At 34.7% G+C, this 288,358-nt stretch overlaps 1 protein-coding gene across 7 annotated transcripts; it reads right to left on the bottom strand.

Annotated features, from left to right (window-relative positions):
• Window positions 1–72,245: 72,245 nt before the first annotated feature.
• Chl1 (cell adhesion molecule L1 like) lies at window positions 72,246–263,727 on the bottom strand. Of its 7 annotated transcripts, none has more exons than XM_004854217.4 (27): window positions 263,407–263,727; window positions 151,631–151,811; window positions 145,896–146,001; window positions 144,727–144,914; window positions 134,454–134,576; window positions 133,327–133,497; window positions 132,339–132,386; window positions 130,534–130,654; window positions 126,200–126,384; window positions 120,077–120,208; window positions 114,965–115,105; window positions 114,522–114,633; window positions 112,804–112,970; window positions 111,189–111,354; window positions 107,284–107,408; window positions 103,431–103,532; window positions 103,041–103,238; window positions 101,766–101,836; window positions 89,491–89,713; window positions 88,225–88,340; window positions 87,887–88,091; window positions 87,560–87,682; window positions 84,767–84,946; window positions 81,609–81,770; window positions 80,851–80,982; window positions 78,946–79,018; window positions 72,246–76,085 (listed from the first exon to the last, which is right to left on the bottom strand). In XM_004854217.4, exons 2-27 carry the CDS (start codon window positions 151,719–151,721, stop codon window positions 75,869–75,871), a joined length of 3,678 nt encoding a protein of 1,225 aa, XP_004854274.1. In that variant the 5' UTR covers window positions 151,722–151,811; window positions 263,407–263,727; the 3' UTR covers window positions 72,246–75,868. The 7 variants fall into 7 exon arrangements, with proteins under 7 accessions (XP_004854274.1, XP_021121706.1, XP_021121705.1 ...); XM_021266047.2 differs by having other exon boundaries at window positions 151,631–151,743; window positions 263,407–263,544; XM_021266046.2 differs by lacking the exon at window positions 263,407–263,727 and adding an exon at window positions 263,105–263,289.
• Between the last annotated feature and the right edge of the window lie 24,631 nt (window positions 263,728–288,358).

Below are 288,358 nucleotides of genomic sequence, written 5' to 3'. Positions count from 1 at the left end.
AATAAAGCTAAACTCCAGACAATCAGCAATAGTTTCTCAACTATGAAAGGGAGTCTTCTTTAAATCAGATCCATTAGATCCATGGTTAGCCACACCAGCAGATGTAGTGGGAGACAGAAATGAACCTCTCTACAACAAAAAACTGCCAAATTTTATAAGAAATAAATGATCTACTTTTAAGTTAATAAGTTTTAAGATGGTTTTCTTTGCAGCAATAATAATGCAAATGAGAACTTACTATCTTTAGGCCTGAAGGAAGTATTAGGTACTAAAACCCAGAAGCAGAAAGACTTGTATGCTATTAACTCTCTCACTTAAGTGAAGAGAATGGGAGATGTAATAATTTATCTTCCTTCCTGATGGGCTCCCACTGATTCCCTCATTGGCTGAACTCAGTGGGATGCTAGAAGGTACATAATGTATTGATAAAATCTATCTCAGTTAGTCCTATGTGACACAGGGAAATATAGAAAAAGGTGTGCATACATCTACAAGGAAAAATAGAAGATATCTAATCCAAACTCCTTCATGGCTCTATCACACACAATTTAAAGACAACTTATCTAGTTAGGGCAGAACCATGAAATAGAGACTCTTTTGAAAATCAACTATTATTTTAAATTCCATTATAGATTATCTTATCTTTGGAAACTTGGACACCTGGATCAATAGACAAATGGATGGATCAATATATAGACATGAAACTTGACTATGGATCAATATACTGTACTGTCAAGATGTTATTGAAGATTATTGTCTCTTAAACTTTTCTTTCTTTTACTTTTATATTCCACTTTCTACAATGTAGACATTTTCAAATTTATTAAACAAATAAAAATAAGCTTCAATAGCATCAATAGATTCTTTTAAATTTATATCTCTCTTCGCTTAAAATTCACACATCCTAGAATAAAGACAGGGGGTTAAAATTTAGGACATCAGTCCATTTCCAAGTAGTATAAATACATTTAAATTCTTTGTTAAAGCCAAGTTTTCATGCCAGCACAAAAGAAGGCTTTGTGGATAATGGAGGAGGTAGTGAAGGTGAAAAGGTACAATAAAATCACTGAGACTGGGACTAAAAGGTGTAAGCTTCTGAGTCTACAGAAGATCTTTGAATATTCCAGTCTGGCTGGTGGGGAGACTACTGTTTGAAGAATTGTGCCATTGAATAACAGCAGGGGACCTCACTGCCTGCTATGTGCAGGGTTTGTTTGCCCACATGAAACTTGGTACTTCTCTCAGCTGCTTGTCTGCCTAGTTCTTCAAGTTGTTTGATGTTATCTAAGAAAGGCCAAAACCTCAAGATCTAACAAAAAGTAAACTCAAACCCTTAAGAAGCATGTCTCTGACAAACAGTGACTGTAATTTAAAGTATGAACCTTCATGATTATGTTGCAGTGCAGGTCAACGCAAGTTGAATGGTCTCATGTGTGTTTGGACTTTTAGCACATTCAGTCTTTTGTATTCAGGTCCTCTAAGAGCTATGACCCATAGAACTTGGAGTTATATTTTGGATTGTTTGGAAAAATCCTATTAAACATTTCCTCTAAAGTAGTAATCCAGGCTTTTGAGAGTCAGCATGACACTTAAATGAATTATTCATGCAAGACTCTGCAAGATGGGCAAGTTTCCTGCCAAGAGATGCACAGCAAGGGGCATTATAAAGCCAAAATTGGTATGTGTAGAGGGAGAGGATGGAGATTTCAAAAGATGATCTCTTTGCTGGAGAAGGAATCCTCTAGACCTTTAAACATTTTTTTCATAGCAGAAAGCTTTCTGAATGCTCTGATTTTCTCCTGCCATTCTGTGTCATTCTTCAGAAGTTCAAGATGCTAAAATATATTCCTCTCCTAAACTGGTTTAATTAGAATAAGAAAAGAGTTGTAAAATCGACCAATCAGTTCTGAAAGGGCACAGTGGCATTTCATTGTATGTCTCTGGTTACTTCATTCTGTGCAGATGAAAGGGGGTTTGAACGGCAAAGTTATTGCTGTGGCTGCAAAGATGCTATCTTAAACAAACAAGCAGGCCCCATGCCTTTCTTAGGATGCACAGACATGAGACTTAGCTTCAGTGATGACATATGGCTGTAGTACAGCGATGATTGCCAGTCCAAGGATTAAAGCCTTTGAGTTTCCCCCACATTTGTAGGATTAATACTTTGATGCAGCGCTCTGGAACTGTAAATGAATAAAGCTTATGCCACTGATGGAACATCCCACTGAGCAACAGTAAGTAAGCTCACAACAGAGATAAAAGAAGCCATACCCGAGTAAGCAGTTATAAGAATAAATACAAACTACAGATATTACTTACCTGGTCAAACAGTACAATTTTTGGGAGAAAAATCATTCAGCACTGAATAGTCCTGATAATGACATTATGAATAATGCAAACTGGTAGTAGTGCAAAGGAGGCTGTCATTAAATTGATGCAAAGCTACTCAATTCCTCTGAAAATATTCTTTTTATTTTAATTATATCTGAGAGAAAGTCAAGTACACACCATTCACAATTAGGCTGGAGAGCTTAATAGCCGTTTATTCTAATTCAATCTCAATTAGGGATTTGGTGGCAACCCAATCTTCCCTTTCAGCAAGGCACAAAGTGATAGTCTGCAGGTTCTTATCCCAATTCTGACAATCTAGGAAAGAGCAGCTGGAAAGTAATGAAAAATACATGTGAGTTTGAGGTCTCAGCTCTTTCCAAAATACTCTTAAAGATTGTGTACATAATCTTTGGAATCACCGATCTGTTCTGCTACAATGAGCTACAGAATATGTAAAAACTTTCCTGGACTCTAAAAACACTCACACCCAAATCCTGTAACTTGGGTAGGATAAAGACTACAAGTGGACAACAGAAAGTGTAATCTTCTAGACAGTGGTTTCACTTTCAAGATCTAAAACCAGAATTATTTTTTTGTGCCTAGAGAGTTGCCGAATGGAAATTTCAAATATCCTTCTGGAAGTTGTTTTAGGTTCTAACTACCTGGAAATGTCAATGGAGAAATTATTGGTTGGATATTCCTTCCACAATGAAAAATATTTCCATTCCAGAAAACTCTTTTCATGGTTTGGAAAATACTCTAAAGTTACTTCCTGACTACAAAATTTTAGAATTAAATTAATTAAGGTGATTATGATTAATAAAAAACAGAGGCAGTCTTATTCTATGCTTGATAATCTGCTTTTAAATAATTTATTTCAAAACTGTGATCTATAACATTTGGAAAAAGTTATGAACAATAACAATTGAAAAACAAGGGCTTGGCCACTTCCTTTTTTTCAAATGCATAAACTTTTAAATAAATGTGCATCATTTCTCTAAAATTCCTAAAATAATCTGATATATGGGCACAAAAATTTCTCAAATTAATTTGGTGAGAATATATAACACTATCTAGATGTAATCTTCTCATATTTTAAAGTGAGTCATACTATCAGACATTTAGGATTATATGAGGACATTTGACTTCTGATAACCATTGGTAAAATAGTGTAATATGAGAATTTAGTAAAAATCTACCACTAGCCAGTTGTGGTGGCACACGACAGTAGTCCCGGGACTCAGGAGGCTGAAGTGGGAGAATCACCACAAGTTCAAGGCCAGCCTGGACTAAAGAGTGAGTTCAAGGCCAATCTGAACTACATAGTGAGACCCTGTCTCAAAAAAACAAAAACAAAACCACAAATAGATAAGGTAACATATAGAGTATGTTATAAACCAAATTTTCTCCTTATATTTCAGACATTTTATTTTTGAATTTCTATTAATTTGGCATAGTCATTTATTAGATATTTGGTTCATTATATCTCAGGTAATTAAGATCATAAATGCACACCCAAACTACACTGAGATGATGTCTTTAACTCTTTTTATATTTTGGAAACTTTCATATTTGATCAAGAAGCATACATATTAAATAACAGAATTAAATATAGTCCACACAATTTTATTATTTTAATGATATAATTTTTACATACATTAGGATTATGTAAATGCAACAAATTGGCTTAGAAATAAATATAAGGCTGCTTCATGCAGCTTATTAATATCTAACATAATACTTTTTCATTGCATATAAAACCAGAATTTCCAATGAATACATTATTTGTCTTTTTATTTATTTATTTATTTATTTATTTGGTACCAGGGATCGAACTCAGGACTTTGCGCTTGTGAGGCAGGTGGCGGAACCACTGAGCTAAATCCCCAGCCCATTTGTATTTTTAATATTTCAGGTAATCTATGCTTAAGAAAAGTTGATTAAAGATACTTCAGAAAAATGTTTGTGTAACACAAACTCTGAGAGTTATTGTACTATATTTTACTTTGGTAGAGTTCTTTAATAAAAAAAATCTGTAATTTTACATAAACTAAACAGTTACCAGTTGAAAGAAGAATGTTTATCAAACCCATACACATGCTATTTGTCATCATAACATTTATCCAATATACTAAATTGCTGAACATATCCACTTGAAACATATTTAAATTATTTGTAGCAAAACAGAATCAATATATATCTAAAGGGACTATTCTTCTGCTTATTTTTGACAAATGCCTCATTCTTTTATTTGCTGTTATAATTAATAACAATAAATTTGGATTTTCCCGGTGCTTAGGAGATTTTCATCAATAACTTTGAGTATTATATTAACTCATTTAGGCAACAGAATCCCATTTGATAAATGAACCTATGATGAAACCTAAAATGTTCTATTTCAAAGAAGATAGTAGCCATGAGATTATGAAAATAAGGCTTTTCTTAAATGTTTACATAGTTTCTACAGTTTTATTATATTCAGCATATTAAAGGTCATATGATCTAAACATTGGTGTAAGCTTAATGAATATAATATTAAATAGAATTGAATTATGAAATAATCAAGGAGTTCAGAGTCTAGTTAAAGATCAGATAAGTGCAAGGTAAAACAAAGACAAAAATGACAGTCATTCTTAGACAGTAAGAGGTTTCATCATATCTTTGCAAAATGGTGATGCTTACATTCAATCTTGAAAGTAAATTAATAGTCAAAAGAACTATGAGGTCTATAAGAATTATGTAGGTCTAAGATGAAACTTTTTCCAGAAGTAAAGGACCTCAAATCACAACATGACTCTAGAAACTTCCCTTGATGTAGGGGGACAAGTTTAATCTTTAGACAGACAGTAGTACCCAGGAAGTAAAATACACAGCTTGTCACTTGAGAGGGTAACTTTTGAATCAAGCCCTCTTTATATAGTAAGTAATAAAGCTAAGAATGTTTTATTTAACTCCAAAAATAAGTTGTAAATTTAGACAAGATCAGGCGCGTTCAGGGTGGTATGGCTATAGACACAAGTTGTAAATTTAAATCATGCTTTCATAGTATAGTTTCAAAGAAAATTAAGTTTAATTAATGGCAGGAAAATAAAGAATAAAAGAGTAACAAATAATACAAACATTATATATTCATGTACATTCATTAATTAAATCCTCACAGTAATTTTTAGAAATAGGTACTATCATTGCTAATTTATAAAAAAGGAAAACTGAATCTAGGAATTTAACTGTTATACTAGGCTTTATAAGTATGCATTTCTGACCCTTTACATATGAATTAGTCTGCTTTCTGTTGCTGTGACAAAATACCTGAGAAAATCATCTTCAAGAAAGAAGGATTCATTTGGCTCAGTATTTCAGATACTTAAATCCATAGCTGGTTAACTCTGTTGCTTTTGGTCCTGTGATAAGATATCACATCATGGAAGGAGGGTGTGGCACAGCAAAGCTGTTCACCTCCTGGCACTTGAGAAACAGCCAGGAGAGGAGAAGAGGAGCTGATGTAATGACCCAGTGACCTAACCTCTTTTCAATAGGCTCCACCACTTAAAGGTTCCACCAACTCCCAGTAGCACTAGAGGCCAACAACCAACACTTTAGCATATGAACTTCTGGTTGACACGTAAGATCCAAACCATAACAAAAGGTGCTTATAGAGAGGAGCAACAACTAATCTTTCCCATTTGAAGTCTTGCTGCAACCAAGACAGAGAGAATAGTATTCTATGTAAGCTCTAAGTTTGACTCACTGCAATAATTTTTATTTTTTACTTCAAGCAGTGGCTATTTAATTATCTCTAGTTGGCTATAATCTATAATTACCAGGACTTTCTGAGATTGTGCATTTTGCCAACTAGTCTTCAATATTATATTTTGTTTGGACATGAATAACCTTAATAGGAAGCCTTGGGGACATGCATTAGTATTGTAGTGTTATGTCTATCACTTCCTCCAAAGCACAGCTTCAGATAATGCATTCCAAAATGACTGTAGATTCACACAGCATTGTATGGTTATAAAAACAAAATAAGTTCTCACATGACATAATCACAATGGATGTAAAAATACCTAACTATTCTTTCTAGGCTTGGTTTGATTTTATTTGTATATATTATATGCTTGGTACTCCAATCTATGTAGAATGTAAAATTAAAACTAAAACAATCTCATAAGGAAAATCTGAATTATTAAGCTATAATTTCAAATTGAGGTTTTTTTTGTGGTGAAAACACAAAATATTGGTGCTATGCACTTGTGATTTTTGTTGTCACTAGAGGCTCTCAGAGGAATTACAGCCTCTCGTAATTCAGATTTGTTTATTCCAAGGTTAACATCACATAAAGCGAGTATCTTTTTTATGCTTAAAATATATGGTTACATGTTAAAGGTGTTGGAGACAATATTTGTTCTTATATCTAGGCAAGAATAAAAATAGTCATTAGATGGTTTATATTCATTCTAAAATATTTATTATGTGATAATTATTCATACAGCACAACCTTATACTAGTTAGGATCAAACATCTAGTGCATGCTAAACACAATGTAACAGAGAAAAAAGTATACAAGTATACATATACAAGCGTTTATTTTAAAAAGCAACATTAGGGCTGGGGATTTAGCTCAGTGGTGCCACCACCTGTCTCGCAAGCACAAGGTCCTGAGTTCGATCCCTGATACCAAAAGAAATAAATAAAGATAAAAATAGCTTACTCTCAAAATTATAAGCATTTAAGAAAATATACTAATTGTTGAGATAATAAAAACTAGTAAAATTGTCAAAGTAAGTAAATGAGATTGGAATTGTCAGATACAGATTAGGAAGAAATTAATTTAGTCTGGATTTTTTTGGAAGATATTTGGGATGCCATAAAAAAAAAAATCTACTATCCAGCAAAAAGTAATGATAGATATTTCTAAAAGAATATGGAGGAAGTTTATAGAACCCAAGAGGAGGAATGTAGGTGGCCTCACACAGGAGACAGAACCAGGAACCAGAGAAAGGACACTTCTCTACCCTGTGTCTCCTAGAACCACAGGCTGCCATATCTACTTCCTGCTAAACATAGACAGCTGAGTGCAGTTGTTCAAGGTGTAAATTCAGGTCAGCCCACCTGCATCATAGCTGCATCCCTTATCTTATCCTGGGCAAACTAGTTAATCAAAACTGCTTCAGCTTCCTCATTCATTACTAGGGGTAATAAAAGAGTCGTCTACTTAATATTTCTGGTGTGAAAATTAAATGAAGTCATCACTAGTCTACTCTCTGACTTTTTAAAATTTTGACACCAGGGTCTTTGTGGAACATGAGTGTTATGAGATTATGCAAAATGTGTTGCTATGTTAGTAAATATGGTAGATAATGGGTTAGGGCTATTAACAATCCTGACAGCAAAAGTGCTCGGAACCTAATTCAGGACAAAAAAGATGGTAGTAAGGCACTCACTTATTTTAAGGGTAATATTTAAACTGGGACGAAAAAACCTAGTGATCAAGATAAATACTTGTAAATTTTTAAAAAAAACAAATGGGTAAAGAATGGCCTGCAGACTGGATTTTTTTTTTTTTTAATTATTTTGCAAACCAGGGCCAGGGTTAGGGTAAGGCAAGGGAGGAAGATTTGTGAAGTATTGGATCCTGTCTTCACTGAAAAGTTTTACATTCTGCATGGACTTTCTTTTTTCCACTAAATTTGATTACTAATCCATATCCCATTACATATTTCATTTGAGCTATAGATATTTTGATGCCCGATTAAGTATCAGGTGCAAGTGAGACCTTAATTCACCCTCATCCGGGTCTTGCAATGTTCATTATAAATCACCAAGCCTGCATCAGTTCGCTGAATGATTTGGTCACAGAATTTTTTTCTTTATGATTTCTTTACTAGAATTTGGCGTAAGACCCTCAGGGATACAATAATCTCCAAATATTCAAGTACTTATTCCTTTCCCTTGGACATAGGGCCTACTGGTTCCAAAAAAGAAGGCTAAAGAAGTTTAACATAATAAATTTTGGCTGATGGAGTATTTAAAATCCCACAAGTTATGCCCTGAAATATATCCATAATTATTTGGCAGCAAGGACAGAGACAATCACAATTGGATGGCCTACATGCAGTGCAGATGGTCTCATTCTGAATTGGAACCCATTTCCAACCTCCTTTTAAGCCGAGTGCAAGGCCTGATCCTGATTTATCATGTAAGTGAAAGGGGTGAGGCCCCTTCTTACTGAACTAGGAAGAAGCAAGTCTAGTGCCAACTCCTTTAGTCCTTTAAGACCTCAAAGCCATAAGGCTAATTTGGTGTTATGTTCAGAAATATTTAGACAGAAGTTAAGCAAATGAGCAGAATTTCAGTCACCTTTCTTACCTAAGCTTCTAATACCATGTGTCCTTATCTTCATCTGAACCACAATAGGAAGAATTACCACCCAGGCATGGTCATCCACACCTGTAATCCAGAACCCTGGCAGTCTGAGGCAAAGAGAATTGCAAATTTGAGCCCAGGCTGGGCACCCCGGCAATGTAGTGAGGCCTTATCTCAAAAAAATAGGGTGAGGATTTAGCTCCATGGAATGGCCCTGGGTTCAATCACCAGTACCACCAAAATAAAAAAGAAAGAACAAAATGTCCCATTTTTATAGGATGTAATCAATCATTGTTTGTTTAACTTGATAGCTCTTTTCAGAGATATGAATTTCAGTCCTGACTATGTTTTGGTAATTGTAGCTCCTCCAGCAGGACTCCCACTTAGAGTTCTCAAACATAAACATTTGTAACAGTAGCTAGGTGTTTCATTAAGCTGTAGGTAAAGGAAATTTGATTTAATTTTTAATTTCTAAAAGAAAAACATGGATGTCAATATGCTATATTGAACTCTTAAGCTACCTATAAATACATAGACAATTCAATCCTTAACCTTTTGTATGCTTTGTTTTGTTTTTTTGGTACTGGGGATTGAACTCAGGTCCTTGCACTTTCAAGGCAGGCAGCGGAACCACTGAGCTAAATCCCCGGCTTAACTTTTTGAATACTCTCTTAGATCAGAAATTATATTTCTCAATGCCAATTATAATACTAATTTAAATAGCTGACATTTATCCAAAATTCTGGGAGCTGGTACAACTTTGAGTATTATATAGCTATGAACTAATTTATACCCTGCAATAATGGACAAACAGTGACATTACTACTACTCTACTTTTAGAGTTGAGAAAATATGTCTGACTAGAGAGGAAAATGAGAGCAAATCTATTTTAAATCTTTACTGAAACATTATTTCGCCTCATTGCTATTTATAGTTATAACTAGAGACCTCCTATTATTATTACTAGGCTCCAAGTCACACATCACCAAATTTTGTAACTGAGTCTTTCCAGGGTCCTTAAGTAGGGTAGACAAGTCAAAATCAAGTCTGTTTGACTTACAAAAAATACAAGGGTTTAAAGTTCCTATAGTCACCAATTAGCATTTTTCTCTGAGTATCTGAAGTAAAACCTTGCCTGTATTTGCTCTCATTTTTCTCCTTGCATTTCCAGAACAATTTATATGGCAAGAAGACACCAAGTATCATTCCCTTTATGGAGCCCCTTTACTATTCATTAGGTGACAGAAATAGCAGATTCCTCCAACCCCTCATACCTTCTAGATACCTATGTGATATGGGGTCAGCCTCTGTAATTAACCCCTTAATTAATTCTAAATTAACCCAGACCTCTCTTTTATAATGTATTGTACTTAAAGAGAAAAAGTTGCTATTCCTGCTACCAAGGAGGGCTGTAAACAAATTCCCTTAGGGTAGATAAATGAGGCAAGAATGCAAGATGTGAGAGTGTTTTCCATAATAAAAGACCTTAACAGTGAGAACTATGTCAGTCTAGAAAGATTCTCTGGCATTAAACATAATTCCACATCATGCTGGCCTCTGGCTAAAACAGGAAAAATGAGAGGATGGATTTAGAAAAATCCCCTCTGTGAAGTCTTTTCCAACTCTGCCTTTTACTTAGATAAAGACCACTACAGTCATAAATTAAAGCAATGATTTCTAAATAAGAATGTAAATTCTTTGGAAGATTTTCTGATGATAGGCATGTCTGAGCCATATCTCATATACTGGTCCATCAAAAAGGATAGGGCCCTGAGCTCTATGCTTTATTTCCAATATGATCAGCATGCGGAAGCTTGTGAACTGGCACATGTGAATGTATAGAAAGATATTCTGTGTAGTGCTTAAAAGTAGAGCTCTGGAGCCAGACTACCAATTCAAATCACACTCCTCAGTTGTATGACCACAGGCAAGTCACTTAATCAAGTTCTCATTTTTCTCCCATTATAAAAAGGAGGTGATAATACTAGAGCTAATCTCATAAGGTTGTGGTGAGGATTAAATGACTTAATAGTTTAGAATAGTACTTGGCACAGAGGAAGCACTATGCAAGGGTTTAGCGCAATTAACATAAAAATCGCTTAACAAAACAGTATTGCTGAATATGTATGCACATATGAGAGTGTGTAGAAGTGCCCAAGTTTGTAGTTTAAGAGTAGATCACTTGAGGCCATCCAGGAAGACAGAAATCACTTTCTGAGGCAGGACCCAGAATTTTTAGCTGTCACACAGTATCAGAGCCATGGCAGGGCTGTCCCTTTGCTGCTGAAAATGTGAAAACAACCCAGAAAATAGGAATTTATGTTATAATGACTGGATCTGCCACAGGAAAAGAGAAAGAGGACGAGCAGATATACCCACTTTCTCCACACTCTGTTCCCTGCATTATAAAGAAGTCTATGAATTTGATTAGCACAATATTTTGAAGTACTCTTTCCATGAAAGGGAATCTGTGCATATAGATGTGTAAAGATCAATGTGTACCCACACATACATATATATATACATCATATGCAATTTGAAGAAGATATGCAGGCACCTTTGCTGTGGACTCTTGAAAACCACTGAAGGAATAGAGAATCTGTCCACCGGTGACCAGTAGTGTTTGTGTAGGAGTTAGCCTAATTTGTTGGCCTAGACAGTAAACATGGCATTAGGATTGGAAGACTGCTTGTTGGTAGTTTCTCCTGATGTTTGAAAGCCCCTTGAAGCATCTATCAGCAAAAGGATACAGTTCTGTATCCAGATCGCTAGGTGTATACTAAAATAAAGCTTCCAGAGGCTTTAGAGTTAAGATAACTGAACCTAGACACCCTACATGTGATTCTGCTACATAGAGAACCAGGCAAACAAAAGAAAAATTTATTTTCAGGAAAGTGATTGAGGGAGAAGTCTAAAAACCACAAATGAAGTGATGCATACCCAAAGCAGCCTAGAGAGTCAGAAAGGCAACCTGGAGAAAAGAACTTCCCTATTGTGGGGGAACCCTACACTCCTAAGAAAAGTTTAAGTGGGTGTCTTAGTCATTTTCCTCATCACTGGGACTGCAACTTAAAAGAGAAGTCATTTATTTTCACTCACAGTTTTAGTCAATAGTTGTCTGTCTCCTACTAGAAATATCATGGTGGTGGGGCCTGGATGGAGGAGGGATGCTCACACCACGGCATTTAGGAAGCAGAGAGCAAAGGGAAGAACCAGGAAGGGAGATACAGCCTACCAAATCATGCTCCTAATGACTCATTTCTTTCCAACATTACATTTACCAATAGTGCTCCTATGATTCAATCACTTTTCAAGAGACCCTCCTATAAGCACATAAGGCTTTGCAGGTGGATCTCAATGTAAACCATAACAGTGGGAAAACACCAGCAACCCTCTTCATACTAGCAGTTTGGCAATTCAAACCATAGGAGAATTCTATGGTCCTCATAGGATTCAGGTCCAGTTTGAGGAACTGGCTGGTCTAAGAGTGACTGCTGTGCTCCAAAGAAAAAACTATCTTTGAGCATCTGCAAAATTTTAGCACCCAAACTGCCACAATGGCCACTACTAGATACCCATCTTGCTTCAGTGGTCAGCATCCATGACACTGCCAAAAGCTTTTGGTTTATGTATACTTCACAGGATGAAAAATACCCCCTAAGCATCCTATAATACCAGAACCAGCACCCTCCATACCCTCAAGCCTGAGTCCTATCCACAATTGCTGAGCAGGAACTAGGAAATGTCTGCTCCTCAGCCCACAGCCTTGGGGTAGAGACAACTGGTGCAAAATCATGACTTCAACTGTTGTGGTTTTCCATCAGGAATTGGAATCTGTTATAGCGGCAACCTGAAGCTCCATGAATGTGGTTACCAGAGGCCTCAGTCCTTGTGCTTGCCTAGCAGGAATTATGGAAGTTTCCTTCCCAGTGCACAGACATTGGACTGTGGCTACTGGTACCCAAAGCCCCAGTATCACCTATACCTATCTTTGAAGTAAGATCCCAACAGTAGCCCATTGCTCTCAAAACACACTATTAGCTCAACAAAATCCTGATAACCCCTGAGCTCACCTGACAGGCAGTAAGGAAATTTCCTTCCCCGTTCCACGGCCTTGGGATTACTGCACTGGTGCAAACATTTACAACTTCACTTATGCCTCTACTAAGTCCTGGGGAAGGTTCCATGCTTATTCTAAAGTGCTAGGAATGTAACTATCTGTGCCCCAAACCCTGCACCACCTGTGCTTTCCCAGGAGGAAAGGAAAACTTTTTCATGGCCCATGGTACTATAACTTCTTGGTACAAAAAACCCTGGCATCACCAAGCATATCACAAGGGGACAGGAAAAGTTCATATCCGTGTCCTGTAGTTCTGATATTATGGCTATAAATGCCAGAGACACAAAGAGAAAAGCTCTAGTACCACCCACATGGAAGGTGTCTTCTGTTTCCTACATCTCCAGAAGCAGGTGCACAAGTGTGGTAAGTTCATACATTAGCCACACATCCCCTGAGGTATCCAGAGAGGGACTCCTGCACAGGTCATACACTTGGGACTATAACTGCTGGTGACAAGAAGCTCAAAGGGTTCCAACTAGAGTCAATAAAAAAGACCCTAACCAAATTACATGATATGCAAAATATCAAATGTAAAACACAAATAACATATTCTAAAAGCAGTAGTAGAAACCCAGCAGATTACAGTAGTTACAGCAGATTTCTCAGTAGAAACCTCATAAGCTAGAATAGCATGCAATGATATATTTGAAGTATGTACTAAAAAAACAATCAAAACTACTAACCATGAATACTATACCAAGCAAAATTATCCTTAATATCCCTATATGATCCAAAGTGATCTATCGATTTAATCAATTCCAATCAAAGTACCAATGACCTTTTTTTTCACAAAAATAGAAACAAAAAGTAAAGTTTCTAAAATTTCCATGAATCAAAAGAGACAGAATAGCTAAAGTTATCCTAAAGACAAAATATGTGATCAACATAGGTGTCCATTAGTGGATAAGTGCATAAAGAAAATTTGGTATATATAGAAAATGAAATATTATTAAGCCATATAAAACAATGAAATTCTGTCATTTGCAGCTGTATGGATGGAACTTGAGTTCATTATGTTAAGTAAAATAAGTTAGACACTGAGATAGTCTCACTTACTTGTGGAAACTAAAAAGTCAATCTTCTGGAAGAAAGGAATGGAATCCTTGTCAATAGAGACTGATAGGTCTTTAGGAGAGAATGCATGGGAAGAAAATAAATAAAGGGCATCAAAATGTAGTCCAGAAGAAGGAATTAATTCTAGTTTTCTCTAGCATGGCAGGTTATTAGTATAATATTCTATGACAAATTTAAAAATTACTAGAAGTGTATACAGGTTTTTTTTTGTTTGTTTTGGTACCGGGGATCAAACTCAAGACCTTGTGCTTGTGAGGCAGGTGGTGGCACCACTGAGCTTCAATAATATAGTTTTGAAAAAGCAACAGGGAAAACAAAAGAAACTGTGTCTTTTATTATTCACAAGAAAAAGCCCCAACCAAGAAATAGATGGACTTATAAATGCTGAAAATGTTTTCTAAGGCTAAAACTACAACTGTTGTCAGCTAAGTGTGTTCTGTGGCCTTACTGACTTTTCCATAAAAATATTGTTAAGGAATTAAATTCCTTGCAAATTATTAAAGAAGGGAAGTGGTGTACAATGCAGTAATAACATTTTAAGTATCTATTATAAATAAAAGTTCAAATTTTAATTAGGGAAAGTTAGTACAAAATATGCTGCAAAGGAAAAATATTTTTTCAATTTTTGTCGAAGAAAAAGAGAGATAACAAAAATATTGGAATTGAAGAATCTGTCAGCAAGAAGACATATAAAAATGTAACCTTCCTGGGATTACCTTTACAATACTTTCACCCCATCCTAAATTGCATCCTAAATTGACCCATCATATTAGCCTTTCTTGTTCCCTTAAAGTGTATCCACACTTTGTTTCTATTCCATTTTATTGTTTTCAGCCTCCAAATGAACTTCTTCCTACCTTATTTTTTTGTAAGTTATACATCCATATTTTTATCTCCTTGTTGAGAGCTTTTCTATCAATTTCATAAGTTCTCTTTTATATTTTCTTCCTTATGTTTTTTTAAAACTCATCTGTGAAGTTTGATTTCAAGGATCAAAGACTTGCTCAAAGAACCTAAGAAAAACTGACCGGGTTTGAAAGACTAAACATAGGACCATGTATGATATATGTCGAACAGTCAGAAATGTTAGTATGGATATGGACTAGAGTATATTTTCTGACATAGCAAGCAACCTTCTACACCTCTACTAATTGCTTCAAATGTTCCTTATTAAGCAAATAAAACTATAGCTCCTTGTTTGATTTCCATAAAACATTTCTTCATGCCCTATCACTCTTTCAAAAGTGTATGGTGATCATTAGGGTATGGGGATATATATGCAGATTTACAGAGGGTTCATGCTATATTCAGCAGATTACAACTAGAAATTAAGAGAGGTGCGTTTACTTCTGTTGTTGCAAAGGAGAATAAAATGTCTTTGGTTTTAAACTAACTTCAAAGAAGAAGAAGAAGGAGAGGGAGAAGGAGGAGGAGAAAGAGGCAGGAGGAGGAGGCAGAAGAGAAAGAGAAGAAGGAAGAGGAGAGTGGTGGCATAGCAGGATCAGTATTCTAGGGAAGAGAATAGATTCTCTTATGCATACATTAGTGAGAGAATTAGTGCCACCAAAGGATATGTCTCCTCAGTGGTTTCCCCATTTTCTTCCCTCTTTGGGGTACTAAGGCAGAAACAGCTATGAAGAACAGGAATTGCATTGGAGGAAGATAGAAGTAAATTGAAAATATAATCACATTTCAACTTACATTTTATGACTATAAATTGAAACCAGGGAAAAGGATGTGGCTGGTACCAGTCCTAGAGGTGATGAACAGGGAAACACTCATGAGAAGTATATTAGTCAGTTTACTTTACTGTGACGAAATAACGTCAGATTAGCAATTTAAAAGGAAGAAAGACTGATTTTGGTTCAAAGTTTCAGATATTTTGGTCCATGTTCAGCTGGCTCCATTGCTTTAGGCCTATGGTGAACCAAAGCATCATGGCTGGGTGTGTGTGGTGGAGCATGCTGCTCGCCTTATGGTGACTGGGCGGCACAGGAAGCAGGGAAAGGCCAGTATCCCAGTGTTCCCTTCCAGGGAAAGCTCCGAGTGAATTAACATCCTTTCACTAGGTCCCACTTCTTAAATGTTGCACCAACTCCCAATAGTGCTAAGGGCTGGGGGCAAACTTTTAACATATGGACTTATGGGGGACACTTCTAGACCAGAGCAAGATGCTTCTCTTGAAGTGACACCTCTCCCAGTACAGGGGAGTCTGTGTCTTGTCAGGAAAAGAGATGATCTTGGCACAGTATAAAGTCTCACAGGAAGGTTACAGCTACCAAACATCTTTAGATTTGTTGCACTTATCCCAGCCTACATGTCTTGTCCATCTGAAGATATTTAATGAAGAGTGACAACTAGATAGAGTCACTGAATATGATACTGGCTGGAGTTTTGTCATTTATTATGTAAGAATGAAAACTAATTTTGCAATAAAAAATTCCTGAAATTATACCCTCTTGATAATTATTACAGAAGGAAAGCAAGGGTGGACAGAATGAATTACCTAAATTGAAGTGTTCATGGGGAATTCTGTAAGAGCATACAAAACATGGAGGGACAAAATGGCAGATATCACAAGGAAGCCATGTATTCCTGGGAAAAGCCATTTGACACTGAGATAAGAACTCTAATAAAATTAACAATATTTATTTTAGTTAAAATTTTTAAATAAGATAATAGTCCTAATAATTTTACTTAATCAATGTAAGTCTGAGAGACATTGATCTGAGGTTTAAGGTGATGAAAAATGTTAATGACAATTAAATCTTCTTCGTAAGGAAAGCTGAGTGTCTGCACACTCATTACTTAAAGATCTTGCTTTAAACTTTCTATTCTGGATTGAGTTTTATTAAAGCCATTCTTATTATGTCAATGAATATTCAGACCCAGCTCAGGTGTCACTATATGAATCTTGTCACAGTAACTAAAGGACAAACATCTGATAAGAAAAATAATGGAGTAGAATCAACAACTGGGATCTCATCTTATTAAAAAGCTTTTGCATAGCAAGAGAAACCACCAACAGAGTGAAGAGATAACCCACAATGTAGGAAAAAAATTTTTGTCAGCTATTCCTCAGACAAAGGGCTACTATGTATGATATATAAAGAACTAAAAAAAAATCAACTCCCCAAGTTAAAGACCCAATCCAAAAATGGGTATCTTGAATAGACACTTCTCAGATGAAGATGTGTAAACAGCAAATACGTTTATGAAAAAACGTTCAACATCACTGGTCATTAGAAAGATGCAAATGAAAACAATGCTGAGATTCCACCTCACCCCGGAAAGAATGGCTGCTATCATGAAATCAACCAGTAACAAATGCTGGCGGGGCTGTGGGGAAAAAGGAAAGCTTCTCCACTGTTGGTAGGAGTGCAGACTGGTGCAACTACTGTGGAAATCAGTGTGGAGATTCCTCAAAAAACTAAAACTAGAGGTTCCATTTGGCCCAGCTGTTCTCCTTCTTGATATCTTCCCAAAACATTTAAAAGCATCTTACCACAGGGACATATGCACACCCATGTTTATAGCGGCACAGTTTGTAATAACTAAATCCTGGAAACAGCACAAAGGCCCATCAACCAACAAATGGATAAAGAAGAAGTGGTTTCCTTATACAATGGGCTACTACTTTGCCATAAAGAAAGATGAGCTTGAGACATTTATAGCTAAATGGATGCACCTTGAGACCATACTCTTAAGTGAAATAAATGGGATACAAGTTTAAATACCACATTGTTTCTCTGGTGTGAGAAAGTGAAAGTGGAAATAAGAACTAAAATGTATAATAGATATTGGGAAATGGGAAGAAAACGTTCACGTGGGAAAGGGAACATTGGCGGGCGGGGGGGGAAGCAAGGACAAGCAAAGAAAGTAAAAATAGAAGGAAAAAATGGAAACAAAGTGTTTGCATATAGGAAGGGAAGGGAGGATTATGGGGAATGGGAAGGGGTAAAATGAAGAGGCAGGATATATCATGTATAGGTACAAATTCCTTATGATGAGTGTTACTATGTATACCTAAAATGTACCAATAAATGTTTTGCTAAAAAAACAAAAAATAATTGAAAGAGGAAATGTCTTTTAATATAGACATCAAAAACTTTACATTGCCAAATGTGGACAAATATCAAACCTGACATTTGTAAAACTTGATTACATATTAGCATGACTGCTATTTTACTTATTTCACATATATATGTCCTATTATGGCAATTAGATTTGAGTAAGCTTCAAGATAGTTTTTGACAAAAATCCTTCTTAGTAATAAGCAGATATTGGACATAGTAATAGGCAAAAGCATTTTGGGTTGCATAATTTGTTCATATGTAATTATCAACTCAGAACTTTAATCTTACAGATAGAACTCAAGTTTACTGTGCTTGCACATGAGGGATGCCTTGGAGTATTGAAAACTTAATTCAAACAGAAGTGAAGGAATTTTAGGACTTTTTAAATGTTCTTTTTAAAAACTGACATAACTGATTTTTCTAACCATAGGTCCCAGATAACAAAGGTACTGTAAGAAATTGATGCAGTATGGCCTTAGCATTAGAGCATGGTAGCCCATGGGAGATGTGTTTTTGCAGCCTCAATAAAAGAAACTTAGGAACTGGAAATTTGGTTCAGTCTTAATTTTCTTTACTATGATAAAATACTTGAGACAGGGCAACTTCATAAAAAATGTTTATTAAGCTCACAGTTTTGAGTATTGAAAGATATAGTGCTGTTCTCAACTCAGTTTTGATGATACCTGGTGCGTGGAATCATATGGCAAGAGACAGGGATGGTGCATTTTCTCTTGTCTGTGTGACTAGTTTCTGTCAATTGCCATATAGAGCCACCAGGATTCACCCGTGGAGTCTCCACCTTAATTACCTTTACTAAACCTAATCTCTTTTTAAAGCCTTATCTCTAAACACCAGATTAAGTTTTTACCTTCTTAATATGATTAATATATGATGGGGGATTTAACTTCTATATACTTTCTGGGGTGCAAACCTTGTTCAAAGCATAGCAGTCCAATACTCTAGAAAGCCAGATTCTGTAAATAATCTTGATGGAAAATGGTTTCATCCATGTTAAAAGCTAATCATAATGTCATATTTTTACTTGAACAAGATAAATAGATTGTGTTAACGCTAATGCTAGCCAATACCACTGCAATTTGAATATAAGGTCTGAAGATTAGCTGGCAGTTGGATGCAAAAAAACTTTCACAGGGGGTGTGCAGTTTAGAAGCAACACCAAATTACTGGAGCATTAGTGTCAATATTTCCTGAAAGATGTGACTGGGAAGAAACAATAGAATCAAATGATAAAATACATTAATTATTGAGAAGATTACAGTCAGCTAGGCCAACACAATCTGTGATTTGACCCAGAAGGGGCATTTTTCAGATTTTTCTAATTTTCTTGAGGTGCAAGTATTTTCATTATTGAAATATCAGTACCTAGGTTTACTATAATTTACTAAAACATATATATATATATATATTTTATATATATATATATTTTATATATATATATGTTTTATATATATATATTTAAAACTTAAATCCAGGTCATCAAGGATATTGAATGACACCTACACCATGGGTACTTCTATGTATTAGCTTTTCATTTCTTGGAAAAAATGCTTGACACATACAACTTGAGGAGAAAAGAGTTTATTTTGGCTCACAGTTTCAGAGGTTTCAGTCTATGGCCGGTTGGCTGCAATGTAGAAACATCCTGATGCAAAGGCATGGCAGAGGAAATCTGCTCAACTTCTGGTGTATGGAAGATAGAGAGCAGAGGAATAGTAAAAGCAGATAAAGCCAGAGACCAGATATAATCCATCAAGGCCATGCCCTCCTGACCCACCTAGACCCACCCAAAAGTATGCTTTACTAGTTTTCTAAAAATCCCTGAAGCCAATAGCGTTTACAAGGAAAACTAATCATCACAGTGTAGGTGAGAGGAAGAAACTCTCATTTGTACTCATCCAAGCCTTTGACCATTCATCTTTGGCAGGATGATGAAGATTCATAACAATCTTGCTGGCCTGCTGTGAGGACTGAGGGATTACTTGCTGATGGACTGATAAGCTGTCTCCCTTCTGAGTCAGCTTCCTCTTTCACTGATTTCATCTCCACTGCCAAATGGGATTACCTGAGGAACCCATAATGGATGTAATCATTTCCAGCTAGGAAATTTAAGATGTATAAATGCCTCCAGGCAAGGTTTGACAGCGCACAGACTACATTAACATTGCTTTCAGAAATCACTCTTCAAATTCACAATGTAAAAATATCCTTGCAACCTTATGGGTGCCTGGATGGATGAATGCCATTTTGGAAACCAAATATCCTCTGGGGTTATGGATAACTAGCATTCAATGTAGTGCTCTCATCAAATGCTAGGATGTTGCCCGTAATCCAACTTACTCACGTGTCAGCTGCTTTCCAACATCATTCTTTTCTATCTTACAGCAAGAGACTTCCTGGGTTGCAGTGAAATGAAGAAACAGAAACATGTATGCTTGCTTGGATGAAGTGTGATGAAGCATTCCTGATGTGGCAAGATTTATTAATATACTTCAAAACAAAGGATTTTATTAAAGACATATTAGACAACAATGGATCCTAGTGTATAGAGTTTTTATCTGGATTTTAAAATTCACACACACACATTTTATTTTCCTACCTAGATGGTTAGTGTCATGAGAAATTTTGAAAATGACATTTTTAATTCATGGTTTCTGGTCTTCTCAAAGGTTTCATATCCTTCTCTTGAAAATCAGACATATTATGTGAAGTTCTCTTCTCATTTGATTTTGTGGCATGTAAGCCTCCAGCTTAAATAAATTCATGCTAAAGGAATAAGCTGTGTTTTAAAAATGGAAATTTATGACAATACTTGGGAAAAATTGGAGAATGTTATCTTGGTGTGAAACCAAAGTGCCGCTTTCCTTGCTTAGTATTTTTATAAATCCCTGTGTAGGTTTAGAGAAAAGGAGAGAAGGAAACAGAAGATTTGAAAGGTGATGTTTATTAGTAGTTAGACTTCTTCTCAAATGAATATTCATGTGCTCATTTCAAAAGTTTGTATTGAATTTGTAAGAAGCTTAAATTTAGTCACTGTATCAAAAAAGATGTCATAAGGTACAGTTATGGAAAAATCTAACTCATATGCCTTATACAGTTAGAAATTCATTATCTCACAGAATAAAATTTTTTGAGTAGATATTTATAAGATTAGCTAATTCCTGTGGTTTAATGATAAAAGCCATCCATGTTAATTTCTCTGATTTGCTCAACATTTGCCTCATGACCCTAAAGTCCCTGCCAAACCTCCAAATATCATATTATTTCATAATAATATCCAAATTGAAAATGTAATTTTGTCTGTCTTCTGCTCCCTTTTTAAGAATGAGGTCAATTTTTCCATAAGTTCCTCTAAGAGAATTCCCAGATGATTCATTTGTTGGCATTGTGCCTTTACCTAGTCATTAGCAAAATAAATGGTCTTACTGTGATTGGTAAATGCTAATTAATAACTACTCATCTGATACTATGGAGAGCCACATGAAACTATAGGTACACTCCTAAAGACCATTACTATAAGGTGTGATCAAACAATACAGTACATTTAAAAAAATTAAATGTATTACACTAACAGACTCACTGCCATTACCCTTCCTCACTTCAGACACACATTTCATTATTCTTCTCATTTTGTGAAGCAGTTCTGGAAATCCTTTCTCATGACTGTCTTTAGTTGCCCCGTTATGGCTGCTATGATAGCCTAAATCAATTCAATATATTTATCTTTCATGGTCATTTTTGCTTTTGGAAAGAGCCAGAAGTTGCATGCTGCTGGATTTGGTCAATATAATGGATGAGAACACACTGTAATATTTGTATGAGCCTGCCTTTCTATTGGAGAGGACTCAGTAGCAGCATTCAGCATATTTATGATCACACCTCATAAAAACAGTCGCAAAAAAGGGCACCTAGAACTGCTTCAGAAAATGGCAGAAATGGTGGAATAAGAATGATAGAAGTGTGTGGGGGCTATTTTGAGGGGGATTAATGCCAATGTGTTTTCTATTTTAATAATTTTTAAAATTTAAGCATTCACTGTATTTTTCAATCACCTCTTGTGTAGTAACAAGAAAGACATAGTCATTTAGTAGGTAGAGCAATCAATACAAATATTTTCCTATCTGTAACTATTGTTGAATGGCAGTTTAATTTTGCTGCATATGAAAAACACTCCAGAACTTAGTGTCTTAAAATAACATAAACTATTTTTCTTTAATTCTGTGAGTCATTCATGTGGGCTAGGGTTATGTGAATTGCATTTCTGGAGGTCTGTGTTTCTGGAGGTCGTGAATACTCTCACACATGCATCTGCAGTAATCTATCAGGTAAGCTGGCAGCTGTTTGGTTGAGTGGGGATCCTATTCCCAAAAAACTCTTTAGCACCAAAAGTTTTGTTCTACTCCATGTGTTCTTCATTCTCCAGCAGGACCCTCTGAACTTGTTTCCAAGGTGGAGAAATTTCCAGAGCCACAATAGGACAATTCCCAATGTATAAATGCTTTTTAAGACCTTGTTTACATCATACTTATTAATATTTTATTGGAGAAAGAAAGTTGTATGAAGAACTCTAATACAATGGTGAAAAACTGACTCTATTTCTTAATGAAAAGACAAATAATTCCATGTTGCAAAAGTGTGAATGTAGGAGAGGAAAAATGTAAAATTTCTACCATTTGTCACCAAGTTTTTTACTACTTGTTATGCTGACCTCCTTCCCAAGTTTCTTGTAATGCTTAAGCAATAGTGAAATTCAGAAGAAAGATAACAGTTACCTAATGCTTGCTGTGTTCCAGGAATTCTAAATTTCTCACACATTGATTCATTGAAGTCATCTAAATCTTGAAGTCTATAGTAAAATGCATCATGTTGCAGTGGAAATAATGTGATCTTTCATATCACTGATTCTGGCCATTACTCATCATTAGCAATATGACATAGACAAAGTCAGAGGTTATTTAATTTTTCTGTAAATTGGATTCCTAATCTATAAAATGGAGATATGTCTTTTGGGTTCTCTAAAAAGGAAATACCAATACAGGGTTCAATGCACAAACATTTTATTGGGAAAAAACTTGTAAAGATAAGGGTGATGGAAAAATGTAGGCAAAAAATTAGACATAATGGCATCTGTGAAAGGAGAAAGGGAAGGAAGAGAGTATGAAGAAGTATTAAAAAAATCTTACAGTGAGTGAAGAATCTGAGCTAAACTAATCCATTAGAAGCAACCTACAAAGGTCAAAATGAACCACTTCTACTGTACTCAACATGGTCTTTGGTTGGAAGCATTCTAGGCACTCAAGTGATTGTCTTGTGTGAACATAGGGGTGAATTCAGAGGACTGGCAACTAGAAGCTATTGATCAATAATCCTCTCCAGCTAATTTTCTTGAAGGATATTTGAGCAGTCCATATCCATATCCACAGCTCCCCCAGAGTATAACAATACCACCCTTTGGTTTATTGTGTTAAACTAGGTAACGTGTAATGAGTGTACCATATTGTCTGGCACATAACAGAAATTAACAGTAATTTTATTCTAACTGCTAGTAATATAAATAGCCTCAAATTTCAGTCCTTTCACCAAAAGATCAAACCCAATGCTAAATGCAAAGTACATGGTTAATAAAACATTACCTCACATCTACCAGCTATAATCATCTATAATATTGACTCTCAAACCCAATTTCATATCTGGGAACAGTTCCCACTTTAATCTGTGACTGGTATCTTTTATAGTATGTTAGTACAGCAGAAGTAGTCGTGTCTATATAATACCTCTCCACCATACCAAGTAGTGTATTAACTTGAAGTAGGCAGGTGACTTAAAATGAATTCATGAAACTCTTCCCTGGAAACTAAAAGATGAAAAGAGACAATTGATTTGCTTTCCAGGTGAGTGGGCCAGCAAAAGGAAAATTCAGGAAGTTATAGAATTTACAATATCAACAAGTGTCTCAGTAAATAGGGATTGTCAATATGACTCTAGAAAGAAAATAAATTCAAGAAAATGAAGAGATATGAATGAAAAAAATGAATGTCCTTTTTCAGAATTTGAGGCACTTATTTCAGTTCATTTCTAAATTTCTGATGCATTTCTATCTTTTATTTATGTGGTATAAAAATATATACTGTACCATATATACGTTTCCCCTATTGGATTTAAATTAGTTGGAACAGGCTTTGTTTAAAAAGCACTCCAACTAACACCGCATCCAAGTATGAAGTCTGGTTATAATTAAACATCCAACTGGTTGCTTCTTTAATGTGTTATTTACAACTAATAATAAAAAAGTAAGACTTAAAAGGATGGAAAAAGTTTATCTCTATGGCAATCTTGCTTCTAAATAAATAAAAACTTCCTAAGCATGAGTCATTGCTGAGCTCAAATTTAGAATAGGAATATTAAACATAAAAACAGAAAGCATGTTGAAAAGTACATTTACACTTTCAGAAAAAAACTAATTTCTTGACAAAGCTTACCAGCATGTAATTTTGAAAATGAATATAAGAATTTTAGACATCAGAGATTACCAAATGGAAACAATCCATAAGGCTATTTATTAGAGCTTAGAATTCTTCAATATTAAAAGACACTCACAGGGTACTAGCACAATTACTTAATTGAAAATACTTAAATAGATAGTGGTCGATGTTTCTCCTGTGATTATACAAAATGGATTCCATTCTGTATAAGAGAATCAGCCAGATTAAAATAAAGTCTATAAATTCTGATTCAAAAAATAACTTCATGAAGAACATAGTACATAGAGCATCATACTAACTGAGAAAGACCAATAAACATGTGAAAACACATTTGCTTTAATTAGAATAAGAGAAATGGATATTAAAGCATTAAGTGAGAACATTATAAAATTAAACAATATCACAATATTAAGTATTACAAGAGTAGAGAAAAGAGAAGTTCTCTTTTTCCATTGGTAGAAATATAAATTAGATTTATCCAAGTTAAGAAACATGGTTGTTTATAAGAAAATTGACAATTATATATACACTCCAATCGAATAATTCCAGTTCTATATTTATAAATAAAATTATTCTTGCAAAGGTATACAATATGAAGTGTACAATTATCCGTATTCACATGTTTTTCAAGACAGAAAAATAAAACAATATAAATACTCATCAATAAAAGAATGGAATCATAAAATATGTCATCATAAAAATGAACCATATAGATCAATTAAAAATAATGTACTGGTTTTACATAAAAGAACAGGTGAATAGCAAAAATATATAGCATGACTAAATGACGTAAATTGGAGTAGGATTCACATAGGATATGACCATCTCTCAGTTAAAGTCTGTAAGAGGTAATCACCAAGAGTGAATAAAACAGTCAAGGAATTTACTAGGGGAAAAATTCCACCTGATGGGGAATAGGAAAAGATCTAGGAAAGATTGGAAAATGTAATGAAACTTTACAGCTGACTTGACATTGAGTGGAGATGGGCAGAGCTGTGAGTGGACTAGATCTGCCCTGCCTCACTATCTCAGGAACACTCCACAAAGGCAACTGGGAGACCTTGGGCCAAAGGCAGCAGGCATGTGTCAGAACTGAGCTTGCTTTGGTGCCCTCAGTACTCAGTCACTGGCAGGAAACAGTCTGGAAGACGTGTCCTCAATACAAATACCACAGTGGACTTCAAAGAGTAACCAGTGGGACCCTGGATCCTTTATGCTCTCCATGGAAGCAGATCTGTGGCACAACCTCTCATGACTGCTGCACCATTATTAAAACAATCACACATAGATTGTAGAAAAAAAATTAAAAGAGAAAATTATATAAAAACTTTAAGTGAATTAAATTTAAGTAATCAGAAAGAATTCGAATCAAAGCCTTGATAGTGATTCCTTCTGGGAAAAAATGGAAAAATATGATTGGTAGTAAGACACAAAACAGAATCTCAACGTAGCTGTACTGGTTTGTTTCATTTAAAAACAAGACAGAAATAAATCAATTATCACGAGTCATTTTGGATACATACAATATTTCATTATTTTCTATTGGCTGGTGATTGATTTATTATCATAAAATTTATTATATTTCATATAGTATTGTTAGGTAGTAATGAATATGTGTAACAAAACTGTACAAATTCTGAACAACTACATTTTATGTTATCCCACAATGTGGTCTTCCTTGATGGCATTAAACTGGAATCTGGACTGTGAACATTTGGTTTTGTGAATGCACACCTTTTTTTCCTGATAAAAACAAGACAAAGGCATTCTCCTATCCCCTTTCCCATCTCTGAGAAAAAAAATACTCTACAACAGCAACTTAAATGAGGAGAGATTTATTCTGTCTCAGAGCCTCAGCCTATGATTGGCTGGCTTCAAAGTAGAAATGGCAAGACAGAAGGGCATGGAGGACAGAAAGGTGCTTACCACATGGCAGAAAAGGAAGTAAAGGCAGGAGAGGAAGCAAAGAGAAAAGGGAAGAAATAGGAAGGGAGACAGCCTTGTAAGCCACACGCCTATTGAACTACATCTTCCCACCAGGCCCCACCTCCTAAAAGCATATTCAACTATGTATTTATCAGTGGCTTAATCCACTGATGTGTATAGTGCACTCATGATCCAATCACCTTCCACACACATATGACTTTTGAAGAACACTTTCTATCTAAACCACAGCAGGTACCAACCCAGACAGGTTATATCCCAAGAAATTTAGGGCCAAGCCACAATTTATAATGTTAATATGTAAAACATTCTTTATGAGAAGTTATAAATTCTTCTCAATTTTATAGAACTTCTCTGTGTATACAGCTTCTCATCATTAAAATCTATAAATATTTGCTTTCTTATTACTTACAGTTAAATTGCTGAAGAGAGTCTTCCTTTTTCTTGGGGCATTTTGTTGTTTTGGTTTGGTCTTTGTTCAGTTTGTTTTTTGTTTGCTTTTGTTTGCGTGTGGTATGTTTTGGTTGTTTGATTTGGATTTGTTTATTTGTTTTTGTATTTTTGAGAGAGGATCTCATCTTCATTTGCAGTTAAGTCTGGCCTTGAACTCACTATTTAGCCCAGGCATGCCTGAAACTTGTGATGATCCTCCTGCCTCAGCCATGCAGGTGCTGGGATTATAGGCATGTGCCAATAAGCCTGACTAGCTCCTTGATGGTTTGCTGTGCCAGGGATAGTGGAACCCAAGCCTTTGTGCATGCTAGGACAGTGATTTACTCCTGAATATGCCCAAGCCTTAACAGGGCAGGCCTTTATGAGAAACAATTTAAGGAAATCCTGAGGGTTGCTTTTCAATTACATTATTGTCAGTGGGACAACATACCTGACACCCACAAGTTCAAGGAGAAAAGGTTTATTTTGGCTCACAGTTTGTAGCGGTTTCAGTCCATAGTCAGCTGGCTCCAAGGCAGGCCAGCATAGTAGAAAGGGATGGCAGAGAAGAAACAGTCCATGGCAAGGCTGACAGGAAGCAGCCTGCCTGCCTTCTATCTTTTCCTCTATATTTATTTCATCCATGCTACAAGAGTATTATTTGGTGCCACCCACACCCAAGGTGAGGTTTTCCATTACTCACATCCAAAACAACACTAAGTCAATCATTGCACTAATCCAATTATCATTGCCTTAAAAAACATTCACACACTCTAGGTCCAGCCACCTCTGAAAAGCCCCACCGATGAGCATATAAGAATTTGAGGGAGGGTCTATTTAAAAGTTATAAGTTATATATAGCTATAAGAGGTCATAAAGAAGAAATTCATTTGGTACAACCAGCTTTTCCCTTTCAGCAATAGTTTAGAAGTTTCTGTGACATCCGAATGAATTGTATGTGAGTATAAAACGATGCAATATATTGATGACTACAATTTAGTAAAACAGTCTCAAAGTGGCTGAATTTATGTTTATCTATAAATATTTACAATATACTTATTCCAATAGATTTGTGAATCAGCCTTGCAGTAAGGCCTAAGAAAACTGTCTTTCAGGTAATCTAATATTCATGAATATCTCTTTGTGTTCTCAGTGTAACTATGAGATGTATTCTACAATCTGTGAAATGTATATTTCAACAACATAAGTCAAGGTAAAATGACAGCCAAATGATTACTAAAACTTATCAAAAAAGACTTCAAACAATTTAAATATGGTTTATTTAAAATCTGAAGCCAGGCATGTGTGGTGGCACACACCCATAATCCCAGCACATGTGTAGGCTGAGGCAGAGACACACATTTGAGCACAGTCTAGGAAACATAAGGATCTAGTAAAATCCTGCATCAAAGCAAAAAACCAAAACAAAACAAAAAATGGGCTTGGTATGAATGTCTTAGGTTCAATTCCCAATACAGCAATCAATGATTCAATCAATAAAATAACACTTTTTATATTTCAGTTGCTTAGTGGCTCATAACCACTGTAAAATTGAAGGTGTTTTATTTTGCTTTACATAAAGAGGTTGGTGTGTGTAGGGTGCCTCAGACTGGCCCAAACACTTGGCATATGTAAACTGTTTGACGAGAGTTGTTAACAGCAAGAGACTGTCAACACAAATTAATCTAGACACTGTTGATATTTCTTGAGGAAAGTGGATCTCCTATAAACCATTTTCTCTGGGAACTGTTAATTCATAAATCTCAATCAAAATTCCAATTTCATCTTTCTTATCAATCTCACAGATCACAATGTTCAGTGTTTCCTCATTAAGGCATTTTATGCCATTCAACTTGAAGTCATGATACAATTTTGCTTTCATGCAGAAATTAGCATTATTGCTTCTTTTGATAGAGAACATTTATTCCTGAAGGTTCCATAGAGAGAAGACATTTATTTTAAGTGGTTTATTCTCTTGTGTGATATTAATTGGCTGAATATAATCTAATAAAATACATCAAATAGACCAGCCTGTCAAAATAGGGACAAAAACTTTTGAAAAATACTCTATGCAAGGTACTCCAATAAGGATTTTTCACAGAATGCAAGGCCTCACAACATTAGGACTATCCAACATACAAAAGGCTTAAACATGAATATTGAATCTCTGTACTCACTCACTTCATTCTCCCCCATGTCTTAGAAAATAATTAGTGTTAGCAGCATATACAGTAATATTATGATTTTTACAGGGAGGCGTTTCCTCTTATTTGTTGCTTACATCCATCCCTCCCCTGTGTACAATTAGAATTTAAAAATTACTAATGACAATTAAAATAAATCAATTAAGACAGAAAAGTTGTATTCATTCAAACTTGGATATATTCCACAACCAGAGTGTATTTAAAATATTGTTCTTAGAAGTAGACATCTAAAATCCCCTCCAAAACACTAAAATACCAGCGTGGAAGTAAAATAGTTCAAATGTTTTAAATATAATCTCATTGATCTTATTTTTATATTTTCCAACATTTTAAATTTCATAGGCTATTATTGCCTCTAAACTTTCACTTTCACTTCATTATACCTGTGTGAACTGGGAAATTCTGGTATAAATTAGGTTAGGCAGTGGTCCACGAAATACATGATTTGCAAGATACGATGATAGAATTTGTGGGCTAGTAAAGATTCCAACTCCTGAACACACTAGGGAAGCTGACCAGGTAAATTCATAAATTATTAGTGAACTCATTAGTGAATGTTTCTTGCATCCAGATGGCTTCACAGTAATCATTATATTTGTAGTGGCAAGGTTTACTGGCTGATCTGCTTTCATCTTTGAATTTTATTTTTCATATTTTTCTTTTTCCATAGCCTTATTTCCTAAACATTGTTAAGAGTATTGCTTATTTACATGGATTTGTACATCATTTCACACAAGAATTTGTTTATATTCTGGTAGCAAGGTATTTACCATCTAACTTTCCTCACATATACCGTCTAACTTTCCTCACATAAAATAGAATTTCAAACTAACAGATGCCCAAAGGGAGGAAAGGATCTTGTGATTTTGAGAATACATTTGTGCACCTTAACTTACATATAATTTTCTAGTCAACCTCAGAGGAAATCTTCCGGGGTTAAACCAAATCTTTCTTTTAACTTACATTTATAATCTCCTGTATTTAAGTAATATAAGGTAGCTCTGCATTTGAGAAGCCCTGTATTCAAAACTGGAGTAATAGATTAGTTTTGTTTCAGTTAATCTGACAGATACAAGTCACAAGTGACTATTTAATTTTAAATTAATTAAAATAAAATGAAATGGGCCAGGGATTTAGCTCAGTGGTTCTGGTGCCTGCTTCGCAAGTGCAAGGTCCCAAGTTTGATCCCTGGTACTAAAAAATAAAAAAAAAAAATTAAAAAAATAAAAAAATAAAATAAAATGAAATGAAAAATGTTGTTTCTTGGTTGTGCTAGATACATTTAAAGTATCCAAAAGCTACATCCAACTAATGACTAAATATTGCAGAGTGTTGCAATAGAATATATAAAACAATTATACAAATCAATAGGAGGAAAACAATTCAATAAGAAAACATGTCATATAATGAACATTTCATCTTTATAAAATATTTTGTTGAACACTCTTGATAATGAGAAATCACAACTTATATTTTTAAATAAATCAAGCCACATATGTGGCATTTTCTTTAGTATTTAGTGATTTAATTTACTTTTTTTTTGCTTAAATTCTTTTATTGGTACATTTTAGTTATACAATACATTTACATTTATAATTGGGTGCTTGTACCTGTACATGATGTATCTTGGTTCTTATTTTTTCCCCATTCCCTGTGTTCTCTTCACCCCCTCCACCCTTACCTATTTACAAAGACTTTATTTCCATTTTTTCCTTTTCTCATAATTTTTAAAAAATAACTTTATTATCAAACTCACACACATACAGAAATTAAAACCATTCAAAGAAAAGCAATGCAAGGGAAAAAACCTACAATAATATTCAAATACAGTAGAACTCAACACAAACAAAACTGAAAAGCACTTAAACATTTTTCCATATAACTTAATAAAATATCTCAAGCACCAAGAAAACATCAGAGGATGTGATTTGTTTCATAAAGATCCCCAAAACCAACATTGAACAAAGAGTGGTCAGGAAAAAAACTCCAGTTATCTAGCATACTCCACATAAGCCAAACTTCCGCCTAATTTAAATTTCAATACAGTCATATGACACGCAATGGAAACACAATCTGAGAAATATGTTATTAGACAATTTCATCCGTGTGTATTCTTAATTACACTTTCAGTTTCTCACACTAGAGAAACTATTCAGTATTTACACGTATGTGTCCTATTTATTTCACTTAAGAGGATGGCCTCAATATGGATCTACTTAGCTATATATGTCTCTAGTTTCTGGTTCTTTATGGCTGAGTAGTACTCCATTTTATAAAAAACCACATCTTCTTTATCCAGTCTCCACTTGATGGGCACTTGGGTTGTTTCCAAGCTTTAGCTATTACGAACTGTGCCACTATAAACATGGCTGCACATATGCTGGTGTGGTATGATTTTTTTAATTCTTTTGGGAAGATACCCAGCACGGTGATAGCTGGGTCAAATGGGACCCATACGGATTTCCACTGTGGTTGCACCAGTCTGTACTCCCACCAACAATGGAGAAGGGTTCCTTTCTCCCTACACCCCCACTAGCATTTGTTATTGGATGATTTCTTGATAACAGCCATTCTTTCTGGGGTGAGGTGGAATCTCAGTGTTGTTTTCATCTGCATCTCTTGAATAACCAGGGATGCTGAACATTTTTTCATATATTTATTTCCTGCTTTTACTTCTTTATCTGAGAAATGTCTGTTAATTTCAGATGCCCATTTTTGAATTGGATCTTTGAATTTGGGGTGTCTGATTTTTTTTGGTTCTTTATATATTCTAGATAGCCTTTGTCAAAGGTACAGTTGCTGAAAATTTTTTCCCACATTGCAGGTTGTCCCTTAGCTCTGTTGGTGATTTATCTTGCAGTCCAGAAGCTTTTTAATGAGATCCCAGCTGTTGATTCTTTGCACTAGTTCCCGTGCTACTGAGATTTTGTTCATAAAGTCTTTTCCTATGCCAATGTCTTCAAGAGTTCTGCCTAACTTCTCTTCCAGCAAGTTTAGTGTTTCTGTTTTAATATTTAGATCTTTTATGCACTTCGATCTTAGTTTAGTGCATGGTGATAGATATGGGTCTAGTTTTAATCTTTGGCAGGTTGAAATCCAGTTTTTCCAACACCATTTATTAAATAGGCTATCTTTCCTCCAATGAGGGTGGTTAGTCCTTTGTCAAAGATGAGGTGGCTGAGTATGTCTGGAGTTGTTTCTGCATCTTCTAATCTATTCTACTGATCCTCAGGTCTGTTTCTTTTCCAGTACCATGCTGTTTTTATGTAGTATAGTTTCAAGTTGGGGATTGTGATATCCCCTGCCACATCTCTGTTGTCTAGAATTGCTTTTGCTATTCAAGGTCTCTTCTGGTTTCAAATGAATTTTTGGATTTTTTTCTCTACTTCTGTGAAATATATCGTTGGAATTTCAATCTGCATTGCATTAAATCTATATAGCAGTTGTGGAGGTATGGCCATTTTCATTATATTGGTTCTTCCTACCCAGGAACAAGGGACGTCTTTCCATTTTCTTATATTCTCTTTGATCTCTTTTTTTCAGAGTGCTGAAGTTTTCAGTGTAGAGGTCTTTTGCTGCCTTTGTTAGATTGATTCCTAGATATTTCATTTTTTGGATGCTATGGTAAAAGGAATTGTTTCCCTAATTTCTCTCTCAGTGAGTCTGCTATTGATGCATAAGAAGGCTGTCTTTTGAGTGTTGACCTTGTATCCCTCTACTCTACTGAATCTGTCAATTAAGTCTAGAAGTCTTTTGGCAGAGCTTTTAGGGTCTCCTATGTAAAGTATCATATCATCAGCAAATAAAGACAGTTTAACTCCTTCCTTTCCTATCTTTATTCCTTTTATTTCTTTCTCTTGTCTAATTGATGAGGCTAATGTTTCCAGAACTATATTGAACAGGAGTGGTGATAGTGGGCATCCTTGCCTGGTTCCTGATTTTAGTGTGAAAGTGTTCAGTTTTTGACCATTTAGTATGATGTTGGCTGTTGGTTTTTCATAGATAGCCTTAATCAGGTTGAGATAAAGACCCTCTATTCCAATTTTCTGTAGGGTTTTTATCATAAATGGATGTTGGATTTGTCAAATGCTTTTTCTGCATCTATTGAGATGATCATATGGTTTTTGTCCTTGGCTCTGTTAATATTGTGTATTAAATTTATTGATTTATGTGTGTTGAACCATCCTTGCATCCCTGGGATAAATCCGACTTGGTCAGGATGCATGATATTCTTGATGACCCTCTTTATTCTGTTTGCCAGTATCTTATTGAGGATTTTTGCATCTATATTCATTAGGGAGATTGGCCTGTAGTTCTCTTTTTGGGTTGCATCTTTCCCTGGTTTTGGAATCAAAGTACCACTTGCTTCCAGGAGTGAATTTGGAAGCCTTGCTTCCCTTTCAATTTCCTTGATGAGTTGAAAGAGTAATGGCGATAGTTGTTCTTTAAATGTCTTGTAGAATTCAGCAGTGAAGCCATCAGGACCTGGGCTTTTCTTTGGTGGTAAATTTTTTATTACATTTTCAATTTCACTCATTGTTATTGGGGTGATTAGAATTTCTATCTCTTCTTCATTTAACTTTGGCAATTCATATGTATCTAAGAATGTATCTATTTCTTCTGAGTTTTCCATTTTATTAGAGAACAGGTTCTTGAAGTAGGTATTGACGATCCTCTGAATTTCTGCTAGATCTGTTGTGACTTTACCTTTTTTGTTCTTAATTGTATGGATTTTCTTTCCTCTTTCCCATAAGGTTGGCTAAAGATTTATCAATGTTATTTATTCTTTCAAAAAACCAACTCTTTGATTTCATTAATTTTTTGTATCATTTTCTTGGTCTCCATTGCATTGGTTTCTGTTCTGACCTTTATAATTTCCTCCCTTGCATGAGCTTTAGGTTTATTATGCTCTTCTTTTTCTAGGAGCTCTAGGTTCTGCATTAGGTTATTTATCTGAGTTCTTTGTTTTCCTAATATGGGTATCCACTGCTATGAATTTCCCCCTTAGAAATGCTTTCATTGTGTTCCATAGATTCCTGTATGTTGGACCCCAATTAGCATATACTTGTAGAATCTGCCTAATTTCTTCTTTAATTTCCTCTGTGACCAATTGATTGTTCAGGAGGGTGTTATTCAATTTCCATACATTTGTGGGTGTTTTGCGGTTTCTTATGTTATTGATCTCTAATTTTATTGCACTATGGTCTGATAATATTCAGGGGGTAACTTCAATTCTTTTACATTTACTTAGACATATCTTATGAGCTAGCATGTGGTCTATTTTGGAGAATGACCAGTGTGCAGCCAAAAAGAATGTGTATTCTGATTTTGTGGGGTATAACACTCTGTAAACATCTATTAAGTCCATTTGTTCAATACCTTGGTTCAGTTCTAGAATTTCATTGTTGACTTTTTGTCTAGATGATCTGTCTATTTGTGATAATGGGGTATTGAGGTCCCTCACTACAATTGTATTAGTGCTTATTTGGTTTTTCATGCCCATTAGTATTTGTTTTGTATAGTTGGGGGCATTCATATTTGGTGCATAAAAATATTTATGAGTGTCATTTCTTCCTCTTGGATTGTTCCCTTCACAAGGATGTAGTGACCATCTTTGTCTCTCTTAATTAGTTTTGGTTTGAAAACTACTTTGTCTGCAAATAACATTGCTACCCCTTCTTTTCTCTGGGTTCCTGTTGCATGGAAAACTGTTTTCCATCCTTTTACTTTCAGTCTATGAATTTCTTTTTGAGTTAGCTGTTTCTTGTATACAGCATTTGGATTTTACTTCTTAGTCCATTCTGCCAGTATATTTCTTTTGATTGGTAAATTGAGGCCATTAATATTGATGGTTATAATTGATAGATATTGACTTGTCCTTGTCATGAAATTTTACTGTTGCTGGGTCTTTAATTTTTATTTTTCCCCCATTTCCTTTAGTTTCTAGCCTTACTTGTTGGCTTCCCTCTGTTGGGCCTCATAGAGTTGTGACCATTGTTTTTTTCTAGGATATTGTTTAGTGTTGTCTAGAGTGGTGATTTGGTGTTCCTGAAATTTTTCAGGATTCTTTGTTGTGGAAGTATCTAATTTCCCCATCAATTTTGAAAGATAATTTTGCAGGATACAACAGTCTGGGTTGGAAGTTATTCTCTTTTAGGGGTTGAAATACTTCACTCCAGGCTCTCCTTGACTTGAGGGTTTGTGTTGAGAAGTCTGCTGTGATTCTGATGGGGTTTCCTTTGTAGGTGATTAGTTTCTTTTCTCTAACTGCTTGTAGGATTTTTTCTTCTGTTGGGTTTCTGGGATCTTGATTATTATGTGTCTAGGCATAGATATTTTTGATCGTGGTTAGTTGAAGTTCTATATGCCTCACTTATCTGTATGTCCAAATGTCTAATTCTCTACTTCTGTCTGGGAAGTTTTCTACTGTTACTTCTGTGTACAGATTTTCTATTTCAATTGTACTTTCTCCTGTTTTTGTGTGGACTTCTATCAGTCTTATGTTATTCTTCTTTGCATCATCTAGCAGCTGCTGGATTGATTTCTCATGGTCCTTTACTATTTTGAAGAAATCTCTGTTTTCATGGTTACTAACCACAATCCTGTCTCATATATCTGATACTCTATTTTCACATTCCCTTAATCTACTGTGAATGCTTTTGGTTGAGTTTTTAATCTCCTGGATATCTGTTTGAATCTGTTTCATGGATTCCATTTCTTTCTTATGTTGGGTGATCATGATTTCTGTTTCTTTCTTATGCTGGGCATTCATGGCTTCCTGCTTGGTTCTGAACTCATCTATTTTTTTTTATCTCTTTCTGTTCTAGAGCCTCTAATCACATCTTTCACTCTGCTCATCTCATGTCTTTCATCTCTGTAGTTATCTGGGAGATTATTTCTGCTTTGAATTTTTCTAGATCCTCATTCATCTGTTTTGTTACTTCCTGTCATATCAGTTCAGGGTGTCCAGGTGGTTGATTATATTTTTCCACTTCATTTCCCCCAAGATTTGCCTTTTGTGGCATGGAAGCCTGAGTTTGTGCCTTGCTTAAATGTCTTCTCATTTTTGTTTTTGGTACTGTCTTTGGTTTAATTCCTGGGTTGTTACTTTAAAATTGCTTATTGTAAGTATCTTTGTTGCTTGTGTGTTAGAACCCTTGTGTAATGATTGCTTTTCAGGGTGTCTTCCAGATATAACTGGTCTTTAGGTTTTGAGTCTCTAATGAGGCTATCTCATTTTCATTATACCAGGAAGGCACTCATAACATCTTAGCCCAAATGATTCAATCAATAACACCATAGCATCAAGCACAGCTTAAAAAATGACAATTTGTGGTAGTTATTAATCTATTACCTTTAACTGTGTGAATTAAATCAAAATTTAGGACCAACTCAACATATGTTTATAGTGAATGAACTTTTCAATATAGCAACTTTACCCTTTGGGATAACTCCTTGGGGAGTTAGAAGGAGTTGGGAAGGGATGGACAGATAGGTAGAAGGATCACGAAAGGATAGCATTGAGGCCAGAAGACACAAGAAGATCAGGCAAACTCTAAGAAACTATTGAAGGCAAGAGGAAAAGGCAGAATGAAAAACAAAGATGTGAACAGATCCACCTAACAGCAATAGGGAGGTTAGATACTGTATTTATTTTCCTTTAAAACTAATGATAATCTAGAGAAGGAAAAAGAGAAGAAAAGAAAAATAAAGGAGAAATTCAAATTAGGTCCTGAAAGGAACAAAAAAGGAAATGAAGAACAATGTGGGGCAGCGAGAGAATGAGAGAGAGAGAGAGAGAGAGAGAGAGAGAGAGAGAGAGAGAGAGAGAGAGAGAGAGAGAGGAGAAAAGAAAGAAAAAAAGAGAAAAATAAAAATGTGAAAAGAGTAGAAAAAAATAAAAATTAAGAATTAAAAATAAGAAAAAAAATTTTTTTGCAAATACCAAAAAATAAAAATGAAGTTCCTCCTTCAGGATGTGTCTCTGCTGTCACAATAGACAATGTGGGCAACCATGTGCCGATATAAATCAATGAGTCTCAGTAAGCCAGTAGCAGACCTGTGGGAATCAGGCAGATTTCTGGCTGCTAGTACCAAGTTGAGCTGCCTATCCTCCTGCAGGTTCGCACTCTGCAAGGTTCTACTGCAGGTTCCAGTTGCCTTTCCCCTGAAGATAGTCCAGGTTCTGATGGGAAGTGATGATCCCTCCAACTTACCAAGTATGGTGGTCTGGTGTGCCTTTATTGCAGAGATTCTCTTCACTTTTCCAGCGGGCTTCAGTTTACATCAAGGAGCCCGAGAGAGGCCCTCTATCTGTTGTTCACTTCTGCTCTGTCTTCTGGAGCTCAGGACAATGGCCTTTATGCCCCCCTGTGCCTTTTTAGTGTGGAACCAGGTACCAGCATAGCCAGGAGGCCAGAGACGGTGGGGGTGGGGGGCTGCAGGCACCAAGCGGCAAAGCTGGTCACTGGTGGGTGTGCTGCGGGTTGAATGGAACAGGGCTCTAGGTGGCCAGGGACCTCTCTCTTGACCCGCCTGGCGAAGCTGTTCACTATGGGCGTGGCAAGTCATGATTTTATTTTTGACAAAGAAGTTTATTTTCTGTTTTGCTCTCAATTACAAAAGAAGCTTCATTCATTTCTACAATCCAGTGGGACATGAGAACGCTTCGCAAAAGAATATCTTAGGAGCAGAGAAATGAAAATAAATCCAAACCATGGAACTAAGTGGTAAGGATGTGATCTTGAAGATAAATTGAGATTTAAGTCTTAAATAGCCTTCTCCTTTAAGGAATGCTGAAGACAAGTCATGCTTCATGTTCCTCTGGCTTCCTACCAGTACTTTGTGCCGTCCTATTCCACCAGTTGAGTTAGTTATGTGCTTACTAAGAGGTGTCTGCATTAGTTCTCAAAGTCACTTGCTCCATTTGAATGTTAAACTTTAAGTTATATATAAACTTTTAGAAATGGAAGTAATGGGTATGTCTTCTTTTTAAAAAGTCAGAAAAGGGCATTTTGCTCTAAAATTATTGCAGAGGTTGGCATGTAATGGTTTTAAATGATTGGGACAGATATAGAAAAAGACTTCACTCCTGAAAGGAAACCAAAGCTGGAAATATTATATGAGGCATCGTGAATATGTTTTGTGCTTACAGTATTTTCAGGAAACCAGCTTACTTTTAACTGTGACTTTAACATAGTACAAGTGTTTTGACACCTACACTCCCAATAGAGACCCTTGAGTATTTTTAATGATTAAAGGCCAATGGGGAATTTCTGTCAGAGGACCCTTACCCCCAAAAGAAAAATCCTTGGCTTTGTGTCAAGTGATTGATGAATAAAAGAAAAATTGCATTCTCATATTGAAAATGTTTATGCATGTGTCTATTAAATGATGCCACACATTACATGATATCTTTGTATGATTGATCAACTATCATTGCCATTTTTTTCAGATTTGGTTTTTAATTTACAAAGTAAACTATAAAAACAAAATTCTACTTACTGAATAATGCTTTATTAAGAAAGAAAATATTCCTATTGTTACCATAGGTTCATTTAAATCAGATTTAAAAATTTTTATCTTCTCATGACCCTGACCTCAGTTTCCTCAATGTAAAGTAAATATACTAATAGCACCAACTTCAGAAATGTGATCTATGAATTAAATGAGATAATTTTATAAAACTCCAATCTGTCCAGGACTTAGAGCTCAATATATTTTATAAGATCTATTTACAAAGCACTTTTCAGAACTCATCAACAAGCTTCAAAATTTATAGTCCCCTAGTCACCACTGGGAAATGTAACATTCAGACCAGAAATTAGATGGAGAAAAAGATTTGCTGGGCCAGTGGCCAGCCATCTGGTTGCAGGGCCTCGCCAGACCTTTCTCTGTGGAAGCTGGCACAGCTCCCTGTCTGAGGTAGTCAGCTGCCATCAGCACAGTGGTCAATGCCCCTGGCCTATATCCCTAGAAAACCTGATCAGGGGACATCTATGAAGTGGCCACTGTCAGTCTGGAATGGAGAATGGGAAGAATTGTTCACCTACCGCTGACAATGGAGGAGAGGAGAGATGGGCTTCACTTGCCAAGTCTTTTTAGCCCATTCAAAGTATTATTTAAAAAAAGCAAAATCATATCTTTGTAACTTATCCCTTCTTCCATTTTGAGTCTTTATCTAACTCCTAAGCCAAATAAATCCAAAATAGCTTCTCAATAAATATTTATCGAATATTAACTTCAGTTGATCCTTATGCGTCCTTTCTGATTAGAAAAGTCTATGACATTATGGTGCAATTAATGGATTCTATTCACAAAGCTAGTCTTCTAGTGGCAAGAGAAGCTCATATTTATTTGCCTCAAAATAATTGCAATGTACAAATAATACACAAGTGATACCAAACATTTATTGACTGTTGTCAATGAGCCGGAAATTTTTCATGGGCTATCTCACTAAGTCTTCACATTTACTGTGAGTTAAATGTTACCATTTCCTTTTCAGGTAGGTGTTTACAATAAAATAAGGGTAAACTTTGATTCAATTCTACATCTGTCTGATTTCTAAGAATGGACTTTTAAACATTACATTTAAATCATATTTCCTATTGGAGATAATAAATATAAAGTATATGTTAGCTAAAAGATGAAAGAACATAGCCCATTGTGGCTGTTTTAAAACATGATTGCAAATACTTTGATATTGCACTCATGAAAAATGGAGTCCATGTCCCCTGTACTTTAACTTGTACAGACTTAATTACTGCTTAAATTTGTAGAGCATTACAGAAATGACCTTGCATTTCTTCCAGTGCTAGGTCAGAAAAGTTTATACATCTTCTGCCTTCACAGAACACATTCCTTAAGCAGTAGTGAGAAGTCATCCTACTTTAAAATGATTGTTCTGGAAAGGGCATATAGTTGCTCCAGGGAATGGCCCAGTCACCTCTTCCAAGACACCAGATACGTGTGTGAAAGCAGCTTCGGTGACAAGAAGACTGATCTGTCCACTTGCTGAATGCTACAGTGTCTTTCGTGGCAACTATGAAAATGCACTGCTCAGATTTCTTTCAAAATTCAGTACCTGGCTGCAGGATGATACAGATGACCGGCAGCCACCATGCCTGATCTACCTCTGAATTTGTGTCAATGTCACACTTTTCCTTGCCTCCTCCCATCCAAGAACTAAGCACAGTGGGAACTACTAGTACACATCCATTTCTATGCATCAGAAGATTCTTCTTACAGATAGATTTCATTCTGGCCAAATATTTCTTAGAACAATTCTGAAGCCTAAATGTCTTCATATTCATTCCTTGTTCTTCATTGTCTATTAAGAGTATTATGACTTCATTTGAAATGATACATCCAGAGCAAGGAAACATGAGCTAAAATGACTGGTTTATTCAAGTTTTCCCAAGACTTCACAGGTTTAAACAATGAAATTCTCAGGTCCAGTGAAACCCTTCATTCTGGGGTAAACAGTGGAAATTGGTGACCCTGCCATGGCTCTTAGCCTGCACAAAATGAACAAGTCTAAGAATTTTCTCCTGGTCTCTATGGTAACAGAGAGGCCAGCTGTCTTAACCAAGAGCTACACTGTTCAAAGCAATTTCTTAGTTACAGATTCAAGTTTGTTCCTTCTACAATAAAATATGAAGATAAAGCAAAATGAAATAATCAAACTACAGCTGGAGTTTGATGCCAAACTAGCAAGAGTTCAGACTAAGTCAAAACCATATCCAGATGCTATTTCCCCACAGAGTATCTACAGAAGGAAGCTTCCACATCTTCAAGAAGAAAAAAGCAAAGAGATTGCAGCTCTTCTTAATATCATTCACAATTTGGAGTAGTGCCTTTCTATTGGCAAAGATTCTCACCTTAAACTTAGATGATTTTGAGTATAACAGTAAATTCATTAATTACTATGTACTTTTTTCAAAAGAAATTGAAAAATTCACTTCCATTTTCAACGTAAGTATACTACCTAAATAGCCTAAATAATAAATGAGATAGCTTTAGAAAAAATATGAAGATAATTTGCCCTTCCTACTATCCCCTTTCTTGGTGAGTTACCCTGGTAAAAAAAAAAAAGACCTCAGACACATTTAACTGTCCTTCCAGGAAGCTTAGAGAGAAGCTGTATGTGACACCCTGGTCACCCTTTGAGTCTAGGCTAAAATTTTTCCAGTGCTACTACTCTGCAATCTTGTGCCTGGAGAAACTTATGGAAAGAAAAAGGGGATTCCAGGATTAATTTAGGAAACATTGCCTATTGTGTATCTTTTCTAGAGATTCTCAGTTTTTATTCCATACAAATGATTTGAGTTGATTTGCACAAAAGTAATCATTTTAAGGGAAATACAAATAGTCAGATTAGTTTAATTTATCAGATTAGCAAAATCTAAAATGATTTATAATATTCACCCTTGGCAAAAGAATGGGCAAACAGTAACTTGGATAAAGTGTTGATAAAATTATAAATCAGAACAGAGTTTTTGAAAGGCAATTTGGCAGCGTTTATTAAATTTGAAAATATATATTCTTCCATCCAGCAAGTCTGTCTCTTAGTATCCATCTGAGAGAAAAATATGCATCATTGCACAAACATAAGGAAGAAAAATCTAATATATGTATGTGTATATATATATATATATATATATAATACTTAGGTTTAGGCTTGAGTCAACATATCATGGACTCACAATAATAGTTCCTTTCTTGGGTCAAATTTTAGGTAGTGCTTTAAAAGCTGGTTTGCTAACTAACATCATATAGAGCCGAATTATTTCCAACTGGCTACTCCACTAGTCCACCACGTAATTCATCTCAGTTACTTTTCTCAGCACTGGGACACAATACCTGATACCCACAAGTTAAAGAAGGAAAGGTTTATTTCAGCTCACAGTTTGTAGATGTTTCAGTCTGTAGTCAGCTGACTCCAAAACAGGGCAGCATAGAAGAGGGGCATCACAGAGAAGAAACAATCCATGTCATGGTAGGCAGAAGGCAACCACCATATCTTCCATCTTTTCCTTTATATTTCATCCAGGCTACAAGCCTACTGGTTTGTGCTACCCAGACCTAAGACAGGACTTCCCATCACCTACACTCAGTACTATCCTAAACCAATCAGTGGACTAATCTAAGTATCACACCCTTAATACATATTCACACACCCTTAATCCACATTCACACACCCAAGATCCAGCTATCTCTGAAAAGGTTCACCTATGAGTGCTGGAAATTTTGGAGGAACATCTAGATGCAAGCCATAACATAACCCTCATCCTCAGGGTCCAACATGGATCTGGAGCCACTGTAACATCCACATTTCAATCAGGATCATGATGAAAATTGAGAAAAAGGGACACATATCTTGAAAAGTGCACATACCTTCTCTTAATCCCATTGACCTAAACCTTACCATAAGGACATGACAAAACATAAATAAACAAACAACTTGTAAATTGTATTTATTTTTTCTTCTGAGCAGTAATATATACAGAAATTCTATTAATGAGGAAACAGGAAAGAAGCATTTGATGACAACAAGCAATATATGCCATAAGACAATAACATGCTATAAAAAACAATTTGAGTGAACTGGTATTGAGGACTAGATAAAAATTTCAATTTGAGTTGTCTGTGACATTATTTATAATTATTATACATGTAGGTTGATTGAAAAAGCGCCCAGCTATACCAGTTATCTAACTTGAGTATATTATACTCAAAACTTAGTGGTTTAAGGGCTGGGGATTTAGCTCAGTGGTGCCACTGCCTTCTTAGCAAGCACAAGGTCCTGACTTCCATCCCCGGTACCAAACTAATAATAATAATAATAATAATAATTACTATTTTATATTTCAAAGTTTGTATGGGTCTGAAATTTAGGCATGTTGGTCTTATGTGAGTGCTCTACTTAAAGATTTAAGAAAAGATGTTGATCAGGGACTCAGTATCACCTCAAAGCTGAACTGAGGAAGGATCCACTTGTAAGCTCCTTTGGTTGCTAACTGAATTTAGCTCTTGAAAAGTTGTAAAACTGAGAGCCTTGATCATTCACCATTAGTCAGCCATATTCTCCCCTCGGTCCTATCCACTTGGGGCCAATTCAACATGTGAGCATCATCAAAACATATAAGTCAGGAAGGCAATTTAAAAAGCCTTTTAATACAATGAAAGTAAAAGATTTTTAAAAACCTAATGTTAGATGTAGCATTCTACCATTTTTTGACCTATTGTATTTATTACAAGTCATTAATTTGAGTTGAGTGATTTGAGCACCATGAGGACAGAATTACATATTGTATTACTGGAGAAGATAGTTTAAATTCCTTGTCTCCATATGGCTCAGGAGGAGAAGATTATATTAGTGAATGAAAAGAGAAAGAGATGGGATTTTTGTAAAGGCTATATACCACTATGGATCAATCTGTATTAAAAACATTCCAAGTAAAAGAGATGACTAGTGTCAAGACTATAATTTAGTTACAACCTTGACACATTCAAAAGAAGAAGATAATTGTTTGTGATTAGAGTGTAAGGGAGAAAAGTGTTATGAAATTAGAACACAACAGTAGATGGAGGTCAAATCATTTAGGGTTTTTAAAGAGCAGGATAAAGAGTCTAGATGATAACATCCTACAAAGCTTTTGGAAGACTTTGAGAAGAAAAGTGACATAGCACATTTAATGTTTTACAAAGTTCATTCTACAACATTGTAAAAGATAAGCCAAGAAAGTTGTAGCAGTATGGGTAAGAGAAAAACCACAAGAGTATGGTATCCTGAGAAAAAAAGAAAAGAAAAAAAATGTTCATCATGTGATTACTTCTGAGAGGTCAAACCAGGAACAGAGAACTGATCGCTGGATTTGGAAAGTGTTGTTAGTGATACTGGAAGTGATTTTAGAGCAGTAGTGAGTAATGAAGGAGCACTGGAGTGGAAATATGATAAAGATGTGATAAACTAAACATAGAAAGCTATCTTAGGAAGTTTTATTGTGATTCTGAAATTGATGGGCAAATGATGGAGCATGGTTTTATGTAGTGGTATCAGATAAAGTTGACTAGGTTGCATTGAGATATAACTCTAGTGCTTAGTAATTAGCACAACAAACATTTATTTTTTTCTCTCACTCAACAAATCTAAAATACATTTGGCAGAATTTTGCTTCTTATTCTAACTCACAGAGCTGGGTTGATGAAAGGTCCTGATCAGTGATGATGTCCATGATCACCTGGAATGAGGTAAGTGACATCATTACTTAGAAAGCTGCTACCAAAAATGACAAACTGAAGCAGGTCCCACATGCATATTTTAATTCAAATGCTTGAAGAGTTTGTCCTCACTTGAAGGACTTAAGAACAGAAAAGAGTTTTAAGGTCCATGAAGATCTTCTATCATGAAATATATATTTCTGAAGCACCCTCGTGTATCTACCACAAGTAGAATGAGAAATCAAAAGTATCAGAGGAAAGAGAATTGTGCAGGACAAGAAGCTGAGCTTCAAAAATTGAGAAAATATTCTTAATCTATGAGCAAGGATTTGTATTCTATTGGAACTATAAGGAATGCAGAATATTTGTAAAGATTAATATATTTTCTAGGTATATAATGAATCACAGAATATCACAGTGCTGGCCTTCAGGATGAGTAAAGGGCTGATCATACTAAGCTGTGTGTTTAAATTTCAAAAAATACTATTACTGTAAAAGACATACTGCCATTAATGCTCCCCAAAATAGTCCCCTCTCACTTTGAAAACATTTATCCCATTGTTGTTAAAAAAACTCTTCACAGAAGTGATGGCAGAAAATTCCCCAAGGAGGGGAAAATAACTTGACATACAGATAAGTGAGGCATATAGGACTCCAGATAGCCTTAATCAAAAAAAATCTACACATAAGCATATAATAGTTAGGATTCCAGAAATCCAACAGAAGAATAAAATTCTACAAGCAGTGAGAGAAAAGAAACAAATCACATACAAAGGAAAGCCCATCAGAATCACGGCAGACTTCTCAATGCAAACCCTCAAGGCAAGAAGAGCTTGGAGTGATATATTTCAAGCCCTAAAGGAAAACAGCCTTCAACCCAGAATGATGTACCCTGCAAAACTATGTTTCAAAATTGATGGAGAAATAAGATACTTTCATGATAAAGAGCACCTCAGGAACTTCATGAATACCAAACCGGCACTCCAAAAAATTTTAGACAATACCCTAGGAAAAGACAATGAGGATCACAACCCCAGGAAACCCAGCAGAATGAATTCATTGGGCATGACAAATTAAGCGCAAAGGGGAAGAATCCAACAAAAAGAAAAAGTCATGACAAGGCTTTTAAAACTTTTGACTTCATCTCCCTAATGAGTGTATAATTCAATCTTATTATTATACTGATTAGTATTTTTCTGATTCTAGAGTTGCACACCATTCCTTGTGCTATACTGGCTATTTATCATCTTCTTATGTCTACATTTTAATTGGTTTATCTATTAATGAGCTCTAAGAAATCTTTATATATTCTGCTCATAGGTTATATGCATTGTAAATATAGTCTGTTTAAGGACTATTTTTCATTTTAATGATGTCATTTAAAGTTCTAAATTTTGATGGAATCTCATCAATTTTTTTTCTTTTATACATCATGGTTTTTGTATCCTAGGAAGTTCTTGCCTACCCTGAATTCATAAATATTTTCCCTTAAAATTTCTTCTTAAAGTTTTATACTTTTAGGCTTTCTTATTCAGGTTCATAGATCCCTTCAAGTTATTTTCATGTATGGAAATAAAGGGTTGACGTTAATTTTTTATATACAGATACCAGGTGTTCTAGTGCCATTTGCTGAAGACACTATCTCTTCCTTGGCTCTTGAATCAAGTTTATATTCTATAAAATGCTAATGTTAAATAATGTTTCAAAACTCAGTGGACCATATATGTGTGGTTCTATATCTAGATTCTCTGTTTTATTCAAATGATCTATATGTTTTTCCTTACACCAACACTGCCTTGATTACTGTAGCTTTAGAAGAAGTCTTAAAATTGGGTGCTAAATGTCTTCCAACACTGTTTTTGTTTTTGTTTTTGGCTTTTCTGGGTCTTTTGTACTCCTACATAACTTTAAAATTTCAGTATCTAGTTCTTCATTTATAGCAAGTATACAAAGACCTGAATTTTTGTATATACCTTGTGTTTTCTAATCCTGCTAAATTCAAGTACAAGTTCTAGGGGCTTCTAGAGATTTCTTAGTATTTTCTCTGTAGATGATCATTTCATCTACATATAAAGATTTTGCTTCTGATGTGCCAATCCTATTCTAGTTGTGTCATTTTATTGCCAGACTATTTTGGTGGGGACTAGGTTTCAAAGTTTAATGGACAGATAAAGAGTAAGCATATCTGCCCTTGTTCCCCACCTTAAGGAGTAAGCATTGTATCTTCTCCATTTATATAAGGGATTCTCACTGGAAGCATGGAGTACATGTCTTTAATTTGTTGAGAAGTTTCTGTGCTACTTCTAGCCTCCTGATAGGTTTTACCATGAACAGCTGTAGAATTTAGTCCAATACTTTTTCTCCAACTAGTGACAGGATCATATGGCCTTTTTCTTTCCTCTGTTAAAATGATGACTTTTGGGGGTGGATCTTCGAATGCTGAACCAACACTGCCATCCCTATAACAAAACCACTTTCTACATACTGCCAGATCTGACTTCTAATAGTTTGTTTTGTTAAACAAATTTCTATCTATGTTCATACTTTTTTTCTTCTATTATCTTTATGCGGTTTTAGGATTAGCACAATGTTGACTTCCTAAAATGAGGGGAGAAGTATTCCTTCTTTTTTCTGCTTTAATTGTTTGATATAATTTATCAGTTAAAATGTATATGAGCCTGCTGTTGTCATATAGGTAGGTTTTCAAGCTAGGAATATACTTTCTTTAATAGGTGCTATTCAAATTTATATTCCCTCCAGAGTTAGTTTCATTAATTTGTCTTCTAAATTACTTCTTAGAAGTTGTCAAATTTATTTCAAAAAAGATTTTTGTAATATGCTTTCTGTATCCTTTTAAATTCTGTAAAATCTGTGGTAATGTTTCCTAGATCTTAATATTGTAATTTAAAAAATGTATAACTGATATTGTGTAACAGGAAGAAAAGGTCTAAAAGAGCAGGGAAATTGGCAGGGGTAGGGGAAGGGAAAAAAGGGAAAGGAAAAAGTATGAGAAGAGGAAAAAAACGGAAACAAGGTCTTTGCAAATAGGGAAGGGTAGAAGGGGTGAAGGGAGGGCAAGGGAAGGGGAAAAAAATAAGAACGAAGAGACTCACGTAATGGTACAAGATCCCAATGATGAATGTAACTGTATTTTATACCTAAAATGTACCAATAAAGTTAATGGGGGGGAAAAAAAAGAAAAACAAATTCTGTACCACAGAGCAAAGTTCAGTACTCTGTGGCCTAAGCCTATTTTGAGGCCCTAAGAGAGTTCAAAGGTCCATGTAAAACTCTCAAGTTAAAGGTTCCTAAGAGAAATAAAATTCTTTTGAGGCCTGCAAAACAACTTAATCTCATCAATAATACTGGTAAAGATTATCCAACAACATATTATTTTTAGTGGTGAAAACTAAATTCAGTTTTATCCACAATTATTTTTAAAAGAGAAATGAGCCAGAGTTAGTGTTGGATAAAGTCTAAAGGAAGAGAAGGAAGTTGAGAGAGTCAGTAAATTTTTCAATTTGACATCACTTTCTGAAGTACAACTTTAGCCTATGGCCATACTATCCTGAACATGTCTAATCTCATCTGAAGTAAAACTTTAGGGATGGGGGCCTTATTATATACGGAGAGAACCTCAAAATTTTTCCAACATCAGCTCTGAATGCATCCTAGTAGGCTCTGGGCAGTAGAAAAAAAAAGACACACTGCCATTAATGCTCCCCAAAATAGTCCCCTCTCACTTTGAAAACATTTATCCCATTGTTTCTGCCATTTTCTGAAGCTATTCTGGATGGTCTCTTTCGTGAATGTCTTTACAAGGTGTGATAAAAAATATAGTGAATGCTGCTGCCAAATGCCACCCAACAAAAATACAGGCCTGTAAAAACATTAGAGTGTGTCCTCATCCACCTTATTCACTAAGTCTAGCACCATATGACTTCTGACTCTGGCAGAATGTAAAAAAGACCATGAAAGATAAACTTCTTGAACTGATTAAGGACACTGAGGCAGCCACGGCAGCACAACTAAAAACATTCACAAAAGCAGACTGCCAGAACCTCTTTGAAAGTGGCAATAATGATAGGACGAGTGTTTGTACAGTGAGGGGGAGTACTTTTAAGGGCAATTAATGACAATGTGTCATTTAGTGTAAAACACTTGTTTTTAATTTAAATATTTATTGTATTTTTGGATCATACCAGATATACTGATAAATGCAGATATCTGAAAGATACTGTCATTTGAAAAAAGTTTCAGACAACCATCCATTAAAATGCATACAAAAATATGGATGTTATATTTTAAACAGCCACTCAACATACACACATGTGTGCCCATATACACTTTTTCCTATGCAATGCACATGTGATTTTATTTCATCATGGGAAAAATAATTTTTGCTTACTCATTAAAATGATAATCAGCATTTCTGACGTTGGCACTAGTATGAAACTGGGATTGGTAAAGAGTGCAAACACATTGCCTTAGGTATTATATTTGCCTTTTGGGTAATAAAATATTCATGTATTATTTGTTATAATTTTAAAAGGCTAATTAACTTTGTTTAACCAAGTACTTCCTAAATACAAACCTACTTAAGAAGCACACACACACACACACACACACACACACACACATGTGCGCACACACATTATATATATGTACATCACTTATTAAAATCATATGGAACAAAATTGGAAAATGTATCCTATTTGTCTGGGACATTGTTGGAGCCTCTATAAAAGAATGAGGAGAAATCACCCATATTTCAAAATCCTGTCTTTTGCAAGGTACATCTGTCCCTTCAAAAAAACTAGGGACTGAGGATTTAGCTCAGAGTCACCATGCCTACCTGGCAAGTGCAAGGTCTTAAATTTAATCCTTCTTACCAAACAAAACAAAACAAAACAAAACCCAAAACAAACAAAAACCCCCAAAACCAAAAAAAACTAGAAGATGATATTTTTACTTTATGTTCCTTGTAAATACATCTCCCATTCAAGTTCTTAACTACTTTGCTAAACTGTTTCTCAAGTTACAAGTAGATGATTACTAAAAAATATTGCATGGGAAAAGCTCTCCAACTCCTGAACAATCTTTTGTGTAAAACTCAAATGTAGCCTTGCATAAAACTTTCAGATCTCACTAATAAGAAAGCATCACTCAATTGAATATAACTATGGAGAATTAAACAGTTACCCTTACTCATAAAAAGGAAACAGGTCAAAAGTGTGTGTGTGTGTGTGTGTGTGTGTGTGTGTGTGTGTGTGTGTGTGAGAGAGAGAGAGAGAGAGAGAGAGAGAGAGAGAGAGAGAGAGAGAGAGAGAGAGAGAGAGAGAAGCACAAACTACCTTAAAAGAAAAGTACAAAACCTACACATAACTTAGGGCAGATGTAATTTGAGGACTCAATGATTTGAGATTGGAGTAGTTTATTTTCCCTCTCAAACTAGAGACACAAAGGCAAGCTTGAGATAGAGGCTCATCAGAGTGAAAGATCAGGGAACCAAGGGGAAATGACTCACGTTCTTCCTGCTTTAGTATCTGACGTGGGGGACATTGTGATTCTGTCCTGAGGTGAGCTTCAAGGAGAAATAAAACATAATATCCCAATCATATTTCTCCACTGAGGACCATGACTGAAGTTGACTAACACAAGAGGCCATTAGACCATCCATGATGTCCTAAAAGACTTCCCATCGCTTTTAAAGATCACCTCTAATCTTCTGGCTCACACCGCAAATAAGACAGGCTTACAAAACGAAACATTAAGTCAGACCTTTCTTAGACCAAATAAAGAAAATTGAATGCATTTCCTGGATGATAAAAACTAGTTTTTAGTATTTTCATTAAAATGCAAAATATTTTTCACTTTTAAGGATCACTTTAAAATAATGATTTTATTTTAGATAATGTTGTTATATGATGGTCAGCTTTTTATTCCTTTCATTTACACAAATAAACATATACACACTTACTTCATTCTCATCACACTAATTCTAACTTACAGCCACATATTTGACTATATGAAAGTAGCAAATGCTTCATTCACATTTAATATACTACACCATCAGTTTTTGTAGATAAAGATATTTGTTGTTGTTTTTAATAAAGTTCTTGCGCATTTACAATTTGCCCTGCAATCCATAACTTTAATTACTACTAAAATAGCGATTATGGCTTAACAGTATGAGCATTTGTTTTTTACTATAGGCTAAATTTTTATTTCCTTCCAGGATTCATTTAGCATTTCTGAACTACAAAAAGCTGATGCTGTGTTTAAAGATTGGTAATATAGAAGTGAGGTCAGAAAACTTTTGTGGAAAGGGCATGAAAGTAAATATTTTTGGCTTTGTGCGCTATATCCTCTGTCAAAACTACTCAATTATGCAATTGTAAATAGAAAGCAGTCAAAGACAGTAGGGAAACAAGCTTAACTGTGTACCAGAAAACCTTTACGAAAACGAAGACACAAGATTTGGCCCAGGGGGGCTATAGTTTATAGATTCCTGATAAGAAATTAGAACTCTCAAAGCACTGAAAGCTTTAAATATGCATATATGACTCTGCTATCATAGCAGGTTAAATTGAATAATAGGTTTATTTTAAATATGTGTGAAGGAAATAAGAGTTCATGTCATGTATGCATATCTTTTTATTAATTTAAATTCAATTAATTTATTTTATTTTAGCAAGTTATTGATGACTGATGAGAAATAGGGATTTATTAATAATTGCTTGTTTTAGATGGTAAATTATTTACAGTACACATAGAAACATTAATAGGATTCCAAAACCCAGTAGCAGTGCTGTAAAAGTCTTACATTTTACTATTATTTCTCAGTCTTCCTCACCTGTATTGCTGTTGAGTCTTCACACAATGCTATAAAATAATTAGACTGCCATTATTGTCACAATTTTTCAGTAAAAAGTACAATGTCCATACTGTATATTAAAAAAGTTAGCCCAAAATTCACACATTTATGAGATGCAAAGCTGAAACCAGACCCAGAGTCCTGACTGTTCATTGCTATCCCTACCACATCACTCTAGTCTGTCTTGGTAGAGAAAAAAAAAGTTGAGAGACCCTAGAGAGTGATCAGTTATGTTGTTAGAAGTTCTAGAAAACACACTCAGATTTGGGGAAGTGAGAGAAATGAGGCCCAGATATTCAGGTAAGGTGACCAGATATGTGGATAATGCTTAGGGGAACAGTGATGTGGGTTGGTGGTCTGAGTCTTCAGCAGTAGCCTTCCATATCTGTAATGATTAGCAACTGGAGGTTGAACTCCAAGTATTTGTTAGGCAGTTGTCCAGGACGTATTCAAATATTCCTTGCTTTAATCATCAAGTATCATTTGCTTATTTAGTACTTAAGTCAAGGATGCTTAATATGTGGCATGAACTATTAGTTGAGATTGTGAAGATGTGATGTATATGCCTGGAAACTCCCATCCACACTCACAGCAGACACCACGTATCAGCTATTGCACCCTATGGTCAGTGCTACCTTCCCACTGTGAAAGAACACTTTCCATAGATTCCATTTGTCAATCTGCATTTTCACAATAATTTAGATGTATTTGCCCTCTTTGCTATAGAGTACCGTATTATTAGCTCTGAGACAAACTTATTTCTAGACTTCCACAGTGGTAATTGAGTTTTGTGGGTTTTGTTTTTTTTTTTTGAGAAGTATCAACTTCGGTCTAAGACTTAATTGAGTGGCCATGTTTCAGGTTGGAACTTGTGTTATTAGTGCCTGCATAAATGTAACTGCACGTAGCAGTGGCTTCCAGGGTCTCAATAAATGACAGACATTTAGGAAGCTATTTGTGTCTAGAACTTTACATTGTGCAGAGCAAAGAGAACAAAAATATAAGCTATGTAAAATGAAGAAAAGAAGAAAGGTAAAAAACAGATGCCACCATAATCCATTGTTCCAAGTGGAGTGATTCAGAAAGACAGAAATAAAAGGAAAGTTTCTTATATTCTTAATCATTTCTTGCACTCCTTTTTGAAGTAAAGGCATGATAAATGTCTATTGTTCTCTGAATAATCACTAATGTTCAATAAATTTGCAGAATTTATTCTACATCCTTCTCTTAAGCATGTCCATCTATGAATTTTGTGCCTTACTATGAAGTTTTTTATAACATGATTATGTAATTAATGTGCTTACATGTTCTGTAAATATGATTTATCTACATTTGAAATAGTGTAAGGTAAGCCATAAAGATTCCTACTTTGTGTGACAACCGTCCCTTGCCAAAAATTAAATTCAATTATTAAATCAATTTTATAATCAGCTCTATAAACTATTAACAGTGTCAAATAGCATTTTTTTCTTTCACTGATGAATGTAGAGCATACCTTATAAGCATGGGTATTCAATTTTGTGAGTTTTGAATTACACAAAGACTAAAGAACATATCTCTGGCATGAAGTGAAGTGCCCTGAAAATCAGAGTGTATTAAATAGAGTTTTCACATGTGACTAACAACAAGTGAAATATCTCAAGAGGTCTGAAAAACTATTAACTATATACTTCTGAGCCCAAAGGGACTCAGATAATGATGGACACAGACTTTGTAGTAATAAGCAATCTCATTGTATCTTCTCTAACTACCTGGAAAAACTAAAATATCACGGAAGGAAAGACACTATGCTTTATTGCTGATTGAACCAATAACCAAAGTTTGTGTGGGTAGTTGTAGAGCTTTGTACTCACTAAAATACACTTGAGGGTGGATGTAAAATAATTGTGGCCTATTACTGGCTCTAAAGATTTAAGGCCTAAGGCAAAAAATTATTTTTATTTTCCATCATAGAGAAATTTATCAAATAATTTTTAATGGCTAGCATCATGATTATAGGAACAAAAGATACAACTTTAGTCTTGTCAAACTTGTCTAGACTGTGGAAATACTAATTGTGGGTGGAGAAATGGGAGTTACAATGAACATCAGTAAATCATTTGACCTGGGATTTTAAATTTGGCTTCAACACACATTCAATTAATATTTTCTTCAGAATAAGTCTGTTTTGTTATCCCTTCAGAGTCTAGCTGTTTGGAAGTTGCTTTCATTTTTAATTCCCTTCTCTACACTTATAATTAGGGACTTCTTAACCAATTATTTTTTTCTTCCTTGAAGCAGATATTTCTCCTGAGCCAAATCATATATAACAAATGATTATCAAAGGTTTTGTGCAGTTTTTTTTATGAGTTGCCTTCACATTAAGAATCTTGCTATTTAGCTTTTGGCATGGAGACTGATATCTAAACAGAGTCTCTTAAATTATAAGGAGAAACAAAACATTTTAAATGAGAAAGCCAAAATGGTTGTTTCATGGGGCATTGAATATTTATCCTTCCCTAGAAATTCTCATCAAATGTGAATAAAATATTATATTCTAAGAAAACATACACCACAGAATTACTGGGAAAATTCACAGATATGTGCAACAAACCAGACAGTGTGTTGGTTTGTTGGATGCGGGAAAGCTATAACAAGGCGAGTGTTTGGTGATGAAGATGAGTGTTTGGAGACATTGCTTAATAGTGTATTCTATATGGTAACTTTATTCAAAAAATTTCTCCAAGTGTAGCTGTTACTCAGCCTTTATCCTAAGAAAAAATAGATTAATAGTTACTGACCTTTTAGCATCCATACTTTATGCGCTGTTATATGTGAAATATTTGTGTCTGCTCAAAATTAATATTTTGAAACTCCAACCCTCAATATGACATATTCAATGATAGACTATGGAAAGAAGCAACAAGGTTAAATGAGGTCTAAACCTGGGCTCTAATTATATAGGATCTGTATCTTAGCAAATGAGATGCTAGAAAGCTTGTGTGTGTGGTTGTGCTCTTTTCTCCTCTCCCCTCCACCCAAGCTCCCTCCCTTCTTTGCCATACAACTACAAAGAAACTTTCTGCAAGCCAAGAAATGCCATCACCAGAAACCAGCACTTTGATCTTAGCTGCCCCAGACTCCAGAACTTTGAGAAATAACCATCTGTTATTTTAAGTCACCCAGACTGTAGCATTTGATTATAAAAGTCCTGGTCAACAAAGACACATCCATTGGCACCTGCTCTGAAAAAGTGATATTTTATGGTGTAGGAACCCATTAAATAAAGGCATCCTACTCAATTCATTATAAGAAATAGTAGAGTAGTTAAAGGATAGATATTAGACTTACATGGTTCTGGTTACAAAAGTGAATGTGAGATCTCAGACCTCTTTAAATGTAATTTTCTGTATCTGAAAATTGTTGTGAACATAAAACTGAAATCAAGACGGTGAAGACTAAAGAAGATAAGATATGTGAAGCTCTGGATAATGCTTAGGATAAATAAATTAATAATGAATTTATTAGTAGTAAACTATCTATTAGTCTTCAGAAGAGATAGTAAGATAATTAATGTGGGTGAGATCGCACATTAATAATGCTCAATTATAGCATTAAATACAACTGTGGGATTGGTGATTTTTGAAAATTAATATAGACTTTTTCTAAAATTAAGTCATTTTTGACTACACAGTGGAGATTGGCACTTACTAGTGTATAGACCACCAGATTGGCAATGTTGAGCTTTATCTGAGGCCTGTGCTCCTGGAAAAGAGCAAAGATTGAGAATCTCTACCCTTTTGTGTTCTGGAAAATGGGCCAGCCTATTACAAAGAAACATCTTTCCCTGTAAGGCTAGTTGAAACTCCGGGCACCCTCCTGTTGACCTATAGCAATGCTGGACACAGATCCTTCGAATCTCCATTCTTTGCTTCATATGCGATTAGCTGAATTGTTTGTCCTCTACTGATGATGTAAAAGAAAAATTTTGGTGACCACGCTTTTGTTAATCTCCTTTCCTCTCCCCAAGCCTCTGTGTTTTGACCCACTCTCAGCCTGAGCTGGCACAAAGCTCCTCCCTGGAGGCCTTTCCAGAGAATTGATTGACAGAGTAAAACATACTCAGATCCTCTCTATAGCCATTACCTCATGTGTCACAGTTCCTTGTACATATCGCCTGGTTTGCTCCTTGTCTTCTTTTTGCAAAAGAAAACAATATTCTGCTTAAGCTTTTAGATATTTTCAGTGTTAGCCAGCTTTCTGCCGTTATATAAACACTCAAGATAACTGACTTATGAAGAGAAAGTTTTATCTTGTCCCATAGTTTTGGAAGTGTCCATCTATGATCAAGAGACCCCATTGCTTTAGTCTGTGGAGTGGCAACGCCTCTTGGTGCGGGCTCAAGGGAAACACGTACCTTATCTCATGTTTAGAAAGCAAAAGAGAAACAAAGAGGCAGTGGCGAGTGTTTCTGTATTAGTCAGCTTCCCCACTGCTGGAATACGATACCCAACGTCTAAAACTGAAAGAGGAGCGGTTTAATTTGGCTCACATTTTATGAGGATTCAGTCCATGGTAAATTGGCTCTAAGGCAGAGACATCATAAGAGAACAGTCGTGTGATAGAGCTGTTCAGTTCACGGTAGCTGAGAAGCAGATTAGAGGAACAGTGCCAGAGAGGAAGGGTCTATATCCTCAACCTCCTTCAGCATATTTTATATTGCTGAAAATTGAGCTATTTTACCACGTCATTTTGGGGTGATTTTATGAGATACATTGAAAAAGTTAAATCAACTTTACAAAGCAATTAATATGATTACATAGTCTCATAATATTCTAATCAAAATGTTTATGCATTAAAATAACTGAAGTTCTCAGTAGAGTAACATGGACTGCTTCAAAGTAAGTTGGGCCCACGTTTGTGATGTCCTACAAAGAATTATGGCATTCCATAGAATTGCTTTGCTAATTTCAGTTTGCTATTTTATAGCAGCTGAGTGCTTTGGAGCCTCACTTGCCTTACCTGGAAATCAGGATAACACTATCTCACATGGTTGTGGGGAGAATTAAATGGAATGTGAGCAACATAGTTAACAAAATTTCTGAAGAAGTATCTTTCCATTTACCAATTTAGACAATAAAGTCTTAAATTTTCCATGTGTTCTACCAAAGAGGCAAATAATAATTCAATAATTTGGTGATGGATTCTAAGGTCCATTTTGGGGAGTATAAACAACATAACATAATCAGATACTTCTTTGGAGAGAAGCAGAGGAAAACAATGAATAAAGGGTTAATGATTATAAAATGAATGGTGTCAAATACCTAAACTAAATAATGATAAGTGATTGATTGATAGAAATAGAGCATGCAACTCAAGAATTGGAGAAGAAATGATTGAGATCTTGTTTCCCAAAAGTGTGTTCCCACAATGTCCCATGGGATGTGAACAAGGGTTCTGTGGGGCAAAAGAGGTGTGGGGAGAAATAAAGAACAAACAAGTTTGTGAAACACAAGATTAAAGGATCTTAAAATGAAGTCTTAGAAGACCTTAATAGACATTTTGACTCCGAAGAAGGCCTATATTTCATTGGAGTTTCACATTGCTTTGATCATATTTGTCTTGTGTTCCCCATCTCCTCTCTGCCCTGAAGGAACAAGCTTGGAGAAATGGAAACCGAGGGGCTACAAAAGCTTCTTCAAGAAATGGCTATCTGGATGGTCACAAAGAGGAAGCTGCTGCCCTGATAGATCTATTTTAAGCATGTTTGTTGCAAAATAAATGGAGTCAGAATTTTAAGGGCCTTTGTATTTAAAGAAGAAGAGGGAAAATGGTTTTCTGGTGAGAAAGAAAGTGTCCAAGTCAGATGTTTCATCAGCAGGAACGCTGCATAATGAGGTTGCACATTCAACCCAACAATCTGATGTGTGTATCTAGAGACTGGCAGCAAGGCTTTGGCTGTGCTTTGAAAATTTTAAGTGATAAATGTTTATTTTTGGCACCAAAAATCGGTCTCTTTTTTCTATAGCAATATCCCAGCTGAAATAACTCATCATAATGATATGCACAGACTGAATACTGCAGATAACTTCCTTCTGCCATCTGCAAATGGAGCATACACAGTAGGAGGGCATGACGGGGACAATATGGAGCTTCTTTTAGAAAACACCAGAGAAGAGCAGCTGTTAGTAAAGAGAGTGTTACAGTCCTTAATTTATTTATTATTTTACATGTCAATGTGTTATAAGAGCTATATTAATTTCATTTTGCATTGGAGACATCTGAGATATGCTCTGCTGGGAAAAGGCAGCTACTCAGGCTATTTTGGAAAATGGTGCAATTAAAATCTCTTTCGCATAAGCCCACGTTACTGGATTTCAACACTGATCTTGCTTACAAACACTTCTTCCAGATAGCTGAGCACAACAAAATTGTCACTCATCGATGGCTTATACTGAAATCTCAGAGAATGAACTGTCTTATGTTGAGAGCCTTAGCTATGCTGAAGTCATTGACCATTCTGGTCTTGGATGAACTCACAATTTTAGCAAATACTGCAATCATCAGCTTTCAGATATGTTCTTAATTCTAGATAAAAATATTTCCTGATCTTGAAATTATACATTTTCACCTCTATATATGAAATCTCTGATTATAAAATATGTTCACAAAGTTCTGCTTAAGTAAAGAATAATATAAGAGTAATAGTGGTGATAAGATGTTAACACTGATAATTTCAGGTATGGAGTAAGCAGTAAATGTTACAATTTGAGCTTTCTGAATTTTTAAATGACATTGAAATGTTTATATTTTTGCATATGTATGGATTCCACTTTTTAATTTAGAATTTGCCTTTGTTTAAAATCTTTGACAAAGTAGTGAGGAAAAGGGAATGAGTATTCAAAGCCCAGCCATGTGATTATCCCAAGAGCACTGAACTAAACAAAATGGCAAAGCCTGGAATCCTCTTGATGGCATGGTGTCTCAAAAATCAGCAGACTTTCCATTATGCCACAGCTAATTCCTGCAAAGTTTATGATTTTAGGTTTTTAGTTTTAAACCTGCTTGAAATGGGTGACTTTTGGGAAATTATAAGGAAAGACAAAGAATTACTATGAATTTTTATTGTATCTTCCACCAAGTTATTTCTTTAATATGTATCCTTTTCTACAGTATCTTATATTGTAGTAGGAACAGTACTATATAACTTAATGCATATTTGACTATATGCTGGAACTACTTTTACTACTTTGCATATATTTAATATATTTAGTAATCATGACCAAGGTCTAGGAAGATAGAGAGGAGAGTAGAAGATTAGTTTCCTTAGTGGATGAAACTGACTGAAACTCTGGTTCTGACAGATTAAAAAAACTCCCAACTATATCTGAATGTATGCCATCCAAAATTCATGGCAAAATTTAATCCCCATTTTAGCGGTTTTAAAAGACAGAGATTTTAGAAGATTAGGCCATGAGGGTTTCACCTGCGTTAATGGACTGATACTTTATGGAAGAATTTCAGGGAGCTTCTTCACCCCCTTGTTACCTCTGGTGAGAACCACTTGATTCATTTCTTTGTAAGGTTACAATAACAAGGTGCCATCTTGGAAGCTAAGACTATGCTCTAACCAGTCCCCACACACTGGCTTCGTGATCTTGGACCTTCCAGATTTCAGAACTGTGAGAAGTAAATTTTTTGCTCATTGTAAATTACTCAGTTTCAGTTATTTTGTTTTAGTGGCAGACTAAGATTTTTAAAGGACATTTAGCTACTTAGTTAATAAGCAGTGATGCCAGGAGATAAATCTAATAATATTTAAGACTAAACACTAAGATTCATAATCACAAATCCAGGGAAGGCAAATACACTGTGTATGTGCTGAGCTCCTTTCTTGTGTGAATGGCAGGCATCACTAACCAATTCTGCTCTCTCTGTTGGGCTTGCTTCATGACACCTTCCTCCCAAGACAGTCACTGCTAACTGGCATGTAAAATGAGTTGCCATTCTTTCATTGTTAACAACCTTTTAACTATTAATATCATACAGTAATGTTTATATATATATATATATATATATACTTTAGTGGTTGACAAGTAGGAAATAAAATGAATGATTATTAATTTGGCACTGTGATGCATGTAGTAAGAGGATGATGATCAAGAAGTTTGTTTGATATGGATTATGCATTTTAATTATTTAGGCAAGTGTAGTCTTTGTGACTAGTTCCAAAGTATAAATAACATTTTAGATACCATGTGTCCAACCATCTGCAGAGTCCCAGTATAATGTGTGTTCAAATGAATTTAACTATACAATGGGGAGTTGCACAGGCAATTAGTTGCTTTGTTTGTGTCCTCTGATTTCACCAAGGCTGGCAAAGAAAGAAAGAATTTTGTAAGGAGAAAGAATGAAGACAAATACATACTTTTAATGGGTGAGATCATGAATGTTATAGCCATCTGTCCAGAGTCTTGAATAAAATACAAGAGCTCTGAAATCAATCCTTCCAGGAGGTTAAGATCTCTTGTATTGCATTAGTTTCATTATTATTTTCACTCAAACAGCAAAGATAGAGAATTAGCCATTCAAAAGAAGCCCAAGAGGAGGCTACAATTAAAAGTCAGTACACAAAATTCTCCACCACTTGTTTCAATTGTAGTGACTCTCATACATGTTTCTGAGAAAGCCTACAAATAATTATCTTTTATGACATGATGATTTCAATGGGAGCATTTAGGAAATACTAGTGACTATGAAGGAAGTTTTACTGCTGGTAGAATATAAAGGTGTGTGGTCTCTGTTGGGATTAAAGCTCAACAATTCCTGCTTGAAAACTGAGTTCCCACAAAATGTGGCACTTCATAGATGTGAGGGTGTTTTATAAAACTCCTTGATGTAAATTATAATGTGCTTTTATTTTTATAACTAGTCATAGACACTTTTGCTTTGATAATCAAAATAATAAGTTTGCTTGTTTTTACACACGATAATTGTCATGGTCAATTTTGTTTGTCAGCCTCACAGTGTGAACAAAGTGTCCAAATATTGGTTAAACATTATTTCTGAGGCTGTTTCTGGATGGTTACTATTTGAATTGATTGAGTAAAGCAGTTTGGTGGTCCTAACGTGGGTGAGCTTCATTCAAATTGTTGAAGGCTTGAGTATAATAAATGGCTGAATATGAAAGAATTTTGTCTTTCTGCTTGGCTACTCTAAAACAAAGATGTTAATTTTTTTTGGCCATCAAGCAGGGGCTCATACTGGAATTTACACAATTACCTCTCTTTGTTCTCCAGGCTTTGGATATAAACCGCAACTGTATTATTATTTTTCCTGAGTCTCTAGCTTTTTGACAGCAGATCTTGGACTATTCAGCTTCCGTAATTGCATGAGCTAATTCTTGATAGTAAATCTCTAGAGAGATGAATAGACAAGATAATGGATGTGCTTGTGTATACTTTGTGTGTGTGCTTTTGTGCCTCTGTATGTGTATATATGTATGAATATGTGTATACTATTGATTCTGCTTCCCTGGGCCACCCAGATTAATTCAACAATAATTATATTCCACATATATTTGTTTGGTTTTCAATATCCAACCATCTTTTCAAAATGCTCTATTTTATTTCTTACTATTTTCATTATAATTTAGTCTTGCACCCCTTATTATAAACCTGAAAGAAATTATTATAGAAAATAAAGCTGTGCTTCATGGGAATGGGTATGTTGAACAGTTAGTAAATGGAGGAGTTAGACTTTGAAATCTGAAATCCAAGATACAGTACATTCACCTAAAATATTGGAAGCTGCCTTTTTGCTTTCAGCACCATAGACAAGCAGTATGAGCTTGGATAAGTTCCTTTGTCTGACTATTCTATAAAATGATGGAAGTAAAATTAATATCTTATGTTTTCTCTCAAGGCAGTCTATTCTTGAAAAATGATAACTGTAACAAAGTAAACATGAAAGCACATTACAGAAAAAATTTTATTTGAAACATAACAGAGAGACATAAATGTAAATAGGGGACTAAACTGGAAATTAGTAGAGAGCAGGGGCTTGTTTATTTGTCATGTGCTATAATTACTACAGTACCTTTGGGAAAGTTTCTTAGATCATCATTTCTTCTTGCACTGGATTTGGAATTAAATACATAAGGAGTTTCTGGGCATGCTGGATAAGCTTAGCTGTAGAAGATGCCTAAAACTTCTGTAATAAGTGCAAAATTGTTCAAAAGGCCACCATTGAAACTCTCATGAAAGTTATTACAGATTTTCCCTGGAAAATACACATAGACACATAAATGCAAGCTTTATACAGAATGTCAGCATATTGATTCTTGGACTAGATGAACTCCATGCGTCTTTGTGTTCTGACTTTCTATCACTATAAAATGCTACATTCATAATAGGATTTATTTAAAAATGACTACATAAAAATGCTTTCACCGCATTGATTATTCTTCCTTACAGCTTAAAATAAACTACAGAAATGATAGAAAAAATAGTATTTTAAAATATTTTCCTAAAGTGTATTTTTGAGCTCCTCATAAATTTGTAGACTTATTGCCAAATTGCTTTTCTTAAATACTTTATCTTTAAGTATTTTAGTTTTTATTACCAACAGGAGTTAAAATTAAATGGGTCACTATCTCTTTTACCAACCCTAGACAGCATCTTTTTTTTGCCAATTCTTTAGAGACTTTTAAGAATCATTTTAATTTTACTGCTATATTATTGTCATTGGGTTTAGATGTTTCAGATTTAAAGTTGCTATAGCCACAGCCTTGGTAATGGATTTTTCTAACACTGTGGCAAAATTTGAATGAAAAACATCACCCGTCAGATAAGTCCTACTTTTAATATAGAGTACTAATGTAGGCACTTTTTATCAATAAACCCTGGGTCCAGTGGACATGATTCTGTATTGGTGCATTCTGTGGTAACTTGAGTGTTCGTCTTCTTATGAACACTAGGTGTCCCCATAACTCAAAAAACTTTGTAAAGATTTGTGAAACAGAAGAAGAAATATGAGGGAGAGTGGGAAGTAAAGATAATTTAGAAAGGGGTTATAGTAATCCTGTGAGCCCGCGCTTTAAAAGCTGCTGGAGAGATAAAGAAATATCAGATAGGAGTGGGTGAGGAAGGATTTAAGAAAATCTTCGTTGTTTATCCCTGTGCAAAAGGACTTCCTGCGAGGATTTGGAGAACCATGAGGGAATGTGAGATTGCTGTGCCACACAAGCGAAATAGATGCTGAAGCAATTTTCCAACCACTTCTCGGCTTCACAGAGTCCTCTCAAGATTAGCTGTTGATCATTGGCTCAATTATAAAAATCAAATACAATACAGTTGAACAAATATTCCTAGGCTAGCAATGCTTACAGTAAACAATAAAAATAATCTGTCAGATATTAAAATCCATTGAAAATTTATATTACTGTGGTGTAGATTTTGGTCTATGAATCATGCCATAACTTTTTCATCTCAATGTCAGTTCGCTACTTCTTCAGAATATTTAGGGAACTAAAGGATGAGCATTATATCTAGGACTTACTTTCAATCTTGCTGAAAGTTCCTCAGGTTTCACTGATCCTTTTAAACTGGATGCACAGTTGTGGGTTATTGATTTTCCAGTTGTGTTCCCTGGACCAGCAGGAGCAAGACCTAGAAACTTACTAAAATAAAAATTTTAGGGCCTTACTTCAGATCTCCAGAGTGGTAACCTTGGAATGGGACTCATAAATTTGTTTTAACAAGCCTTTCAGGTGATTTGGTGGTGTTATTTGGGGCTTTAAGTAGCGGTGTAGTTTGACTAAAGTATTTAACTTACATGTACAGAAGTTAAAGTTCAACTCCGTTTTGAAATTAACTCTTATATGTTAATTCAGACTCTATCTAGTGACCTTTATTGACAAGATAGAGAACTCATTTTAGATAATTACTTGTTTTTACTGTAGAATTATTGACATGGCCATAAATATATCTTCACAATGGGTAGATTTTAAAAAATGTTTAACTAAAATACCAAAGAGGTAATTAGCATTTTGCATATAGCATACAGTGCTCTCAAGTATAACATGTTTGAACTCATTTTTATCTTTATACCAGTCCTATGATACGGATATGCTAGCCCATTTTCTATACTGATGACAAATACCTGAGTTATACAATTTAAGAGGAGGTTTCACTTTCAGAGGTTTTAATTGATAGTCATCTTGTTTCACTGCTTTTGGACCTGTGGAAAGGCAGATCGTGACGGCAGAGAATGCTGGGGTCCCCCTATACCCTTCAAGAACTCACCCCCAATGACTGCCCACTAGGACTCATCCCCCAAAAGGTCCCATCACCTCCCCAAATTACAAGAGACTGGCATCCTTCTATTAACACACCGTCTTTAGGTAACATAGAAAAACCAAATGGTGACAGGTACTCATTATATTTAGATCTGCATGTATACATTGGAATGGATGTTTTCATTCTGTGTTATTCATACATGTTAAAGAATAAAACATTAAAATTTGTTATGAAATTGATAATAATATAAATAATTCAGTGCTCACTTTCACTTATTTCTAGAAGAACTTAAATAGTTAAATTCTAACACTGTATTTCATGGTGTAGGTATTATAAAGGATAATTTTATTGTACTTTCCTAAGATTTGGAAAAAAACTGATCCTTCAAAATTAGAAAAGACCTGTAGAATAGATAACACATTAAATAAAGTCTATAGAAATAATAATAAGACCATAATTGAAAAGTGAAACAAGTGTAAATATACCTCTAATACATACATGCTAATACTTAAAAACTGCCTTCAGAGAAAAAATCTTACTGTAAATGCTTTCTGGATGATACAATTCCTATTACTTTGAAACACTTCCATCTAGTGGCTGAATATTTTAACTACATCTTTTATTATTACAATTTTTATTATACAATACTTTGATACTTCTTTAAATTCATCAAAGAAGTATCTATTGGAAATTATAAAATTCAGTTAAAAACAACTTATACTCTATGAAGAAATTTACTTTATAATCTGGACATTTTCCCCATGGATTTGCAATGATACACTGTAAATATTTAAATCTACAATATTTAATCAAATATATAATATACACAGGTAACTTCATTGGATGTAAGCTACTAATATTTACCCAAATAATTTTTGTGCCGTTTCTTATATCTGCAATTACTGAGTTATGTGTCACATAATGACTTACAAAATATTAGCAACTTCACTTGAGAAAAAGTAGAATAAGGCAGGATTTGACATCAGATTTAAATTTAAAAAGTTATTGTTGACATAGTGACCAGGACTGCTGTGATCATTCTGTGTGCTTCTGTGTCACAGAAAATTTTTTGTTGGAGCTACTATAATTCTAAGTATATGCAAACAAAACAATAAAAACATAAAAGCAAAGTCAGTACATTTTGCTAAGGAGATTAATTAGATATTTTCTTACTATACATAATGGTATTTTTCTGATTTTTGCTTTAGTTCACTAATTTACTCGACATACTTGGCACCTACTCTGTTCTTGGCCAATTCTGGGCATGAGCACAATGAACGGAGTCAGTAATTTTCATGGAATCTAGTTTATAGTGCGAACTCAGAAGGAAAAAAAATCACATAAGAATATAAATTGCCATATTAATGATTTCTATAAAAACAATGCTGTTAGTCTGGGCTATTTTTAAGCTGATAATCAGAAAAGTTTTCTCTGAAGAAGTGACCTTAAAACAAAGATATAAATGACAATAAGCCAGTATATACAGTCTTTTAGCCAGTAAGAAGAATAATTGCAAATGTCCTTAGGCAAGAGTGAGTTTTGGTGGGTTCTACAATCAGAAGAAGAGAGTGGCCCATATTTTGCTCTGGGGCTTGTTATAGGTAGACAGGTCATGTGGTTAGGAATTTGAGATTTGGGCTAAATTTATTGAGAAACTGTTACTATAACCTCACTATATTTTACACCCTTCTTGCATTATTACATAGATTAGAGCAGGGGTAGGAATTAAACAAGGAGACCAGTTAAGGAGAGAGACAGGTTGACTTTGGCTTGGTATAGGGTGGTAGCAATGACAGCAGAGAAAAATAATGAATTTAAAATAATTTTTGAAGTAACCACTGTAGAAGGTGATTGTAAAAGGTGATGGGATGAAAAAAAAACAGTGGATTCAAGAGAGATTCAAATGCTTTTGCCTCAAGTTTTGCATTAATGATGGGATCATTTACTAAGATTTGGAACACTTGAGTGAGTGCTAGACTGCTCCCATGAATCTGGGCTGGGATTTTCTCAACCTCATTCATTATTTAAGACATCTCCTTGTGAGTCTCATTTTTAAATTAGCAAATATCTACTAAATTTTAATTAGATACCGTGCATTCCGCTAGAAGGCTGGTATTTCCTGTGACAAGGAAAACATTTTTCCTGCCCTTCTGGAATTTCTAGGCTAACAGAGGAAAGAGGGATGAGAATCAAATAAGTAAGTGTACAGTTAAAATGAAATTGTAGTGGTGATGGTAATGACTGGTAAAAATCAGAGGTAAGTAACACTATGATACATTAACCAAAGTGATTTGACCTAGGTATGGCAGTCTCAGAGGTTTTCCCTAAAGAAACTACATTAAACTTTAAAGTAGATCAGGAATTTTGTGGTGGGAAAATAAGAAATTTAAAGGTCTTGGGACAGAGAGGAATTTGGTAAATACTTGAAACTGTTAAAAAGCAAGACATTTAGCCTGAATTCTTTAACAGCAGAAGCTGAAGCCATCAGTACATAGAATCCTAACTTATTATGGAGTGCAATCCTATGGGGCAAGCCTGAGGGAAAGGGAGAGTAAGACAGGAAAGAATGGAGAACCAATCCTGCTGTTAAATCCAAATGATCATTTTATCCCTCAGGTCCTTCCTTTGTAAGGGAAGGAGAGGGAGTCAGGAGAGAACTGAAGAAGGTTCAAATTTACCCTCCAGCTCTCTTTTCCCCCTGAATAAATAAATATTTGTTTGACAAGGCTTTAACTTTTCCAAACCTCCAGGCTGAGCACGAATGGACACTAAACAGAGGCTCACAGCATCTCAGGCCACTGTGCCCAGAGGAGAGATCCAGGCAAGGGTCTGTCATAGGCACTGAGGTTAGTGAGTGATGGTCCTCATAGTCCAAGCAGAGTGGCTTATTCCAACAGTGCCTGGCCCAAGGCCAAGGAGGCCTGGAAGATCTAAAGCAGAGTCCAAGAGGTATTGGATATAATCATTAGGACTGAGATAGAGGGACAAAGGAAAATGGGAAATGACTTAATCACATAGAACATTGAAAGCCAAATGAAGATTTTTTCTCATATTAAAAGAAATAAAAAAGCATTCTTTTGGCATCATTCATAATTTGTAAACTACATGAGCAGATTTTTCACTTTAAAAATCAACTTGCTAGACAGGATAAATAAAGAAAAAACAAATTGGAGGTGGAGCATTGGACACAGAAAAACTGCTTAGCATAAAGGTGATCTAGGGAGCAGCAGCACATTGGTACAGGCCTGAAATCCCAGCATTCTACAAGGATAAGGCGACAGGATCACAAGTTAGAGCTTGGCCTGGGCAATTTAGCAACTTAGTGAGAGATCAAGTCTCAAAATAAAAAAAATACAGGAAGAATCAATAGCATAAAAAACCCCGCAAGAACTCCACAAACACATGGAAATTGAATAACACCCTCCTGAAAAAACAATGGGTCACAGAGGAAATTAAAGAAGAAATTAAACAGTTTCTACAAGTAAATGAGAATGCCAATACAACATACAGGAATCTATGGGACACAATGAAAGCAGTTCTATGAGGGAAATTCGTAGCAGTAAATACCCATACTAGGAAAACAGAACAAGCTCAAATAAACAACCTAATGCTGAACCTTAAGCTCCTAGAAAAAGAAGAGCAAGACAAACCCAAAGCTCATACAAGGGAGGAAATTATAAAGATCAGAGCAAAAATCAATGCAATGGAGACTAAGAGAACGATACAAAAAAAATCAATAAATCAGAGTTGTTTTTCGAAAGAATAAATCAAATCGATAAAGCCTTAGCCAACCTAATCAAAAATAGGAAAGAAAAGGCTCAAATCCATGCAATTAGGAACAAAAAAGGTGAAGTCACAACAGACCCAGCAGAAATCCAAAGGATCATCAATGCCTACTTCAAGAACCTGTACTCTAATAAAATGGAAAACACAGAAGAAATGGACAGATTCCTAGATACATATGAATTACCAAAGTTGAATGAAGAAGATATAAAAATTCTAAACACCCCCAATTGCAATCAGGGAAATTGAAAATGTAATTAAAACTTTACCAACAAAGAAAAGTACATGTCCTGATGGCTTCATTGCTGAATTATACAAGACATTTAAAGAAGATCTATTGCCACTACTCTTTAAACTGTTCAATGAAATTGAAAAGGAAGCAATACTTCCAAATTCATTCCTGGAAGCAAGTGTTACTTTGATTCCAAAAGCAGACAAAGAGCCAACCACAAAAGAGAACTACAGGCCAATGTCCCTAATGAATAAAGATGCAAAAATCCTCAAGAAGATACTGGCAAACAGAATACAGAGGGTCATCAAGAAGATCATACACCCTGACCAAGGTGGATTTATCCCAGGGATGCAAGGATGGTTCAACATATGTAAATCAATAAATGTAATACACTATATTAACAGAGTCAAGGACAAAAACTGTATGATCATTTCAATAGATGCAGAAAAGGCATTTGACAAAATCCAACACTGATTCATGATAAAAACCCTACAAAAAATGGAATAGATGGTGTTTATCTCAAACTGATAAAGGCTATCTATGAAAAACCAACAGCCAACATCATACTAAATGGTCAAAAACTGAAATGCTTCACGCTAAAATCAGGAACCAGACAAGGAGGTCCATTATCACCACTCCTGTTCAATATAGCTCTGGAAACATTAGCCACAGCAATTAGACAAGAAAAAGAAATAAAAGGAATAAAGATAGGAAAGGAAGAAGTTAAATTGTCATTATTTGTTAATATGATACTCTACGTAGAAGACTCCAAAAATTCTGCCAATTGACTTTTAGACTTAATTGACAGATTCAGTAGAGTAGCTGGATACAAGGTCAATACTCAAAAATCAATAGCCTTCTTGTACATCCATAGCAGACTCACTGAGAGAGAAATTAGGGAAACATCTCTTTCAAAATAGCATCCAAAAAAAATTAAATATCTAGGAATCAATCGAATGAAGGAGACAAAAGACCTCTACACTGAAAACTACAGCACTTTGAAAAAAAGAATTTGAAGAGGATATAAGAAAATGGAAAGACATCCCTTGCTCCTGGGTAGGAAGAATCAACATAGTGAAAATGGCCATACTTCCAAAACTGCTATACAGATTCAGTGCAATCCCAACTGAAATCCCAACAGTATATTTCACAGAACTAAAGAAAACAATCCAATAATTCATTTGGAACCAGAAGAGACCTAGAATAGCAAAAGCAATTCTAGGCAACAGAAACATGACAGGGGGTATCACAATCCCCAACTTGAAGCTATACTACAAAGCCACTGTGATAAAAACAACATGGTACTGGCAAAGAAACAGACCCAGAGATCAGTGGAATAGATTAAAAGATACAGAAACAACTCCAGACATACTCAGGTACCTCATCTTTGACAAAGGAGATAAACATGCTCACCTGGAGGAAAGATAGTCTCTTCAATAAATGGTGTTGGAAAAACTGGATTTCAACCTGCCAAAGATTAAAACTAGACCCCTATTTTTCACCAAGCACTAAACTAAAATTGAAGTGGTTTAAAGATCTAAATATTAAAACAGAAACAGTAAACTTGCTAGAAGATAAGTTAGTTGGAACTCTCAAAGACATTGGCATAGGAAAAGACTTTATGAACAAATCCTCAGTAGCACAAGAACTAGCACAAAGAATCAACAACTGGGATCTCAACTTATTAGAAAGCTTCTGCACTGCAAGGGAAATCACCAACAGAGCTAAGAGACAACCTACAATGTGGGAAAAAAATTTTAGCAGCTTTACCTCAGACAAAGGTCTACTATTTAGAATATATAATGAACTAAAAAAAAATCAGACTCCCCAAATATAAAGACCTGATTCAAAAATGGGCATCTGAAATGAACAGACATTTCTCAGACAAATAAGTAAAAGCAGGAATTAAATATATGAAAAAAATGTTCAACATCACTGGTCATTGAAGAAATGCTGATGAAAACAACACTGAGATTCCACTGCACCCCAGAAAGAATGGCTACTATCAAGAAATCAACCAGTAACAAATGCTGCCAGGGCCGTGGGGAGAAAGGAACTCTTCACTACTGCTGGTGGGAGTGCAGACTGGTGAAACCACCGTGGAAATCAATATGGAGATACCTCATAAAGCTAGGATTAGAGGTCCCATTTGACCCAGCTATCCCTCTGCTGGGAGTTTTTCCAAAAGAATTAAAAGAATCATACCACAGTGATATATGCACTCCCATGTTTATAGCGGCACAGTTAGTAATAGCTAAAACTTGGAAACAGCCTAAATGCCCATTAACTGGAGACTGGAAAAAGAAGATGTGGTTTTTCTATAAAATGGAGTATTACTCAGCAATAGAAAATAAGAAAGTAGAGACATTTATAACTAAATGGATGCACACTGAGGACAAACTCTTAAGTGAAACAAATAGGACACATGTGTAAATACTGAATAGTTTCACTGGTGTGCAAAACTAAAAGTGTAAGTAAGGTTCAAATGGTATAATTGATATTGTGAACTAGGAAGGAAAGGTCTAAAGGAGTAGGGGAAGTGGGAAGGGTAGGGGAAAGGAAAGAAGAGAAAAGAAAAAATATGAGAAAAGGAAAAAATGGAAACAAAGTCTTTGTAAATAGGAAAGGGTGGAGGTGGTGAAGGGAGGGCAGGGAAATGGGGAAAAAATAAGAACCGAGATACATCATGTAAAGGTACAAGATCCCAAAGATGAATGTGACTGTATTGTATACCTAAAATGTACCAATAAACTTAATAACAAAAAAAATATAGAAAGACCTGGGAATGTAGCTCAGTGGGAAGGTCCTGGATTTAATCCCCAGTACCATTACCCCCCCCCCCAAAAGGTGTTCCAGCCAAATAGGTTACAGTGCAGAAGGGGCAGGTCCACATCCAGGAGATTCACAGGAGAAGATAACAGACTTTGGTGATGGATCGGGCATGGGAGTTAAGAAGAAGCTCAGTACAGAAAGTGATGCCTGGGTTTGCAGGTCGAGTAATTGAATTGATACTATTGTGCCTCAATGCACAGCACAGTGCAAGAGTAAAGTTATGCATTCACTTAAAAAAAACTGAGTTAGACATATCTTTCAGACATCAGGGAAAGTCAAATAGAATGTCATATGTTAAATCCTCAGATATCAGAAGAGTATCGGACTAAAAATAATTTGAAGTCACTTGTCTGGACACAGCAATCAAAGCTTGGATGGAAAGATATCTTAAGAAAATAATAAAATGGAAAAGAGACCTAAGGTTGGGTCTGCAAATAACTCTGAATTCTATAGGGATAAGATTCTATGTTCTCCTGGAAGTTTGCAATGTATCAATTTACCAGTATTTCCAAAATATTTTGATCAAAACATTTTTATATTTTACAGAAACAGTGACTTAAGAAACATCTTTTGGAAGAAAATTTATTGGTGATAACTATAGCAAATTTTAGATTTTTTTCATTCTGCTACAAATAGACAAATCAGTGAACATTTTTCTCCCACCTGTTAAAGGAATTTTATATTTGAATGGCAGTGCAATATATTATTTCTTTCAGGTAACATCTGAGAATTTTCATTTCTTAGATTTTCATCATTTATGTATAAAGTTTAAGATACTGCTTCACAGCTTGCTATAAGTACAAGACAAACCTCATTGTATTAACACATTTCTGGCCTTATATTAAAGATTTTTGAGAAGTCATTGTATTTACATTTATCTGATGTAAGCCTGATTTATTTTGTCAGTAGAGCCTCTCCAAAAGTGATATGCCATGAATCCAAGGATACATGGCTTAAAATTTGCTGCTGTGTTCTATTTTGGTAGGGAGCAAATGAGAATAGCAAAAGAAGAGAGAGGTCTTGTAGATTTGGTTTTTGATAAAGAAACACAAATATCAAGTTTAAAACAGAGTACTGTTGAAGCCACTTCTGCTAAAAATGTTCTCTTTCTCAAAAATATGTGGGATGAATGATGAGATGTTTTTGAATTGCATAAAAACTATTTTTCTAAATTGTCACCTTTTAGGCTGTATACTTTCAGTAGTTTTATACAATAAAATATTGAATGTTTTCCCCTATTGTATGTATGTCTTGTCCTCCTTCCTTTAAACAAGAAGCTGTAGACATGATTAATAAGTCAAAATTAAACATAAATTTTTTTTTAGCATTTTTAAGGGGATGTGAAGGATTTGAGAAAGGAAAAAGTATGCTAGCATAATGATTATGAGCCTTAGTTTTGGAGTCAGACAGCCTTGGGTTTAATTCTAGTCTTAGCTAACAGTGGCTGCACTTACTGAGTTACTTAACCTCTTTGGTCACAATTTTTCTACAAACCAAAAAGGTGCTTCAGGAATAAATGTGATACTGTATGTAAAGTCTTTAGTATGAATTTTTTAAAATAACAATTTTCAATAGTTTATTTGCTGAGCCAGATTGGGTATCCAGATTCTGTAAGTTGAAGTCAAAATCACCTAATAGATATATTTGAAAGTATGACATATTAGATACTTTCTTGAAAAGTAACCTTTCTACATTTTTCTGAGAAATAATTAGGTGAATATATATTCATCTTAGATTTGTACTTATCATAACTCTAAACTTTATTGTTATATTTTATAACAATATATTTTATATGTGTTGTATATCACATATATATTTACAAATATAGTAATCCAAATAAAATATTTTCTTTAGAATTCATTTATATGTCATTATTTTTATTTCATTTATAATATTTCACAATCAGCAACAACTGGCGTTCAAGTTGATATGTAAATTCCAATTTTTCTTAAATGGATAGAAACAATACAAACATTTTTAGGGTACATGAAGTTGAACTTTTATTTGGAAAGCTGAATTTCATGTGTAATGAAAAGATTTTTCAATCATACATATTCATAAACATAATACAAACACCATCTACAATACAAACACTTTTAATAAAGTTTACTACGGATATTACTCGAAGTAAAAAAAGGTAATCAAGTGCACCTGCTCTACATTTATCTTTTTTGATGATGCAATAAAACAATTTAAGATACAAAACAAAGTATGCTTTGGCTCAACCCTACTTATTTCACTATAAGAACACTAGGATATATACTACCACAGATTACAAACCCAATCCCATTAAAACCAATGTAAAGTTTCAACAAGAATTGTATCCTAATGGCACGTAAACATATTTAGCATTTCAATTGGCAATTATGTTTTAAATGCTTAGAAAACACACCAACATTTCTCATTATTGTCCTCTCTTTTTCTTATCTCTTCCACGAATATAAAATAGGAAAAAATATTATTCGAGACTTCCAGCATAATTCCATTGTGCTCTACATTTTTATAAACACGATTACCTCTAAAATATCAGATGCCTTTCTTTCAATAGAATAAATTCACCAAATTCATATTTTCTTATAAATAAGCATGCAAAATTAGTGGAAAACACCTTTGTGTAGCAAAGACCCTGCTTCATTTTCTTTTGATTAATAATTTTCAATGGCATGTGCAAATCATACTGCCCAGTGAACAGTAGATTTAGTTTCTTTTCTGTAGATTTGTTTTTCTATAAAAATATATTTATGTGCTCACAGGAAAAAAGTTGAGTTGGTGTGTGTGTGTGATTTTAGATATATAATTCAATTACAGATTTGTTTATGAAGTTAGAAGGCATCTTAACTTTTATCATTTGCAAATTTTGCTTTATAAAAAGAACACCCTGTGACAAAGATTTATAAGCACTTTATAGATGAGAGAGTTTGAAGCAAAATTGTTAAGCAACCCCTAGGGTTTATGTACAACTTCAGTGCTGGAACCAGGAAGAGAATTTGGACTTTCCTGACCCATGTACCACCTTGCATGACCTGATCCCTATCCACAATCCATGAAGTTATATACAATCTATGACAATAAATACTATCTGGAGTAGAGTCCAGAAAGTTATTGCAAAGCCAGTTAAAAAATTTTTTTCTAAATATTTTCTGTTGTTCTTCACTCAGTGGCATTTTGTAAGTAATTATTGCCCATTTATACTAATCATTGAACATCATAGATTCTTTTATTCATTTCTGAAGGAAATTAATAAAATCCATTTTAAACCACTTGGAATTTTTTCATTTAATACTCATTTTGATTCATAAAATATATGAAGAATATAATTTCATAACTACCAACAGAGAAAGCCATGGACTATTCCTGTTGTGCTGCAGATTCTCAGTAGAAGTTAAATAGTATTGAGGAAAGGGACCAAAGAGTGATAACAAAAGTTAGTCATAATCCAGTCTCATTTTTCATGCTTATAAGTTTTGATCATCTGAGGCTATGACTAGAAAACCCTTGTTTCTCAGGCAGCTAAAGGAGAATAAGGAAGTCCACAAAGATCAAACATGTCAGTAATTGTGTTAACTTCTAACTTAGAGATGATTAAATTTCTAATGAATATACAATCTAGTTTTTAAACACAATGTCTAGCTTGCATGGCCCTGTTGAGATCAATTTTTGGCTGCTGACAAAGATGAGAAAATAGAATAACAGCAAAATTAAACCTGAAAGTCCTCACTTTCACCTCTTCAGTATCTGAGCACCACAAATTACTCCCAAATATGAACACATGATGATTCTTCCAGAAAAGTTGTGTCTTAGAAATGGAGATGGAGTTCAAATTGCACTGATGCATGCATAGATCCTTACACTCATGCAGGTGGAGGACCAGGGTGCCTTCCCCTTTGACTGTTTACTTCCTGGAATGTGGGCAAACTCTGAGCCCATTAAGTGTGTTTTGAAATAAGACATACTTTTCTCTCCTATACATTTTAGAGGACACATAAGGTTAAAAAGGACAACTAGATATCCTACGTGCATTACTACATTGACCATTATAAATGCCCCTGATTTTCATCCCCAAGAAATATAATGGATCCTAAAAATCAAAATGGAGGTTTTAACAGTATACATCATTAATTGTAGTTCAAATAATAAAGTCATATCTGTGAATCAATTTCATAAACATAGTTAATAATTTCAGGATAAGGTTAAAAATTGTTTCCATAAAATAAGAAGTTGAACACTAATTTTACTGAAATGTATGCATAGTTTTTTACACCATTTCTAAAATATTTTCATGTGCCATTTTAAATGGATAAGTAGCCCACATGCCAGGAAATAAATTCTCTGAATTTATACTAACTTTCACAAATGGAAAATATAGAAAAGAAAAAAAAAATTACCATAAATACATTTAAAATGTGATACAGACAAACAGATGCATAGGAATTGCTATTAGAAATAGATTTCTTTATTATGGCTGGGGTAGGAGTATACTCAATAACAAAAACTTATTTTGAAAAATATGAAAACATTTCCCTCCATATTTGTATGATATCTTATTTTGAGACTGTTGAATAAAAGTAATATATCCAAATTCTTTATACAGTCTTCAATTTTGGAATCTTATGTTATTGTTGAAGCCATGGAATGACAAGCTGTAACTGTACAGTCACGGCTATTGATGAATTTATCTCACACTTCAAAATAAAACACATCTATATTTTAAATTGTGTAAATATTAACATCATATGTACAATGCATTCATGAAATATATGCAAGCATATAATAATATAACATACAAATAAGTAAAAGCAGTGAATTTAGAAGATATTAAATAGATAAACCTATTAGAATCTAAATAACAAACACCTTATTCCTGTCCTTCACAAAATAATGTTCTGACCACTACTCCTTTTGCAGCTTGCATTAATCAAAGAAAAAAAAACGAAAATTCTTGTAGATGTCATAACTGATGGAAATTAAAAATTCATGTTGAAATCTAAAAAGCTATAACTGTTTAAACATTATTATCTCTGGGCAATTAGGAGCTCAATAAATACTAGTTGATTGTTTACCTAAGACTTTTGCTACAAAAAATTAAATAATAAATTTAGACTGTATATATTCAATGCACTATTTTAAAAAGACATTCATATTCCTTTTTACATTTTAAATAACCAGTTTTCTTACAATCATTTAACCTGTAGTGAAGCACAGTCACTAAGATAGTTCAGAGACTGAATACAAATGTGGATACAGAGAGAGATAAACCCACAGGGTAGCAACATCTATGCAAACACATTGGTGAGTACCATCAGGCAGATACGTAGTCCATCAAATGGGTACTTTGGATTTATAGAAGGTATGTCTAAATACAGGATTTGTTTTGCATTTGGAGAACCTGAAAACAAAACCAAAACCAAAACATAGACTGATGTGGTTGCTGTTTTAGTTTTTGAAGGCAATGCAACTGTCAACATAATTTCAGGATGTCACATTCTGGATACAATCTGCCAACATGTTTCGATTCCCATATGAAAGTTCTTGCTCCCTTGAACAGATAAGTATGAAAAGTTGGGGTGAGCCAGCAATGTTGTGTGCATGTTTTGAGTTTATGCCCGGAGTGGAAATGTTGCTGTAGAACTTCCGTTGCTTTCAACAGATCCCTTCTCCTTAGATCCAGCGTAAGCGCCAATAAATGATCCATCTTCATTGAAAAGCCTGTGGTCACCTTCTCCGTACTGGACTAAGCTATCAGCACTTTCTGTAGGCTGCATAACTCTATTGAGGGAACGAAGGCTTCCTTTGAGAGGTTTCTCATCACTATCACTAGAAAACAAGCAAAAAAAAAATCATCTAACAAAATCTTATATTTATATTCACATAAAGCATTCTTAAATACTAATAGGTTTTATAATTTTCAGGACATTTATGACAGCATGGAAGATAATAAAGCCCAAATGACATATCCACAAGTGTTTAAAAAGACACAGCCAATTTGCATCATTTTGAGAAATAGATAAATGATTTTCTATTATTCACACTATTCTACTTCTCTTTAAAATCTAGAGATTTTGGGGGGTATGCGTCTATTAACCCTCATACATAGAACTCCTGTGTAAATGTTGGTGTGTTCCTGATATCAATACGTTGAATTCCTAAGAACTGATGTTATAGCAATAAGAGATAGGGTTTTGGGAGGTAATTAATTACAAGAGTGAAAATCTCATGAATGGGGTTAGTACCCTAATAAATGAGGCCCCAGAGAGCTACCTGGCCCCTAGCACCATGTGGAAACACAAAGAGAAAGTGCGATCTGTGAACAAGAAAGCTGACTCTCACCAGACGAATCTGGCATTACTTTGACCTTAGACTTTCCAGCCTCCAGAGCTGTAAGAAATAATTTTTTGTTACTTATAAACTACATACCTTATGGTATTTTTTAATAGCAGCATGAATAGACTAAAACAGAGAATAAATATTATTTCCATTACTTCATGAACTTTAGGAGCTCTTAGGCCCCAAGTCTTAATTTTGTTTATATTTTTGATAGATTTTTTTCCATATGCTTCCAAGATTTTCTTTTGTTTAGGCTAATCAATAAAATTCTATTGCTTGCAAACAACTTTCTTTAATAAAGTTATCAAACTCAGATTTGTACATGCTGTAAGTGTACTATCTTTCTGGGATGGATTTTATCCTTCAAGAAAAACAAATCTGAGTTCATAATGGATCTATAAAATGATACAATCTTGCAAATTTATGATCAGGACTTAAAAATTACCAAATAGTATTATAAATCTATATATCAAATAAAATGATTTTTATAAAATCTGTAAAAAGAACAATTTGAAAAAAAATTAAAATGGGTAGAGTGTTTTATTTTTGTGGCATTCGTCAGTTCTGCTCATTAACTATGTCTAGCCTCACCTTCCTGAGACTACAGGGCTTTCCTCCTTCTCTAAGTTGTGCATGACTAAGTGGCTTGCTTCACCCTCAGAAAAGTGAACAAAAGGGGACATGTGTCACTTCCAAGTGAGATTTAGAGATAGTGCTTTATTTTCCATGTTTGGTTTCCACACCGGTGGTGACCCCAGTTCACATAAAGCACCAGGTGCTCCTAAGTGAATAGTTGACCACAGCAATGTGTGCTGTACACACAACTTGAGAACTTTTGGAATTGTTTTTAACATCAGCATAGTCTGAGATGTCCTAACCAATAGAATGATTGGCTCCAGAATTAGTATGTTGGATTCCCAACCCAAAACAAAACAAAACAAACATGTGGCATTGACTTAGGAGACATTCAATAAGTAATGAAGAAAATATTATAGGCAGCAGGGATGCAAATACATGTTATTTAAGGTCACAGCATGTATAAAAACCATCTTCTGAGATAACCTAGATATAATTTTGCTGGTGAATGTGTAGTTTTGGAACATAAAATTGGAAATAATATTAACTACTATGAAGAAATCTCATATATTTTGAAATAATGTAGGAGATGATGTTACCTATCTTTTTAAAGAAGCAGCAGAGTATGGGGAAATGAGGATTTTGGACAAGGCACTGATTTAGTTTTATTCTGGTATTTGTTTCCTATAAACCTAAACTAATATTGTCTTTCAAATATTTTGGACAGCTATCATAGGTCCCAAATGATTCCTGCCTTATGTAATTTGAGCCCTTGTATAGTCTTATCTTCCTTTATCATGTGATGATTCGCTCCTATAGGACACAAGAAAAGTGATAGATACCACTTTCAAGATGAGACTACAAAAGGACAATGGCTTCTAACTAGGGTGTTCTCTCTTGTTTACTTTGAAGAAAGCCAGCTATCATATACCTGCCCTATGGAGAGGTTCATCCACTGTGGAATTAAGAATGATTCTGGCCTGTGAAGACTGATTTCCTTACTTCCACAGTATGCATGGCACTGAATCCACATGAGTGGACTAGGAAGTGCATCCTTTTTCAGCTGAACCCTTGGATGAGACTGGAGTCCTGGTTGGCAGCCTGTCACCAAACTCTGAGAGACCCTCAGCCTTAGGCACACCATTATGCCATGCCCAGACTTCTGACCCATAAACTCTGAGAGAAATATATACTGTTTTATACTTATTGGGAATAATTGTTATGAAACAACTGATAAGTAATACAATAGCAACGAGCAAAATTTACAGAATTCCTTTTAGACAGAAGTAGTTGTTCTCTTTTATGTTTTCTTGTTCTAATTCATTAATTACAGTTATTTGCATGTATATTTTCTCCTCTGCAGACTAGATTCACATAGTTACTAGTTTGTAATCTTTTTGCCTTGGTGGGTGTGCACAGGAGGTTTACTATGTGTGTCTGGGATGTAAACTAACAGGAACACAAATTCATAATGACTTCAAGATATTTTATCTACTCTAAATAGTAAAAATAAAAGTGAATTGCTTTAATTACACACAAAACTTTAAGAATCCTAATTCATACTTCCTCTCCAAATTGTGGGTAACATTTTCACCCTGTACACAGAAATTTGGTTCCTATCACTAAAGTAAATCTTATTTATGCAGAGTATTCTTAATAAAGAATTATAATATAGTTTCCTAACTATTATTTTAAGAATAAACACTTTTTTGTCCATTTAGAAAACCTGTTGGATATCTATTTTGATACATTTTTATATGAAAGTTACATTTACCTGTATTCACCAAAAGTTTCATCTTTAGCTGATTGAACTTCTGGATCTGGGTGCAAATCTTCTTTTTCTTTCACTATAAAAAACAGAGGGAAAGTTATACATGGACTTTTCATATTTTACCGGTGTTGTTAAAATATATCTAATCAAAAAGCACAGCATTACTCAACATTTTTTGATATTAATGATACAAGCTTTCCTGTGGCTAAATTTGCATCAGTTTCTTCTTTGTTTAAACAAAAAAGAAAAGTTGTTTTCTGAGTTCTAACTTATCATTAAATTTGTAGCATGTAGCAGATCCTCATGTGACTACTTTTTATTGTATGGGCAACAAGTCTTGTTAAAGGAGTCCACTTTGATAAGTTTCTCAAAGATGGCCGAATTACTCAATATTCTTTTAAATAAGTTGTCATATTAGATCTATGCCATTAAACTAACATAAATGATAAGAATCAGTCCTTTGATTATTTTAGATCACTATATTACTCAAAGTTGTCTAATAAGAATATCAACATCAGTAGTAATATTTTAAATTTAGATTTTAGTCTAAATAATGTAAAAGTCATAGCTCTTTCTTCTCTTTTCTTAGAAAACTCAAATAAACCAAACCTCATGGCATTTTTCACTGTTACTTACTCAGAGATTCTCTTAGTTGCCCGATCATATGAAAGGCTAATTTATTTTTCATTAAGGATATAATTTGAGGAAGTTCCTTAGGAAATGGATGGGTCTATACTTCACACATCGTTATCAGTTGAGAATCCTCAAAGGGGAATGCTCAGTCTTTTTAAAGCTTCTAATGATTTACCTTGAGTATTTATTAGTCATCATGAACATAATACATAATAATTCAGACATTATGGGAACAATAAAATGTATAGCTGCATAAATTATCCATGTAACTTTACAAAAAGGCTTAGGAATCATGCATTTCCTGGCTCTATGTACATGAGAGATTCCCCAAAATTACCTGTTGGATGAACTACAAATCAATAATATACTCATTAATCTGAATGTCATCAAACTAATAGAAGTGGCATCTAAATAAATCTTTCTCTCTACATAAAAAGTGTGAATACTAAGGAAAATTATATATATGTATAGATCTACATATATCTGGAAAAGACAAAACAAATTTGGAAGTTGAATTTAGCTAAAATAAAGGCAAACATTAACAACTAGGGTGGTTTTATTTATTTATATTTAATTTATTCACTTATATTTAATATACCATAATTCAAGGGGTATTATACCCAATACACACCATAATAATGAAAAAATCCATTCTTGCAATGGTTGAATACTGGAGACAGTATTACTAGAGTATATTGGTACAAAAATCCTGAATCTTCTATGTGTATAGAAGTATGGTATAGATGCTATTCCCCTTTTTTAAAACACGTTAAAATATATGCTATTAAGGAGTATATTTCAGTATCTCTGGAATATCTTCTTCAGTATCTTCTTTGGAAGTATGATAAACCAAGTACTAGAAATGAGAAAACAAGCAACCTCTTCAAGGTAATATTGTAGATCAGTGGTGGCACACCTATGGCATGTGTGTCATTCTGTTTTTCTTTTAAAACAAAAGATGTTAATGTATGAGTTATTCCTTCTTAACTAAAACTTTAGCATTCCAATTTAATTGCAGTGTTGGTATTTTGTGATAAGTGGGTTTCAGGTTGCAGTTTGGGCACTAGGTCTCAAAAGGTTCACCATCCCTGTTGTAGAGCATGCATATTCCTTTTGGTACGTTAATTTAGCAATAATATTTTCCATCTAGGATATTATATATCTAATTTGCTAATATAAATTTAACTTCAGCGTGAAATTTTTAAAAAGTCTTTGAAGAACCCTCCTAGAAAATATTTGATTTAAGTTGAAAATTACGGTAATAAACTGTTTTACCTGAATACTTTCCACCTTTATTCCTCTTCACAAAGCAAACAGTTAACAATATTAGTGTGAGAAGTGCAATTGCACACATCAATCCAATAAACCAGCCTTGAGTGGAGATGTCATCATATAAACCACCATATTCTGTTGTATAAAGAGAAGTCACAACATTGAATACTAGGAAGTGTTTGGTATTAAATTATTTTAAGAAAATCAGACATTATTATTAAGCAAACAAAATAGCATCAATTTTATTTCTCCTCTCAATAATCCTAGAGGAAAAGTGATCTGAAGGGTATTTTATTAGAGGAACACTAGTAAATCATTTCTGTTTTATTAAGTTGCATTGGATTCTGAGTATGAGAACCAAAGGAATAGGGAAGGCAGGTGGCATCAAGTACAGAAGCAGCAGGGAGCAAGCGAAAGCACAAGCTACCTTAGTTATGCAGAGATCACCGTGAAGGGAACCTTTGTGTTTCCATTGTATGGTTTTTCTTTTTGCTTTAGTTTTTGTTATGAACACATGTTAATTAGCAGGACATATTTTTAGGCAACTATTCTGATAAAATCACTATGCGATAACTTGTAGCATTATGAAACATTTTTCATTTTGGTAATTAAAAAATTCTTTCCCAAAAAAGTTGGAACTTTGACTTTTATAGCTAATATGCTAAATGTTTTTTATCTTTAATATAGGGTGTATATAAAATTAATCCACAGGACACAGATGTATTAGCTAAGACTACCCCAAATATAAGCTCATTTCTCACCTCTCCCTCTTGTCTCAATTACATCTTGAAAAATGCTATCGTTATCACCCCAATTCTTAGTCATTAGGCGAACTATATGTTCCGCTCCCGGCTCAAATACCTCTACTGGGTGAATCTTTTGAGTAAGGTTTACTCCTTCTGATATCTTCCTGATACCTTTACCTAAGAAAGGTACACAGTTAAATCATATGAATTGTAATTATTGAAAGGCAGGTCATGAAAGGTTAAAAAAAGATACTGTTATTTGAGATACAAAAAAGCCACTTCTGCATTTTTAATAGTTCCTGAATTATCAGGAGATCAAGAAAATTATAATTTTAAGACTTTCTCTTTTAATACACTGAAACTAAGTAAATGAAATGACTTCAATTCACGTTCACTTAAGATGTGGATGAAGGGCCTGGGATTTAGCGCAGTGGTTCTGCCGCCTGCCTCGCAAGCGTAAGGACCCGAGTTCGATAACCGGTACCAAAAAAAAAAAAAAAAAAGAAGATGTGGATGAAGTGTTACTATAAATCTGCCTGGTCATGTGAATGGCTTAAAAGCAGACACAGACTTAAGAAATATTGAACATTATAATATTTTTGTAATTTGGACTCTCACATAACTAATAGAAAACTGGATATAGCCTTTTTGGCTTATAATGTATAATAGTATAATTTTAATCAAATGTATATATTAATATAAGTGTATATTAAAGACCTATTATATTATTTGTATCTATATATATTCATTTTGCCTTGGTTTTTTCAACAAATTCTATGGAATAATATCATAATATGTTTATATAATAGGTATTTTAAATTTGTGGAAACTCAAAATATATAAAGTGCAGGTTTATAGCTATATATAAATGGAATAAATGTAAATGGAATGAGTTCACTGACATTTTGAAAGTGATGTAAGAAACTGATACTTTTCCAAAAAGACTATCAAAATATCAATATCACTGTAGAATTTCATATGACAGATGAAAATAAGTGCTAAGTATATAGCAATTTTCGATCTTTCAACAAATATGTAAATTATTTTTTATTTTAATTCATAGGATTATTAGGAACAAACTCAAGATAGCAGATGAAAATAGAAAAATTTAATAATTCATACATGAAATAAAATAACTTCCTTACTGCGAATATAGGGAGATATGAAACTGTTTTAAGTTGGTATATGGTTACATGTAAGTACTTGGATACAATTTTTTATCGTAAATAAATATTGATTATATAGTTTCTAAATACCAAAAGAGTTTGGTTAAAATGGCACCAGGGAAGAAATAAGTTCAGTTATAGAGTTAAGCAAAGCCTTTAAAACTGATCACCATTGAAATGGAATGCAATTAACTTTGATTTTGAAAAACAAATATTAGTATGATGTTAAGCAGTGCAAGCTTTTGAAAAAGAAAAGGATCAAAGTGATTTATTGAAATTACCAATTACACAAGATAATATTTCTAATTAACTCTACCCTTTGCTCCCTCTTGGACTATTGAATGAGAATCACCTGAAAATGGAAGTAACAACCGAAAACAATCATAAAAAAATACTTGTGTGTTAAATTCCTCACTGTGAATAAATGCCAAATAATCTTAAAATGTGCTATCTAGGCAGAATGAGAAGAAACATATACAGTAATAGTAGATTCTAAATTGCATAAAAGTTATCATTTCTAGAGTGCTTAATGATATCAAACTTTATCTCAGTGGAAATATACTTTTTCAAAGACCATGTTGAAATCCAGTGGGAAAAGATATTATAAACATTTCCCTGGAAATATGGGAAGTTATGTCTATGGAAGAGAAATCAGGGTCAACTGGGAAAGGGGGCAGTAGCTGGATTACTGAAAATGCAGATTCCTGAAAAAGAGCACAAACACACTAGTAAGGAACATTTTTAAATTACTGACAAGACAATGAAGGTATCCATTTTAAGGTTCCTAAGCTTATTAGTTACATTGTTAGCTTGCATAAAAGATGAAGTATCAGTTATATACTACACAAACAGCACTTCAATCCTCCAAAACACAATCTGTCTAGCTTTAATGCATTCAGGCCCCAATTTTCCAACGTGTACATTGGAACATACAACACTTGTAAGGTAATTTTGTGAATATCTTGTTCTTATATCCTGCAATTATCAAGAATGGGACCAGCATATTTCAGGGATATTATGATCTATCAAAATAAACACAGCTCTGGGCCTTAAATTTTGTTTATAAAAAACAAGGAAGTTGTATACTTAGATGACTACTCTTCTGACTTCTCCAAATTGAGTACTTGATGTCAATCAGTTTAAGCCCTTGAGAAATAATATACTTCAGTTACTAGATAGTTTTCAATAACCTTCTTGAAACCTAACTTTCATGACTAGATAAATCAGTTCCTCCTTTCATTTGGTGTCTGATTTGTCCTAGAAAATAACTTCAGGTTTTTCTGGAATGTTAACTGAACATACATACTGTTCCCCCAGAAGGGAATTTAAGTTTTAAAAGAGCCTGGGTAGGACACAAACTCTTTGTTATGTAGATATGGTAAGAACAGTGAGATAGGGGAACAAACTGACCATAAATATCAGAATAATAACTCATGGGCAAATGTATTGATTCACAGTGATTTACAAACACATCTATTTTAATGTAAATTTTTAATAAATTACAATTTAACTTTATAAGTGAAACCATAGATTCCTAGGCTGCTTCCAAGCATGTAATTTGGCAATAACCAGCAGATAGTAAAATAAAACTGACATATGAATCAATGTACATACGGATTAAGACAGGAATGAGATATATGAGATCTGTGCTGTGAAATGTCTACTAAGACAATGGACAAATACTTTTCTTTATGGAAACATTTCCCAAAGAAAAGTATCTTCCTATTAACCTTTTGAATAACTTTATGCTCTTGTTCTCCTACTCCAATTAAGTAGAATTATGGTTCCTGACCCTGTGTATACTGAAGTATGCTTTCATTATTATTGTTCAGAAATCCACAAATTGAGTCAACATGAACTTTACAAACAAGGTTAATAAATTTTGAACTTCCATCGGGGGAAACAGAAGGTCAGATAGATTTGAATCAAAATCATTTCTTATTTACAGTCACTAACATGATTAATTTCTTTCAGGACAGGTGTTTAAAACATGCTTTAAGTACTTACTCCCTTCTCCTGACGTGGCACTTTCCTCCGTGACTGGTTTCCCACAGCCTTTTGAAGTACAAGCCCTCAAGTAGAACTTGTACTTGGTAGTTGCATTGAGATTTGAGAGATGCCAGCTGGACTTTGATGGAGTTGTAATATTGATTTCATTTAACTCTCCAATCTCATCAGTATCATTTACTAAAGAAATGAACATTGAACAATGATGCCTCAAGTTTCACAGTACTTAATTTAATTTATATTGCCTTTTATCTTTTGCTCCACTTGTGCTTGAGTTATGCAAAGAATTATCTTAATTATTCATAGTATCCTCTGACTTGGATGCAATTACTATGGCCATATTATACATAGAAAAACTGAGGTCTATTAAGAATAAACACTTTACCCAGATCTAGAGCCATTAAATGAGAATCTGAGATTTGAGCAATCCATGGTCTTTGGGCCCTAGGGACTACATTTTAAATAGCTATGTCACACTGGAGACAAAAATTTTGATATTAAAAATGATGAACTTTCCCAAATTATTTTATTTTCATTCTGTCCTTGACTGAAGTACTTTTGATCTCCTTCTGGAGGAACAATACAAATGACTTTGAGTCTTCTATGGTTTCTAGCTTAATATGTGGCACCAAATAAGTACAGATGCTCCTTGAATTATAGTAACATTACATCCTGATAAACCCATCATTAGTTGAAAATATTGTAAATCAAGAAAGCGTTTAATGTACCTAACCTTCTGAATATCATATCTTAGCAACAAAGTGTGCACTGTAGAGTGTCAGTGGTCATGGTCATGCTCATGTGGCTGACTGGACCTGCTGCTTGATGCTGCTGCCCAGCATCAAGAGAAAGTATAGTATCATGTATCACTAATATAGAGAAAGATGCAATATTGGAATACAGTATTTTCTGCATGCTTTCTCAACATCATAATGTCAAACCATCATTAAGTCAGAGCCATCTGCACTTAATATATACAGAACCAGCAAACTGATGAATTAATTAAATATTTTAAAATATTCACTGTGTGGTAGGCAATGTGCTAAGTGAAAGAATCACATTAGGTAATTTGTTTTAAAGAATTTATATATGAACACAACATACTATAGGATTACTATAAGAACAGTCCAAGTGATGGAATGATAGATCGAAGATCATGCAGCTGTTAGGGACCAAAATGTTAATTTAAAAACTGCTACAATCAATATAAGAATCCAGGAAAATATACAGACAAGTCTCATCTAGACAACCAGCAATGATTAAGAACATGAAACAGCGATAACAAAAAAGTTAAACTACCTAAAAATGCACCAATAATTTAATGATAATAGAGAAATATGTATATATCATTGTGTTTAAAAATCCACATAACAAGAGGTACAATAATCATAATGGTTAATATTTTACTTTCTCCTATGTTCTATGAACTTGTTTTTAAAATACATTTAAGTCATATTCAGATGAATATTAAGATTGGAATTGCAACAATGTTGAAATTTTACTTTTAGGAAAAAGATAAGACATATCTGTAATAAACAAATTGATATTAAAAAGTCCTCAAATATTTCATTTCTTTATGCATTTTTAAAAACTGGTTCAAGGAATGTCCAAGGATACTAACTTGCCTTGCATATTTACTTAACAATTACTTCCTGAGAGCCTAAATAAGTATATACATTCTATATGCCTCAATTTCTACTTCCAGAAAATAGTGACAGTACATATTTCATAACTGTTTTATTTTAATGAAATGATGTAGGAAGAATACATGATTTTGATTTGGCTACATAACAAGCACTCAAAAACACCCAATTGCTACTTCCGTTTGGCTTATGACCAAATCTAGTGAAATATGTGCCAATTCACCACAGACTATCAGAAACTAAAGCTAGTATGTAACCCTGATCATCCTGGGTGATTTTCAGGTGATGTTCCATTAGGGTATCAGAACAATGAATTCAAATGTTTTTTGTATGCAGAGCAGCCTGATTCTCTGTAGTCCCAGTGTTTTGCTATTTATGAATTCACATTCTCAAATTCTAAAGTGTACCTTGTTGGGCTATTATTAAAGTTGTTTTAGTCTCTGTCACCTCATTTCTATTTTGAGGTGATGCTTAGGTTTGAACACAATTAGAAGTAGAAAGTTCTATGTTTTAAAGTGATCTATTTTTGTTGAAACACTTTAAGTGCAATGGCATGGAAGCATGTACAAAGAGATTATTTCAAGTAGTTGTCTGAAGACAGCTCTTCAGTCCTCTTGAGAATACATGCTTGAACTAGTGGGATAATAGAGGATTCTACTTACACAAGTATATTTACGTTGAGATTATAATCATGGATCCAAAATCCAAAGAATGCAGTTTGGTAGTTATATGTGCTTTGAATATCTATTACATTTCTTACTAACTCTACTCCATGAAATGTTTCTTAAAGTACTAAATATATTTTCTGGCACCCAACAGCACAGTTTTACTTGTAGAACAGGTATCAGAAAACCTTTCTGTATGTCCTGGACTATAAATATTTACACTCTGAAGACCATGTTGACCCTTTACAATGCCTCAACTTTGCTACTCTAATGAGCAAACAGCTATAGGCAATATATAACTAAGTGGTAATGGCCATACTCTGATAATACTTATAAAAACAGAAGGGCTGAAATGTGTGCTATAAGCAAGAATGATAGCCTATGAACTATGCACCTAAGTGATCCTTACATCATTAATATATAAGCAAACTATTAAACCAAAAATTAAAGACTAATAGATAACCTTAATTCAATATTGTACTTACTTATCTGATATTGTAATAGATAACCAGTTAAATTTCCATTTAGTTTCATAGGTTGCTCCCAGGATAAAGTGGCAGTGTCTTTATCAACTTTGATGACCTTGAGGAAAGTTGGCTGTTCGGGTACTAGAAAACACAAAACTATGAATGAATACTCACAAATTAGTAAATTCCTAAAAACAAAAGTCCCAGTTAATTACAAATTTTTATAGAAACTGAGAAATTAACTCACATAAAGTACATATTAACTATTAATAAGGAAGAAAATGTTTCATATGACCATTGGATAATCTCCACTATTGGCATCATCCTTTGTTATTATTCTCTCACCTCCTTCTGGTGTTTGAAATATATAGGGTTCACTTTCTGGACCAACTCCTTTTGAATTATAGGCTAAGACTGTTAAGCGAAATTCACTAAAAGCATCTAATGAAGGAACCATCCCATAGTTTCTTTGTCCTGAAAATCTCAGAATATTTACTTCTTTGGGATGTGTTCTTCCATCCAATAGACTTTTCGTTTTCCACCAATTTATCTGCAATGAAAATATGAGCCTTTTAGCATAGCAACCATGGTAGTAGTTTCTCTTTTGACTTCTTCTGAAAGCAGTTCATGTTCTCAGAGAAGAGACAAATTCAATAATAAGAAGAAAAAAATATGATAAAAACCTGATATCCTTTCAGGTGTCCATGTACTCTGTCTTTTGGAATTGTTGACCAGGTAACTTTAACTAATGTACTGTTTATAACATCCACACTATGGACCACTGGAGCGGTATCAGGATCTGTTAAGGACGTAAGATTGATAACTTTCAATAACATCCAGCATGATTATGATAATTCTTTCCCTAAGGCAACTTTTATAATGTTTAGTCTGGGAAAAGTACTTTTGTGAAATCAATTTCAAATGAAACTAAGAGATTCTCATTACAGAGAAGTTGCTCAAAACAAAACGAGTCCTTAGGAGAAGAGGACAGCCCATAGCACATTGAAAAATTAAGTTCTCCAGGTAGCTATAATGTGGGCAAAACTGCATGGAAATTTGAAACAATGTCCAGTAAAATATTTTGTGGGCATCTTGCTTTTGAAAACAAGTAAACTACAGTAGTGACATAAATAAAATCACTTGAGATTTTTGTAAATCAAATATTCATAACAATGGTTAATATTAATTGAGCATATTCTGTGTGTTCAGCATAACCTGAGGGCAACTCTGTGAGATGGGTATTATCCCATTATACCAGGAAGTGTACACAGAAGGATAAATCAAACACAGAGCACTCAAGACTCAAACATAGTTCACAGGTGATGAGTTCAGTGCCTGTAGATTTGAGTAAAAGAATTTGACTAGCAGATGAATAAGAAACTTGTAATTTATGGCTACACAAAATGCAGTGTATTCTCTTTTTCCAGCAATGCAACTGCAGCAGTTATTATGCTATTAGTTTTTAATAATATGATCATATTGCCAATATTTCAAAATTCCATATTCAAATCTGGAACTGGTCTACATTAGTGTTAAGAAGGGTCCAACCATGCAAGTGAGGCCCCAGGCTGACAGGAGGTGGCTGAGAGGAAGTCCTTGAAATCTAACTGAAAATCTTGAAAACCTCAGGACAATTTTGCTGCTTAACTGAGTGCAGTGATAATTTCAAGTCTTATTTGATTTTTCAAAACAGAAATAACTACTGGGAAACTGAATGAACTTTAGGTTTTCAAACTACTCGGGTAGCACTCTGTACTAATCACCCATCCTGCAGTGAACCTTGCAGGAGGAAGCATGTGTACATGGTTTTTTTTTTATGTCCTACAGCTAATATATTTGCTTCATATGCAGTAGGTGCAGTAGATGTAGTAGTATGTTTGTGGATAGGAATGCAATATTCTCCAGGGAAAAGTCTCCCAGTGCTTAAGGGTTTCAGGTGCATCACTTACAGTCTTCTCCAGAATACAGAACCACTGATTGAGGCTCAGGTCCAGAGCCAAGTTGATTGATGGCTTGAACTTGGACATCATAAGGAGCATAAACAGTGGGCGTCATAACCCGCAAGGTGTGGTTTGTAACTGTTTCCTCTTCCCACTCCACCGGGGCTCCTTGTGGCTTCCAGGTCACTCTGTACTCCAGGCCTGGCCCATTCTGTTCCATGGATTTCAAAGGCTGAAACAGAAGCCAAGACTCATATGATGTCATCATAAATATGTTGACTCAGACACAGCAGTGAAACACCTTAAAGTGGCACAAGAAATTTCACAAAGAGGGACTTTTTTTTGCTTCTTTTTTGAGATCTTAAATATCCACCTTGGGGTCAGAGACAGTTGTGAAAATTTTTGTCACTCTGTAAGTTTAAGCTTGATAATTAGCCCTCTACCACTTTAGATCATGGATGATGTCCTTGTAGGTAAGAATGAGTTTGCATATATGAAAGAATTTACAAATAAATTCCACAGGAGGTTTTAGCTTTTGCTTAGGAGTTCCACTATATCCTATTTCCAGAGAATTGGCAGAAATGAAAAAGATTCATCATGTACAGGTACAAGCATCCAATGATAAATGTACACGTATTGTGTAACTAAAATGTACTAATAAAAGAATTTAAGCAAAAATAGAAAGATATGGCTATGAATTCTTAGGTTATAAATAGGATTTCCCTATAGCTTTTTAGGCAAAATTCTCTACACATGATTTCATCCTTTTCCATCTTTCTCCCTAAAAAGAAAGAGATAAAGCGCTGGGGATTTAGCTCAGTTGTTCTGCCGCCTGCCTAGCAAACACAAGGTCCCAAGTTTGATCCTCTGTACTAATAGAAAAAAAGAAGAGAGAGATAAAGTCAGTTTTTAACTTTGGAGAATACACATGTTTATACACTAGCATATCAGAAGCAGTAGTTCCTTGTTTCCTAACTCCATGATCATTCTATTTCTTTAAGGGAAAATGCCTCCCTCACCCACTTTATTTTGGTATATGGGTTTGGTGGAGGGATTTCTGGAATATGAAATTGGTCATTTCTACTCCAGTTTTAATTAACAATACTTTAATGAAAAAAATAATATAATTTAGACTGCCCATTTAATTTCACAAGGACATTTTATTTAAATGACTATTCTATTTTTAAAATATATTTTTAAAATAAAATTTTATGTGTAGATTTTTCATTTATATTAACACATATGAACACCACTTATATGAACAGTAATTTCGTTTGTATATGTGGGTGTTTCAATACTGTCATATAAAATGTTCTTCCAGAATTTGTAATGTTACTTCACCCAGTCTAATTCATTAAAATAATTATTATGGGCATTGGTTGGAATTAAACTGAAAACACTGTGCTTTATCAGCAATTAATTTTATATTCATTCCAAGGTGAATATTTAAATTACCTGAGAGAATAAAATTAAAAAAGAAACAAAAACTCTGTGAGAATTTTTAAGGTCATTACTTGTATTTAGTGGAAAATTGTGTTCTGAGATACTTCTTAGTATGATACCAATATGAATTCACCAGGGGCTTTAGCATTTTCCAAATGAATTAGACTATGAGCTTTTAGCTTTGTATTCAATCTGAAATTATAATTTCTTTTAGCCTCAATTGATAGCAAATATGTGCAAATAATATTACTCAATTTATGTGTTTTGTTCCAAGGAAAATAGGTAAACAGCAAAAATTCACTCAGAAATTTTAAAATGAAGTGTATCACTGTTATAAAAACACTTTTAGTTATATTGTGAGATCTTCTTTGGTACCTGGGCTCCTGAAGAAACAGCAGAGACACTTCTTATTTGGCTTTGAGGTGATGGCTAACAGAACCTCAACAATTCTTAAATAAACTCCATAATAAAAAGCAAATAGCAGAAGATCCAAGGTAAAGTAGGCAGGAAAGCCATGAATCTTCTCTTTCTCTCATAATGTACCCATGAGGATGAAGTCTTTAAAAAAATGTTATTTATAAGTTGAGGTCTAGGAATCTCTGGATGAGAGCACATAGATGACCTTCAAAGGATGTGAGAAGTCCATGATGCTTTTAGCAGAGAGTCTGTACTTCTAAAGTATTTTCAAAGAAAGCTATGAATTAAGTCAGGTTATAACTACCAATCTAGAAACTAGACCAACTGCCACACGACTTTAAATCCATTTCATAAAAAAGTAATTGAACAGTTTTATTTAACTGACAAATACAAAGTAAATATATGTGTGTGTGCATATTTATTGCATACAGCATTTTAAAAATATGCATATATTTCATAATAGGTAAATTGTGCTAGTTAGTATGTGTATTACCTCCTTCATATATGTATCATTTTGTTGTGGAGAAAAGACTTTAAATTTATTCTCATAACAATTGTTTAAAATACAAGACAATCTTATAACTGCAATCATCATGTTATATATAATTCAATTAAATTTCATTTAATTCCATTTTATAGCAGATAGATTTTCTTTTCATATTCTCAAAATAAGTAATAAAACCTATGTCATGTCAGTTAGGAGTTTAAAAACTTAGCTAGTATCATTCAACCAGGTACCTGAAAACATTTCTACTTCCCAAATTATTGTGGAGTTGGGGATTTGGGTTTTTTTGTTTATTTGTTTGTTTGGTTGGTTGGTTGGTTTTGGCTCACTTGGGTTTTGGTGGTTGTTTTTTAGCTGTCTTTAAAATTAGATTGTTATTTTATTGAAAGAAGTTTAAAAATTCATATGAATAGTCTTAAGAACAATGGGAAGTATCAATGAAAAGTCACCCAGATGGAAATATTTTAACTATCTATCTAGGCTTAAATGGGCTTTTTTTCTGTTTTGAGATCTAGGTCATTATCATATTTCAATTCTTAAATATTTGGTGAGTCATGCCCTATCTAATACATGAAAAGTGAAATTTAGAGGAAAATGAAAACTAAAACAACTACTTCTACAAATAAGTTAAAATTTAAGATGCTAGTTTAGTTTAATGCTAAAACAAACAAAAATTGGGGGCATCTAATTTTTTTCCTACTGCTCATCTGTATTGTTAAACCTTATATGAAAGATCAATTTTTAAATAAATTATGTATCTCTGATCATTGCCATGTAGACAGGAACAATTTTGTGAGTAGTACCTGGTGGGTATCTAGTATTTTACTTCACAATGTCTTCTTGTCCACTTTGGAAATAGCTGACATCTAATTCCTTTGTAGAAGAATGATCCACTTAAAGCAATAATCAGTGAATGTCCTTAAACTTCACTCCCTGAGCTGGTAGTTATTAGATTTCTGACACTTGAGAATCATAACAAACAGAATGGCACGAATTATAAATGTAACTGTCAATCTATTTCCACATCACTTGACTGTTTACTTCTCAAGTCAATTGATTACTAAATTACATGGCATTTCTTCTTCAAAGGTAAATCACAAACAATTTCTTGGTGTAGTTCCATTCTTATAAGAGTGCCTTAGTTATCAATCATTTGGTGGAAAAAGAGTGACATATGAGCAGGAGAAAGAATAAGGGCATTTGAAGATTTCTGCTCTCCTTTCATTGTTGACTCATCACACGACACATGGGTGAGGGCAGTGAACTCTGAAGTCTCAGCTTCTCTGTATGAAGCTCGTGCTTGACACCATGGTGCCCCCACTGAGCTCCCAGAGTACTGATGAGGAAGCAGGGGTTAATGTTAGTGAAACACAGTGTGACTCTCTGAAGAAGAGACCTGAAAATTCCATAGCAGTAGTCATCTCAGCAGTTGTACTACTATCTTCTGGAATTTAAAAGAGGGTAAGGCATATATGCTCTAAAAGAATGAAAGATTAACATAATTTTAGACTGTAAATAATTATAAAGACAATATGGTAGTCACTATTCATTGCTACTAAATCAAAGAATTTTTTTTTATTTTAATAAACACTATCTTTTAAAATTAAAAACTAAGGACTAACCAGGCATGAGCGTAACAGCATGGGCAAAGCAGTCCCAGGCTAACTGGAGCCCTGCTCTGTGCGGCTTGCCACACCCACCTGCCATGAGGAGATTGTGAGGAACCCCTCAGCATGCCCACCAGCCACCAGGGTACACCATCCCCTTCAAGCCTCTGGCCTCTTGGATGTGTAGCTACCTGGTTCCACACTACAGAGGCACAGAGGGACATAAAGCCCATTGTACTGAGCTGCAGAAGTGAACTACAGATAGAGGCCCTCTCTCAGGCTCCTTGATGAAAACTGAAGCCCACTGGAAAAGTGAAGAGAATTTCTGCAATAAAGGCATACCAGACCACCGTACTTGGTAAGTTGGAAGGATCATCACCTCCCATCGGAACCTGGACTATCTTCAGGAGAAAGGCAGCTGGAACCTGAAATAGAACTTTGTAGAGTTCAACCCTGCAGGAGGACAGGGACCTCAACTTGGGACTTGCAGCCAGAAATCTGCCTGAATCTCACGGGTCTGTGACTGGCTTACTGAGACTCACTGACTTATAGCTGCACACTGGTGCCCACGTTGTCTACTGTGAAAGCAGAGACATACCCTGAAGGAGACCCTTCATTTTTATCTTTTGTTTCTTATTTTAAAAATTACAACTGTTATTTTTGCTCTTATTTTTAATTTTTTTCTTCTTTTACTACTCTTTTAAAATTTTTATTTTTCTCTTTTTTCTTTCATTACTCTTTTCTTTCTCTCTCTCTCTCCCTCACTTCCTTGCTGTTCCATGTTGTTTTTCATCTCCCTTTGTATTCTTGCTCTGGCCCTAATTTGGAATTCTTTATTTTTCTTTTCTTCTCTTTCCTTCTCTCACCTGTGTTCTCTGGCCTCACTGCTAACCTTCCACTATCATTCTACCTACCTATCCCTCCCTCCCCAATTCCTAACTCCCCATCCCAAAGGGCAAAGTTGCTATATTGAAGAGTTTATTCACTATAAACATATGCTGGGTTGGTCCTTGATTTTGATTTAATTCACACAGTTAAAGGTGATAGATTAATAACTACCACAAATTGTCATTTTCTAAGTTGTACTTGATGCTAAGGTGTTGCTGATTGTATCACTAGGGCTAAGGTGTGGTGATTGATCTAAGCAGTTGTCCTTCCTGGTATATAAAAATGAAATAGCCTCAGAGTCATTAGAGACACAAAACTTAAAGACTAGCTATATCTGGAAGACAACTCTGAGAAGCAATCATTCCATAAGGGTTCTAAATACATCAACAAAGATACTTACAATAAACAACTTCAAAGTATCAATCCAGGAAATAGACCAAAGACAGTAGCAAAAACAAAAATGAGAAGACATTTAAACAAGGCAAAAACTCAGACTTCCACCCCAGATAAGGCAAATTCTGGGGGAAATGAGGTGAAAGTCTGATAATCAACCACCTGGACATCCTGAACTGATAGCACAGGAAGTAACAAAACAGATGAATGAGGATCTAGAAAAATTCAAAGCAGAAATAATCTCTCAGATAACTAAAGAGATGGTGAGCAGAATGAAAGACATAATTAGAGGTTCTAGAACAGAAACAGATAAAAAAAATAAATGAGCTCAGAAACATGCTGAAAGCCATGAATTCCCACCATAAGAAAGAAATGGAAACCATGATCTCCCAACATAAGAAAGAAATGGAATCCATAAAACAGATTCAAACACATATACAGGAGATTAAAAACTCCATTGAAAGTATGCAGAGCAGATTAAGGGAATGTGAAGATAGAATATCAGATATAGAAGACAGGATTGTGGTTAAGGACCATGAAAACAGAGATTTATTAAAAATAGTAAGTGGCCACAAAAAATCAATCCAGCAGCTGCTAGATGATGCAAAGATGAATAACATAAGACTGATAGGCATCCATGAAAAAACAAGAGAAAGTACAATTGACATAAAAAACTGTTCACAGAAGCAAAAGTAGAAAATTTCCCAGACAGAGGTGAAGAATTGGATATACAGATAAGTGAAGCATATAGAACTCCAACTAGCCACCATCAAAAAATTCTACACCTAGACATAAAATAGTCAAGATCCCAGAAACCAAACAGAACAAAATCCTACAAGCAGTTAGAGAAAAGAAACAAATCACCCACAAAGGAAAGCCCATCAGAATCATGGCAGACTTTGCAACACAAATCCTCAAATCAAGGGGAGCCTGGAGTGAAGTATTTCAAGGCTTAAAAGAAAATAACTTCCAACCTAGACTGTTGTATCCTGCAAAATTATCTTTCAAGATCAATGGGGAAATTAGATACGTCCACGACAAAGAACACCTGAGAAATTTCATGAACACCAAAACAGCACTCCAAACAATACTAAACAATATTCTAGAAAAAGACAATGAAGGTCACAACTCCATGAGCCCCAACAGAGGGAAGCCACCAAGCAAGGCAAAAAACTAAAGGGAAGGGGAAAAAATAAAAAATAAAAGAACCAACAACAGTCAAACATCATGATAAGGATGAGTCAATATCTATTAATTATAACCATCAATGTTAATGGCCTCAATTCACCAATCAAAAGAAATAGACTCAAGAATAGATTAAGATGCAAAATATAGCAATATGCTGTATACAAGAAACACACCTAACTCAAAAAGAAATTCAGAGACTGAAAGTAAAAGGATGGAAAAAAGTTCTCCATGCCACAGGAACCCAGAAAAAAGCAGGGGTAGCAATCTTATTTGCAGAAAAAGTAGATTTCAAACCAAACTAATTAAGAGAGACAAAGATGGTCATTACATCCTTGTGAAGGGAACAATCCAAGAGGAAGAGATGACAATCAGAAATATATATGCACCAAATATGAATGACCCCAACTATACAAAACAAATATTAATGGACATGAAAAACCAAAGAAACACTAATACAATTGTAGTGAGGGACCACAATACCCCACTATCAAAAACAGACAGATCATGTAAACCAAAAATTAGCAATGAAATTCTAGAACTGGACCAAGCTATTGAACAAATGGACTTAATAGATGTTTACATAGTATTCCACCCCCACAAAATTAGAATACACATTCTTTTCAACTGTACATGGGTCATTCTCCAAAATAGATCACATGCTAGCTCGTAGGACATGTCTAAGTAAATGTAAAAGAATTGAAGTTACCCCCTCTATATATTCAGGCCATTGTGCAATAAAATTGGAGATCAATAACATAAGAAACTGCAACACTCCCACAAACACATGGAAATTGAATAACACTCTCCTGAACAACCAGTGGGTCACAGATGAAATTAAAGAAGAAATTAAACAGTTTCTACAAGTAAATGATAATGCCAGTACACCATACAGGAATCTATGGGACAAAATGAAAGCAGTTCTACATGGGAAATTCATAGCAGTGAATGCCCATATTAGGAAAACAGAGAGAACTCAAATAAATAACCTAATGCAGAACCTCAAGCTCCTAGAAAAAGAAGAGCATAACAAACCAAAACCTCTTACAAGAGAGGAAATTATAAAGATCAGAGCAGAAATCAATCCAATGGACACTAAAAGAATGATACAAAAAAATCAATGAGGGCTGGGGATTTAGCTCAGTGTTTCCGCTGCCTGCCTCACAAGCCCAAGGAACCAAGTTCGATCCCTGGTACCCCCTGCCCCAAAGTCAATGAATCAATGATTTGGCTTTTCAAAAGAATAAATAAAATCAATAAACCTATAGCCAACCTTATCAAAAAAAGGAAAGAAAAGGCTCAAATCTGTGCAATTAGGAATGAAAAAGGTGAAGTCACAACAGACCCACCAGAAATCCAGAGGATCATCAATACCTACTTCCAGAACCTCTTCTCTAATAAAATGGAGAACACAAAAGAAATGGACAGGTTCCTAAATACATACAAACTGGTAAAGTTAAATGAAGAAGATAGAGAGATTCTAAACACCCCAATTACAATCAGTGAAATTGAAAATGTAATTTAAAATTTACCATCAAAGAAAAGCCCAGGTCCTGATGGCTTCACTGGTGAATTCTACAAGACATTTAAAGAACTATCACCATTACTCTTTAAATTCATCAAGGAAATTGAAAGGGAAGCAAGGCTTCCAAATTCATTGCTGGAAGCAAGTGTTACTTTGATTCCAAAACCAGGGAAGGACCCAATCCAAAAAGAGAACTAAGGGCAAATTGCCCTAATGAACATAGATGCATAAATCCTCAACAAGATCCTGGCAAACAGAATACAGAGGGTCATCAAGAAGATCATACACCCTGAACAAGTTGGATGTATCCCTGGGATGCAAGGATGGTTCAACATAAGTAAAACAATAAATGTAATACACTATATTAACAGAGCCAAGAACAAAAATCTTATGATCATCTCGAAAGATGCAGAAAAGGCATTCAACAAAGTCCCACACCATTCATGATAAGAAATTGGAATAGAAGGTCTTTATCTCAACCTTATTAAGGCTATCTATGAAAAACCAACAACGAAAATCATACTATGTGGTCAAAAATTGAAAACTTTCACGCTAAAATAAGGAAGAAGATAAGGATGCCCACTATCACCACTCCTGTACAATATGGTTCTGGAAACATTAGACACAGCAATTAGAAAAGAGAAAGGCATAAAAGGAATAAAGATAGGAAAAGAAGAAGTTAAATTGTCCTTATTTGCTGATGATATGATACCTTACAAAGAACACCCAAAAAACTCTGCCAAAAGATTTCTAGACTTAATTGACAGATTCAGTAGAGTAGCCAGATACAAAATCAACACTCAAAAAACAATAGCGTTCTTATACAATAACAGACTCACCAAGAGAGAAGTTAGGGAAACAATTCCTTTTACAATAACATCCAAAAAAATGAAATATCTAGGAATCAATCTAAGAAGGGAAGCAAAAGACCTCTACACTAAAAACTACAGCACTCTGGAAAAGAGATCAAAGAGGATATAAGAAAATGGAAAGACATCACTTGCCCCTGAGTAGGAAGAACCAATATAGTGAAAGTGGCCATACTTTCAAAACTGCTGTACAAATTCAATGCAATTCAGATTGAAATCCCAACTGTATATTTCACAGAACTAAAGAAAACAATCTAAAAATTCATTTGGAACCAGAAGAGACCTAGAATAGCAAAAGCAATTCTAGGCAACAGAGACATGACAGGAGGTATCACAATCCCCAACTTGAAACTATACTGCAAATCTACTATGATAAAAACAACATGGTACTGGCAAAGAAACAAACCCAAGGATCAGTGAAATCGATTAGAAGATGCAGACACAACTCCAGACATACTCAGCTACCTCATCTTTGACAAAGGAGCCAACCAGCCTCACTGGAGGAAAGATAGCCTATTTAATAAATGGTGTTTGAAAAACTGGATTTCAACCTGCCACGGATTAAAACTAAACCCATACCTATCACCATGCATTAAACTAAGATCGAAGTGGATTAAAAATCTAAATATTAAGACAGAAACAGTAAACTTGCTGGAAAATAAGTTAGGTAGAACTCTTCAAGACATTGGCATAGGAAAAGACTTCATGAACAAAACTTCAGTAGCATGGAAACTAGCACAAAGAATCAACAACTGGGATCTCATCTTATTAAAAAGCTCCTGGACTTCAAGAGAAATCACCAACAGAGCTAAGAGACAACTACAATGTGGGACAAAATTTTTAGCAGCTGTACCTCAGACAAAGGACTACTATGTAGAATATATAAAGAGCTGAAAAAAATGAGACCCCTCAAATTTAAAGACTCAATTCAAAAATGGGCATCTGAAATGAACAGACATTTCTCAGACAAAAAAGTAAAAGCAGCAAATAAACATATGAAAAAATGTTCAACATCACTGGTCATTTGAGGGATGCAGATGAAAACAACACTGAGATTTCACCTCACCCCAGATAGAATGGCTGCTATCCAGAAATCAACCAATAACAAATGCTGGCAGGGGTGTGGGGAGAAAGGAACCCTTCTCCATTGTTGGTGGGAGTGCAGACTGGTGCAACAACTGTGGAAATCAGTATGGAGATACATCAAAGAACTAGGGCTAAAGGTCTCATATGACCCAGCTATTCCCCTGCTGGATATCTTCCCAAAAGAATTAAAAGAATCATACCAAAGCGATATATGTGCACCCATGTTCATAGTGGCACATCTCGTAATAGCTAATGCTTGGAAACAGCCCAAGTGTCCATCAACTGGAAACTGGATAAAGAAGATGTGGTTTTTTTATAAAATGGAATACTACTCAGCCATGAAGAATGAGAAACTAGAGTCATTTATAGCTAAATGGATGCATATTGAGGCCATACTCTTGAGTGAAATAAATAAGACACACATGTGTAAATACCAAATAGTATCTCTAGTGTGAGAAACTGAAAGTGTAAACAAGGATTAAAACGTTTAAAATGAATAATTGATAATTTGAAATAGGAAGAAACAGTCCAAAAGGGTAAGGGAAGTGGGAGGGGAAGGGGAAAGGAAAGAAGGGAAAGGAAATATTAAAAGCAAAGAAAAAAACAGAAACAAAGTCTATTTAAATAGGGAAGGGTGGAGGGGCTGAAGGGTACACAGGTAATGTGGAAATAATTTGAACCGAGATACATCATGTACAGTTACAAGCACCCAGTGATAAATGTAGATGTATTGTATACCTAAAATATACCAATAAAAGAATTTAAGAAAAAGAAATATGGACTAAATAATTTGTAGGGATGTATGTAATGATTATAAAAAATAATATAATATGTAAAGGATAAAACAAGCCAAACTTTATATATTTTAAAATTCTTCCAAATACCAGAACCTGAATGAGGTATGAAAATAAATTAGTATATTTCTTAATAATTTCTTAATAATATTTGAAAATATATAAAATATATAAAATATTTCTTAATAATATATGAAAATAATTAATGTATTTCTTAAATTAGTAATTTAATATTAGTATATTAAATTAGTATACAAAATGTACCATGTCTATGCAAGATTCAATGAACTCAATGTTGGAAGCCTATTATTAATCAGATGATAGAATAGTAATTTACATTCCTTCATGTCTATATACTTGCTCATAAAATATGGGTAAGCTTTAAAAGACAAATGCAGTTTTCCTCTGTTACAGAAGAAATATGGAAACAACACTAAAATAATTAAAGTTATCTCAATAGATATAAATTGTTTCATCAAATTCAAAGAGTAAAGTTTGTTTAATAATATTTAAGAGGAATATGTACAAGAGGGAAAGTAGAACTTGAAGTTTGTTATGGCTTGTATCCAGATGTTCCCCCAAAGCCTCATGTGTGCACAGGTGAGGATTTTCAGAAGTGGTTAGATCTAAGGTGTGTGAATGTGGATTAAGGGTATGTGAATACAGATTGAGTGTGATACTAAATTAGTTCACTGATAGGGTTAGCATAGTTCTGTTTGTGGATAATGGGAAAACCCACCATAGTGTGGGTAGCACCATCCAAAAGGCCTGTAGCCTGGAAGGGATAATAGGGAAAAGGAGGATTGCTTTGCTTCTACTGCTTTCTGTCTACCCTGACATGGACTGTTTCTCCTCTGTGAAGTCCGTCTGCCATACTGCCCTGCCTTGCAGTCTATTAACTGTTGACTGAAACCTGTACAAATTGTGAACTAAATAAACCCTTCCTCCTTTAACTTGTTGATGTCGGGTATTTTGGCCAGGCAATGAGAAAGTAACTAAAAAAAAAGTCCAAATACACTCATGTTTAAATCCTGGCTTTGTTAATTTCTAGTTTTAAGGGGATGAGGAAGACATTCATCATCCTGGACTTCAGTTTTCAAATTGAGAACAATGTGTTAGTGATATGTTCTTGACAAGGTTATTTTCAGATTTAGAAATGAATGAGCAAAATACTTACAAAGGTAAATAAATGATGATTATTATTTGAAGGTTATCCTTTTGCATAATACCTAGTAAAACATATTGTGAATGGTTTTTAGTATTTGAATGGGAGAGCGTCTAAAATATTGTTAATAAAATTGTTGTGATTTTGAAATGTTTGGGAACAGATTCCAAATAAATTAACCAGTATAACTTTCCTCAAATTATTTACCAATATTAAACTCTATTTCACAGCTTATTCTAATCACAATGATCTTTAAAATATACACTTGTGACAACTCACAAATTATTTTCACCTCCAAATCCCAATTTGTGTTTTGAAATAATCTTCTGTCATTGTACATGGCATGCAGAATAAAAAGGAAGGAAAAAAAGCACAAATTAATACATAACATATTGAGGAATACACACCTCCCATTTTATAATCATTTCCTTGGGTTGAGAAGCTTGAACCCTTATGTTCTGTGGATTCTTTTCTGGAGCTGAAAAATGACAAGTGTTAAAAATATTTTTGTCATTGTATAGTAACAAACAAGTAAATCATCATAGTACTCCCTCCAAACCCAGATATTTAACTAAATTCAATTGTATTTATTAATTTGAAATTTTACAGTTATTGAAAGATATCTAAGGCAGCTTTTAAATATACATGTAACTTACAGGAATAAAATAATATTTTAGAGTTATATAATTATTTCCCACTGGGTAATGATGTCTATGTCTCTCTCTCTCTCTCTCTCTCTCTCTCTCTCTCTCTCTCTCTCTCTCTATCTATCTATATCTATCTATCTATCTATCTATCTATTTACCTGCTACCTACATTTCTAAACCTGATTTTAAAAGTGTGTTTTCAGTTTAAACTTACTGAACATTTTCTGTTAGAATTCTGCTGATAGAAATACACATGACGATATGATAGAGAACAAAATTAAACCTTATGTATTAACATCCACAGTCAAGTTTTAGGAACATCAAATAGAAAGCAGTCTGTAACCATGAAATATATTCAGATTGACCCATTTTATTAGTAATAGCTAAGCAGGGAGTTTAGCGCTGTTTGATGTACATTAAAACTCATAGAAGTATCTAAATCAGTTTATTTCAACTCATTTATTCTCACTCTAAAAAGTAATTTATATCCTAGCCTCAGAAAACAACAAATATCATTTCATGACCACACTGATGCCAGAGTCAGTTCAGTAACACAAATTATTTTATCACTATAATATTTGAGATTTTAAAAAGCAGGCAATTTAGGTAGATGTGGAGATAGAAAAATACTAAATATAGAATTAGAAATAAATAATATTACACACATGGAAAATCTAACTAGGTATTGCTAATGAGTTAAAAGTTTTATTTCAGAAAATTGAATCGTTGACTTTCACTATATTTTGAACATTAATACAGAATTTACTTTATAATACTTGGTTTAAACACCATGCTCAGCTGTTGGAAAGTATTCATAGTAATGTTTCCTCATTTAGCACCTCCTCCCTCCAATTTCCTGCTTTCTACCAAACAAGTATTTAATACTTATGAGCCTCGTATACTTTGAATATTTTATTTGTTGTAACAGAACTGTTCATACTACAGACATTTAACATCCTAAGCTAACTTATAATTTTTGAAAACATATTCAAAATAAAAGAGTTTACTGGAAACCTGTTATGGGAAGCTGCATACCTGCTGGTGGTGTTTCATGGTAGTCAGAGGGCTGGCTAGGGTGGCTCTTCCCCACTTCATTTACGGCTGTGACTCTGAACTGGTATCTCACATATGGAGCTAACTGTAATAAGGCTGTAGTTTCCTTTCCTTGGACTCTAGTCAATTCCTCCCACCTTCCAGGTTCTTCTCTGTTTCCCTCAAATTCTACAATATACTCTGGCAGAAAAAAAACATAGACAAAATATTAGAACATAAGGAGTATGCTTAAGTTACATTAGGATTTATATACATAATATTGAAAGTTTAAAAGAGTATTTGAAGAAAAAATCTACTGAGTAGTTAAGAATGGCTATAAAATCAACTTTAATACTGTTGGGTAAAGAAAATAGTTATTCCAAGTCTTCCTACCACTAATATTGCTGTTGTGGTCAGCTCCAGCTTCCCAGGACAGCCGAACACTCCTGTTCTGTCTTTCAGACAACTGAAGGTTTCTGGGTGGATCTGGAACATCTAATTAACAATGAAAGATAAAAGTAAGGAAAATGTGGATCATTTCCTTAGTTTCTCTGATTCCTTCCCTCAGACACATTGTCCGTTCCTCTGCCTCTTCAGTCATAGGTCTCCACCCCAATTTATTCACATTTCACTTGTCCTACAACTACTATCTCAAATGCAAGATCCTTCAGATCCATCCCCGAGGTGGCCATATAATTTCCCTTCTCTGGTAACAGTTTTCAAGGGCTACCTTTGACTCTCTGTGGGGCATCAGAATTCTTTTAGCAATAATTTTTAAGAATGATGTTTTCTGCACACTATCTCTGTTTTACCTAAGGAACTGGGCCTAGAGATCTGCATTTGTAAACATGTTCCCTGCCCATAATTATGCAGACTGAGGTCTTGGAGATGTATTTCAAATGGATCACTTACTTTTCTTCAGCTCATAATCATTTATATACATGATTATTCTTCCTGTGGTTAAAAAAAATCTTCAAGATCAGAGAGTGTATTTTATTATCATTGCATTGCTCACAGTGCCTTGTACTTCAGTATTTGGTGAATAAATAAGTGAAAAATATAATGTCACTTAAGTGGTGAATTTAATTATATGAAAGCAATAAAAATTAGATCCTGTGATTTTAGAAAAGTAAGATGGGGAACATGACTCTACCCTTTTTTTCCCACATGTACTTTGGACTTTCATTTTAATTCTCAAGTTTAATAGCAACATTCATGCTGCTTGGCCTGGAATCCGAAGACAAATAGGAAGGCAGTTTATACAGGAAGAGGGAGGTCTGTCACTGCTCAATGTTGAGAAAGAAAGTGGAAAATAAGTAGGAGATGCCAAATACTTTAGCATTAGAGTACCTGGACATTTCCAGCACTTATAAAATAAAAGCAAGAATAAAATGAAATTAATCTCAAATGGTCATTACTTCCAAAATTTGCTGTTTTCTCAAGCACTCTAGGACAGTTATTTTTGCTCAAAAGAAATAATAAAGGTGCTACCAAGTATGTCCTTCCAGTGGGCTTTTTTCTCTCTCAATGGAAAGAACCATCTAGGGGCTCTGCTGAATATTTGCCAATTGTTGAAGATTCTCACTGATGAAAAACACTATTTCCCATTAAGAATAGAATATGTTTATTTTTAATGTATGGTCCATGATTGTGTCTAAATTTTAGGACCTTTAAGAAGAAGGTATTTCTTTAAAAGGGTTTTGAGTTTCTGAGCTCGGAGAGCTTAAAGATTTATTTTCATCATTTACTAAAAGTCCACATAGTTCTGAAGTTTCTAGAAGAAATTAATCTGAGATTAAAACCTAATCCTCTGTGAATCACATGGAGCTAGTACTGATAAACTTGGAACTGAAATTTTCTCTGAAAGCATTATGTTAAGGCTTTTGAAAATAGTTTCTGATCAAAGTAGGTTGAGCCTATGGCTTTAAAAAAAAAGATTTTCCAGCACAAAAAGTCTTTTATAAACTACATGTCCATAATCATTTATTATTAGGAACTGTTGAAATATGACATTTTTAAAACTAGAAATTGGATTAAAAGAATTGGAATGTAAATTCAATGATTTGTTTTTTTGTTTGTTTGTTTTTTGTTTTTTCTACTGGGGATTGAACTCAGGACCCTGTGCTTACGAAGTATGCGGTGGAACCACTGAGCTAAATCCCTGGCCCCAAGGATGGGGTTTTAAAAACACATCTTATCTTATAAATATTCTCCAAAAAGTATTTTGCATGATGGCACAACACCTGTAATTCCAGCACTCTGAGAGGCTGAGTAAGGAGCTCAATCTCATAAACAGGATTACAGAGCTTTTGAATGACTTAAAGACACCTTGACTCAAAATAAAAATTAAAAATGGTGATGGGAAGAGATCTCAGAGCACAGGACCTGAGTTCATTCCCCAGTGTCACAAGAAAAAACTACTATTCTAAAATGTTTAGTAGATTGCATATAAATAGTATATATGATCACAATCACAATTTATTTAAAATTATCAAAATTTAATGGGGGTAGAAAATGGTATGTTAATCAAAAGAATGCAATTTAAGTTTTGCAAGGAATTTGAGAAGGTGAGCACCACATAGTAGAAACCCAATCCCCTTGTTGGTGCCATTATTTCAAACACTTGGTGGCAAAGTCTGTGGATCCAGTTTATACCCTTTCCTTGTGCTGCCTGAAGTAAGTTCCAGTTTACTTGATATACAACTATTTTATCTGGTGAATTACTGTTGGAATAATCACCAAAGTATTACATTTTTCTGCTTGTACAATCTTATATCTTGCGTAAAGATATTGTCTTAAGTCAAACTCATATGTCTGATTTTTTTTCTCTAATAGAACCCAACCTGGTGGCCATTGGCTTTACTTGAAGAAATTCAACTTATTGACTCATTTTTCACCACCTAACTTCAAAGAGACTCAATTTTTGCTCCTAAGCCTGCTTCCCCTTAGTAATTACCTGTTGACTCCAGCAACCAGAATACTAAAGATACAAAGTCCTATTCATTACAATGACTAATTCAGATATACAACAGTGGAGCATAACTGAAAGCAAGTGGTTTTAAGAAATATTAGCAAATTAAAAGAAAGACTAAGTGGCTCTATCTGAACCAGAACAAATGGAAACTGTCATGACATCTGCAGCCTTCAGAGACCAAGAAGAAAACTCATGCATGTATGATATTTCAATAGTTTTTAATAAGGACTCCTTAAAACCATGTGAACAGGATGTCCAGGGGTTGGCTGTAGGGGTCACTTGAAATATTTGTAATGGGAGAGCAGTTACCAGAATCTCATCAGGAGGAATTGCGTGGAGATAGCCTCCCTGGAGGAGCTATAGTTTCAGCAATGGGACATAGCCAGCCTTGGGGAGGAAGGGAGCAGAATGAACATCCCTAACCTCAGATACTCCCAGGGCTACCCATGGGCCACACCAAATGAAAGCTAGAGGGCAAGTGGTTTGCTGATGCTGTCTTATAGGATGGGTTTCCAGGTCAAAGAGCTGGATAGGAAGTTGGAAAACATGCAGCAGATGGTGCAAAGCTGTTAATGTTGGTGATTTCAGGGGTAATTGCATTGATCACTGTAGTGAAATATGCAGTTTTCTAATTAGCATTATCACACACACAGTAAAAACAAACAAAACAAACAAAAGCATTTCTTTGCAGAAAGCCTGAAGTTCCTCCCTACCTTTCTTAGAACCCTGGAAGCTGAGCCTGTGGTCTGGTGGAGGGCATGACCATGGTATGTCCATTGATGGACTCTCTCCTGGAATCCAGTCTAGCCCATTTCCTCTCCTCATCCCCACTTCTCTGCACACCAACAAAGGGTAGCTCAACAGCCCTAGGTACTCATGCAAGCTTCATTTATTTTTCTGCTGATAGCATCACTTCCCTCCCACTGCTACTGACAAACTTACCCACGTAGAGAAAAGAATTAAGTATTAATTAACTTCTTTTACATGAGAAAAGGAGAAAGCATTTGAAAGTGGGGTCTATTTTTAAACAAAAAATTCTAACTATCAATATATATATATCCAAGAGCTCAAATAATTATTGGCTTTATCTCAATGGAACAACAGAACTTAATCAGCAGTGGAGAAGACATGAACAGAGAATTTTCTTGAGTTAGGAACCAAGATACATTATATACAGGTATGAGTTCCCTATGATGAATGTGATCATTATGTATATGAAAAGTGTACCAATTAAATTAATCTAAAAAATGAAAAACAAAAGAAGGGACTTACCAAGGACAGTTACTTGGGTGGCCTCAGCAATGCTATCAAGAGCAGTCTGAGCCAAGCAGGAGAAAACACCTTGATCCTCTAAAGTCACGTTAGATATGGTCAGGTTAGCTCTGTCAATAACTATCCTATCAGATGAAAAAAGATAGAATGTAAAGAGGATAGAAACACCAGAAACGTAATCCTTTCAAACATGTATATTTCCCATGGAAAAAGATGCAAGGAAGAGTCATACAAAAACTTCACATAATACAAATTTCATTAAAGAATGCTGCAGCTGGGAACCGGAGGGAAAGCATTATTCAAATATATGGTAATGTCTACCTAGCCATAAATGAGATCACATTAAAAACATGTAATCAAACTATCTGTGATACAGAGACCAGAATGGAACTGTGTACTGCCTGTCACATCTAAGAAGTACACTGCACTTTACAATAGCTAAGATTTATTTGAATAATTTTAAATTATGAGTACGAAACCCTACATAGGATTGACTGGAATGCATCTTACAAGAGCAGATTTCTGAATCCAACCCCTGCTCCACAGAATCAAAATATTTGTAAGAAATTTGATAATCTCTATTTTTGACACAGTTTTCTCTTTTCTCTGTCTCTCTACGTTTTAAGAAGTAATGTTGTGATCACAAGCTATGTGACTTATTTGAACAGTAGGTGGCAGTACAGCACTTCTTTTTGCAAATCATTTCATGTAGCTTTTTATCATTTGTTTTATTTTTGCCAATTTGCAATAGAGTTTACTACATGAAAATTGCTTTATAAATTATACCCTTTACACTATACCTGTGTATTATCAACATAGCTGTTCACATAATTTTTAAATTAAATTCCATTAAATTTAAAATATTTTCACAGCAATGGCTATTTACTTGAAATAATGTAAATAGTGTCATCCTTGCAGGAAGGGAGGAAGAATGTCTCTTAAATAATTTAAAATTTTAAGGTAAAACTTGTAAACTTTGAGAAGTTCAAATTACAGAAAATTGCTTCAGTGAAATCAAATACTTAGTTCATGACTTCTTAGGAAGAGTCTCCTCATTATTACTACTTTATAATCTTTATATTCTCCTCTCCCTTCCCCTTCATATTTTCTCTTTTTATTGGCTACTGTTTCTGAAGGGAAAAGGTCCACTCTTTCCTGGTGCTGAGGACAGAGCCCTCAAGCCCGTGCGCCATTCCCCTTTTCCTCCCATGCCCTCTGAGTCCTGGCCTCTTCACCATCCATCCCTCTCAAGTCACTGCACCCCTCCTGCAGAGCTGGCTCCTGGGTCATAAACAGTCTCCACTGCCCTTAGTAAACACAATAGAAGTTTAAGAATTCCTTCACATTCAAGCTCTTCATTTGAGTTTTTCATCACAAGTGTGTGGTTTATAGCCACCTGTTTAGAAATTCACAAAAAATTCCTTGGGTTCATTCCAGCCAAGCTAATAGGACCAAACAGGAGGCTTACTGAGGAAAGTTAAACATGGGAAGTACTGATACCACAATGAGGCACCCCATGGGCCAGAGAGACAATTCCAAACACCTACCATAGCCCTACACATGAAAGGCAAGAATTTTCCCTTCTTGTTATTTCTGTATACCTTGGATATGAAATTTAATGTCTTTCTCAGCCAAAGCTTCTGGCTCCCTGACTAGGAATAAGGAGATGGTGCCTCAGCAGAAGTTGGAAAGCAGGACTTACTGATGGTCCTCTAGAAATTTAGCAGAAATCTGTGATCACAACTCTAGGGCGATTCGGGGCAGCAGTCAAGACCAGCGATCGGCAGTCATTCCCCTCCCTCCTCATTCCTAAGCCTACTTTAGCTATGGTCACTGTTCCTCACCCCCAGTACTTGCTCAGGACAATTGGAAGAACACTTGAGTGACTTGCTCAGTCCACTCAGATAGCCAGAAGGACAGTTCAGTGTCAACAACATTATGGAGAAACAGTAAAACTAGGCCACAAGCAGATGGTGGCCAGAGCTGCTGAGTTCAGAGCCTAAATGTGCCTGTCACAGTGAGGTACAAAGTGTGGGCCTCTGATTCTCTTCCAGGTGATAGCCCAGAGATTACACGGAAGGCCTCAGTAACCAGGTGATAGTGACAAAAAAGGAGAATTTACGAAAATCTCAATAGCTGACAGATAAATTTAGAACTAATCTGAGCATAATGTAAGGATGAAGATCTCTGATGCAAAGTGCAGGCGTGCATTAATCCCTTCTTATTTCAATATAGTTGCAATACATATATTGGCTTTGCACAAACCTTTACATACATAGAAAGGATAGGAGGGAATAAATTAGTATAAAGGCTGAGACTAATGCCGTTGGATAGTGATGGTGCATTAGTGTGCACCCACCTGTGTACACAAATACCAATAGTGATAAATGTCAAGCAAGCAGCAGAAATGAGAGAAGCAGACTGGGAAATGGGTAGTACAAGTAATAATAATGAAAAAGGAGTGTGTATTTAGTATTTTCTAAGTGTTTAGTATGTTAATTCACAATATCCTAATGATGAAGTCATGTTTTTAATATTTTTCATCAGACAAAGCCATAGAACATACAATGGAGGCATAGACACATTAAGCAAATTGGGAGCACAGATGTGAATCATGACAGAGCTGAGGTTTGAACCCATAACACTGAGTATGGGTGCAGGCTTTTAATCAGGACTGTGCCCTGGTCTCATGTAAGGCATGCATATCCTATCTAAAGATTTTCAGATTTACTTTTTCACAGTAATGAATAGCAAAACCTAACCTGAAATGAGATTTGGTTACAAGATGATAAAATTTTAATTCTTACTAATACAGCAAAGTAATAAAAGAAGCAAAGCTGACCTCTAGAGGCTTGCAAAGACAGAGTAGGCATTCTGATTTTTCTGATTCTTTTCTCTCTTTGATGAACTTCATATTGTCTAGTACTATTTTGCATCTATTCATATTTTTCTTTATTTTCTCTTTTGCCTTTTCCCTGTGTTCTTTATATAAGGGTTAGAAAACTCAAAGACATGCACATAGTTCTTTAAATCCAGGGGTTTTGCATTCCTGGATTCAACCAGGAAATCTGAGTCTATATTGAACATGTACAGACATATTGCTTGTGATCATGCCCTATACAACACTGTATAATGATTACTAAATATGATTGGTAATGGAAAGATGATTTGAAGTATGCAGGAGGACAGGCATAGGTTACAGATAAATGCAACACAGTTTGCATAAGGGATTTGTGCATCCATGCATTTTGGTATCTCAGGGAGGGGGAGCTGGAACCAAAGCTCCACAGATATACAGTGAGGGCTTCACTGTCAATACTTTCTGGAAGGCAGGACTCCAGATACACCTAAGGTTCTGCTACAGGGGAGAACTCATGTGACACTAGGAGGAAGTCATGTTCTCAAAGGCAGTGCCAGATGAGGGCTCTGGCAAACACAGGAGGGATAGTGGCAGGACTGATCAGTAGCACTAATGGGGAGAGGTAGCTGTGAGAACATCAGGTGTTTTCAGAGACCTAGATCACAAAAACTGCAGTGCTATGTGATTAAGAACCAACAGATTTCTAAGCAGCACCCCTTGGGCCTAGCTCCTCCAGTCTTTCCCAGGCTTTTGTGAACACTTAGGCCCATGCAGTACATCTGCCTCAGTTACCTGGAACGGCTTCTGCTTCATGCCCTAAAAGGATGATATATGCTGTATGAAAATTCAGCAGCAAAAACAAGAAGATAAACATGTGACAGAAAAGTGAAGTAAGTACTGTATGACCTTTTAAAAATTGACTTGAACACTGAAATGTACTAATCAGTTTTTGTATTTTATCCAATATGAGCACTTTTAGCAACTTTTTAAATGTAAGGTTTTAAACTCAAGCTCATATTATAACCTACCATGATACTTTACCTACCTGCCATCTTCTGTACCATTAATTTCAAAGTCCTCTCCATCTTTACTCCAGGACAGCTTCAAACTGTGTTTCAAATGTGAGTCACATTTACTCTCACAATGTAACTCAAGAATGTGTGATTTAGGGACCCGAGGATTCTTAGGAGAAACTCTAAGTTTTGTAGCATCTGTTTTCAACAAATAAATACATTAGTTAGGAACATAAAGCACAGCTTACTTTGATACCAAGTGCCTGCAACCAAAGTTATTAATGTTATGCTCAAATCTTCATTCAAGATTTGTTCCAGTGTAATTTCCTGACATCAAATATCATTACAATTTTCTTTCTATGCAGACATAGACATCTGACAAAGTTGGATGCAAGTCTCAATTAATAGTTTAGTCATTTTTCTTAGAATTTCTTGGGCAAAGAGAGTAGTCAAAGTGTGAGAAAATGCCTCTAGCAGTTGAAAATAATATACTTTCTTCTTTCAGTGCTTCTAAGTATATAATTAAAGCATTGGAATGTAAGAGAAAAAAGTTACTTGATTTTCTATCAGCATATTTATTATTAATTCAAAAACCTGAGGTTAAATGCTAAAATACAGGCACAAACTATCAGCATGAAGGTAGGAATTAGTAAGTCAGCTCCATGAAAGTAGAGTCATTGCCTGTTTGTTACCCAGCAGATCACAGCTCCTAGAAGAGAGCTTACATGAGGCACTCTATACATATTTGAATTTCTTGTTGAATGAGCTATAGTGAATGTTACTTGTAGTTCATAAAAATAAATTAGTATCAATGACATGAGGCTCAAATATTGGCATTAAGGCTACCTTCAAAAATATCAGCTTCATTATGATCTCTTCAAAACATATAGTCGTTACTCTTTAAGGTTAATGTTTAATTTTTTTTTAGTGGAACTGGGGATTGAACACAATGCCTTTTTACTGAGCTATTTCCCCAGCTCTTTCTACATTTTTGAACTTTGAGACAGCATCCTCCTAAATTGGCAAGTTGCCCAGGTTAGGTTCAAGCTTGCGATTTCGGCCTCCCAGAAGGCTGGAATTACAGGCATGTGCCACCACATCCAGCTTTTAATAACATAAATATACTTTTAATCCATTATCTGAGACCCTAGATCCAAAATCACAAGACTAGACCTTTAATTCCAAAATTGCATCTAAGATACACTATCTAAAATTCTCTTAAGGAAATAATTAAAACTGAAAGTGTTAATAAATTAATTACCTGAAGTCCCAGACATAAAGTTTAAAGACACTGCTACATTCAATTAATAGTAATAAGTGTATGTTTTACTAAACATTCTCCCCTAATTTTTAATTTAAAATAAAAACATCAATTTTATGCCAAGAGACACCAATTAATAAGTGTAATAGGGAACTTTTAAATGGTCCTGGCCATCCAATACCGAAATCTTTCTTACAGTTCTTTAACATCATGGACACGTCATACCCTGTCATGCTTACTACAGTCATTTAGATGAAATGCAATCTATAACTTTTGAGAAAGGATCTAAAGAATCTTAACAGCAACTCAAACTTCAATCAGGCTGTTTCATTTGGGGAAAGGAAGACAGACTCAATCCATGCAAAATAAAAATGAAATAAAAGTACTTCTAATATCCAAATTGGCGGTGACTGCAGTTTTTCCTATAGCATTTTCTACCCAACAAGAGTATGACCCTGCATCTTCTTCGGTGGTTCCAAGGATCTGTAATGTACCATTTTCATGGATACGGTACCGCCTGCCTTCAAGGGCTTGTGCTTCATCCATCCTCTGCCTATGGGGAAGGGAAACAAAGCGAAAATAAATTCGGAGTGGGGCTGGTTTGGAAACTCTTTTGTTATTTGTCACTGAAGTCATTTGGACTCATCTCTTCTTCAGGAGCTTTGCAAACCTTTTGAAATGTTCCACTGGGTTTTACACCTCCTCAGAATTGGCCATGGATATATATCGTTTCTGCTCAGATAAATTGCAGCTCAAAGAAATCCAATCTCTGCTCTACACTTCAGGTGTCTTCCTCATAGCTGTCAGCATCATTCTGCATCTGTCTTCAGAGATTAATAAATTTTTCTGCCTTACTGGTGTTGAACTCTTTAGTTAATGATTCCTCCAGCGTGTTAAATAGGAAAGCCAGTAATTGAAAGGAATAATAAACCTCCTGCTGTCCTGGGAGAACACTGGTCATTCAGAAATATTATAAGGCAGGAAGTTTTACTTCTTTTGTGGAAGTGGATTACATTTATTCTATCAACCCCAGAAATATTTTCTTCTATACTCATCCATTTTCCTTGTATTTCTTGTCACTACTTGATTCACTCTGCACATTTCACAACATGTGACTGCTTGAACTCCAAATTGCAAAGGGCAAACTGTGGATGCTGCTCAGAGGCTTTCACAGGGTGGAGTCCAGGCTAAAGGGAGAGAGGAGCTTTCCTCATAAGTGAAACTGTGGAGGGTGCTCAACATTTAAATAAGAAGCATCAATGATATCTTAGATTTTTTTTCCAGTACTGGGAATTGAACCCAGGTTCTTCACATTGAGCTACATTTCTCACCCATTTTAAACTTTTTTTTTTAATTTTGAGAGTCTTATTAATTTGCTAAGGCTAGGGTCAAACTTGTGATTCTCATGATTCAGTCCACCAGAGTACAGAGATTACAAGCATGCACTACCACACCTCAGTTACTGGAATATTTTTAAATTAAAAAATGCAAAAATAACATGCTGAACAAAATATCACAACTTCAATTTTAAGTATAGACAAGATCTGACTCTGCACTTTCATGCCCTGGTTTCACTTCACACTACGCCGTGTCCTACAGAGCAATGGCACAATTATCCAACAGCAGTTGAATCTTTTGGAGTAAAGTAACCAATATAGCAGATTCATCAGATAATGTGTTTGGACTAAGTACACCAATTAAAATATTGAAATGAAAAGCAAAATGAATGTTGATAAAGTTTCAACATCTGTGTTTGGAATTAAATGCTGGCTTAGATAATGACAACAGTAAAGTAAAATATGACCTTATATTTCCCCATAATTAAAAATCAAATCTATCTTTAAAATTATCTAAGGAGTCACTTTAAATCTTTACTTTTCTTTATGAATACAAATGACTTTTGCTTTTTCACCATGTGAGAAAATCTTAGAAACCTACCCAATGTTTTCAGGAGAGACAGGCTATTAAGTTTGCTTCCTTATTTCTCAGAGGTACTGACTCCATATAACAACATGGATACAATGCAACCCATCAAATGATGAATGAAGAAACAAGGCAAAATCTACCCGAGACATTCTCTTAAGAAAACAGCATGGCAGCTTACCAAGTCACTATTGCCTCTGGTGAGGCAAAGTATTCACAATGTAGGAAAGCACTGTACCCAATCACAGTGGCATAATTTTCTTCATCTTTTGTTTGTATCAGTGGAATAACATCTATTCAAAAGGAACAAAATACAGTTTTAAAGATTCATGAAAAAACTAATAATATATTACGTATAAAAATTTCTATGTCCTCACCATATGGACAAAAATGGAAGACAGCTAAATATTACAGTGCAATGATTTAAATTCAAAAGTGTCTAAACTCAATACATTCTGAAAGTAAAATTTCACTGTGAAGCATTAAGTCCACATGTAAAGTGAAAGATCATTTTTTTTGGCCTATGTTTTATATGCCAAGCATTCAACTGGTGTTTGTGACTAGTCGCAACTAAGGATTTTCCTTCAGAAAAGAATGAGTTATTCTACTCTTAGGTGTGCTCACCTACAACATCAATATTGGCATTGGCAAGGACAGTTCCATGGATGTTTGAGGCTTCGCACTGGTACACAGCAGTATGATTTGGATGTAGGTTGGTAAAACTAACTTCCCTGGGGAAGACAACATCACCCGCAAATAGATGATCTGAAAGTGATTAAAGAATGTCAGTATGATAAAGAATAGGAGATAAAATATTTATATACCATTTATTAAATGTGTCACACAGTATTCATATTTTAAAACCAGGTTAGGGTGAATAATAGTTCACTGAAGCCAATTTATAGGCTTTCTTAACATCAACCATGGACTTTTCTTTTCAGATCCTTTTATATTTTCAGTCTTCTTTCAAATTAACATTTATTGTCAGAATATCTGTTGATCTATAAAACAGCTCATTGCCTCTCTGTATCTCTACTCACAATAAGATTCCAAATTATCTGCCTGGTACTCAACTTCCACTATGAACTGACTCTCATTTACTCTTTTGAATTTAGATCTGAATTTTACACAGCACAAAGCGCATGGGCAACACAAAGTGATCCTCCCAATCTACCAAAACTGCTTGTAGCTTTCGCCTTTGACACTTAGGTTCATGTTTCATTTCTCAGCCCTTCTACATCATTCATTTAATATGCCTTGCTTTATTGTGTAACTACTTCAGATAGATTGCTTATAATTTTGCACTTTCCCAGCAAGAAAAAAACCCTCCTTGATAGCAAGGAGGTCTTCAATTTTTTTTTCAATAAATTCTATCCTACCCCTGATCATGGAATGATCTTTGATAATGAGAGCATCTAATATACCTGCTTTATTTATTAAGAGCTAAAGAACTCTGTTGTATGTTGCCCATTTCGTTGACTCTTCTCAGAGCCTCATGTATTAACATTTACACAACTGTTTTGAAGGTAAGTTTCAGAAAAGCTGAATGATATTGTCTATAGCATTTGGCAATTTTTCTGGCTCCAATCCCATGCCTTTGCTATGACTCTACAACAACAACAACAAAAAGCAGTGGAAATAAAAGCATATTGGCTAGGAATGTTGAGTGAGGGGCAAACATGTAAAAAATGTTCTAGTTTAAATGACATTATTAGATCACCAATATTATTTTCTAATTGTGTTTAGTTTGTGCCAAATAATCAGTAAATTTTAGATTTTAGAAAACATGAGATATGATATATCAATAGGAGATTTTTCTTGTGTATTCTTTTCCCATGGAGTCATGAATAAAGACATTTTTCACTTGACTATGAACTCCCAAGGTCAGTGCCTTGTCTATGTGGTTGTGTGGAATGTACCCAGCTCTTGAGAAGTAGCTATCACAGAGCAGGTAGAAAGTAAAGATATGGTCAAATTACTGAAAAAATTACATTGGTCAGGATTTTATTGAAGAAGGATCTCCATAAGGAGGCAGAACAAAATAGCACATGAAAGATGTCCAGGAGCTCACCCACAGAATTTGTAAATATAATATTGTACATGTAAAAAGCAACATTTTAGAAGTAACTAAGATTAAAGCCGTTGAGATTGGAGATTGGAAAATCCTCCAGGATACTGGGGTTGGCCCAGTGTAGCTATACAGTTTGTAAGTCAGAAAAACCTTTCCTGGCTGTGGCTACATGAAAGGAAGTTGTGACTACGGAAAGAAAGGTCAGACACATGCAATATTGCTGGCTTTGAAGAAGGAGGAAGAGCATTCTGGGCCACAGAATACAAACAGCCTCTAGAGGCTGGAAAAGGCAAGGCAAGGGAGATTCTCTTCTAGAGTCTCCAGGAAGGAACACAACGTTGATAACACCGGAATTTTAGCCCACCAAAACTTGTGCTAAACTTCTGGCCTACAGAGTTGCAAAACAGAAAATGTGTACTATTTTAAATCACTAAACTTCTGGTAATTTATTAAAGCAACATTAGAAAGCCAATAAAATACTTTCGGACAACTTATCACCTATTCTGAGTATCAACAAGATGAATAATTCTTTCAAGTTCTTTAGGTCTGAACTCAGGGTGCTGCAAAATCCTGAATGTTTAATCTGATCCTGTGCTCCCATGCTGCATACTCAGAGTCTTTAGCCTTATAGAGTTAGCCAGGTCACCCCCTTTAGTTTTTCCTTTTGCCTTTAGCCCCATGACAAGCTCTGAATCTATACAACATTGTAGAAGGAAAAATGAGACTGTGGTTTCATGTTTGAGATGAAAAACAACTCACATTGCTCAAGTTGGCCTTCCAGGAATGCCATGGAAATTGCACAATATGCCACATACTGGCAGAAGATTGTAGTTCTGGGGATTCAAAGGAACTACGTTTTTTTTATGTTCCCAAGCAAAATATTCTAGTCCTTACATAATTCAGAAATTGTCAATGTTTCTTTCAACAGATTGATGGAAAATAATGCAATACAGAGGGAGAGAGCAGTGCTTTGGACTTAACTCACTTCTGGGCTCCATCTCTAGCTCTAAATTTACTTGGATTATATCCTCAAGGTAGTAATATAACCTCTGTGAGCCTTAGTTGCCACATCTGCATACTTTGGAATAATAAAATATATACTTTTAAACTTGCAGTACATTTCAGAAATACCGGATGCTGAGCGTGTAAAATTGGAAAGCAGTATTCATTTTTCTTGAATTTTGAAATAAGACATATATTATAGTTTTAGGATATAATTTCTAAAACTATAAGTTCAAAGAGATTTTACACCCTTTAGTCAGCCCACTGTCATCACACACCATAGACTATACTGAGGCTCTCGGAGAGCTGTACTCAAGAGTTGTGGCAAGAACACCAAACTTGGGATCTCAGGGTGTGACTTTGTTTCCAGATCTGTCAGAAGTTGATTTTCAGCCATGGTCTTATCATCCATTAACGAACCTGTTGGCTCTACTTTGAGAATAAATCAAGGATCACTACTACAACTGATATCTAACCCAAGGCTCCAGCATCTTTCAGATAGCCTCTGACTATAGTCACATAGGAAAGTCTCCATTCACAAAACATGTGAAAACATGAATGATATCATGTCACTACCCTTCTGTTTAAAATCTTATAAGAGGTACACATCTACTTCTGAAAACACCCCAAGTCCCCACATGGACTTCACCTTCATCTGAGCTCTGGTGCCTTCACCTGTGGGTGATCTCATACCTAGCACTGCCTTCTTCTCACTCCCTCAGCCCCAGTCAGAATGCCTCCTTTCTTTTTCTCAGCAAGCTAAACACAAATTAGAGGGATTCTGTACACTCGCTGATCTCTCTGCCCGGTAAGTATTTTTGCAGTTATTGGCATGGTTGAACTCCTTCCCTCCTTCAGGTCTCAATTCAAAGGTATCTCATCACAAGACTCTCACATGATATTATAATAATATAGCAAACCAAGGTCCTGATTCTCCCTTCACTCTTCTCCTTACCTAGCTATTTTGTATATTAGTACACATTGTAGTGTGTACTCATGGGCTTATTTGTCTAATTACTGTCTCTAGTTGCTAGAATATTAGATCTGGTAGAGCAGGGATTATGTCTGTTTTATTCACGGCTACATCCCAAGCAATAAGCCACTTCCCAACACATAGGAGGTGCTCAATAAATACCATTATATGAACAAATTTGTCAAGCTCACATGTTAGTACCTCTTTTGTAATTTTCTTTTGCCAATTTGTGAATGCCTCTCATAAACAGACAAGCACCAGCCAAATTTAAAATTATACAATTGTGTACATTCCAGAGATTCTACATTTCTTATTCTAGCAATCTTAGCTTTCTTTATAAACAAAAATGGATTTCACATTTTTTCATTTGTCATTCTGTTCTCTAAAGAAATGAGGAAAAGTCTCAAATTTGAAGATATTAATAATGAGTGCTAAGATTCCCTGAGGGTTTATTATGTGCAAATAATAACAATAAACAATGCTTTGAGTTGGCTGCTTTTGTGGCAGATTCTGTGCTGAACCTTCTCTGAGTGGTGTCCTCTTTTTTTCAGATAAAAACCCTGAGCTACTGCTATTTTTGTTTCCTCTTTTTACTGACGAGGAAATTGGTTTTCTAGGCTCATTAACATTCCCAATCATAAGGGTAGTAAATGGCCAACATGCAAACACAGGAAGTCTAGCTCCAGAGTTTATAAACGACCACAGTGCTTACACAAAAATCATTGCCCTAGGTGACTGACTCTATTTTTATCTCCATTTTGAAGTTTTAAAAACTTGAGCTTGGAAAGAATCACTAAGAAGGTAGGCAAGGCAAGTACACAGCCTAGATAGGATCTCAGGTCCATGGACATCCAGGAGGTCCACCTAACATGTACAAGTCCTGGATCAAGGAACAAATGGCAGCCATATACATAACCTACTATTGTACTGATTCTCAGTAAAGCTAATCAACTGACACATAAAATATATTGTCTCTTCCTGCCTGAACAAATGCATTAAAAAATAACCTGAGTTCTGGGTTCAAATTGAGGATTTGGGAACTTGAGCTCCATTTTGGGGCACGGACAACTAAGGAAATTGGGCCCTCAGTCCTAGACCTTTCTGGCCTTCCCACTACATCTGAAGAGGACTCCAAAGGACTGAACAAGAAAATTTCACATCATGGATACTGGAACTTGTCGAGAATAGTAAGGTATGAAGCACAGACTCAAGCTGGGCATGTCTCCTTGTCTCTGGGTTTTTTTAAATCATGAAGCAAAGTGTGACCAGAGGATATCCTGGAGCCCAGGACAGAGAGAGCTGTTGTCTGAATCTAAGAGAGGTCTTGACGTCCCAACTGTGCTGTCAACCAGCCAGTCACTGTATCCATCTTAGGGGGACAGACAACAATGGGCCTCCACCTTTGAAGCATCCTCTTGCCTCTTCAGTTGCTGCTTTATTTAACCTCATTTTTCCGAGTAATTAATGCAACCACCTAACCTTATAAACACTACGGCTTTTCCATGGTTATCAGGTCTCAAGATCAAATTGCTCATAAAGAGTCAACTTCTGACTCCTGGTTAGATCTGTTCTGTCAACACAGTAATGTCCTAGTCTCATTTTTGCACAGTATCAGGGTGTCTAATCATGAATTATCCAGCCAATCACTCTCCCTTCTTCCTTGTGTTTTACTAGTGGAGGTTTTACTCACTGCCAATCGGGAAGCCATTGACTCTCCATTTGATTGTGGGTTGCGGTTCTCCTTCAGCTTCACACAACAAGATGCCGCTGCTCCCGGTGCTGTACACTCCACTCTCAGGTTTCTTTCTCCAGCGAGGAGGCTCTGGAAACAAAGTGAAGATTTTTTTTCAGAGATTCTACTCAGAGCCAAAAGATCCAAAAATGTTAAGGTTGTTATTTCTACTAGCCACCAGCAGAGGGCAGAAAACACATGTTATTTCATAGTAGGTACTGCAGTTCTTTTTTTGGTAACGATATTGCAAAAAAAAGGAGGGCATTTTATGTGCAGTACAGTGTGTGTATGTGTGTGTGTGTGTGTGTGTGTGTGCGCGCGCGCGCGCGCTTGCTTACTTAATTTGGACTCTAAGCATGTATAATAAATTACGTACTAAAAATAGTTATACAATCACTTTATTTAGCTTATCTATTTCATTCACTGAAAATGTGGGAGAAAGAACAGATGGTAAATTCATCAGTACCGGCTACAAGTTATTCTCAAGTTTCAGTATGTTATCGGAGAAAATTGACATTCTAGAAATGTATACAAAACTTTTTAAATAAATGTAATTAAATTTTTCAACATTTTTAAATTGCTGGTTTTTAATGACTTTGTCTTTTATATTTAATTATCTGTACTTATTTATTAATCAATTCGTGTAATATTATATCCTAGAGATTTTGTTTTTATAAAAGATAGATACAGAAGCTTAAAAGCAACATTTGACTTTTTACCCTCAACGCGATAGAGGAAATACAAAATTACTTGCATCTTTCTAGGAACTAATGCTCCAACAGTATAATTCCGAGTAGTGTTTCAGAACAAAAGGAGGCGTTTTTATTTAGTTCAAGCACTACTGCCATATTTTGTCACCTCTAGGATATTATTATGCCAACAATGAATAAAAGATTTAATGAAAGTGTGGATGGTTTGGATGATTTGTTTTCAGTGAAAATTCACAAAACCTGCAGGTAGTAAGTAATTCCCATCACCTACTTCTGGGTTATTTTCCTCAAGACATTTTAGATTTCTATTTGGGCTTCTATTCAAAAAGGAAAATCTTTAAATATGTATTAAGTGATAATATCTTTTAAATCTTTTTATATAAAAGAAAAAAGGATATGTGAAATATCGATGAAATTACCAGAAGAAACAAAAATATACAAATAACTCTGCCAAGTTCAAGTTTGAGCAAGAGAAATGTCTTTGTAATTGTTCCACAGGGTGTGGATTTAATTGTTAAATTCCAAGTTAAATACCTGTATTAATAATCCATTAATCTGTGGCTATTTAGTCACTTAGTTTAAAATCCAATTGTCTGAATTATAAATGGTGAATTAATTTTTGAGGTAATGGTGATGGGTGTTTTTGTTCTACATTTTTATGTTTTTGCTCTCTTTCTAGTCTTATGTGAGAACCATAGAATTAAACACTAGTAAGTTAGAAAAAAATGTTCCATGAACATAAAAATTATCATGATAATTAAAAATTTTCAAAGCTGTGACTACTGCTTCCAGAGAATATACAAATACAAATCATATAATGATGATATTTGTCTAAATTTTAACATATGATAAAATTTGATTTATATCTCTATTCCCTTCCTGTAAATTTTATTAATCTCTTGGTGGCTGCATTAAGATCTATTAATGTTCAGGCTGGATGGAGACTTCAGATATCATCTCATCCAATCCTGTCACCTTACAGACTAATCTTCCCAGGGTTATCAGTAAAGAACTCCCATTTCCTGTCCCAGCTACTCCACAGGTCTGTGGACAGTAGCAGCACTGAAGCCATATGGTCAGCTTCTAGTTCACTGCCGTTTTAATAATTTTGGCCCGAAATAGTAATCAAGGTCCATTTAGCTTACCAAATGTTGCTTTGCGCTTCCAAATCTAAGCTCCCAGTATCTATTAACTGACCCAAGAAGTTGCAGGCATGCAGTAGGAATCATCATTAAACTTTGCCTTAACCTTACTTCATATGCTTTATGAACCCTTAGACAAGGGAAACATTCCTATTTGTGTTTCTTTTGCCCATTGCTTCTGCAGAATTAAGCTGGTCCTGAGCAGAGGTAGACTTTGCTGCATGATTTGAAAGAGACTCCCAGCCTGTCTGGAGACTACACTCACTTCCAGCCCAAGCCGATGTCAATAGTGAGAATCATCCACCTGGTGACCTCCTAAGAGCCAGGGAGTAATCTTACTCTGCTTGGCATAATGTCTGGTACAAAACAGACACACCTATAGAGTACTATTAAGTTGAAATGCAAGGATAAATTCCCCAATAACTTCAGTAAAAAAGACAAAAAGAGGAGGGATGGCACCTTGGATAGGAGGAAATAACTACTTTCTAGTCATTTGCTCTCTCATAATTGCATGCATTTATTGAACATCTTAGCTAGTTGGTGCTTAGTATTCTAAAGCAAGCATAATAAGCTTGAGAACATGTCCCTTGAGATGGAAAATTTTGGATGATTGAGGTACAGGCCAGAGGTAAGCAAGAACAAAGAGCAAACAGATTTTTTCTGAGGTAAGAACATCCAACTGTGTTCCTGAAAGGTAGATCTCCTAAAGAACATGAAAAGAAAAGACTTGGGAGAGGGAAAGGGAGAGGGGGAGGGAGAGGGAGAGGGATAATAAAAACTGAAAATATTGTGGGAAAACCATGTATTATTCTAAGATTCACAAGTGACACAAATGACATATGTTGAAGTTTTACCCACTTCACCATAATTGTAAACAAAAAATTTGATGATAAATCTACCTCATGCTGCTGAAAATAGAGACAAAATATCTGAATATGGAGAATGTCATAAGCAAGCTAGTAAGAGTTGCTTAGCACTAGAAGAAAGGCAAAATTAAACAGGAAATTTGATTCCCACAAATCAAAACACAATTAGTATGTTTTTAGTAAAACAATTTTTTTACAAAAATTAAATTATTAGGATCATAAAAAGTTGGCTTTAATTGTTACTTTTTAGGAGGATTTCTTTTTGAAAATGTGGTTTTATTAACAATAGCAGAATTGAATTGCACTGGAGTATGGGACATCCTTTTAAAATACACAAAAATTTGAATTATATTATGGATATATAATTATTAATAAATGATTGCTATTAAGTTGCTTTTAAAAATCTGTTGAAATGTGATTAAGATTATATTTTGATTTCTGAGTGTAGAATATTTCTAGTGCTATTTTAATATATTTTTTTTTCTCTGTTAGAATTACTCATGTCATGGATGACTAGAAAGTATAGTTATACCCAGTCAAGACACCATGGTTGTTTTGGTTCATACTAGGATTTTAATTATAGTTTGACTTCACACTGAGAAAGTTGTAGCTTAAATTACAAGCACATGCTATTTATGATTGCGTTTTGTGTTAGGGAAGACATAGCACAGAGAACAGAATACAAGCTATGCTTTTATTTTAGCACAAAAAGAATTTTCAGAATGGACTACATTATCAAATATTTATAACAGTAGTATCCTATTCCCATATGTCTAGTTCTTGTTATTTAATTTAGGTTTCTAAACAAGATATAAGAAAAGACTAGAAAGAAGAGGATATAGGAAAGAAGAACAAAATTGAATAAAAGTTGAACTCATCCATCTAGATGATTAATGAAGGTTATATTACTGTTTTCACTTTGGAGAGAGGGGGAAAGGCTTCCTGAGCACAATTTGATTTCCACATGCATATGTAAAGGGAAAGACTGAAAACATACAGGTGAAGGTACATTTAGAGGTTTCTCACTAAGGGGAAATGATTGAAGGTTCCTCATAAAAACATTATTTACATCTCAATAGTGCTAATAGCTGTTCCATGAATAGTGAGAATAACATGATCAGCAAATCTATATCCCTTTGGAGTCCTAGAGTCAACATTTTAAATTGCAAAATTAATTTTATATGTTTGATTTTTTTGCCATCCTTGCAATTCTTTTGAAAGTATTGGTCTTACAGTCAAGAAAACCATGGCCAGATTGTTAAAATATTAACTACTATAGCAATGTTCCAGCCATCTGGAAGGATTTCCAATAGTCAGCAACTTAGTGTAGAAGCAGCTAACAATTAGACATGTTTAGTTCGTGGGTATCTGAGTATGCTGGAGGGAGGGCAGGGAGTTATACGATGTAGCCAAATTATACAGAAGCATCAAATGATGTCTTAAAATTATAGATAATAGAAATCCTTTAAAGCATTTCATTCAATTTAATTCTCCCTGAATTTCTTAGTGGATAATTGGTCAGAGAGATATATTATTGTTGCCAGATGTTGATGTTAATGTATAATATACAATATAGGGGTTTTTTTCCTTCAAACGAAAGACAATGAAATTCTCATCTTTGGTTTTCTATTCTTCCAATCTTAACTAATAATACAGGTTTTAGAGAGGATTTTGAAACAGTATTATTTTGAACAGGAGCATGACTAAATCAATTATAACATTTACTTGTGTGGAATTTCTTTTAAAATAACAAGCCATTACTTTTATGGCATTTGTACAGTCCGAAGCTCTAAGAGGTGAGCTTTGTGGGAATATTGGTGAGAGCTCTTAAGCACTGGTTCACTAAATAATGGCTGGGGAAGGCAATTCCTTTCAGTTAAACCTACATAATGCTAAATAAGTACAAATGCAGTAATCATTTCATTAATTCAATCAATACAGTCAAATAAACCATAGATAGAAAGTCTTAATGTGATCAAACCCACAGAAAACAGTTTGCATCAATCAAATTCACAGGAAGGCTAGATAATCTTCACATCTGCCAAGCATATCTGCATTTGTGACTACTCTTTTTTTTTAAAATGATATCATCATTGCCTATTTCTATAAATAAAACAAAGAATAGTAAAATCTCAGTTAATTGATTTGCAGAGAGATGATTTGAACATAATATACTTTTGCAGAATCAGTATTTATACCATGCAGTCTATTCTTATTTCCCCATAGACAACATGTGGAAAAGCATTTATTCAAGATATAGACCCCAAAATGTTAGCTCTAGAATAGGACTGACTCACTCATTACTCTGATGAATAAACAGGAATAGTATTATGGTTTTGATCTAAATTGACCCCCAAAGTCTCAAGTTCTCAGAAGTAGGGCTTTTGTGAAGAGACTGGATCATGGAAGCACTATACTCATTAGAGGATTCATCCATTGATGAGTTCATAGCTAACATAGTTCGGGTACAGTAGAAGAGGTGTGTTGCTGGAGGGTATACCCTCCTCTCAGGCTCCTCCCTTCTGCATCTGCTTCTTTGGAGCCAGGAGGTGAGCAAGTGTCCTACACCATCTCATTCCATGAAGCTGTTTCTGTCTTGGAGCCAGCCAATTGTAGACTGCATCTCCTAAAACCCTGAGTCAAAGTAAACTTCTCTTCCTTTATGTTTGTGTGTCAGGTATTCTGTCGTAGTGATGCAATGATGAGAAAGTTACTAATACCAAAGTGAAATAAAGTGATCAAGGACACAGCAAGCTAATGACAAGATTAGGAAACAAAGACCAAACTTTTTTCAGGCTTCTTGTAATATTTTCTTCCACCAAAGTTCTTACTTCTTTTGTGGTACTGGGTAATGAAGCCAAGCCTTCCCACTGAGCTGCATTCACAGCCCTTTTTCTATTTTTCATTTTGTGATAAGGCCTCACTAAGAGAATTCAACTTATAATACTCTTGCCTCAGACACCCAAAGTGCTAGTATCACAGGCATGTGTTACCACAGCTGGCTTTCTTACATATTGTTATGAGTTAATATTGCTACATCATATGTAACTTATGTAAAAATATTTTTTCATAATAAGATAATTTAGGATACTAGATTTAATAAGTGTTTGAATGAATCATGGAAATTGTGTTTAACCCCTAATATAAGATCTTTTCATGTCATTTGTCCCTTTCATGTGGCTCTGGGGTAGTGGAGTAAATGAAAACCTCATTAACTGAAATGCAGTATAATTCAGTGCACACACTACAGATAAAGTTGAAACTGCTAAGGTATTATAACACATATATTATACAGGCAAAAACCCACTAGTTATATGAATTCATTTATTAGAGTAGAAACATAAATCTTCATAAGTAATGTACCTTCCACTATGACATGAAAATCATGATTGGCTGTTCCCAAGAAATTATTGGCTGTACAACGATAATTTCCTTTGTCCCGGTAGGAGATATTTTCTATCTTCAAAGTCTTGCCATAGTTTTCTTTTGTTTCTCTTCCCTTTGGTAAATCACCACCCATTTTTTTCCACTCAACCTGTGGAGTAGGTCTGTAAATAAATAAATAAATACAGAAATCCTCAGGGCACATTCTTCATCAGGTTGGTTTTATGTATGCTCTCAGGTACCTCTGAATTATGTCAGACATATCAATAGACAGACAGACACATTATCTTTAGTGGTGAAGTCAGGGTTGGAGCAAGTCTCTTTCATTACAGATTTCTTTAACAGTTTACATTCCTGGAAATCTTCTGTTCCCACTAATAAGTGGCTTAACTACATCTAAGTACTGAACAAATGTGGCTGGATGAATAATTGGAGTCCATACTATAGAGATAATATTTCAAAATAGTTCTTGCAGTGTTAAAATTTCCCTGTGGATCGTTTGAAGGGGTCAGAGATAACAGCCCTCTGCCTCATGTGAGTTTGAAAGACATGATGAACAAGGACCGCATAGTGAACAGTTAGGTGCCATGCCTTCCCCTTTCATCCTAATGCAACTGACATTGGAGAAGGTGGCTCAGGTGCATCGGTTGGATTAGGAATGACCCCTTCATCCCAGGGCAAGTGGAAGTGCATGGTGCAGTCCCTGGTACTCAGGTGGCTTTTTCACCTGTGGGGAGTAGAGGGAAGGAGGCAAGAACCGAATCTCTCTGACAGAGGGTTGGCTTTGGGAAGATTAGCTCATCCAAGCAAACAAACACACAAACAAAAAGCAAAACAAACACCAAAGTAGTAACTTGTCACAAACTAATATGAGAACTTCTCCACTTTATAAGGAATGAAAAGAGAAATAAGGAGTCAAGCAAAGCAGTTTGAAGAAAATCCTTTCTCATGAAAACCTGACAAATAGAGGACTCAGGTGATTTTAAACTAACATGGAAAGCAGTGATATCTGCCTTGCAATGAGGGAGGATTATATTACTTTTCTGCTCCCTAGTTGGGTTACATGAATGTAGCTTAATTTTTTTTATTTTCACTGAAATTACTTTTTTCTTACTGTATTCCTTTTTATTACTAATAGCTGTAAGTTATTGAGTATACTGTAAAGGCGAACATTACTATAATCTTTCTGCTAGTAAGAAATTTGTAGTCCTAAGAACCTAATTCAATTAAGGTCATTGTAATAATAAATGACCTTAAACCTGTTTTTTTTCTATTAGATTTTTTTGCTTTTCATAAAAATCTGTGTCCTTCCTGATAGTATATCCTTAGATACATGCTTGTAACCAAAGTTCCCACTAGTTGTTAGTTAATAATAAAATAATTATCACAAATTGTGTATTATTTATAGGTAATGGTTAAAATTATTCAATCATTATGCAAATTTTTGGAGGTAAAGATGAAGGCGCTTCACGTCCATCTGTTCTGCTCTTCTTCTTTCAAGGCTCAAAGACTTATCTGCCTTACAGATGTGAAATGTATTTGATCAGGTCAGAGCACACAGCATCCTGCTTTAGGCACATGCGACAGGGTATTAGCTGCTAACTTCCTGAGAACATCGCCTAACAGGACACATAATCCAAGTCTCCTAACTTCTTACCTTTTACTCCATCTGTCAAAATGGCATTTTGCCAAGCCACAGACTGCTCTGGACCTTAGTTGCTTCAGTAGAGGAGTTTTTCATGAGTCCATACTTTAATAGTGCAAGCATCTCACTTTCTGTTAGATCTGGTTTTTTTTAACCCTCTGGGTCTTGAAAATTACCAATCTTCTAAATATCTTTCACATCAAAGAATCAAATAAAATGATTTTAAGTGTCCGCTGAATATGAGAGATTACCTAAGGACAGGTTTATATCACTAAAAGAATTTCTAGCTATATTTTTGCCAATTTCTTTTTTTTAAAGAACATTTCCCAACAGCATTTGGGGAATGATGTTTTAGTGGAAAATATATTGCTTAATATCTTTCCACATGCAAGTATCATAAATATACACTATCTTTCAATCTTCAATTTGTTTTCAGGTTCTTACCTCACCAACTTTCTTCTTCTACTTCTTGTTTATAACATAATATCTTGCAAAAGAATCATACCCAGCTTAAATTCATATTAACTCTATTGACATTTCACAGCTTATCAGTGACTGTGAATTATCTTTTCACTTCTTTTTCACTCAGAGTATGAACATTTTTGTCTCATAATAAGGGTCAAAGTGTCATTTAATTCTTCCCAATTTCCACAAAATCTATGCGCAAAGAATCTATAGACTCTCGGCACCTCTACACGGATATCCCCTTAAAAGCTTTCCTGCTTTAATTAATATTATCAATATCTTCAAAATTATTAAACATTTGCTGAAATATCTACTTCATACAACTTCAGATTCAGCAGTAATACCACTCTTCATATATTTCCCCATCTTTACAACAAATCATTCATGTGATTAAAATATTACGTAAAAATAAGTTAAATTTAGTGGTAGTTTAAGTTTCTGGAGGCAGGATGGAATTCAGTTTCACCTTCCACTAAGCTTAGAAAAGTGAGTTCACTTCTCCAAGTGGGTGTTCTGGGCTTCATTTACCTAATCCTCAAAAGGGAATAATTATAGTCATGAATGTGTTGAGGGTACAGTGAGTTAATGTATATAAAATACAAAACATAATTCTTGACAGAACAACAGTACAATGTTTTAGTTATTATTTTTGTTGGTGTAGAAGTTTTGTGTTTTAAACTTCTTAGAAATTTTTTTAATATTTAAAAAACTTTTTACAGTGTACACTGTCAGCTGGCGAAAAACTAGGTAGGATTGTCTAATCAAAACACACTGCAAGCAAGAAGAAACCATTTCAGGTGAAATCTCTTATGAAACTGTGTAAGAAATCTTCATGTCCCAAAGTTGACACAAATTGATGTCTATTTTTTATATACTGCTTCATAACACTTCAATTTCTCCAAAATAGGAGAGAACATTTCTATTATTTTGAAGACAACTTGAGCATTTGGAGCCAATGTAACATGTAAATGAAGGCATTGTGGGAAATAAGAGCAAATGTACTACTGAAACACTTGCCCTACCCAAGAGTCAACCCAAAATAGTGAGGAACCCTGAAAGAATGTAATTTGTACCACTGCAGACACATGAATGCAGCCAGCTGAGCAAGTCACTATCATGACTCAAATTGAACCTTCAGACTTTAATCTACTAAAAAACACAGAGACCAAACTTCTTGAGAGAGGTTGCGTCATGACACATCTATGTAACTTAGTGTGAGTGTGCACTGGCAATTTAAGGCAGACAAGCAACCTGGGTATTTTTCTTGGACGAGAGGATAAAGTTAAAAAGCATAGGATTTGTAAAACCATTAAAATCCACCCCTTTTCTTCTAAATCTAATTTAAAGCTAGTTATTCAGAATGTACACTAAATTAAGAATGAAAATGATTTGGAAAAGTCAAATCTCAGTCTCTCTAAAGTTTATAATACTGTTTAATGTTCAAATGAATAAACTTGGATACCCAGAAGAAGCAATGCCTTTTCTCACAGCATTCTCAATGGTATGGAAGATCATTAAATTTGGAGGGAAAGTGGTACAAGTAGGGGAGTTTTCCTGTCCAACATTAATGTTTTAATTAATAGCCTTAGAAGAATGGCCCCAGTTTACATAGACTTCTTGCAGTTATTGAATACAGGTAATGGCTTCAGCAGATGATTTAGTGAGATCCCTTAGAGCTTACATGGAAGACTAGAAAAATGCATTCCTTTTTCACATGTGAGCAAAATTTAGTTAATTAGGTTTTATGTGAAACTCATTAATTCCATGGTCTGGGCCTTCTTGAATGAAAAGGAGAACAGGGTAACAAACAAATAAATAGAGTCTTCGGAAATTTAAAGGCAGCAAAGATAGTAACGTAGAAAATGGGAATGGGTCAAGCCAAGGGAGTAGAAAACGAAAAAACAGGTAAGTAGAATTGGGTTGGACACCTACACAGTCATGATCTAATAAGGGCATTAGACTTAGCTGTCTTAACCAGGAAGACTTTGTTCCTTCATTTATAATATCACAAGTGGACTGAGAGATCCAATTATAAGTAAATATCAGTCATAGCCTGAAGTCTGTAAAGTACAAATTACTTTCCAGATATATAGTTAACAGGTTTATTTTTGAGAAAAATAATTTTTACATATGTGAAAAATGCATTCTTAATTGATGCCGCATTGTTCACCACATTGGATGGATAAGTTCTCAGGCTACTCACAGTCCCTCAGCAAAACACTCCAGCAGCAGAGTGTCCCCTTTGAGGATGGTGACAGAAGACTCACTGCCACTCTCAGGGGGAGGCAACAGCAGTCTCGGTTTCCTTTGCTTGATTGAATTTGCTATAAAAGAAAACGGAAAGGTTTGATTTTTTCAAACTCAGTTAAAATTTTTGCTTGAAAGCGTGTGAATCTAGGTATGTTTGTGTACTGTACACTCATAAGCATATATATACATTTCAATATATTTCCATCGAAATATACTGCTTTTCTTTCTTCCTATGAAGCACAGGATGACCATAAGATGTGTTAACTATATGTAAAACCAAGTTTTGTAAAGTTTATGACTTATATGATTTGTTCTCATTCAGAAGTTCAAATATTAGTAAAGACAAATAATTTCTTGACCAAACCCTTAAGTTAATTGATAGTCTATGAATTTGTATTCTACACTTCAATGTTGCCTTGTCATGTCTGATACCTCTGTGATTTTCTTTAATTTAATCTGCTTAAGTATTGGGTACAATTCCTATTAAAAGCTTCCTAGAGTTTATTCAGGAATTCTGATTGAGGGAGTCTATGGTAGACGCTGAATATCTATGAACTTTTCAGGTTCTTCTGGCAACACTTTATAGTACCAGGCCTTCAAAGATAATCAGTTTCAGGAAATGATTAGCAAGCATTCTTACTAACTACAAATTAATATGTTCTATGTCTTTTTATTAATAACTTTCAAATACAATGACAAATGAGTAGACTTCCATTTTTACTGCAAATTTTGCTTTCATTCCAAAATTTACCATAAGCTGTGTTTTTCTCATTCAATATCAAGGCAACTTTACCCTCAATGGAAAAAAAAAAGACCTGATATTCTATCATTATAAGAGAGGAATACAGAGAACAGTGTATATTTTGTAATAACTTTCTTATAATTATATATCTACTGAGAAATAATTACCAAACATGTACTGTTTGCAGTGATTTTTATTGAGTGCTCTGAGAAAGAAAATGATACTGCGAAAGAATCAACCCACCTTAGAATGGAGGGTACTCCAAGAGGAGCCTTTGTCCACTTCTGCTGATGGCACCAATACATTAGGAATCTAACATGACATTTTTCCACATGATATAATATAAAAATATTGCTTGCATTCATGTATATGATTCTTATCATTATAGAAAACTAGCCTACTGTATAATTCAGGTTTACTTAGGAATATTATATAAACACAACTTCTACTAGATATTCTATGGATAAAATAAAGTTGAATGTAAAAGGTTCCATACACAAATGATCTTGCAAAATACTGCAAACTATATTTTTTTTCAGAGAGTCCAAATGTATAGTGGCATATGAACTGCTCCAATAAGTCTTGCAAAAAAAAACTCAACACTTAACTTTCTTAAACCCAGAATTTCTCTACTTCTCATCACTTACCATGGTTTTTATCATTTTTCACATAAAGCAATCAATCTTATACAACATGTGAGATATTTTGAGAGCCCCAAAATAACTTCTCAATTAAATATCTATATCTATACTTATACCAATTTATTGATGTAAATTATAGTATAGGTAAATATACCATTATATTTATATAGTTATATATTTATAAATGTCACTCCCTTTGCATATGTTTAAAAGGAGATGAGAAACAATTAGACCTTCTGCCAAGGGGTTTTCCTTAACAGAAATTCTAACGTTTTATAAACTCATAAAGGTAATAAAGAAAACATTATAATTCAGAGATGATAATGATCTACTTAAAGATAACATAAATGCCAACATTACACATGTCCAACTTACCCTTGGAACTAATTTCTGTGGATGAACTTGAGTCATTAGCATGCTTTACTGAAACAAAAAATGAAAGAAAAAAAAAACACGAACATAATGGTAGATGCTGATATCAGTAAAGAATGAAAAGCCAAATATTTCTCTCTAGAGAATTAAAAAATGAGGTAGGACCATGCTTCACTAGAACATTGTCTATGGAAATACAGGTTTACATAGGGTGAAAATTTTTTAAATAAGCTGAATCTTGAATCACTACACATTAAACCAGGTGGAAAATATTAAAGTTATAAATCCATTAAAAAGAAATTAGATTACTGAAAGGATGTTATAGTGAAGACTTGGCATTGTGTATCAATGCATAGCAAAGAAAAACATCAGACAATGAAATGATAATGCCAACTTTCAACTACCAAGGCCAATTGTACAGTCAGGGAACTGCTGGGATCATTTCTTTACTTTGAATCTTATGAGTCTTCTTCCCACTAATTGCTTTTCTCCATTTGAGAACCCAGATTGGCATTTGCAGAATCCAGTAGAAACAAGAATCAAGTAAAATAATATTGCTAATTTGAGAAGAATAAAGAAAAGCTTCTCTGTTATAAAAATATTAACATTGATTACTTTTTGACTTTTAAAAAATTTACCCCCATTCTAAGTCTGCTAGTTTATCCAAGGTCACAGTGAATCAATGCCTGAGACTTGATTGGAAAACGCTGGAATTTCATTCTGTACTTTACCCATGGAAAATGCCTGGATCTTGCAGATGCCAAAAGAAACACATTTGTACTGTGAATTGAGATTTGATTTTTTGGCTGCCAGAAACAGCGCTACTGTGGATTTGCAGCTGCAGATGTCTCTTTCATCTGGATGAAGTCTCTAGAGTTGAACTAAACAATGACGGAAAATACCAACCCAGGTTTAAGTGGCTTCAGCCAGGATGAAATTATAGACAAATTTGCATTCACCATGCACAATGGAATAAATTATGTGGACTTACAACTGTTAACTGTTAGTTTCATTGGCATTTTTTGTACAATCGTTCTTAATCTTGGAAATGCAGCAAAGCAGCAGTAATCATTCCGACTGTCTTTTTCTTCCACATTTGCAAAGTACAGGTCTCCCTTTTGGCTCATGTATACTCTTTCATCTTGTTCAATATGTTCTAATTCTGAAAAGAAATATCTTGTCATCGAAATAAGCAATCGCCCTTTATGATTCCTTATCTCTTTTTTCATTTTTATGTCTTTTATGTTATTTCACTTGATTTGATTTTTCTTGTATGCTCCTCCTATTTCTCTCAAGTCTGAGGGAGGAGCAATAAGTGAAGGGCAGTCAAAAATATAGGAAAACCTTCCTGGGTATAAGCTTCTTATCGTTAACCAAAGAAGTCCCACTGACTTACACTAGTTTGAGCATTCCACCTCCCTGACCCTCTAGGTCTTTACCTCTGCTCTCTGGATCTACATTGGCTTATTTGAAAACTGGTCAAATCACATTCTTACTTTCTGATTCTTACTTTCATTTTCTTTGACCTCCTCACCCTCCTTGTCCTGGATGCAGAATGGAAAGTTTTAGAATGACTAGAGTCTGGGAATTTTCACTTCATCCAAGACAATTTCATTCACTTTCTTCTAAGTTCTGTACAAGCACCGTTTTTCTGTGAGAGCCATAGTGTGGACCTTCTAAGGAGCACTGCTGTGGCTCATGCTAGAGGTGAACTTTACAAGAACCTGGAGTTTCATATCAAGGGTCAACAATTGTTTTTGGAAAATTATGAAAGAAGTTAACCAAATTTTTTTTGTGATTCACTGTGTTTAGCAGGCAGAATATTAATAAAGTAGAAATACTAAGGTAGCACACCAGCACAAGCCATACTCAATTCTTATATGGCTTATGTTTCAAAGATAAATAAGTGGTTTAAAATCCAGATGCATTTTCCTCAAGGACATATAGTATTATGGCAGTAGCCTCTCTTATTTCAAATATGATAAAATGAGGAGATATCTTTAGTCCTTTTCTGGTATTTTCACATACACACTTCAGTTTATATTTAGAACTAAGGACTGTTATTTACACAACATATGAAATTACAGTGCCATGTTATTGATGGGGAGCACTGCTTACCAATATTCATCCAATAGATGTGCAGAGGTGGGAGGCCTTTGGGAGGGTTGCATGGGAGAACAATGGGATCTCCTTCTTCTACATCCAGAGGCTCAATTTTTTCCTTTGGGAATTTTGGAACACCTGTTGTAAAGATCATTTTAAGACATTTGAAAATGAACTATTACTATCACAATATTGTAACACATTCTTTTTAAAAATTGGACATTTTAAAGAAATTTCACATTCTAGGTTATTCTTTTTCTTGGAAATCCAAATATCTACTCATTTACTGTAAAATTTCTTTTGAGAAGCTTCCTGCATTCTTACCTCTCCTCTGCAAAGGTAAACATTATTAAGAACATGCTTTGCATCCTTACACAAATTTAAAATGCCCTGGCACTGTGAAACTTTACACAAAAATATTTTGTGACATCAGTAAGAGATATTTGTCATATATTTTTTCAGGGCATAAGTGCAAGTCTCAGGATTTACTCATTTTAGTTTTGGTAAATAAAAAATCTGTTTTTTCTCCAAACACTGATTTCTTTTTGGGAGTTTTAAATCCCCTCTCTCTGGCTTTATTATTAAGGCCTTGCATATGATTGGAAAATATTCCAATCAGAGCATTAACAACACTAAATAAAAAATTAAAAGTTCAAATGTAGAAATGATGAGAGTGGATAAAAAGCCAAAAAAGAACACTTTATGTTGCTAACAGCCATCCACGTTGGAGTCACTCAAATAAATGAAAAGTAATTGATGTAGCAAAGGATATTTTCAGATATTCCAATCTATTGTTTCCTTCTCATACTGGAATCAATTTCCTAAAAGAGCAGTGCAGGTACAATGAAGATATAAGTTAGAACTCTGCACAATTTGAAAGCCAAAACTAATGTTTAATATTTTTTAGAAGTATTTGTATTCATAAAGTTATTCAAAATTTATTCTTGCTGAACATTATGTGGGTGCCTTTTAAATTTGTTGGAGAAATTTGCATTACTGAATTATACAGGCTCTGTGGAGAAGGATTACCTTAAACCATTTATATTTATAATAGCCCTGCCTGGTGGAATTTATTAGTGAGTACTTTTCCTGCATTTTTTTCCTAAATTATTCATTTTCTTGGAAATCCAAATATGTATTCATTTACTGTAGATTTTCTCTTGAGCAGCCTTTTGTATTTTCTGTGTATTTGTCATACACTCCCTCAACCTCCACTCCAGCTCTTTAGGAGTTCAGGGAATTTGCTGACATTTCTCTTATCGATGTATGAGCTGGTTATAATGAATTGCTTTCCATCTAAATGCAAAGACTTTCAGAACTTAGCACTGCAGAACTAAGTGTGGTAACTGCATGAATCTGCATTAGAGAGCCCTTCGGTGGATTCTCTTTTGGTCAACTCAGATCTTTGAATCTCTCTCTGACTGCAGGTACCATGAAATTTGCATTAAAAGATGGGAAAGTATGTTTGGTATAGTCACTATGTTTAGATACTTCAGGTAAAATATCATTCTAGCTATTTGGTAAAACTTTGACTATGACTGCAGGACAAATGTTAAGCACATCATTTTGAAGAAAGTACACTTTGTGGACATTAGATATAGTAACTAATAAAATGATTACATACTCAAAGCTCCAAATTCAAATCACTAATTTACCATTACTTGATGGAAATGAAGCCCAAAGCCTACTGGTATAGAAATTAGCAGTGTCGTTAGGTAGTTGTTGAATGTATTTATACTTAGATACAAGAAGCAACAGAGGAAGAGAACAAAGATTAGAAAATGGAAGAAGCATGTAATCCTCTTCCATAATCAGTAAATTTTAAAGAGCTTAATGTGAATACATGGCTCATTGGATGATATCTATAGTATAGTAAAGTAGATGATTAATAAGACATATAAATTGGAGAGCTGCTTCTTTAGAGCATGCAAAAAAATGTAATGATTCAAGTAGATAATACTGCCCGGGAAGCACTATCAACCCAGCATTAATTAAATGGAGATTACAAAACTCTAATTCTTAAAAAGTAAATATGTAATTCAAGTGGCTTCTAAGGCATCAGTAATAAAAAAGAACAGAAAATTTATAAGTGTACCAAACCCTTTAACACACGCCATCAATCTTTGCAACAGCTCTTAACTAAAGATGAAATTAATATCAGGAAACAGGGAAGAATGCTTATATGTTTATTAATTAGGCCTCAGAAAGAATATTGTGAAGAAAATCAATTTCTCAGGATTTTAAAAAGATACTATTCTTTATCTTTTAACCTGTTTATTCTGGTACTACACTAGAAAGTGAAAATTTTAGCAGTCACAGATAAATGCTAAATTTTTCTTGTTATAATGCAATGCAGTTATGAATTCAAGTTCAATTCTCATAAAGAAATGACTTCATTTAAAAGTAACCCTAACCAGTTAATTTTACTAATTGTGTTTCTTTGATGATAAATATTAGCATTGTTTAGTGTACGAAGAGGCAATAGTCTTAAAAGTGAATTATAAACAATAATTTGTGTGCATGTGGAGCAACTATACCCCTCAGCTTGCTAATATTTTCAATAAGTATTCCATCAGCACCAAAAACAATGACTTAACTGTTACGTTTCAACAAGACTGAACTTGATCCTAAGTGGCCTCTCTGCAAACAGATCAGCATCCACTTATACATCAATATCTACCTAAGAAGGACTTACAAATATTCAGAAATTCAACTTATAAAGAAGCCTAGATAAAATCAATTTCATTTCTACAGAATGTTACTGTGAATCTATTTCCATCATCAAAATAAGCAGCTTCCACCTTTTTTTATATTCTCCGCAGTTTATTTTCATGTTTATTATTCAGTGCAGTCAGCAAATTTCTAGTAAGCACTCCAAGAATACAAGTGATATTCAAATCTATTCATGGTTAGTTTCTTGATGACTTTTCCAGTTAAAATTTAGGGTAGAAAACCCTTCCAAGAAACAAGTTGACTGCACACCAGATCATACAAGCAGAGATACCAGGACACAGCAAACCTGAAAATAGGAACTCTGTTAGAGCTCTACAACTTCAGGCACTATTAACAAGCTTTTAAAACTTATCATCTTGGTTTTCTTAACAACAGCATGTGAAAAAACTCTTCATATTGGAACAGAGAAGATTTCTGACAAAAGATTTTCCAGCAGCCATGTCCAATATGCAGCCCACCCCTTTTTTCTTACCTCTTTTTAAAAACTTCATAATAAAAATTTATAAAGTGAATTTTGTACTTATATACATTAACAATATATGTTTTCTATCTGGTCAAAGCCGATTCTTCACTTGAAAAGGTATGGGAGGGGGTGCAAAAGCAGCGTGCTCTGCAGTTTGGACATAGCTGTAGGATATCCTAAAGGATAATTTCGGTTCTAGGGCAATCATTTTAAAAAGTTGTCTGTATGTCTTCTGATCAATATCTTTACTTTTGTGTATCTTCTTTTACTTTTCCTTGGTGTCCTAGTATCCTTTGAAATAATCTCTCAAAGATCTTCAAAAGGCTCTTAGGTTAGATGCTTCTTCATGATAGGGTATTATAAAATCAAAGCTGTATAATGCCAACATGCTTAATAGAGAAACCATTAATGAAATGGCATCAGTGCATTTTTACCTAAGTATGTATGCAAGTAACACATGTATAAAGATGAGACAGCCAAAGAAACACAGAAGGTTGTTCTGCACTTGACCTAGTTTTCCCTATAGACTATATCATAACAGTTTTTATAATTTTATGCTAATATTTGAATTAAATGTTTCAGAGATGGATGTGGCAGATGGGACAAACTGCTGTTTTTTCCAGTAGGACTTATGATTTGTTTATTGAATTATTTTCCTCCTTTCCCAGCACTGGCCTAATCTTCCTTTCTGATAATTTTTTTTTTTTTTGACTTGTTGACCTGTTTACAGGACTATCTTGGTGAGGTTTGGAGTGCCTTCCATTTCACTTGATTGTGCTTGGTGAATTGCTCACAGCCTGCTATCATTACCATGAATGCATGCTATTGAGCTCACAGGCTGTATTCCCACTAACTCCAGTTTCCATCTGTAAAGAGATTTGATTCCTATTTCCTGTAGAACACTCCATTAATCCATTTAAGACTATAGGGAAATCACACTGCCTTTCAGTCCATGAGCTTGTACTGAATTCATACTTAGAAAGGACACCTAATTCAGCCCATTTTATGCCAGTCATTCACAAAATTGGACAGATGAGTGCAAAATCCTTAGCCTTAATTTAACCTCTAAAATTCAAAGTTTTAATTTTTACTGAAAAAATTGATCTTCTGTGATTGGTTTGTACATATTAGAGGGACATAGCACATGCTCCCATACATTGTTTTTCCTTACCTGATTTTCTCAAAAAAGAGTGGTAAAAATCCAGGGTTTGTCTTAAGGAAATTGTTTTGAGGCATTTCAGGAAATTATCCAAATGTAAAAAACTGGCATGTTAATAATTCTACTTTGTTTTCATTAAAACTTAGAAGTTTTCACTCCTAAGTCTATCATTTCTTAGACTATTTTAATAGCATGTGGAAATTATATAATTCCTTTCATTCATTCTTTTGTTGGCCTACCAAGCAATAAATCAACCACTAATACTATGCATTCTTGCAGCATATGCAAGAGAATGCAGGAAAGGGAAATATGATAGCACAACACCTTTCTTATTTTTAAAGATCCTAACTAATTCACATAAAACCCTGAACAGTAAGGAACTAAGAGCTTTACACACTCTAAAGAATTTATAGTAGCACTTCTTACAATAACTAAAAAGTGAGAACAGTCATCAAACTGTGAATGGATAAATAAAATGTGATATGTCTATATAATAGAACACTATTCAGAAATAAAGAGGAACAAAGTAATGATAAGTAATAGCATGAATGAATCTAAAAACCATGCTAAGTGAAAGAATCTACATGTAAATGAGTCATATCAAATGATTCCTTTTACACGAAATGTCTGGAAAAATAAATTTATAGAGGCAGAAATTCAGTTGGTGTTTGACTATAGTAGAAGGTGGGAAGAGAGTGACCACTAATGGACACATGGGATTTTTTAGGGTGTTAGATTGTTCTAATACTAGATTATGAGCATATTGTGCTAAAAATTTTAATAAAAACTCAATGTCTTATAATAGTTACAACTATAATTTTTAAATTATAGCTAAAAATTTGTTTTAATGATCAAGGAAAAGAAAAATCACTATAGGCTGGGATAGATTAGGAATGATACATGGAGAAAAGAGATCTGTAACTTGAGGTGTGTGTATGTAGCATTAAACAGACAAAGTGAATTACTTGTACTATCATCTTAACTCTATCAATGCATGGAACATAAGAAAATGGCTTCCATTTTCCAAGACCCACTAGTCATATCTACAGGATTTAAATTCCATAAGAACAATCTTTTTGTAAATTCACGGTTATATTCCAAATTACTGCTGTTAAAGTTTGGAAAAGTGTCCCCAATAGTCCATAGTTTCTATGGTGGAGTTATTGTGAGGCAATGAACCTTGGAGAGTTGGAGTCCAACAGGAGGTGCTTCAGTTACAGGAGTATGTGTCCCCTTGAACAGGACTGTGGGACGTGGTCCCTTCGTCTTTCTCTTTGCTCCCTGACTCATGGTGTAAGGAGATTTCACTCCTTCACACATTCCCACCATGATGTGCTGCCTCAGCATGAATTCAAAGAAATGAAGACATCCCATAAAGGACTGGGAGGCAACAATTTTCTCTTCATAAGTGGATTATCTCAGTATTTTGTTACAGGGTTGGAAAGCTGATTAACACAACTAGAAAAATTGCTGACTCATGAGGAGAGTTTAATAAAGACTTCACTAATTCGCTGACTAAATTTCTGTGCCACAATGAAAAAAACATAGTTAAGTGATATATCATGTATTTGTAAATGGTAGATTCTGTTGGATGGTTTGGTGGTTTTTCTCTTCACTCTTTCCCTAGTGAACGCAATTGTAATAGTGTTGAAAATACAAAAATAATCATTATATATAATTTTTTTACTTATAGAAAATAAAAAGGACTAAAAAGAAGAATCAATTCTCTACAGCTTAAGTGAAAAATCAATTGTTAAGGATTGTAGGAAGTTTTAAGTGGATTCTGATGTATATACTCCTAAGGATTGGAGTGGTCATCCTATTCAACATCAGATATACATGATTACAGAAAGCTGTCAGATAATAAAATAATTTCCGGAAAGACTGGAAATGATGCATAAGTAACCTAATTTATTTTGCTCTTCTCTACAGTAGCAGAAAAATTAAGTAATTACCCACTACACAGTTTAATTTCAGCTATTAAATTCAATAGTATCTTATTGTGGCCAGAATTAACTTAATATTGTTCATATCTTTGTTTAGTCTGCTTAGGTAACAAAAGGAAATATTCTAAAATCGTCCATTAAATTCTGTCATTTCTTTCTTTGCAATAAACCTAGCTACTTGTGTTTTCCTTTGTATTTCCATAGCAACCACTAGAATTCAGGTTAGGGATCACTGTAATGCCATGTCTTCTACAACAGGTATCTAATCTCTCCTCTCTCTCTCTCTCTCTCTCACTCTCCCACACACTGTTTCTGCTTTTGTCTCTTTCTCTTTATTTTGTAATCTTTTTTTTTGGTGCCGGGGATCGAAGTCGGGGTCTTGCGTTTTTGAGGCAGGCGGCAGAAACACTGAGCTAAATCCCTGGCCCTTTATTTTGTAATCTTATTTTAGTTAAATATATATTTATATTAAAAGTATATGTACATGTTAAATATATATGCATATATACAGTTCTTCTTAGGTGTATATGTGGGATTGGTTCTAGCACTCCCACCATGGATAGCTAAATTTGTGATGTTAGTCTTTTATATAAAAAAACAGTATTTCCATATAACCTACACACATCCTCCTGCATACTTTAAGTCATCTCTAAATTTCTTATAACACATAATAAAATGTCAATACTGAATACTATCTGAACAATTGTTGTACTGTATTGATTAGGGGGTAAGGACAAGAAAAATGGTCTGTACACAATACAGCTGTAGTTTTCATTGTCAAATATTTTCTATCTGAAGTTGGTTGAATCTACAGATACAACACCTACAGATGCAGAGGGCTGATTATATAAATAATACAGTCTAATGATTCTTAGCTACAGGTTTCAGGGTGATGCTTTCTAATCCAGAACTTATGGATATTTCCTATTGAATGTCACTTTAAATTTAAAATCCTGAAGTCACTTTCCAAGTGCACATGTCACTGCTCTGGCTTTTACTATTGCTACAACAGCTTGATAACCAAGAACATCTACTTCAGATGAATCACTGTGCCACATGCTTACTCATTTTGAGAATGTAAAAAGATCACACAATGAAAGAAAGAAATACAACTGATAGCTATTTATGCACCACACACACAAAGAACATCATCATGACCTTTCTGTCTCCTGCCTGCCCAGCCCCTCCCACTTGATTAGAGGTAATCACCATCCTGAATATGTGGTAATCTTTCTCTTGTTTTTCACTAAAATGATACCACATAACATTATACTCCTAGTCAATATTTTACTCAGTTTCACATATATTGAGTTACATGAATAAAATCACACTTTATGTATTTCTCCAAGATTTGCTTTTATAGTTCAACATATTCCTGGGATTCTTCTCCAGCTGAGTATTTTTTTTTTCTGAATGAGTAAACCTGAATTTATTTATCCATCCTACTGTGACTGGAGTTGGGGTTTTTCTCAATACTTTTTTAAAGTTCAAACAATGCTACCACAAACATTCCTGGTGTATGTGGACAGCAGACAGCTATACCTAGAAAAGGGAGGGGGTTGTTGGCTTGCAGGTGACCATATAAAGAGGTGAGGACAAATAAAGCAGCAAAATATCCACTCAACAGTGGTGCATAAGAGCTCTGGTGGGTGTATATTCTCACCCGAAATTGTTACTCTCTGACTTTGTGTGATATTCCCCAATAGTAAAGTATCAAATTTCTTTATTATTTAGGTTACCACTGTACTATTTCTTATCATTAATATTTCTGATTATTAATGATGTTGAACACATTTTCATGTTTTCATTGGGCATGTCAAGTCACTTTGTTGAATGTATCTTCTGCTTCTATACTATTTTTTCCTTCACTTCGTTCTATGACTTGTAGTTATCTCATTAATATTCACCCTAAAATTATGCTATCTGTTAAAGTTACATAATTTTCTTTTTTTTTTTTTTTGGTACTGGGAATCAAACTTGGGTCCTTGCACTTGCGCAGCAGGCGGCGAAACCACTGAGCTAAATCCCCGGCCCTATTACATAATTTTCATCTTTTCTCGTGTATGCTGTTAATATAATAAATGTTCTCCTAAATAATGCAATTGCTTCATCAAACATTTTGTTACATAGAGTTTTCATTGTCATCACTTCAAAATTTTCCTCTCTTCTACTATTTGTTATTTGATCTATGAATTTTAAAAATATTGATTAGCTTTCAAAGATGTAAGATATTTTAGTTAACTTTTAGTATTGATTTCTTACTTAGCTGCACTTTGATCATTTTTATTCACAGCTCAATATGTCATCAAATATAATCTTTCTTCTCATAAGCATGAAAAATATATTCTATACTTATAAGTACAAAATTCTACATGTTTATTAGCTGGGGCTAACAAGTTATTTAAATCTTACGGGTTTATAGATGTCTTTCTCTGCTTGAATAACCAAAAATGAAAGAAATATGTTAGCTCTCTCATTATCATAAAACATCTGGCTATTTCTCTTCATATTTTTCTTCCCACAGTACTATATTATAAATGCCTATTAAATTAATCTCCAGGAAGATGTTTTAGGATAAATGTATTTTGACTGACATTACTGTAGTTATATCTACCTTCCTTTGGATAACACTTATCTAGGATTTTTTTCATCTTTTAGTTTCAGTAATTCCATATCCTTATGACTTAGATGTGTTTTGCTGTAGTTTATACCTTTTTAAAACTTGCAATATTTATTTTATTTAGTTTTGGCATATATTAATTTGGCATAAATTTATATTTATTTTTGCCTTTTTATCTTTCTGCTTGCCTAACTTTTTTTCCTTCTTTCTTACTCTTTTCTTCTACTCCTATGTACCACATAGTTTGATAATCATTCACCTTTTCTATATTTTTAGTGTAATTATGAATTTTAGAATGCATACTTTAGTTATAGGAGTATAAATGATGGATAGTTCCTCATGTATAATTATATACAGTGTTTACAATTTAAATACAGTGTCATTGCCTAACTTAAAGAAAAACATTCTTTACATTTTGTTTCTCTAAACTTTGTGTATATTCTGCCCTATCCAAACCGCAAGTATATACACTCTCCCACCTCTAGGACTTCCTTTCATTTATTTCAATTTCTAGGGCTTTGAAAGAAGAAACTGTTGAATAGAAGCTGACTGACCATTTTACATATAAGAATTTATCCTATGAATCTTTTGGTTAGAATTATATAAATTTAGGAAATTTAAGATCAATGAAAGTAAAAGACCAAATACTAAAGATAGTTAGCATGTATCTCATCACATATGCAAAATATGCTAATAATTCAGTAAATTAAGATTTCTGAAAATTGTTAGTTAAGAACACACTTAGTGGCAAAATGTTTTACAGTATGGCATGATTTTTATTTCTAGTAGAAATTACCCATAGCTCATTCTCCTCTCCTAGTGGGCACACATTATTAAGTGAGACAATGCAACTTGTTTTGCTACATCTAACAAAATGAGTACAAGTTACCTGGTAATTTGTCATTGGGGGCATTTAAGAGCCCATATACAACTGTTTATGCTCTGTGTCACAGACTCTTTGACACAGGTTGCATGTGCCATATGATACAACCCAAGGTTGATGGTGTCTCCATCAGCTAGAAGCACCTGGAAGGTTGCATGAAGAGCTGCCCAGAAGAACTATCAGACCCACAGTGACCTCTGTTATCAAGAAGTACCTTTGTGTTGACCCAGGAGCATTGGGATTATCTTTACTGCAGATTAATTTAGCTGAATCTAGCTAATAATACATTTAACTTAATTCTCACTATGTAAGGCAAAGAGAATATTTCTCCTATGTTAGATCTAAGGTTACTGAAACACAGCAAAAAAACCAGATATAAGATTATTAAATTAATAATGATTAATTCCACCAGAACACTATATAATACCTATTTAAAGCTTCATTAAAAATAGTTACAAAATGAAAACTCCATTATAACACTTACTTGGAACTATAAATTCTATTTCTTCTGACATAGCAACTCCTAGCTTATTAGAAGCATAACAGCGATATTTCCCTTGAAAATGAGATATGTGCCCTTCATTTGGAATCTTGAATGTTCCTGAATTATTAGATGCAATTATCCGAGCGTCAGAAAGATCAAAAGGCTTGTCATCCTTAGTCCAGGAAAATCTGTAAGATAAAAAAAATTCAATAATCCTAAAAATTCATACTGCTTCTCAATTTTAAATGTATTTATACAGATTAACAAAACCAAGACATTAAAATGTATAGAGTAGATAATAATAGAATATAAATAATGATCTCAGAAGAATCTGAAAAATCTTATAAGCCATGAAAATGCATTGACAACTGAGAGGATAAAATTGAAGGTAGGATTTGTTCTGTTCCTTTTAAATTATAGTTATTTAAAAATATGTTTCCAATTAGAAATGCAATGTGGATTATTATTACTATTTTAAAGAGCAAAAAAAAAGATTGCTATGCATATATATAATATGCTTTGGGGTATATATGTGTACAGAGCTTATTCAAAATGAAGAAACACAAAATCAAATTTTATTACTTGATTCTATTTCCTACTAGCACTTTTATACTTATCTGTCATATATTTAAAACCATGCTAACTTAACAACTTTGCCAACTGAATTGTTTCAGTTTTACACTGGTACTAAAAACAATCTTTATGCAAACATTATCTTATGTTTTATAACAGTTTTATTTACTTAACTATCTTTACAATTTCCTTTTAATTGTGATAAAAAAAACTTACATTTTTTTTTAGCTCTTGTCCAAATATTCCTGTAGGACAATTCCTTAGAAATAAGATCAGTTGCCTGATAGTAAACGAATTTTTTACAATTTTTGGTAAATATTGAAAAATTTTATACTAGAAAAAGATACACACTGTTAAATTCTGACTGCACTATGAGAGCCTCAGTTCTGTGGACAATGATGTAAAAAGCTGTATGTAATGTGTGTAAAATAACCAAACTTTATTTTCATAAACATAACTATCATTTACTTGGAAGCCTTGAGGTTTAATCATGTGTAGTTTTATAGTTCCAAAAGTTTGTGATAGTTGTATTGAAAAACAGCATAAAGGAGGACAGCATATATGTAAAGAATTGTTCAGTTTGAAGAAATACTCACACTGGTTCTGGATTTCCTTTAGCTTCACATTCAATTTGAAAATACTCATCAAAGGGAAAGGCAACTTGTACTTTTGACTGTTTTATGATTGTTGGAACCTGTTGAACTAAATGTTAAAAGATGTACTTAAAGAACAAGCCTTTCAAAAACCGAAAAAGTTTAACTTACCTATAACACACAATTCAATGTGCTTTCCCTATTGGTAATTAAAAGGGTCATACAAGACTGAAAAATCACAGAATATATCTGTCTTCTTCCTTGCAAAATAGATTTTACTTTTAAGAAATATACTTGCCGGGCATCATTTTATGTCACTGTAAGTATTAAGTTTATTTAACCCCCAAATCATGTAACAATTCATAAAGCAGAATAAAGTTTTATTGAATTTTTTTGGTTAAATTCTTTTATCTGTACATTGTAGGTATACAACACAATTACATTTCTCATTGGGAATTGTACCTTTACATAATGCATCTTGGTTCTTATTTTTCCCCATTCCTAGCCCTCCCTTCACACCCTCCACCCTTCCCTATTTACAAAGACTTTATTTCCATTTTTTCCATTTCTCATTATTTTTCCTTTCCCTTCTTTCCTTTCCCCTGCCCTTCCCACTACCCCTACCCCTTTGGACCTTTTCTTCCTATTTTGCATTATCAATTATTCATTCTAATCATTGGTACATTTTAGGTATACAATATAATAAAATACTTATTTAAAAATCATTGACATTCAACCAGGCATGATGGTGCACACCTGTAATCTCAGCACTTTGTAGGTAAAGCAGAAGAATTGCCTGGAGCTCTAGGCCAGCCGTGGCTACATAGTGAGTTCAAGTTCAGCCTTAACTACATAGGGGAAACTTGTCTCAAAAAAATCCAAAAAATAGTACAAATTATTGCCATTCCATCTATGCTGACAGGCATATGCAATTTTCCTTATTTCACTGATTGTGAAAGTAATAGTTTCCCATGATTCTATGCAGACATAACTAATTTATTGTTTTTACATTGTTTCTTCCTATTGATGTGATATAATTTGTTTGATAATTCTCCTATTATTGACAATTAGATTCTTTTCCATTTCTTTCTTTTCAGGCAATATATTTCAACTGGTATCTTTGAGCACAGAGATTTTTCTTTTATGGAATTAAGACTTATCCTAAGTTTCTTTGCATGGTCAAAAATGGCAATGATTCTTGATAAGTACGAAGATCCTTTCACCACATTTACCACAAGAGTGCATGATTACATTGGTTCCTGATCTACTTACCACTACCAAACACTAGCACAGAAAAATGATAAAAAAGTACTATTTATTACAAAAGAAAATATACCATTCTCATTCTCTTTATTTTAATTTCTATTTATTACTTTGGTTAATCCTTTTTCATGAGCAATTTTAGTGTTTGTCATTTTCCATTTATAAATTTTTCTTTCTCCACTTACATATTGGGAATTTGAGTTATTTTATTTTCCCTTATAAAATTTAACCTATAAATAATCACTGATGCAAAAAATACAGCTAGCTTTAACGTGTTTTTTTCTTAATACAGTCTTCATATGCAATTATCCCCTCATCTTGTAATAAACTGATAGTGTTTGGCAATAATTAACCCTCAAGACAAATAATATTTTTGAAGTAGGCGTTAACTTTGCCTCTCACCTCATCAGCTAGGCTACATTTCTTGACTGTCATGACTATGCAATAAATCCACTGAAATATAGATAAATAAATAGTTCTAAGTTTGAAGATACCAATTTGGATTAAGTTTTTAGATATGATACAGACAGTGTATGGGAAGATCTACTGTGGATAAGCACTCAGTATTTTTTTAAAAGTGAGATTCTTTCTTTCTTCAGTACAGTTTTTAGAACCTCTATATCAGGTCACAGTGTTGAATTCATAAAGAAATGTAAACTCTTCAGCAGCAGGAACTGACTTTGGCAAATGTATTCTCAGAAGTGCAATTTATAGATAGGCATAGAGTTAAATAGTATTCTGTAGTTGAGCTGTAAATGGGACTATAAAACCTGTGAGGATGGGAATGGCCCTGACTCATTATTTGTTTTCACATTTGTGAAATTGAGGATTCTGCATAGATGTGTTATTTGCAAGCATTTTTATTAGGACTCTATCAATTTCTCATTATAAGACAAACTATTTTTGTAGGCTATTGACAATAGTTACTATATTAAAAATTAAAACAAAAATCTTTAGGATATTGATTTATGAATTCATTGAAAATGTCCTATGTTATAACAAATAACATTTATGAAAAAAATACAAATATCTTGAGAAGAGTAGCATTACATTATATTATTGTAAATCTCTTTAATTTCTTGAGAGGGAAACTGAGTTCTCATATCTGCTTCTACTTCCTTTCTGTTGCAGTAGGTCAATTTGTCTGAAGTTATGAAGACATCAGCCACAAACAGATATGTAGCCGAAAAACTACTGGTTGTTTTCAGTCCTTTCTGATGATTGAAGAAATTTTTTTCTGGACAATATGCCAAATTTCAGCAAGTGCTAGTTTGTTAAATGTTCACTGTTATGTGAAATTTGAAATCTATCAATAAACTTTTCAGGTTCTGTTACATTAAATAATGTTATCCATTTTTTTAATCCATTTTTAACCTATGCATATTTTGTAACATTGCAAAGTGGTCATCTGAGAAAAATGTATTGGCTCACTAAATTATATAGATCTTCATGTATTGACACATTTCATTACAGAATATAAAAATAACTTTTGTTAAAATTACCATGGATCTAATCAGAGAAGTCATGTATTGCAAAGCTCTCAGGCTCACAGCAAGGGATACAAATTTTCCACAATGTTGATGTTTGCTTGGAAACTCACATTTTATCATTGACAGCACACACTGTCATTTTATCTGAAAGTGACAGGGTTGACTGGTTCCTTTTGGGAAAAGTATCTTCCTGATACACATTTGAGCAATCATAATTTGTCTGTCAGTTATACTTATAAGTAAAAATAGTATTGTGTCTCAAGCAATGGCACAATCAAGGAACAAAGACAATCATCCTACTTTGATACAGCTGAATTATTTTATGTCTACTGTCCAGTTCATCCCAATTTTAGAAGAAATGTACTCAAAAATGGAGAATTCATAAAGTTAACATTGTTTAGTGGCTTCGACAATTACAACCTTAGCAAAACTGTTTGGGTTTATTCTGTCTTTTGGATGTTTTCATCAGTCACAAATAGCAATGAAGAATGGTTTGAGTACTAGTGCAGTTTGGTGCCAAAGTCTTGACCAGTGCTAGGGTAACAGCAGTTTTCTCACTATTGCTTTCCTATATCCATATATGTGACAGTGACAGTGAGTGGCATCTCAGTGCTACTTTCAAAAGAGCTTGACCTCATAGACCACCTGAAAGTACAGTGCCTCTGGGACCTTAAGGAGTTCATGAACCGCACTTTCAGCATTGGTAGTAAATCTAGAATAATAATTAAATGCCCCTTCCAATTCTAAAATTCCATTTTCTTTACTTTTGTCTAATAAATCTGATAAGTGAGTATTACTGGCTTACAGATACTAATGCAAAATTCTCCTGTCAGATATTTATAAACATTGAGTAACATGCAAGAAATATTTATATCTTCATTGACATTTACCTTTTTTCTGATTAAGTAAGTGGAGTGGGGCTTGAGCTTGTCACAAATTTGTATTATTTAAATTATATTCAAGTTATAAATGGTAAGGGATGACACACAATGGCAACAATCCCTAAGATATCTGCTAATAACTTGAAAACAACTTGTTCATTAAAACATTATTCTTTGTTAAATTTGCTAAGGTTGTAAAGGCTTAGCAGCAACTAATTATTCAGGGAATGGAGCTAATAACCTTTGGGTGTTTGTATGAATATATATTCTATGTTATAAATCCTTTCCTCTATAATTAGCCCAATTACAGAGACACCAGACTCGTTGACATTCAAATTGGGTACCTGTCTTGTCTATATTTATTAGTGAGTGCTCTAGGGTGCTGAAATAAATGGATAATATTCAGTTGTTCTAAAAACTTGTCATTAATATTTTCTAACAATTGTGGTCTAAGGCATTGCAGCATGAAAATGCATAAGTAACTGAGACAACCAGAATAAAAATGTGCACTATGGATTAATACAAAATTTCACACCCTTCACCACTGAGGGACAAGTGGGAAGAGATGGAGACTTAATGTATTTGTTAGAGAATATGATCAGAAAGTTGAATCGGGAAGGCCAATGCCAATTCTGTTGCTTTTAACTTGAAATTTCATAGTCATACAAAAGAATCCACTAAAGAAGAGATTTTACAGATTCTCAGAATGTTCCTAAGTAGACTGGCCAGTGATGAAATCTGATACATTGTATGTAGGCTGAAAGACTACAGGTAAGTGTGTAGAGAATTTACATCTGTACGTCTATAGAACAAGTGGAAATCCTTAAGAAATTGAAACACTAAAGCTTATTTCTCTGTTAAGAACCATGGACAAGGGATTCTTAACTGGGTGTGGGGTGGAGATGTGCAACTACAAGTGCATACATAATGTAAAACTGCTACATCAAGTAATTGAAAACTGTCCTTAGAAATGATTTTGAAACACATAATATTATAAAGTCATAGCATTATTTTCTTTTCTATTTGCATTCAGTCTGTCTGATTACTTCAAGAGGAAAATTTCAGCTCAGTATTGGCACATTTAATAAATTAACATGTATTAAATTTTCTGACATCTAAAATGTCTAGAATTTAAATAATTCACAATGATCATTTCCAATGCTAAGATTCTAATATAAACAAATTCTTCTTGTATTAGAACACCTCAAGTTATACACATAAATGGCAAAAAGAATTATAGTACTACAATATATGATAAAAATTTCCAAATAATCTCTCAAGGGCCTTGATAACCCATATTCTTATAACATAAGAAAAACTCTGGAAACTTCCACATTACAAATTTGATATGTTATTACATGAATTGCTATAGACTTCAGATGTCTCATTTTTAAACTGTTAGTTATCAGAACTTATATAGACTGATTTATGCTAGATAAAAATTTGCATCCAGTTTTATCAATATATCCCAATATATACACTGACTAATCTCCTAATTGGAGATTATACTATATTATTATACTATATTATATTATATAATATATATTATTATATATATTATATATATATTATATATTATTATACTATATCATACATTCTATTTGGAGTTAGTTTATACTTTTAGTTGTAAAAGATTATTTGCTATTTTTGTAATTCTGTATTTTCATTTTTAAATATATATAATCATTCTGAAAAAGAATACAAAGTTTATTCAATTTCTTTCTGTCACCATTTGTTGAAAGCCAGTATCTTCTAAATCATAATTCTCCTCAAAATAAATCAACCCTCACATATAAAACTAAAATCTGTTTGTAATATTGCAGACTGTCTTAGATGTATTGCGAAAATATCGTCTGTTGTATGGGTTATATTTCTTGTCATAGGCCAAGTTTACATAAGAAGCTATATGCCTGAGCTACAAAATAATTATGGCAGTCAAATATCAGCCACCAAAAGATAAATAGAGGAAACATGAGTGGTGATAACACATTGATGGAAATATACATAAAATATGATTTTAAAAGCTTTTTTCTCCGTTTACAAATATTCTACTTAAAAATTAAAAACAAAATTACTTGGTAGGTATTGAAAGTTGTCACTTTACCTGAGAGCGGTATTTCGATTGCTGTTGACAATTTTAACACAAGAAAAAATAGTGATAGGATTAATCTTTTTCCACTTAAAATTTTCGCCATTGCTCTTCAGGAAGTAGACAACCTAGAAAGATTGAAAATCTTAATGTCTTCTCCTACTTTTCATTTAAAGCTGAAGAAAATGTGAACAACCTGAAAACACAAAAACAAACAGAATAATATATTAGCACATATACTTTAAGATGTCAAAAGAACAGAAATTGAACATATTTTTCTATTTACTATTTTATTGAGCCTGGTCTCTAATAATTCCACAAATATATAATAAGGGTTTCCCACTTCTATTTAAAAAATGTGTGATATGCTGTAAACCATAAACTATTTCAAATAAATTACATTTGAGAGTCAGAGGATGTTTATCTGAAAGGCCCTTGAGTACACTGTAGTGTCAATGACTATCAGAATAATTTCACTTAGTTACTTTCTTTCAAAGGTAGCTCTTTTTCAATCAATTATTTACTACAGGCCCCTAACCCTGTTTAAGTCATTATGATGGTTTACAAAGATAAATCATGTATACTTATGGAGAAATAACTTTTCAAAACAGAAATTAAATATTTCCAAAAGAATATAAGGAAAAGAAAAATAAAGAACAAATGGATAAGGGCTAGCTATTTTAACTAAAATTTACAAATGTGGGTTTAGTTCAAGCACAAGATTATGGTGTCAGTTGCTTCCCATTAAATAGGATGTTTATTGACTAAAAAATTTAGAGAAATACAATAAATATTAAGATTTAAATTTTTCTTCACTTTCTTTACTGAAAAATAGTAATAAACACCTATCTAAATATTATTTGTAATGTATTCTCAAAAATAAAGTTAAAATGGTTTGCTCCAAAATGTGATACTTTTTCAAATATATCATTTTCCTCTCTTTGCCCTAGATCAGTTACTGTACTTTTTCAGCCACAAATGATGAAAAAATATAATGAATACAGAAATGAGAGAAGACACTAAACTTATATTTAATTCCACGAATTCTGGCTTTTATATTTTACCTCAAATTGTAACCCTAGCAATTATAGACCTTTTTTTTTTTGCTATGTATGTAAATATAGGTCAAATATAAAGTAATAACTAATGCAATTCTTTTGTTTTATGATTCTGAGAATCTTCCTTCATACAATGTCATCATTTATCTGTTAATTACCCTTTTTTTAGTTTCAAATATAGTTTTTTTTCATTAAGTTTATTGGTGCATTTTAGGTCTACAATAGAGTTATATTCATCTTTGGGAACTTGTACCTTTATACGATATATCTTGATTCTTATTTTTTCCCCATTCCCCTAAGTGACAGCAGTCCGACTTACTCTTTTAATTTGAGAAAAGTTACTCTGATTAGGTAGAAAAACTTCCTTGCATTAAACCTTTCCTCCTGAATGTTATAAATTAGTATAACAATATTGCTTTACTTTGTTTGACCTCAATTGTCTCATCTGTAAAAGTGGAATTGGAAAAATTATACCTTCTTGCTTCAGAATATTTGGTAAAATGACAAATTATATGAGCAATTTTAAATACTTTCAACTGTATCACAATATTGGCACCCATTTTCCTTAGGAAATGAGTTATTTTAATAAAGAAAATAATATGCAGAAAACATTCCTTTAATTATAAAAAAGAGACATTGACTGAACTACAGAAACTGAGCTCTTCTTGTTTTTTCAAAATTGGGAGACACTGAACCATATATGTTTTTCAAAGATGAAAAGTCTAAAGAAAATTAATACCTTCAGATTTGAATTTTATGTTTCCTTTGTCTTCTGAAATAGTTTTATAATAGTCATCTAAATTAATTGTTTACAGTTACATATCATTCTTTACCTGTAATTTATCACTTAATATTCTGTCTCATTAATATTCAATGCTGATTGCTTTAATAGTATCTCATATGTGTGTCTAATGAGTTACTCTCTATTTGTCAGAAGCAAGGCTTTTAAAACCATGATGCTATTAAGAGACTATATTCCAGATTAATATTTCATGTATCATCCTACCTCGAAATAAGGACAGCCAAATAAGCGAGAACAGGCTTAATTTCCATTACTCTCCTGTTTTAGGCTAGCAAGTTCAATGATCTTTAATTGCTATAGAACAATACCTCACAGGCTAATTCTTCAGTACTGCTGATCTGGGGTTGGAATTGTAATGGTATTAAGTCCATGGCCTTAACTCAAGAAATTCTATCCCATAAAAAGATTCCAGATTGAACCCCTGCTATAAAATAAGACTATGAAGACTATGTATTCATAGATCTAACAAACATGGATGACATCATCACTTTCCAGAGTATAGATAATGGTGAATTCTACATGTGACCTTATCTCCTGAAGAAATTGGCTTCAATTTGCTGACATTTATGTATGCATACAGACTGTAAGACTGTAATTATTGAAAGTTAAAGTGTGACCCCCTGCAAGGACGATTCCATTAGGTAATGAAGGAAGCCCCCCAAAGAGTTTTGAAGCTGAAAAGGAAAGTCAGACTGAATTTCAGTGTCAAGTGTGTAAGGGACATTGTTGAGTAATTCTGTTTGCAACACTAAGACAGAGGTAAAATTATATCCCTATTTATCTTCTTTGAGAGCACGAGAAATGCCTCACATCAGACCTCAAAGATAAAAGCAATTATTACATGTCAGGATGGATCTGGCACTTGAGAGAAGAGCAAAATATACTAAAATGTTTGAAACCTAGTCACATAAATCTGAATACTATTAGTTTATATTAATGATATTAACACATATCTGAAAACAATTCAATTACCTTTTATGAATCTAGATAAATTGGTTTAACTCTTGACTCCCTCAATTCATCCTTACAAAGATAAGAACTATCCTTGCTATCTAAATGAATGGAAATTAACATCTTAGGATGTTAGCGTACAACTGACCCTTCCTGACTGCCTCAACTTCTCTAGCTTGACTAATGGTGTAAGAATTAAAAGCACAAAGCCCACCTGTAATCCCAGCACTTTGGTAGACTGAGGGAGGAGGATTGCAAGTTCGACTCCTTCCTGGGCACCTTAAAAGTGAGATTCGGTTTTAAAATAAAAGGGCTGTGGCAGTAGCTCAGTGTTAAGGGGTTAGGTTCAATTTCCAGTATAGAACTATAGAGGAGGGATAGTTAGAAGCACACTGGTTTTGTGACATTAGCATAAAAGTGGACAACCATCCATACATCATAGTACTATTTCCAATGCAACAATAAGGAGGTAAAGTTCTTTGTTTTTTTCAAACATAGCCTGTAATGTATCATCAATATTATAAGGTGACCTCAGAGATCCTTGTGATTTTTTTGGAGGATGGTACTGGGGATCAAACTCATGGCCTCGTGTATGGTAGGGAAGAGCCTAGTGTATTTAAGAGTTATATGGTGGAAAATATAGAAAAAATTTATTTCATTAACTGAATTCATCTTCTGCCTATAGTAATGGAAGGGTGAGTTAGCTTAGCCTTTGTGAATTTTTTCTGGTCTCTTAAGCAAAAACCAAGCTATTTAGGCCTGCTGACCAGCAAACAGGAGAGAGTAATACAGAGAAAATAACAGGTAGAAAATGGAGTCAGTATAAGAGGTGACTTGATATATGGTCTTGGGTCATTAATTTGACCTCTCTTATTCATCCCTGTCAGTGCATGAAATAGTTGCTGCACTATAGCATATTTATGAGGCTTAAGTGAGATCATGTATAATTAGCACAGAATAATAAATGAAATTTATGGAAAGTTCTGATAGTAGTGTCATTATGTTCTTAGTAGTAATAGGATTAGTCTAATAATATCTAAAGAGTATGGTTAACTTGCATGGCTTCTGTATAACTTAGTATAGAAACAAAGTCAGGACAACTTAAAAAATAAAAATGCAGTTTCTAAAGCATTTAGTGGCAAATTGTGGTAGATTGATGCAAAAGCTTCCTCACTTCTCCCATTCTTCTCTTTGTGCACTTTTAGGATGACTGTACAGCTCCTCTCCAGAAGCCATTTCCCAACCTCTGGAGAATGGCAAGCTCCCCACCAACAGAATGAGTTCTGCCTCTAGGTCTAGAGAAGCCCTGTACTTTTTATTCTTTGTCTTTCTATCTCTGGAAACCCTGCTCAGTTATGGGAACAAGCTGGGCTCCCTGCCAGAAGGTGATAGCTGCATTGTATGCTACTCTTGTAATCCTGGGACAATACCCAGGCAGCCAAGAAAGGACGGCCATTCTAGCCCGGTGAGCCCAAGGTGACTGGCCAGCTGAAGACAGGCATGAGAAGCAGCTCAGCCAGTATCACTCAAGACTGACTGAGCCCAGAAGATTCATTCAAAGAAATAAAAGACCTACAAATAGTAGTTTATTTTTCTTTTTATTAAATCAATTAATCTTGGGGTAGTTTGCATGCAGAAAGAGCTATTTGATAAGAGAGGGTAAGATAAAAGAATTGATGAAATATTGGTGATTATTGAATCTGTGCAATACATGAATAATAATAATAATAATATGAAGTTCTTCATATTATTTCTCTATTTCAGGTATCTTTTAATATTTCTACAACAGAGATATTTTTAATGTCCTGGGCTATTGTTAATAATAATCTGAATAATGATCATTCCTGAATGACCACTCATTCTGTGGAAATCAGAAATCAGCCTAAAATATTCCAACAACAATAAAGAGATTCCTTTAGGCAGACACTGGTCAAAACTATAGAAATTATCATAAAGAGTATTGGCATTTATTTAAAACAAAAACAAACAGAAAAAGAGACTTTCTGAAGTATCTGTATCTGTTTCGGTGGAACCAGATTTAGAAGATTTGGAGTCTGAAAGTTAGTTAGAGTGTCTGTCCCGTGTTTTTGCCAAGTAAATTAATGTAACTCGATGTTTTTTCCCCTTATTTGTTTAAGAGGTGGGAAAGTCTCGGCTCAACTAAAGAATTAAACCGAATTCACAGTAATTATTTAAATCTTGACAGCTATTAGTAAATACTTATGATACATTTTCATCTATCTTTTGTGATTTGATTCTTAATTTACCAATTTTGCAATGTCTCTAATGAAGAAAGTTTTAAATTTTATTAATAAAATATTGAGAGGTGAAGATGGATAAAAATGATTTAAGAATAAAGTCTTACTTTGGAATACATATATATATGGCACAAAAACAAAATATTTAAAAATTAGTCAAAGGTCTCTGCTATTGTTAATGTATTCTGAACAATAACCTTTCCATAAAATCATGAGTTTTTAAAAAAAATAATCTAATAATAAGTACTTCTGTCAGATTTACTGAGGACATTTGACACTAAGGTTCTCTAATGGTCTTAATGAATTGTAAATAGTTTTATTTCCTTTTAATAAGTAAAGTGATTCAAATTTGCATACTGAAACTTAAAAACAAAGAATTTTCTACTTCATCCTAAAAAGGAATAGGATATGCCTAGTGTGGTGAATGGATAAAAAAGAACTTAGGCAGCTGTTAGGGGGATCATATGTTTTATCTTTGTGATACTTTTTAAAATTTTTGGCATTTTGTCTCAATAATTATTCACAAACATGTTCAGGTCAATTTTCAAAAAAAGAAACTACAACAAAGCAAATCAAATATTAACTCCTATGATTGCTGTTTTTAAAATTCTTATTTGTGTGGCAGCCCCTACACAAAGCAGAAATGCCAATGACAGCCCGTCTCCCATTTTTAGAGAAGACATACAATGCGTGCAGACAAAATACAGGCTGATGGTGGTTGAGTGACTTTCCTCTTCACCCAGACATTAAGATGTCTCAGCCTCAATGAATTCCAGAGACAGGAAATAACTTGCATGCTAAATCATTAAACATTTTCCTACTCGGAAAGTTTAAAATATGTCAACAACTTCTAATACCGTAAACAGGTATTAGTGTTCTTATAATAGTTTTAAAAATAACTCTACAGTTTTTAGTAATAGTACTGATGTGATTACTTGGAATTGTTTAAATTCTTTTCCTTGCACAGTAAAATGGTTTAAGAATTACTGAGGTGGATCCAGTAAGGTGTCTTATATAAAGCCATCTGACACTTTCATGATGGAGTGGATGTCATCTTCACTTCCCTCTGACCTCAAGTATCCCTTTATGAAACTCCTTTTTATGTGATTTTCAGGCGAGGATAAACTATTCCCTTGATTTGGAAGGGGCTGTATGGAAGAGCAGGTCCAGCACATTTCCATAAGGTTGAAGTGTGATCAGAATCACTCAAAACCTTAAAGTTAAGGAAGAATAAACACAAAGAAAATTAACAAGCTTTTGTTCAATAACCTGCTTGGCTAATGCCATAAATCAATTTGCAAGTGTCATAAACACAGTAATCCTGAAATAACTGTTAATGGCTTTTCACAAAGAAAATACTGTACATTATAGCCATATCCATTCAGACTGTTCCATGTCACTGAAATGACAAGACAAAAGAATTGCTTGAAGTGTTAATTCATCCTTCCTGCAGAGCTGGCATATTTTTATACAGTGCTTCAAAGAAATGCAGCTTCTGTTATAAGCAAATTGATTTTATTGGGAATATGTCAGCTTTAGTTAATAATTATGTGGGATAAACTAAATAACAATAATATCATTTATTTAATTAAATAGCAAAATACTGGTAAGCTCTGATGACAATATAACTGAGCACAATACACACATGCATATATATATATATATATATATTTTACTCTCTCTTTACTTATTTATAAATACTAATCCAACAAACAGCACACTGTAATGACATCTAATTCAATATTCTTCATAGCAAAGGATAAGAAAGAACACTGCTAGAAATGAAGGTCATTTCACTGCAGAGATGAAGAATATGATCTTACATCTCAACATATGTAATTTTTGGAGGAATTTTTCACAAAATAACATACATCACTGATGATCATCTAGAGAATAATTTTAAAAATAAGGAAAAACTCAGATTTACCAAAATGCATAGAATTTACATGTACAGCTCAGCAAAATTTTCCCTACCTATAAATTCAGTTAACTACTTCTTGAATGTCTTAAGGAGTTTTAGGCAGCAAAAATATTCCATTAGCTTCATTGCTAGAGGATTACAGACAGCTGGTTTACAGAAGATAAAATCTGTTTGTCTTCTCTATTCATCCAGCATAGGTGATGCTTGAATTATGTGGAGCAGGTTTTTGTTGTTAAAATGACAAGAAAATGCTGTTGTCAGGAATGCAGGAATCGTGGATACTAAATATTTTGTAATATTCAGTACTGTCCTTCTCAAAGAATGACCAAACTGAGAAATGCCAACTCCACTGTGAGACATACTGGTTTTTAGTTTGTTTGTTGAAAAGAAAGCTGTTTAGGTGATAAATAATGGATGTGTCATAACCACTCCTATTGAAACTGTCACTTTGTAAGGCCGTTTAATGGTTCTAACAAAATGGTATAACTTTCTATAAATTTAGCAATTGCACACCTTAGATTTTACCTAAAGAAGCTGAAAATATTCCCAAATGTACTCATAAATGGATGTTTACAGCAGTTTTATTTATAATTATCAAAGCCTGAAAGCAACCAAAATGTCCTCCATTAGGTAAATGGATGCAACTTCAAGTCACATTATTAGGTTTAATAAACAAATCTGAAAGTGCCTATATACTATTTCTAATATATGATACTCTGGGAAAAGGAAAATTATGGAGACAGTAAAAAGATTAGCACTTTCCAAGATGAGGAGGAGAGGGGGAAAATAGGCAGCACATGAATTAGAGAAATTACTCAGAATATTACAATGCTAAGCACAGGTCATTCTGTATTTTTCCAAACCCAGATGAAACAAGTTAAAATCCAATGTAAACTACAAATATGAGGTAATTATGACGTGTTCTTGTACGGTTATAATTATAAAAAGTACCACACTGGTGGGAGATATTGTAATGATGGATTCTGTATATATTTGGGGGTGATAGTAATAAAAAAACTCTGTGTATCTTCTGTTCAATTTTGTTGTAAGTTATAAAATGAATCTAAAAATATTGAAACATATAAGAAAACAATTATACAAAATTTTTGAAACTATAACAAAAAATCGAATACAGGAAATAAGATTCTAAATTAAAGAAAGTATCCTGATACTTTTTCATATTTCTGTCATAAAGCCCTACCTTACAAAAATTAATGTCATAGATACTAGCACCTTTTAACAAATGGCTATTGATATCCACCTGGCAATTAGATGATTGCTTATTTATAAATAATTTTTTACTATTCTTTATTCTTTTTCTGTTAACAAATACTGTCCTCTTTATTCCTTGTATATCAACTTTGCTCAGTATCATGAAAGGAATTTTCAGAAAGAAAACAACGCATCCAAGAAAGATTTTTAAAAATATTTTTACCTTACAAATAAATATAAAAAATTTATTACTGTATCTGGAAAGCATAAAAATCAACAATAAATAGGAAATTTAGAATTTTAATGAATAATTAATTATATGTAACACTTGAGTATAAGTAACCATTAAATTTAATAAATCAAATACTGAATAGCAAAAAATATACCCAAGTTTCAGATGCTTTTCATCTGTTTTTCTACTTGTCTATATTAATTGAATGTCTTTAGTGAGCACACACTACTACTTATTAAATTAACAGGAACATTTTACTACCAGGAACACATATTTGTAAAAGAAATTCTATACTTTTGAGCCACATAACACATTCTATTCATAATTTAACTGTGCTTGCTAATAAACAGAAAACCTTCAATAAATCTTTCTGAAAAAAAGAATTAATGAATAAATTATATATATATATACATATCCACCAAAGAATATATTCTGCATAAATGTGGAATGACAATTAAATATTATGTTTTTATCATTTGTATAATGACAATTCAAAAATTAAATTTTCTGAATTACTTATTAAAATAAATATGGGTTTGAAAGTTTAAAACATGGGGCTAAACATTTCTGGGCTGCTATAATAATTTTATAAAGGCTAATAGAAAGAAAACTTTCAATGAAAATCATTAATTTTATCAGTGTCCACTTAAATTCAACTATAATCATGGGTATTAGTGGCTCAGACAAGCGCTAACAAAAGAAAAGTATTAAATTTTCTAAATTTTACTTTATAATACTGCAGCCCTGTGTGATAACTGCAAAGATGTTACTAAATTTAATTTATTCATAACTGTGGCTGTTTAATATACTCAGAAGGAGTTGGTCACAAAGTAGCAAGCGGGAGCAGCAGCAGGCCTGCTTTCCCTCTCCCCTTGTATCCATCTAGGCTGCAAACCTAGAGATTGGTGCCACCCACACCCAGGGTGGGGCTCACATTATTTACACTAAGAACTAAGCTAAACCAATTATAGGACTAATTCGAATACCCTTACTTCCAATATCACACCAGTATCACATCATTAATCCACATTCACCCACCCTAGATCCAGCCACCTCCACAAAAGCCCCACCTATGAGCACATAAGGCTCCTAAGAGACTTTAGCTAAAGATTGTCCTTGGCACACAGAACCAGGTAGCCAGGTTATGAGAGAATACTTAAGCCTTCATCTTCCTCTATGACTTTGAGAAATCCATAATCCACAGAAAGAAAATAATGATGGAAAATGAACATACTGGATTAGGTCAGGATGCAAACATGATGAAATCATGAAATGCTGTGAACTTTCTATAGGAAGCCATTTTCAGAAAAGCATAGTTATAAATCTAAGGAAGCTGTAAGCCATTAACCTCAGCTAACACCATTTCCAAGGCTTTAACACAGGAACTCCAGCAATTGGTATTTGAGTATGTCCTTGTTTTTCTTTAATTGTCGAAAAGCATTTAAGGATCTAGTGGTGAGGAGGAGAATCGTCATAATTTTGAACTGCTAGTGAATATCAAGCTCATAACATGGTATTAACAGATGGCTTCAGAGGAAACAAGACTGCATAATTATGATAACTAGCTTGTGGTTTGGGAAACCTCACCTCTAAGTTTCTTTGTCTATTCTACTTTACTGCCCCTGCTTTTATTGCCATTTCTGTTTTCTTTTCACATTTCTTCTTCCATTTTCTGAAACAAAACCACTCAGGATAATTAATTGTTTAAAAATGCAAATTTTCATATAGTACTACTGTAAACTTTATCATTATTTTCTCTTAAAGCTTGTAGTATATCAACTCAATAGCTAAAAGCCTCAATAATTCAACTAAAAATGGACAAAATAACTGAATAGATACTTTTAAATGGCAAAGTATATTAAAAATACTCAACATTACTAATAATCAGAAAGATACAAATCAAAAAAACAAAATGAGCTATCTTCTCACTCCAATTAGGATGGCTATTTTCAACAAGACAAAAAATAATGAATGCTGGTAAGGATGTGGAAAAATAGGAACTCATATATTGTTAGTAAGAGTGCAGATGAGTATAGCCAACAAGGAAAAAAATTGAAAGTTTTTCAGTGAATTAAACACATCCTTACCAGCATTTTTAATAAGAAATCCGTATGTTGAAAAGACATTGGCACTCTCATGTTCATTGCAGCACTATTCCAGATACCAAGATAGAGAAAACATGAATGTCCATTGTCAAATGAATGGATAAGAAAAATGTCATGTACGTACATACATACACACACATTCTCACAAAAACATATGTGTATATACACACAGATATATATTCACACACACAAACACAGAATATCAAGTACCACATGGTTTCACTTGTGTGGAATTAAAAAAAGCTGAGCTCACAGAAGTAGAAAGGGGAATGGTGGTACCTAAGGCTGGTTATGGTAGTGGAGCAGGAATATGAGAAGAGACTGTTTTTGTTGTTGTTGTTGTTGTTGTTGTTTTGAAGCAGGGTCTCCCTTTGTAGTTCAGGCTGCCCCTGAACTCACTATGTAGCCCAGGCTGCCCTCGAACTCGAGGTGATCCTCCTGCCTCAGCCTCCCGAGTGCTGGGATTACGGGCATGCACCACCATGCCTGGCTGAGAAGAGACTTTTTAATTACTACTGGATAAGATGAATAAGTTCTGGTGTATTATTTCACAGAGCAGTGATTATGTTGATAATATTGTATCATAAATAAAAATATCTGCAATAGTGGATTTAGTATTTGCATAACAAAGATATGATAAATGTTTGAGATTATGGGTAACCTAATTATCTTTAGGTAGTGATCACACAATGCATACATGACCAAAATATCACACTGTGCCTAGTAAATATTTACAATTATTACCTGTCAATTAAGAAAATACTTTTGTTTGTAAAAACATTCTGGTCAATTCAAAATTTTTAGGGGAAATATAATGAAATATAATATAGCACCTATGATCGTAGAGATTCAGAGCATGTTAAAGAAATAATGTTTGTGTATAAGCACATGCCAGAGGTTGACTAAGAAAGACTCACAAAAAATATATTTTACTGCAGATGTATGAATACCTAGGATATGTTAGTAGAAATTTTAATCTTGTCATTGCATACATTCTGAAAAGATTCCTATTCTTTTCAAGCCATATGATGGAAATTCTGATTTTGAAGTATTTATGAGAAATTTATAAAGAGCTTTTAATTTCCTTTGGCTCATCTTTTGGTCTGATGGCGATATTAGAGCTGATAAAGTTGATTGATCATATTTTGCACTTTTATGAAAAGAATTAATGCAGAATTCTGTGCCAATGACCTAGATCTCTAAACTTTTCATACCTTATATTCACTTTCCATGAATAGAAAATCAGAACAGGAAAGCACTATCAGCTTATATGTCATTTTGACTAGCTTCTTTTATTTGAATGGTAACAGATTCAACTTTCTGGGTATAATTAAACAGCTTACTTAAATATATATGCTTAATAATCCTGGGCCTTTCATATATATATATGAAATATATATATAATATATAATATAATATATAAATATACTATATAATAATATAATATATAATAAATAATATAACAAATAAATATAATATATAATAATATGATATATATGAAATATATATACATATCATAATTAAAAGGAAATAAATTATATCTATGATCAGATATGACTACAGTATAATTTATTGCAGAGTAATTGATAAAATAAAACCTCCCACTCAGGCATCTAAAGAGTGGCTTGTTTTTGGAAGAACAGACAAGGAGGCAGTTGCAGTTGCGAAGGTGAAACTACCATACAGTAGTACCTACTATATGACAGTGCTTCAGCTCTTCTCAAGTAGTTATTTTCACAGTAAGAATATTTCATTTACAGCCCACACTTTTAACTAGACAGTGTTGAATCTTAGTAAATCACATAATTGCAAAAGAATCCATTCTCTGAATAACCAAAATTGTCTACATAAAGTGCTGAATTATTCAATGGAGGAGGAGGCAATGGTCCTCCAAAGGTAACTGGGGGTTCTAACAAGTCACTTTTAGTGTTTTTTATTTTGGAGGGGATGCAGTTAGAATTCTCCATAAAAGTCTGGCAATGAATTATGGTAAGTGGCATTGTATCCTTTTGCATTTTCTTGTTAGAAGCAGAACTATTTCATTTCTCCAGAGATGTGTCATCTGCCACCTGAAGCACTAGGTTACCCAAGAGAGACATCAGTGAGCTAAGTCAGCCACACTTATCTGTGCCTGGGGTAAAAGCTATGAAGAGAGCTTAGGAAGGCTTGGCTCATTCCTAATGCATACTCCCCAAGAAAATGATGAATCTCTTCTACTTTGCCCTTGTTCCTTGGATAAAGAAGACCTGGATCAATGATCTTTTAAAAATGAAAAGCTTCGATGGCATTTCCTTATTCTCGAATCAAAATACTATGCTTTGTAAGTTCTTGTGCTCTGGAAATTGAACATCCCTATCTTCTCCCTTGTTTTTGAGCTCCAATTACATGTTCCTTCAATTCGCTGTGTAACCCAAACAATTTTCTGTCATAGAATTTTCCTTAAGTCCGAATACTCCTCTTCCATCACTTTTCGCCTGGACGACCATTCCTTATTTTGAATTTCTCAACTTAGCTTCACTTTCTTACAATGTCTTGTAATACTACAAGGACTTTGGTTATATTGTGTTTTTCCGCCTAGAAATAAAACTTGCTTTACGAGGATGCTTACTTTGTTTTGGAATAATACCTTCCTAATTATGATGGTTGATGATCTTGGTCCCTATAAGTTCAAATAAGCAAGAACTGGCCATTCTTTGCTTATCACCACATAGTCATTAACAAAGATACTATTTTGCACATACAGGTAGTTGGTTTCCTATGAGTATGTGTAGTTTACATAAATAGTAGGTATAGGTTGGATACCCCTAATCTGAAAATCTGGAATGCTGAAAAATTCAAAGCTTTTTGATCATTGATGTAAAGCCACAAGTGGAAAATTCCCTTTGCAAAAGATGCCAGTAAAAAGGTAAGTGCATTAAAAGTATTGCATACAATTAACTTTAGGCTATATATGCAGCATAGATGAATTTTAAATTTAGTCTTGGATCTAGTTCCAAAGATATCTCAGTATGTTTATGCAAATATTTAAAAATCTTCATGATTCAAAATCTGAAACACCTCTGGTCCTAATACAGATAAAGAATATTTAACCTGCATGTATAAAATATTCATATGCAAAGAAAAAAATATGGCAAAAAATGAAAAGTTTAACACATTGTATTCTATATCCTTTCAAGGTCGTGGCCACTGGAGAGCCTTTTCCATCTACTCACACAAAGTAAACCGAACCTAAATTCATGCTTTCTATCCTAGCATCAAATCTAATTCCTGCCTGCCTATATGTTCCTTCAATCTAAATCAGATTTCAACTTTTAGCCTCTTTAAATGCGTAAAACTCAAAGTTGCATTTGTTCTCCTCTTATGGCAATTTCGATCTCAATAGTATCACTACTCAGCCTAATGACTGAGGCTGAAAACTTGAGTCCCCAGTGCTTTCTTCATATCAAATTAGTTTCTATCAATTGATCTATGATTGACTCTCTAAACTCTCCTTATTAGTTGGATATCTGGAATATTACAAAAAACTTCTAACAATTTTCTCTAATGACAGATTTTCTAAACTGCTGTTTTCCTTCAAATTTATGGCTAGTTTATCTTTCTGAAATCCAATAGTAATCCTATCATTCCATTGCTAAAACGTTCAAGGACTTTCAAGTGAAGACGGGCCTGGAGCTGAATGGAATGGACAGGAAAGGGAGTACAGGGCAAGCTTTGCTGGTGTATTTCCATAGCTATTCTTCTTCTTCTTCTTTTTTTTTTAAAAGTGCTTTTGTTTCTGTGGGGTGTCTGCAGAGAAACACCGACATGCATTATAGATTGTGACTACTTGCCTTCCTGGAGCCACTTGTTAGTAAGACTGTTTTACTGCTGCCCTGTTAGGTCAGTGCAATGTGGAAACCCTCAAGCTTGTGAAGGTTACAGGAGCTAACATGGAGCCACAGAGGCAAAATAAGAACTTCAGTGTGCTCAGGTCTCTTGTTACTTCACCCAAGTCACGTGAGTGCTTATATCATTAAATTTTTCGGCTGGGTATGGTGGCACATATCTGTAATCCAAGAACTTGGGAAGCTATGGTAGGAGAATTGCCATGAGTTTGAGGACTGCCTGGGCTACATAATGAATTCAAGGCTAGCATGAACTACATAGTGAGACCCTGTCTCAAAAAAAAAAAAAAAAATCAACAAGAAAAAAATTATCAGAGAAGCTTGATAATAGGACAAATTTTTTAAATTGATCAATATTATACCATCTGATCTTTCAATAAATATTTCCTGTGAGAACACATTTCTATAGCTACTTAATAAAATGGGCTGAAATTGAGATGAAGATCTCACTGGATATATGCAACTGCTGCAGTTTTGAAGTTGAATGTCTTCCAAAAGCCCATCATTTGAAGGGTTGTTTCCCAGCCCTTGGAACTATTGAGAGATGGTAGAACTTTGGGGAGGTGGGGCCTCATGGAAGATTCTTTGGATACTGAAGGAAAGCAATCAAAGCAGATTTTCAGCCCTGGTCTTTTTCTGGTTTTCTCTGCTTCCTGATCATGAGGTGGGCAGTGTAGGCCAGTACTTGTTCTCTACCATTCCCATTCAGCACTCCCACAGTGGGTCAAAGTAATGGATCTAGTTTGTCTTGGACTGGAACCTCCAAACCCTTGAGCCAAAGTTAACCTTTTTTCTTGACATAAGTTAACCATATCAAATAGTTCATTACAATGATGGAAAGCTGGCTAATACACCAAGCAACATTCATCAGCTAATATACATATTTTCTCTTTCCTGAGCTATAACCATGGAAAACAGTGAAAAAGATTGGTTGTATGTATTCAGAACCAACAAGTACACTCAAGAGTGCATTAGCATAATCAGAGTTGATTATGTGGATGGTCTCCTAATACACTCTAAGCTCTGGACCTTATTACTATTCCAGACCTATGGAGCCCATTTGCATTTTGAAGTCTAATCCAGCTTTATAATCACTAGTCTACTGAGATGGGCCAGATAACATTTTCTGCATCAGAGTAAAGAATTCACAATATTAAAATCAATTTGAAGTCCTGTTGTTAACCAAAGGTCTGTTGCTTCAGTCCCTCAGAGATGAAGCAAAAATTGGAGCTTTCTTTGAAGCTGACAAAAGCTTAAGGTCAGATCATCTCCCTGGGATACAAAGCAAACCCAGGCATAAGTAGCAGCCAAATGGTATTTGAAGTGTTCTACCAGAACAAGTACTTCTGTAACATACACCATTCACTCATTATTCAATAGAGCTTTGTTCTCTCTCCAGCGTTTGAAGTACTGTATGATTTAAAAAATATATGTTCTCTTTACCATTGATTAAAATAACACTATTCATTGAGAATATTATTATATTTGTTCATATCATATTCAAAGGTATTTGTAAGTTTGAAATAAATTTTACCCACAATTTTCATTTTATATTATGCCTCCTAATAATGCCAACATATTCTAATGGGGCCAAACAGTAAATACAAAGATAATAATAATCACGCTACTTTACTTTTCTTTCAAATTAAACAGAAAAAATCCACTTTTATGACACCCTCCTCTTTCCCTATTCTTGTACCTGTGTCACTTCACATTCCTTTCTATGTGTCATTGTCTTTCTCCTTCATATTTATCTACCTAACCAGGTGTCTGTCCTTATCTACAACTCCCAACATACTAACTTCACTTTTCCACTTTTCCTTCTGTTCTTCACAGCCTCTCCTCACTATTTGCATGTCTCTGTCCTATCTTCCTGACTTTCCTTTGTACTTCTGATGATTATATGAAGATATATTCAACAAACCTAAAGCATATGAATGTTGATTTTCTTATTCTTCTATAAGTTCATAATTTTCCCTGATAGTGCTTTGTTTATATAAATATATAGAACAAGATACATGGGTGATTATTATTTCTGTCTCCTTTCATCTCTTCTCATTTTTATGATAACTTCTCACACATTTTATCCCAAGTGTGGGCTCCTGGGCTGTGCTTTGGCACCCAGGACATCTAATCTCTCCTGGACACTGTGACAGTTCTAAAAGATGAACTTGTGACCCAAGTATGGGCAGGCAAAATGATTCCCTGAGAATTTCCAAAACCTCATTTCCTCTGTGGTCTTGAAATTAAAGAAGAATGAGTCAGGAACTCCCAGTGACCCTCATTCTGAACTCATGGAGAAGTTAGTGAAAAATAAAACTGAAACAGACACAAAGAAAAGCAAAGAAAGTGTGAGAAGATAACAGTACTTATAGTATGCACCTCAAAGGACAGCTCCTCTCATTTGTCACAAAATTTTGAGAAATGAAACAATAACTTTCAATTTTTACGTTAAGCATCTTGAGCTTAATTTTTGTCACAAGAGTTTTAAGTTTTACAAGTGTTTAAAAAATATCTGTATATAGAAGTATACAGTGATAGGGCTAACCTAACTCAGTGATAGGCTAGGATTAATTACCAGGTATGAGAGAAACCAAGCAATAATTACCAGTTAATAATTAAGAGCATGATTGAGATGCTAAAATAGAAATTTCAGCAACTGAGACACAAACACTCAAGCAATACATTTCAAAGATCATATTATACAAATGGTCACTCACTAAGAAGGGACCCAAAATTTTCAGCACATCAAAAATGTAAAGGAATTGATAACTGGAATCATAAGTACAAAAGTCTTCCTCTGGGGATAGTTCTACTATAATTCCCAAATTACCCCAGGAAAGAGGGGTGTTATGGTTTTATCATCTAAACTCAATTCAAATGAAAAAGACTTCATTTTCTGAAGAGTGTAGAAATCTACTTAAAACATAAGCCAGGATTCTTGGGGCACTTCTGAGTAGAAGATAAGTCATTAAGAATGTAGCAAGTAGCAAAGAGTTAATAGCAAAGGAAATACAAAAGAAAGGCCGCAGCCATTGCTTGACTTTCTCAGCTCCTTTGTTCATCTTAGAAAATTATATTCAATCGGCATTTTTATACTCCTAACTTAAATTATATATCCAGAAGCAAAAAAATTGAACTTCCACTGTTTCAGAGTGGTGCTAACATTTACCTTTACATTTGGATTACTTACAAAGAATAAAACATTTTATAAATGTACATTCATGGTCTCTTTTACAACATGACTTCTTGGTACTTTTATGCTTTTTGTTGTTGTTGCTCTGAAGGTGGTGCTACTTTTGTTTAAGTCTTACACATGTTAATCCCTTTTTGGTCCTCTTTCAGTTCCTTTGCCCATTAGTTAAAGGGCATGCAATGTTTAAGCAGCTGGTCCTTCTATGACTTTGGGGCAATAGAAACTCTTGTAATTAAATACTGTCTGCTCTTCATCTTCTTGCTTAGCCATTTTGGGATGTTGACCATTCATGTAAGAAAAGTAATTCTGCAAAGAACTTTAGCCCTTTGCCACTTTAACAGACTCTCTGAAGAAATACCAAGTCATCTCCCTCCCTAAACTCTGTTGCCCTGATAGATTTGGGGTAAGGAATAGAATACAAATCATCTCTTACAAACAAAAAAAGGCCTGGTGAAATCATATTTATGGCTACAAGGAGAGACAGAGAAAGTGAGAGAGAGAGAAAGAGAGAGAGAGAGAGTTCAAAGTTTAATCTTGCTACAGTTATGATCATTTTGACTTAATTTGCTTCTTTTTTCAGGAAAATGGGGGAAAATCCAAATAGTTTGAATTCAAGCTATTTCTGTTCCAGTTAAGTAAGTTATCTTTTGTAGTTTACAACTCAGCATTTCAAAACTTTAATAAATTCATAAATACTTCATTATTTGAAAGAAAAACTAAATATTTATTTTATAAAGTAACTTGAAGCTCTGTGATTTATCTATGTAGTTATATTTAAACAACCTGTCAATAAACATTTATTGGGCCTTACCATAAATCCATGAGTCAGGTTGATAAAAATCATTAAGAAGCACGAGTACTTCACTTTGGTAAGAACATCAATTTCCCCCCAATTCCCAGGATTTATCTCCTGGAGTACAGTTAATCAAACTTACTAATTACATTGGATATATTAATTTCTACTCTGGTTCCATAGAAACTATTTCTAATAGAATAATCTTTATTTAGAAAAGAATTATTTTAAAAGACTTTCTGAATGACTGCAACATCTGACTCTTGATTTTTACATGTAAAATAGCAATAAGTAAATATATAATAAAGCTATCCAGAACTTGGGGTTAAATATGTACAGATACTACATATAGCCTTCAGTACTTACAAAGATTAAGCCTCACTCAAACAATTCTTCTGTTTGTTGTAACAACACAGACTTTGACAATCCTGATTTAAAGCATCTTTAATGAAAATGGAACGTCTGCCACTTGGAAACTTCTACTGGATTGAAAATACAGAGTCAGAATTTCTGCAGTGTCACCTTTTGAGGAGCACCTTCATAATTTCCAGAGCTGGTGCGCAGCAGAAAATGAAATAAAGCAGGAGATACAAATAATAGACAGTTTCTAATACTAGCAAAAGAGTACGATGAATCAATTCTGGTTTCTCTTTCTCCTGTTTAGTACTGAGATAAAATAAACATTTAGATTCAAAGGTAAATGTACATCCTGCCTCAGAAATAGTATTTCTAAACATGCAAAGGTTATATTTATAAGCTGATCTGCAAGAGACAATTTTCCTGCTGTGAGGCTCTGCAGGACATAGTCAGGATTATGTTAAAAATCCTTCTGCAGAAAAATGTTAGCAAAGCCACTGGACTGGACCAAGGCTCCTTATATTCCCTGGCAAATATTTTTTAAAAGCGTACACCAGACATTTCTCAGTCAGCCAGTGCAAATATGGATCAGTCAATATTTCAAAAAATGTTTTAATTTTTTGGCAGAGTAGTAATATATTTTATATTATACTAATATACATACACATATTTATAGCAGCTCAATTCATAATAACTAAGTCTTGAAAGCAGCCCATGTGTCCATCAACAGAAGAATGGTAAAGAAAACATAGTATTTATACACAATAGAATACTACTCTGCCATAAAGAAAAACTTGATTAAGGTGTAGGAAAATAGATGCACTTGGAGACTATAATGTAAAGTGTAATAAATCAGAAACATAAGCTTAAATGTCACATGATTGCTTTCATGTGAAAAACTCAAACAATAAATAAACAGCAAAATAAAAGAGATGATAGGGAGCAGGGAGTTAGATCTTTCTCAAGTGGAAAGGGATCAAGAAATGGAGGGAGGAAGAAGGGAGGGGAGGGAAAGTAGAAGGAAAAAGAACACATAATAACTCCACACAAGGACTGTAAACATTATGTAATACAAATACGTACCAACAGAAATGTTAAAATAAGCTAAAAAATACAATTGAAAATAATACAGTTCAGAAATTATTCTTACCTTTCCATTCACAGGAACCAAATTACTTATTTTGAAAGTTCATATTATCAGTCTTAAAAACACTTCAAGGGAAACCCAAGTATACAGACAAAAATGATCATTTTTCTTTCTACTACTGGATATTTAATACCCTCCAAGAAAGAATTTAAAAAGACTAAAATCAAGATGAGGATAATTGTAAAGTTTATTTCTTTAATTTTTTTTTTTTTGCTAGTCACTAAAGCAATGGAAAGACCCAGGTAGGATATACTTACAATAATGAGAAAAAAACATAAGGCTGAGATGCATGGTATCATTATGAATTTACATTTTGTGTTCCTGGGGGATAAATAAATGCAAAAGTCATTTTCTTTGGTTAACTGCAGAAGTAACACAATTCCTTTTGTTAATCTAATAATCCTACCCTTGCATTTAAACTGAGAGTTTATTACTTATATTTAAATATATTTATTAAACATGCTATCCCTGTTTTATAGCCAACATGGTCTTATTTAATGTGTTAAGCTATATAATGCCATTTATAAGTTAATTCCAGCTGTATTAAGAATAATTAAAACCATCATCAAAAATTCATTTCTGTGTGATTACTACCCTCAACTCAGTGGCATATGATGTTTCAGAAATTTCATGAAGTTCAAAATAAGAGAAATTCACTTATCCCTTCAATAAGAATTAATTGAATACCTACTCTACTTTAGATGTAGGACCAGATTTTTTTTTTAGATATAGAAGTAGAAAATGATGAAGACATGCCTCGCTCCTAAATTATATGTGTCAGGCATAACTAATAAGAATTTGTCACTCAATTAAGCAAATAAAGGACAAAGTGATGGAAGAAAATACTAAACCAAGGTCCTTCTTTGGCTCAGTGGGTGATTATAAGGATCTTATTTTCTGTTTTCTAATCTAAAATGCATATAAAGTTGATCCTCATTATTCATGGGTTCTGTATTTAGAAATTCACCTCCTAGCCAAAATTGAATTGCAACTCTCTAATCAATACTCACAGCACTTTTATGTCCATTTCCAGTCATGTGCAGACAGTCAAAAAATTTGAGTTGAGCACTATTCATTTTTTCAGTTCAGGTTGCACAAAGCAATGCTCTGCTTTCTTATTTCAGTCCTCATAGTGTGAGAAAGTGCCTTTATGTAGTCTACTTAGTTTTCCTCCTTTTAATTTTTTTTTTTTTTGGTGATTCCTTTATTTACAATGGCCCACTGTGTAAAAGTCTTGCTGAAGGACAATCTAATGCTGCTAAGGACAAGTCTGTGATATGTTTTGTAGAGAAAACAAGCAAGTTAGATAAGCTTATTCAAGCCAGAGTTATAGTGCTATGAGTCCCATGCTAACGAATCAACAATATATCTTAAATAATGTGCCATTAAACACAAACACATATAAAGCAAGGTCATGTATTGATCAGTTGACAAAAATGTGGTCAGAGGTCTATAGGAACAAAACTATATATTTCCCCTAGGAACACTCATGCCTCCTCAACAAATCAGCATCTGCAGTTGACTTTATACAACATCACTACCATGAATATTGAAAATGAACTAAATGTTTTTGTTCTGTTTTCAGCTAGATTTTATAACTTCTCTTACATTTGTGAGTTATTTTCAGAACACTATCACTTATCTTGAGGCACAATAGAAGGTAAAACACAAAAAATGTAATCCAAGAATTAAGTAACATATTATTGACAAGTACAGTCATAAATTAAACAAAGCCAGGATATATGACTTTAAAATAAAAAGAAGTGAATCCAACTTATAGAGATTGCTTTGTAATCCTCAAAGAATTATAATGAACATTTGTTTCATCACTTTCATTTAAGCAAAAAAAAAAAAAATTTTGTTGAAAGGAATAAGACCAGGACTAAAACAAAGTAATTGAGGCCAAGAAAGGTCTTTCATTTCACTGGAATTTTAAGCATTGATGTCACACATTTTCTCCTAGATTACACTGCATATTGTCATTTGACATGCTTTTCAATTCAAGAGATATTGATGAAAGGTATCTGAAAGAATGAAGTAAGAAAGTAGATGCAAAAAGGAAACTAACAAAGCCAAAGATTTAATGTTACAAAATGAAAAACAAAAAACTTCATCTAATTAAACTAAAAGAATTATAGTTCAAATATTTTCTAAGATATTTCTCAATTTCCCAATGAACTTTTTCCCAAATTATGTTAATGATTAGCTTCCTGTCCATACAATGATAATGTATCAAACAACAGCAATGACAACAATGAAAATCTTCACTGTCTGCATTTGTGGACAAAACCTGGAGAATGCACAGGTGGAGTGGACACTACCCATGTCATTTGTCAGAAAAATGGTGAGTCCTGAGTAGTAGGGGCGGGGGATTGATAAAGAGGCACTCACATCCTTCTGCGTGGCCCTCTCCTGTGACAAACAGCATTTGTGCAACAGCAGCCCAGGGATCTGGTACATCAGTAGCAATGGAACTGGGCCAAAAGACAGACTCATAGGAACAGTAAATCTGTAACCTTGACCTCATTAGCAACAGACTGTAACCAATGGCTAATTACCTTATGGGTGTATTGTAAATTGTGTATGTGGGTATGTAAATTGTGTCTGTGTGTATGTAAATTCTGTATGTGTTCAGCACCTAAAATGAGCAAGAATTTATTATGATGATAGAGTGAAGAAGAGCAGATACTAGATTAACCAATACCCTCTAATGGAAAAGGAAGATAAAATCTTAAAGTACTGGGTAACTTTCTAATGGAAGATAGACTAATTGTACTAAGTATATTGACCTGGCATATTGACTGAAAATTACTTTTTTTTGTTCTGTATTCTGAGGAGATATTTCAATCAGAATCAAAGTAAAATAAACTTTATTAAAGAATATCAGTGCAGTAGTACACCTATGTGCCACCAGGAAAAAAATTTATCTCATTTTGAAAGTATGACACCTGAAGTCACTCACTGATAAGTAGAATGCTATCAGTAAATTAAATAGTTTCTATTAAATTCAGCTAGTTAGATGCATTGTGAATATTAATTAAAGGAATAATTATATCAAATTAAAGGTTGACATTGATAATCACTGTAGAAGAAATTTTAGGATAGATTCAAAAATTACAAGGAGGTGACTCAATCTCTTTCCCACTGCACAATTTTATTTCAAAAAATAACTACAAAATCATATGTTCTTTTTGTTTCAAAATAAATTTATACAAGAGTAGGTGGGAAGACAATCCAATGTGTAAACTTATCAAATGCTAATTATGGTTGGAAGGAAAAGAAAAGCTCTTCATCATTGTTATGGTTTCAATATGGTTTGTGCCTTCTGAAAATTTATGCAGAAATCTAATTCCTAGTTTGAGGTTTTAAGAAAATGGAAATTTATCCAACTATGGTGCTCATAAGTGGGGCCCTTGGGAGCTGACTAAGGTTAGACAAAGTCATCAGGGTGATGCCCCCAAGGCTTACTATAGTGGGTTTCTAAGAGGGAGAGGGTCCAAAGGATGCACACATATGGCTCTCTCTATCTTGTCATGGCTCTGCCAGGAAGAAGGCTATCACCAGATGAAACTCCTCCACCTGGAACCTCTAGAATTGCTAGACAAAATAAGCCTCTTTCCTTTATAACTTACCTAGTCTGTGGTACTGTGCTATGAGCAGCAGAATATGGACTGAGAAAAATACTTAATACATTCAATGTCTACATGTACCTGACACACAGCTGGTGTTTAGGGACAGAATGGGGAACAAGAAGTGTCATCACTGACCAGATAGAATTTACATACAAATGGTGGGAAGGGAAATAAAACAACTAACTGTGAGGGAAACACCCTACAGAAAACAAACCGGGTGCCATAACTCAGGACAGGGTGAGCATGGAAATCTTCCACAGGCGTTTTCTAGGAGGCCTATTTTAGAAGGTGAAAACTAACTGCGAATGATTATGAAAATTAGGGTAGTGAACTTTGTGAGTTATGTACATTATGAGTAATTCTTGCTTATACTTAAGTAATATAATTATGACAGTTGGGGTGGGGCTCCCAGAGAAAAACATAATGGGGAAAAGTAAATTAAAGCCATCAGAAAACCAGAAACACTGCTCTCTCTCACTGCACCCATTTTTCTTTTGTTCTGCAAGCACCAATGCAGAATATTGTTCATAATTAATAGAAAAATCCTGCATTTGCTTTTGTTTTTAAAATCATTTCTGGGGGAAATAAAAATTGCTAATATTAAAGCCATTGTTTATAGAATACTGACTGTTATGCACATGTTATGTGTAGTATTTCATTTAATTATCACAAAAATCCTAGAAGAAAAAATAATATCCCCATTTTACAGTTGAGCAAACTGGGGCAGAAACTAAATAATTCACCAGACCTTACATAGATGTGAAAGAGTCATGCTTCACTCCAAACCATACTGAGACTTGTAAGCCTAGTCAGGCTACAAAGCATAGTAAAGGAAAAATAAAAATGATTTCACTGTACTGAATTTTCCACTTAAGTATTTAGTTACAGAAAAAAATATACATGGACTTCTCAGGTGACACCACTGTTAAATGCCAATAATATTTGTAGAAAAAAGGTGAGAGGGACTTTACCAGATTTCATTTAAATGTCCAAGTCACCCAGATATGATGATGTCTTCCTTAAAAAATTAACTATCTTGTTTTGGAATTCATCTCCTTCCTTTAAGCACTCTGTATTTCATCGAGATGCTTCACTGTAACTGTTTTGACTTGGTCCAGTCATCTAGCATAAAAGGTTAAGATGCAATAATAAATCTATTATTGTGATTAATATTTCAATCATGCTTGCAAATAAGCTCTTACTTCCAGTAGATAGACCTACTTTAAAAGGCAAGCATATGCAAAGTAGTTTAATCTAAGACTTTTATACAGGAAATATTCAGGAGAATAAAAATTCAGAATAAATTATGTGATTCGTCGGAGAAGATAGAATAGATTCTGCTGAATTTTTCCTTTAATTTACTAACAATTTCCAATGGAATTATAAATGAACCCCATACTCAGAAGTTTCTTTTTTTGCATTACCACAGCTAGGTGTAATTATCTAAGATAAAATTCTATTGATTCAGCCTACCAACTACTATAGCTATCATTGACCAATTCAAATTTATAGCAAACTTAGGGAGGCCTGACTAATGCTCTTAGATCTACTATGTTTGGAGAAAGAAAACAAACATAAAGAAACATACATTCTTTTCAATATATCAGCTCAGATTTTTTTCAGTAAATAGATTTTGATCATACCATTTCCTCAAATGACATAAACTTATGTTATTTATCTTAATACTCTGAAAAATTTTTGACTTTTGTCCTGTAGAATGTTTAGAGATCTGCATATCTCACATTTATTTTTTAATAGTTTACTAGATTCTACATCATTATCAGAAGACTATCTTTACATTGGAGGGACTATACACCCTCAATTTTTAAAATGTAAGACTTTTCAAATAGTCCTTAGTAATAGTTCTTAAATTTATGCACACACACTCTGGTGTTGCTCATAGGTGGTATAGGTATAGAAGTAAAGTGATATGCCAGAAAAAGATCATTTCTTTATATTCCTTGTATGAACTGTTTTATAAAAAAGCCAGGCAACATCAATAAATGATTTGTTTCTATCTTTACTGTCTTTTTCTTACTCAGTTTTCACTGAAAATGTCATTTCAGAAGGTTCTTCCTTGCCCATGCGTCTAACTCCTTGCCTTTCCCTCTCAACTGTCTTTTATCATAAACAAAATATTTAGTGCTATCTGTTTTCTGAGTTACTTTTTTGAGTTGCTTGTTCATTTCTTTCCACCAAAACTCTAAAAGTTTCTCCAAGTCTTGATTTATAAAGCGGACCCTCAATAACCTGCTTGAGATACAAACAACTTGGGTAACAACCTGAAATTTAGTTTTAACTTAGGAACAAAGTCTTGAATTATGACCCAATGCTGGCTGCTTGTGCTTCCAGATGGTCTCAGATACAGGTTTAACCCTTAAAGAGTTCTGGGAGAAACTTTACAACATCCTTTCATGTGTGCAGTGAACTGAGAAATCCTGGGCCAATGTCTCTCTAAGGATGCTGAGATCCACCTGTGTACAGGAGAGAGACTTTGAAGGCTTTGTAGAGGAGCCTGAGCCTTTAATTGACCAACTTGAGTTACAACCAGCCCGCATGAATGAATTCAGTTTGTAAGTCAAGGCTCTATGTTATTTCACTAATATATTCTCACTTATTAAAAATTACTTAGCATATAATGGGAACACAATACATATATGTTTAATAATATGTGGTGGATGAATTAATGAACAACAGAATAAGAGAGAGTGAATATTTGGGAAACATATGTGTAAATATACCTACTCATACAGTGAATGCCCCTCTCATTAGTCTTTTTAAATGTTAATTTTAGTCATGTATATTATGATCAAAGAAGGGAAGAATGAATGCCTTTATGGCAATGGCCAACACTAGTTGGTAATCCCTACTGTAGCTACTAAAACATAATTTTAAGAATATAATGAAAGAAACAAGAAAGTAAGCAAAATGAAACACTAAAAAATAATGCAAAGTAAGGTAGTAATGAATGAATTGAAGAACAAAGATTTAGACTAAAAACTAAGAATAAGAACAAATAAGACAAATAATAAAATACCAAACATCAATTCTACTTCATTAAGAACATTAAATGCCAATGAATTCAACACTCTCAAGTAGAAACTCATAGTTTAAAAAGTTTGATTCAAGTCTATGCTTCCTTGGAAGAGATAGAATTGAAATTTAAAGATACTTACAGATTAAAATTTAAAGAATAAGAAAAGATATATCTTGGAAAAGTAAAACAACCCAGGACCTCTATATTAATATTAGATGAGGTAGACTTTGTTGCTGGAGACAAAGAGGAACATTTTATAATGATACACATTTCAATCCATCGGGAAGAAATAACATTGCTAAACATATATGTAACTTAAAACCTATTTGCAAAATATGAAAAACCAAAACTCACAGAATGAAAGGAAGACAGACAATTCAACTATTCTAGTTAAAGCCTTTAACACTTTACTTCAATAGTGGATTGAATAATTTGAAGATTATCAAAAAAGAAGCATGGTTTACAATATGGCGAAATTTAGAGATTTCCATGGGCTTCTGAAAGAGGTCTCAAAAATCACTTAAGTGGAATATGGTGGTTATGGCACACACCTGTAATCCCACCACTCTGATAGACAGAGGCAGGATAACAAGTTTGAGCTAAGCCTGGACAATTTAGCAAGATCTTGTCTCAAAATTAAACTAAAAAAGGGTGGGGATATAGCTCAGTGTGAAGGCTCTGGGTTCAATCTTCAGTACCAATGAAAGTAAAAGGAAGAAAGAAGGCAAAAAAGGAAGAAAGAAGGGAGGAAGGGAGAGAGAGAAAGAAACAAACAAAAGAAAGAAAAGGAAATGGAGGAAGGAAGGAAGGAACGAATGAAGGAACAAAGGAAGGAAGGAGAGAGAAAGAAATAAATAAAATAAAATAATATAAAGAGGGGGAGGTGAGGAGGAAGGAAGGAATGAAGAAAGGAAGGAAGGGAAGAAGGGAACGAGGGAAGAGAAAGCCACAGAACCACTCAACCAAGGTTTAAAAATTAATCATAGTTCTATAGAGAAAACCAATATAGTAAGTTCCTAATTTACATACGAGTTCTATTCAGGAAGAACATTTGTAAATCACATTCATTTATAAGTTCAACTTGTTTGTAAGTCAAAGTGAGTCTTGTAAATTTTTGACACAAATATACAATGTAAAACATTAAAAAAATCAAACACATGCACAAAAAATAGTATATGCAAGTCCCAGACTGTACTGGACCTGTTGCACGGTACAGTAAGCACACAGAAGCACCATTGTGACAATGTCCGGGAGACATGTGAGCTGCTTAGTGATTTGATCGCATCTGCGAGTGTTTGTAATGCAAGGTCCATTAGTATCTAGTATCGGTGAAAGTTTACAACTGAAATGTTTGTAACTTGGAGACGCATTGTTATATTGGGGGAGGGGTAGGAGGGACAGAGAAAAAAAAAAGAAATGAGGAATTGGCAGGGCGGCTTGTTAAATCCAAAGTCTCTAAGGTTGGTCAACAGTTCAGAAGCCAGGGAAGAGGTATAGTTTGAGTGCAAAGATAATACATTAGCAGTCTTATTTCTGGCAAAGAAAGATCAATCTTTGTTCTATAAAGTCCTTCAACTGCCTTGTCAGACCCACTCACATTATGGACAACACTCTGCTTTACTTAAAAATGAACATTTCTCCACTTTGGGTGAGAGTGGAGACTGGTGCAATGACTGTGGAAATCAGTATGGAGATTCTTCAATGAGGTCCCATTTGACCCAGCTATTCCCCTGCTGAGTATCTTTCCAAAAGAATTAAAAGCAGAATACCACAGTGATATGCTTGCCCATGTTTATAGTGGCACAATTTGTAATAGCTAAACCTTGGAAACAGCCCAAATTCTCATCAACTGGTGTCTGGATAAAGAAGATGTGAGTGTGTGTATGTGTGTGTGTGTGTGTGTGAGTTTAATAAAATAAAGTACTACTCAGCCATAAAGAATGATAGAGGCATTTATAGCTAAATGGTTGTACACTGAGGCAATACTCCTAAGTGAAATAAATAGGACACATATGTGTAAATACCAAATAGCTTCTCTACTGTGAGAAACTACAAGAGTAAATGAGGACCAAAATCTATAATAGATAATGTAAAATAGGAAGAAAAGGTCCAAAAAGGAAGGAGAAGTAAGGGTGGGGGGGTGTATGGGAAAGGAAAGAAGGGAAGGAAAAAATATGAGAAAAGAAGCAAAAAACAGAAACAAAGTTTTTGTAAATAGGATGGGGTGGAGAGGTGGAACTGAAAGAAGGAGAATGGAGAAAAAATAAGAACCAAGTTATATCATGTACAGGTACAAATTCCCAATGATGAATGTGATCATAATATTTATGTAAAATGAATCAATAAACTTAATAGAAACAAAATATGAGTCAATTTAAATGTTAACTTCCACAAATGATAACAACAACAACAAAATAAGAAATAAAAGGGTGAAGGGTGAACAGGATGGGGAAAAAAATTAAGAACCAAGGCACAACATGTACAGGTACAATCAGCCAATGATAAAAATGTAAATGTATTGTTTGCCTAAAACATACCAATGAAATGATTTAAGGAAAAAAAAAGAAATAAAAGAGCCAACAATAGTAAAACATCAGGACAAGGTTGAGTCAATATTTATCAATTATAACTATCAATGCTAATGGCCTCAATTCACCAATCAAAAGAAGTAGACTGGCAGAATGGATTAAGAAGCAAAATCCAACAATATGCTGTATACAAGAAACACACCTAACTCAAAAAGAAATTCATAGACTGAAAGTAAAAGGATGGAAAACAGTTCTCCATGCCACAGGAACCCAGAAAAAAGCAGGGGTAGCAATCTTATTTGCAGACAAAGTAGATTTCAAACCAAAACTAATTAAGAGAGACAAAGATGGTCACTACATCCTTGTGAAGGGAACAGTTAAAGAGGAAGAGATGGCAATCCTAAATATATGTGCACCAAATATGAATGTCCCCAACTATACAGAACAAATATTAATGGACATGAAAAACCAAATAAACACTAAGACAATTGCAGTCGGGGACCTCAATACCCCACTATCACAAATAGACAGATCACCTAGACAAAAAATTAACAATGAAATTCTAGAACTGAACCAACCTATTGAACAAATGGACTTAATAGATGTTTACAGAGTGTTCCACCCCACAAAATCAGAATAAACATTCTTTTCAGCTGCACATGGGTCATTCTCCAAAACAGACCACATGCTAGCTCATAGAACATGTATAAGTAAATGTAAAAGAACTGAAGTCACTCCTGTATAGCATCAGACCATAGTAAAATAAAATTGGAGATCAATGACATAAGAAACTGCAAAACTCCCACAAACACATGGAAATTAAATAACACCCTCCTGAACAACTAATGGGTCACAGAGGAAATTAAAGAAGAAATTGGACAGTTTCTATAAGTAAATGATAATGCCAGTACAATACACCAGGAATCTATGGGACACAATGAAAGCAGTTTTACATGGGAAAGTTATAGCAGTGAATGCCCATGTTAGGAAAACAGAGAGAACTCAGATAAACAACCTAATGCATAAACTTAAGCTCCTTGATAAAGAAGAGCATAACAAACCCAAAGCTCATACAAGTGAGGAAATTATAAAGCTCAGAGCAATAATCAATGCAATGAAGACTAAGAGAATGATACAAAAAAATCAATGAATCAGAATTGATTTTTCAAAAGAATAAATGAAATTGATAAACCTTTAGGCAAACTTATCAAAAAAAGGAAAGAAAAGGCTCAAATCCAGGCAATTAAGAATGAAAAAGGTGAAGTCCCAAGAGACCCTGCATAAATCCAGAGCATCATCAATACCTACTTCGAGAACCTGTACTCTAATAAAGTGGAAAATACAGAAGAAATGGACAGGTTCCTAGATACATACAAATTGCCAAAGTTAAATGAAGAAGAGATAGAAATTCTAAACTCCCCAATTACAATGAGTGAAATTGAAAAGTTAATAAAAAATTTAGCACCAAAGAAAAGCCCAGGCCCTGATGGCTTCACTGCTGAATTCTACAAGACATTTAAAGCAGAACTATTGCCACTACTCTTTAAACTCATCAAGGAAATTGAAAGGGAAGCAAGGCTTCCAAATTCATTCCTGGAACCAAGTGTTACTTTGATTCCAAAACCAGGGAAAGACCCAATCCAAAAAGAGAACCAAAGGGCAATGTCCCTAATGAACATAGATGCAAAAATCCTCAACAAGATACTGGCAAACAGAATACAGAGGGACATCAAGAGAAGCATACACCCTGACCAAGTCATATTTATCCCAGGGATGCAAGGATGGTTCAACATTTGTAAATCAATAAATGTAATACACTATATTAACAGAGTCAAGGACAAAAACCCTATGACCATCTCAATAGATGCAGAAAAGGCATTTGACAAAATCCAACACCCATTCATGATAAAAACCCTATGAAAATTGGAACAGAAAGTCTTTATCTCAAGTTGATTGAGGCTATTTATGAAAAACCAACATCTAACATGATACTAAATGGTCAAAAACTGAAAACTTTCACACTAAAATCAGGAACAAGACAAGGATGCCCACTGTCACTGTTCCTGTTCAATATAGTTCTGGGAACATTAGCCACAGCAATTAGAAAAGAGAAAGAAATAAAAGGAATAAAGATAGGAAAGGAAGAAGTTAAACTGTCTTTATTTGCTGATGATATGATACTTTACATAGAAGACCCCAAAAACTTGGCCAAAAGACTTCTAGACTTAATTGACAAATTCAGTAGAGTAGCTGGATACAAAGTCAACACTCAAAAAACAATAGCCTTCTTATACACAAATAACAAACTCACTGAGAGAGAAATTAGGGAAACAATTCCTTTTATAATATCATCCAAAAAATCTAATATCTAGGAATCAGTCTAACAAAGGAAGCAAAAGACCTCTACACTGATAACTACAGCACTCTGAAAAGGAGATCGAGGAAGATATAAGGAAATGGAAAGACATCCTTTGTTTCTGGGTAGGAAGAAACAATATAGTGAAAATGGTCATACTTCCAAAACTACTATATAGATTTAACACAATGCCGATTGAAATTCCAACAATATACTTCACAGAACTAGATAAAACAATCCAAAAATTCATTTAAACCCAGAAGAGACCTAGGATAGCAGAAGCAATTCTAGGCAAAAGAGATATGGAAGGGGGTATCACAATCCCCAATTTGAAACTATACTAAAAATCTACTGTGATAAAAACAGCATGGTACTGGCAAAGAAACAGACCTGAGGACCAGTGGAATAGATTAGAAGGTGCAGAAATAACTCCAGACATACTCAGTCACCTCATCTTTGACAAAGGAGCCAACCACCTTCATTGGAGGAAAGAGATTATTTAATAAATGGTGTTGGAAAAACTGTATTTCAACCGGCCAAAGATTAAAACTAGACCCATACCTATCACCATGCACTAAACTAAGATTGAAGTGGATTAAAGATCTAAATATTAAGACAGAAAGACTAAACTTGCTGGAAGATAAGTTAGGCAGAACTCTTGAAGACATTGGCACAGGAAAAGACTTTATGAACAAAACCTCAGTAGCATGGGAACTAGCATAAAGAATCAACAACTGGGATCTCATCGTATTAAAAATCTTCTGCACAGCAAGAAAAACCACCTACAGAGCTAAGAGACAACCTACACTGTGGGAAAAAAATTTTAGCAGCTGTACCTCAGACAAAGGTCTACTATCTAGAATATATAAGGAATTGAAAAATATCAGACCCCCCAAATTCAAAGACTCAGTTCAAAAATAGGCATCTGAAATGAACAGACATTTCTCAGACAAAGAAGTAAAAGCAGCAAATAAATATATGAAAAAATGTTCAACATCCCTGGTTATTGGAGAGATACAGATGAAAACAAAACTGAGATTCCACCTCACCCCAGAAACAATGGCTGCTATCAAGAAATCATCCAATAACAAATTCTGGTGGGGGTGTGGGGAGAAAGGAACCCTTTTCCATTGTTGGTGGGAGTGCAGACTGGTGCAACCACAGTGGAAATCAGTATGGAGATACCTCAAAGAACTAGGGCTAGAGGTCCCATTTGACCTAGCTATTTCCCTTCCGGTTATCTTCCCCAAAGAATTAAAAGAATCATACCACAGTGATATATGTGCACCCATATTTATAGCGGCACAGTTTGTAATAGCTAAAACTTGGAAACAGCCCAAGTGCCCATCAACTGGAAACTGGATAAAGAAGACGTGGTTTTTTTATAAAATAGAGTACTACCCAGCTATAAAGAACGAGAAACTAGAGACATTTTTAGCTAAGTGGATACATATTGAGACCACATTCTTAAGTGAAATAAATAGGATACACGTGTACATACAGAATAGTTTCTCTAGTGTGAGAAACTGAAAGTGTAATTTAGGATTAAAACGTTTAAAATGAATAATTGATAATTTGAAATAGGAAGAAAAGATCCAAAGGTGTAGGGTTGGCGGAAGGGAAAGGGGAAAGGAATGAAGGGAAAGGAAAAAATTATTATTATTATTATTATTATTATTATTATTATACTTTGGTAAAGGGGATTGAACTCAGGATCTTGCGCTTGCCAGGCTGGTGGTGCAACCACTGAGCTAAATCCCGGTCCAGGAAAGGATAAATTATGAGGAAAGAAAAAATATGGAAATGAAGTCTATGTAAATAGGGAAGGGTGGAGGGGGTAAATGGCACACAGGCAATGGGGAAAAAGTAAGAGCCAACATACATCATGTGCAGGTACAAGCACCCAAAGATAAATGTAAATGTATTGTATACTTAAAATGTACCAATAGAAGAATTTAAGGGAAAAAAAAGAAAACAAAAAACAACTACAAAAAGGAAACTTCATAGAAACATCTAGTTGGTTTTTTTTCTGTTGTTTATGTTACTGGAAATTGAACTTAGAGGAAGCTACTTTCCCACTATTGTTTGTTTGTTTGTTTGTGACAGCATCTCATTAATTCACCAAGTTGCCCAGGCTGGCCTCAAACTTGCCATCCTTCTACCTCAGCCTCAAAGAGTGGCATATACCAAGAGGTGGTGTATGCCTCCGTGTGTGATTCAGAATAATTTTTGACCAATGATCAGGGCACTGTAGCCCAAGCAAGTTAATACATATAATTAACTATCTAGGTACTCCTTTGTGAGCTGTTCTAATGATGGGGCTGACACTCGGAGAGGTATAGCAGCACCAATAAGGCCTGAGGCACATCACCTGCAAGACAGAATTTTTAGCCACTTGCAGCTCAGTAGAAGAAAGTCAATTACAATTTTACCTTATGATTCATGAAAAGTTGGGGTGCTGGTGGTGTGGATGACTTTGGCTCTAAATGTTAATGGCAGAAATAATACAGAAGGTAAGCAAGAAACCAAAGAGCAGAGGACCTTAACACTAAGATGAGAGGTCTCTTCCTATTGTGCTCTTGGAGTTATTTCCAAGCTCCTAGGCATTTTCATGGAAAGGAGCAGGGGAAGTAGTAACTCTGAAATACTGTACAGCTACTAGCAAGACTAAGTTGCCTAAAATAGCTGCAAGGATTCTCAACCCAAGTTCTACTGAAGTTTGACACTGGATAATGGTGAGGAGATAGATATACTGGGTACTGTGGAGCATTTACCAGCACTACTGGGCTTGACACTGAGAAGCCAGTAGTAAAAATCATGGCCATCAAAAATGCCTCTAGACACTGGGAGATGTCTTCTGGGGGACAAAATCACCCCAGTTGAGAAACACTGAGTTGGAGAATGTGCTACCATTAAATAGAAATTCTCCAAACATTAGTTTGTGTGTGTGTGTGTGTGTTTGTGTGTGTGTATTTATACTTACTTTTAGTTAACTCCTAAAATCAAGGAAAAAAGTTTACTTCCATTCTATTACATATGAGAGAGAATAGCTGTTCAATTAACGACCTGACCAATAACCAAACTTTCTTCTAGTTCATATCTCTACTCTTTATTTTTTTCTTCTCATAACGTTAATTCATTTGATGGCAATTGAGATATTTTATAGTGATGGAAATTCCTCACTTTTTCATGCACTAAAAATATCAGAGGTAGTTGTTTTTTTGTTTTATTTTTTTGGTACCGGGGATTGAACTCGTGTCCTTGTGCTTGCCCAGCAGGCAGCGAAACCACTGAGCTAAATCCCTGGCCCCTAAAAATATCAGAAGTAGTTTTGAAGTCATATTTACCAGTAACAAAAATGTGTCAGCACACTTCAAATTTTATCTAAATTATTTTGAAGTTGCAAGGACTTGTTCACTGCTAATAAGAAAATAATTTGCTGTTCACTATTAATAATAAAATAATTTGCCATAGGTTTTTCTTCTCCTTCAAGAAGGCTGATGTAAATTTTTTTACATATTTAGATAATATTTAGCTATTAATTGATATAATGAAATACCTGAGACAGGTTGCTCAGGAAGAAAAAAAGTGTGTACTTCACCCACGGTTTTGGAAGTTCAAGTTCATGATTTTTCACTATTATTTTGGGACTCTGGTGATGGGACTGGATGGCAATGACAGAAAGGATGTTATAGAACAAACTGGTCATATTACACATTAGGAGTCAGTACATAGGAAGATGAACTGCAGTGCATCAGGCCTCCCTGAATGACCTAAGAATTTCCCACTAGGTCCCATTTCTTGAAGTTTCTACTACCTCCCAATAGTGCCAAGCTTTTAACACATGGACTTTTGGGAGAACCAAACCTCAGCGAATATTATCTATGATAGTACCAATGTCCCTTGTAAAAGTCCTCATTGTTTTATATATAAAATTGCCACTACCATTATTGGCACTAAAATAAATGTCATTAGTCTACCAAGAACTTTGTTAAAACGCGTGTTTTGTTTTAAATTTTATGTTGATTCTTATTTGATATTACATAAAATCTCACATGCAAAAATACAGATACAACAATATAGTACCTTCATAGACATATTTTTCTTTGTTTTCCTTTTCTATAATTTCTGGTTTTCTTTTTGGCTAGTGAAAATCAGATGTCATCCCAACATAATCATATTTAGGAATTAGAACAATAAAGACTGGGCAATGTGAGAAAAATATATATATTTTCATGCAATGATTTTATACCCAGTATGAAAAAAGAAAATCTTGGCTGTGTAAAGGCATTAACACATTTTCAAGTAATTTCTCAAGTGTAATTCTGTTTTCCCTTGTCTCAGCATTTAATTTTTATAGCTTCTATTAATCAAGACTAGGCAGTCTTTAGTCCCCAGTTCCCACTTCAGAACACTGCACTCTCCCTGCTCACTGCTCTCATTGTCTCTGGTATGACTGAATCTTCCCTTTCTATTATTTTAACTCAGCACTTTGCTCTACTGTTTCAATCATCCCAACTCTACCATCCTTTGAGAACAGCAACCATCAATTTCTAAAACCATAGAACAAGGCCTAATGTTTATACTTCCCAAGGGAATTCATGGAATAATAAAGACTATTTAAGAAATGCCAGGAAAAATTGGTTAGTCCTGGACTCAGAGAAGCCAGTTCAACTGGAGGAGAACAACACTATTTGTTCCCTAGAATTGGTGGATATAAAAAGAAAAAAAACACTATTTAATTCATCTTTGTTCTTTATTAGATTTAAAAATCAGAACTCTCAGAATCTAAGGCATTGAATTTAAGAAGGAAATAACTTTCTCAAAATAAATATTTTAAGAAGCTAAAGTTATGTAAAAAGTGCAAGAAGATCCAAAATTAGTATAGTGATGTAAGGAACCAGACATTTTCTTCATTGATAAATCATTAGATCAAAATAAAATTTATTCTTTCACTGAATGTTGTGGAATGAAACAAATAAATGACTATTTTCTTCATGGTTCTTATCCATAAAATTAACTGATAAGTTGCTAAGATCTTAAAGGCATCTTCAATATATTTTCTATATATTTGTCATTATTCTAAATATTTTCATTTTACAGATTTCCTTATTTAAAAGTCATCTTTAGAATACTAACATCTAATCATGAGAAATATATAAATCAGAAGAATCTTAATGTTGCTTTAAACCATTGGAAGGACCAGGGAAACTCTCAACTGAAATCCAAGCTTCCTGGATTTTTCTTCTATCACAAGAGTCAGTACATCATTTCTTGCTATATTCCTATCTTCACAGAGCTCAGATTCTATGTGAGACTTGTAGGCTCCCATTCAGAAATTCATGTCATATCACTTTTATTGAACAATAGCGTGTGTACTTTCCCAAAGACACTGCTATTCATTAAGGGCAAGATATCAAATCTACCATAATGCTCCTTTAAAATCACAGTAAATTGCTTGCAAACACAATTTTTCTCATTCTTTTCATGGATAATGTGGAAAAGTTGCAGTTTTAAAGAGGAAAACAGGTTAATTTTATTCCAATCATGAAACCTGGTGACAGGTGTCGCCCATATGTTACGACAAGATCTCTTGACCATGGGTCAGTGCACTGTAAGGAACTAACGAATGCTTACAGTACTGTGACACACCAAAAGGCCTCCTGGGATCCCAGGCAACATCTCATGACAGGTCTGAAATTGACTCATGGCATCATGGTATATTCCAAACATGACAGCTCCCAGATCAGTTGCCACTTAGCACAGTGGGGATTTTGAGAAGAACTGGGGCATATAATAAATTATTTCAATGGGATCTTCTATGGTGTATAAGGAACATCATCCTTAAAGAGAATGTCAAAAAGGTTAAAATCATAGAAGGTGGTGGTCAAATACATAGACATTAAGCAAAATAATTCTTTTTTGGATAATTTTATAATTTTAATTTGCTTCCTGGTCTAAATTCCATACAGCAGCTGAATAAAGTATTCTGCATTATATCTTGAAGAGCTCTTTATTTCTTCCTCAGAGTGGAACAAGAGTTTTAGTCATGAGTTGAGGAAGTACCAAAGCAGCCACTCTTCCTCCCACCTCACACAGTAGTCACACACTCAGTTTCTCTGCCTCATGAAACAAAGCACAAATGTTCTAAATTTTATAATTACACTATACACACAGATGTAAAATCTATATACTGTAACTGTAATACTTTAAAGATGTTACACGAGCAAAACAAAACATTTGTATCAAATAAAAAATGAATGGGTCACAACCTTATTTTATTGGTTTCTGAGTTGATTCTCTTTCCCATATCAATTCCACATACCATGTCAAAGATAACAGGAGGAAATGAGAATATAGAGGAAATGCAAATCCAAAAAACTTTAATGTGTACAAGTGAAATCAAGTAAATAAGGTATTTATTTTCAATTCCTACTATAAAACCCAAATTAAGTTTTGAATACAATTTTAAATATATTTTATCACTATACATTAAGAGAAATATATCCTAAGTACCATGTATAATTTAGAAGCAATTTGTAGTCCTGAAAAGGAAAAAAGTAACATGAAAGTGAATGTGGTAGAGCAGAGAAAGAAAATACATGAGATTCAATGCTATGTTCTCCCAACAGTTAAATTTAATCTTATTTGTATAAGCACATATAGAATATTAGACTCTGGTTTCATCATCTGGGCCCGAATTTCTCACTCTTAGTTCTTTATGTTGCTTTTTTAAAATATAAATTTCATTCAGAGTTTCTTTGTGATTCCAAGATATAGACTTTAACATTTAATGCTAGATCTGAGAATATCTTTACAAGTTCGCAAAGAATATCCTTTATTTTCTAAACAGATACACAATTTTATGAACCATAAATATTTATTCCATATAATATATCAATTCCTGGAATTGACAGATATGTAAAAATCACTATATAACACATATTGCATGGCAGACACTATTCTAAAAACGTTGTAATTTGGTAATAATAAGGTAGGTACTATTATTTCTAATTTTAGATGAGATCACATGAATATAGATAAGAGAAGTCATTTTAACCAGTCACCAGCTCAAAAGTAAAGTATTCTGGAATTGAACCCTGATAACCTGACCAGGAGCCATATTCCTAACTTCCACGCTACAATGCCACAGAAGCTCTTCCCAGATCAGTGAACAACACCCCTTCTAGTCAGGAGTTCTTCCTGGGACTGAAGTCCTTCCTGTTGTCTCCTATTAAAGCCTCATGAGCAAGCACAATAGTCACTCAATTCCAATTGTGATAACAGGATGCCAAGCTTATAAAATATCATTTTTCTTCCAAGGGTGCTAAACTCTGCCCTTTCCCATCCCCAATTCTATGAAAAAGGCTGTAACAATGCTCCATCCTCAGAGCTCATCATGACTCACTCAACACATTTTATCATCTAAATTATATGTACATCAGACATATTCTATCATTTAACATAGTGATAAAGTAAGCAGATATAATGATCCTTATCTCCACAGCATTTTAAATAGGTGGGGAAAATGTGAAGGCAATACTGACAATGTATATAAATATTTATTTCTAAATAATTTTGTAAAAGAATAGTTTAAACAGGTGATTCAGATTTTAGAGTCTAATAGGTCAATAATCCCAAATCCTCCAATTCTTAGTTCTTACATGAATTACTTCTTTAAATGCTCACATTCTCAAATTTTTGAACTGGTTAAGGGGTTTTAAGAAATGAGATAAAATAGAAAATGACTAGCAAATCATTTAGCACATAATACATATTTAGTTAATATTGCTTTTATTGTAATAAAAGTTTATTTATATCTTTTATAAGCTCCCTTTTGTATAAGTTTATCCTTATACAATTTCCTTTTAAGATTAATAACTATTCTTTTGAATCATAGTAGTGGATTTTTTCAATTTCAACAAATAAAAATTTCTCATTTCAGAACAACAGCAAATTTATTAAATTTTCCATTCTCATGAATACATAATAACAGAACTGGTCTTTATGTGTCTACTCATCCCTGACAGTGATGTCTTGCAAACCATCTGCCAGCTTTCTATGCAGAAAAGTCGTAAATTTTTTACTATAGATGAGACATTTGTGTCATTCTAGATAGCAACCAAAATGATTCACAAAGTGTAGAGTTTTTTGTTTTGTTTTGTTGCTAAAGAAATGAGCCAAATCTAGACCTACTTGTCATGGATACATAACTACAGAGACAAGAAAATAGTATTATTGAAGTTAAAAGCATGTATACATCTTAGCTAAAGCTTGGAAACAGCCCAAGTGCCCATCACCTGGAAACTGGATAAAGAAGACGTGGGTTTTTTTTTTTTTATAAAATGGAGTACTACTCAGCCATAAAGAACGAGAAACTAGAGACATTTATAGCTAAATGGATGCATATTGAGGCCATCCTCTTAAGTGAAATAAATAGGACACACATGTGTAAATACCGAATAGTTTCTCTGGTGTGAGAAACTGAAAGTGTAATTAAGGATTAAAACTGATAATTGATAATTTGAAATAAGAAGAAAATGTCCAAAAGGGTAGGGGAACTGGGAAGGGAAGGGGAAAGGAAACAAGGCAAAGGAAAAATTATGAGAAAAAAAATGGAAACAAAGTCTTTGTAAATAGGGAAGGGCACACAAGTAATAGGGGAAAAATAAGAACCAAGGTACATCAAGTACAGGTACAAGCACCCAATGACAAATGTAAATGTATTGTATACCTAAAATGTACCAATAAAAGAATTTAAGCAAAAAAAAGCATCTATACATAACTGAAAAGTAAGTACCAAATTTGCTTTGTGCTGTAGATAATTGATTTATTTCCTCAACCTTATAATGGAAATCTAAACAGTAAATGTGAAGTTTTAATGTAGCAAAATACTTTCATAAGATATTAAGGTGATGCGGATGATGAGTCACACAGTGATTAACAGCCTGGCCCTTACCATTGAGCAGCTGTGTAAATTTGAGCACTCCCTCTCCCTTTATGGGGCAGTTTCATCATTAGTAAACAGAAAGAATAATACTAAACCATAGGTGCTTGTAAGAATTAAGCGCCAGGCTCGGTACTGAAGATGCAGAATGAGAAAGATCAGACTGTGACCCATGCTAACAGAACTTACCATCTATATTACTTGTCTCACAAACATGCTGTAAATAAGTTATGTGATCCACTACAATGATAAATGAAAGTGCTACCAAGATCACAGTAGTATATATAAAAAGTACAAGGATTAAATGAAGCATAATAGTGTTTCTTGCACATTAGCAATTGAAAAAATGATCAGGTAAATACAAGAAACATGGAGAGAAAATTGAGCATCCATTTAGACAGATACGACTTATCCTTCACAAATTGTGGTGTGGAATTTTCAAAATTCATATGACTTTGATGCTTCTGACAATAATCAAAATTATCCTATTTAAATTTTGACCATAACAGATACATTCAAAGTCAAACACTATACTCATTGCAATGAAAAGGAGCTATTAGTAACAGAAGTATCAGCCTGCATCTCACTACAGTAAAACAAAAAAGCTGAAATAATTAATGAACACACCAGAAAAAAAAAATGTATCTTCTAGGTTCAAAATATTGGGACTTAATGATCTTGAAAGGCAGATCTTTTCTCATTTAACTAATCTGGATATTAGGCCTATTTAACTCACTTATCTAAAGATAGCATCAGTCAGCTTAATAGTTTTGAGAATGGTTTCTCTTAGGCAAATTAATCTGTGCTGAAATAGCAAGTTTTTAATGTTATCAGAAATATATGCATGTTCGTGTGTGTGTGCACACACGTGTGTGCACAACGTTTTAGGAGGAACAGAAAATGCATAGGGAATTGCCTAGATCTGCTCATAACTGTCTACCCAGAGGTGGTAGCTCTCACCAAGTGGCCACTGAGCTGAGATATGGGTGGATGCTCATGTTACTTAAACAAGAAGCAAAAGGTGTACTGGACACGGTATGGCCACAGGAACAGACTGTTTTCAGAGGGGCATGGACTATACAAGGTGGTTAAAAGAAGAAAAGGCTGGTGATACAAAGGATGTTTTGGGCAGAGTTGGGCACAATTTATTGGATCCACTTCTCTGAGGCTTTTTGATCATTTAAAGATCATATCTTTCTTCAAAGAGGAATTGAAGGTCATAAAAACAGCTAAAGCCGAATGATGATGTGATCACATTTCTATGTCAGAATAAACTCTCCAAGTACATTGTGGTGAATTAGAGCTGCCAAGAGTATATTGGAATCATTAGAAAAATATCTACTAGGCAAGTAAATCTAATGCATACATATCACCATTCCACTACCTCTAATTTAAATAGTCCCAAGAAATATTATATTTTTAAAATAAGAAGCAATTATATTAGATAAACTTATTATTCTTTGAAAGACATCATGGGTTTTGTAACATGAAATTAAAACATTCATGGCCCTCATGGTTCCATGATATATTTAATTTTGTTCTTGCACAGGGAAAATGGGAAGAGGAATAGACAGGGAAAAATGAAAATACATTATACTAATTTTAATTCCTGGCAAATATTGATGAGGCTTAATTGCAAAACAATAAAGGTCTGGAGGAGCTAGATACTCAATAAATTTAAGGAGATAACACAGAGGCAAGAGGAAAATGATTAAGTTTGAGAGTGATAATTATTTAGGTAGAATTAAAGAGCTTAAATACTTGGTGGGGGAAGCTAAAGTAAAACATTGATTCCTGGACAAGGAACACACTTAGCTGAGGATGGGCAAACAAACTACTTCCATAAGATGCACTGTTTTGATCAGAGAAAGGACTCAGTCATTTTAGTCATAAAAAATTCACTGGAAAATTCTATTATATACTTGGTGATGCCAACAGAACTGGAAAATGCACAAAACCTTATAAAGTGCTTAATTTACTCCCTCTTCTCACTATTCCGGGAATACTGACACCTTCCAAATTACCAGAGTCTTTGCACCTGCTGTTTCTTTCACTTAAACAGTTCCTTCTGAGATATTCACAGAACTACACTTAATCCAGTCCCTTGGTCCAAAGGTAACACTTTGGAAAGGCTTTTCTTGACCACCCGTTTAAACTAATCATTGTCCTGGGTTTACTTTTCTTACTAAGAAATATTGCTGGGTGACGCTTTATTACCTTTTCATTGATTTGGCTGTTCCTCTCCATATTAGACTTTAAATCCTATAAAACAAGCTCTTTGTCTTATTCACCTCTATATTCTTCACATCAAATGCCTCACAATCATTGGAGTTCAATAATTGCAAGACCATATGAATAAAAGGATGAATACAGTTGGGAGTACATATCAAGGAGTCTCTTTATTAGCATCTTTGGAATTTATACTGCAAAATGTGTTTATTGCTGCTTTGATCTATTGACCATAAACATTTTCCTGATCTTGTAACCTCTTTTCCACGATGTGGACAACTTTAGCACTTATAAGATCTAAAGTCTCTTTTGCTTCAGGACTCTTATGTTGAAAATGCCATGGCTAATCTACTAATTTACCACATAAGCTACCTGAGGGCAGAATCTCAGTCTAATCTATTTTCTTATTTCCACAGAACTAAAACATAATATCTTATTAAGGTTGGAGCTTGAATCCTTGAAAAAGTCTAATATGAAAAGGTGAAAAAGAAAGTGAAAGAAGGTTTGAAATTTATGAATTAGAAATGTATTGTTGAACCTAAAACTTGGAAGTAACCATAAACCCCATGTAAACACAATAAAGAATACTGAAATGACAGGGATGAAAACAAAATTGCGAATTAGAAATATGTCTGTCATTACACCCAAGAATTACAGTAATAGTTTCCATGTATATATGACAAAGAAAAGGTAATGATATAAAGTAAACAACTAAATCAACAAACTTTGAGATTTTTAAAAGAAAAAAAATAGTTGTCCTGATTTTTTTTGCAATTGCTACATGTGCTTGTACCAATTATATGTTTAACAGTAGAAATATTATGGCAAAGAACAAAACAAAATTTTCAAAGAAAGGATTTCTCGGACATCAAGTATCAAAACAGTGTTTTATCACAATGTAATTTTAATAGCTAGTGATATGACTACCAAATAGAAATGTCACAAAAACATGATCTCCATTTAACATGAAAAATGACTTTTTATAAGAGTGCTTCGAACACAGCACACATATTAAAGGAAAGAACTATGATATTCCCTTAACATACAATACCCTGACCCACATTCATCATTGTTCACTTTGATTTCCCTTTCCTTTCTCTGTGGCTCTCTGAATCTATTTATCAGATAACCATATCGCACATTTCCTGAATCCACAGCTTAGAGTGAAGATAACAGCTTTCTTAGCTCTGCATCTGGCTTTCTATTTATGCCGATGTCCATTGAAAATTACATATTGTTGGCAGTTTTCCTGACTGTTCACGAATGAAGACTTCCAATATACAAATCCCCTTCATTCTATCTGTTGAGAATTGGTCTTTGGATACATGAGTTAAATGTAAGACCAGTCTTTGTAAAAAGTTTTGCATTATTATTTTTCCATATATACCTACAAGCATATTTTTTCAAATTAATTTTTATAGTACCTATATATAATTCATTAGTGATAAATAATAAGACTTATGTGGTACACTGCATTTATATCTACAAACTACTAGAAATGGACATTTTTGCTTCATTTTGCAAGAGGAAATAGAAAATCAGTGTGGTAAAATGATTCGCCCTAATTCAAACAAGTAGCAGTATGTAGATGTAGGAAGTAGCACTTTCTTCTTCCAATAGTTTTCCTTTCTAAGTCCTTAGAAAAGAAAACATTGGCCCAAAATGACATATTTTGGTCAAACTGGGGAAGTAGTTCTGGTTTTTCATAGTATGATGGATTGATTGAAAGACTGTCTACAAACTCTGATAACTTCTTACTGAGATAAGTTTTATGCCAGTCTTGAGAATCCAGGCTGGTAGTAGTGGTTTCACTTGTAACTAGTATTTTGGATGCAAGGTCAGAAAACAAGCAAACACGCCACTTCCTCTTAGTTCTCCTAGATGCTTGCTCTGAAAAAGGCAGCACAATCATGAATGAGGTTCGACTGCCATGAGATCACCATGAACAGTGTACATTTAGGTGCTCTGTTCAGCAGCCCCAGTTGAGCGGACAGCTAACAGCAAACAGACAGTTTCACAGAGTTCCCCAATCCAACTGTAACTCATTTATCAAAGATCTTCACCTCAGTGGAACATTTGCCTGAAATGGTTTCAGTGTTTTCTTCAAACATAGATTTCTACAATGTTTGACGAATTCTCCTTTCCCATTCCCCTATCTTGTCATTCTATAAGCCTCACATCACATTTTATCATTAAAACACAGTCTGATTTAAAATGCTTCCTCCTTCCCACACTTTTGGCCAGAACTATGACTGAAAGAAATTGTAATTAGAAAAAGAATCTGTTCTCTTATTAGATGCTCCTGTCTCTCTCCCATCTTGGAATAATCACCATCTTTCTGGCCTAGCTCTTCAGTCAGATCAAGTCCTGCTCACGGATAGGTACATACACCTCCCTTCCAGCTTCCATTCTTCCTGCCAGTCCCATAACTTCTGGCTGCTGATATCACTGCACCCTACATCATCTCCCTCAGTTGAGATACCAGGAAGAAAGGTCAATTCCACTAATTTAGTATGGAGTCTGGGTGATTGACAGACTATCCCAGCACTCTTTCTGGGCTTAGAGGTAAGAGTTAAGGCTTTCCATAGCCCCTCAATCTCTGGAATTTTCTATTGTCTGTCTAACTTTGCCATAGAAACAGAATGGGAAATCTATTATTGATTCATATTATCAAAATGGAACATAATGCTAGTCTTTCCTTTCTTTTGTAACAGCAATCTGTACAAATGACTAAATTGGACTCCTTCACCTGACTTTGAGAAGGGAAAAGCACACAAGAGGAAATTCCCTCTTCCTATAAATCATGCACATTCCACAAGGTGTAAACATTTCAAATAGCTTCTCTCTCCTTTCCTGATACTAATCTTCTTGTGTACAGGATGAGTGGCTAGAAGCATCATTGAGGAAATTGGGTTTCTTTGTTCAATCCTCAGGAAGCCCTGAAGAGGGAATCTGGCCTTAGTGTTTTTTGGTTTGTTTTGTTTAATTTCCCTCTTTAGTAAACAGCACAATAGGTTACTTTCTGTATTCAGCTATGAATTTTAGTTGTTAATTAGGGAGTAATAATAACGACAACAAAATATAGTATCACTCTATATCCTTGTAAAACCCATCATTACCTGTACTAGGAAAGTCTAAATGAAGCTATTATTTTGTCTACCATCTGAATCAGCTCTTTATCTCAATACCCTCTGTTCTGGAGCATTAGAAGGAAAGTAGAATTATTGTTGTCAAAACTTATTTCTTAATAATGCATGTGGGATTTGTAGCCAAAAATAGAAAATGCCAAGGTTTCTATTTAGCTTCGGTGTGCCATTAAGATTAACATGTACAGCTGTCTCAAAGTGGATTCTTACTAAATTTTGAAAGATATATTTATGATATGTATAGTAATCTTCAAGTAAAAAAGAAACATATTAACTAAAATATGGGATCTAATTCAAGTATGCATAATAGCAAAAGCTACTCATGATTCCTTAATATATTTTTCCTATCACTGCTATAATTTCTAGAAAACTCTATATTATTAAAAATTATTTTACTCACTTTGATATAAATGTAAATAGAGCCTGAGAAGTCTACTGCCACTTTTATGGAAAAAACTGTATTTATTGAACATGTGTTGGCACAAAACACATTTGGAGTAAGAATAAACAGAAAATGTGATATTTACATCTAATATGAATTGAAAAAACTACCAGCTGTGTTACAAAACTAAAGCAACATTTTTATAGGATATACATACCATTTAGAATTGATCGTCAATATAAAGACAGATAAAACTCATAGCTAAACAGGACAACATCAATACAAATGAATATCTTTGATAACATATTTTATCCCTTAAAAATAATAGCTTCAGTTGCTTTTCATTGTTTCTTAGAAATGGTCCATATTTTACATCCATATTTAAAGAAAATATTGCTTAAATCTTAGGGATAATATTACTTGTCAAAAATCTATATAATTTAGTACTTTTCTTAAGCTTTGTACAAAAATTTAATAGAGAAAATCAATAACCTGGATTATCCTCTGAGATATACACAAGGGTTTAATTAGGTGTTACTGTTAAATTCAGTGAAGATGATGTGCTGTAATGTGTAAGACAATTTTAGATCCCCAAAAGAGAAAATTTAATTTTCAAATTACAAAATAATAAATCAAAACCTCATAAGTTTAAGATAACAGCTACTAGAAACTTCATAATACTAAAATTTCTAAGGAAATGAATTCAATATCAAGTAAAATATGAACATAAAATAGAGAAAGGGACATAACCACAACCACCCCACCCACTCAAGGGCCAAATCACCTTATGGTCGTTAATTAGGGTCACACACAGGAAGTTGCTACCAGGGCAAGGAAACAAATTCTCATTAAATTCTGTGCCCAGAGGTCATCAGGGAAATGATGGTGAGGCTTTTGTTAGTATAATATTTAACAGAGATCTTGCTGCCAAGCAAGTCCATCTTAACAAAATTGGTGTGGCCTAGTTGTTTAATTATTCAATAGACATCTATTTAAATCCTGCTGTGTACAGTGAAGGAACACAAAGAAAATACATCATAGGGTTCTATCATATTTGAAATACATGCTGGAGATAATATTTAAATGCAAGGGACAAGATGCACCTAATATTGAAAGTAATGTGGACAAATTATGTAGGTAAATGCTACAGAGGTGCTAACCCATGATTTGTGATCAGTAGCTTCCAGTAGACTCAATTTCTAATATTTCAAATAAGAGGAGGGTAGATGATTTCTTGGACGCTAAGATAATTAGGAAATAACTTTAGTTTTACTAACTATTGTTGTAATATTACATCAAATGATATATGTGTATTAGAGAACCCTAACTTAAAATTTGGAAATGTTGCTTTGCTGATTTGGAGAACATTCACCCTCAACCCTTAATTTTCAGAACCCACAGCATATTAACATTGCTCAAAGACTCTACCATTTAGCTTTTCTTTGTTTCAAGTGAAACTCAAGTGAAACCCAAGCTTTATCACATCCTGAACATCTTGATGCAGAAAAAGCACAAAACCACATTTAGACTGGTTGCTACAAAGCAAGTCCCTATGGTAGGATTAGGATTAGGGTTAGGCCAGATCTTAACCCTTTTACACAAGATAAAGAGTAGGCTTAGTGCCAACTTGTACATGGAGAATGAGGTTAGGTAATACATAATTTCCATCAACTCCAAAGAATTTTATAATCTAAGTTAATATCTCATGCTTGCTGTCTATATAGAAACTCAAGAGGATTCTCTGTCTCTGTCTCTCTCTCTCTCTCTCTCTCTCTCTCTCTCAATATAGCTGCACATGATAAAGACATGTCTTCATTTGTGACTCATGGGAACCACTGCCTTAGGTCCTTATCAGTGTCATTACTGCCATCTGAAGATTTGAGCTATGCCTGCTACTCTTAATGATGACAGAACTTTGCTATCAAATCCTAAGGTGTATGATTCTGTATAGCGAAATAAAAAAAGGATCTTTCCTAACTACATAGTTTGTTGTTTGTTTTCTTAGAAGATGTGTCATTTTGACCAAGGTTCAGGAGCTCTCAAGAACACTGGATACTGAAGAGAAATTGCTTCCATGCCAGAAGACTCCTAGACTAATTTTTTTTTTTTTTTTTTGGTACCAGGGATCGAACTCCAGACCTTGTGCTTGCAAGGCAGGTGCCGGAACCACTGAGCTAAATCCCCAGCCCTAAACCAATTGAACATCTCCTTCTCCAGTCCACTCCCTCTTCCAGAAGATCAAGTCTAAAAGCCCTTAGAATTCTACTTCACCAAATCCCTTGCTCCACAGTGAATACTTTACAAATTCTGACTTTCTATTTCCACACCTCATATGCACAGGTTGTGAATGAATGTAAAGTTATGTATTGTACAGAACTGTAGAAACGTTCCAGTTGTAGGCCTGTCCTTTGCCCTCTACATATATTTCTTCACTGAGGGTTTAGGATCAGCTAAATCAGAGCTTGACTTTCAGCTCAGACATTTGGTCCTCTTCTAATTAAAAAAAATAACTTAGTGTGAAGTTCAGTTCCTCAACTTTAAAATGATATTAAATTATAATTTTTGACTCATAGTAATCAACTGATATAAAATATCACTGCAATTATTAATAGTTATATTATAGAAATGTTATACCAAACATTCATTGAACACTTAATATATGTTTTAAGAATTTAACATGTATCATCTGATTTAAACTTACCTCATTTTATCAGGCAAGTATTTCGATGATCTTCATTTTATAAATAAGATACTTGAGACACAGAAATGATTAACAATTGGGCCAAGTTCACACAGCTTGCAGGTGATGGGAGACAGAAAAGCGGTCTTGGCAGCTTGTCTCAGAGCCTACTCTTTGCTATTTTGCCACACCACCCCTAATTTAATAATGTGTACAATGCAAATAAGAGATAAACACAGTTCTGGCACATAGCCATTTTGCCTAGTAAATGGTTGTCATATTAGTAATAGTAGCAGTCATGGTAAGAGTAATAAACATGAGATGAGTATGATGACCTTGTTGCATGCTGAAATGTCATTATTAGCATATTTACAAAAATTTCTGCTACAGAAGGCTGTAGATTATTTGTTGTTCCTCCATAAAGCTCAAAATCAAGGCCTTTCACAGCTGTCATGATTACTGACCAGAAGCAATGACTGGAAAAGAATGTTTACACAGTGTTGTAGATGTCTAATTCACTATGCACTCTGGTCTTTTATGCAAACTGTCCATTGTGAAAGCAGACAGAAGGTCTCTGTTTTTCAGAATGACACAGTTTCCCTACAACCCCAAGACTATTTTATTCATCAGAATGTCCTTTGTTAAGAGACCAAGGATCATTCATTCTAATTTAGATTATGAAAATTGACCTCTAGGTTCCCAAATATCCCCAAATTCTGAGTATCTCAAAAACAGGAAGGGGGAATTTACTCAGATTCTGTAATCTGTGTGTTTGGAACACAGTAGGTCCAAAACATGTATCTGTACCATGCCTGGTGCATGGTACAAAATACATATCTGTACCAGTCCTCGGTGATTTATTAAAGAGACTAATTCATAGTCAATACTCTCACTCTTATTCATTTAGAGAATGGCTTCAAAACTATTGCTACTTTTCTCTTATGTATTTATCAGAAAAACTACAGTCTTATTACTACTGAGGTTTTATTTCTTCTAGAATGCGAAACAGGAGTTTTACAAGTTCATCTTTAAAATTATTCTCTAGTACAGGAAAGAGCAATAAAGACCAGAGAAATGAAGGTGTCATTTACTGCATGAGTTTGTTTTAAAAGTACATAAAGAAATAATCCATTTGTCCTGGTCCTGTGGCAATGACTTTAGAGTCAGTTGAATAGAGTACATAAAAAGACTCATTCAACTCATTTAACTACTAATTGGTTATCCTTACAGTAAGGTCTGAACGACCCAGCCAGAACAAAGTATCCAGGGGAAAAAGAAATACAGCACAAATAACTCCAGGGCTTTTCTGAAAATCTGTCCTAAGACTAGGACAGTACTATCTACCAATACTATGAATCTTACATAAGCAGAAAGCTGGAAAGGAGCACACAAGGAAGGCTCACTCTTTTAAACCATTATTCACTCTGCTCTGCTGCCATTGAGCATAGCACATAGATATATTCAAAACATAAAGCTTATATACATATCTGTAGCTAAGAACAGTGCAAAAATATCTGGCTCCTGTAAAACCATTTTTTCAACATTCACTATCCCATCACAGATATAGTTAAGTGCTTTTTGTGTTCCAAGAATTGCAGAAATCTAAACATAAGATATACCAAAGAAAACACTTACATAAATCAAAATATAATTCATGTCTTTGGCAAAAAAGTCCTTGATAAATCAACTATATGAGTAAATCAAAGGTAGATGCAAATATAGATATAGAGATCCATGAATGATTCGGAGCAGTGACAAATTCAAGTGGAAGCAAGGGACCTTTTATGATGTGTTATGCAGTATATCCTATCACCTTAAGTCTGCAATGACAAATGAGCATTCCCTTTCCCTAACACTCTTCTTTAAGGAAAAAGAAAGGACAAGCAAGAGACACGCTGCAAGAGTAACAATTGTTACAAAAAATATCCAGAAACATCATGCTATATATGAAATGTTAAATGTTCAGCAAACCATTAGCCTTTTCTTTTTTCATTAACGGTCCCAAGAGGGGCAACCTCATAATGCACCAGAAATACCCTGGGGAGGAGGCTGAATGAGGTCTCTGACAGGGCAAAGAGTTTATTTCATAAATCACTAGAGTCTCAGGGCACTTGAGTGGACAGAAAATGCCCAGTGAAGCAGCACTTCTTCCAGTTCAGGAGCTCAAGGGCTGGGGCATTTGGGTTCTAGTTAATTGCAACCCATTTGAAGAAATCTTTAAAAGAATCTACTCTCCAAATTTCTCTCACTGGGCACATTTGCACTGGGATTCACATTCCAGGGCCATTCTGAATTCTATCCGGCAGGATATTCTTTGAATATCTAAACAAAGTTATTAGAAAACTGTCATTAAGGCTTCATTTCCATTTTTTTTTTCTTTTCTCATAATTTTTCCTTTCCATTCTTTCCTTCCCCATCTCCTCTCACCACCCCTACCCCTTTGAACGTTTTCCTATTTCAAAGTATCAATTATTAGTTATTAATCCTTTTAATCCTTATTTATACTCTCAGCTTCTCACACTAGAGAAAATATTCTGTATTTACACATGTGTGTCCTATTTATTTCACTTAAGAGTATGGCCTCAATATGCATCCATTTAGCTATAAATGACTCTAGTTTCTTGTTCTTTATGGCTGAGTAGTACTCCATTTTATTAAAAAACCACATCTCCTTTATCCAGTTTCTCGAGAACTGACAATTGATAGTAGTTTCATTTGGTGCTAGAATGGGAAAAAGACAACTCCAAAAAACCTTTTGGGGACATAATCATGCATGTGTGTTTAGCTTGCACAGTAACTTCTTTGAGACTTGAGTTAGCTTCCATTTCTTAAACATTAGAAGTTTTCATATTAAAATTCTAATTTTAATCCTTTCTTTAAAAGTGTATAGTCTGACACGGCTACTCCTGTGCTTACATGTAGCAACAATCTTCAAGAGCTGAGCAGAGCTTTTCTAGTTTTGAACAATTGTGTTCTACAGTGTCCTAGACCCCACCAACCCCTCTTGCCTCAAGCCTCTCCTGAAGCATCACTCCTAGCATTTAAATGCCTGTTCTGTGACTTAGTACTATGGAGATCTAGAATGTGAATATGCTTAAGCTTTTAAAATTCTCAGACTAAGTTATGACTTCAAGTAGCTTTTAAAACATCTGTATTGTTCAATGTCCTATTAAAATCCTGAGACTGAGTTGTCATTGAGAAATAAATGTACTTCAAAATTTTGTCTTTCTGGCCAGGCACACTCCTGTAATTCTAGCATTCTGGAAAGATGAACCAAGAGAATTACAAGTTCAAGCCCAGCTTCAACAATTTAGTGACTTGGAAAAACCCTGTCTCAAAATAAAAAACAGAAAAAGTCTACATACATAGCTGAAAAGGAATGTTTCGGGATAAGTCTCCAGTACTGCCAAAATGTTTCTATCCAACTTCATTTTTCTTTATATATACTGATTGAGCTATTTTAGAGCTGGTCCTTAACTTTGTGGCTTATATTTTAAAATATGTATTCTATTCTTTGTGTTTCAAATGGACAGGTATATTAAAAGTCAGAGTCACACAGATTTTAAGGTTAGAGTGTTTTAGCATCATTCAACTCTAATTCATTTATTTGAAAAGTAAGATCTTAGTTAAATAAATTTGGGACTTTCTGACGTCACACAGGTATTGACTATGAAATTCAAAGATATAATATGATTTCTTAACCTCAGTTCAATGCTTAATTTTGCTAGCAACCAGCCTTATGTATTCCTTGATGTTTGTGAATAAAAATAATACCATTTGTGAACATAAGAAGTTTCTTCCTCTGTCTCTCTTTTCTTTTCCCCTCTTTTTCTCCTTTGTTCTATTCTTTCTTTCCTTCCATCTTTCTCTCCTGTCTCTCTTCCTCTCTCCTTCCCTTCTTCTTTCCTTACTTTGTTAAACTGACCTCATATTTTCCTTGGAAATGAGAAATAAACATTCTGATAAACATCAGAAGACAGACAGATGCAGAGTAATTTTTATATGGGATTCTGTTTGATTACATTTGTGTTATACAACATGAGATCTTCTTTTTGTGTATAATTAAAGGTGAAAAAATAGGGTATGTCCCTTTTGATGGGCAGGAAACCGAACTAGTAGACTACACCATTACAAGATTTTGCATCTTTACTCATCATTCAGATGACTTTGGTTGACTTCTGGAAAAGAACTAAGTATAGTTAATTTAATAACCAAATGGGGCAGACAGAAGGGCTGCTCAGATTGTCAAAAAAACAACAGGCTGATTTCTGACAGTCTGGCGGTTACAGAGCTGCTGAAGCCTTGTAGAAAAGTCTGAGCGAAATAATTGTATTTAAAAACCATTTTGGCTTCCATAATCTTATCTATTTCTTATTGCTCTTCTCCTTTATTTTATTAGTAATAAATTTTATAGAAAAATAAGAGTTTCTCCTTCCAAGAAAAGGCTTTAGGTAGATAATATCTCTTGAATTTAACTTCTGATATCAGACGTTGGACCAAGTATACAAACTATGCTTTACCTGTGTCAATTAGTTGACTTTGTTTAATGATTTTTCTGGCTCTTCTTTAGTAGGCTACAGTAGTCTGAAAGCACCTACAGTGCATAAATCCTCCCTGTCAAACTGGCATGGGGATATGATTTGAGACATGGGAGTGAATTCTTCAGATATGGCCATATCATCATCCAAGAAAGACCTGATTAGGCTCTTCTATCTTTTAAAATAACAAATCTGCATTATACCAAACAGCATGTTTTGAGAGACAGTGATCTACAGCTGCCCAGTAATATGCAAATGACTTAAAATTTGAGATGGACGTAACTTTATTCCATATGACTTGATATGGGCTTATGTCTTCCTTTAAGAATGTAAATTTAGGACAGCTAAATTTTTATATTTCAAAAACTTATTCTTTATACTTTGTTTTCAGTGCTATTCTGCATTGAGCATTGTATATATTTATTCAAAATCAGTGAAATAGTCCTGAGCCCTACTGCCAAGAATTTTAATTTACGACTCCCAGAGAGGGCCCAGGAATTTGCATTGCAATTACATCCTAAGTAATCCTTAGAATTATTTATTCTGTTGTTCATTTATCAAATTAACTGTGATATTATTCTGCTCTGTACTGAGCATTGTGGGTACAGTGCTGAAAAGCACAAAATTGCTTGAATGTATGAAGTTTTTGAATTCCTAAATAAGATAATATAAAATACTTGGTAGTGATAAGAGCAATTAATGAAAAAGGATAAAGCAGAGAGTAAGAAAGGTGGAAGAGTTAGTAAGCAGAGGGATATTCAGAAAAAGAGGTTCTGCCTGATAACATGATGCTGAGATAAGTAGCTCAAGGACGAAAATTTGAGAAATACTCCCTTTAAACAAGTTAAGGAAAAATGAAATGGATGCCTAGCTTCTTGGCTTGAACTTGCTGTAAGACACTTTCATACATCTTCAAATTTCTAGTCTCTCTTTGTACTTAACATTTTACTCACTGCAGTTCCTTTCTCCTGGCCCAACCCCTAATGCACACACACATAAAACACAGAACAAATATATATATATATATTGCTTAGAATGATGCTGGCATGATTTTAAAATAAAGAAGTTGTGTCATAATGGTAGTACTTTTTTAAAAAGAGAGTCAATGACTGTGATGAAATTGCTAAAAAGTAATCTTAGAGAAGAAGGTGAAAGAAGTATGGTATCTAGAATAAGAGATGTGATTATCTCAGTTTCCTTGCTTCACTCAAGCAAGCTAAGGAAATTATTTTCAGATCTAGGAGCTTCTATTTAAAACTGACTCAAAAAACAGCTACTCAGAGATGAGTTCCTATTTTGGAGGAAAAAAATGGACTCGTCTCAGGGAAGCAAAAGTAGGAGGAGTAGGGGATGTTTATTCCATTGAAGAAATAGCTCAACTGAAACATAAAACCTCTCTTGGGGTAGAATGTTTCTCAGCTTCCCATCACTGTAAAAAATACCTGACTAAATTGGGTTATAAACATAAATGTTTATTTTGGTTCCAAGTATGGGAGGTTTCAATGCATGTTGTGTTGGCTCCATTGCTTTGGGAATGCAGCATGGCAGCCTATCAGGACCTCAGTGCATGAGAACAGTGGAGCAGAGCTACTCCTCTCATGGCCGGCAAGAAAAAGCAATAGAGAAAGAGAAAGAGTCATGTGCTGCTCTCCTCTCCCACAGCACTCCTCCAGGGACTGAAGACCCCCAGTAGGCCCCATCTCCTAAAGGCTCCATCACCCTCACAGAGCACAACGTTAGCAGAAGGTAACACAAAGGCTTTCAAAAGTCAAAAGCCAAGTGTGCTTAAAGTGAAGGCCCTCTGAGTTCTTGCTGAGTCAGGGAACCTATGACACCATGATTCGTAATTCCATGATCCTGAATATTTTGATGGATGTCTCCATGAAACAATAGTCCCTCTTATTCTTAGAGGCCTCTCAGAGTAGAAGTTGTGATCATGCTGCCCCGAAAGACAGCTCTGTGGGAGGAAGTACAAATTTTAAGTTATTATAATTGGCCTTTCATGGAGCTTTACATGCACTCTCAAAGTTTGCTCCCTTCTTGGGCTGTCTGCTGCAAGGACCTGGTGCCAAGTGGCCACACAGATATATAAACTCATTCAGAATACGCCATACTTTCAGAACCATCCATGCCAGTGTTCTTCAGATTCTATTTTCTCCAATATGAGATAATAAAATAATACAATAAATTCAATGTTTCACAACTTACTCAAAAGACATAGTCATAATGTTTTTCATATCCATGCAGCACTTGCACATTTGGGGGACTTAGCCAGGGTCTCTTTATGTAGTCCAGGCTGGCTTTATACTTGCTCTATAGCTCAAGGTATCCTCAAATTCACAGTCGTCCTGCCTCAGCCTCCTGAGTACTATAACTATAGCCACGAGCCAACATGTCTGGCAATTGTACTTATTTTTAATTGGCTTACTTGCATATTTAAATTAAACTATCTTAAAATAATTTATTCTCTCACTACTATAAATGGGAAAACATCATTGCTTTGCATAAAAATACATATAATGAAACAAAAGTTAATGCTAAATACTCTATGGCTGAATTTCTGATATTGACACATCTCTATTAAAAAGAAATAGGAGCAACATTTAAAAGTTTATAAAATTCTGGACACACAAATTTACCTTTTGGTTTTGTTGTAAATATTGAAAGAAAATTTAAAAGGAATAATTAAAGAAAAGTATATGCTTTATTTAAATTTATTATTTAATTATATTTCATCTTTGATCACCTAGGAAAATTTCATTTCCCATCAGTGGTATCCATCCTATAATCTGAGAAATACTGAATTAATCAATGTCACCATTTTGTTCATGCCAGGTGGACAAAACTTTAAAAGATAACTAAGTAGAGAATATCAGATACCATATAAAATCCATGGAGAATAGATCTGTAATCACTGACATGAAATCGCTCCTTGAATTAGAATTTACATATAAAGACAATCACAGAAATAGACTCACTTCTTTGCTCCTAAAGTAGCTTCGGTTAGCCTGAGTCCCAAGGCTGACAAAAAGTTTGTCCCATTCAAATCATCCACTCAGTCATCCAAAATATATGTTGCTCAACAAAATACCTGAGAAAATAAACTTAAAAGAGGAAAGGTTTATTTTGGCTTCTTGTTTCAGAGTCTTCAGTCCAGAGTCACTAGTTCCTCTTCATGGTAGACAGAAGGCAGAGTGAGAGAGGGAAAGAAGCAAAAGAGTGGGGTAAGAACCAGACGAGGAGGAGCAGGAGGAGGAGGAGGAAGACCCAGGGACAAGATGTACTCTTCCAGGGCAGCCCCCTGGTGAACTATTTTCTCCAACAAGGCCCCAGATTCTGCAGTGTTCACCACTTCCCAAAAGTCCATCTGATTATGAATCTATCAGTTCCTTGATGATGTTAGCATTCTCCTGATGCAATTACCCCTCTAAGCCCCTCTTCTGGACATTGCTGCATTTGGGATCAAACCTGCAACACATGAATCTTTGCAGGAAACTTCATATTTAAACCGTAAACTTAAAGATTACCAAATGCTCCCTGAAGGACAAAAGTCCTTGGCTGAAAACCATTACTTTACTCTCTGGCCTTCTACTTCAGTCTAAAGCAAGGGTGTTCTTACATGGCAGAACTCCAGATGGTGCCATTCATTTGTAACCTACATGAAGGTTTTTTTTTTTTTTTTGTATCAGGGATCGAACTCGGGTCCTTGCGCCTGCACAGCTGAAGGCAAAAACACTGAGCTAAATCCCCGGCCCATACATGAAGTTTTTACTTAGTGTTGTATCAGTTGTATATCACTCAAAAGGAGAGGCTCTGCTTTACTCTGTTATGGGTGAAAATAACATGATATAATATATGATATATTAATTTGGAAAAGTTGTGTTACATTTTTAAATTACATTTACTACTATTGATTCTCTTTAGTGTTGTCTTCTTTGTCATGCACACACATACACACACAGAGGCTTAACGTGTTTTTGATTCTAAGCAGAAGCTCAAGTAAAGTAGAGAAGTAAAGGCATTATTGGTGAATACTGTATATAATACTATTTCTTTGAATATGAGACCATGAATCCCAGAAATTCTTGAAAGTTGCAACTGTGGCAGTAGGCAAGGTAAGAAACAGCCTCAATTTACAGATAGCTTTCTTTTAGACATCATAACAGACCAGTGGTTTTCAACCCTATTCTTTGTACTGGACCACAGGTAGAGAGAAGTTACTACTTTTTAGTGATCACCACAACAACAAATAGCAACCTACTCTCCACCTACTAAGTCAGACTATCTGTGCAAGAATCTTTAGATTAAAAAGTGTCGCAGATGATGACAATAGGCACTCAAAAGTAAGAACTACCATTGTAGGTAGTCAGGAAAAACTAGGAAAATCAGGAAAGTAAAACTTGTGGCATATATATCTTGATCTACATATTTCTACATTTTCTAGATTTTGGATATAAACTTGCTTTCATTATGCACTGATACTTGACTAAAATAAAATGAAAAATTTAAATATTTACATTTTGTGTAAAAATGGCTAATAGGACAACATAACAGTGTAACTTAGTGTGGTATATATACATACATATATCTATATCTATATTTATATCTATCTATCTATATATATCTATATACATATCTTACTAGTTACCAATAAAAGATTGCAGGGATGCAAATCTGTGCCTATGATCAAAAAGTTATTAAATCTAAGCATTTGAATAATTTCTAATTGCAAAACAATAAGATATATAAATTATAATAGCTTAAAATGTCTGAAAAGGTTGTTATACTCACATGAGATTCTAGGAAATCTTTTCCACCACCTTTAATCCTAGCAGCAAGGGTCTGCCCTCTTCAGCCCAGGTAATCAATCCCTGGCCAGGGCTGACACCTGAGCACTGGCTCATGGCGCCATTACTTGCAGCTGAGGAAACAGCTGGTTTTGGAAGAAGGGTCTGGTCAAAGTATCAGGAGTCACCACTGTGACTTAATGTCACTGGTCTTCCATTTTCAAATGTGTAATATCATAACATTGACCTCAAATGGTGTGCAACCTAGTATGTGATACCTGGCTCAGTATACATTCCAAAATAGTGTTAAAAAGATATGTTTTTCTACTCAGGAAAAGATATGAATGCAGAAGTTTAGATTAGGGAACATTAAAAAAAAGAAGCGAAAACTTGTCCTTCCTTTTATTCTTCCTTCATTTATTCTCCCAGAATTTACTGCATGTCTGCTAGTTGGTATGGGTTTCTCTGTAAGTGAAAAAAGGGTGCTGAAACTATTCCATTTTCAACTGGAGCAAAAACTTTAATAATAGGTAGATGGAAAATAACCATTTAAGTAAATAATTAATAAAATACTGTTGAGAGTAATAAGTGTTAAAGAGCAAAGAAATTTATTTATGATGCATTAGTGAATTTCATTCATGGATGTCAAAAACTCAAGTTTAAATTAAGATTTTGTTGGCCTACAAATAAAAACTAGAAAAGGCAGTGGGAGAAGGTACCTTGGGGACCTCTAGATGCAGGACCCTAAACACCACCAAGCCTATCTTGCATACTCTTGTCTCTGTCTTGTTTGTTTGCTGTTATCAGTCTCTGAGATCAGCTGTGTTGTCACAACTTGATTTCAGTGCATCAGCAGGGAAGATCTCTAAATGACCATACTTGCATGATCAACCCATAATAGGATACACACACACCCCTGTGGCCAGGACAATAAAAGTAATCTCAATAATTTTGAACTTCTATTGCATACAAAATATAATGCATCCATTTACATAAAAATTTACTATTACTTCCTCTCTACGGTGAGAAAACTAAGGTGCAAAGAGATTAAGTAACTTGCAAAAGCACACATTATTAATAAGTACTGGAGGTCAAATTTAAGGCCACTTCAATCACATCTCCAAAGCATATACTCATAACCACTAGATAATTAGGCTTTGCTAATGTTGGTTTCTATATAGTTACATTAGAGTAACTATAATTATTTCATTACCACAATTACTCCCTATTAATTGGTCTTCCAACCAACATAATGGCCCATAATTGGACATTCACATTATAGAGTCCAACCAAATGAAAATTTTACAAGAAAAAATAGAAGGTAAATCAGCAGAAAATATTACTTGCTCTAGTGATTGAGACCAATCAGATAGTAACTTACCAGTATAACCAGATCTGACTCATGTCAGTGATTTGTATGTAAGCCTCCACTCACTTGTGTGGGTTCTATACAGAGTTGGAGAATCAGTACACCAAAGTGATGTGAAATGGTCTATAGGTCAGGAGATACTGTCACTAGTTAGCATGAGTTCTTGCTCCACAGGGAAAGGAAATTAAAGCTTAGACAACAGCATGAATTTATGGGCAAAAGCTTTAATTTAAAAATACAAGAAAACAGGAAGGAAGTTTAGCTTGAGGGGAAGAAAAGCTGAAGGGGGCACACCTCTCCACCTTTCTCTCAGACCAGTCCTTTAACAAAGGAAAAGAAGAGTATATAGGGAAGGAACTTTATCTGGAGTTGCTGAAGAGGCCACAATGTGCTCCGAAAAGAGCACACTGGCCTGTTACAAAAGGAAAAGGCACAAGCTTTTAAAGGGTGCTGAGATGGGGTAAAATCTGGTGGAGCTCGGTTCTAGCTTCTGTGGCTCTAGAGAAGTATTTTATAGCTTGAGGGAGCAATTTGGTCCCCATGAAAGGATAACTCCTGCTGGGGTGGGGGTAGGAGGTCTTCTGGAATCTTTGCTGGCATCCAAAGTTATTGAGGTTCAGAGCAATGAGTGGAGAGAAATCAGGTGCCCATTCTGGGCGGGGCGGGTGGGGGAGGCAGTAAAAGTTGATAGTTGAATGTGCCTGCAAAAGTCTGATCTTCGTGTCCTCGGTTTTAAAAGAGGATGAGCTCGTTTATAAAATTTGTGGGTAATAAACCTTGTTTTACCAGTTTTAGATGCTCCCTCAATGAGTAACGCCCACAACATGCAGATCTGACCCAAAGTAATGAGATAATAAGAAAGCCAGATATAAAATGAAGGCAGAGATTCCATACTTTATTCTGCTCTCATTACCCACTGGATATCTCGAAGCCCCAGGGAAGTGAATGACTTTTTAAGCAAAAGGAGCTCTTAAGTCCCTGACTGACTGCAAAGAAAACACAATCATGCTTTTAATGAGTAACAAGTTAAAGCCCAGAGAATTTGTTTGTCCTCTGTCCTTCTGTGGTGATCCTCAACAGTTTAATTTTCTCATCTTATTTATTCTTAAAGATGCTGTGTCTAAAGCATCCTGGTTTTAATGATGCACTTTTTTTTTTATCTATAAGATTATTTTAGAAAGGGAGTGTGTAGGAAAGAACATACCATACTTTTAATGGGTAGCAGACCCCAAATTAGGGCCTAGAAATGTGTCTGCCCTTTGTCCCTGGAGGTCTCTGTCTCAATATGAGTTCTAATTTTCCTCAGCAAACATGCAGTTGATGTTGAATAAATCAACAGCTTCAGGTTTCTAAACTGTAATTTAGGAATGATAGTATGGGCTACCAATTTAATATGCTTAATAAGCATTCTCTAAGGGTAAAAATGAATATGAAAGCATGTACTGTATTCATCATGCAAAGTAGGAAGTTGAGGTTTGAAAATATAAAACATTATCTGGATTCTTCTTTACATCTGTGGCACTACAAAGAAAGATTACAAGTTTAGCCTAAATATAATCCAGAGTAAACTTTGTATTGCTAAAACAATGCTAATGTAAATGAAGCATAAACAGTGCCAAGGAGAGGCTCCAATGAAGTTAAATATTTACTTATTTATATAAATAAATAACAAGGGGCAAATTAAACAATTCTCCCTTTTCTCAGTTTAGAAACTTAAGATAATTTTACTTTAGATGAAAGAATCTAAGAAATATTATTCTATATTTTATAAGGAAAACATCCCTAGTTTTTAGTCTTTAGAGATGGTGGTTGCAGAAAACTTTATCCTGAAGGCTGATTTCTCTGATTTTACAGTCCTTGGATTTCAATTTCCAACTCAGTTTGATATTTTTAATTGAACAACTGAATTCATTTTATATAAGACTATAAAAATGTGACAATTGCAAAGAGAATTAGTTGAGAAACCAACCATCATGGTAAAGTAAATGTCCCACTGAAACACTTTAAAGGCTTTCTAGTAGAAGAACTATGTGCTTTAAAATTTAATCTAAGATGATAGAAATCCCTAAAATGTAATTTAAAGAAATGTAAGTAAAGTTGCTAAGCGGTAGAATTATGCTTTATTGTTAATCTATTTTCCCCAAACAGCCCCTTTATAACCTTCCAGGCCATGGGCTTCCCATGGTATCTGGACTGAGACTGCCAGGTTTAGATATGCTTGGAAAATAATGGAAAGTTAGAGCAGGAAGGAATTTGAAATCATTTAATCCCTTATCTCTTCCTACCCCATTTTATAGAAGTATGAAGTTCAACTGAAAGAGCTGAAATGATTTCCCTAAAATCACACTGCAAATCAGTGGGACGAGAAGGAAGAAGAGGAGGGTGGTCCTTCTAATTCTACGTAATATTTATTCAAACAATTATCTGTTCCCATTTTGTAGATCAGCAGCTTCAATTTGAGAGAAGTTGACTAATTTGTTTAAAATCCCATTTTATAGATCAGCAGCTTCAATTTGAGAGAAGTTGACTAATTTGTTTAAAATCCTCAAAGGAGAAGTTGCCAAATTACAGCTGGGCCTCAGATTTTTCTGGCTCTAAAATCCATTTTCTTAGTAAATTATCTGTAGTGTCATCTTCTATACTGCAGCTATATTGGTTTTACACACACGCACACACACACACACACACACACACACCCCCAAAAGACTATCGCAAGAAAACGAAAGTATGCCAATGAAGTTCTCTAACCAACTGGATTCTTGTGACCATAACGTCTTGTCTGCTTTACTTTGTGTCTCTCTGATCAGACATCAATTCTTTAAAGAAGCTTTCTCTGAGCACCACTGGTTAAATACCCATAGAACTGTCTCTAACACTGATCTGAGCAGAAACTATTCACTGATTCACATAATTTAAATAATATATGTCTGCTCTAGTAGATTGTAAGCTTTATGAGTATTAAACCTATGTCTTTTTCTATTTGGTGCTGTATCCTCAACTCACAGGCTCCTAACAATCACACAAAAATAACCGTTGAATGACTGAATAGTTCTAAAAATGTTTAATTTCTACAAGCTTATCAAATTTCATGTAATTAGACAACTAAAAAGATATTTGATAAGATGACTGATTCTCCTTTCACTGTCACTTACATATGGCACAGGATTAAAATGTTAAAACTTACAAAGCATGACAACAGGAGAATATAAAGAATAGTAAAAAACATGGGCAAGCTGTCACTTTGGCCTAAGTATTGTGAGCAGCAGGCAGTTATAAAGCAGTAAACTCACAAAGAGGTCTTTACCCCCCCGCCCGCCCCACACACCCTGCATTGTCTGGAAGCAGACACAAATTTCTCTTTCTGAAGGTATTCTTCTCTCCCCTGTACCAAGTGGAGCCACCTTTATCCCTGGAGTTAACACTAAGATGGATCTGCCCTAGCAAACCTTACTAAAATAACCCTTTCCTTCCATCAGATTTCCATTCATATTTACATTCCTCCAATGTACTGCCCCTAGAAGCTCAAACCCTTTTTCCTTTGCCTTGTAACTTCTGTACAATTCATCACCCTTTGTTAAAATGGTATACACAACCCTGGGTCTGCCTCTGTTTTCACTTTTTTATATGACCTTAAGATTATATTATTAACATCAAACACAATTTGCATGCATTTTTTTCCTGCTAATTTGTCTTTTATTAGTTTAATTCACAAGCACAGGCACAGAATTGAGGAGAGTATGGGAAAAGTTTTGTTCATGCTGGTTAAGGTATGCTCACAATATGTACTGAAAGTAATAAAAATTACATAAAGATTAAGACAACTGATTTTGAGGAGGTTAGCCTGTTACCATGGACTTGAACCTCTGACCTAACTTAAATTCAACACACAATAGTCTCTCAAATATCAAATTATTTACCTGCAATTTGCAGTTGTGAAGAGAACCTTAATATATACATCCAAGGACTAAAAATAAAGGGAAGCATCTGCAGGGAAGAATGCTGCCTATGTTTATTTGCCCATTAGTTACTTAAGCCAACAGTGCCAGTTTCAAAAGCAATACTCAAACATACTATTACAAAAACATTTTCTTTTTTTTCTAATATTGTATGCAGTCCTAAAGAAAGGGAGATTATATTCCTCAGAGTCCCTAGTGAGCTTTGATGTATGTCTTCTTTTTTTCTCTGCCTCTCAGCTTTTTTTTTCTTTCCTCTCCTGTAGGTCAGAAGTGCTGTGGTATATATGAAGGCACTAATCTTTGATCTTTGTACATCAGGCTTCCTTCCACTGCAGGAACATTTGTGCCAGGCTAAATTAGCCTTTGATCAGAGGTTTTGATTCATTTCTTAATTCTCTACTTCATCGTGAGGCAGTAAGATGTGCCCATTCTCATTCTGTCCAGTTCAGTAGTGATAGTGGTGATGTATTTCCTTTCCAAGGCCTCACTTGCACATGTGTTCAGTCCAGTAAAATTTGCTGTTCAGGGGATATGTCTATGATTTGTGTCAATATTATACATGGTACTTTTCCCCATCTTGGATTGCCACAGGGTAAAAATGGCATTTTGTTGAAGAAACACAATTTTCTCCTTTCATCTGATTTTGCTCTAAGTCATTTGTTTCATTATGCTATATATTTTTGTGGACATTTCATTTGTCCAGTATGTCATGCTGCTACTTGGGCAGACATTTTAAACATCAATATTTTGAAAGACATCTCTTATTAAAGAGGTAACCCAAGTATTACTATGTTGTGATGTCTTTTTATCTACGATATTTTAATGATATTTTTTTCATTCTTTCCTCTGCAATGCAATAGCAATTGTTTTTCTTTTTAAAAAAGGATCCTGACTTCTGAATTTTGCAGAGAAAGAAAAATAAATAAAAGAGAAGAAAATATCTGTGAAGACTAAATCCACACTTATTAAAAATCTTAAAAGTCAGTTAAAACAAAGAAGCACAAAGAAGATCTGGAGATGATGAATGTGTTTATTACCTTGATTATGCCATGGTCTCATAGATGTTTGCATATGTCCAAACTCATCAAATTGAATGTATTAAACACATGCTATTCTTTGCACTCACAGGTAACTCTCAGTAAATCGATTAAGGAAAAACCCAGAGACAGTAACAACAAAATCCTGCAATGTGATCAAAGACTTAGGCTTTAAAATATAATTCTTTTCACAGTGTGCCTTCTATAATCTGTTGCTTTTGTCATGTCATTTTCCTAGTACCTTAAAATCTACATGTAGCATTTTTACAACATATTTGTACATCTCAGCTTCTCCTCAGCCCTCACTGAATTTCTTGGAAATCACATTTATTTGTGTATATGATTTTAGTAAAAGCAACTTCAATAAAATTCCTGTTGAAACAAACGTATTTTTGGCATCTCAATACCAAAATTATGTATGCAAATTGGAGGTAATCCAAAGAACAGCCAAGAGAATGATGAAGGGAATGGAGTGCTTGGCTAAGAAAGAAATGCAAGGCTTCTGAATGCCCCTAGAGTGGGTAAACAACAACAGAACATAACAGCCCATAAATATTTAAAAGGTGTAAACATCAAATATGGATAGAAATGATTAATTCTCAGATAAGGGCATGGAGTTATACTGATGCATTCATGTTATGGAAAAGAAAAAGGGAAAAGATGCTATTTACTAGCATCATTTAGAAATATGAAACATTAATTATGTATGCATGATATTCTAGCATTTGATGGAATCTTTTATTGCCTCAGAACTCTCTATCTCATGAAATGCTGAAAAACTACACTTAATTATTCAACAGAGGAAAACTTCTTTCTGAGATCAGTTGTACTTGGCTTCCAATCAGAACTTATTGAAAAGAGATTTGCATTTTGCATAATATGTATCTGATAGTACTTCACACTTTTATTTCCTAATGGTCCCAAAGGGAATGAGTGATAGTGCCAATAAGACCAGGATTACTTGGCCAGCCGGGGATATTCCAGAGCTAATGGATAAGGAAACATTAAAACTCATTATAAACCGCATTTCAATGTAACTGGAAACTCCTGGCAAGATTACCAAAAAATATAGGGACCAGAGAAGCAATCCAGGAACTTCTCAGCATGGGTGTCCAAGCAGCAATCTATCTGGAGATTCTTTCCCTTCCTCCATTCCTCATTTTCTTTCTCCCTTTCTCAGGTCCCCACTAATAAAGCATCTGTTAAATCTCAGATTTTATTCTCAGTGATGATGATGAAAATATAAATTTGACTTGGACTTGGCCTTCAAAGACATGTCCATGAGACAAAGGTGTACACAATTAATTGTATCTGAATGCAAGGATGTAAAAAGAGCTAGAACAAGCAAGAGGCAGTGGTAGCCAAGAAAGTCACATTTTCTTCTGTCTTTGGTCCAAAGGGGTAAGGGTGGTGAAAGGGGAAGGGGAAAGGAAAGAAGAGAAAGGAAAAATTATGAGAAAAGAAAAAAAAATGGAAATGAAGTCTGTGTAAATAGGGAAGGATGCACAGGTAATGGGGAAAAAATAAGAACCAAGATACATCATATACAGGTACAAGCACCCAATGATAAATGTAAATGTATTGTATACCTAAAATGCACCAGTAAAGGAATTTAAGAAAAAAAAAAAGAAAGTCATATTTGTGTCCTCTGTCCAGCTCATTGTATGAGAACATTCTAAATGGAGAGGTACCATTCTGCCCGCCCCAGGGTTCAGAAGCCAAGCACTGGTATAGCTAAGTACACATGCAAATGATGTGTGACGGTGGACTTGAGTGTCATTGGGAAATAATCACTATGTTCATTAAAACTTCACAGACTACAATGAAAACAGCTATAATCTCCTCTTACATGACAGCCCTTTATGAAGATTAAATGAAAATTTTATTCTTTCTCCTGGACTGTCTTCAAAGGTAGCCTAGTCTTTGATATGAAAGAATTTATCAAAGGCCATAAATCAGTATGAGGAGTAGTGCGAAGAGATAAGCAACAGCAATTGGTCTAGGCGAGCTCCCCAAGTTGACCTCCTGCTGCACAAGTTATCATGGGCTTCTGCTCAGTTCCTGCCATTCATCTACTTAGGACTTCTGTTATATATAGAAGATAATATCCTCTGTGGACAAATTATACATCATCATGGCAATAGATGAAATGTATGGATGAACATGTATTCATAGGATAGGAACAGATGTAACCTCATAAAATTTCTAACAGTTAAATTATAAGTTGTGTTCTGAGAAAGTTCACATAAATTGGAGTGTTAAAAATATAAGAACAAAATTAGTATTCATATATTGTAATCTAATCAGAGCCTAGTTAATTATTTTACTCATGTTTTATTTAATTATTGGAAGGTTGAATAGTGAGGGGTAAAAACTTCCAAATAAAGGATTCTTAAAGGAAAACTAACAATTAAATGTGTGTGTGTGTGTGTATAACTATCATTCCATTAAACTCTTCCTGGAAGTTACATAACTTATTTTTCAAGGACCACAATGAGAACTTATTCAAAATAATGATTTGATCAATCATCAAGAAGAATATAAGAGATAAATATGATTCAGTAAAAGGAAAGATTCATTGTTATGAGTAAGGAAAATACTGTATTGTTCAGGTCTCCATCCATTGTCATGATGGCAACAGACACAATCATTTATTTATTTTATTTTATTTATTTAATTTTTTGGTACCAGGGGTCAAACTCAGGACCTTGTGTTTGCAAGGCAGGCGCAGTACCATTAAGCTAAATCCCAGGCCCCATTTATTTATTTTTGGTCTTTGAGACAGAGTCTCACCATGCAGTTAAGCCTGGACTTGAACTCACTATATAGTCCAGGCTGCTCTGGAACTTGCTGCAATCTTTCTGTCTCAGCTTCCTGAGTATGAGATTACAGGTATTTGTCACCATGCCCATAAAAAGACACAATTATAAATACAACAACAAGTAAGGTTTCTTATAATAGTATAATCTTTTTTTTTTTGGTACCCAGGATCGAACTCAGGACCTTGATCTTGTGAGGCAGGCGGCAGCACCACTGAGCTAAATCCCCAGTCTGTATAATATCATTTTAAAAATTTTAATATCCTGGGAGTTGTATTTTATCCTCTACTTTCTGATAAGATTTACCTAGGTTTCTTATGAACAAGTTATTTAGTGACATCATAAAAGTGTTTTAATGGAATAAATATAATCCTCACAAACAATATCATCAAAGGATTTGATTAATCAGATGCCAGAGAGAGTTTTCCCTAAGGACATTAGAATATATCTAAATAGGTTTTCATCTTCTAATGGACCTGCAGATTAACTGGAGTTAGAAAGCCTTTTCAGAGAAGCCACTTTGAATAATTTGCAAAGGAAAGATCTAGATGTAGTGGAGGGAAAAACTACTCCCATCAATAAGAGGAAAAAGGCAAGTGTTGTTTGCAACACACATGCTTTACACAAACACACACACACACACACACACACACACACACACACACGAGTTTCCTCATACCTCATAGATTCCTTCCTGGAAAGTCCTCCATTAATTTAGAAAGCCCCTGGGGAATACAAGAAACTAGGTGTACTTCCAATGACACGTAAGGTGAAGAGACTTTCTCTCTTATTTCTACTCATTTAGGTACTGATAGATTTCCCTCCAATATAGGGTGGCTGCTGTATATAATAGCTACCTTCTTCTTCCCAACATCCCCCTACTCCCGCCAAAAAAGTAGACTAACCTAATACTTGCTCTCCTTCTAACAGCTAGTGACGTCACAGGCTCCTCCAGTCCCTAGCCACTACCTCACTCAACTCCACCCCAGCTCCTACAAGGCCCACCCCAGCTCCTATAAGAAGCATTCCACATCCTGGCCATATTGTTTTGTCTGTCCTTTGTTCAGAGACAGCCCGGCAGATTGTCCCTACAGTAAAGGCTTGTTGTGGCCTGGTCTGGTCTTGGTTTTCAGCTTTTTTTACCTGACAGGTACCATTTTCAGCCAACCTATACAAAATTTTTTGCATGTATCAAATAATATCTTAATCCTTCAGGAGCGGCCTATTCTGTTGTTGATGAAATGTGTATGTGAAAAGGTGAGAATAAAATCATTCATTCATATCATTGTAGAAAAAAAAGCTTTTTTTCTTCCTCAAATCACTCTGTTTTTAACAGCACAAAATGATACTAATTTTTGATATTTTCTGAGCCATAACCATACCACATATCAAACACAGTGCTAATAAACATTATCAAAATAATTGAATTTCAGCTGCACCTACAGGTAGCTGTAACTATTACTCCAATTTTATGAATTAGAAAATTAAAAGTTAAAAGGGCTAATTAGCTTCACCAGAATGACATTATTGTGTATATGGTCCTACAAAGTGGATTTTTTTCTCAATGCTTCCAACTCTTTGAAAATAGCTTTAATTTAACCTACTATTATGAAGAGCATTTGATAAGACAGATTATCCAGGTCAAATTTCACATTTATCCAAATTCCCAAACTCAGTTACTGAAGCTGAAATTCTCTTCAGACCATGAAGGGATGAGCTCTATTTGATCCCTGAAAATACAAATTTTGTCACAAAAACTTTGAGCTTCCTAAGAAGTCAATCATCTCAAAGCCCTGTGGTCAAATTCATTTTTCTATTAAAAATGAAATTTAGATAAATATTGTCAAGATGCTAATAAATATTGTCAAACATACTAATAGGCCAGCTTAAAATAAACAAACAAACGAAATTTAAGATAAAGGGTTTGCTCTTTCAAAAATAAACCAGTGTTTTAATGGTACTCCAAAGAAAAAAAATCCCAAACCAAACCAAACCAAACAAACCAACAAAAAAACCTACTGTAAACAGAAACAACAACCCAATTATATATTTGGTCTATATCTATTCTAAGACTGTAGTGAACACAACATTTCTGTGGTCTCCTTACCCTATATTCTCTCTGGCTGTACTTTTGTGCTGCCTTTGCAATAATTAAATACAATCAAAATGCATGAACCAGCTGATTAAGGAAAATATTATTACAGGTAAATTAAGTTCCCCTTAGTTCAACTGTGATTTGTTTATAGAATTAAGACAGGATCAGTATTCCTTGTTTAGAGTACCTAGGAATAGATTTGAAAGCTCTAATCTAAAAAATAATTTCCATCTAAAAGAGCCACTTTAAAATTTTTACCTTTCTCTATCAAAACACACACACACACACACACACACACACACAAAGATTAGATTCTTGTCAGCTTACAAATCTCAAAATTTTCCAGTCAAATATCTAACCCCTAACATTGCTCCATTCTGAGAAAGAGATCCTGTGAATTTCTCCAAATGATGGAAGCACAGAGGGCAGATATGGAGAAAACTGCCCCATAATTACATTTCTCACTGAGAGTGTCTTCTTTCACAAATTCAAATATTTTTCAAAAAATCCACAATCTGTAAGTATTTCTACTTGGCTGTATCCATGAATTGTTTTGTAAGATAGCCAATTCCTTTTATCTGATGCTGTGACCAATGTGTCAAAATAAAACAACACAACTAAAATGAGGAGGGATTTGTCAGAAGGCACTGAAAGAACAGACCTCTATCAATCACAGAGTGAACATATATACTTTGTACAAGACCAGTCTGCCTCCCACCCAGGAACATTCTTATCAAGCCTTCCATCTTTTAACAAATTAGCATTTGAAATGAAGGAGGGGTTTCCACCATTATACACAATCCCGTTATTGTTAATTCCCATCTGGTTTGAGGATTGCCTTCCAGTCTCTAAATGAGTGTTTTTAATCTTGTTTTCTAAAGCTGCCCCATGAACACACCTTTGCAAAGGTAAGCTTTACTCTTAGGCATTAAAAGAGTAAAAATAGCCCAAGTTTATGCATGCCCATTATTGTAATTTAATGAATATCATTGAGAAGAAGTAAATTCCATTTAACAATTCAAATTCTGTTAGAAATTACTAATAAAAGATGGATAAAACTATATTTTCTTTGGCCCTAAGAAAAGGTAGAATGGTTAAAAATTTCAAGTAACCCATTTCCATTCTATGCATTATTTGACAATTTCTTTGAACATAATCCAAAAGCTGTTGCCAAGAAGTTATAAACAGATTGCAATGCCTCCAGAGAGAACCTCATACTGATACACTGAGAAGAAAATTTCCACCCTGGCAGGTATGAGAAAAGTCCCCACTGCTTTGCAGTTGACCAAGTGACGCATGACAGAGACTGAGCCCTTAATACTTTCATTTAGTAACTACATTTCAGTCCCATTAGGCATACATCAAACACCATTATTATTTGCACTATTATAACAAATAGATTCTTTATGGACACTAACAGCACTCAATATTTCTCACAACCAGTAGGTCCTTAATACGCATTGCTAGAGAATAGCCGTGTTCATTGAATTCTGCAGGTAAACAGAACCTGTTTAGCTAGGTAGAGTCCTATGGAAATTGGCCATCACTGTATTATGTCCAGCATCCTATGTGTTACAATAATCTCTTTGTGGGAAAAAGAAAAAAATGCAACATTTGCACATGTTGATTCCAAGAGGAATTTTCTGATCCTCCTGCTCCATTTGCTGAATCTAAAGTTAAATGTCATAAAATGGAATGTCCTTCATTTATCCCAGTGATAAACAAAATGTGATAAATTTGGTACATTCTACAACCGGAATGCAACTTTTACTGTCCCAATACTAAATCTCTGTGACATAATGCTTCGAAACCTATCCATGTCGTACAGCTACTATAATGGCAGTTCCAATGGATCCTAACTCTTTACCACTGTCAAGGGCATCCTTGACAACATAGATCAGAGCTCATGCTGAAGTAGGATTTTAAAACTGCTTTTTGGCATGAGACAGGAAGAGTACAACTACTGATCAGACTTATTTGTATGCTCACAGCGGCAGCTGGTGCCTGCTGAGCTCTCATCTGCTTCATTCAACTTTGGTTGAGAAGACACTCACATTAATCATGTATATCAGTTCTTTGCTCTAATCTAACCATGCTCTCTGTTTGACTGTGTGTGTGTGTGTATGTGTGTGTGTGTGTGTGCTGGCTGTGTATATGAAGGATAATCTGTATGTTTTGGTTTCCTTTCATTCTTACATGGTACAGGTAGGTGTATGACCTCTTAAAAGGAGTATGCAGATAATTCTTTAGAATATGACAACTAATAGTAAAAACTTATTACGTATATATGTATTTCTATCTCATTTAAAATTTTTTCTGCTGCTGTCCTTTTTTCTTACAGTAAATATTAGCACATTATTGTATCTGTGTAATTTAGGGTCTATATATACTGGAGGAGGAGTCTCAAATGTTATTGTTAAGGGTGCACACACACTATACTACTGTAGTCTAAGAAAGTATCTTCCTCCTGCTTTATCACATCAGCAGGCTATATGATCCTTTGGATTTATTTACTCAGAAATATTTATTCTATCCCTAACCACCACTGACATAGATACTAATGTCTTATTTTCTTTTTTTAATGAAAAGTAATGTTTTTCAATGTCCCTAAATTTCCTCTACTTAAGAGATACATTCCTGCAGGTCTTCACTCTGAGTGGCTGAGGGAGGAGGATTCCCAAGTTCCTACCCAGATGAACCAATGTATAGAGACTTAGCAAGAATTTGTCTCAAAATAAAATAAAATAAAAAAGGGCTGAGGAAGTAGTTCAGTATGAAGGTCCTGAGTTCAGTTGAGAGAGAGAGAGAGAGAGAGAGAGAGAGAGAGAGATCTAATAAACCTAAAGGGAACATTGCTAGGAATACTAAAAGCCAAATCTAAGTAATATAGGAATTTGCTAAGGCAAAAGGGAGCTTTGAGTACTTGTTGATTGTTTGCTTGTTTCTGTTTTTTCAAAGCATGATTGAAAGGAAATACAGTGAAGGCATAAATGTTTCAAAAAAAGTTCACTAGAAACAAAATAGAACTTTCCCAACATCAAGAAGAAAATCAAGAAGTAGTAAGTAGTGGATTCTAAGGGTCACTTCACCAACATACCCACTGCAACAGTGTGGAAGAGGAGTATCCAGTCAGCTGAACTCAGGGCCACTTGCACTCTAGACAAGAGCGACTTGCAAAGTTTTTTTTTTTTTTCAGGTGAATTTCTCCTGACTCACTGAATTTATAGCCAATCATATGTAAATTGCAATTCCATTCTTGACAAAACCAACTAAAGACAAATCAACTATCATAAACGTTACTGTTAGGTTTTACTTATATTTAATATGTTGAAACCTGAGTTTTAAAATAGCACATTGTAACTGTTGCTATAATACCAGTGTCACAGGCTTACTAAATCCCATTTAGATTAAATGATGACTGAAGATATGAAATTATGGATAGATTAATAGCTAGTGGCATTCCAAAGTTCCTTAGCTTGACAGTCACAAGTATGAATTTTATATTTTCATAAAGCAGGAGGGGGTACAATAGCACCACAGTATATAGCTACCAAAAGGAGTCCTGTAGTGAGAATAAAAGGACAGAAGTCTCACAGACATGCAGTGTGCATGTACTCAATGTATGACCTTAGAATAATCATGTAGTTTTCCACAACTCCAAAGATCTCATTGAAAAATGAGGAATATTAGTATCTTCCTTGCCTTGCAATATGAGTTTGGGGTATAGGACTTGTATTTTACAAATACTTAGCATAGGGCTAAGATCTAAAAGGTGCTCTGTGGAAAGCAAGGGGAAACAGCAGTCCCATCATCACCCTGAGGCAAGCAATGATGCCAGAAGGCACACTTGAGCATCCTCCAGTTTCTCTCTACTTGGAAGACTGCACTCAAACTAAGCCAATGGGAGAAAACCACATGATATCCAAGATGGTGACATGTGAGCCTTAACAGGTGCTGTGTAAGCCATATGTCTGGGCAGCTATGTCCATTTATTTTCACATGAGAGTGAAATATTTCTTACAGTATTTTGTGCAAGCTTATGAATTTCTCAAGCCCAGAGCAGGGAGAATCCTCATTAATTTTTACCTCCCTAGTGCCCAGTCACAGTGGCTGTCAAATTGTTAAATATTTGTTACTTAATACATGTACATTGAATAAAATGCTCATTCTATATGTATTCATGATCAAGACTAAATTTTCATATTTTTCTTTTAAAAATGTTGCTAATCTCAATTGATCATGAAACACTGGAGATTTTGTAGTAATTTAAAAAAAATCACCAGAAAAATCTAAGAGCACCTCAGCTTTGAGTAAATATTTGGGCCGATACTCTTAAGAATTTGAGGTTGAGAAGATTCAACATGGCTGAATAAAGGAGGAGCCACATTGGAGTTACTCAAAGTAAATCATCTAAAAACACAGGCCTTTGGAAGAAAGGGAGGGACATACAACTAGACACCAAAATCAGTCTGAAATAAGAGATTTGCAGATAGAACAAAACATAGGGATGGAACTTTATAAAACGATGAAGAAGCCCATGGGGCTTTCTGTGAGACTTCCTTCTGCACAAGGAGCAGGAACTACAATTTTGGGATGTTCCCACAAAACTGCTGGACTGCAATAGCATGGCTGACTCAAGCCACACAGGATATATTTGAGGTATAAGACCCCTCGTCTCTTTTGCCTTTCTCTAAAGAATTTGATATTGAAAACACCCTTTTTTCTTTCTAATACTTACCTGGCAGAAAGGAGATCTTGATTCAAATTCTGGAGGCTCCAGCTCTTAAAATGTGTGCTAAGGGGTTCAACAGAAATTTTTGAGTGGCCATATCTTTTGAAAATGGAGATGATATATGATGTACATAATAGTTTCTGTATTATAAGCTAGTAGTACAATGAAAATGAGCAGAGAAAAAGGAAAAATAATGCACAATGAAATGGTCCAGAAACATGTGATAAGTAACCATGTTTACTTTTGGAATCTCTTTATACAAACAATATGAGGACCCTGCATTTTTCTCTAAAGAATCCCCTGAAAGCCTTTTGGAAAGATTCCTAGAAGAGAATAGCTGGATCAAGTGACATTTCTAGTTTTAGTATTTTGAGGAATCTCCATACTGATTTCCCTAGTGGTTGTACTAGTTTACATTTCTACCAACAATGTAGAGGTTTCTTTTGTTCTCACAGCCTCACCAGCATTTGTTATTATCTGCTTTCTTAGTTCTGGCCATGCTTCTTGGCATAAGATGGAGTCTCAGTGTTATTTTAATTTGCATTTCTCTAATGCACAGTGATGTTGAGTGTTTCTTCATGTATTTATTGGTCATTTGTACTACTTCTGCTGTGAAAGAAAACAGTTCCTAATTCTGATTACTAGTTTGAGCATTTGTTCATTAAGACATTATTAAGGCATTGTTTTTTACTTCCTGCTAAGTGTCATTTGTAATTTTTTTCCCTAACATCAACTGAAAATGGACTATGGGCTGGATATATAGTAAGCAATTTATATGTTATCTCATGTAGTAGAAGTATCCCCTCAATTGGATACTGTCTACCCTGATTTTATAGAAGATTCAATTCAAGTAGGCTCAGTAGTATGTGCAAATGTATATTTAGAATGAGTGACAGAGCCAAGCCCTGGAACCCAGTTCATGCAATTCCTAAGTCTTATCCTTTATCTGCAGTATCCTGCCTTCCCCGGTGGATAATTCATGTAAACTTCCTCATGCTTTGAGAAAAGGACTGTATCATAATTTTTCTCTATGTCTTACTATTATTTAAAATATGCATTTGACTCTTCCAAGCAGGCCATTAATATAATATGGAGAAATCAACTAAGAATATGCCAGGACCAGCCAGAAACTTTAATAAGCTTTATTTCTAGCCCTATCACCAGCACTGCTTTTTAATAACTAATGTAATAATCACAACTTGAGAAAGGTAACTGAATGATTTTTAAAGTTTCTTTCTGCCTCAGAACTCTATGATTTTGGGGAAAAACACTTTGATAGTGAACTGAAGGAGAAACAAACAAAAACGAACTATTCAACAAGTTGGGAAAATGTGATTCTTATACGGGGAATGATGAAAAGTTTTATCAATCATGATTGTGGAAATATGAATACCCACAGCAGATTGAGCCAAATAAATAAAATCTTAAAAAGATAATAAAAATTTGAAAATGACTTTTCTACAACTATATGGTGTTACAAATTGGGAGGATGGGAGATCACTCAGAAACAAAATTGGGGGCAAAACCACACAAAATGTAATGCTACTGCTATGATAGGTAATATATGTTAAAGAAATATACATCTTCTAGAGAAGCTAATACATATTATTGGCCAATGAACTCATAGTTTATTAACAAAATGGAGAGTTTATATTTTGTTTCTATCTTTTGGAAATATTCAGGAGAACCAAGACTCTTTTTCAAGACTCCTTCCATTCCCTACAGATGGCTGGCCTGGAAAGCCTGGAACCTGACCAATAGTATCAAGAATACTCATGTGTTTGGTGCTTTTAACCCAGCTTCAGCATGTACAAGTAGCACATAATATTCAATAAATATTTGCTTGAATGAAGAAACAAGTACCCAGATGGTAGAGCAGGGCCTGAAGCCATAGGTTGCAACACGGGGTTCAAAGCCCTCACTCTACCACCAGTGGTCCTCTATCCTTGAATACAGAGATTGCAAAAAAACTTTTGAAGCCAAATCTCAGCCATATTGAGCTGAGTGTGGTAGTGTACATCTGTGATGCCTGCATTCTGGGAGGCTGAAGCAAGAGTTTGAGCCCAGTTATTTAGAGACTAGCATTACCCTCTCAAAATTAAAATTAAAAAGGCCCAGGGATTTTGCTCAGTGCAAAGGCCCAGAGTCTAATTCCTAGTACCATTAAAAAACAAATAAATGGCCACCACCTACAAAACTTGAAGCCCAGCCCTAATACCAGGGGAGGGGCTGGTGTTTTTCTAAATCCTACAACTTCGAAGCCATCTCCCTGGGTTGCTAGATCTCTGTCACTGTAGGAGAGTATGTAATATCCCTCCCAAATATATTTCTTTGCAATACTTCAACTTGGTTATTTAGAGAAACTTCAGACCTGTGTAGGCCCAGGAATGTCTCTGAAAAGATGCTTTTTTTATAAAAGAAATGTACATCTATAAAGTAAAACTACATTTGTGAAGTAAACAGCCAGCAGATGTAAATCGTTTTTTTCTATCTGAGCTTCTTTCTTTTCATAAGAAGAGACTGGGGTTGTAACACTTGGCCCGGAAAGAGGACCACAGGTGACTGTTACCTGGAAGGCTATCTGCATAACAAGGCAATGCTTGCTCAAATGCTTCTCATCCCCTCAAATATTTCATAGCCTGCTGCCACCTCCTTTTCCCCAAGGAACTCAAGTACCTGGTCCTTTTTTATAGCTCTATGTAAGTTCCTATCATCTTTAAGTTTCAAACTTTGTGTGTGTCATTTTCATGTTTAAGCTTATTAATAAATTTCAGTTGTTGTTTGTTAACCTGCCTATTGTTTATTTACAGATTAAAATTACCAAACCTTCAGAGGGAAAAGAGTACATTTAAAATTTAAAATTTCCCTACATCACCTTGGAGTACAGTGGCAGGGGCATTCTATGTTTCCTCCTTACTGATAAAATTAGTGGTTCAAAAGAAATCAAGTATAAAATGGTTGTGAAAGCAATAAACAAAATGTCAATGTTTTAAGAATGAATCAGATAGATAAACTTCCTGGTTTCAAACAGGATCTAGTGGGGTTTTTTTTCTTTTATTATTTTCCAAGGCATTTGGATTGTCTCACCAGAAAGTAAAAATTACATTACAATTCTGAAAACAATGCATGGAGAAGCAGTATGTTTTTATGTATTATTCAAAGTGTATGTGCCCATAGCCTCAAATATTAGAGAAACCAAGACCCTTTGACTAATCCTGATCATATCAATTGATTGTAGATAAATTAACAGCAATGTCAGAGTACTGATAATAAGATTCATGTATGCAGGGTGGATTATCTGCCAGGCACTGTACTCTTTCATTTTATATTTTATAACTCTTTTTGCCCTTACTACCCTGTAAGATACATACTTTTTCTTACGTCTTCATTTAAAAATAAGGAAACTAAGGCACAAAGAAATTACATATTGGATAAGGTTCATAATCATTTCTCCAGAATGAAGCTTTATGATTTTAATAGTCCTAAAAATTGCCAATAGTATTATGGAAGCATCAGTGCACTTTTAATACAGACTAGTTCTTTATAGCTGCAAGCTTAGTGACAAACATTTTCAGTCATGATTGAAGAAGAGAATTACAACTCATGAAACATCACACTGAAGTACATAAGAAAACTGCTTGGAAGACTTTCAGGCATATTTAAGTATGAAAAGAAATTATCATCGCTATTATTAGGATTTTTCTGTCCTCAAGCATTGTACAAGGGGGTCTTTGTTTATTCATTCATGTATTACTTGACTACTCTGTGTCCAGCACTGTAATCAAGGCCTGCCCATGAATGGGGGGCCCTATGTCCTCAAACTAAGAACTTGTCTAAACAGTGTGATCTCAAGATATTATTCTCTGTTTGCTGCTTGAGCCATTGCACCTGCTTCTTTGCTCTGAGCATTTGCTCTAAAGTCTTTCAACCTCTGACCACCTCCAAAATATTTGTCCTTGTAGTGGTGAGCCTCAGAATCATTGCTCTCTCCTCAGCTCTCCCAGCAAACCAAGAGCTCAATGCTCCAACCATCCCTTGAAATATAACCAAGTTTTGGGATTGTCCATACTTCCCAGATGTTTTCAACACTGTATTTGTACTTTAGTGTCAATAATTACTTAAGGATTCTCGTCACAGTGAACCTTAAGTGACAATAAGGAATTTTCAAGGGGTTCACTATTACATTTATGAGAAACTCATTTCTTACACACAAAGTTATATTATAAAGGTTTAATAGTACATGGAAGTTTGTTAAGGAGGATAATTGTGAGTTTTATTATGAAAGTAAAATATTCATTACAGAGATTTGGTAATGGTACAGAGATTTGTGAATGATGATTAACGTTAAGACCTTAGTTTATTTTCTTCCCTAACTGTTATATCAATATTCAACTAGTACTATAGCTATGGACACTCTTACTCATACATATGCATATATTTATACACACACACACACACATGTATATATACACACCTATGGGAAATCCTATGCTGCTTTTCTCTGCATGTCATTATAAACAGTCCATCTTTGTAAATATCTAATATATTTTGTTATATTCCTATGCTTAGTCAACATGCACACATTGAGAACTCTACCATAAATTTAAACATAGTAAAAACATGCTCAAACATCAATGTAAAATGAAGTTTACTGAGTATATCAGAATTTTGGTGACCTTCTAAATACTTAATAATAAAGAAATAGTTATATATTTAAGATACAGTTAAATATTTAAAATGTTTACTATTTTAAAGTATTATATTTTCAAATAATACTGAATGCTAAGAAAAATATTTATAATGATGTGCTATATAGGTGAAATGAAGCACCACAGAATTTTATTTACAGTATGGTCATGATTTTACAAAAACAGAATTATATGTACCTACATCTACATAGGAAAGAACATACATAGAAAAAACAAAACAAATCAAATTGTTATACTATTGCTTATGGGAGGAGAGAAATAGTAAGAGATTGAAGATGATCTAATCTATAAGATTTTCTTTTGTGAGACAGGGACTTGTTAACTTGCTAAATTGTCCAGGCTGGGCTTGGCTACCTCAGTCTCACAGATAGCTGGGATTACAGGCATACACCACCAGGTCCAGCTTAGATTTTAATAGTCATAAATTAATTTTGCATCAAAATGAACATAGTAAGATATAAAATGTCTTTTCTCCATAGCAGCATCTTTATTTAGTTAGTTAGCATGGCCAAGTTTATCAAGCTAAAAAGACAGAAATGTCATTCAGTATGAGAGCATGAATTGGGTATGGAACAGCAAGGGAGGTGACACCGAGGCTTAAAACCACAGAGCAGTGAAGAAGATATATGAAGTACTGGAGGCCGAAGATGGGGTGCATGGGACCAGGAAAGAGATAATAAAAAGAGATGAGGCTGAAAAAGTGGACTGTGATGGTGTGTGAAGAACCCCAGGTGTTTAATTGGCCTTCATCTTGTAACAGAAGATCAACATGAGATTTTAGGAGGAAATGACAAGATTAGATTTATATGCCAGGACTATAACTCTAGTTTGACAACTTTATGTTCTCAGACACATTTCAGGTTTAAAGACTATTAGATGTTTCGATTCATTAAGATTGGAAGAAAAAAAGAAGGAAAGAAGCAAATTAATTTTGTTTGGAATGGGCTGAATTCAGTCCCTACCTTATGGAAAGGATTGTAAATGCTCCTTGGTTCCTTCTGGAATAGAGTCTTTGAGAAAAGAGTGGAGTCCTCCATGAAAATGCTAGACTATAGTGTAAAATTCAAAGATCTGAATAACACCCACTCTTGTATTTACTAGGCCTGGACTCTAGTGTTTGTCACAACATCCTTGAACTTCTGTTTCTTCATTTTTCTATTTTAACTGGGACTAACAACCCCTGCCACACATGGCTCACAGGATGCCGGTGAGAATTTATGAATGGCAAACCATGTAATAGTGAATGTCTAACAATGATAATTATTTTGTACACATTCATTAGCAAATGAAAAATTAAATCTGTAACAAATGAAAAATTAAATCTATAACTGCAAGCACCTAACTTGCAAAACTTTAAATAATCAGCACTGCACGACTAAGTTACTCTAGTGAGTCTAAAAATATCTAAAACTGCTACTGAAAAGGGGTACCAAGATGTTCAAAAAATTAAATAGGCTATCATTATTGATAAAATCTAAATGTTACCACAGTTTTTTAACTTTAGTGTATTATAATAAAATGACATTCATATTTATTTTCATACAGAGTGTGTGCCAATCTAATGACAACTCTCAAAATATCTTTAATGGAAACTTAATAGAAATAATTGAGTACAAAGATCCTCAGGGGACACTGTGCAGCAGAATGATGTACAATCACAGTAGTGTCAGACAAAACAACAAATTAATAATGTGCACAACTCTCCAATACCTAGACTGAGATGGGTGTTCCCTAGTGATTGCTCACAGTGAGCTCTGTACATTGTCCGTGCCCAAACATTGCAGTTAAAGCAATGACTATGCAAATCCCAATCATAATTTTCTTGTCAACCAGTAGTTGTTGCTATGACTTCCATTCCTGACAAATACAGCACATCAATCAGAAATATGAGGGAATTTTGAAATGTTTTAAATGAGGAGAGTAGAAAATCCTTAGTGATGCTTTGAAAAACTGCTTACTAAAATAAAATGTGTATTGGAATGGGTAAGTAGAAAGTATACTTGAAGATTACACAAACACATTTAGAGTGAGACACACTTTGAATTGTAGAGAGTAAGAAATAAAATCAAAACCTCTATTCCCAATTGAAATTTTCCGGTAAAATAAATTTCTTCAGATGTTAAAATTAACATTTAATAGAAACTATAAGCCTATCATATTTTCTAAATTTGAACTTATTTTACTTGTGAGCTAGTCCTACTTCAGCTCTCTATTAAAAAATTGTGCACCTGCAATCATCTATACTGAAAACAACAAGAGAAAACTGTAGCAGTTGTAGTAGTGAAGGTGGTGGTGGTAATGCTAATAATAAAAAAAAAAGAATGGAGAAGGAGGAAGCCAAAAATAAGCCTTAATTAAGGAAAATGTCCAAGGTCTTTTATTCTTTTATAAATAGTGGTGAAAATTATTATGATCACCAGTTTCCATTTTTTTTCACTTAGCCTGGGAGATGGATAATCTACTGCAGAGACATACAGTTAGGCAAAACACTTAGTAAATATAAACCAATGCCTAAAGCTCACCATTCGGGATTCTAACAGTCCAATCATAGGACTTGCACTTAATGTGAAAACTTGTTGCTCTTATCTGGTTTAGGGGTTCTTAACCTTTTGAGTCACATATGCACTTGAAAGTCTGGAGAAAGCTAAAGACTTTCTCTCCAAAAACATGCCTACAGTATAATAAAAACAATCTGAAAAATCACCAGTGGTTTGGCCCATTCAAATTATTCAATACAAAGTTTAATTATAAAAGGATAATGTTCAGCCTTAATCCAGAGATCTAAAATCTGTTGTAATTGCTTATTTAAATTTTATAGTAATATACCTAATAACAGCATAATACTTTCCATTTTACAGCCCTCTAATAGAGACTTGTAAATCCTTGTGAGGTCTTTGCATGTTAATTTTATTAAGTCAATGTAAAAATGAGGAAAAATAAAATTCAGGTGGGCAAATTACTTTCTTAATGTCATTCAAAGGAAATGGAATCTATGGTCAAGTGCAGAAACTCAGTACAGTACTGTGAATCAAATTCCAGTCCTCAAAATACTAAAACCTAATGTTTACATTTTCAACAAAGTTTATATGGTGAGAAGATGGCCTGTATAAAATGGCACAAAATGATCTTACTAAAAAAGAAAAACATTTTTTAAAAAAGTCATCCGCTGGTGGTTTATGAACAAGCGAACAAGCTGTGGACCCTGTGCTTTCCTATTTGGAATTTTTGTCAGTATTAAAACTTTTCTATCATCTATTTCTGTTTAATGTGAATTATATAAAAGCCAGAGGAAGTTGCCACTTCCTTAGACTCTCCAGGCACCATACAGGAGCTTAAAAGATGTGTTTTACTCTCTTCATTATGCATTGAATGCTCAGAATTATTATACAAGAGGAGCTTTTATCCTTCAGAAACAAGCCCTATTGGAAGCTCTGGTAACAAAGTATTTTAAGAGGGCCCCTTCATTAAGGAGCACCAATGGTAAGTACCCACTTTCTATAGCTCTTCATCCAGCCTTTATAATACTGGACGGCAGAGAGGAAAGGGGAGACAAGATTCACTCAAAACAAAGCCACAGCAACAGAAACAAGGACATGAGGCTCCTTCCTTGTGAGAGACCACAATGTAATGGAGAGAGAAATATTTTATCTCACTAAGACTGGAATGAGAGGAGGAGGAGGTCAGGCATAGCCAGGTAATTGATTTTCAAGTTGAAGACTAAAACAATTTAAAGATTCAATTCTAAATTGCATGCCACCAACATTATTTTCTGTTTTTCAAATTTTAAAAAATTTTTTCTAACTCGCATAGAAGGTAACTAAATTTCTTCTGATCCTAGCTCTAATTCCATGATAATCCTAAACGGCATTTTATTTTCCCATCAGGAGTGGATACAATGTAATTGGTAAGTGATACCTAATTATACAAAAAGTTCTAGCATACAGTTCTACTGTATTTGAATATTATTCTAGTTTTTTTCCCTTGCATTTTCTTCTTTGAATGGTTTTAATTTCTGCATGTGTGTGTTTGATAATAAAGTTATTTTTAAATGAAAAAAGAAAAAAAAGAAAAGTTGTGGCAGAAGATCCCTTCTTCTAATCTTTTCAAACCTACAATTATTTTTCTTGTTCTTATAAGTGTTAAACAGCAATCATTAGAGTGCTGTGAAACATAAGATGATATTTTTCTGTACATATTGTGAATATGGCAGTGAATAACCAGCTCTCCTGCTGACATTCACACACTTTAAATTTGAGAAATGTAATAGTCTCATGTTCTTGCTTGCATTGATTATTTATTTAGTACATTTGGAGTGGCTACATCTGAATTTGCTTCTGTATTTTAGCAAAATAATTTGCTATTTATCCATGGAATCATGGGGAACTTGGCTGGTCAGAAAACCTTTTCTAAATGACATTTTCTCCTGCCATTATTTACACATCAGTGCTCAAAACTAATTGAGTTTTAGAAGGACATAACAATTAGAAAAAAAGATTATGAAAGACTTTTAATAAATTGTATCAGGCATAAAACACGTTTGGAGAAATTATAATTAATAAGAAGTGAAATGTAACACCACCTTAAATAGAAAGCAGAATCCCCTTGGAAACAACACACGGGGCTAATGCAAAAATCAATGTTCACTGTGCTGGTTGCTTGCAAAATTACTCAATTAATCCTGTGTAAACTAACCTATCAGCAATGCGCACTGCAGGGTTGCTGATAAGTATTAGGCTGCACAACATATTAAAGAAAGAGAACTTTAATGAGATCCCATGAGAAAATAAAGATTTCAATCACTTTTTAAAATCCATCCTAAAAGAGCATTTTTATTCCATTTAATGGACATTACTTTCCATATCTGATACACATATGGTCCAATCCACCATTAAATCAATCATCAGAAACAAGAAGGCAGTCTATCATGAGTTTAAAATACGCTACTGAGTTGATATCAAAGTAATGGAGGATTTAGAAATCTACATATGATACCACCTTATCTTTCTCATGGAGTTGATGGTAATCTATTGCTACACTACATCACTGAATTCTCAGAGAAGCTAATGAGCCATTATAAAACTGCTTCATTAACACAATATATACCACAGGAAGATATGCAGTTTTATGTGCATTTAATTTATGTTAGTTATAGTCTGTCTTACTGTACAGAAAAGATAAAAAATAAAGTAACCATTTATAGTTAATCATTTTTAAAACATTTTCCCTGTTACACATGTATACATATTTATACAACTGAGTGCATGTAAACACATCTACATCCAGAAGCAAGTAACTCCTTGAATGCTTAACATCTAAAAAGACAATTTTGCACAAATCAACCAGAAAAACAGTTCAAATATTTCTTTCTGCTGATTGAGGTATGCCTTAAAGGGATTTTCTCCAGCTCTTAGGTGTGAATATAATCCCATTCAAAAGCATGCCACCAGGTGAGAGGCTAAAAGATTCTTCAAACTCTCCCCTATTCTATCATTGCACAGCTAATTGAATTGAAATTGCCCTGCAAAAGAAAGGAGGTTGCTGTGAAAACTGTACATTCCAGTGGCATCATTAAATTTGGTTTTAACTTCCTCTGAGTCCTGGTTCTTAATACCCAATACAGTCTTGTTACAGATCCAATCTATTCTGATAGTTGCCTCTCTCACAAAGCTGTATGCCACAATGAATGGGTGGAAGGAAGGCCAGACGGATGGATCGATAGATCAACATGAGCATTACTTGCAACTGTATAAGAGAGAAAAAGGGGAATGTTGTCACCATCCTTCCACAATATCTTCTGACAGGCATTGGCTGGTTCCTCCACTTTGGCTCTGCTTCTGGAAGCAAACACACATCAGAATGCTGATACAGTGAGAAAATCACAAGCATGGGATGCTGAAAGCAATAAGTGCAGGGATCTCAGGAAGAGAAAGATGCAAAAGTGTGGGAAAAGGAGAAAAGAATGGAGATGCACATAGGGCCTGAAAAGCTGGAAGGTTACTTAGCAATAGAAAGCTTCACTTCTGTAATATGTCACCATTAAAAATGTAGCACCTACCCATATACCCTATTGTCCCCAGAATTCAATCTATGTCTCATCACTTTTGATTTCTATCCCATGCCTTTCGTAGCCACCCTCCACACACATATCACCTGTCTTCAAAATGAGATAAACCTTTTGGTCCTCATTTTCATGTATTTCAGTTGATGAGGGGTACAGTGCTGGGTATGTAGCTCCCTGGCAGAGCATTTTTTGGTGTGTTTGAGGCTCTAAGTTCAACCCCCAGAAATAAAAACATAAAATAAAATGAAATTAAAAGAAATACTAGCTGAAGGTATCAGAGAGAAGACAAGGATTTTTGTCTATATATGTGTTGGTTTTCCTGTATGTTTGCATGCTTATTTTTCCCATTTAGCTTGAAGGCACAAAATTCTCCCATGTAATACTGGAAACTGGCACTGATATTTCAGAGCATCATTAAATCCTGCCCAGAGGAGTAATACTATTATAGACTCCAACTTCAGGTCTACCTTCAAGGGAATAATGCATCGTCTGTCTCTGGCATTTCTTCTCACGCAGCTTTTCTATAACAGCAGCTAGGTAGAAAACATGACAAATAACTCACAAAACTACCCTTAAATAAATGGACATTCAGAGGTCATGGCTGTAAAGTAAAAGTAAGATGCAAATAGGATAGAGAGGAACTGGATAACATTTATGCTCCTTTGAAACCCTGACAAGAGCAACATTTGCTACTTTCTTACATGACATAAACATTAATTTTACCTATGAAGACCCCTGGTGAAATGGTGAAATTATTTACCTGAAAATTATTGCACTGCCATGAATTTCAGTTTTCACCCAAAATTTTGCATTTTCTACAAGAAAATATTTTGACAAGCACTAAGACATCCTTTTCATTTTGTTTCCAAAACTCTCCTATATGGAATTGACTCAGAAAACAATCTCCCTTTACAGAATTTTTTGATAAGCATTGACAGAACACATTTTGCAGAATTAGAGGAAATAAAAAATTGTAATTACTATAGGGTAAAACAAAATTTCTCCAAGAAGTATCATGGGGATACTTCCACTTTACAGTAAGATAGATAAATAGTTATCTCCTCTTTCTTTACCTATTCTTACCTGTCTCTGCTTGATTTTTGGTAGAGAAGTACAATTATTGTTTAGTTCTGAGAAAGCACCTTATTGTGTATGTGAGACTATGATTGTGTGCATAATACATTGAATTGTTTGTGTTTGAGTCAGCTTTCATATTAGCTTTATGAGCTCTGTCATAAAGAAAAGAAAGATACATTTTAAGAATTAATTCAGGCTTACTGGGTGGCTCTCTAACTCACACATTTTCAGACCTCAAAGATGTTAAATTTGGTACATAAATCTAGGAAACAAGCAAAAGATAGTAGATACATCTTTCAAGGTAGCATTTATTCTTCAATTATTGTACTAATTACCTACTACTGAATATAATATATGTTCTCTGAGGGTGGGGACAAATGAGTTGCTCGCTTTTTCCTGAACTTAACAGAAAATTTTTAGAAACTCAATGATCATAATTAGAGGTTGAATGAATAAAAGGGCTATAATCATAAACTTCTAGTCTTTTCATATCTTACAGGGTCCTTTTGAATTCATATAATTGATTTTTGAAATTTTCTCTCCTGCCAAATTCTACAATTTGATGCAATAATAACAGGATTTGCTCTCCTACACAGATCTAATAATACTGGCAATTACAGCAAACCCACCTAGCAAATGCTCTGAGCTAGTACCTGTCCTAATAGCTTAAAAAATAATTCATTTCGTAAAGATAGGTCCTATTCTTTGTGACTTTTATAATACAGTTACCTCACAATAAATGACTTCATTTTGAATAGTAAATTGCTCTAGAAAGAAGAGATGGTCTAACACAAAAGTTATTTTAGCTCTACAAGTCAATACTTAGAGCACATTGACCTTCTCACATTAACTTCATAGAGCACATTTGTATTTCTCAAACACTTAAGAATAAGTACACCAGAAAGTGAAGAATCACAAATTTTTCACCAAAATATTATTTAACCATATAGATATTTCAATATAAAGAAGCATGACACACCTGATTGAAATCATGACCCTCAAAATGTTTACATTCTATTCCCTAGAACCTGTGAATATTTTACCTTACATGCCATGCCAAGTGATAACTTGCTCATGAGATTGAGTACAGTATGGATCTTGACACGGAAATAATATTCTGGATTATGTGGGTATGCTCAAGGTAACCACAAATGCCCTTATAGGAAGGAGGCAGGGGTGTCAGAATATGAAAAAAATATTTTGGGGACAAGCAGAGAGAGAAAGAGAAATTGGAAGATGCTTCAGTAGTAGCTTTGATAATGAAGGAGAAGGCTGTACCCAAGGACTGCAGGAGGACTCTAGAAGCTAGAAAACGCAGAGAAATGGTTTCTCTTGACTTTTGGGCTCCTGATCTCCAGAAATTTAAGAGAATGAATTCATATTTTTTAAACCATTAGTTTTGCAGTAGTTGGTCACTGCAACAATCAGAAACTAATATAGATTGTATAACTTTATAGATAAGAATTTACATTTTAATTGTAGAGGCAACTTTTGTACCTCTTTTGAAACAATATAAAATGTATGTTGGCTTCATTCTAATTATTTTTCAAAGAGGTGAGGTAATATTATATTCATGAATCAAAGTTAAAATTATTCTGCTTCTTAGACACCTAGGTCCTAAAGTCAGATTGATGTCAAATATGCAGTCATATTTTTACAGGATGCATAAATTATTCTCATATATTAAATCAATAAATGTTAAGATGTAACAAATTAATATCTTATATGTTAGGTATAGGATCCATATTCTTATTAGCTTAAAGTCTAAACAGTTTAAACTCTCTCTTCCATGGTGTGCTCATTTTTATTCCAATGTTATGAGCACTTACACAACTAATAAGAACATCAGTAAGGTTATATGACATATAATTACTATTAATGCATAAGTCCTCATGAATGCTAAGTACTGAAGGGTTATTCTTATGGAGTCTCTTTACCCTCGTAAAAAGGAAATTGAAATTGAGTTGGCTTTTTGTCTACTCTTTCACAGGAATCATGGAATTAAAAATGGAAATCAGGAAATCTTAGATCTAAGGAAGTGAATCTTTAAATAAATGTAGGGTGTGTTACATATAAACACTCTGATAGGTCAACTTCACAACATAGAGTTGAAATAAAGCCTCTATCAATCTTCTGTGATAGCACTTCCCAAGTTGAGGACTCAAAGTATGCTAATTAAAATAGCTGCAATTTTGTAATGATTTTTTGATATTTCTATTTTATGATGAAATTTAAATACAGACATAATAATATAAATAGAATTTCTGTTATTAACAAATATTAACAATTTACCATATTTCCTTAAAACTCACTTTTTAACTTAATAAAATACAAGAAACCAAACTAAAGCCCTGTAATTTTTTTTTCAAAATTCTATTTTCCCCTTTACTACATAAAAGAACCAATATAATTAATTGAATTTGTGCTATGACCATTACATTAAAATATTTTCAATATAAACAATGTAATATTGTATGACTTCTTTCCTAAATTCATGTAAATAGCACCATACACAAAGTATCTATTGGAGACTCGCTTTTTTCACACAAATTGTTGTTTTTGAAATACACAATTTAGATTTATTTAGTTCATTCATTTAAACTGCTCTGGTCATTCTATATATATATTTATATATTATAAATTTTAAGTAATAAATTAGCATAAATTTATATATTTCAAACTCTCCCTTTTTGGTAGGTATTGTTACCATTTTTTGCATGTACAGATGGTTTCATTGGCAATATTTATGTATTTCTTCTTGAGCACACACAGGTGTGCACATTTATCTTGGGTAGTCATGTGCTGATGGAATGATTGGAACATCACAGGATTCAAATATTTCCAAGTTTGCTAGCTGCTGTGACATTCTTCCTCCCAAAGAGGCTTATGTCGCTTTTCACACACCAGGAGAGTAGGAATGTTCTCATTTCCTGACATCTTCAAAACTCTGTACTAGATGTTCTCTTTGTTGCACCCTGATAAATGGTAAACAGTTTCTCATCATGCTTTAAATACCAGATTGTTGGGTATAACTGACATATCAATGACTCAATTGTTAAAAGTGTAATTCAGTGAGTACTGATAGAATCAGACCACAGTCAAAACCATCTCTTTTCTCACCCACTAGTCTTTGACACCAAAGGTTTTATTTGTTTCTTCAATTTTGCCTTTTCCAGAATATTGTATTAATGTAATCACACAGTATGTAACCTGACCCTTAGAATTAATTGTTGGATATATTAGTAGTCTGTGATAGTAACTGATTGTGTCAGAAACACCCAACTAAATTGGCTCAGCATAGCTCTGGGTGTGAAAGACCCAACCTAGGGAGAACTGTGGCGAAATTAAATAAAAGGGAAATGAAGAGGAAATGCTCACTTCTGTTTCTTCAGAGGAGCTCCAGTCTTCATCTTTACCTTGGACAACACCTCCTGGCTTTTACTATAGAGTCTTCATCCTGGAGTGCAGACTTTTCAGCCTCCTGATAAGGACTCACGTGGGACACTACACTGAGCTCCAGGCCTTCGACTGGATCCTTCAGATCTCCAGAGTGCAGAGAGACCTTTTGTACTCCTCCACACCTGACTCTATGGTTGGCTTTTTAAGACAATCTTTGAAATTTTTATGTTTGTATATCTTGTATTAAATCTTTTTCTCTAGTAAGCACTGACTGATACATAGTCCATTCCTTTCCATTGCTTAGTAGTAGTCCATGGTACTGATAAACCACATGAGACTGAATACCTTAGCATGTATTGTGGGTCATTAGTATATTTATTTCCTCTAAATATGATCTATCACATTGCCTATTTTTCCATTGTATTTTTTCTTATTAATTAAAAATTATTAAGTCAAATAATTCTTTTGTTCTTTGTCATTTTCTGCATAATTAGTAGATACTGTCATCTTATATACACTGGAAAGTAAACATTCAAAGCTTAAATTTTAATTTTTACAGAGGAACACATTTTATAGCACTTGACATAATGACATCATGATTATACATGCCAATCTCAGGGCAGGAGTTTGAGCTAAAGTCAACATAATTTTTTTTTTATTCAGTAAATCTTTGAATGTTTCCTTCCTTAGAAAGGGAGCAGTGAATACTATTTTCTCTACTGATGTGGAAAAAGTTAAATATAATATATGAATATATAGTAAAGAACAAGGTACCTAAAATTCATTTGATGCAATTATCATGACATTCCCATCAGCAAGCATCATGCTTATGATCAATAGTTTTATGGAAAATGTTTTCATCTTCCATATCTAACACATAAGTACTGTAAGATTTAATGAACAGGTTCTCTCAGTTCAGAAAGTATGCAGGTATTTCTTCCATAAGATCACAACCTCATGCAGAGGGGAAGCTCACCCAATGTCACCCAGCTGACTCTGAGCCTTCCTGGAGGTCACCCAGTCACCCTGTTACTCAGCTGTCCAGAAACAGCTCTTAAACCTTGTCATCTCACACAACTACTGTTCCTTTCCTTGTTTCCACCGAGGGTTCATGTGCACAGAATTGTGAGTTATAACTTACAACAATCCTCAGTGCACCAATAACATTTTAATATAAGTACAATAAATAAAATAATAACAGTCTTGCTTATAAAATCTTCTTTGTCACACTGTAGTTGAAATCTAAGCTGTTCTCATTTCCCCTATTGAATAACAATTGGTCTTCATACTTAACTCAGCAATTACACTGGCTGAAATAGCCAGGTTATGTCTTTTTGTTTTTGTTTTTATGGAAACCTGCATCACATTGATTTCTTACCTGTTTGAGTTCCTATTGCACTCATATCTACATTGCCATCATGATCTATAAGGCCCTCTGTGATCTGACATAAGCTTGCACCAGCTTGTCTCTCCCACGCCCCTGGGCCACACGTTCCAGCCTTCTGTCCACTCCAGGCAAGCCAGATTCCTTCCCACTACACAGCCCCTCTCTGCTTGCCGCCCCTCTGTCTGCAACTTTGCTCTTCTGGCTCTTTTCCTGTATGCTTTTTTCTGTTCTGGTTCAGCTTGAAAGGCAGCTTCTCTGAGACTCCTTCCTAAAGTAAGTTTCACCTCCCATTCCTATCATCATCTCTTGTTTCTTTTCTGTAATGATATTATGTGTTTACTTATTTATTGGCTAACAGTCTTAGTAATGGCAACTCTGAGAAGGCAGGGAATTTGTCTTCATCTCACAGTTCAGCACAGTGCTTGAGATTTATTCACAGCTCCATAAATATTTCATGAATAAATGAATGAATGGATGACTCTGTGGAATCAAGCTACATACACACACCCACACACACACACAATTCATTTCTAGATACTAGCTTTTCTCCTCTACCTTGTATCTCGAAGCGTAGTTATAACACCATAGGTAATTTCTTTTCTGATACTGTTCTTTCCTGACATGAATCTGCTCAAACCCAATTATTCAGGAGTTGCACAGAAGGTAATGCCTTTCCCAATGCACACAGGACTAAAGGGATAAAAAACAAGCTACTATAATTTCCCTCATCTGCAGCCTTTCAAACTGCTAATCAGCACAAGCAGTTTGGAGCAGATTGAACATAAAAGGTTGCTGAAATGGCACATAACTAATTCCAGGTGATTTAATATCTTATGTCATCCTAGTGAAAATATTGACAAAGAAGAAGAATATAGTATGGAGTCTTTCTGCATTGCTGAATTATATGTTAGCTTCTGTACATCTACCAAGGCATTTCAATAAATTAAGATTGCTTAAGAAAGGAAGACTCGGGGTGGCATCCAGAAACTAATGCCACGTTCAGAAAACATTAGTTCTCTAGGTGTGAATGGCCACAGTTAACTGCCCTTTCCCAAAAATGTATAGTGGATTTTAATGATATCTAATGTCTATGAAGGAAATTAAGCAATTCAGATCCTCTGGTAAGGTCCCATCTGACTCAAAACATACACACACACAAAGTCTTATGTTTTATAGATGGGTTTAGTCTGAAGTTGACCTTCCTAGGGTCCAGAGCCGAATATTTCATGCATAAAAGCACCTTGTTACAATGTACTGAAATTAACTCATAATCTTTATGAAGGAGAATATTCATTTTAATTCTTCCCCTGATCACATTAAAAAGAATACACAAAACCGAAGAGATTTTGTTATCTATGAAGGTCAAAATTGAAATCAGATGATATCAAAAAGGAAGAAAAAAGATAGTATTTATAATTACTGAGTCAAATGTATCCAGATAAAATTTCACTCTTAATTAGCCAAAGCTTTAGATACCATTAATATTTCCTCCCATCTATTTAAAATTTACCACTAACATATCAGTGTTTAAATACTGTCTGGTTAGTTTTATGTCTCAGATTCTATACAGTGGTCTTTTTTACACATTTTTATTCATAATTTTCTGCTGTAGTTTGGCAACCAGGTTTCAGATCCTAGGTTATTATGTTTCAAATATCTCTGTAGGTGTGTAGCCTCATACAGAACAATCATTATACTATTTTCCAAAGGTGTAACTTGGCAGTTGTGAAAATTGATAAAACTGATTCATAAAACCAATAAATAAAACATTAGTGGAATGTGAAAAAGAAAAAGAAAAATTTAGAAATCATAAAATGGCAAACTCAGAAGTAAATTTTATCATTGAATGATTTAATAGATAACAATGCACTTTTTTCAAAAGTCAGCTTGTAAAGCTCTTGAGAGACATGGTTCATACCACATAACCATTTTATAATTAATCACCTCACACGTGTCCAAGAAATGTCATTTTTGCTGCTGATAAACAGACAGCAAATTCATAATTTTAAGAGATTTTCACTTTGCGAATGAATCCTTTATGAGAAAGTATAGTGTAAGAGAATGAATTCAACACAAGTGATGGAATGTAGATTTGCAAAAGAGGACTTGTGTATGTATATGCATGCTATATATTTAAATTCTCAACTTTATAGTCTGTAAATTATGCTTTGTCATTGTTAACTTATTAGCTGAACATAATTGATCTTTACAAGGAGCCATTCCAGAAGACAGAGTTAGAAGTTTTCATCACTGTAACTATTGTTTTAAAAATTCTGATAACATAAGAACTCCTTTCTCTTGAAATTTGAATAGGTTAGATTTTTAGTACTTCTAGATAGAAATTTAAAACCTATAGTACTCATAGAGAGAAATTCATTATTAAAAGTGTTATCAGAAGCAACGACATCCATTACTAATCAATATTGTAGGTATTCCTATCCATCCTCTTTCAAAAGTAAAATGTTCTAGAGTTGTAAATTTTACTTAAATGCAAAGTATAAAATGATTTACATCCATTATTTAAACATTTTTCTGACCAGTAGGAGAATATTGATAATGTAGCACATAATCAATGTCTCTCAGAAAATGTGCAAAATATTTTTACTTGAAAAAAGGTAAAAAGCTTATACAAATGTAAACAAGACATAAGAGGATGTTCACATTTCATAGTCTGGCCCTAATATTTGATGTCCTTAATGTTATTTTTTTACTTTATGCACAGTATGTCTAGTGAATAACCACAGAATATTTTTATTCAGCTTTGTCTGTGGTTCTAGGGCTGAGAGTCAGGCTCTAGAAGAGACCAGAGGTCATAGAGTAGACAATACTCTGCAATATAGAGAAAAAATTGACCCAGCTGAAAAATAAGATAGGTGCTGTGTTTTTCTCTTGTGAGCAGTTGATTGCTTGGTCATCTTAAAATCGAAAAGCCTCTGATTAGGTCATTTTAATCAAACATCACTATGATAAGTATGGATATTCCAATCTCCAACTTCTCTTTCAACAAATCAAATAAGCATGAGGTTGACTCACCAAACACAGATGGTATGAAGGGACTCGTCTTCCACCTTCTTCATTTGTGTTTGACTTTCTCTGACATGACTTCACACTAGAAAGGGCTCTCTGGTTTATAGTATATAGAGGAGCCTTTCTAAACTTAGAAAAAGTATTTAAATTACATTTTATTATATCAGAAGTTTTTCTCAAAGGACATTTAACTACATTGGAATAAATATTGCTAAATATTAAATGTTCATTGCAGGAACTGAACATTTATTTTGCTTTAGAGAGATAACAGTCACAATGGAATTCTTTCTTTGCTTTTCAAATGCTACCCTTTCCCTTATCACTTTTTTTTTCTTTTTAAAAAAATATGGAACGCTTCATGAATTAGCACAAGATGAAAGTAGTTATTCTTTAGTCTGATCAAACCTAGCACAGGGCCAGTGGTTCCAGCACCTGCCTCGAAAGCATAAAGTTCTGAGTTCAATCCCCAATACTGAAAAAAAAAAAAAAACCTAGCAGATTACTTATATATGCCTATTGAACTTCCACTCTTTATTTTGCATTTCACTTGAGTCCATGTCCCAGCTTTTTAATTAGTCTGGAGGTTCATATATTTTGAGTATCTGGACATAGAAAAATGCATATATGCTTATCTGGATAATATTTTCTGGGCATATATTCGGTGATGATTTTTAAGCATGAGTAGGCCAGCAAAGTATCTAATTCACCTTGAAATTCATTTGTCCAGAACAGAGATTTCATAGAGCAGAAAATTCATAGATCTTTATTTAATGATTAAATCTAAGAACAAAATAGAGAAAGAGAGAGGAGTGTGTGTTTTTATTGGGGGTGTTTTTGTCTTCCTTGTGTTGGGCTGCATCTCCCTAACAGTATTGTCAGTGCTGAGATGATTTTAGAATGAACTCCAGGCAAGACATAAGTGAACACCTCACAGATTGTCATTCCCTGTCAATTCTGTTTTCATCTTTCTGGCTACAATATACTGAAAGTCTCTTATAGGTGCTAACATCATTAATAGCGCTTTGATTTTACAGGTCTCCTCATTTTATAGAATAGGACTAAAGCCTAAATTATTTGGCAGGCAACAGTAACTAGTTAGAATTTAATGACCATGGGTTGCTTTCATAGTATTAATGTTTATGGTTACTTTTCATTGTTTGCCTTTGATACTGTTTTTCATTTATAGCTGTTAAGTAAAACCTCCATTTTAAATCAATGTATGTTTTTCTTTAACAAACCAGATAAAATTTTAAGTCAATTATAATACATAGCACAAAGTAGCAAAGATGGAAAGTTTAGGAAAGCATAGTTTTAGAGAATTGGAGGTTCTCAAATGTTTGGTTATTTTAGGAAGAAAGGAAGGCAGGAAATCTATGTGAGGCCAGAGTAGGAAGTTATTGTGTCAAAGACAGTCTCTAAGGATAAAGGGACAGAGGGGAATAATGAAAGCTGCATTCTGCTGGATGTGGAAACCAAGTGTGACAGTTACTTGGCCTGCAAATCCAGGGGAGACTTTCAGGGAGTAAGTGACATCATGGCCAAAGTGACAAGCGAGAAAGAGGATTTTAACAGTAACATTTAGAACTTAGTGGAGAAAAGAGACTCTAAAAGGCAGAAATCTGATGTGGGTAGTATTTCTGTAGTGATTAGAAGATTGTATAAGGAATTTTGCAGAATTATTCTTGAAGAAATAAATCTCAGTGTGCCAAGGAGAAAGTTGAAGCCAATTCTGTGATAGTTTGAAAGTAGGAAAAATGCCAAGGGGACCAAAAACGGCAACTGCTAAAGCAAGACTACACTGTAGGGAAGGCAATCTCTGCCATAGTATAAACATATTGTGCTTTATCAAAAAAGATCTTGGAAAAATCTGAGAATTGTTTGTGTTCCAAAAGCCCCAGTAATTTTAATGAAAATTCATTGTAGTTCACTATGATTCTCCCTTCTCAGACTGTTCTCATCACTATTGTATAATCAAAAAATGAAACTTGTTCAGAAAATTTTCCTTTTCTGAGTAAGACAACTAGGCAATCATTGGCTGAAGGATTTGTCATTAAATTAAAGTCAAAATCATGCAACTTGAGCTCCAGTTTGATTCTAACACCATTAGCTCCATGGAAACTCTTGAACAATGCTAATATTTTCCTGCTTAATATATATTTATTAGAAGACTGTAATTAAATGATGGGGAACATGGTGGTTTTCATTCAAAGGTAATTTAACGTATTACCTATATGGAATTAATTTGCCATAGCATAACAGTTTAGGGTCACATATATTGCACTTACCTGTTGAAGTAGGTTTTGGAATATGAAAGATACATTACAATATTCTATAAGTGCTTTTGGTAAGACTCCATGGGGGACCATCTAGCTATATTTATCAGAATATGAGATAAAGATTCAGAGACATAAGAATAACAACCTGCATGATTTCTATGCACTGTGAGAAACATGACATTGTACAGAAGGGAGAATGAGATCCAGGATTTAGGGCAATAGTGAGGTAAAGGTGGTGAGAACACAAGTTGAACCCAATCAGACATGGCAGAAGTCCTTCCTCCATTATCAGAGAGCTTTTGAAGAGAAAGAAATAGCTCTGTGAAGCTCCCTACAATATAGTCTTGACTTGCTTCTTGCTCTGTGCTCTCATAACACTGCAGAAAGGTATAAGGATAATGTCGGTACTCACCACCCATTAGTCCCCCTCCATTGCAGTCACGCTTCTAAGACTCACAGGTAAAGGAGTGCTGCTAAAGCAGCCAAATGCATCATCATCATTTCAGAGTAAAAAGTGGGCTTCCTTTTTCACTTGTGGCTATTATGGATAAATGGAAGAAAATGGAGAAACTGCTCTGTTCCTCTCTAAGTCTTGGTGTTTGGTTCCTTACTTCCTCCTTATGGTTTTTACCTTGCTCTGTTTCCCTGCTTCCCTGAACCAACCAGCTTTAGTATGCTCTTCTGTTATGATGTTTCTGTCTTGAAAATACCCCACTGTGGGCTGAATCCCATGAAATCATGAGCTAAATTAAAACTTGCCTCTTTTAAATTGTGGATATCAAGTATTGTAGCTGGCAAGTATTGTAGCCAGCTGACTAATACAGGAAATTGGTAACAGAGAGGTGGAGTCATTACTGTGAATATACCTGATTATGTAAAAGTCTTTAGAACTGATTTACAAGAGGAGTTTGGAAAGGATAGAGAAACCCTAGAATGCTGTGAGAAAAGTCCAGTTGTTGATTCTGTTCATAGCACAGAACACCAGAATGCTGATAGGGCTGGGGACAGTAAAGGTTAGGCTCAGAAGATTTCAGCTGGTAACAAGGAGTCTATCAGTAGAGGGACTAGAGGTCATGTGTGTTACATTCTGCCAGAAAATTTGTCTACATTTTATCCATATCCTGGGACTGTGGGAGGGTGACAAAAAGGACAGTGTACTAATTGATCAGGTGGAGGAAATTCAAAGACAGTCCAATATTCAGGGTGTGGCATGGGCAGAGCTGGCTGGTTTTAGTCCAATTTGTAGTGGGGATTCGGGGGAATGAACAGAAGAAAAAAAAATTAAAACTTCAATTTTGGCCCAAAAAAAACATGTAAATTTGAGATCAGTGGAAGTGTAGCCGCTTAATATATTAATGCCATTAAAATGAAGTCAAGTACTTTGTATAGTGACAAAAAAAAAATCCCTTGAAAGTATCCCAAGAATTAACAAGATTCCCACCCAATGGAGGTTCAGGCATGTAAGTTTCAATCTTTCATTTGAGAAGAGTCTCAAGGGCCCCCCCCCCTCAAAAAGGGCCTCCTAGGGAATTGTTTCCCAGGATTCATTTCACTGTGCTCAATCATTCAGGCACTGAGAAAATATTGTAACCTTGGTCCAAGGGAACCTAACTTCTGCTTCCCCTGGCAGCAGACCTTGGTGCCCACAGGATTCTGGTTTTACTGGAATGCAGAATGCAGGAGTTGTGGGGTCAGGAAGGATTCCATCTGGATTTCAAAGGAAAGTCTTGGAGTCCAGGCTAGGAGCCCCTGAGAAAGCAGTGCATGAAGTTGTGAGAATGAAGCCAAAGGTGCAGTGGTGACCCTAGAAAGTAGGAGATCTCAGGACTATGAAACATCTGTTGAGAAAAGCTGTAGATCCAAAGCCAACACAACAGAGAGGCCAGTGTGCTGTAGCCAGTAATGCCATAAGGCTAGAACTGCCAAAGCCCTTAGGAATTCACATTTACCATTATGTGCCGTAGATGCTATATGTGGAACTACAAGATGTAATGTTTGCCCTGCTGGATTTGGGCCTCATTTTGATACTATTCTTTCTATCCCCCTCTTGACATTGTATTTGAAGATTAAGTACACTTTAAGGAGATATGTTTGGTTGTCAAGTTACCAAGTTTTTTGGTTTTGTTTTTTTGGTACCGGGGATCGAACTCAGGTCCTTGAGCCTGCGCAGCAGGCAGCGAAACCACTGAACTAAATCCCCGGCCTCAAGTTGCCAAGTTTTTGTAGTTGTAGTGAAATATCAACTTGATTTGTTTTGGGATTCTCCAGAAGGATTGGTGCAACACACTTCTGGGCGTGTCTAGATGGGTCCTGGAAGTGTGGTTGTTCCTTGGCTTTGCTTCCTGGTTGCCATGAACTAAGCATCTTTGCTCTACCATGCTGCTTCTGCATTGGAAACATCTGTCAATGGACTGAATTCTCTGAAAGCATGAACCAAATAAAACCTTTCTTCCTTCAAGTTGTGAGTGTCAGGTATTGTGCCGAGCAATGGGAAAGCTGACTAATATTCACATCATGGAAGCAGTATGCTACTGAGTAAAACTACTCTCCTCATGGCCATGAAACTAAACAAATAAAGGATAAGAAAAGTTGAGAGACCCACTACTTATGAGGAAACACCCTCAAACACCTAAGGACTTTCCGCTAGGTTTCACTTCCTAATGGTTCTACCATCTCCCAGTAAAGTCACCCTTAGGACCAAGCATTCAACACACGGAGCTTTGTGAGCATTTATCCAGACCATGGCAGCAGGTTTAATAATTCTTTATTTCCATCTATTCCTTCCCCATCTACTAGAATCCCCTAGGAAAGTGATTGGATGAGTCCTTCCCTGGAATCCAGACTTTTCCAGGACTAGCCTTTAAGAAAACTGTCACGCTTTCAAGTTGAATTCTTAGATCCCACAGCAACTGTATGGAAAGTCCAGTGACCTTGCCAGAAGTACCAGTGAAGAAAACCCAGGGTATATAAAAAGGAAGAAGAGTCTGTAAGGAAAACTTTCTTACCACAGTACCAGACATGAAGTCACCCTGGAGGTAACAGCTTATCCTACCCACTCCCTGAATGCCACCGTAGGACCACAGTTGTTGCCAAGTAGGACAGAAGCAATCACTCAGCTGAGCCCTGCTTGAATTCCTCATCCACTACAACATGAGATTTCACACACTGATGTTGTCTCAAGTTATTGTTTAAATTATGAGTTTGATTGTCATGTATTGGTAAAGAAGTCCCTTCCCATTTTACATATTCACATTTCAGAATCATTTTTCATAATTTCTCCTCTTAGCTACACACAAGCCTCCAGGTACTGTTCTTCCTCGTAACAAGCAGTTTGTTTATTTCCCTGATGATGCACATATGCAAAATACTTATCTACTGAATTCATAAACTGTTTTAAGCCATATGGTAAATTCCCTATACACAATTCAACAAAGAAAATGACAAAAACAGTATGAGCTCAACTTAAAAATCAGTAGAATAAAGGCCATATTTATGAAGCATCATCTCCTTGGGTGATAGTAATAACACTGGACTTTGTGGTCCATCTACAGAAGTACAGAACTCTAAGTCCATGCAACATCATCTAACTCAGATCACCATAAATGTGTTGATTCTAAAAAGAAATCTTTGAAAAGGTTTGGTGTTTTGTTGGGGATTAATATCTAATACCGTTAAATAGCTAAACTTTTAGGAAAGAGGGATTGTACATCATTTTCTGATGACCTGTATTCCTGCAAGTGATATACCAAATTTTATTTCTTTTATTTAAAATTATTTCATAATCTCTTCATGACTCAGGAGCACCCATATAGTCATTAGGATTTCTAAGTTGTCTTTGCCTACTCTTTTCATGCCTCTTCCTGATTGAAAAGATACAGGCTGTGACTTCTTTCGTCTGTGAAGGAATTTGCAAAATTTCTCTTATACATCCTAACTTACATTTTATAGCATGTTATCTCATAAAGTAAAACAGTATTAAGCTCTTTAGAATGGTTTTAATTTAAAGATAAAAAGTCACTGACTGAAGAAGTTTCCCAAAATAAAATGTTTGCATTTTAGTGAATTTTGCGTAGATAAGGACACAGGTGGCAATTTGGCTGTTTTTGTTCAAATTTGAGATATTGGCTGAGTATTTAAATAATGGAGGTGACACTGATGACTGGTGTTATTTCACTCACTATTACTACAGTTATACTTCTCATTTTTATTTGTTGCAGTAAATGGCTTCAGAAAAAAAATGATAATTGTTTTAGCAGTATGTGAGAAATATTTACACTATCCTGTATCATTCCACACTTTAATCCATCTACCTAGATCAAAATGAATTGGGATTGATGGGATTTAATACTTTTTGTTAATTATAGTGATTTATTAATTAAAAAACTAATCTGTATAATACAGGTACACCAATTTTATTTTTAATATTTGTGAACTATGGATCAATGTATAATTGTTTCAATTATTTACTTAAGCTTTAATAATAATTTGTGAAATAGTACACACCCTTTTATCACCCTCATGCATAAACACATATAACTACTCAAATAAATCCATTTCATTATATCACTAGTGTCAAATAAGCAAAAAGATACTGTAATACAACCTTCAAAAATAATAGATGGAAATCTAAATCTGCTTTTGCCTAGAAGCTAGCAGTCCATTTCTTTCACAAGCCACAGAAATAAAAATGCAACCAAATTAATCTCCAACTGAGAATAGAGTCTAGGTTTTTGCAGAGACAATGCAAAGACCCAAACTCTCGTTACTTAAATGAACATGGGAAGTGGTGACACATACTTTTCTGTCCCTTCTCACCAGCTCTGAATTTGGAGGGACAAAGGAAATAGAATACTTGCTTAACTGAGGCAGTAAAGACTTGGCTGTAGCAGATTGTTTTATTGTTAAATACGGTAATGGGTTTTTAATGGCTGCAGTCCAAAATTACACTGGAGAAAAATGGTTTATTAGTAATAACAATAGCTGGCACCTTTATATTCAAAGTACTTTACAAATATTAGTTCATTAATCCTCCAACTGACACTGGAAAGGCAGTGGTAATTGTTCTTATCCCCAGTTTACAACTGGTGAAACAGGAAAGCAGAAGTTAGTTTTCAAAAGATTCTATGTATAAAGGTCAATTTCCAACTTAAACAGCTCATGTAAGAGTTTACATATGAATGGATGGCATTCATTCTGATGAAGCTCAGTCCTTTTTTGAGGAGAGACAGTGGTTGAGATAAAATCCAATTTATTTGAACTTGACTCAAAGAAACACATATGAGTTGCCCCTAAATTGCTCAATATTGGTCCTTTAATATTACATCAAATAAATCAACTGTGTTCAAAGTCTATTCAGCCTAAATTAATTACATGCAGAAACTTAGATGTATATAAAAGTAGACTGTTGAGACCATATGAAATCTAGCTCCTCTAAAAATTTCTAGATGTCACAAAATGAAATGGAATCCAGGTCAAACTTAAAACTTTTCCTTTGGTTATTTTTATCCATTTAACAAATCTTTTTTACAGAAAAAGTATATGTCTCATATCAGTGAGCTATAACAGTCCCCTATAGTCAACTAGTTATGCAAGTGTAGGTCATCTATGTTAAAATATTGTTTTTGTTTATCTGTGTGCTTATTGTGGTGGGCAATATTTTCAATTTCTTGCCATTGTTACAATATATTAAGCATTCCTCACCTTTTTACATTTTAACATAATGAATGAATTTTCCACTTTTCTAATAGATATACTATACAAACAAGTTTAAAAGCCCTTACATTTTACAACACAAAGAAGTAAATGTTCTTAAAAAGGCATCTACTCTACTCCAAAGGAAAAGATAGGAATCAAAGAAAAGCCTTAAGGAAAATCTGTTCCAAGGAAATGAGATCACCTACCCAACCAAGTTAGGAAAAAAATACATTCTTGCCACTTTTATTATATAAATGAAGCATTTTGGAGTCATTCACCACTTGAGAATCCTATTTTAATCATGCACATTTTAAAATACATTAAAATTTGCTTTAAGTACTCTAAACCAAAAAATCAAAATCCTCTCAAAACTCATAAATACATTGCTCACACCTGGAAAACAATTGCATTTCTTTCTTCTTTAGCCTTTTCTTAATTGACATCTCCTAATAAAGATAGTACCATCATTATGATTGGTGTCATTTTCAAGAACTGCATGGTTAGATATGACATCTACCATTAACAATTACTATCTTAAGCTGGAGTGGCAGATACTCACATCTTTGTAGAAATGCCAACCATGTAATGCAATTGGTTACATATAATACCCAGAGGTGAGGAAAATCTATTCATATTGATACATAGAGCATCAGAAATATATCTTCCAAGAAAAAGAAACTTTAATTAGTGATAGTCAGCAAAGCTTTGGGAGGATGAGATTTGATTTTACATGTATATTGGTGCCCAGGGTCTGGTACAAGAATAATGAGAGCATAAAAATGCTTATATGACATGATTTTGGAAAAACCCTAAGTCCCCATTCTGTCAAAGAATTTCCATGTAGCAGACATTCACTATTAATCTCTTGCATTAAAGAATTTTAAAAAATCTTTTAAAATAACCTCATTCCTAGGATTGTATGCATTGTCATTTAATATCTTAAGAGCACTCCTTTTTATGTACTTTCTTCTTGCTTACCTGGCACAACTGGATACAAAAGAGCTAAATTTGCATGCACAACAAAGAAAGCTAGTCCAGGGTGAATATCATAGTTGGAGAATCCTGCCATGCAAGGGAGTACTGATTGACACTGTACATTTTGAAAATGAAAATCCAATAGGGAAGAGAAGGCCTAGTGAAAGACTATGCTGGGATCATTGGTAATACAAGGTAGGTTTGGAGCTTGTGGCTGGAAATCAGCGCCTTCTGAGTTTGAGTCCTGCCTTTTCCACCTGGGAGCTATATTGTGTAATCTTGAACTAGGATCTTTTTCTCTGTCTATACCCCTCAGGTTAAATTGGATATTATGATGATAGTACTTTCCTTAAATCACTGATGTGGAACTTGCAAAACACACTGTAAATGCTTGATAAATCATAAATGATGGCTATTGGAATATCTGCCTGTCTCAGTTCCATCTCTAGCACATAGGGGTTATTCAGTAAGATCTTTTTTTTTTTTTTTTTAAGATCTTTTCTAACGATTGGTCAATTTCAATATCTCTTAGGACACACACACACACACACACACATGCACACTCAAGTGTCACAGAATTATGAAAGCTTTGTAAAATCTAATTTCTCTATCTTTGGGTGGGGCTACATTCAACCCTGGAAATTTAACTGGTGACATTTTCAATATTTCTCCTAGTCTCATTACAGTCCTTAGTTTGCACAGTAATTCTGGACTTATTAAAAAATAAGATTCACTCTCAGTTGTATACCATTTTCTTTCAAATGAAAAAATCTGAAGCAATGGAATGGGCTATAAACTAGGTTACAAATGAGGATATCAGTTTTTACCATTGGCTAATCAATCTATTTGACTCGATACTAGTTTTTCATCCATAAAATGATCTAACAGCCTATTTTTCTCCATGTTGTTGTAAAAGTTAAATGAAATGATATAGAAAAATTCTCTAAAAAGTATAAAAGACATATATTGCAAAATATGATCAATTTAATAGAACTCTTCAAATGCAATCTTTTGATGGAATGGAAATGCAGTTTCAAAAGTTACAGTCTCAAAAAAGGTTAATATTTCTTTCCCTGCACCTTTTTTACACAAGGTGATTTATTTCTTTTGAATGCATTATGTAATACATTCTATGAGATAATATTCTGTCACTTTACATTCTTAAGCAAAAGTCTTCCACTCAGTAACAAACTGTATTCATAACCAACTCTGATAGCACTGGATCATTAAAATTTGCCACATACTTCTAACCCATTTACGTTATATTGCAGTGGGGAATATATCCCTTAGTCTTTGTGTCTTAGTCACAAAGGGGACAAAAATAAATAAGACTCACAAATTAAAGAAGGAAAGATTGATTTTTGATTCACCTTGCAGAAGTTTCAGTCCATGTTCCACAGTTTCAAACACAGAAGAGGCACTGTGGAAGGGTCTGCTAGGGAAAAAAGCTGCTAAAATCATGGTGTCCAGGAAGAAGAGAGAGAAGGGAGGAGCCAGGAAAGAAAATATACGCTATTGCCCACCACCTCTTCCGTCCAGGCTCCACTTCCTAACATCACATTTAGTTATAGCACTCTAAAGATTCAATCACCTTTCTAAACCTTCATCTATGAGCTCATGAGACTGTGGGGAAACATTCTCTGTTTAACCTGTTACATCTTGGAAACACAAATTCCTCACATCAGGATGTTGCAAATGCATCTCTGGCCTATTTCCTTATCCTTCTCACTTTAATATAGCTTTGCCAAAGAAGAGGATTACGCCTTCCAGAGATCCAAATTTCCAGGTTACAGTGACATTCAGCTGCCAGACTATTATATGAGTCCCAGACCTGCTGCCTACAATACCTTGCATTACAATCACCACTTACAGCAAAAGCTTTTCTTAGGAAGAATCCTCTGCTAAAAATGTACACCTATTACGTTACAAGCTGTCTTTTGCATTCCTCTCTTGGTTGTATCAGCTATCACCTTAAAAAGCAGAGATAATGCCAGGGAAAGGACAATTTGTTTTGATGTTTAGGGTTCATAGCTGAAATCTACCTCCGGATTTAGGTATATCCATCTATCTGGGGCAGTTAATGATGAGAGGAGAGAGGAATGACAAAGAAAAGGGGTGAAGAGAGCCTTTTGGGGGGAGGAGCCTTAGTATGTAGCCCAGACTGAACTCAAATTTACAATCCTCCAGCCTTACCTTTGCAGTGCTTAGATTGTAGAGATGTGCCTCCATATCTTGCTTGAATATGGCCTTGAATGGAAACATAGTCATTTTCTGTTTTCCACTCTTTTGGGCAATTCAAGTCTTCTCTTTCATTATTCACACACCATAATCTTAAATCCTTTCAAAATGTGCTAGCTATTCTTCATGAACCTGCCAGCTTCAGATCCATTCTCCACATTTCCCCATCCTGCTTTGTTCAGGGGAAACTGACCCTTCAGAACACTCCTCTCCAGCAAGGCTCCTTTGCCCTCTGACTGCTAGTTGTTTCCATCACTTAGAAGGAGTAGTGATCCTCAGATAGAAAGGCAACATTGCCTAGTGATTAGATAGCTACTGCACTCATTTATCAAAAACCATGGGTCCTACCTGGTACCTTCTCCGGTGCTACTGGTCACACCTCCTTCTGGGAACTTCTCTCTTGGAGAAGAGCAGCTCCAAGCATGCCTTAGCAACACATGCTGATTCTCCTCATCCCTGTCCAGTTAACCCCCTTCAATTGCCCCTTCAGAGTATGAATAAGAGAAGACTAAATTGAAGACAAAATGAGGCCAGGTTTTGCCCAAACATAGCACAAAACTTTAATTCTGGTCATCAAGAGTACCCACCTTTCTGTTCCAGCCAGTGGCAGTCTCTATCACTCGGGCATTCAAACCCAATGATACAAGAACTTTTGTTCAAGATAAGCCAGAAATACCAATTTTTCAGATCTGCATTTTTTCACATGTTGACTGAAATTTTTCTAACACATTCTTTAGACCAAATGAATTAAATATTCAAGTTGGATTCAGTCCAAGAGACATTGGTTTCTATTCTAAATGACTATGTTGCCTCTTTTTAATTTTTTTAAGTCTATTTTTCTTTACATTGCACGAATAAAACAAAAATGGTTGAAATTCTCACCTACACAGTTTTCCTACACAGTAATTTAGGCCAATAACTCTTCCCTCCTAATTATAAATCTCAAGATAAGACAGAGATATGTTAGAACTCAAAAGTCAGAAATCTTGATGTGTGAGCCTCTTCTAAATGAATGAATCTAGTGAAATCACTTAATTTTTAGTGTGTCTTACTCTATTAATCAAAATCAGGATAATGATCTCTTTCCTACCATCTTCATAGAGACATTTGCTGAAAAATAAAAATATATTTTATACTAAATGAAAAGTGCATTTGAGATTTTCAGAGAATGAAGTGCTATTTAAACCAAGAGGATTTATTAAGGAAATCTTCAGTGGTTTGCCAAAGCTTCTTTTCTTTTCCAAGCGCATTTCATGACACCAAGGTAATTATGACTCAATATCTTAAGCTCAATGGAAGACCTACCCAAATTTAAGGTGGTCATTGTCAAAGCTGACAATATTTTGGAATCTCACTAGAGGGTTTCAAAAATCCAGCTGCCTGGTCAGCACCCCCTGAGGGTCTGATTTAATTGATGTAGGTTGGCAGTATTAAAAACCTCTAGGTATTTCCAATTCCAGTCATATTGTAGAATCACTACCCATGAGAAATTTCAAACATGGAAAACAATCACTATTCATATATATGCATATAATTAAATAAGTATCCACAAGTTTCTGCTTAATAGCACCATTGATCACAACTCATATTTATTAACACACACATATCCTCACCCCTCTTTCATTGCTTACTTACACACTGAGCATGATATAGAAGTATAATGATTATTATAATAAAAAGTTAGAATTTGTTAGCTACTGAAAAGTGCTACAAAGCCTGTCCCATATAATGCTCACAATTTTACACATGAACAAGTTATGGATATTACTTCTATGATCCCCATTGAAGAAATCAGTCTTACAGAGATCAATAGAACTTATCCAAGGCTACATACCTATTCCTTAGCAAATTTGGATTTTGAACTCTGGCAGCCTATTATAGTGAGTGCATTTAACCACCATACCAATTTGTTTGCCACTGTGCCAGACACCATAAAGGTTTATAAGGTGGATAAAATGGAACTTGTGTCCTCAGAGTTTATGATATGAGAGTGAAATTGTGATGCACACTAAAATTCATAGGCTGTACAGGAAAATGGCATGGTTATAGTCCCTGGAGCTAGGAAGAAATGGGTCTGAAGATGAGCAAACAATTGCTTTGCTGAGTTTCTACTTCTGCAACTACAGGAAAAGTAAGATGGAACCTAACTTCACAAGGGAAAATGTGATGAGCCCACCAGGAAAAGAAACCCTGGTCAGAGCACAAGTGTATTCACATATTTACCAGATTTATTATGGTTACTATTGTTATGATTATCAGCTACCGTCACTTGAAGTGAATATTTACACTTACCCTAAAATTACCTAATTGTCAGTTCAAATGACAAACCATGAATTTGGAAGGACTGATCTCACCTCAACCTCTATTTTTGATTTTTCTGAATTTTTTATAAGCACACCCACACTCCTAATAATTTGACTTTCAAAGGGATAAACAAATTGCATTCTTTGGTGGGAACAAATTATATGAAAATGAAATAGACATTGTTTAGAGAAAATTTTAAAAATTGAAAGCAGGATATGCTTCTTTGTGATTTTATTATGTAAATACAATAGTAAGGTAAGCAGGATCATTTTTTATCCACAATACCTAAAATCTCAATTAGTTATGGTCTATTTGTGCACTGACTAAAAACATTTATTAACAAAACTGAATTTTCTAGTTTACTGGAAAAATATACCAGGAGAAATTGCAGAATAATATTGGGTTGCCAAGCAACCACAGCTCTACCCTCTCTTGTTTGTGATCAGTCCAACTCATTCATCAAGCTTCCTAACCCAGTGCTAGAGAAGTCCAAGCAATTTATTTCTTGGGAAAATTATAGTGACTTTTGATAACACAATACCACTTTTATTCTCAGAAGATAAACTTAGATGTTCTTTTGATCAAAGGGATGTGTTAATTCATTATTCTCTACGTGGTGCTAATGAGAAAGCTATAATTACCTAACTACACTATTGCGACACACATAAAATAAACTGCAGCAATTAGTGATGTTTAAGGTGTTAGCCAGCCTCCAAAATTACAAAATACAGAATCTTTCCTCTAATAAAGATGTACAGAAAAGAGAAAGCACCATATCTAATGAAATTGAGAATTGTTTCCAGTCCTTTCCAAGGGGAGAGGAGGAGGCTTGTGATCACCAAAATGTGAGATTTCACTTTAATAGCAGAGAAAATGGCTCAGTGCCAATTCTACTTGTAGGTAGACATGAAATGCTGGGAAATAATGTAATCTTTTCTTTCAAAGAATGCTCAGCACAATATTTTTCCAGGAACGACTAGAAAGAGTATTATGCTTTCACTCATTAGCTGTGTTAACTTAGCATATTGTATGTAAATCACCATAATAATTGCATTCTCTTCAGACTGAATTAGCTAGAATGAAGCTGTAATCAAAATGCTCATAATTGAAAATATAGTATTCTCAGACTTGGGTTGTAAAAATAACAATGAATGCTGATTGAATCAGATGACACAGTTTCTCACTGAAAATAGCCTTCAAACAGAGACAAGTTCATCTCCTTGATTACACCTTTTCATTTTAACTCTCTTCCCGAATTCAGGACTCAATGCCTCCTTAGCATCTGTCAAGTTTTCCTGTTTATGTTCTTTGTTTTGGCCTAACTTAAGCCTTCCAAGTGCACTGTTGTTTAGATGCTCATAGAAAATATAAAATGGTTAAAAGCTAAATTTTGTTTCTACAATATATTGGACTCTATTACACTGTTGTCTGTTATAAATCAAAGGGCAAACTAATTTCTAATAAGTGGAACATGTAATGCCAAAGCACCTGGGAAACAACATGTAAATTATCCCACGAGTTTCAGATAAGCTGTAACACTAATTCCTCAAAGTGCCTTTTAAAAATGACATTCACTGTGAAGATGAGAGTGCAGCAAAAGCCAAACTTGAAGCAATACTCTTCTGACTAAATAGATGCTCATAGAATTTCCTGACAACCATTCCTTCAAACCTGATACCATTAGTTCCCCTCTATTACTTAATTTTCCTTTATGAATTAAAAACTACTAGGATCACATATCAGTCTCTATCATATTCCTTATTTAATTCTCCATAGAAATAAATGAGGTTAAATTATTTCAACAAAGCAATTTTAGGTCGAACAATCGCCTGTCTTCAAAGATTTCAAGCTTCTGTCCAGCAATTTTTTTTTTTCAAAGTGAGGTTTTTCCTAAATGTCACTAAGGATCCTTGTAACAGCAATATCTGTCTGGCTTAACTGTCTCAAGTCTATCAAGCCACGTCCATAATTTAGTAAGCACATTGAAATATTTAAAACTGGTTCATTTAATAGGATGTATTAATTTAAAAGTCATAAAATATATTATGGGCAGTATCAACTCCTGTCAGACATGCAAGGAGGTCCATAGTACAGTTTTCTCTTCAGAAGTAAAATGGAACACTCTTAGGACCATGAAGTATCAAAAAACATCTACAGCTTTTAAAAGTATATCAGTAAACATCTATAGTCTTTCCTTTAAAGGATGGGACTTGTAAATCAATATGGAACAGAAAATAATCTGGAAGATATATATTAATAGCCATAGTCCTGTACATCTGTAGTGAAGTAGGTCCAAACATGCCCTGAAAGAGATTTTAATGAACTGTCGTAGTCAATACTCACACTTGCCTAGTAATGAGTATTTGTCTCCTTTGATTCAGTAACAGTATCATCCAATAACAATGAGCTTGCAGGGAATGATTATAGTGACACTGCCATTACTAGAGATAAATCCATGTGCCATAAAATGGAGTATCAGGGTGTATACTAGATTAGATCCAAGTTAAATCCTGAAAACTATAAGGTAGTCCATCACAGAGAGATTGAAATTAAGACAAACCCAACTGCAACAAGGGCAATTGAAAGAGGAAGCATGAAATTTTACACACAAAGCTGCAGAATAAGCCTTTTGTTTCCTTGTTACCCAAAGTTTCCCTGAATATCTTTCTAAATTTCTCTGACCTTCAATATATTGAAAGCCCAGCTTGACCAGCAATTTGTCTGTTTATATTTCCAGTTTAGTAAAAGCCAGAGTTGGACTGGGTTGTAATAATACTAATACTGAGATTAATCTTTAAAATTGCAAAGCACCGAATTTTCCCTTTCCCCATCACATCCAATTACTTGTGGATTAATATTAAAAGAAATGCAATCAACAACTAACTTTTGAACTATATGATGCATCAGACACGGGGTAAATTGTCTACTCGGCCTGTCTCATTCCAGTCTTACAACAGCCCTATACAGGAGATGTAGATATTATCCCTATTATTTGGACAGGGAAAGTGAGGCACGGAATAAAGGGCTCTTCCAACTCACACATCACAGAGATGGTGGAGGTGGAATTCAAATCCACGTGCTTGCCCCAGGAGATTACCTTGCCCTAACCAAGGTGTTTTACAATTGCTCATTTCCGCGAGCACGCGCACTCCCCCCAGCGTCCCAGCGGGAGCGAGCCAGCGCGCACGCGCCTGTCCAGCCAGTCGCTTGCCTGCTCCATGGACGGCTCTGTAGCTCTCGCCAGAGGGGCTGAACCCCAGCGCCCCTCTCTGAGGGCTGAGCGGCCTCTTCCTTGCTGTCGAGCCACCCAGCTGGGCTCTGCACACCTGTCTTCCTCTGCTGCCTGCCATAGTGTCCTCAGCTACTCGCTTTGCTGACAGCGCAACCAGCTTTCTGCGCTCGGCGCTGTACAGCACCTGGGCTTGAATATCTGGGCCCGTGACGACGTGGCTTCCCTGGCCCCTGGGTTTTCGAAGAAATTCCTTAGCCCTGGCCCCGGCTGTGAAAGTGTGGTTCACACCGAGCAAAAGGAGTGGGAAGGAAAAGACCAGGGCTGCCCAGCCTCGTGGTTCCAATCCTCCAAATTAATCACTTTCTTCCTGCTCCCTCCCCACGCACAATTTCACAGTGAAGGGGGGGGGGGGGGAGAGAGAGAGAGAGAGAGACAAAGAGGGAAAAGGGACCATCCGTGACTGGCATCTCTAGCTCCCTGCGCTCAGCTACCAGGGAACCATGGCAACCAGGGCCGGGTGCGCTCTCACCCCGTGGTGGTCTCCGGAGGTGGAGCGCCTATGCCTCCCAGTTTCCTCGGCCCCCCAGCCCAACCCTAAAGAACCCATTTCTAGGCTGGCAGCATTTTTGGAACCCCACTGGGATCTGGAATCCTCTCCTGAGAATAAAAGCAAGATACGGGTTCAGGGCACGGGACTGTGGGGAAGGGATCTTAAGCCCCACAATCTAAGAGATGGGCAGGGGAGACAGAGGCCAAAGCTGATTTCAAACTGTGCTGAACCTCGTACTCCCCACTCAAGAGCAGGCTGGAAACTACAAGAAGATAGAAATCGGCTCAAGGGGATACGGAGGGGCGGAGGCGTGAGGTGCACGGAGAGACTGAGGGTCGTCCCACCGGTGACCTTATTTACTCCGTCGGACTCACCTGAGCTGTCTGAATCTTGCCTCAGTACCCGAGGTGAGCAGAAAAAGGCGATGTCTCTTCTCAGGTTGAGGGCTGAGGGACCTCGGATCAGATCACTCCCATTTAGGGCAAGGATGGGGCCGAGATTGCACACCATTCCCTACCCGGAACGGGTGGATCCTGTGCTCCCAGGAGCGACCCCTTCTCTCTCTCTCTCTCTCTCTTTCCTTCTCTCTCTCTCTTTCTCGCCCCCCCCCCCAGCTGTCTACTGGGCGAACTGGCAAAGCCCCCAGGGCTAGCAAGAGACGTGCAAAGTGACTCACCTGAGTCGCCTCCAGCACCCGATATGTCCCGTATCTTCCCTCCGGGAAACTTCTCCCCAAGCTGGCTGGAAGCGGGAAGAGGGAGCAGCTGGGTCCGGCGGGGGACAGATCCTGGAGTTTCTCGCCGGCCGATACCCACCGATCCGCAGCCGGGTCTGCCCACGGAGATCCCACCAGTCCCCTCCCGCTGTTGGCACTGGTCGAGAGAAGGCTGGACCTGCTCTGGCTGGCGCTGGGATCCACGCCCTCCTGCCGGAGACTGGCTCGCGCCTCTCCTCCTCCTTTCCTGGGTTCTGCTCTGCCACCCCTCACCCACGCCGCGGATATTCCCTCCCTTTGCACACTCCCTTGGGACAGAGAGAGTTACAGCGTTAAGACTTTTATTTCCTGAAAATCAAGCGATGAAGCCAAAACTTTGCTTGTCATCTTCTGCATCTCTTAATCCCAAGAGGTAGGACAGGCCCCTTTATCAGCAAAGGTGACATTTAAAAGTCCCCCCCCCCCCCAGGTTTTGCTCAGTTCCTGTGCCAAACGGGAGTTGCCAGTCTGGTTTTCCCCCCATTGCTACATGTTAGAGGGGTGTGGTGCCATGTGCCTATAAAAAATTGTCTTCTTGCTCTCCTTTCCTCATTTAGAGACGTGATTGGGCTTGCTATTAAATCTACAAAAGCTCCTACTACCATAAGCTGTCAAATCTGTGCATGGAGAAATTGAGAGACTTTCCACTATTACCATTTTTATAAATTTTCCTCCACTATTTAAGGAGTCCATATTTCACCACATTGTTCCACAATGTGTTTCCTACTTACTCTCTGTTAATTCACTATTATAGAAGAAAGCCTTGTGTACATCTTTCCAATACAAAAAGCCATTCCTGATGCCTTGTCAGTTCTACTAATAAAAAGAAATATTTATTTTAGGATCTCAGATATGAGAAAATTGTAGTTCTTCTTTTACTGTAACTGATGTGTATAGCCCTTTAATTTTCTTCCCCATCATTGACGTTTTCCAAAATGTTCACACAATACCACTTTTAAAATCCTGTTTCATTTAAGATCTCTTTGATGGTAACAGAATTGTTGACTTCTAATTTTCACTCCACTAATCCTGTGAGACTGATCAGTTTCACAGAGAGCCTTAAACAATGAGGTATTTAGGGCTGTGATCAGCCCTCAGATCTGGATGCCTACAAAGAGCAGAAAGAGGGAAGGCAACTCTGGATCCTGCCTCAGAAGCAACTGCATAAAATATACTGAAAATGAATAAGTGGACTTTTACATTTTAATAATTGCTAACCTCAGAGCCTCAATTCTGTCAGCTCATGTGTGGGCATAATTCCTACTGACTGCATTGGCAGATTGCAAATGCAAGTGAGGGCAGGATTTGTCCTAAATTTAAATTGTACTGCTGGAGTGAGTTCTTTGCCTGTGGCATCATTATTCATATGGCATGTTTTCTAGAGTAGAAACAAGGAAAACTGAATGAAATTCCAGCAAGGAAAATACTGTGCCTGTAGGAAACAATTTCCAAGGCCAAGGAACCACAAGAGATACAGGTCTCAAGAGTTCACTACCTTGTAGGGAAACATCCGGTGAGCAAGAGATTCAGAGCTGCATGTTGAATAGAGGAAGAGAGTTCTCCTAAACATGCAGCTCTTTCTTTCTCTGAGGTTTGCTTGTGTGACAACAGAGCATTAGAAATATGTGTGTATGTGTGCATATATTTTTATTAAATTATATATATATATATATATATATACATATATATGGGGACTGCCTGTTAATCAGTCACTGCTTTCTTTCGGTGTTAGAGTATATGTGGAAACTCAATATATAAAACTGAACCTTTCTTTTTAAATTAAATATCTTGAAATATATTAGACAATAACAAGGCACAATAGCCTTAACTAAAAGATGAAGTGTCACTTCTTAAATATGGGTTTTTCTTAATAAGTGTACTTCTCTACCCCTGCCACAGCAGGTAAATGTGGAAATAATAGCTGCCTCTGGCTTACTAGGAATGGTAATTAAGTCAGCATATATTCAACACACTTTACCCTAGGCAGCTGAGTTTTAAGGAAGAAAGGGGAGAGAAAAAAAAGGTTGGGAGGGAAAAAAAAGGGAAGAAGGAAAGAACAAAAGAAAGAAGGAAAAAGGGAGAAAGAGAAGGAAGACAAAAGATGAACCAAGGAAAACATTATTCTTTCAGTTATACAGAGCAGAGGCAGATGACTTTAATTTCCACCTCCAAGAAACACCACATAGCTATGATCTCCAAGGATGGGTTCTAATTTTATACATTATTAAATACAGGCAACTCCATTAGGCTTTCTTGGCCAAAGCAACTCACAGCTTCTCTGACTCAGCTTCCAAGAGGGCTGAAACCAGAAGGCAGCCTTCACTCAGACTGGATGTTTGCAAGAGATACCGTCTGCACATTGCTTTGAACCTCTCTCCTGGCTCCCATTCTACTGTCTGACACTTTGTTCAGACCCATTTCCTACTCATCACACCAGCCGCTTCTATCAGGCATTGCACAGTTGCACATAGGTGCTGGAGAAAGACTACAGTCTTAGGAAATCTGATTGCATTAGCTTGGAAAGGTGTGAATTTTCTCTCTCACAACTGAGGAAGGCTCTGTCAAGTGAATATACTACCATCAAACCACAAATGAAGGGGACTGAAGGCTTCTCTTATGCATAGAAGCAGAAGGTGAGAGAGACAGGCCAGTCATCTGGAAAACAGATAAAAGGTATGAAAATCCACCACATTTTTCTCCTTTTACTGCTGATTTACTGCCTACCCTCAGCCTGAACCATCATTTGGTATCAGTCCCAGAGCTGAGACCATTGGAGTAACGTTGTCTTTTGGCAAAGCCAAGTAGCTAGTGTTATGGCACCATTCCTAGAAAAATTGTTTAGCAGAAGAGCTGTACTTTTGGAAATGGCATTTCAGTCAAGCAGTGTGGAATAATCACAGATCGCAGAGTTTTCTGGCCAACTGCTGAAATGAAGGAAAGCAGGATGTTCTTCTGAGGAATAGATCTTTCAAAGGACCTTGGATGTACAAAGCAGCCACCTTCGGCTTAAATATTAATAAAGCTAAAGAAGACCATATTAACTCTGCAGAGTTACACTGACAACATCAATATTCCTTTACCTCATCCTTTCATACAAGAACAAAAGAACATGTATTAAAAATCAAAGGACAATAATTCTGGGACAAATAAAAAGATAAAATCTTAATATTTTATGCCATGGATCATTAATATGTGTGATTGTGCTCTAGGAGGACATGGGATCAGACACTTTCACTGGATTTTAAAAGGGGTATGTAATGTTAGGGCCATTAATAACATTACCCTATGTATCTTAGATAATGATGAGTGTTATCAAATCTCCTGCCTTATGTCATCCATTGATTACTTGTGGAAAGCAGAAAGATTTCTCATCCTCCAATTAGAAATGCCTGCCATGGCTACTTTACTCTCCTACTGATGATTGCTGTAAAATCCTCAGTCATTAATCATATCTCAAAGGCCTGTGAAGTGAATTCACTTCACTGGTAAAGATTCACATAGACTAAAAGTGAAGGTTTGGAAAAAGATTTATCATGTAAATTAAAACCAAAACCAAGCAAGACTGTTTATTCTCGAACCAGAGGAAGTAGAATATAAGTTTAAAATCTCTGAAAAGGAAAGTTATTAACTATTGATAAATGGATCAATTTTATGGGAAGATGTGAAAATTTTAAATATATATACATTGAACATGAGACTACAAAAATACATAAATCAGAGTCTTACAACTAAAGACAGATATAGATTTATATAATAATAAACTTAAACACTCCAATTTCCTCAACAGAGATATATACAAAAAAATCAACAAAAAAATCTGAGTTTTGCATACTAAAACCAAAACTAGTAGTCATTTACAAAATATCTGGTCCAACAGCAGCATATGACATTCTACTCATATATAAAAGAGAAACCAGATATCTATAAGTTTTTAAAAATTAAAATCATGATTATAGGCAACAGAGACATGGCTGAGGGTATCACAATCCCAAACTTGAAACTATACTGCAAAGCTACTGTGATAAAAACAGCATGGTACTGGCAAAGAAACAAACCTGAGGATCAGTGGAATAGATGAGAAGATGCAGAAATAACTCCAGACATACTCAGCCACCTCATCTTTGACAAAGGTGTCAACCATCCTTATTGGAGGAAAGATAGCTTTTTTAATAAATGGGGTTGGAAAAACTGGGTTTCAACAGGCCAAAGATTAAAACTAGACCCATACATATCACCATTCACTAAAGTAAGATAGAAGTGGATTAAAGATCTAAATATTAAGACAGAAACACTAAACTTGCTGGAAGATAAGTTAGGTAGACATTGGCATAGGAAGAGACTATGAACAAAACCTGAGTAGCAGGGAAACTAGCACAAAGAATCAACAACTGGTATTTCATCTTATTAAAAAACTTCTGCACTGCAAGAAAAACCACCACCAGAGCTAAGAGACGACCTACAATGTGGGAAAAAATTTTTAGCAGCTGTACCTTAGACAAAGGACTACTATCTAGGATATATAAAGACCTGGTAAAAATCAGACCCTCCAAATTCAAAAACCCAATTCAAAAATGGGCATCTGAAATGAACAGACATTTCTCAGACAAAGAAGTAAAAGCAGCAAATAGACATATGAAAAGATGTTCAACATCACTGTTCATTGGAGAGATGCAGATGAAAACAACACTGAGATTCCACCTCACCCCAGAAAGAATGGCTGCTATTAAGGAATCATCCAATAACAAATGCTGGCGGGGGTGTGAGGAGGAAGGAACCCTTCTCCATTGTTGGTGGGATTGCAGACTGGTGCAACCACTGTGGAAATCAGTATGGAGATACCTCAAAGAACTATGGTTAGAGGTACCATTTGACCCAGCTATTCCCCTACTTGGCATCTTCCCCAAAGAATTAAAAGTATCATACCACAGCGATATATGTGCATCCATGTTTATAGTGGCACAGTTCATAATAGCTAAAGCTTGGAAACAGCCCAAGTGTCCATCAACTGGAAACAGGATAAAGAAGATGTGGGGTGCTTTATAAAATGGAGTACTACTCAGCCATAAAGAATGAGAAACTAGAGACCTTTATAGCTAAATGGATGCATATTGAGGCCATACTCTTAAGTGAAATAAATAGGACACACATGTGTAAATACCAAATAGTTTCTCTAGTGTGAGAAACTGAAAGTATAAATAAAGACTAAAATGATTAAAATGAATAGTTGATAATTTGAAATAGGAAAAGATCCAAAGGTGGAGGAGTGGTGGGAGGGGAAGGGGAAAGGGAACAAGGGAAAGGAAAAATTATGAGAAAAGAAAAAAAATGGAATCAAAATCTATGTAAATAAGGAAGGGTGGAGGGGGTGACAGCGGCACAGGTAATGGGGGAAAAAAATAAGAACTAAGATACATCATGTACAGGTACAAACACCCAATGATAAATGTAAACGTATTGTATACCTAAAATGTACCAATAAAAGAAATTTTAAAAATTAAAATCATGTCACATACCTTTTCATTCCACAGTAAAATAAAATTACATAACAACAGGCATAATGGAAAACTATAAAAAGTAGAAATGTAATAATAGGATCATATATGACCAATGATATTTAGAGTATTTAAAGGGAAAGGAAGGACACATTCTAAAGACAAATGAGAATGACAAAACAATGTATCAAAAATTTGAGCATATATCAAAAGCAGAACTGACAGGAAAGTTAATAGCAATGAATATATACATTAAAAAAGAAAGAGCTATTTCAAATAAACTAACAGTGCTTTTCAAAGATTTAGAAAAGCAAGAACAAACCAAACCAAAAATTAGTAGAAGGAACGAAGTGATAAATTTCAGAAGCAGAAGTAAATAAATTCAAAACTAAAAAACAGAAAAGATCAATGAAACAAAGAGTTGTGTTTCATTTTGTTTTGTGAGCTTTTTATTAGTTCATATTAGTTATATAGAATAGATTTTGTTTTTGCATACTTTTAAATGCATTAGCATAATGTAATTTTTCACTTCCCATTATCCCCTTCCCACTACCACCCCACTTCCTGATTTCTTTATTCTTCTCTAATAGTCTTTTTCTCTTTTCACCCCTAGATTTCACATGTAAGAGAAATATGGAATAAATATTCCATATTTCTGAATCTGCTTAATTTAGCTTAACATGATGATTCCCATCCATTGTCCTCTAAGTGACAGGATTTTGTTCTTCTTTGTGACAAATATATAAACTGGTTCCCTAGCTTAGCTATTGTGAGTTACACTGTACCAACATGGATACCAGGCATCTCTAATAGCATGCTGACTTTAATTCTTTGGGGTATATACAAAGAAATGGTACAGCTGAATAAAATGAAGGCAATTTTGTAAGGAATGTCTGTACTGATTTCCATGGTTGCTATATTATTTTATATTCCCACCAGCAGTGCAGAATGAGTCCTATTGTCCCACATCCTCATCAACATTTATTGTTCATTCTTTGTTTTTCGTCCTTTTTTGTGGTACTAAGGATCGAGCCCAGGGATTTCTCACTGAGTTACAGTCCTAGCCCCTTTTTAATTTATTTAAAAAAAATAGTGTCTGAGTTGCTAAGTTGCCAAGACTGGGCTTGAACTTATCATCCCTTGCTTCAGATCTGAGATTTCAGATGTGCACTTCCACACCAACCCTGTTTTCTATATTTTTGATGATAGGCTTTTTAAGAAATGGCATTGAGAAAATTAGATAAAAATTATATGTAAAAGATTGAAATTAGATTTCCATCTCCCACCCTGTATAAATATTAATTCAAAATAGATCCAAGACCTAAGAATAAGCCCTGAGACCTTGAAACTGCTAGAATAAAACATAGGACAAGACACAGGCACAGGCAATGACTTCCTGAACAAGACTCCATAGCTCAGGAAATGATAGCAATTAATAAATGGGATTGCTTCAAATTAAAAATTTTAGCATGGCAAAGGAAACATTTAAGTGTAAAAGGCTACATAATGGGAGAAAAACTTGCCAGCTAACAACAGAGATTTAATATCCAGAATATACACAGAACTGAAAAAAACTTAACTTAAAAAATCCCAGATAACCTAATGTATAAATGCATGAATGATCTCAATAGACACTTCTTAAAAAAGAACAAATGGTCAAATGCAAATCAAAATTACATTAAGATTCTATCTCATCTCAGTCAGAATGGCTTTCATCAAGTACCTGAACAGTTGAGTTTTTCAAAGGATAAAACCAGTTGACAAGCCATTAGTTAAATAGCCAGAATTAGGGAACATCCAAATATATAAAATCAGAAATGAAAAGGTAACAAAACAACTGATACTACAGTAATATAAAGGCCCATAAGAAAAAATGCTATGAACATATGAATCTACTATGCTAAAAACAGGAAAATCTAGAAGAAATGAATAAATTCCTGAACAAACACAACCTTCCAAAATGGAACCAAAGAGAAACAGAAAAGTTAAACAGATTAGTAATGAACAATAACATTGAAGCATTAAATGAGTCTCCCATCTCAAAAAAGTTTAAGAGTTGGTGGCTTTCCCATTGACTTTTATGAAGTATTTAAAGAACTAATATAATTCCCAAATTATTCCAAAAAATTGAAATGAAAAGAAGTTTGCCAAAAAATTTTAATGGATCAAATATTACTTTGATATTAAAACCAAAGATGCAACAAAAGAAAAGCATAGACCACCTCACTCATATGCACGTGTCATCAATAAAATGCTAGCAAGCAAAATTCAACAGCACTTCAAACGTTCACGCATCATAATTAAGTGAGATTCATCCCAGGGTTGTATGCGTGGTTCCACATAGGTAAATCAATAAATGTGTTATAATATATCAACATAATGAAGAACAAAATATCTATACGATCATTTCAATAGATGAATGAAGATATCTTCATGATAAAACGAAATTAGCTTTTGAAGGAGGATGTCTCAAATATTAATGGCCATATATGAAAAATCCATAGCCACTGTTATACCAAACGGGAAAAATTGAAAGTGATTTCCTCAAAGCTCAGAAATAAGACAAAAATATGAAAATCCATTACTTTTATTTAATATAGTACTTAGGCAAGAAAAAAAAAGTGACATCCAAATTGGAAAGGAAGATGTTAAATTATCCATATTTGCAAATAACATGGTTTTACATATGAAAAAACTAAATATTCCACAAAAATTGTTAAAACTTATAATCAAAACAAGTAAAGTTTCAAGATAAAATATAAACATTAAAAATGTACCATATTTATGTCCCAGTAATGAACCAACTGGAAAAGAAAATAACGAAGCAAATCTATTCCAAGTCATTACAGAAAATAAAATGTTTAAGAATAAACATTTAACCAAGGAAGTGAAGGATCTTTAGGATGACAATTATAATATACTGATGACAGAAATTATTGAACACCCACACACACAATGGAAAGACAGCCCGTGTTCATGGACAGCAAGAATTAATATTATTAAAATGATCGTATTACCCAAACCAATCTGTAGATTCAATGCAATGTTGATCAAAATACCAATGACACTCTCCTGAGAAATCAAAAACAAAAAATCCTAAATTTACAATGGAATCACAAAAGACAGAGTTGGATATTAGAAAATAGTGGTTTCTCTATATAGGATGGCAGGAAACTAGTGATTAAAACAAGCTATGATATATTTAACAATGACTAGAAAACAAGAGTATGAAATTTCTAGCACATAAAATTGATTAATAGTTGAAGAGATAGCAATGCTTATTACCTTTATTTGATTATTATACAATGTAAGCATGTCTTGCATTACCATATTGTATTCCACAAATATGTACAAATAGTGTGTTTCAATTAGAAATTTTAAAGTTTACAATAAATCTAGATGTGTGGGGGCATTGTTTGTTGAATGATGATTCCACACTTTCTAGATATATTGTTTGCTATTTTTAAAAGTGCTATAGACCAATTAACCCTCACCATGCTATTTTTAGGAATTAAAATTCATCTTTTCAATTAACATTTTCTTGGTAAATAAACAAATTAACAGAAATGTTCTTAATTCACAAATTGCTAGTATGCAATACTACATTTTATTAACAAAAGTATAAATCAATCTTTTGCAAACAATGCTTCGGATTTATTTTCTTTCAAGGGTTAAATGGACATGCAGATTCTTGAAATTTTTTCTTGGACAAACTCATTAAGACATTCATGACTCTATGACAAGTACAAAAAGACTACAGTAAAGATTCCAAATCTCCTATCTGTATTGACATGAAAGACTAGTCTTATAGGGATTAGTTCCTCTATTTTCTGCCTTATTCTTTGTGTTTCTCACCCAGGAATTTCCAGCTCATTCTACAACATCTAAGGGCACACGAGCAGGCATTCAATTTATATAATACTCATTTGCTCATATACCAAGTTTTCTGTTAACAGGAGATACTTGTTTAGAGAAAGACACAAGAACATATATACTAGACTGAACCACATGATGTTGTGACTATTTAACTTTTCTAACATCCAAAAATAAGAATTCTGTGTTGTTCAACCTAGGAGATTATTGGCAATACTATGATGAAATATCTCATAAAATTTGTTTTCAAAGATTTCATAATGTGAGAAAGTCTTTTCAATCCAAATTTACGAACATTGAGCAATAGATCTTTTTGGGACCAAACATCCTGCAGAAAAAAGTATCTATAAAGTAGGGACAAAATATAAAAAATAAATGCCAGAAAGTACTGGAAACTCTCCCCAAGCAGGCTGATACTAGACAAGCTAGATAACTAGAGGAAAGAAAACTAACTAGGTGAATTCTCTTTGTGATTTTGAGCTGGAGGCAGGACCCACTCTGCTCAATGTTAGTGGATAAAGTAAAGAAAGGAGACAGAGTTACTAGCTCAAAAAACTGTAAGACAGAGCTTTGGAAACCAAATTAAATGGAAAATGAGAGGAGAAATGAATGGAGGAGAGAGCAAGAGAGAATATTTATACATAAAAAATTTTGTATGTGTAAAGTGCTGTAGAAACTCTACCCATTCTCTGAAATACTCATTAGCAGATGCTATAGAATTAATAGTTGTGCCCCCATTCCCAAAATTCACATGTTGAAACCTAATCCACAGTGTGATTCTATGTGACAATAGAGCCTGCCTGTAATTAAACCATGAGGCTAACAGAGCCCTCAGGAATGGACTAGTGTCCTTGTAAAAGAGGCCCCAAGGAGCTCCTTTCCCTCTCCACCATATGAGGACACCATGAAGAAATGGCTGGTTGAGAACCAGAAAGTGCCTTTATCAGTTAACAAATCTGACAGTACCTTCACCATGGGTTTTTGAGCCTCCTGAACAGTGAGAAATAATTTTTTGTCATTTATAGGCCACTCAGTCTATAGTGTTCTGTAACAGCAACCAAAATGAACTAAGCAGGAAGGCAGTCTCCACACATTTCTGGTGAGGTTTAAAAAAAGTAGATTGAGATTTCAACAGTTACCAACTGCATAGGATATTTAGTTTGATTTCTGCTACATTTATGTCTGCTAAGAAAAATAGAAATCAATATTATTTGCAGAACAGAATGCAAAATCTCCACATTGCTCAGAAAACAGTACAAAATGACAGTGTATGATTAAATACACGATATATTCTATAGTCAATAAGACAATGAAGATGACTTCTGAGATGACCTAGACACTGGACTTAGTGAACAAGCATATTAAAGGACAATCATAATTATGCTCACGAAGACATTTTTTGCATAAACTTATAACTACTAAACCTAAAATGAAAAATATAATCTTTTAAAAAAGAACTACAAAGGTACTCTAGGTTTGAATACACAATATCTGAATTTAAAATTTCAGTTAGCTTAAAAGCAGATTGAAGGCAACAGAGAAAAGGGTGATGTATTTGAATACAAATCTACAGACATTTTCTCACTATAACAGAGGAGGAAAAGACTAGTGGAACAAAAATGAACAAAAGTTCAAAATAGGTATATTATTGGATTCCTAAAACAAGGGGGGAGATAAAATACAATTGATTAAATAACATCAGGAAATGTACCAAAGGAAAATAAGAAATTTGTAGATTCCAGTATCTCAGCAAACTTTCCAAAAGATAAAATTAGAGTGCCTCCTAAGTGTATAATAATCAAGATACCAAAACACAAAGTCAAAAAGAAAATGTTGATACAACCAGGAGAAAAAAACAGCACATTATACATTGCTTATACCAAGTTTAAATCTTGAAAGAAAAATAAACAAAAAATCCCTTCCAACTCCTAATTTCTTGTCCAGTGAAAATATTCAAATATGTAGAGAAAATAAAGATTTCTTTATAGGTGAAAGAAAACTAAGAGGATTATCACCATCAGAATTGCACTCTAAGGCACTATAAAAGCACATTTTAAAACTAAAAGGAAATGATACCATATGAAAACTCTGATATTTATAGAAAAATAAGGCACATTGGAGATGATAAATGTGTGAGTAAATATGAAAAGACTATTTTTTCTTTCAGTTTATTTAAATTATATGTGACTGTTGAAACCTGAAATTCCTAGCTCTTGTTTCTAATAAAACTGAGGCAATTTTCCAGTTTCAGAGAAATTGGACATTATCACACATACATAAAAATATCAGTTAATATATGAAGATGTGTTCCAAAAATCTGTATTTTCTATATAAAAATATAGTATCTTTCATGAGACTGATTTCATCTAGTGCTTTATGATTAGCAAAACTAAGGAAGGCTGCAGAGATTTTACAGAAAGATCAGCCCAATTAGATAAAAATTAAAATCCTCTTTTCAGATCTAAATTTTGCATCAGCTCTCTTAGGAAGAAAAAAGATCATTAAATCATGATTTACCCTCAGAGTTCTTTACTGATTAGAATGTGAAACACTATCATTTGCATCTGAAAACAAAGTGGAATAAAGATAGTGAGTCCACTTCGAAATAAAAGAACTTAAAATGTATCTCAATTTCAATGAATTCCTTAAGCAAAGTATAGAACAAGTCTCTGACTTGTACAATGTGTTGTTTATTATTATTATTATTATTATTATTATTATTATTATTCATGGAAAAGTTGCTTGGAAACAGCTAGAATGCTTAACTGATAAATATCTTAAATACAGTGTAATTAACCACAATTCTTGTACACCAAACATGTTTTCTTTGTTTATTCTAATGAAAGATACATTTTCAGGCATTAATTTTTTATTCCAAAAATTAGACTGAAAAGTTAAAGTTGACATCTTTCAACTGATGATTACTTGAGGATGAGACGTAATTATTCTAAACAAAAAATGTTTTCCTTAATGGCATTTTATCCAATATCATCTCACACCTATTCTTTTATAGAAAAGTTGTATAGCATGGGCAGAGAAATATTCCTCATAATGATCTATCTAACAGCCAATTAAATGTGACACTCTAATGTATAATGTCTTTTTGTTAGTTTTTAAGACATTGGTATTAATAGTCCAGTTTAAAGAAATAAATAGGACCAAAATAAATACAAGTGAATTTTCTTTATATTCATAATTTTTTTCTTTATGAAGCAAATTATTTGGGGGGTCCTATCCTTTTAATACACATTAAAATATTACAAATATAATGTGACAGAAATAAACAATAATGGGCAAAAATAAAAAATAAATAGCATAAACATATTATAAATGTCTCATCCATCAAACAAATTTTATAACTTTATTTCATATTTCTTGAGAAATTCATAGCCTTATCAGTGAATATATAGAAAACACAATTTTCTATTAAATACTATTCAAATAAAATGAAGTTTAAGTTTGTATACTCTGATATTACTAATAATCTACTGATACTTTAATTCTCACACCTTCTCTAAAATTCAAATATAGTAAAAACCTAAGATACATCCAAAACCATGCATTGAAAAATAAATAACAGCCTTCTAAAAAACTTAAAATCCTTTAAAAATAATTTTCATTTTAATCATAAGTCAATATATTCACTAGGGATAAACTGCAAAGTTTTCCTGACTAGTTCTTCATCAAATTATTTAAATATCAAATTCTGGTGCCAGATTTTGAAGGTGATAGTTGACAATTAACTTCTGTAGAGGTTTGAGAATAAAGAAGCATGACCTATGTTCCACACTTGACAAATTACACACATCAATTATAAGATCTCAGAAAGAAAGGCATTCCCATGCCAACCTCAAAGCCTTCAACAAGAATTTATTCCAGCCATAAGTCCACACTGATGACAGAGCAAACCAACATAAAATGGGGATTTTACCAAAGGAATTGTTTATAAAAGGGTCAGAAGAGGTTTCCCGTAAAATGCTGTAGAAGCCCAACTGTTTTGTTCTATTTTACACTTACCGTAATAAACTCTTACTCTTTAAGTTATAGGGTTTTCTCACCATCATGTGATTGAAGATGTAAGGTGAAGCAGCCCCTTTTAGAATTGCCTTAAAGAGGAAAAATACAATATTTTCCCTGAAATAATGGCTGTAGTTTTTGTTCATCTCCTTTAGCAGATGAATTGGGCTTCTTGGGAACTGGTAGTTAAATGGAATTCTAGCTGTGGAGAGCATCACAGATTTTGTACTTGGCACTATCAGTAGGTGTTATCTTGTGTATTTGTTGACAATGGATGACTCTGTTTTTGCTCTTGATTGCCAATAGAATAAACTTTAGTAGAAGTGAGGTAGGATAGAAGGAATAAAGATAGATTAAAAAGGAGACAAGAAAAATGATGATGTAAAAATTATACTTAAAAAAAAAACAACAACTACATATTCAGGAAACAAAGTTACTCAAGTACAATGACTTTTTCTCTCCCGAGAAAGTTATTTTAAAAATTACTGAGTCTTAAAGATATCATATGCCTGTAAATTGGGCTCCTGCTTTTCACCTGTAAGTTGAGCGTGACTTTCCCTCAAACAGATTTCCATCCTAAAGAAAAAAACACTATTAAGTGGGCAGCAGATCTCTAAACTTCAAGCACATACAAATGGTTTGCATTCTAACCTAGACAACTAAATGGGTAATCCAACAGTAGGAATCCACAACCTACATCATCCATCTTGAAGACACCCCCAAGACCACATAAAACCCCTCAGCCAGACAGTAATGTGCCTCTTTCTGAGGGATCCCCTCTATTCTCTCTGAGTGTGCACTTCTTTAATTCTGCCTGATACATATTTTTTATGCCTCTCACTGACACATCCCGCAATTCTTTCCATTGGTGGAAGTCAGCAAATCTACTGTCTACACCATGGGTGGGGTGAGGTGAGGTTCTGGCCTCTTCTTCAGGAAACCCGCTCAGATCCTGTCCAATGACAAAAGGATATACAAACTGTTGTTCAAATGGGGAATTATGATACATGTTAAAATCAGAAAATAACAAGCCTAAATCATAAACCAACATTGCTTCACTAAATTAAATATAGTTTAAGGAATAAATATAATTCTTTCTCTGGGAAGAGAGAAAAACAAAAACTCTAAACAGCATAATCTATATTAAAAATACCTCATCTAGAAAACAAATTTTATATCTTTATTTCACATGACTTAAGAAATAAGTATAAAATATGTGGTTTCTGTGGTCAAAATGGCAAAGTAAGCTTACATATAAAAGGTAATTTAGAATTGAAATGTGCCTTTAAGACCTTGGGTTCAATTCTTAGTGATTGAAAAAGAAAGAAAGAAATGAGAATGGTAAAATGTACATAGACACATAATTGACAACCCAGAGGTACTTTGTGAACATCAAACTTTCAAGCAGTTCCTAGATCTGCCAGTAAAGAATTGAGTGAAATTGTATAATGACACCATGTTCCTATAAATTATCTTAGGAGAAAGGAATAGCCTGTAATGCTTCCTGAATTATCATCTAATACACACACATACATGTACACATACACATACGCATATATACAATGTGCAGACGGTAAACTTTGTGCCTCTTCTTAAGCAAAAGTACTTTCTAAACATTTGAAATAAATGGAACATTAATATATCTGAAACTTTCCTCCATGATTAAAGCAGTTAGGATGAAAATTACAAAAAGGGTCTTGAATACCTTAAGGGAACAATAGTTTTTCTGTATTTAAAGTAGGAGAGTCTCACTGCCTAGTGACAGCCTAATCCGCACCAAGTGGTGTCATGTGGAGATTTTCATTTTGAGCAATAATTGGGGGATCCCTCTTATCTCCAGTGCAGCTGTTTGGAGTGAGTAGAAGGGGACCATCCATCTATGAGCTGGAAAGCACAGTCAGGCTGTTCTACCACACCACTGGGCCAACTCCAATTCTCCAAAGGCAAAGAGCATTTGTCTTATTACAATGCACATCACCCTGGCAGGTAAAATGCTTTCCTTAAGGCTGATTTGTTTTCCTCCACAACCACTGCAGTTACAGACTAATTCCTCTAAGTACCTATTTCGTTCAAGCTCTCAGTAAATATGGGCTTGACATAGTAGCTGCCCAAGTTATGAAAGAAATTTATTTTATTCTGAGAGGTAGTTTATTTTAAATATCTCCTTGGTCTTTATAGCATCATGGCATGTCATCAAAACAAGAAACTTACAATTTACCAGAAAAACAAATGTACCAAATCAAATACTTCCATTTATATGATTAGCTCTTATGATAGAGGAAACAGTGGTGATGGTCACCTAAGGATAAATCACTGTAGTAATCCTGTTCTAACCATCCTGAAAATCAGTGTAATAATCCTCTTCTAACCATCCTGAAGACCATATCTCAGAATTACAATGAGTTGATTTTGTACTTTTAGGTTTTTTTTAGCAGTGGAGCAAACATGGCTGCTACCTGTAGCCTTTTTGTAACACAGCATTACACACATTTTTTAAACATAATTTTGTCTCCATCTAATGGTTTAAAACCCAACCCCATGGAAAAAAAAAGTGTCAAAATGAATGAATCTTTCTAAAATGATGTGACTTAGTAATCCCTAAATTGTTTGCTCTAAGAAGTTAAATTTCAATAAGTGATTGTTTATTGAGTGCCATCTCTGCACCAAAAATAAGACCTCCAAAATAAGATACAGTTTATTTTTATTTCACATGGAACACTGTAATATATAAATAGAGAAAAATTACATAATTGACCTTAGTAAAAGTCAGGCAAAGCATGCATAAAGGAATAATAGGATTGTTATTAGATTTGAAGTTGTTCTAAAATTCATTCATCCTAATACTTTCATACTCAAAAATCTAAACTGCCTCTGCATTGTGATCAGGAGGAAGTCCACGTGTCTTCGTTTATTATTACAGGCCATCTATCACCATATTCATTCTTATCAAGCACTAATCAATAACAGTAGTCCTGTTTCTGTATCAGGTTGTTTAGTAAGTTGGCCCCAGGAGAGCCACACTCGTTCTAGAGTCCCTGAATCATCATAACTCTAGATGCTTCACCTTTGCTCTTATTCATCCATGATCATGCCATGCCAATTTTCTTTTCAGTTTTTATTTTTGGTGATATCACTTTTAATAATATATAACTTTTATTGAGAGTTTATTATATTTATCATATGTTTATATGTTTAGTATGTTTGGCACCATACTGTCTTTGATGTGTCACTACTTTGTTCATACTCACAAAATATCTACCATGCATACTTTACACATGAGAAAACGAGTGAATGAGAGGGTAACTAAATTGTCTAAAGTTACAGTTTTCTAGGGAGCCAAGATTTTGACATAAGACATTTTGACTCCATGGCTTTTGCTTGTGATCAATGTCTGGTGTTTCTCAAGAGAATACACATGAAGACCACAGGCTAAATGTCCCAAAGCAGGGCATCAGTGTTTGTTGAGTGAATAGATAAATACATGAATGGAAAGTCAAATGGAGTGATGCTGAAGGCAGAACTTAATTCAAGCCTGAGACCTCAGGTTTTTCTGAAGGAGATGGGGAAATGAAAAATAGTTGCGGAAGCAAAAGATGTGAGAAGTTAAAAAAACAGGAGTGGAGGAGAATAGATAATAACATAAAAGATTTGTGTCTAGGAAGTTGACACAATGGTGGCAAATTAGAAAGATGAGTTGAGTTTTAGACTACATGAGGAGTTTGGTGTGGTGCCCACTTTAACATGGCTGAGATGTACTCATGGAACTATTAAACAATAATAAGCTGCAAGTGGAAAAGCCTGAAATACTAAACCTAGGGATCATGTTTTATTTCATCTACTATGAACAGATTCTCGAGAGGGTGATTGAAAGAAGAAAAAGGGGTACAAGAACAAGCCATACCTCTCATTTTCTTTTAGGAGTCCTGGGAGGAAAGCTTTCAAATTATAGAAGGAAATAAGTGTTAACAAGGTAGGACCTGTTGGGTGTGGTGGCTCATGTCTGTAATTCCAGCACTCAGGAGCCTGAGGTAGGAGGATCTTCATGAGTTTGAGGCCAGGCTGGGCTACATAGTGAGTTCAAGGCCAGCCTGTACCACAAAGCAAGACCCTGTACCAAAGAATAAAATAAAATAAAATATAAAATAAAATAAAATTAAATTAAATTAAATTTTAAAAAAAGGTAGCAGTCAGGTGTGGTGGCATACTCCTGTAATCCCAGTACTCTGGAAAGCTGAGGCAGGAGAATCACAATTTTGAACCCAGCCTGGGCAACTTAGTGACTAAGCAAGACCCTGTCTTAAAGAAGAAAAGAAAGAACTGGGGATGTAGCTCAGCATGAAGGTCCTAGGTTCAATCCCCAGTATACCAAAAACAAAGTAGGACATAAACAATAGAGTATAATGCCAGGAATATTAGAGAAGTGGATCAAGGAAGCAGTGTCAACCATGACAAATGATTTAAAGACTGGATTTTTTGCCAGGGGATGTAGCCCAGTAGTGCCACACCTGCCTCACAAGTGTAAGGTCCTGAGTTTGATCTCCAGTACCAGAAAAAAAAAGACTGGATTTGTAAAAAATGTTTTCTTTTAGTAAGAGTAGCCTTATTAATACTAGGTTCTAGAAATCATATTACATTGAGGATCTTATTGAAAAATGTAAATATTAATAAATGAATAACAAGTTTCCAAGCACTGATTTTACTGGTCTACATAGATCAAATCATTTAATCAACATAAAAACAAACAAACTTCTGAGTTTAATACTATGACTTTGCAAACCTTAGAGAAGAAGAAGTAGAGGCTGAGGGAGGCAAAAAGAAGTGCCTGAGTCATAATGCTAGAGAATGAGAGACCAGAGGCTCACGCTTGGCTCTACTGCTTTCCATGTGCCCTGTTGCTACCCTTGGCAGAGCAGCAGTGCCCTGGGAAGGGCTTTACATTATAAAGACGCTGGGCTCTTAAAGCAGCACTGAATAGAGATGATAACCTAAGAGTCAGGTTGAATACAAGATTTCTCAAGATTTAAGAAATGGTGAAACCAAGAAAAGTTATCTTTAAAGGCAAGAAATTACAATCCTTTTCTGAGGCAAATCAGTGAGGGAGAAATTAAGTATAACCTCTTCTAGCTCTATTTCCTTAGGGTTGTCATTTCCTCCTTCCTTTTTATATCCAATACAAATATTTACCTTTGATTTAAAAGCCTGTTTTCAAAACACAATGTTTCCTTAATGCTCTAAGAATGATATTTTATTGTTTTGAGTAAGTAAATTAGGGCAGAGTAAAGCCACATTTTGATTTTCGAGCTAGCAACCAGTTCAGTCCACTGCCTATACACAATTAGCTGAGCACAAGTCTGAAGATATTGCATGATGAAAAATTACCTAATACACTGCATGAAGGGCTGGCAAACCCTGTGTGGCAAATCTGCTGCAGCATTTGTTTTTGTAAATAAAGTTTTATTGGAACATAGTCATGCTCATTTATTTACATATGTCTTTGGATGTTTATATACTATAATGACAGAGTTGAGTAATTTTGACAACACATATGGCATAAAAAGCTTAAAATATTTACTATTTGTCCATTTACAGAAAGTTTCTCAACTCCTATTCTGGACTTTTGAAAATACTAGCAAGTGTTTATATAGTTAAGGATAAATCTTCAAGTTAGGTATGGTGCACCCTGCTATCCTGGCACTCTGGGGAGGCTTAGATAGATACCAGTATCACAAATTCAAGCTGAGCCTGGGCAGCTTATTGACTTGGCAAGGCACAGCCTCAAAATAAAAAGTAATACAAAGGAAGATTGTTGGGAGTGTACCTCAGTGTGGAGGCCCTGGGTTCAAACTTTAGTACTGAAGAAAAAAAAAAAGCGCAAAGGAAATTATCAAATCCAGATCCATATGGTCCTCTACCTTGATAGAAATATACTTCATTCAAATTTTCTGCTGCTTTCCCCTTATTCATTACATGTAAGTTTGCACACTCCAAAGTGTGGTAAGTCATGAGGAAAGACTGCAAGTGTAAATCAGTATTCCCTTGCCTTTTGTTCCTGTGCACACAGCTAGACTAGACAACACAAGACGCCTTATTTCTCAAAGAATCACATGACTGACACTGGCCCAATAGAATATGTTCCTTTTAAGAACAACCATGAAACAGTACTTCAAGTTCTTTCTCTTTCTAATCCATGTGGCCAGAAACAAAAGAGAAAATAAGCGTTCCAAGCAAGAAGAGGCGAAGCTCTGTGGGTTCACTCTTAAAGAAGAGATACTAAACCTGGAATGTTTATAATGAATTTATATAAATAAGAAATATGTTTTTGTCTGGGAAGCCTCTCAGCTTTGGGGGAGGAACAGAATTTTTGTTAAAGTTGGTAACGTTAGTTTCTCTGACTAATACAGTTTACAAGATATTTTCTCTTCCCAGAATAAAATAATACCATTATATTTTAATGTTTACAACACACGATCATTAGGAAACAATTATTATTCTACTTTACAAATTCTCAATCACGTCAACATGTGCCTCCTCTGCATTCCCTGAATGCATCTAAATATCCTCTGCTTCTATTTTCTCCATTTCAGTGAACAGCACTGTATTGGTTTGTTGGGGTTACCATAACAAAATAGCACACACTGAGTGGTTTAAATAACACCAGTTTATTGTCTCACAATTCTAGGGACTGGATGCCTGAAATCAAGGTTGAGTTCTTCTGAAGTCTGTCTTCTTGGCTTGCAGATCATCATCTTCTCTCTACTCACATGATCTCTGTGTCAGCTCTGTCTGAATCTCCTCTTATAAGGACACCAGTCACATGGCCTTATTTTAACATCATCACCTCTGAAAATCCTATTGCCTAATCAGTTGTATTCTGAGATACTGTGGCTTATGGCTTCAAAATAGGGATTTGACAGGGGAGTTGGCACAACTGAGTCCATAACAGGAACCAAGAATCCTCCAGTATTTTTGATCTTTTTTTTTTTTTTTTTTTTTTTTTTTTTTTAGTACCAGGGATAGAACTTGGGACCTTGTGCTTGCAAGGCAGGCGGAGGAACCACCAAGCTAAATCCCCAGCCCAGTATTTTTGATCTTTGATGTTTATTGCTCCATTGCCACTTAGTTTATTTGTGAAGTCTGATTAAATTTATTCCAGAATAATCTCTCATTTTTGCTCCTGCGGCCCATTTCTAGTGCCACCTAATGCATAGCTTCATTAGACTGTAGTAATATTGTTCCAAATATTCCTCCTTTATCAACCTTCTCCTCTCTGCAATTTAACCAGCCAACTGCTCAAAATTAAACACAGTTTTTCAACTGCCCTGAGGAATAAAGATCGTAATTTTAGGCCTGTTATTCAGGAGCGTGGAAGATTGTATTTCAAACTGTTTCCACTCTTATATCCTATCACCTGCTTGCATTTGAATGTAACTATAAGTATCCTCCCAAATCACATCTGGTTTTCTTAACCCTTAGCATTTAACTTCTCCTCTCCTTGTTCCTAAACACCTGTGTTGTCATCTGCTCAAAACTAATTTACCATTTGATTCTACCTGGAATCCCTAGGCTCCCCAAAGGTACTATGTAGAACTCCCCCTCAGCACTTCCATAGCAACTTGTTTCATTTAGATTAGTTTTATTTATTCTACTTTGCATTGCTGTACTAATTATTATATTAGAGATTATACTAAATGCTTGCTGAATGTTACCTTATTTAATCTTCACATTCATACATATCTATAACTGCTTTACAGGTGAAACAATGGATCTTAGTTATAATGTTTGACTTCGGGTTACATAGCTAAAATGTAGAAGAGTACACACTTAAAATCAGAGTCTGTCTGATTTGACTTAATTATTTTATAATGCAAAGAATATTATTTGTGTACATTTATGCAGAAGCTTTTCTGTTGGGGACATCTCACACATGAACATTCATGGATTTGATAGAAGGAGCACTTCAACACAATCAGCAGCCAACAAATGGCATGCAACATAGGATTCTGATGTTGGCCTACTGCTCATTGTCAGCTAAGGGCAGAGTAATTCTTCAGCTAGTTTTGTTATGCATGCAATGTCTGCTCCATACTGTGTGCTCCAGGTGTGTATGCTGTACAAAATGTATGCACAAGTCAAATGGAAAAAAATCCTGTCACCTTTAACCATCCAGACAGTCATATTTTCATATATTTTGATGGATTGTCACTTATTTAAAAAGAAAGGAAAGGAAGAAATTACCCAAAATTGAAGTTTGTTCTGTGTATTGACTTATGATCATTTCTTTTCTCAGACCTAGTGGATCAGAATTATATGGCTTTCAAATATATTCTACCTTTTGTTATTTTTATTGATTAAATACTTACAACTACCAATTATATAAATACTCTATGTTTCTTGATCATACATGTGTACATATACACATATTCATATATATATGAAAAACTACAAACTAGATGTCATCAAACAATATCTCTGAAATATCAGTTGATAGTTGTCTATCTTAAAAATCATGATCATTGATTTTAATGCCCATGACTGTACCAAGTGAAGTGAGACAGTCATTTAAATAATTCAGAATGAATCAATTTTAATACAAAATACTCCAGCATGTTTTCTTTCTGAATTATCCTGTTAATTGACTGTACACTGAACTACATTGCACTTGTGCTGAAAGAGCGTTGTTTCTAAATCAATATGACTATTAAAACTGAACAATTAGTAATATATTTTCAGAGTTCAGAAGGAAATTACATGAGTCAGCACCTATGTGCATTAGGGGTTGGCTCTAATGCAAAGCTAACTTAATGATCAAAGCAGTAACAACAAAAAAAAATCAAAATGATTACCCAAATTGATTTAGCTAAAACAACAGAACTCTATCTGCTTATACATGGTTCGAATTGCACTTCTTTCTTAGCATGAGCAGCATGCAACCAAGAACTGAAACACTCAACTAAAGCAAATTATTTTCCTCCGGAATATTCTGGACAGTCTATAGAAGGAAAATTAGTCTTCATCCAAAGTGAAAATCTTTACATTTCCAATGAACTATCCTCATTTGACAAAAATGCATTTGGGCATAGATATATGTGGGTTGCTGTAGTAAGTTCTTCAGAAAGAAAGATTGCTTACAATACATTTAGAAGGCATGCTGTAGAAGGCAAATGAGATCTAAATTTAGCCTGAACTCTGGTGAAGTGGGTGAAGAGTGATTATTGCTGTTTGTTCTGTCGAGGTTACTAGCTTGGATCATGACCTCTTGAGAAAAATAAGATGGAGTGTTCTAATGGATTTTTCTTAATCTAATGTAGAAATGACATTGAATGATGGTTCTTAATTAGCATCCACATTTTCACTTGCATTTGATGTGACACCCCCATGTTTGTCTCTGTAGTCTGTGCAATGCAAAACTAAGCCCCAAAATGCATGCTTCATACTTTCTTTTCAATAAGGGAATGAAAGTGACATGCTTAAATTGGTTTTGTACAAACAAAAAGAGGTTGCTTCCCATTTTTCACAGATCATAAGATCATCAGAATGATGGAAATTTGACCCAACATAATATATTTAGTTCCTTTATAAAATTAAACTAGCCTTGAATTTATTATTAATCAGATACAGAACATAAAACATACACACACACACACACACACACACACACACGAGGTAGGAGAGGTAGTAACCCCTTAATCCCAGGACTCTGAGAAGCTGAGATAGGAGTAGCACAAGTTCAAGTTGGGCAATGTAGCAACTTAATGAAGCTTTGTCTGAAAATAAATTTTTAAAGGGATAGCATGGTGATATAGATCAGTGTGAAGGCCCTGGGTTCAGTTCCTAGTGACAAAAAAAAAAAAAAAAACCAGCAGAAAAGGGATGGCATTAGGTGTTGACCATTTTCAAAAGCATTGTGTAGAAAGTATCTATGCATATTAATTCATCCTGTGTTTAATAATGAAGGAATGGGTGCCTTGCAGCTTAATGAAACAGCTTGTTATCCAACATTCCCTTCTGTGAAACAAGAAAGATAAAAATATAAGATTTTGAAAGTTCTTCCTCAATTAATCTAGTGTCTGATTCTTGACCTTTGGCACTGAAGCATTTTTTCAAAGTTTCTTTGAATGTTGTCCTTGAATAAAGCTAACATAGCCCTCAGAAAGACAGATTTTTCAATGAGGGGAGGTGGAAGTGGGGAAAGAAGAAAGACTCATTTTCAGATAACCTTAAATCAGGAATTGAAGTCAACATTCAGAATTCTTTCTAGTTTCTTATCTTTAAAACCACCTAGAGCTGGTAATTTGGAAAGGCTGGATGAATAAATGGAAAACCAGATTCTGATTTCCTCAGGAGAATTAGGCTGGTAAATCCCATGGTGGATCATGGAAATTAAGCATTTCCCCAAACCAACCTTTTCTTTTGCCCTAGGATAACCTGATCAAATTTCTTGGCTTCATTTTCTCTATTGGGCTGGCAGTAATGTGAAACTGCAGAAGCCCTGTCAGATCTAAAGCCAATTTCAAAGGAAAGCCAGCTCCTTAGGGGAAAGGCATTCATGCAAAGACAAGATTGTGTTAATAGTTAAATCCCGTCTTCAAATGCCACTAACTGTCTTACGAGAAATGATATAGGGAAGGAAAAAAGGAGAGACAACACAACCTGAGTTAAAAAAAATCAGCAATGAGAACAGCACAAAGTAGAGACAGAATCAGTGGGAAAAAATGGAAAATAAAAGCTCTCAAATGTTTTAGGCAATGTATTAACTTTGGATCCACCAGCTAAATTCACACTAGTTCTCACAAATAATTTGAGACATGTTTATGCTCAGTGCCATGTGAAAAAAATTAATTCAAGGTGATATTTCATAGTACTTCTCAAAATATTCTAATCAGATGCATAATTCTATATTTTTATTGATAAATACATATTTTAGTAAGACTCAATAAGGAAAATAATGATTTATTTAATTTTCACATATGTTGACTTATAATGTTGAATTTTACATCTTTTATTATTTTGTCAAAATTTAGCCAATTGTTATTTCTTGAGGAATATTAGGTTTTTATACTACTGACTATTACAAATTGTTATTATGGTGAATTATATTACATACTGAGTATTAGATAATATGTCTAAGCATTATATAGGGAGATAGCTGGAATAGAATTTTGGGACACTTCATGAATATTTTACATGAATATTTTATGTTAAGTAATATTGTTTTTGAGGGAAAGCACAGAATAGAAATCCTAGTACTAGTATTACCATATTAATATCACTACTCAAAGACATCTCATTTATTTATCTTATAATTAAATTTGAAGTAAAGAGTCATAGGTGTGCCAATGCTAATCAAAACAAGGTGCATTGTTGACATGAAAATTACTTGATAAGTTATTTTTAACCTCTTAGAGGACATAAATGGAACATAAATTTAAACTAAAACATGACAAAATTTATGCAGAAATTTTTAAGAACATTGTTCACATAGGAAGCATGTC

The sequence above is a fragment of the Heterocephalus glaber genome, unplaced genomic scaffold, assembly GCF_053883595.1.
Source record: "Heterocephalus glaber isolate CG9 unplaced genomic scaffold, H.glaber_assembly_v1.0 deba00001472, whole genome shotgun sequence".
NCBI lineage: Eukaryota > Metazoa > Chordata > Mammalia > Rodentia > Bathyergidae > Heterocephalus > Heterocephalus glaber.
Note: the sequence above shows the minus strand (reverse complement) of the source record. Positions and strands in the feature narration are given on the sequence as shown.

Coding starts and splice junctions, on each gene's coding strand:
- Chl1 (XM_004854217.4), bottom strand. CDS start 151,721: ATGGCGAAAATTTTAAGTGGAAAAAGATTAATCCTATCACTATTTTTT. Junction 114,634..114,964: donor TGCCAATATTGATGTTGTAG/GTGAGCACACCT, acceptor CCTTTTGAATAG/ATGTTATTCCACTGATACAA. Junction 101,837..103,040: donor CCATGAAACACCACCAGCAG/GTATGCAGCTTC, acceptor GTCATTTTTCAG/CTCCAGAAAAGAATCCACAG.